General features: G+C 43.5%; 5 protein-coding genes and 1 long non-coding RNA gene across 10 annotated transcripts; 3 read left to right on the top strand and 3 right to left on the bottom strand.

Annotated features, from left to right (window-relative positions):
• The first annotated feature begins 28,894 nt into the window (after positions 1-28,894).
• On the top strand, positions 28,895-29,820 carry LOC125456756 (uncharacterized). The gene is made up of 3 exons (XR_007248507.1): positions 28,895-28,959; positions 29,044-29,137; positions 29,724-29,820. It is a non-coding gene; the product is annotated as an uncharacterized LOC125456756 (long non-coding RNA).
• Positions 29,821-57,819: 27,999 nt separating this feature from the next.
• Positions 57,820-115,334, bottom strand: gabpa (GA binding protein transcription factor subunit alpha). The gene is made up of 11 exons (XM_048541416.2): positions 115,181-115,334; positions 103,738-103,803; positions 97,247-97,342; positions 90,463-90,610; positions 88,856-88,940; positions 85,745-85,993; positions 81,453-81,647; positions 79,375-79,431; positions 70,720-70,860; positions 64,603-64,795; positions 57,820-58,361 (listed from the first exon to the last, which is right to left on the bottom strand). The coding sequence occupies exons 3-11, from the start codon at positions 97,315-97,317 to the stop codon at positions 58,130-58,132; spliced, it is 1,371 nt and encodes a 456-aa protein (XP_048397373.1). The 5' UTR covers positions 97,318-97,342; positions 103,738-103,803; positions 115,181-115,334; the 3' UTR covers positions 57,820-58,129.
• On the bottom strand, positions 111,352-120,198 carry LOC132210428 (basic proline-rich protein-like). The gene is made up of 5 exons (XM_059650052.1): positions 120,188-120,198; positions 116,648-118,393; positions 115,181-115,359; positions 114,376-114,434; positions 111,352-111,402 (listed from the first exon to the last, which is right to left on the bottom strand). The coding sequence occupies exons 1-5, from the start codon at positions 120,196-120,198 to the stop codon at positions 111,352-111,354; spliced, it is 2,046 nt and encodes a 681-aa protein (XP_059506035.1).
• atp5pf (ATP synthase peripheral stalk subunit F6) lies at positions 115,491-122,239 on the top strand. Of its 5 annotated transcripts, none has more exons than XM_048541421.2 (4): positions 115,491-115,685; positions 120,166-120,366; positions 121,687-121,811; positions 122,120-122,239. In XM_048541421.2, exons 2-4 carry the CDS (start codon positions 120,197-120,199, stop codon positions 122,146-122,148), a joined length of 324 nt encoding a protein of 107 aa, XP_048397378.1. In that variant the 5' UTR covers positions 115,491-115,685; positions 120,166-120,196; the 3' UTR covers positions 122,149-122,239. The 5 variants fall into 5 exon arrangements, with proteins under 5 accessions (XP_048397378.1, XP_048397374.1, XP_048397375.1 ...); XM_048541417.2 differs by having other exon boundaries at positions 115,492-115,664; XM_048541418.1 differs by having other exon boundaries at positions 115,665-115,740.
• Positions 122,240-126,013: 3,774 nt separating this feature from the next.
• Positions 126,014-219,270, bottom strand: jam2a (junctional adhesion molecule 2a). Its single transcript, XM_048540565.2, has 10 exons — positions 218,657-219,270; positions 165,475-165,540; positions 157,055-157,168; positions 154,927-155,076; positions 146,076-146,275; positions 143,304-143,403; positions 141,077-141,184; positions 140,269-140,284; positions 135,942-135,984; positions 126,014-131,945 (listed from the first exon to the last, which is right to left on the bottom strand). Exons 1-10 carry the CDS (start codon positions 218,703-218,705, stop codon positions 131,913-131,915), a joined length of 879 nt encoding a protein of 292 aa, XP_048396522.1. The 5' UTR covers positions 218,706-219,270; the 3' UTR covers positions 126,014-131,912.
• Positions 219,271-239,051: 19,781 nt separating this feature from the next.
• mrpl39 (mitochondrial ribosomal protein L39) lies at positions 239,052-267,827 on the top strand. The gene is made up of 10 exons (XM_048541242.2): positions 239,052-239,296; positions 247,619-247,825; positions 253,057-253,196; positions 256,079-256,178; positions 257,121-257,188; positions 262,483-262,595; positions 263,248-263,313; positions 264,879-265,032; positions 267,297-267,344; positions 267,484-267,827. Exons 1-10 carry the CDS (start codon positions 239,254-239,256, stop codon positions 267,532-267,534), a joined length of 990 nt encoding a protein of 329 aa, XP_048397199.1. The 5' UTR covers positions 239,052-239,253; the 3' UTR covers positions 267,535-267,827.
• Positions 267,828-288,358: the final 20,531 nt, after the last annotated feature.

The following is a 288,358-nucleotide window of genomic DNA, read 5'->3' as shown; positions in this document are numbered from 1 at the left end:
CCAAGCCACTCGCCATTCTGAATTGGAAATATATTACCATTCATTCACTATCACTGGGCTAAAATCTTGGAATTCCTTCCCAAAGGGCAATGTGAGTCTCCCTACAGCACATGGACTGCAGCAGTTCAAGGAGAAAGCTCACCACCACCTCAAGGACAACTAAGGGCAGGCAATAAATGCTGGCCAGCTGGCAAAGCCCAAATCCCAGCAGTGAATAATAAAAAAAATTCTATTACGCTCCTGATTTGTGCCTTTATATATGGTGAGTGGGCAATGGCAAGTCAGGAGGTGAGTTAAATGCTGCAGAATTCCCAGCTTCTGGCCTATTCTTGTAGCCACTACCTTTATTTGTCTGGTCCAGTTCAGTTTCTGATAAGTGGTTAAGCCCCAACATGTGGTTGGTGTATGCAGTGATGGCAATGTAATTAAGTGTCATTGAGGAAATGGTTAGATTCTCTCTTGCTGGAGATATTCATTTCTGTACTTATGTCATTGGAATGTTACCACTTACCCCAACCCTGAATATTGTCCAGATTTTGCTGTATTTGCATTTGGATATGGAAATGGACTGCCACAGTTGAGGAACTCTTGAATTGTACTGAACACACAATCATTGACAAAAAAAACTCAGCTTCTGGCAGCCATTGATGAAACAGCTGATTATAATTGGGTCTGGGACACTATCCTGAGAAACCCCTACAGCAATATCCTGGGATTGTGATGATTAAACTCCAACAAGCAAAACCATCTTTTCTGGCAGGCATGCATCAATCCTCCCTGATAGCGATTGATTTCATTTTTTTTTGATGCAGCACTCAAAGATATTATCTAATCAGCCTGTTTAGAGAGGTTAGAGCACAGGGGACTTGAGCCTGGGCCTCCTGGCTCAGGTAGTAACATTACTACTGCACCACAAGATGCTGTCTCAATGTCACCTCTGCAATTTAAGTTATTGTATCCATATTTGAACCAAAGCTTTAATGAGGTCTGGAAACAAAGACCCATGTTGGAACCTAAATTGAACATTATGAGCAATGGTCTCTATGGTTTAATTTTATTTAAATGTAATATATTTTTGTTTTAATTTGTGCAGATACGATTGCTGCTACTAACCAGGGCATATAAGAAAATAAATAATAAAAGCAAAACTGGGTCATTTGACCCCTCAAGTCTGCTCCACCATTCAAGAAGATCGTAGCTGAATTGTCCCAGGTCTCAACTTCTCTCACAATTTATCACAGCTGTCAACTCATGAACAATTCAAAAATATATCTCCCCTTTAGATAGTTTCATTGATCGGGCCTTCACCACCCTCTGGGGCAGATAATTTAAGATATTTGCTTCCCTCTGAGAGAAGAAATTCCTTCCTGTCTCAGTTTTAAATGAGCATACCTGTATTCTGTAAGTGTTTCCTTGTTAGAGATACTCCCACTCGCAGAAATGTCTCAACATCTGCAACATCAAACCTTAGAATCTTGTTTCAGTAAAGTCACTTAAATTCCAAAGAATAAAGGCCAAAGGTGATTAGCCATTTTTGATCAGTCAACCCCTTCATCCACGGATCAGTTTAGTGAATCTCTTTTAAACTGCCTTCAATATAGTCCTTTTTTAAATACAGGGACCAAAACTATACACAGTACTCCAGATGCAGCATCACTAACACCCTGTACAGTTGTAACAAAACTTGCCTATTTTTAAACACAAAACCCTTAGCAATAATGACCAAATTCAATTTGTTGCCTTAATTACTTGCTGTACCTGCATGCTAACTTCTTGTTTCACGCACACACTAACATCTAGATCCTTTGTCGTGCTCTCTGTTTTGGAGCTTCTTTCCATTTAAGTAATAGGCTGTCTTTGATTCTTCCTGTCAAAGAAGCAGATATTAAACTAACTGACCTGTAGTTTTCTGCTTTCTGTCCTCCTCCTTGAACACATCATATTAGTACTTTCCATTACTGGAATCCTCCTGGGCTCCAGCTCTGAAATATTTCAGCCAATCCTTCCACTATGTCTGCAGCCATTTCCTTCAAGATCCTTGGTCGCAAGCTTTTAGTCTCATTAGTTTGTCCCATGCTTTGTACCAGGTGATAGAGACTGTTATGCGACCTTTCCTCGTCTTAGCATTGTGGTTACCTGTTATCTTTGAAATGCAGACAGTTTCCTCTGCCACGAAGACTGATGCAAAATATTGATTTAAATATTGAGCAGTATCCCTGCTCCCCATTAGCAATTCCCCACATTCGTCCCCCCAAGAGTCCTGCTGTTATCTCAGATATTTATTATTTATCTGCAGGAGCTTTTGCTTGTTGTTTTATGCCACTTGCCAATTTACTTTTAGAATCAATTTTCTCCATTATCAGCTTTTTAGTCATCTGCTACAGATTCCTTAAAAAGAATAAACTCCCAGTCCTCTGGATGACCACCAATTTTTGGCACTTTGTACACATTTGTTTTTGATTGGATCCTTCTCATTGAGACCTCTTTGATTGGAATAAATTTTTGCAGAGCATTATTAGCTTAATAACAGCTAAAATGTCTGCCACTGCTCATCCAGACTTTCCTGTAGACTGTTTTCCAAGCCTGTTTTAGACAACTGCTTCTTCGTACCTCTGTAGTTGCCCTTATTTAAGTTGAGGCCTTCATTTGAAAGCTTAACTGTTCTCAAACTGAATTAAAAATTCTGCTATGTTGTGATTACTTCCACTGGAGAATTCATAACGGCAAGATCTTATTCATCCTATCTCATGACACATTCCTAGGTCTAAAATAATCTGTTGCTTGGTAGGTTCTGCAGCTAACTACTCAAAGAAGCAATCACTGATGCGTTCTAGAAATTCATCTTCCATATTACCCTTCCCCACCTGACTTGTTCAGTCAAAATCACCCATGACTACTGCGGTGCCTCTATTACTTGTCTCCATTTTTGCCAATTTAGATTTTGACCTACAATGAGGCAACTCTGCTTATGCCTGACTTATAGATAACTCCCTTGTGACTTATTGGTCTTGCTATTTCTTACTTCCACCCAAACTTACTTCACATCGTGATCTATGGAACACCTATATCAATGCTCACCACCACACTGATACCTTCCTTTACTAGCAAATCGGAAGTATGGTTAGTAAGGTTGTGGATGACACCAAAATTGGTGGTTTAGTAGACAGTAAAGAAAGCTATCTGAGATTACAAAGGGATCTTGATCAACTGAGACAATCAGCCAAGGTGTGGCAGGTGGAGATTAATTTGGATGAATAAGATGTGTTGCAGTCTGGTCAGTCAAACAAGGACAGGACTTACACAAATAAAAATATGGCTCTGGGGAGTGTTGTAAAACAGAGAGACTTAGGGGTTCAGGTATGTAGTTCATTGAAAATTGTGGCACAGGTGGATGGAGTAGTAAAGGCGTTTGAAACACTTACCTTTACTGCGCAGAACATTGTGTTTAGGAGTTGGAATGTCATGTTGCAGTTATCTCACCAACATAGGATGTTAGTGAGGCCACTTTCGGAGCACTGTGCACAGTTCATCCTGGTCACCCTGCTTTAGGAAGGATATTATTAAATTAGAGATGGTACAGAAAAGATTTACCAGAACGTTGCCAGGAGTGGAGGGTTTGAGTTATAAAAACAAGCTGGATAAACTGGGACATTCTTCACTGGAGCCTAGGAGGTTGAGGGGTGACTTTATAATATCATGAAGGACATAGATGACATAAATAGCAAAAGTCTTTCATTAGGGTTGAGCAGCTCAAAACTGGAGGGCAGACGTTTACAGTGAGAGGAGACAGATTTGAAAGGGGCCTGAAGGGCAACTTTTTCACAGGTATGTGGAATGAGCTTCCAGAGAAAGTGGTAAATGCGGGTACAAATATAACATTTAAAAGACATTTGGATAGGTAAATTAATAGGAAATGTTTAGAAGGATATAGGCCAGGTGTGGGCAATTGGGACTAATTCAGTTTGGGAAACTTGTTTGGCATGGATGAGTTGGACCAAAGGGTCTGTTACTGCGCTGTGTGACACTGTAGCATGAACACACAATCCAGTCTAACATTACTGCAGAAATAAGGAAGCGCTGAACTGTTTGACGTGCTGTCTTTTGATTGAAACCTTATACTAAGGCTGTCTTGGGTGGCCGGAAAGGATTCTACAAAAATATTTCAAAGAGAATCCAGATTTTCTCCCCGTGTCCTGACAAATATTTGTACCACTTCCAATTTTTGAAAAACGTATTATCTATTCATAGTCACATTGCTGTTTGTGAGAAACTTTGGTGTACAATTCGATTACTTTGTTTCCAACTTTGCAACAATGACAGTACTTCATTGGCTGTGAGGTACTTTCGGGGTATCATAGAAACAGTGATAGATCATTAACCCCATCCATCTGCCTTGCTTGCATATCCTCCTAGACATTGTCTAGCAAAAGCCTAACAATCTCAACCTTACAATTATTAATACCTCATGATCTTTAATGATAAAATTGCATTTCATCCCCTTTGCATCTGACCAAAACATTCCAAGCCTAAATTTAGATACAAAGATAACAAAGGAAAGCTCACAGTTTCAGAGCTGTTTGATTAAGAGATTTTTGCAGCTGCAGTCCTCAAGTTGGGTATATTAGTGTGGAATGCTTTCCAATGTTAAGCGTCAATTCTTAACCTTAGAGAGTTAAAGCATGTGAATTCTGAAATGGGGGAAAGTGGAGGTCAGTTGGAATCAGAAAGCAGAAAACTAATATTTCCTGAGTGTCATCCATTTCCCAGCAACTCAAGTATGGTTCTTAATATTTATTGTACCATAGAATAAACACCAACGTTATTGAACCTGATGGCTCATACCAAACACAAACCTGTGAGTTAATACTGCTATAGATACTTACTGTGAATGAAAAGTACGAAAATTGGTTGATGTTTTAAAATAGTGTGCCAAGGTCTATTTGTAGTGATGCATTGGGAGGCTATACATTTTCAAAATGCTGCTACAAGCCTACTTAATTACTGTGGGCTATGAAATAATTTTCTTTTAATTTCTCACCCCCTTCTCAATCTATTGCATCTCACACTGTCACGGGTGTTTCTGTTTTTCCATGAGATGGTAATTTCGATACTTATTCTCTGCACCTTGATCAAGTGATGAGAATCTAGGCACTCCATAGCAGCCTGTAATATCTCCAAGGGGGATTCTTGTGGAAAAGTGGGAGTGTCCCTACCTCTAAGCCAAAACATTCGGCTCCAAGTATCACTTGCCCTGGCAGCATGTGACGGAATATAAATAACTCTAATATCTACAGGATGCCTGCAGCACATGTCCAAAGTTTCTCAACCAACACCTTCACCTCAAAGGACAATGGCAGCAACTATTTGATAATACAATCACTTGCAACAGTCAAGCAATTTACTTGCCACATCACCGTTCACCAGCACCAGGTCAAAATCGTGAAACTCCTTGCTTGAAGGGCAGTACCTTCATCACTTGAAATGGAGCAATTGAAAGAGAAAAGACCCACCACTGCTTTGTTAATGGCAACAAGGGATGGACAACAAATTAGTTGCCTTGCCAGTGACATCCACACTGGCTTTTGTATTTCATTAAATCCTCATTGCACAATTATTTTGCATTCCCTGTCTTTGCTGCATTTACCAATTTCTGCTAGGTATGAGTCCATTAGCACTGACACTCTAATTTCCACATATTGGCAGGATATTTGACCATGAGTACCTCCCAGTCCAGCACCTGCCCAAAGCCTGTACATTTTGTCAGCGGGTGTTTAACTGTAGCCAGACAGCTGGAAAGTATATTCACATCCAAGTGGTGTGCCCAATTTAACCCTCATGCTGACATGGGTGTTCCTGTGGAAGGCATGGACTCTCTAGAAGTTTGGAGTGCTATTTCAAGGGTGACATGTGAGTGTGTGATAGTCCATCAGGAATGAGGATGATGCTTGCTCATGGCCAGAGCTTGCATTTGGAGTTTAGTGCAACACAGTTCTGATGATAAGGAAACTCTCTCACTCCTGCCCACAGCCATAAATGTATAAATTCATTATCAAGATGTTTTACCATGTTATGACTCACCTTCTTCAAACCCTGGGCTGCTAAATGACTCACAAAAATTCCCTATGTTAACAATGGTAGAAGATGATTAATGTTCTACTTTAACATGGTTAGGGAACTCATTAATTTATGTGTTCTTTGTCGCCTTAGCATAGGGTTTTAAGAATGGTATAAATAGATGTAACAATTGTCTGTGAACAATCAAGTATGAGCTCTTTATGATCACAGATTATTATTATCTAATAATTAATTTTGCTTACCAGATTTCAGTCTGAATGTCATGTTCAACAATTTCCAATCATAAGCACTGCCCCATTTTATCAGACAGCGGCTGCTGGTAATGATTCTGCTTTCACTTCCCCTGGTCACACCTTTTATTCCTTGTATCATTACCATGCCTTTCACTTTCTTTCATTCCATTGGCACGAGTATGAGAGTGATACAGCCTGGGACTAAAGCTGCTTTTATCTCAATGTGCCAAATTGCAGAAACACCAGTGCATTTCGATCTGGAATGGGAAAAGTCTAATCAAGTAACAGACCATTGAGAAGGAATAAATTACTCAGGTCAGCATCATAGTGGTACAAACTTTACCTGTGACCAGGAAGTCTGAGTGCAATTCCCACCTGCTACAGATGTCTGTCATAACATATCCAAAGTGGCTGTTTGAAGTTTTGTTTTATATATAAAGGGCAGCCTGGTGGCTCAGTGGTTAGCACTGCTGCCTCACAGTGCCAGGGTCCTGGGTTCGATTCCACCCTCAGGTGACTGTGCGGAGCTTGTACATTCTCCCTACATCTGCGTGGGTTTCTGCCCATAGTCCAAAGATGTGCAGGTTAGGTGGATTTGCCACATTAAATCCCCCGTAGTGTTCAGGGATGTATACATTTAGTGGGTCTGGAGTACTCTGAAGGTCATTGTGGACTTGTTGGGCTGAAGGACCTGTTTCCACACTGTAGGGATTCTATGATATACAGCTAACATATCATAGCAAATAAATCAGTTGAGCACTAAGCCCAGATATAGCATCATCGTCAGAGCAGAAACTGGCACAAAATGCTACCAACCATTGATGACAAGTGGAAACTTCAGTTCAGAGGAACAGGAGTGACTCAATTTAAGCTGTGTGACTGTGCTTAACATACCGTGAAATTAGTCAAAGCAACTATACCTGCATGGTCTGTCCAGTATAACCTGAATGAGCCCAGTCCTCCCACACGAAAATTATCACACATTGCTCTGAATTGAAACATGTTGGACAGCAGGATATAAATCTTTAGCACGCTGTGACTTTGGATGACCTGAGGTTTTGAAAACATCATTCTGACTTCCAAACAAATCCTGAGAACTCCCAAGTTGTATTCAGCAGCAAATACTTGGGGACATCTTACATCGTGCTATGACACACATTTGTGTATTTCCTCCTGCCCCATCCATGTGTTTTCCCTCATTTCTGCCCAGGGGTTACATTTCCACAAGTCCCGGCCTCTCCAGACTTCTCAATATGAGCATTCTTCAGAGATTACCCAAGATAGTGACAGCAGACTAATGGACCGTACAGTGGTAGAGAGGGGCATTGCAGATGAAACCGATGTAAGGTTTTAAATTTTGCCTAATATTCCTCTTGCCTCCTAATTGAGTGGCTCTGAAGCTGATCCTAGCACCTCAGTCCTGCAGCAACGCTTCCCCCCACTCACCAACCCCATAACCTACTCCATTCTTGGGCACTGATAACTGAACTGAGAGTGGAAGATTGACTCGGGCCTGGTGATTTTGTAGTCTAATTACATGATGGGTGTGCAAGCCAAGTTTCAATGGTTTACGGATGGCAATGTTTCCAGAACTGGCAGCAGATGACAAAGATGTTGCTGGCAAGCTTGGCAAACCACTGATAACTAAGTGTGGAGCTGGATGAACACAGCAGGCCAAGCAGCATCTTAGGAGCACAGAAGCTGACGTTTTGGGCCTAGATCCTTCATCAGATCCTGATCCGTGAGGAATTCTGGATGGTTGCCATTGATGCCGGCAGCGTACCCTGCCTGACCTGCACGCTATGGTCTGATGCAAGGGGACACCTCTTTTCTTCATTCACCATCTTGGAAGGTGGATAGGAAATGTTGGTCCCATGGTATGAAAATACAAATAGAGTGAGGCAGTTTTCAGAGGTTTTGTTCAAATGTTTGTTGATCCCCAGGTGCACCTGGTGATCTAAACAAAACTGTGAGCAATTTGAAGCTACAAACTCACTGATTCTCTTTCCCCAACTGCATTCCTGCCCACTCATCTTCCTCTCTCAGGCAAGTGGTGCTAGGGGATATGAGGTTATCAAGTAAAATACATGGAACTAGCATTTAATAAATAAAATTCTTCTCTAGCATCAAATATGTTTAGCTTTGACTTTACCCGTCCGGATGGATTATCGCTTGGTAGCCACCCTGAGCAGTTACCTTGCTCGACACTTTTATCTCCACAAGGAGAGAAGCTGCTGATGTCCCTATTGCATCTGATTTCAGCCTAACAGCAGAATAAAGCTTCCAGCTCACCCTTGCCCCACCAGGATGGAAGAGGGTGAAATACAAATCCCCCAGCTGAGGCTGAAAGCTGAAAAAGTGGATTAACCTTCCAGCTTGTACATGTTTGCAAGATGGAAAGCACCACGTGTATCACAAAGTGGCAATCTGCGGCTGCATTGGCAGCTTCAGATAAGACACACGTGGTACAGTGACTGTGTTTAGCATGAGGGCATTGGCTCACGACGTCAAAGCCTTTATTGTATCGGGAGCTGCTTATTCAATTCATGGATGGATCTTTTAGACAATAGACAATAGGTGCTGGAGTAGGCCATTCGGCCCTTCAAGCCAGCACCACCATTCATTATGATCATGGCTGATCATCCACAATCAGTATCCTATTCCTGCCTTATCTCCATAACCCTTGATTCCACTATCTTTAAGAGCTCTATCTATCTCTTTCTTGAAAGTATCCAGAGAGTTGGCCTCCACTGCCTTCTGGGGCAGAGCATTCCATATATCCACCACTCTCTGGGTGAAGAAGTTTTTCCTCAACTCTGTTCTAAATGGCCTACCCCTTATTTTTAAACAAATAATGTCATTGGAGTGTTCAATGTCTAGATATCCTATGACCTTTCACTTTACAGCCATGTTAAGTTCTGAGACACAGATAGCATGATCTAGTGCCAAGAAGGCCAAAGGGTTTATCACTGCTGAGACTGAGATAGTAGGAACTGCAGATGCTGGAGCATCCGAGACAACAACGTGTAGAGCTGGATAAACACAGCAGGCCAGGCATCATCTTAGGAGCAGGAAAGCTGACATTTTGGGCCTAGACCCTTCATCTGATGACCCCATCAATAAAACAGCAGGTTTGGAATGACCACAGCAAATGTGGCTCTTGCTAAATGGGTTCAAGGCCAGCCAGTGCCCCTGGACTCCACTGCTGGCCAGGCTGCACCTGTGGAGAAAGAAAGAGAGACAGAGAGAAATAAAACTTTAATTAGATTACTGACTTCTGATTACATATGGCATTAATTAATCATTTTTTAAAATATAGTTATTGTAGCTACAAAGCCCAGCCCTTAATCATCCTGAGAAATGATGGGAGTTCCTACTAACTGATGTCTTCAGCCACAGCACAAGACAATAAAAGCCAATAGTTTTTTATTCACAGTTTGGGGACAGTGCTGGGTTATGAGTCAACTACATAGCTGTAGGGCTGGAGTCACATGCAGGCCAGACCAGGTGAGGATGGCAGTTTCCTTTCCTAAAGCGAACCAACAATCAACAACGGATTAATGGCCATCATTAGACTCTTAAATCCAGATGTTTATTGAAATTAAATTCCACCATCTGCTGTGGTGGGATTTGAACCCAGGTCCCCAGAACATGATCTGGTCTCTGGATTAACTGTCCAATGATAATAGCACTAGGCCATTGCCTCCCTACTTTGCACTTTTAAGCACTTTGGGATCCCAATATCCCTGGAGATTTTAAAGGCATGGTGTTAAAGCAAGTTTATTTTTAAACAGGGAGAAAGTTAAATGTTTAGTACTGGAATAAATTAGGAAATGTTGATTTAAACCAGGTAACTGATACAATGTTTTCCACAACAGTAAGAAATTAAAAAGAAATCAACCTTGCTAAGTCATGTCATGCAGGTTTGCATCAGAGTGAATTGGGAAGTCAGACTGAGAGTGCCTTCCTTGAAGAGTGTTATTGAAACATTTGGTTTTCTTTTTCCAACAACACAGCAGCTTTCAAGCTCATCGTATTCTTGGAGCCAGTCCACAAAAGAGTTACTGTGGTGCATTTTGAATTCTCAGATTTTCGAATCCACCGCATTGAAAACTTTCTCTTCCTGCTCCAACTTTCTCCCTTCAATGTTCTCTCCCAGGGCTTTTGCTGGCAGAGTGGAAATGTCACTGAGTTACTAATCCAGAGGCCACAGAGCTAATGGTCTGAGGTCCTGAGTTTGAATCACAATGCGGCTCTGGTGGAACTTACATCTAGTTTCAGTAATGCAGACCACAAAGCTCTTCTTGCTTGTCATGAAAAACCCACTTGATTCAGTAATGACCTTTAAGGAACAAAATCTGTCAGCTTGATCTGGTTTGGTCCATATGTGACTCCAGACCCACAGCAATTGACTCTGAAATGTCATCTGAAACCCCATGCTAGCCACTCAGTTCAAGGGCAATTAGGAAAGGACAGCAGATGAAGACATTGGTGAGGCCATTTTTAGAATACTGCGTGCAATTCGGGTCACCCTTCGATAGTAATGATGTTGTCAAATTGAGAGGGTGCAAAAAAAATTTACAGGCCTGTTGTTGGGACTCAAAGGTTTGAGCTATAGGGAGAGGTTGAATAAGCTGGGCCTTTATCCTTGGAGTGTCAGAGGCTGAGGGGTGACCTTATAGAAGTTTACAAAATCATGAGCAGCATGGGAAGTGTGAATAGCCAAGGTCTTTTTGCCAGTCTAGCAGAATCAAAAACTAGATGGCATAGGTTTAAAGGTAAGAGGGGTAAGATTTCAAAAGGACGTGAGGGATAGCATTTTCACACAGGTCCCTGATGCATGCATGGAATGAGCTTCCAGAGGAAGTGGTAGAGACTGGTACAACTACAGTATTTAATTGACATCTGGTACATGAATAGGAAGGGTTTAGAGGGATATGGGCCAAATACTGGCAAATGGGTCTAGGTCAGATTGGGATGTCTAGTCTGCATGAGGGAATTGGACTGAAGCATGTGTTTCTGTGCAGCATGACACTGACTCTATAACTCTTGTCAGTGACACACACATCTCATGAAGGAAAAAAATTGCAGGATGTTCACAATGAATCACAGCTTTGTGTTTAATACGTGTGGCTATGTCACATAGGAGTGAGTGTTAGGACGCTTATTCCATCATGCAATATTACAGATCTCTCCCAAACATACATCATCCCCCAAGGCAAACACCATCCTGGCTTGGAAATATTTCGCCATTTCTTCAGTGTGGTGGAGTCAAAATCCTGGAATTGCCTCCTAAAGGGCATTGTGTGCCTACCTACAGCACATGGACTGCAGTGGGTCAAGAAGGCAGCTCACCACCACCCTGTCCAGGGCAACAAGGGATGGGCATAAACAGTTGTCAAGCCAATGACACCCACATTCTTTTAATGAATAAAAATAAACTCTAGCCTGATATATTTTAATATGACCAGGTACTGAAATTTAACTGATTGTGCTCTTGTGTGGTGCCTTTGGATGTTTTAGCACATTAGAGTCGCTCAATAAATGCAATTATTTTGTTGACGCAGAGGCATTGAAGTAAATTTGATCAACGGTAGGTTGTAGATTGATGGTACATCATCTTTCACCTTTCACTTTGCATGCTAACACTGCCAAAACCAGCAAGTGTTGTCTATTCCATGTGCCCCTTAAACTGAATGGCTCACCATTTCAGAGGGCAGTTAAAAGTCAGCCATATTGCTGAAGGTCTGAATAATGACAAATTCCCTTCCCCAGAGGAGATTAGTGAATCAGCTGGGTTTTCATACCAGTCAGTGATATGTTCATGGCTACTGTTACTGAGGCTGGCTTCCATTGAATGAAGGTAAATCCCTCAAGCTGCTGTGTGCCTGGGAGCATTAGTTTGGATCACTAGCCTTTTGCTATTGCCACCAAACCACTGCCTCTACTTGGCCATTGTATATACCCAGGCTAATGAGAGGAAAAGTTAGACAGGGCCATTATTCCTGGCCGTAATAGAAGTATTAGCTGCTGTCATTTGACAATGTAGTGGGAACATTAGAGGTAGTACTGAATTGCTTGGGCAGCAGAGCTGAGCATGAAACTGGAGTTTAGTTAATTATCTGCATCATTTCCGGTCACTGAAGCAACATAATCAGTGAGACAATGAGGGGGGCCTGGATAGATACAAGGTATAAATCTCTCTGCTTAACGTGTGCGTGTGTGTGTGCACGCACGCAAATCAATCCAGTGGCCCAGGTGCTGATAATGCTCCATAGACCTACTTGCCTTGAGTGACTGGTAGGAATTTGCTGCCATCGGTTCTAATGAAATAGAAACCACCCCTGATATAATACAGCACATCCAGCATTACTTCTTGAGCTTCTATTAGAAGTTAACATCTTGTTATTGAAGTCAGTGTGAATCCCCATCCCCACCCCTGTCTGCTTTCCGGAGAGACCACACTCTCCGTGACTCCCTTGTTCGCTCCACACTGCCCTCCGACCCCACCACACCCGGCACCTTCCCCTGCAACCGCAGGAAATGCTACACTTGTCCCCACACCTCCTCCCTCACCCCTATCCCAGGCCCCAAGATGACTTTCCACATTAAGCAGAGGTTCACCTGCACATCTGCCAATGTGGTATACTGCATCCACTGCACCCGGTGTGGCTTCCTCTACATTGGGGAAACCAAGCGGAGGCTTGGGGACCGCTTTGCAGAACACCTCCGCTCGGTTCGCAATAAACAACTGCACCTCCCAGTCGCATACCATTTCCACTCCCCCTCCCATTCTTTAGATGACATGTCCATCATGGGCCTCCTGCAGTGCCACAATGATGCCACCCGAAGGTTGCAGGAACAGCAACTCATATTCCGCTGGGAACCCTGCAACCCAATGGTATCAATGTGGACTTCACCAGCTTCAAAATCTCCCCTTCCCCCACCGCATCCCAAAACCAGCCCAGTTCGTCCCCTCCCCCCACTGCACCACACAACCAGCCCAGCTCTTCCCTTCCACCCACTGCATCCCAAAACCAGTCCAACCTGTCTCTGCCTCCCTAACCTGTTCTTCCTCTCACCCATCCCTTCCTCCCACCCCAAGCCGCACCTCCATCTACTACCTACTAACCTCATCCCACCTCCTTGACCTGTCCGTCTTCCCTGGACTGACCTATCCCCGCCCTACCTCCCCACCTATACTCTCCTCTCCACCTATCTTCTTTTCTCTCCATCTTCGGTCCGCCTTCCCCTCTCTCCCTATTTATTCCAGAACCCTCATCCCATCCCCCTCTCTGATGAAGGGTCTAGGCCCGAAACGTCAGCTTTTGGGCTCCTGAGATGCTGCTGGGCCTGCTGTGTTCATCCAGCCTCACATTTCGTTATCAGTGTGAATGATGTTCAGCGCACATTATGAGTTAGTGCTGTCAAACTGGGGCGTGCTTTGGGAATCGGGTCAAAGAGATGTCAGATATATGTTGCATAAAATCTGTCTGCATTAAAGGACGTGGAAGCTAGAGCACAAATCGGGACCCTCAAATCCATTCCGCAGTTGCCCATTTATCCTTGTGCTGATAAAATTCCCAGGTATGCTCATCTTGTCACATTTTCCAATATAGGTCTATTGCCCTAACCCTGAAGTAGAGGTATTTTTACACTGGATATCTTGTGTTTTAGTGAATCCATTGCGCCTTTCTTATTTCTATAAATGGCATCAGGATATCAAAAATCTCATTTCCAGTCCCAAAGCATTGTTTGGTGAACCACCACAGTGAAAGGTTTAGGCTTCAATTAACCTCCAGACCCAGCTCTTTCTCCAAAGCACTCAATTTACTTTGTCATGTTGAATCTTTCCTTTTCCCAAAACAGCTCTTAATTCCCAGGAAGTTAAAATCACCCTGTGACTCAAATATTGTTCCCATATTTATATTGGTACATTATAAGCCAGCACAGTAGCTCAGTGGTTATCACTGCTACTGCACACTGCCAGTGACACAGATTCACTTCAACCCCTGGGTGACTGTCTGTGTGGAGTTTGCACATTCTCTCGGTGTCTGCGTGGGTTTCCTCTGGGTGTTCCTCCATTTCCTCTCATAGTCCAAAGATATGTAGGCTTGGCGGATTAGCCATGGGGAATGCAGGGTAGGGGGTGAGTCTAGGTGGGATGCTATATGGACGCTCAGTGTAGACTTGATGGGCCAAATAGCCTGCTTCCACATTGTAGGGGTTTTCATGCAACTTTGCCAGGAGTGCACAGCCTGTGAGTGTGGTGGGGGCAGGACTGCATATGCTATCATAATGCTGATACCTAACATTAAACCCAACACTTGTCATTGATGACAAAGCTTTGGGGATTCAGCAATGACTTACATGCTGCAAAATTCTCAGTCTCTGTGCTGCTCTTGTGTCACAGTTTTTAATTTTTTTTCCTCACCCATGTGATGAGGATGTCTCCGGCTGGGCCAACTTATGTAGACCATCTGCGTGTTGGCCTTAAGAAGGTGATGGTGAGCTGCGTTCTTGAACTTCTGCAGTCCATGTGGTGTAGGTAACACACCCACTGCATTTAGGAGGTTCCTAGAATTTTGTTCCTGTGGCTGTGAAGGAACAGCAATATATTTCAAAGTCAGAATGGTGTGTGGTTTGGAGGGGAGCTTGTGGATGTTGTTACAAGACACCAATTTCAAAGGCACAGTTAGGAAGTCACTGCACTGGATCTGATAGATGGTACATGCTGCAATCACTGTGCTTCTGTGGTGGAGTAACTGAATGTTTGTCAATGTGATGCCTGTCAAATGGGTTATTTTATTCTAGATGGTATCAAGCTTCTTGAGCATTGTTGGAGCTGCACCCATCCAGGTAAATGGAGAGTATTCTATCACACTCCTAGCTTTTTCCTTGTAGATGAGTTGGTTGAACATTTAAGAGTCAAGAGGTGAGTTACTCACAGTGGGATTCCTAAGCTTTGACCTGCTGTTGTAACCATAGTATTTATATGGCTAGTCCAGATCAGTTTCTGATTAATTGTGACCTCTAGAATGTTGATAGTGGGTTTTCAGTGATGTGATGCCATTGAATGTCAAGGTGTGGTGGTTAGATTCTTTCCTGCTCGCGATGGTCATTACCTGGCATTTGCATGGGTGAATATTACTTTCTATTCATTAACCCAAGCCTGGATGTGGTACAAGTCTTGTTGCATGTGGACCAATGTTGCATATGACTTGAGTTGTGAGTTCCAGTCAGTGTGTCAGTATATCTTTAAGCAATATGCTCATGACATTATCATGATCATAGCATGTGACCTAAGGCTATAAAAGACCTCATCTTAATTCAGGGGGAGGTGATGGCCTGGTGGTATTATCACTGGACTGTTAATCCATAGACCCAGGTAACATTCTGGGGTTCCAGGTTCGAATGTCACCATAGCAGATGGCGGAATTTGAATGCAATATACATCTGGAATTAGGAGTCTAATGATGACCATGAATCCATTGTTGATTGTCAGGAAAATCCCATCTGGTTCACTAAGGCCCTTGAGGGAAGGGAATTTCCCTCCTTACCTGGCCTGGCCTAAATGTGACCTCAGAACCACCACAATGTGGTTGGCTCTTAAAATGCCTTCAAGGGAATTAGGGATGTGACAATAAAAGTTATCCTAATCAGCAATGTCCTCATCCCATGAATGAATTAAAAAATTGAGAATTACATGCTACAAGAAATATGCTGCGCTGTGTAATCTGTTAGTATAGAGACTGATGTGTTTGAGAAATGTAGTGTTGTGCTGTAGCTAGTTGTAATAAATGTTTCTTGGCTTTGTCAATATCAAACGTCCATATCCATTTTCTTACATTAAGCGATATAACATAAGCATAGTCGTTACAGAGAAAATACCCCCATGGAGGCAAAAATGACATTACTTCGTTCAATCCAGCCTCTGGTCAACAGTAACTCCCAGCATGGTGATTGAGAGGGATTTGGTGATTGTAATACCATTGAATGTCAGGGAGCAATGGCTAGTTTTTTTCTTCCTATAGAACGCCATTGCCTGTCATTTGTGGTACAAATATGCAAACTTTCATTCTCACTTTCCCTGATCTGTCTGGTTTAACCAATAACTCAAGGTAGCTCTAACAGTGGTATGTACGCAATATTATTCATTAGAGCAGAGTACAGTACAAGGAGATTGCAAAATCCAAACCACACTTACACACTTACATTAACCGCCTCAACCTCTCCGCCCCTCTCACCCACTCCAACCTCTCCCCTGCAGAACGGGCAGCCCTCCGCTCCGTCCGCTCCAACCCCAACCTCACCATCAAACCCGCAGACAAGGGTGGCGCAGTGGTAGTATGGCGCACTGACCTCTACATCGCCGAGGCCAGATGCCAACTCTCCGACACCACCTCCTACCGCCCCCTCGATCATGACCCCACACCCGAGCACCAAACCATCATCTCCAACACCATTCATGACCTCATCACCTCAGGGGACCTCCCACCCACAGCCTCCAACCTCATTGTTCCCCAACCCCGCACGGCCCGTTTCTATCTCCTTCCCAAAATCCACAAACCTGCCTGCCCTGGTCGACCCATTGTCTCAGCCTGCTCCTGCCCCACCGAACTCATCTCCACCTATCTGGACTCCATTTTCTCTCCTTTCGTCCAGGGACTCCCTACCTACGTCTGTGACACCACCCACGCCCTCCACCTCCTCCAGGACTTCCAATTCCCTGGCCCCCAACACCTCATTTTCACCATGGACATCCAGTCCCTGTACACCTGCATTCCGCATGCAGATGGCCTCAAGGCCCTCCGCTTCTTCCTGTCCCGCAGGCCCGACCAGTCCCCCTCCACCGACACCCTCATCCGCCTAGCCGAACTCGTCCTCACCCTCAACAACTTCTCTTTCGACTCCTCCCACTTCCTACAGACTAAGGGGGTGGCCATGGGCACCCGCATGGGCCCCAGCTATGCCTGCCTCTTTGTAGGTGACGTGGAACAGTCCCTCTTCCGTACCTACACAGGCCCCAAACCCCACCTCTTCCTCCGTTACATTGATGACTGTATCGGCGCCGCCTCTTGCTCTCCAGAGGAGCTCGAACAGTTCATCCACTTCACCAACACCTTCCACCCCAACCTTCAGTTCACCTGGGCCATCTCCAGCACATCCCTCACCTTCCTGGACCTCTCAGTCTCCATCTCAGGCAACCAGCTTGTAACTGATGTCCATTTCAAGCCCACCGACTCCCACAGCTACCTAGAATACACCTCCTCCCACCCACCCTCCTGCAAAATTTCCATCCGCTATTCCCAATTCCTCTGCCTCCGCCGCATCTGCTCCCACGATAAGACATTCCACTCCTGCACATCCCAGATGTCCAAGTTCTACAAGGACCAACTTTCCCCCCACAGTGATCGAGAACACCCTTGACCGCGTCTCCCGCATTTCCCACAACACATCCCTCACACCCTGCCCCCGCCACAACCGCCCAAAGAGGATCCCCCTCGTTCTCACACAGCACCCCACCAACCTCTGGATACAACGCATCATCCTCCGACACTTCCGCCATCTACAATCCGACCCCACCACCCAAGACATTTTTCCATCCCCACCCCTGTCTGCTTTCCGGAGAGACCACTCTTTCCATGACTCCCTTGTTCGCTCCACACTGCCCTCCAACCCCACCACACCCGGCACCTTCCCCTGCAACCGCAGGAAATGCTACACTTGCCCCTACACCTCCTCCCTCACCCGTATCCCAGGCCCCAAGATGACATTCCACATTAAGCAGAGGTTCACTTGCACATCTGCCAATGTGGTATACTGCATCCACTGTACCCGGTGTGGCTTCCTCTACATTGGGGAAACCAAGCGGAGGCTCGGGGACCGCTTTGCAGAACACGTCCACTTGGTTCGCAATAAACAACTGCACCTCCCAGTCGCAAACCATTTCCACTCCCCCTCCCATTCTTTAGATGACATGTCCATCATGGGCCTCCTGCAGTGCCACAATGATGCCACCCGAAGGTTGCAGGAACAGCAACTCATATTCCGCTTGGGAACCCTGCAGCCCAATGGTATCAATGTGGACTTCACCAGCTTCAAAATCTCCCCTTCCCCCACCGCATCCCAAAACCAGCCCAGTTCGTCCCCTCCCCCCACCGCACCACACAACCAGCCCAGCTCTTCCCCTCCACCCACTGCATCCCAAAGCCAGTCCAACCTGTCTCTGCCTCCCTAACCTGTTCTTCCTCTCACCCATCCCTTCCTCCCACCCCAAGCCACACACCCATCTCCTACCTACTAATCTCATCCCACCTCCTTGACCTGTCCGTCTTCCCTGGACTGACCTATCCCCTCCCTACCTCCCCACCTATACTCTCCTCTCCACCTATCTTCTTTTCTCTCCATCTTCGGTCCACCTCCCCCTCTCTCCCTATTTATTCCAGAACCCTCAACCCATCCCCCTCTCTGATGAAGGTTCTATGCCCGAAACGTCAGCTTTTGTGCTCCTGAGATGCTGCTGGGCCTGCTGTGTTCATCCAGCCTCACATTTTATTATCTTGGATTCTCCAGCATCTGCAGTTCCCATTATCTCCACACTGACAATCAGAAGTGAACTGATCATGTCACTTGGCAGGAGATCAGATAATTATCTTTCTTGCATCTCAATGTCTAGCCACTGATTCAATCTCGCTCAATATTCTCTGCGGCAAATTTTCTTATACTCCTGCTCTATACAAACAAACTGTGCAAACTAACTCTAACAATGTCCAGTCTCCAGCAAATCATCAGTTTGACCGCTGGCAAACATCACAAACATGTCATGTTTTCCACGATCAGTTTGATCACTTAACATAGGACTTTCTTGTTTTCCTGGAAAGAGGCTTATCTCTTGATTTTTGAAATGTTAACCTGAGATTTATTTTTCTCGTACAGCAGCCACCTTTATATCATCCAATTAACCATATGGTATTGACACGATATACTTCTGTAATCAAGTACACCCTGCTCAGTTGTCAAACAGTGCCCCATCACATCTGATTCACTGTTTCAAAATAGGACTCCAGTCTTTCAGTGTTAATATGACAATTCATTACATTACTGCTGAGTTACTGCATTTAATTAAACACATACACACATTCCTTCAGCAAAACTCAGGAACACATAAGAACCAATGAAAATCATTAGGTCACAATCCAACTGATAAACCTTTTCAATTGGGCACACTTTAATGTTTCTTAATATTACATTTTGTTTCATTTATGCAAACCTTAATGTTAATATCTACAATGTTACTTGCCACTTACAGTCCAAAGCCTCATGTTGTCCAGGTCTTGCTTTCTTTTCATTCTTTTTCAAGTCGTTCATGTGCTGTGACCATCTCAGGTTGACAATAATGTGGAGGTGCCAGTGTTGGACTGGGGTGGACAAGATCAGAAGTCACACGACACCAGGTTACAGTCCAACAGGTTTATTTGCAATCACAAGCTTTCAGAGCACAGACCCTTCTTCACCTGATATAGGGGCTATGCCCCAAAAGTTTTCGTTTTCAAACAAACCTGTTGGACTATAACCTGGTGTCATGTGATATCTGACCATCCCTGGTTAGGCCAGCATTTATTACCCATCTCTATTTGCCACTAATCTAAGTGGCTTGCTGGGCCTTCTCAGAGAACAATGGAGATCTGAAGTTGCAGAATCAGAGAACTATTTCAAACAGAAGAAGCCATTCAACCCATTGTTTCTGCACTGGCCCTCTGTTAACTAAATGCCAAACTTCTGTCCTTCCCCCTCAACCCAGCACATTATTTCAATTCAAATAATCATCTACTGCTTTCCTGAATGCTTCAATTGAACCTACCTCCACACGCATCCAGGCAGTGCATTCCAACTCCAGAGCACTTAGTGTTTGCAAAGGATTTTCTAACATTTTTAAGACTTCTGTAAAAGTTATTTTGTAAGAAAAACTCTTCCAGTTCAAAAAAACCCATTAGCCATCATACTCTATTTCCAATCCTTCAGACAATTTTGTATCCAGGTTGTTTCTTGTACTTTAATTCCATGGCATATCATTTCCTCAAAGGTCTGCTGTGTCGCACAGTTCTGAAGAAGGGTTACTGAACTCAAAACATTAACTCCATTTCTCTCTCCAAAGATGTTGCCAGATGTGTTGAGTTCCTGCTGCAGTTTCTGTTTTTGTTTAATTGAATCCCAAAGTTGCCTCGCCTCTAGAGGTAAGCTGCTAGTCTGTAATCACAGGGCTTATTTTTGCAACCTTTTTTTGAACAAAGGCATGATGTTTCCTTTTCTCCAGCCTCATTTCTTGGAAGTTTGAAAAGTTGTTGCCTGTGCCTCTGCGATTTCCACTCTCTTGCTTCTTCGATATCCATGGAAGGGTTTTGATCAGCTCTGGTGCCTGATGAGATTTTGAGTATTGACATCTCATACTGTAAGTCCTCCTCATCAATTTTAAACCCTTCCAGTTCCTGAGCTTCCTTCTAATAGGTAAAAACTGCATTCATTTAACACCTCAGCCACGCCTCTTCTCTCCAAGTGGAAATCCCCTTTTTGGACCTTAATTGGCTCTAATCCTCACTATTTGGCCTGTTCCTATTAATGTGCTTATAGATGACTTTAGAATTTCCCCATTATTTTAGCTTCCAGTTATAGAATCCCTACAGTGTGGAAGCAGGCAATTGGGCCAATCAAATCCACATAAACCATTCAAACAGCATCCCACCCAAACCCAATGCCAACCTCTACACTATCCCTGAATTTCCCCATTGCTACCCTATCTAACTTACACATCCCTGAACACTATGGACAATTTAGCATGCCCAATCCACCTAACCCGCATATCTTTGGGCAGCGGGAGGAAACTGGAGCACCCAGAGGAAGCCCCTGCAGACACAGGGAGAATGTGCAAACTCTACACGGCCCTAGGCCCAAGGCTGGACTCAAACCTGGGTATCTGGCGTTGTGAGGCAGCTGTGCTAACCATTGAGCCTTTTAGTCTTTTTCCATAACACTTTTTGATTCTCTTATATGCTATTTCACTTCTCTTCTGAACTTGTTCTGTTCTCAATTACATTTACTACCCCACATTTATCATAGGCACAGAAAAGTCTCCTTTAATTTCTTTCCTGCTTGTCACCCAGGAATTTGTTTCGCCTATCTCACCTGAAATCGTGACTGTTTCGTTGATGTCTTGTATCCATAGCAGTGGCAAAATTTGTACAATCCTTGAGTTTGTATTGAAAGGATGTTTACCCAATATGTTTTATCCCTATCACTGACTTTCAACATGTTGGAAAGGAAACAGAGAGAAAGAGAAAAAAAGGCTTTCTGTTCAGTTGTTAGACAGCTGCTGGTTCAATGACAGCAAATCAAGGACTCTAAGGACTTTTTAACATGTATATTCTTTACTTTCCTGGAGTTATCTCCTTTTAAACCTATTACCTGTATTTGTGGATGTGTTTGATGTAATGTTTTATTATTTTTTCAGAATTTATGAGTAATAAAACTCTATTTACTTTCATTCACTTGAGATTGGTTCCTTAGTTCTGATTGCTACCACATTTTAACTGAAATGTGAGAAAAAAAATTGCATTATATTATGGCAATCCTCCTCACCTGATATTTTGTGCATCCACAAAGCTGTGTCCACTTATATCTAACTGGATATTTACAGACATTTAGGGTGGCATGGTGGCTTAGTAGTTAGTATTCATAGCACCAGGGACCCAGGTTCAATTCCAGCTTTGGATGACTGTCTGTATGGAGTTTGCATGTTCTCCCCATGTCTGCATGGGTTTCCTCCCACAGTCCAAAGATGTGCGAGTTAGGTGGATTGGCCATGCTAAGATTGCCCGTAGTATCCAAGGATGTGTAGGTTAGGTAGATTCACCATGGGAAGTACAGGGTTATGCAGATAGGGTAGGGAGGGTGAGCCTGGGTGGGCTGCCCTTTGAAGGGCTGGTGTGGACCTGTTGGGCCAAATGGCCTGTTTCCACACTGTAGGGATCCTAGGATTGCTATTATGACCAATTGTGCACCTTTTCATACAAATGTAAATAAAAATAGCAGAAATAAGTTTCTTCTTGCTTGTCTCAATAGATCTCAATGCCTTTGGATGAAATGGTAAATTCATTTCAAATGATTTCATGTATTTCATATGGTTTGCCAAATTTGACACACGTTATGTTCAGGTGAACATTACCGTCATTTTAAGTCTTTCTTTAGGCTTTTGTAAAAATGATTTTAGTCCGTGATGGTCTCAGGAATTAAAGGTAAATGTGAAAGGTGAAGACACTATTATATTTAAACTCATTCTGTCCCTCAAACTTCAAAATCATGAAATAAATTCTTTCCTTTATGCTTCCAAGCAGTCTACAAGTTAAAAGAATCTCCAACTCAGATGATCAGAATCAAACATAAATTGACTGATTATTCATCTCAATGATGCCTGTAGGTACGTGTCAAATTAAGTCTTTCCTGGGTGTCTCCTAATCCATATTTTGTGATTCATTTCATCCCTTAGCAATAATTTTTAATTCAAGTTTATTTCCTGCCTTACCTGCCTTAACACCTCCCCAGCGTTATCTCACAGAAAGTCTATGACTGTTAACTTTACAAGCCTGACATTTCACAAAAGAGAAGCACATGTCTTCATTGTGTATCTAAGAAATCCTCAGGACCTTTGCAGCTTCAGACCTTACATTCTTTCCCTCGCCACTTTGATCTCACTTTCTCTCATTTAATCTTCTCCCAGTTTGTTCACATATAAATATTTACAAAGAGGAAATTAAATCCAACTAAAATGTCATATGTAGACCAATTAGGTGGTGTTAAAGAGGATGGTAGTGTCTGCCATTCATTTACCAATTACTGTAATTAGTGTGTTATCTATATTGATGTACTTTTCATCAAATTAATTGTAATTAATTCCTATTAGAAACTCACAGTGTGAACACTGGGCTGTCAATTCTGGCTGTTACCTCCCTCACCATCGTATTTTTGTGATTTATAGGCGCTGAACACAGCTTTAGTGTCATGGAGTCCCCTATATTTTAATTAATTATCCAAAAATGCAGCTACGAGGAAAGGTTGAGGGAGCTAGGGCTTCTCTCATTGGAGCAAAGACGGATTAGATTTGACTTGGTAGAGGTGTACAAGATGATGAGAGGCATTGATAGAGTGGATAGCCAGAGACTTTTTCCCAGGGCTGAAATGACTATTACGAGGGGGCATAATTTTAAGGTGATTGGTGGAAGATCTAGGGGAGAGGTCAGAGGCAGGCTCTTTACACAGAGAGTGGTGGGTGTGTGAGGGATGTGCTCCTGGTCGTGGTAGTGGAGTCAGATACATTAGGGATATTTAAACGACTCTTGGATAGGTACATGAATCGCAGGAAAATGTAGGGTATGCAGGGTAGTTTGATATTAGAGTTGGATAATAGATCGGCACAACTCCATGGGCCGAAGGGCCTGTACTGTGATGTACTCCTCTACTTTCTATGTTGGCACACTCACAGAGACATCATGGGCAGTGTAATCAGGTGTAGGAAGCCTGGGTGAATTAACAGAGTGCATAAATTTAAAGTGAGGAGCAAGTGGTTCAGACGAGATCTGAGAAAGAGATTTTTCACCCAAAGGGTGGTAGAAATATGCCTGCTCTAGCGATATTCAAGAAGCTTGATATCATCTAGGACAAAGCTGCCCACTTGATCAGCACTACATCCACAAATGTCCACTCCCTCCAACGCTGACGCCCAGGAGTTGCAGGGCATACTATCTACAAGATGCACTTTAGAAATTTGTCAACCATCCTCAGACAGCACTTTCCAAACCCATGACAACTTCCATCTGGAAGGACAAGGGCAGCAGATACATTCACCATCCTGACTTGAAAATATATTGCTGTTCCTTCAGTGTTGCTAGGTCAACATCATGGAATTCTCTCCCTAAGAGCCTTGTTGGTTAACGCACAGCAGGTAGACTTCAAGAAGGCAGCTCGCCACCACCTTCTCAAGGGCAACTAGGGAGCGGCAAGGAATGCTGTCTCAGCCAGTAACACTGACGTCCCACGAGTGGATTAAAAGATGGAACATGCTGCCTGAGAGCATGGTGGAGGGTGAGTAATTAAAATACTACAGCCTAGTAGGATATGGACCAAGTGCAGGTAAATGGGATGAATGTAAGCTTTGTTTTTGTCGTGCGACATTAACATATTGAGCAGAAGGGCCTGTTTCTATGCCTTATAACTCTGTACCTATGACTCTATGAATTTCTCCATTTTCTCCATGGTCAGCTGGTGTATAACATACTGTTTCACTGTTGAGTTTAAACACAGTTTAGGGGTTGGACTGGGTCAATTTCTGGCTTATGTAAAGATTGGGGTGGGGGTATTATTTTTATCTCCATGAACTGAGATTTCTATAATGTAATTGAACACAGTTATGTTGAAGAAGCTGAAATAATGTGGCTTGGTGATGCAGGCTCAAAGGCGAGAGGCTCTGTCTTTTTTCTGACAGAAGCCTATATTTGTCTTAAAAGGTTCAGTAAGTTAAACAGATCTGACTATAATCAAAGGGTTGAGTGTCTGAAGAAATTGCTGGCTATTCTTGTGCATAATGCATGTAATTAAAGGATAGATGCTTTAAAATTGAGACATGTAGCTCCCCTGGTGGTGCTGTGCACACAGAACTCCACACAATCTGCAGGACTGTTCTCAGAATGAAAGAATCACAGAATACCGTGCATAGAAATGGGCCACTCAGCCCATCGTGACTGTGTCAGCTCTTTGTGAAATCTATCCAGTTAGTCACACAGTCTTGCTATTTCCCCATACCCCTGTAATTCTCTACCTTTTCAAATGTAGATCTAATTTCTTCTGAATGTATCTAATTTCACAATCATTTTGAGGTAGTGCACTCCAAATCAATATAACTTGCTGCATAAAAAATCCCTTCATCTCACCTTTATTTTCCTAACAGATAATTCAAATCAAATTGAGTCCCTCTCTATTAAATTTCTACTTTCCTAATTATGTTGCTTAAGTCGAAGCACTAAATAACTCAATCTTTTCAACACAAAAGAAACTAAATGATCAGTAGACTGAATATCAGAAATAACCTCAGTCCACCGAGTCAGCTGTTCTGCAGATGATTATGTCCTAGTTACATTGTCTCCAGGGTGAAGTTCTACAATTCTGATTAAGTGAATATCCCTTTTTCCAGATCATGGTTTTTGAGGTTAGGTGAGTAAGGTTGGAATAAAAACATTGGGCTTGTGTGAGAATAGGCAGATCCTCTGCTGTAAACATTACTTAGTTACATTAACAGATTTCTTTATTTTCCCCAATTATTTGCTGTTCATTCATTCGTGGGATGTTGGCTTTGCTGGCTAAGACAGCATTTATTGCCCATCGCTAATTGCCCAGAAAACTGTTACAAGATCAACCACATTGCTGTGGATCTAGAGTCACATGTAGACTGGACAAGATAAGAATAGCAGCTTTCCTTCCCTAGAGGATATTAGTCAACCAGATGGGCCTTTCTGACAATCAACATGGTCTTCGTTAGATCCTTAATTCCAGACTTTAGTTTGTCTTTAATTGAATTCAAATTCCACCATCTGCCATGGCGGTGCTTGACCCTGGGACCCCAGAACATTAGTTGTGTCTCTGGATTAACAATCCAGCGATGATAAGACTAGGCCTGTAAATCACAGAGGCTTCTTCATAGACCAGCCATTAAATCGGCTCTCTCAAGTAAAAGGTGAAGGAGGAATTGTGACCTTGTATAAGAGACTTGTTAGACCTCATGGCTAGAGTATTGTGTACAGTTCTGGTGTCATATTATAGGATGTGAACAAATGTACACAGTGCAGAAGAAATTTACATGAATGGCTCCAGGAATAGAAAAGCTGCAGTCACAAGGATAGATTAAACATGATGGGACTGTTCCCTTTGGAGAAACAAAGGCTTGGAGCATAAGTTTACAAAATCCTGAGGAGGCTGGGGATAGAGACAAACTGTTACTACTCATAAAAGGTTCAAGAACAAGAGGACAGAGATTTAAAGTTATGCGTCAAAGAAACAAAGTGAAGTGAGGAACAAACTTTTCCACCCGGTGAATAGATAAAGGTAAAATCCCACAATCCCACTTGTCATTAGAAAGAGAGATGACTGGTGCTGAGATTAACCTAAGAGTTGCCACACCTTAGATATGGGGCAAGGTTGAGAAAGTGGGAACTTGGGGTGGCACGGTGGCTCAGTGGTTAGCACTACAACCTCACAGCACCAGGGACCCAGGTTGAATTCCAGCCTCGTGCGACTGTCTGTGCAGAGTTTGCATGTTCTCCCTGTGTCTGCGTGGGTTTCCTCCGGGTGCTCAGGTTTCCTCCCACAGTCCAAAAATGTGCAGGCTAGGTGGATTGGCCATGCTAAATTGCCTGTAGTATTTATTCAGGGGTGTGTGGGTTATAGGGGGATGGGTCTGGGTGGGATATACCAAGAGGTGTTGTGGACTTGTTGGGCCAAAATGCCTGTTTCCACACTGCAGGGAATCTAATCTAAATATGGTGACCTCAGTTGGTATGGGAATTGATCCCATACTGTGGGCATTACTCTATTGATCCTCTGTGCATAGTTAGGGCATGGAATACATTGCCTGGAAGTGTGGTAGGGGCAGGTTCAATAGAGGAATTCAAGAGGACATTAGATGATTACTTGGATAAAAATAGTGAACAAGAGCCCGGGGATAAAGCAGGAAACTGGTGCTAGATAATGATGCTTGTTCAATGAGCCAATTAAGGAACAGTGGGCTGAATGGCTTCCTTCCACACAGTAACAACGTTGTGATCCTGTGAAGTACTGTGCATTGTAACACTCTATTGCATTGTTTTAAAGAAGAGGTGTCTTTGCTACCAACATCACAAAAATGACAATTTTTTTATCTTTATTATGTTGCTGTTTCTGCTTTTCCTACCTTACTTCAGTGACTACACAGTAAAAGCACTGCAAATCACTTCGAGACATCCTGAGACTGTGAAAGGTACAACATTAAGAGCAAGTCTTCTTTTCTCATTCCAGTGAATGTACAACTGTGTCTTTCACTCTTGTTTCTACAATGATAGAGGATTGTGTTGTTGCTTTGATGAATGAGGGTTCAGCAAGTTAGAAACCGATTGGGTTGGCAGCCTAGGATGATATTGTGTCATATGTGATGCCATGGCCAGGACCCAGTTTGCATAACCACTTGCAAATGTTGCAGTGGAAGTCAATGTTGAAGGAATGGTTGTCTTTGTGTCATGCTCACTTCACCTGAAGGCACTTGAATCTGTTCGCCTCAAATGTCTCTGACAGCATGTCTAAAACTACAAGCAATTGTCTCAGTTACTGCCTAGCTCAGGTTATATACAAGGGTTCTGAGCCAATATATAAAAGCCACAGGGTTACATTCCTTTCTTTTAAATACTCTTATCTTGTGTTGTGACCTTGAAAGATCTGAAAATGTGAACACCAAGGACCTGTTATCAAATCTATTTCTACTTGTATCTCAGTCACCCAGTATTTAACTTATATCTCTCTGACTGATCACCACCCCTACTGTCTCTTTGTGTGATGTGGCAACAAATTCTCTCTGATAACACGCTGGTGAATTGCCTGGGTAGGTTACACAATCTGCAAAATGCCACGCTGCATTAATGAGCTGGTCTTTTACTTGCTGGTTACAGTTCATTTATTTTTTCTCTTTGAACAATGGCTTCCTAGCACCATTGACAGGGCAATTGGATTTAGGCTGAGCTGCTGGAATGAAAAGCTGATGCTGCCTGGGTTAATGATGCTGTCGAAAAATGTTAATTCAGCTTCATAATTCCAGCGCCCGAAGGAAAATAACCAGCCAGTCATATTCCTCTTTTTTAAGGTTTAAAGAAATTATAATTCACACGGCACTGGTGCTGGGAAAATCATGCAGATTTGTGGGAGCCTCTCAATTAAAAGCTGCATATTATACAGACGGGGATTGCAGGGGGGTCATCTTCACAGAGGGAGGGAATAGAAGCTTGTTTCAAGAATGTTTCAGGGCTTCAGTGCCAGAATCACAACCATAGGCTAAACTGTTTCATATTAGATCTGAGGAGGAAAATAGGTATCACACACAAACACTATCCACCTCAATTACAGCCCCTTGGCAGAATTCTTCCCACAACAACCGCTTGCATTTCTTTATCCCTTTTAGCAGATTATCACATCTCGAGGGTGGTTTGCAAGCATGAAACCTGTCTTCGAGCCACAAGAGGAAATGATTAAATGAGCAAAGAGGTAGATTTTAAGGAGCAAATTAGAGAAAGAAAGAAATTTAGACAGGTTCAGGAAGGTGTGCTGAGATCTTGGTGGGTCGTCATTTTGGAGGTGGCTACATATACAGGGAGGAGATGAGGCAATAGGAAGATTTGAAAACAAAGATCTCTTTTGTCCGTTCTGATTACAAAACTGATACCTGTGACAGAAGAACTGAAATCTTGAAATCCCAAATATTTTTGTATATTTAGAATTACACATTATGACAGTGATGAGGTGCAAGAGATTAAAATTATGCAAAGAAACAGAATGGTTCTAGTAGCTGGGAGCAACAGCACGACAGGTCAGTGACGCAATGTTAAATCTAAGATTTTGTTGAGAGGGGAAAAGAAGCTGAATTTGAGAGTTATTATGCTGTCAATTTCAGAAGCGGAGGGAAGGTTTGAGGCCAAAGTGATATGAATATTCAAGGTTAGATTGGATAGGTGACTGAAGATACGCTGTTTGCAAGGATGTGGTGGGTAAGTGTGATTTTTTAAAAATTCATTAGGATCAGTACCAAAGCTCGTGTGTGCCATCTCCATGATGCACTGCAACAACTAAGCAAAATTCTGTCAGCTGCACCTTCCAAACACGTGACTCCTGCCATCTAGAAGGACAAAGGTAGTGGATACATGGGAACATCATCAATTGCAAGTTCCCCTCCAAGCCACTCACCATCCTGACTTGGAAATGTATTGCTGTTCCCTCAGTGCGGCTAGGTCAAAATCCTGGAATTCCTTCCCTGATGACATTCTTACCCCATGGCCTGCAGCCATTCAAGAAAGCAGTTCATCATATTCTTTTCAAGGGCACTTAGGGATGGGCAATAAATGCTGGTCCATCCTGCAAGTGACTAAATAGAAGGAGGAATGCTTTGTTGTTTCAAGAAAAAGCATGGACAAAGACTGGGCCTAAAAACCTTGTTCCCGGTTTGTAATTCTCAACAGAATTCCCCCATTGCACCCCACCCCCCCAACTTCGGTTTGAATGAAGTGCCAACAATGCAGGAAAACCTTTTAGTGCCTTTCCCTCTGATAACTATTCTTCTTTTGTGTATCGAGACAGCGAGTTTTGGCAAGACGTTGAAATTCTCCCACCAGCCTCTGAGTCAGACAGCTCCAGGCTGAGCCAAGGCTGACACTCTGGTGTGCTACATGCGAAGGCATCCAAAAGTAACAACTGCTGCACTAGAGATACCTCTTCCTATCAGTAAGTAAGTACACTGCATCATGCAGCAATTGGTCACACACATCAGGAGATCCCAGTTGTGAACTCTGCTTTGTGATGATTCCAACACCCTCTGGCCGATCTTCCACATTCCGTAATCCTGGGGTCACTCAGAACTCTGCTGCCTGTGTCCGAACTCACACCGACCGCTGTGCACCTTATGTTTGTCAGCTACCGACCTGCGTTCCCTCAGTTTTAACATTCTTATCCTTATTTTCAAATCCCTCCATAGTGCTAACACCACCCTGTATCACTGATAGCCTCTTCAGCCCCACAATCCTCTGTGGTAGTTGCACTTGTCCAAATACAGCTTCTGGAGAACCTCCTAATGGTCCATCAATGGAGGCCTTCAACAGCCTAGAACTTCGATCTTAGACCTCATTTACTGAACCTCATTCCCCTCCTTCTAAGACACTCATAGAGTCGTAGAGTAGTACAGCATGAAAACAGACCCTTTGGCCCAACTAATCCATGCCATGGTTCCAAACTAAACTAGTCCCACTTGCCTTCATTTGGCCCATATTCCTCCAAACTTTTCCTATTCGTTTTCCTGTCCAAATGTCTTTTAAATGTTGCAACTGCACCTGCAGCTGGCAGGTCAGGGTCCATTATATCACCAATGTTGGTGTCAGCTGCACTAATGTACTAACCATGCCTCCTATATTGTCATCTAAATTGTTTATGTAAATGACAAACAAAAGTGGACTCAGTACTGATCCCTGTGGAACACTGCTGATCAGAGTCCGCTCATCTGAAAAACAACCCTCTACCACCACCCTCTGTCTCCTGCCACCAAGACAGTTTTGTATCTAATTGGTAAGCTCATGTTGAATCCCTGAACCAAGATTTCAATTTATTTCAACAATCTTTTTTAATGTGGCTCAGTGTCAAAGTCAGTTTTATAACCCACTGTGAATTGCCCGTTGATGTTTTATTGCGTTGGAGGTGCTATTCAAATGCAAGTTGAGAACATAGTGAAGCTCTGTACTGTGCTGTTTCTTGGATCCTCTTTCAAACAGTGTTGAACCTATTGTCACTGTACAATCCTGCATGCCAGCCATTGGAAGGGAAGCTCGTGACTAATGTTACTCTCTAACCTTCAGAGTATTGTTCAATTTAATCTGTGCAAGAAACAGAGGGTCAAGTGAGGTCCATTCAGAACCTTCCTGGATGTCCTACCCATCAGGTTCCAGGAAGCCTGGTTAAAACACACTTCCTGTCTGACTCTTGTCTCAACTGAACCGAAAGAGAAGTCAGAGGAAACGTATTACTCGGATTGCAGCCATTTCTCATTCACTGACCACAGAGTTAATCACTGCAGCAGATGTCTCGAGTCTACCTGAATCCGAGTGACTATTTGCCCAGCGACAGCAGAGAACTGGCCCCCTTGGAGCTGGGAGGCACTCTCTCGCTTCAGTCCCCAGCACACCCAGCCCATGCATTTTGGCTGCCACTCTCCTGCTCCTAGCTCACTGCATCACTACAGCACAAAGGGAGGCCATTTGTTCCATTATCCCTGTGCTGGAATCCTTCACAAGAGGCTGAGTGGCAATAAATGGCATTTCTTTATCAGACAGACAGATTTATGGGAGTCAACGTGAGAGACTGGTTGGGAGAATGTGATGAAAGGAAGAAAGGTATAGTCACTAATCAGATCAGGAATGGTCTTACTGAATCTTATTAAATGCTGCTCCTGTTTCTCATATTCTTATGGTATTATGCAGCTAGGGGAGTGAGTGGGGTGAGGGGTCACTGTGCAGCAGTAAGGAACAGGAATTCTGAGACGAAAGTAGAAATGAAGTCAAGTAATAAAAGATCAGGATCCAATAAATTAACCACTCCACCGTCGACAACAGCCCCAGAAGCAAAATCCTGCTGGTGGAAAGCTTTGAGAACCAGGAGCCCAAATTTATCAAACAATATCACACTCTCCACATGTGTTTTCTTGCCGCTAAATACGGACTTAAAAATTTTCACTTTCCATCACCTGGTTTTATTAACTGAGACGGTTCATGGATTAAAATGGTTTTGTAAAAGAAAGGCAAACTCTGACCTAAAATGGCTGCTGTGATCACCTGACCAGACTGCAGCCAGTCGTGGAGAGTCATGTGGAATAAACAAAATGACCTGCCCCGAAATTATCATTTTATCAACAGACGTCATAACCAGGAGCTTGAGTCAGCATTAATAAATTTGCACGCTTAGTTTTAATTAGCATATGCCTAATAATTTCATATTTTTAGATTCATGATTTTATTGTCACGTGTATTTTGCAGTGAGAAGAACAGTAAAATGCAGTAAAAAGCTTTACCTCTATTGGAGTGATTGGGCGCCATTTCAAATAGTTTTAAGAAAAGAACGACGTAGCATAAAGAAAATCCATCAGCTTATCATCAACACCGCCAACCCTCCTGAACCACCTCGCCACCATTTACACCAGACCCAACCAATGTTGAAGCTGTCATCCTTCAGGCACATCCTTCACTTCTGGCTGATTTTCCTCTGCCTACGCCTCATTGCTGCCTGTCCAGAGCCTGTCAGTGTCTGAGTCACAAGTATCAGTATATAAATGGCTCACTCAGCTGCCAGTTACCCAGCTTAGAAAGACATGGGTCCAGACGTGGGAATATACAAGCAAACTATATTTCAGTACTTGTTTTTGAGCAGAGGAGGATAGACAAGAAAAGACAGAGTTGTGGCAACAAGAGCTGAAAGTCTTTGCCTCTGTCTTCCTCTCTGTCAGCCTCTTAAAATCTCAGCAAACCCCTGGTCAAAAAATAAATTGGAAAAATAATAAGTTACCAAAAATTCAAAGATACCTAAATTTCACACTGCAAAGGACACCAGTCAACACTTAAACTCTTAAACATGTGGTGTCATGTCAAAAATTTAAAACCTTATTGACTCTAAGAACTTTAAAACTGTGTGGCCTTTATGTTTCTGTCTATTGCAGACACAGTCTCGTTTGTAAACTTACTACCTGTGTTTGTGTGTGTTGATTGTGCATTTCAGTACATTTTAACAGGATGACTAGGTAATAAAATTTCTTTCTCTTTCACTCAGCAAATGCTTGTGATTGGTGCTTAATTTTGACTAGTCCTACATTTTAATTGAAGTGGACAGCTGCATGTAAAAAAAAATTTGTTGTGACTAACAAGGAGTTAAAACGATCAGAGCTGAATCACTCTTCTTCACTGGCCATAACAAATTATTATCGTACACTTAATCTCACTCCTTGGCTGTTTTTTGCTCTTTGCAAAGAAGGGTTGTGGGGGTGAGCAGTGGGGGTGGTTTGCAGCTGAAACTCCTAATGCTGCCTCACAGTTGATATAAAATTACTAAATAAGCACTGATAATCAAATTTTGAACATTTTACTTTGTGTGTGTGTGTGTGTGTGTGTGTGTCTGTGTGTGTGTGTGAATGTATGTGTGTGTGTATGTGTGTGTGTGCCTTTGTGTCTGTGTATTTGTGTGTCTTTCTGCCTCTGTGTGTATGTTTGTGTATACGTACACGTTTGTGTGTGTCTTTGTGCATGTGTGAGTGTATGTGTGTCTTTGTCTGTGTGTATGTATGTTCGTGTGTATATGTTTGTCTGTGTTTGTGTGTGTATGTTTGTGTCTGTGTATGTTTGTGTGCATGTATATGTGTGTGCCTTTGTGTCTGTGTGTATGTGTCTTTGCGTGCGTGTGTGTGTGTGTGTGTGTGTGTGTGTGTGTGTGTGTGTGTGTGCGTGTTTCCCCTTGGGAAACTGGTCTTCAGCCAAGCTCTGTCACCAATATCTGTCTGTGTGCATTAACTATTAATCTATTTTTACAAATTTGAAGCAGCAGTTTAGGATGTTGTAACTGTGCTTATTGAATTCCCCTGTCGCTTCCCTAATGCACTGACCATGATGGAACCACCTGGAGCCCTGAGTGTGCCCTGAGCAGGATGGCAGTCTACAAAGGTTGCCACACACAGGCTCAATCTTTCCATCATTTATGTCTGGCTGTGGCTCAGTGGGTGGTACGCTACACCACAGATTTTGAAAGACATTAAGGCTGACTTGACAACCTTATGTGCATAATCCAGCTGGATGCCGGAGGGAGGGAGTGACATGGTGGTAATGTTACTGGACCAGTACTGTATAATATTCTGAGGGAATGGGTTTGAATCCCACCTTAGCAGATGGTGCATTGTGAATTGTTTTTAAAGAAATCTAGCTTAATGGTGACTATGAAACATGTTCATTCATGCTCTTCAGGAAAGGAAATCTGCTGCTCTTACCTGTTCTGGTCTACATGTGACTCCAGACACAGGCAATGTGGATCCCATGTTTCTTGAACTACAAGGATGGCTGCACTTCAAAAGTACTTCATTTGCAGTGACATACTGAGGCTGTGAATGGTGCTATATCAATGCAAATTTTTCTTTTAGCTGAGAAAGGTCCCTGGCTTCATTCCTGGCATCTCGGAACTTGTGCCACAGTTGCCCTCAGTGGCTCCAGCCTGGTGAAAGTGCACCAACAGCATGAGATATCTCAATTCCTGTTTGCAATCCAGTGACTCCTGCAGACAAATGTGGGCATTGAGGGAGGAGAGGATCAAATTGGTTCTGACCATTTCAAGGCGAGCTAGTGTGAGAAGAACACAACGCTCACCAGCCACACTGCAGTGGTACTGCATACAAGATACATTGCAGTGACTCACCAAGCATTCTTCAATAATACCTCCCAAACCTGTAGATAAGGCAGAAGAGTGGAGCTGATGATGGTCAGATCAGCCATGATCTCATTGAATGATGAAGCAGACTTGATGGCCTGAATGGCCTACTTCTGCTCCTATATTTTATGATCTTGCAGACGGAAGAATAAGGGAAGTTGACATATGGAAACACTGGGATCTGCATATGCATCTCTAGGTCTCACCCTATCCTAACTTGACACATACCTCTGTTCCTTCACTGTCAATAGATCTGCTCCCTGTTGGCACACAGATGTAGCTACACGAGATGGACTGCAGTGGTGTAGCAATAATGCTCATCACTGTGTTCTGAGGGACATTTAGACTTGGGCAATAAATATATGAGTTTACTCATGACACCTAGATATCGAGCTCTCATGAAGAAAGTGTACAGGAGGACTGGCAGTCCTGGAGCTGGGCCCAGAAATACACTATGCCTGCCTCTTTGTAGGCTACGTGGAACAGTCCCTCTTCCGCACCTACACAGGCCCCAAACCCCACCTCTTCCTCCGTTACATTGATGACTGTATCGGCACAGCCTCTTGCTCCCCAGAGGAGCTTGAACAGTTCATCCACTTCACCAACACCTTCCACCCCAACCTTCAGTTCACCTGGGCCATCTCCAACACATCCCTCACTTTCCTGGACCTCTCAGTCTCCATCTCAGGCAGCCAGCTTGTAACTGATGTCCATTTCAAGCCCACCAACTCCCACAGCTACCTGGAATACACCTCCTCCCACCCACCCTCCTGCAAAATTTCCATCCCCTATTCCCAATTCCTCCGCCTCCGCCGCATCTGCTCCCACGATGAGGCATTCCACTCCCGCACATCCCAGATGTTCAAGTTCTTCAAGGACTGCAACTTTCCCCCAACAGTGGTCGAGAACGCCGTTGACCGCGTCTCCCGCATTTCCCGCAACACATCCCTCACACCCTGCCCCCGCCACAACCGCCCAAAGAGGATCACCCTTGTTCTCACACACCACCCCACCAAGCTCTGGATACAACGTATCATCCACCAACACTTCTGCCATCTACAATCCGACCCCACCACCCAAGACATTTTTCCATCCCCAACCTTGTCTGCTTTCTGGAGAGACCACTCTCTCCGTAACTCCCTTGTTCGCTCCACACTCCCCTCCAATCCCACCACACCCGGCACCTTCCCCTGCAACTGCAGGAAATGCTACACTTGCCCCCACACCTCCTCCCTCACCCGTATCCCAGGTCCCAAGATGACTTTCCATATTAAGCAGAGGTTCACCTGCACATCTGCCAATGTGGTATACTGCATCCATTGTACCCGGTGTGGCTTCCTCTACATTGGGGAAACCAAGCGGAGGCTTGGGGACCGCTTTGCAGAACACCTCCGCTCAGTTCGCAATAAACAACTGCACCCCCCAATCGCAAACCATTTCCACTCCCCCTCCCATTCTTTAGATGACATGTCCATCATGGGCCTCCTGCAGTGCCACAATGATGCCACCCGAAGGTTGCAGGAACAGCAACTCATATTCCGCTTGGGAACCCTGCAGCCCAATGGTATCAATGTGGACTTCACCAGCTTCAAAATCTCCCCTTCCCCCACCGCATCCCAAAACCAGCCCAGTTCGTCCCCTCCCCCAACTGCACCACACAACCAGCCCAGCTCTTCCCCTCCACCCACTGCATCCCAAAACCAGTCCAACCTGTCTCTGCTTCCCTAACCTGTTCTTCCTCTCACCCATCCCTTCCTCCCACCCCAAGGCACACCTCCATCTACTACCTACTAACCTCATCCCACCTCCTTGACCTGTCCGTCTTCCCTGGACTGACCCATCCCCTCCCCACCTCCCCACCTATACTCTCCTCTCCACCTATCTTCTTTTCTCTTCATCTGCGGTCCACCTCCCCCTCTCTCCCTATTTATTCCAGAACTCTCACCCCATCCCCTTCTATGATGAAGGGTCTAGGCCTGAAACGTCAGCTTTTGTGCTCCTGAGATGCTGCTGGGCCTGCTGTGTTCATCCAGCCTCACATTTTATTATCTCGGAGTCTCCAGCATCTGCAGTTCCCATTATCACCAGAAATACAGTCAGCATCTTTCACAACTGAAAAGAAGGATTTTTATTCGACATCATTGAAATATCCCACAGGCAGGTAGGGAGGATTCTATATATAGCCAAGGGAGCAGTGCGGTGGGTAGGCCTTTGCTTTAATATGTTTCAGGTGAATAACGCCCAGCTGGAAATGGAGACATCTTGAAGCAAAACAAGCTTCACTAAACAGACTGCATTCCCTTCTGTCATCACAGGTCCCCGAGCCTTTTCTTACTGTATCTCTCCCTTCACTCAATCATTCATGGTGGTATTGTCTGCACACTCAGCTCAAAGATGATGAGGGGAATTAATTGAAGATATAAAATTAATTTTTAAATTGGAGAGAATGCAGGCACATTAATATGAAGAGAGATGCAGATAGATACATAAGCAGACACAGACACACACAGAGATAGACACACTGACATATATACACATACAGACAGGAATAGATAGACCCACTCAGGTAGATACATACACACACACACACACACACACACACACACACACACACCACACACACACACAGGCACACACACTCATACACACACAGGCACACACACTCATACACACATACATACACACACACACACACTGGCACACACATTCATACACACAGTCATATACACACACACACACACACCACACAGTCATACACACACATTCATACACACACACTGGCACACACATTCATACACACACACACACACACACACCACACAGTCATACACACACATTCATACACACACACACACACTGGCACACACATTCATACACACACACACACTCATACACACACACAGACGCACACACACAGTCATACACACACACACACACCACACAGTCATACACACACATTCATACACACACACACCCTCACACACACACACAGACACATACACACACACACACACACAGACACACACACACACCCATGAGCACACACACACACACACCCATGAGCACACACAAATACATGCGCGCACACGCACACACATGCACCCATATGCGCACATACACACACACATGCGCACACCCACATCCACACACACACACTCATACACACATACATGTGCGCACACACACACATACTCATACACACATACATGTGCGCGCACACACACAGACACACCCACCAGCACACACACAAATACATGCGCATGCACACACATACACCCATATGCGCACATACACACACACATGCGCACACCCTCATCCACATGCACGTGCACACACACTTACACACACACACACACACACACACACACACACACACACACACACACACACACACACACACACACACACAATAGAGTCCGGTAAGAGAATGACAGGAGAAGGCTACTCAGCAGCTTGAGTCTGACCTGCCGTGTATCATGGCTGACCTGTGGCGTCACTCTATAATAACCCTCATCATGTTGTGCGGCAGCATCACGCATCAAATGAGATAAACTTTAAACAGATCTAGCAACTCAAGGCTGTGCCTCCATGAGGCGTTGTGGGCCATCAACATCAGCAGAATAGTACTCCAGCACAATCTGTAACCTAATGGCTTGCCACATCCCCCACTCAACCATTACCATCAAGCCAGGAGATCAACGCTGTTTCGATGGAGAGTGCAGGAGGACATTCCAGGATCAGCACCAGGTATACCTGAAGATGAGGTATCAACCTGGTGAAGCCGCCAAACAGGACTACTTGCACGCTGAACAGCAAAAGAGCTAAGTGATCCCACAACCGATGGATCAGATCTAAGATCTGCAGTCCTGCCACATCCAGTTGCGAATGGTGTTGGACAATTAAACAACTCACTGGAGGAGGAGGCTCCACAAATATCCCCATCCCCAATGATAAGAAAGGCCAGCACATCAGTGCCAAAGATAGGCTGAAGCATTTGCAACAACATTCAGTTGGAAGTGCCAAGTGGATGATTCAACTTGACTTCCTCCAGTGGTCCCCAGCATTACAGATAACAGTCTTCAGCCAATTCGATTCACTCCACGTGATATCAAGAAACAGTTGGAGACACTGGATACTGCAAAGGCTGCAGGCCCTGAAACATTCTGGCAATAGTACTGAAGATTTGTGTTCTAGAGCCTGTAAATCACCTGGGGTCAAGTTGTTCCAGTACAGCTACAATCTACTGGCAATGTGGAAAATTGCCCAGGTCTGCCCTGTACAGCATAAACAAGACGGTCCAACCCGGCCACTTACTGCCCCATCTGTCTACCCACGATCATCAGTAAAGCTAAGGAAAGTGCTATCAACAATGCTATCAAGTAGCACCTGCTCAGCAGTAACCCGCTCAGTGATGCCCTGTCTGGGTTCATACAGGGCCACTCAGCGCCTGACCTCATTACAGCCTTGGTTCAAACATGGACAAATGAGCTGAATTCCACAGGCGAGATGAGAGTGACAGCCCTTGACATTAAGGCTGCATTTGACTGAGCATGGAATCAAAGAGCCCTAACAAAACTGGAGTCAGTGGAAATCAGGAGGCAAACTCTCCGCTGGCTGGATTCAGACATGGCACAGGGAAGAAGGTTGTGGTTTTTGGAGGTCAATCATCTCAGCTCCAACTCATCTCTGCAAGAGTTCCTCAGGGTGGTGTCCTAGGCCCAACCATCTTCAGCATCATTTACCTACAGACTATCATAATGTCAGAAATAGAGATGCTTGCTGATAATTTCACAGTGTTCAGCACCACTTGTGAATTCTCAGATGCTGAAGCAGTCTGTGTCCAAATGCAGCAAGGCCTGGATAATGAGACAAAAAAACTGCAGATGCTGGAATCCCAAGGCAGACAAACAGGAGGCTAGAAGAACACAGCAAGCCAGGCTTCATCTGGAGGAAAGGAGCAGTCTACCCCTCTAGTATTACCATTCTTCAGGACTGATTGTGCACCCAATAAAGAAGAGTAGACATCCTCTGTAAGTTTGGGAAAAGGAGGCCTTGAGCTGTGTTAAAGGAGACAGGGAGGAGGTGCTGCCATATTGCAGAGAGGGCTGAGCGGAGAATCTAGAGAGAGGATTGTTTCGGGAGACATTGAAGATGTTGTGAGTATGGAGCATCAAAGATAGGTCCAAATTTTGAGGGTTTAAAGTGTACCTGTGGGCCTTGAGGGATGAGATGGTGGCGAAGACAGGAGCTGAGGAAGGTCATGTGGCTGTAGTAGCAGATTTGTATCGTGGTTTGGTTGAAGAACTGATGAGCTGATGAGACCACAGCAGGGTGGCAGTGAGAAAGGGACTCACTGAGTTCATGTCTGAGGGAGGCAGAGAAATCCTTCAGGACAGAAGAAGGGTAATACTCAAAATGTTGATTTCTCCTTTCCTCCAGATGCTACCAAGATCTGGATAATATGCAAGCTCGAGCTGAAATGAGGAAAGTAACATTCCCGCCACACAAATGCCAGACAATGGCCATCTCCAACCAGAGACCATTGCTCCATGATATTTAATGGCATTATCTTCACTGAATCCCACATTTTTAACTCCGTGAATTTTACCAATGCCCACAAAGTGAACTGGACCAGCCATATAAATACAGTGGCAACAAGAGCAGTTCAGAGGCTGGGAACACTGCAGTGAGTAATTCACCTCCTGACTCCCGAAAGCCTGACCAGCATCCACAAAGCACAAGTCAGGAGTCTATCAGAGATAATGGGAACTGAAGATGCTGGAGGCAATGGCCTAGTAGTATTATTGTGAAACTATTAATCCAGAAACTCAGCTAATATTCTGGGGAGCTATGTTTGAATTGATGGTAGAATTGGAATTCAATAAATATCTGAAATTAAGAGTCTAATGATGACCAGCAAACCACTTCCAATTATTAGAAAACCCACCTGGTTCACCATTATCCTTTACAGAAGGAAACGGCTATGCATACCGGGCCTGGCCGACGTAACCCCAGACCCACAGCAATGTGGTTGACTTTCAACTGCCCTCTGAAGTGGTCCAGCAAGGTGCTCAGTCACCCATACATTCTCCAGAGCAATGAGGGATGAGCAATAAATGCTTGTCCAGCCAACAACGCTCAAAAGTGAATTTTAAAAGACAGAAGAAAATGGTAAAGTTTGCGGGTTTGGGTAGTGCTACAGAAAGGGTCTTGGTGAGTTGCAGTACATTATTTTATAGATGGTATGTACTGTATATTAGGGGTGGAGGGAGCGAATAAAGAAGTCAGTGCCAATGAAATGAGTTGTTTTTCTTGAGTGGTGTGAAGGTTTTGAGCGCTGTTGGAGCTGCACTTATCCAGGCGAGCGGAGATGCTCTTGGAGATAATGGGAACTGAAGATGCTGGAGAATCCAAGATAACGAAGGGTGGAGCTGGATGAACACAGCAGGCCAAGCAGCATCTTAGGAGCAGGAAAGCTGACGTTTCAGGCCTAGAACCTTCATCAGAAAAGGGGGATGGGGAGACGGTTCTGAAATAAATAGGGAGCGAGGGGGAGGCAGACTGAAGATATATAGAGGAGAAGATAGGTGGAGAGGAGACAGGCAAGTTAAAGGGGCAGGGATGGAGCCTATAGAGGTGAGTATAGGTGGGGAGGTAGGGAGGGGATAGGTCAGTCCGGGGAGGACGGACAGGTCAAAGAGGCGGGATGAAGTTAGTAGATAGCAGATGGAGGTGCCACTTGAGGTGGGAGGAGGGGATAGGTGAGAGGAAGAGCAAGTCAGGGAGGCGGGGACAAGCTGGGCTGGTTCTGGGATGCAGTGGGGGGAGGGGAGATTTTGAAGCTTGTGAAGCCCACATTGATACCATTGGGCTGCAGGGTTCCCAAGTGGAATATGAGCTGCTGTTCCTGCAAACTTCGCGTGGCATCATTGTGGCACTGCAGGAGGCCCATGATGGACATGTCGTCGAAGGAGTGTGAGGGGAAGTTAAAATGGCTCGCGACTGGGAGGTGCAGTTGTTTATTGCGAACCAAGCGTAGGTGTTCTGCAAAGCGGTCCCCACGTCTCCGTTTGGTTTCCCCAATGTAGAGGAAGCCACACCGGGTACAATGGATGCAGTATACCACATTGGCAGATGTGAAGGTGAACATCTGCTTGATGTGGAAAGTCATCTTGGGGCCTGGGATGGTGGTGAGGAAGGAGGTGTGGGGGCAAGTGTAGCACTTCCTCCACCTCCTCCAGAACTTCCAATTCCCCAGTCCCCAACACTTCATTTCACCATGGATGTCCAGTCCCTATACACCTGCATTCCCCATTCGTTTCTTCCTGTCCTGTAGACCCGACCAGTCCCCCTCCACCAACACCCTGATCCGCCTAGCTGAACTCATCCTCACCCTCAACAACTTCTCTTTCGATTCCTCCCACTTCCTACAGACAAGGGGGTGGCCATGGGTACCCGCACAGGCCCAAGCTATGCCTGCCTCTTTGTAGGTTATGTGGAACAGTCCCTCTTCCGCACCTACACAGGCCCCAAACCCCACCTCTTCCTCCATTACATTGATGACTGTATCAGCACCGCCACATGCTCCCAAGAGGAGCTCGAGCAGTTCATCCACTTCACCAACACTTTCGACCCCAACCTCAAGTTCACCTGGGCCATCTCCAACACATCCCTCACCTTCCTGGACCTCTCTGTCTTCATTTCAGGAAACCACCTACAAACTGATGTCCATTTCAAGCCCACCGACTCACACAGCTACCTGGAATACACCTCTTCCCACCCACCTTCCTGCGAAAATTCCATCCCCTATTCCCAAGTCCTTCGCCCTCCGCTGCATCTGCCCCTAGGATGAGGCATTCCATTCCTGCACATCCCAGATGTCCACGTTCTTCAAGGTCCACAACGTCCCCCCTGCAGTGGTCGAGAACATTCTCGACTGTGTCTCCTGCATTTCCCGCAACTCATCCCTCACACCCAGCACCCGCAATAACCCGCCAAAGAGAATCCCCCTTGTCCTCACACACCACCCCACCAACCTCCGGATGCAGCACATCATCCTCCGACACTTCTGCCATCTACAATCCGACCCGACCACTAAAGACATTTTTCCAACCCCACCCATGTCTGCCTTCCAAAGAGACCACTCTCTCCAGGACTCCCTTGTCTGCTCCACTCCCCTCCAACCCCACCACACCCAGCATTTCCCCTGCAATCGCAGGAAATGCTACACTTGCCTCCACACCTCCTCCCTCACCCCTATCCCAGGCCCCAAGATGACTTTCCATATCAAGCAGAGGTTCACCTGCACATCTGCCAATGTGGTATACTGTATCCATTGTACCCGGTGTGGCTTCCTCTACATTGGGGAAACCAAGCGGAGACGTGGGGACTGCTTTGCAGAACACCTCCGCTCGGTTCACAATAAACAATTGCACCTCCCAGTCGTGAACCATTTCAACTCCCCCTCCCATTCCTTAGACGACATGTCCATCCTGGGCCTCCTGCAGTGCCACAATGATGCCACCCGAAGGTTGCAGGAACAGCAACTCATATTGCACTTGGGAACCCTGCAGCCCAATGGTATCAATGTGGACTTCACCAGCTTCAAAATCTCCCCTTCCCCCACCGCATCCCAAAACCAGCCCAGTTCGTCCCCTCCCCCAACTGCACCACACAACCAGCCCAGCTCGTCCTCGTCTGCCTAACCTGTTCTTCCTCTCACCTCTCCCCTCCTCCCATCTCAAGCCGCACCTCCATTTCCTACCTACTAACCTCATCCCACCCCCTTGACCTGTCCATCCTCCCTGGACTGAACTATCCCCTCCCTACCTCCCCACCTGTACACTCCGCTCCACCTATCTTCTCCTCTGTTCATCTTCGGTCCGCCTCCCCATCCGCCTCTCTGATGAAGGGTCCAGGCCCGAAACGTCAGCTTTTGAGCTCCTGAGATGCTGCTTGGCCTGCTGTGTTCATCCAGCTCCACACTCTGTTATCTCGGAGATGCTCTTGGAGTTGTCTTTGTCTTGTCCCTTGCACAAGGTTCCATTCATCAATTGAGTCTGCCCTCACTGACTTATACTGAAGCTGCATGGCATTGAATTTAAGATTCACATTCTTGCGTCAGTTCTTTCCCTGTGTAATCTCCTCAGCCCTGCAGGATCACAGTGGTCCTCTAATTCTGGCCTCAGACGTCCCTGATGTACATTCTCCACCACGCCCAAATGTACCTTCCACTGTCCAAAAGCGAACTCAAAAAGTGCATCCTTAAAACTCCCCTGGACACCATTTTTAAAGAAGCTCCTTAAATGTTACCTGTCCTGATATTACCTTACGTGGCTCGGCACTATATTTCTGCCTGGTAACTCTCCTGTGACCTTTCCTGGGATATTAGAGGTGATCCGACATGGAGGAAAGTTGATTTAACCAAGGCCAGGGAGTATAGCTGGAAAACTCTAGCTCCATTTGGCCTTTTTTAAAAGCTGTGAATGTAAAGGGATATCGAAACTAGGAGGAATACACTATTTGGTTCTTCAAACCTGTCTATCTCAATCTCTCAACCTGAATCTCAATCCCATACCATATTCCCCACTTCTCTCCACACCGCCTGGTGTCTTTAACATTTCAAAAATGAGCAAACCCTTCCTTTGATATACAGTGACCGAGTACCCACAGTCTTCCAGAGCTAAGAATTCTGTAGGTCCGACCTAATCCCATCATTTCCTGTGCTGGGTGCGTTTGGTTATTAATCTCCAGCCGCTCTCCGCCTCCCCTAACGAAGGTGCTGTTTATTATCCTTTACCCTCAGTTTGACCTTTCCGTCCCCCGTTGTGAATGGCCATTTTATTGAATAGGCTGACCTGTGGGAGCCCTGTTAGTGGCTTTAGAAGGCTGACACTGAGCTGCGGGTGCCTCTTTTTTTCAGATGTAATGAATCTCAGGATGTGAGGGGCATGTGTAGAGGGAAAGCTTCCTGTTGAGATCTGATCCTGGCAAAGTTCCCCACATCGGCAGATCACAGGCATTTTGTGAAGCTGGGCGGATTGCCAGAGAACACAGAGAGCTGCAGGGATTAAAGAAAGCCATTCCTAGCAGATCTCCTTGTGGATAAATTGGGAGACTGCATCCTTTCCTTTCACCCCTTATATTTAATGTCATCCACTTTCAATGGAGAAAACTTCCTCGCTGTAAAACGTGACATTCTGAGGGCTCTGTAAGAATTAGGCCTCACTCAATATCATGAAACATCTCGGCCAAGGCTGCCTAAAGTGGAAGCTGGGACTTGAGTGGAGTTCTGAGCTCAAACATTGGGGTTTTAAACTCACTGAGTGGAGTGGGGGGAGAGGGGGGTCTCGATTTTCAACCCTCAAAAATGGGTCACCAAGTCAAAGGATTTGGGAAGTACTGCTCTTGTTATACGTCATTAACGCATTGCAGCTTGGAATTGAGATTTATCAGAGCTGTGAACGGCCTCGGCTCCCATACCCCTTCCCCAAAATTTAGGTTGTTTTCAGGAGGTAGGCAGTGACACATAGGTTTGGAAATTGGTTTGGTTCGTTCTCTGCCTCAGATGTTAAGCTGCTGAAAAACAGGCAGCCCGCAAGCTGCTGTTAAGGTCAGGTGAGAGGATTGGGAAAATCATCATAGTCTGGGAAGAACTGACTTTCAGCTGTTTACCATCAACTTGCCTTACAAAATATCAAGTTAATAAGAACGATGGACAACACAGAAGTGCTGAATAAATAGTGGAATGGTTGAATGGTTGCTGGCATGCTTCAGTGAGCTGATACCACATTCCCAATGTTAGTTCTTGGGTAATTTGGTGACTGTGGAGAGATTACCTTTATGACTCAGCTATCTGTCGCTAGGTGAGGGTCCTCATTTCTTCCCAATGCCAGAGAAGATGCCCTCATACGGCTATAGGATAAACTGGATCCATTCCTAATTTAACCTCTGCCTCTGTCTCGTTCACTTCCAACAAGGTTCATTTAATAAAGGGTGCCATCCGCCATGATTATATTTTCCAAAGCAAATTTATTTACCTTCTAAAAGGAACTAAAATAACCAGGCTTAATTGAATGAAAGAAAGGGTGAGTTTATTAGCCACTAGATGTGAGAAAAATAAGCGAGGATAAGACACAAAAATACAGATTAGAAATGTGAATTGAAAAAAACAGCTAAAAAGCTGCATGAATCTGTTTCAGTTCTGCGAAGAGTAGATGGTGGGATGTTGTAGCCATTACGTTGGGATGATAACAATAATGCTGACATGAATAGTGATGCAGCCAATTTCAAGATTCCTCAGCCTCTAAGGCAGCTAACAAGGTTCTTCAACTTTGACTTTGGTGGCTTGTCTGGCTCTAAACACTCAGAGTGAGAGAGAATTGCCTTACCTGCAGTGCAGAGGTGTCATGGTTGTCCAGTTCTGAAGAAGTTGCATTAGACTGGAAATGTTAACTCTGCCTGATCTGCTGAGTTTCTCCAGCACTTGCTGTTCTTATTTTGGTTTCCCTTGAGTTGTGTGCTTTGTGGCTCAGTAATCCAAACTTGTGCATCAGTCCACCAAAACAAGGAGGAAGTCTGGTAGAAAGTTTTTAACCCCCTTCTTGTATATATCTGGAAAGGGGGAATGCACAAACACAGCTGCACTCAGGGGCAATATCCGTAGGAGGCGGCTTTCCACAGAGGGGAACAGTCATTTTCTCTGCAGCAATGGGAGATGTTGATTCAGTGTGGTTTGAGCTGCATCTTTCATTTTGAAGGATGGCTGTTTGATGTTCTCGTGGCAGATTTGGATATGGTTTTCCTGCTTTCCTCAACAGGATTAAGTGCCAGTCTTTGCCAGAGGGACACTGAATTTGCATCAATAGAAATTCTTTTGTTTGTAAATCATTTTTTAAAAAAGCACACTTTTGTGTAATTGCAAGTTCAATGTTTCCATAAATGACCGAGGGTAATGATCCCTTGCGATGACAGGAGATGCCCTTCTATTTTGCTTGTCATTGCATTTTGCATTCAAGTTCATTGGCTTATCAAATAAAAATATCAGAGGTGTATAGAATCAAGATTGCAAAAAACGTAGAAACATAAAAGCAGGGAACATGAGTAGGCCACTCGGCCCTTTGAGCCTGCCCACCCATTCAATACGATCATGGCTGATCATCTAACTCAGGACCGCATTCCCATTTTCTCCCAATACCCTTTGATCCCGTTTACCCTGAGCACTATAACACATCAAACTCATCTGTTTCTCAAAAACATTCAATGTTCCGGCCTCAACCACTTTCTGTGATAGAGAATTCCACAACGTCACCACACTCTGTGTGAAGAAATTATCCTCATCTCAGTCCTAAATGGTCTAAATTCCATCCTAAGATTTTGACCCCTGATTCCGGTCATCAGGAACATCCATTATGCATTGGGCCCGTCGAGTCCTGCTAGAATTTTCTAGGCTTCTATGAGATTCCTCCTCATTCTCCTCGACTCTAATGAACATAATCCTAAAAAATCCGGTCCCTCTTCATACATCAGCCCTGTCATCAAAGGAAGTTGACCTGGTAATTCTTTGATTCATAGAATTCCCACAGTGTGGAAGCAGGCCATTTAGCCCATCAAGTCCACATTGACCCCCTGAACAGCATCCCACCCAATCCTTGGAATTCATCATCATCCTAAAATCCCCACAGTGTGGAAACAGGCCCTTCAGCCCAACAAGTCCACACTGACACTCAGAGCATCCCAACCCCATATAACCCACATATCCCTAATCACTACGGGAAATTTAGAATGGCCAATCCATCGAGCCTGCACGTCTTTGGACTGTGGGAGGAAACCGGAGCACCCACAGGAAACCTACGCAGACAAGGGGAGAATGTGCAAACTCCACACAGACAGTCACCCAAGGCTGGAATCGAACCTAAGTCCCAGGCGCTGTGAGGCTGCAGTGCTAACCACTGAGCCACCGTTACATTCCTTCCATAGCTATAACATCCCTCAGATGAAGAGATCAAAATTGCACACTCCAGGTGTGGTCTCACAAAAGCCGTATACAGTTGCAGCAAGACATCTCTGCTTCTAAACTGGAACTTTCTCACAATGAAGGTTAACATACTGTTTGACTTCTTCACCGCCTGCTAGACCAGCACACTTAACTTCAGCAACTGGCAAACAAAGATACCCAGGTTTCATTGCACCTTAGCTTTCCCAATCTATCATTGTATAGATAATAATCCACCTTCCTGTTTTGCTGCCAAAATGGATGACCTTGCATTTATCCACATTATACTTCATCTGCCATCTTTTTACCCACTCACTCAACTTATCCAAATTGCGGTGAAGTATCTCTGCATCCTTCTCACAGTTCAACCTTCCACCTTAGTATTCCAGATATTGAAGGCTGAAGGCACATCCATCATTCAGAGTTTAACCACAGTCCATTGGAGAATCTCTAGAAATTGATTCACCAGGAGGCTGACATTCCCATCAGGGCTAGTCCTGTCTCCTCTCCAGTCTATATGGAGAGCTGTGACTCCCTTCCATTCAGCAGGTCACCTGCTGGATAATTACTTCCTTTCTCTTTAAGCAGATCCATATAACTGCAGGCAGCTTGAAAATTATCTTTATTTATTACCATCTGAACAGGCCAGCCAACAGAAGAGTGGCCACTAACACCATCTCTGTAAATTACAATGTGGTGATTTAATGAGAAATCAGGAAAACAGTTTCTCCAGACCTCCTGGAGTTTCCAATGCAGTTGTTTTCTTGCTTGTTCCTTCTTTATAACTAATTAAGACGCAGTCTTTTAACCTTGTGGTTGATGATTCCCTTCTGCCTCACTTAGGGCTGAAATGAGAATTTTCTTCGCTTAAGTAAAGGCTTGTGAAAATTGAGAATTCCCGACTCCTGATGGACATAAAAATTAGGATCTTTAATGGACTTTTTAGTTCTACTCCAGCACCCAAAAAGATCACAACTGATCTAATTGCAATCTCAACTCCAATTTCTGGACTAGACACATGTCTCTCAACTCCCTCACCTATCAAAATCTACTTAAAATTAGCCTTGAATAAATGCAATGGCCCAGCTTGCCCTGCCCTGTGGAATTCCACTGACTGAAGCCCATCCGACAGAAGAGCATTCTCTGTAAATCTCAATCTTAAATGGGAGACACTCCACTTTATTAAAACTGTCTCCCTTTGTTTTAGACTCTTCCACATGGTGAGATATCCTCATGGTATCCAGCCTGTCCAGTCATCTTGAGACCATATACATTTCAGTATCATCACCTCTCATTCTTTTAAACTCCAAAGGATATGATTCATTTTGAGTATAATTGGGATAAACAGAGTTTCGGTGTCTCGGGGAGTCCAGGAATAGCAAGAATGGGCAGGAGATTGGACCCAAAGCCTAGGGTCAGCTCTGATTGTATTGAATGAGGCCGCAATGGGCTGTACTATTTTCAAGTCTACTCTGGTCTCTTATGCCTTTTTATGAATGCAAGTCCTACCTCATTTTTTACAATGACTTATTTGTTTCAAATAGTTTATGAAACTGAGTCCTGAGAGGCCTCATACCAATTTTTTTATATGACGGCCTGCTCTCCTTATTTATTGCCCTTTCTAAGCCACCCTTTGATGTATGTGCTAATAGCATTCCAGGCTGTAATTAAAAACCTGTGTTTCCAATCCTGTTTCACTTGTCAGCAATATTCAGAATTAAGGGCTTGTAAGAACACGACTGGGAGAAAGGGGGCCTTTTCTTTCAAAGGCTAAGATTTAAACAAATCCTGTCCATATTATGGTTTGGTTGCTGTTAATAAAAATATAAAAACAATGTAAAATCAGACCCACCCCTTTTGCATTCTCTTCATAGTTTCACCCAATTGCTCCACAGCTCAGTCAGTCTGCTGCTGACTCCTGCTTCTGTCACCATCATGTAATTCCATGCTCCCCTGCTCCCCTCCCCCCTCAGATCCTATCCTTCTCGCACACAATCTGCACTCCAGTTCATCTTAACTGCCGTTGCCACGATCTTAGAGTGTCCCAATTTGCCCACTTTGCTGAGCCCTCATGCTTCCAGTTTAAAGTTCATATCCTCATTTCTTTTGCTGAATCATCCCTCTTTGCTTCCTGCAGCTCTCCCCCCCCGGAATTCACGGCTTCTTCAATGCTTAACCCTAACCCTAACCCTAACCCTATCTCTCCCCCGGAATTCACGGCTTCTTCAATGCTTAACCCTAACCCTATCTCCCCCCCCGGAATTCACACCTTCTTCAATGCTTAACCCTAACCCTATCTCCCCCCCGGAATTCACGGCTTTTTCAATGCTTAACCCTAACTCTAACCCTAACCCTATCTCCCCGCCGGAATTCACACCTTCTTCAATGCTTGCTGCTTCCCGTGCTTCATCAAACGGAATAGAATAGAATTAGGTTTATTGTCACGTGTAGTCAAGTTACAAAGGAACAGGAGTACAGTGAAAAGTACACAATGTCGCCATCTTAGGTGTTCTCCCAGCTGCACAAACTGTGGACACTGGTCTGCTCCATAAACCTCCATTTCTCTTTGCCTCTTCATGCCTCCTTGGAGATCTTTGAAGCATTTTGTGACTAATAAGGAAGCTATACAAATGCAAGTTCTTGTAGGCATCAGGCCAAAATGACAATAGTCACATGTGATTTTACCTTTGTCACATCTCCCCCACTCATCCTTCTCAAGCTGTCTGCAGAGCTTGACACCATCTTCCTCCAAATCCCCTTTATTCGGCATGGACTGGTTAGGCCGAAAGGTCTGTTTCCGTGCTGTAGGACCCTATGACTTTTTCAGTATCGCCCAGCTGGGGAGATTGCTCTCCCACAGCCCCAATCTTCTCTTCCTTTGTATCGTCTGATCTGTCAAGGATCTGTCCTAGGCCTTGGCCTTGGCCTATTTCAGAACTTTGTTGTGCACCTCTGCGACAAGGTTCAAGAACACATCGATTTTAACGCGCGTGAGACACCCAGCTTCGCCTCGGCACTGCTTCTCTTGACTGTCATCTGACATCCAGGACTGGGTCAGCAGACATTCCCTGTAATGAAATACTGGGCAGACTAAAGCTATTATTTCTAGCTTGTTTACCACTTACCTCGGCTGTCTACCTAGCATTGACATCATTCCAATGCATTTAGTGCAGTGAACTACAGTGAAAAATTCAAGGGTATCGGCGTCAGGTTTAAAATTGAACTCATTTTACGGTGAAAGCAGCTTATTAAAGGAAGTCTTAACATGTAGGCTTATCTCAGTCACATCCTGCTGCTTTAGTTGAAATGAGTCACAATCGAATCTCCTCACAATCTCAGATCAACAACCAAAGGACTGACACACCTACAAAATGTGCTTTAATGCCGGAAAAAAAAGAGCAGCAAATATGCTAACATACAAAACAATGGTTAATTCTTCCAATGAGGGCCCTTTGTCTGTTTAAGCCCCTGCCCTGATGCAGAAAACGAGAGATTTGGCACCATCTTGTGGTCAGGGATGCTGACACCACTGCTTCAATAAAATTGAAAACAAAGAACTGAGATAATGTCTGGAACAAGAACAGACGTTCAAGGCCTAGTAGACAGCTATTGTCTAGACTAAAACTGAATGGGGCTGGACGTCTCGGGGCAGGTGCAGTTTCAGTCAGTAAGCTGTTATTTACAACGCTTGAGCCCTAACCAGGAATTTTGTGTATAATCTGGACTGGGACTATATTGCTCTTCGGCTGAAATGCAAAACCAAGGCTGTATTCTGCACAGCCTTTGGTTTGGAAGATTTCATACAATAACCAAATACTCTCTGACCTGGGTAATATCCCTCCTTTAACAAACACACCAGGGAAAGCAGTTTAACTAGGGTTGGGTGGGTGCGCAGGGGAGAATGTAGCCCTGTTTAGTCTCCAGACTGATCCACATTGATAAGACAGCCTCTGACACTGTGTGTACATGCTCTGATTTCAGGACAAACAGCCTACATCACCCAGAATTCTCAGTTGAGACAATGCAATTGGGCAAACATTTCACAAAATTCCTTTGCAGTACAAAGTTATCACAGACATCAACACTGAGGGGAATTTTGAGTGTACTGCCATGGTGAGTGGGAACTGGTCAGAGTTTCTATGATTTAATGTCAGCTGCACTGAACACAGCTTGGTGACCAAACATGGATCTTAATGTTTAATTGGGCTTGTTGTTGGAGATTTAGCATTGCCTGGTAATGATCAGAGAATGCTCAATAATTGCACACAACCAGTCTTCTAGAACAAAAACAAAGTTACTGGAAAAGCTCAGCAGGTCTGGCACATCTGTGAAGAAAGAAACGGCCACCGTCAGTTCTGAGGAAGGGTCACCGGACCCGAAACGTTAACTCTGTTTTTTGCTTTCACAGATGCTGCCAGGCCTGCTGAGGTTTTCCAACAACTTTGGTTTTTGTTCCTGATTTACAGCACCTGCAGTTCTTTTAGTTTTTATCCAGTCTTCTAGAACCTGTTGAGGCTATATAAGACTCCAATCAGATCACTTTTAGTATACAGTGTGCAGTTTTGGGCCAGGTATTAAGGAAGGATGCACTGGCCTCAGAGGAGGTTTACAAGAATGAACCTGGGAATAACAGACTTGTTGTAGGAAGTGCGAGGAATCTGTGTCTGTATGCAGAGTTTAGAAGGGAAAGAGGGGAATCTGATTGAAGCTTACAGAATACTGAGAGGCCTGAATAGAATGGAGATGTTGTTTCCACTAATAGGAGAGACTATGCACCAAAAGGTACAGCCTCAGTGAAGGGACAACATGAGACATTGTGTTATGACTCACGCATTATTGATATCATCTCAGCTGATTCATTCCGGGGAGTATAGGAGTGCTTATTTGCCTTTCCATCACTTCGTCTGAATACCTTCTTTGTGAATCGCAGACTTTAAATGGGGCATCAAATTAGAGTGAGGCCATTCACGAATGTCTCAAAAAGTGTCTTTTCATTGAAAGAACAGTGGAAATTAGAAAGTTTCACTCCTATAGAAAGCTTGAGAGACTGGGGCTTTAATTAAAATAAAAATCAAAATCGAGTCTAATAGATATGAGCATAGATAAGAGCATTGAGGGAAATAGAGTTAAGGTACAGATCATCCATGACGCCACAAGATGAAGGAGCAGAATTAGTTCATTTGGCCCACGGCATATGCGCCGCCATTTGGTCAAGACTGATACGTTTCTCAAACCCATTCTCCTGACTTCTCTTTGCAATCTTTAATCCCATTGCTAATCAAGAGCCTGTATCTATCTTAAATATACAATGACTCAGCCTCCACAGCCCTCTTCTGGCAATGAGTCTCACAGATTAACTACCCACTGGCTAAAGAAATGCCTCCTCAACTCAATTCTAATGTGTCGTCCCTTCGCTCTTAGTCTCTCCCACTAGTGGTAACATCTTCTCCACGTCCATTCTATTTAGGCCTCTCAGTATTCTGTAAGTTTCAATCAGCTCTCCCTCTCATCCTTCTAAATTTTGAGTACAGAGTCCTCAATTGCTCCTTCCATGACAAGCTTCATTCTTGTAAACCTCCTCTAGAACCCCTCCAATACCAGACCATCCTTCCTCAAATACTTGGCCCAAAACTATGCACAATATGCCAGAAGTGGTCTGACTAGAGTCTTATATTGCCTCAACAGTACATCTCTGATCTTGTATTCTACCCCTCTTGAAACAAATGCTAACATTGCATTCCTAACCTCCAACTGAAACTGCATGTTAACCTTAAGAGAACCCTGAACTTGGATTCCTGAGTCCCTTTGTGCTTCAGATTTCTACAGCCTTTCCACGTTTAGAAAATAGTCTACATCTCTATTCTTCTTACCAAAGTGCACAACCTCACACTTTCCCACTTTGTATTCCAGCTGCCAGTTCTTTGCCCACACTCCTAGCCTGTCCAAGTCATTCTGCAGCCTCCCCACTTCCTCAACACTACCAGTCTTTCTAACATCTGTAAACTTAACAACAATGACCTCAGGTTTTTTTTCATCGAGATCGTGAATGTATAATGTGAATAATTGTGGTCCCAAAATATGCACTTGTGTTAGTCAACCGCTGCCATCCTGAAATATATACATTTTTCAACTATACCTTGCCTCCAACACCACGGACTCTAATTGCGCAGCCTTCTGTGCAGCACCTTGATAAAAGACCTTCTGGACATCCAATAGATCATGCCCACTGGCTCTCCATTGTCTAAATTGCTTGTACCTCAAATGATTCTAACAGATTTGTCAGGCTAGCCCACCCTCTGGCAAAGCTGTGCTGACACCACTCAATTTGAGTTTGCTCTTCCAAGTATGCCGCAATCTTATCCTTAATAACGGACTCTAAATTCTTACCAACGACCAAGGTCAGGCCACCCGGATTATAGTTTTCTGTCTTCTGCACCATCCCCCCATTCTCTTCTTAAATTGCAATGCTTCATTCGCCATTTTCCAGTCCTCTGGCCCCCACACTGACTCCAGTGATTCTTGAAAGACTGCCATCAATGCCTCGACAATCTCATCAGCTGTCTCCTTCTGGGGTGTAGTTTATCCAATTGAGGTGATTTATCCATCTTCAGACCTTTCAGCTTCCCTAGCACCACCTCCTCATTGATGTACACGCACCACTGCCTCAGACTCTCGAGGTTCTGGTGTCTTCCAATGTGAAAATGGATGCAAAGTGCCTATTCCGTTCCCTCACCACTACTTCGCCAGCCTCATTTTCCAGTAGTCTAATGTCCACTCTTGCCTCTTTGTTTACCTTTGATATATCACAAAAAAAAACGTTGTAATCTTCTTTTATATTACTGCCATCCTTACCTGGCCTGTCCACATGTGACTCCAGGCCCACAGCAATGTGGTTTACTCTCAGCTGACCTCTGCATAATTAGGAATGGGCAATAAATGTTGGCCTCATCCAATGCATGAATCTGAAAAAAAACCCTATCAAACCACTTACCTCCAATACCACACAACTGTAATGTAAAGATCGATAATCATTGTGGCTAACAGAAATGCTTTTGAGAGGAAAAATAAATATCAGATGTCATTTCCATGTTTAAGATGAGAACATGTCACTCTGTGTTATCTCTTGCCAGGTTTAATTGATTTTTTTGTGCCAAGGGAGATGGAATTACAACTTACAAGTTTATAGCACCAAACAGGGCAATGATGAAAGCTTACTATTTTGACAGGGCATCTTTCTGGTTTTTTAGTGAGACCACTGTCAGATTCAAATTCCACTCTCCAGGACTTGTTGGCCACAGATGGAGCACTCATGACAGATCAACCTGTTTCAGTTATTCAACATTGAAACATTAGCAATTTCCCAAAAGCTGGGGGGGGGTAAAAGATTTCTGTGAATCTCAGCAAATGTTTTCAGTGGAAGACAATCACGCTTTTCAAATGGACCATTAATCAAGACTTCAAAATTCCAATACTACCTCATACTGTACTATGAAAATGCTGTATGTCATATACCAGTTTTCAGCCCCTCAAGCTTAAAGATGACGTAACTGCTATTGATAATGAATTCAAAGCCCAGTTGTACTGGTCTATATTTATAAGCATTGCCAACAAGCAAAAGAACAATGAATTGTCTTTGTCTAGGGAAAATTGATTAAAGGTGGGAATATATCTGAAATTCCACTGCTCAGTCTGATTTTCCAAACCACAATTTTCTTCCTCAATGTTGTAGCCTTGAGGATTAGTGGTGTTCTCCCTCTGCACTCTCTGGTTCAGTGTATTTAACAGATTTATAACCTCAGTCAGCTTTTCAAGGTTGGCATTTGCAATTGGGCCAGATACATTTTCAGCTAATGCAGGATTGTGCGCTTGGGGGTCAGCAGCTCTTTAAAAAGTTCAGAAGTCTCCCCAGGCTGTTGCCATGAGATAGCCAACTTCCAACGGCATCAAACAATTTTTCATGCCCTCCACCCACTTCTGAATAAAGCTTGTTAAGGGGTAAATTTACAGATCTGCGTTTCACAAAACCCACAGCTGCATTTAACAGAGTCTCTAGGTCAGATTTCATTCATACTGAAACAAGGCTTGGTATGCAACACACACTGCGTCCTCATTATCTGTGGGTTTACTCGAGTTATTTCTTGCAACTATGCATGTACTAACGCCATCACAGCAGCACAGTCTGCAAACAACAATGCTTTAAGTTTTCAAGGTGCGTAGCTCGGGTTGTGGATGAGATTGCAGACATGCGGTGAGTTTGGTTGCAAACTTTTTGTACTTTTGTTACCCTGCTAGGTAACATCGTCAGTGCGCCTCCAGTGAAGTGTCTGTGTCCTGTCCTGCTTGTTATTTATATGCCTTGGTTTGCTGGGGTGATTGGTATTATTCCCAGTTTTGTTTCTCAGTGGTTTCTACGCAGGGTCTAATTCAGTATGCTTGCTTCCAGGAATTCTTTGACGTGCCTCTGTTCGGTTTGTGCGATTATCAATGTGCTGTCCCAGTTGAGTGTGTGTCCCTCGTTGTCCATTTGTATTGAGACCAATGAGAATTGGTCCTGTCTCTTGGTGGCTAGTTGGCATTCATGTATCCATTTTGTCAATTTTCTTCCCATGTGGCCTGTGTAGTGTTTCTCAGGGTCCTTGCATGGTATTTCAGATATTATCCCAGTTTTGCCGGTTTTGGGTATGGGATCCTTTACGTTCAACAGCAGCTGTCGTAAGGTTGTCGTCGGTTTGTAGGCTACTCAAACACTACGTAGGCCAAACTGGAAGAAAATTGACAATATGGATATGTAAACATCAAGAGATACAACCAATTCTCTCCTGTCTCACTACACAAGGACAACGAGGGACACAAATTCAACTGGGACAACACATCGATAATTGCACAAATCAAACCGAGACAGGCCACAGAATTCCTGGAGGTCTGGTATTCCAACTGGAACTCCATCAGCAAAAACATTGAATTAGAGCCTGTGTACAAACCACTGAGAAATAAAACCAGAAATAATACCAATCACCCCAGCAAACTGAGGTGTATAAACAACAGGCAAAACAGAACATCAATGCTTTACCGGAGGCGCATTGATGTACTCAGCATGTTGACAAAACATCTGTAACCTAAACCACTGGCTCGGCGAGCATGTCTACAACCTCAAACAATGTTCTCCTTGATAAATCCAGACAACCGAATTATCCAACAACTTCTCTATTTCTTCACTGTTGCGTATGAACAACTGACAAAAGTTACATTTTTCTGAAATGTCCCCAACCAAAAGGTGGCACCACGGTTAGCACCACCGTCTCTTAGTGCGAGAGACCCTGGTTCAATTCCACCTTTGGATGACTGGCTGTGCGGAGTTTTCACATTCTGTCCATGTGTGAGTGTTTTCTCCAGGTGCTCTGGTTTCCTCCCACAATCCAAAGATGTGCTGGTTAGCTTGATTAGCTGTACTAAATTGCCCATATGTTCCAGGGATGTGTAGGTTAGTTGAGTTAGCCATGGGAAATGCAGGGTTACAGGGACAGGGTGGGTCTGGGTGCGATGCTCTTTGGAAGATCGGTGTGGACTTGTTGGGCCAAATGGCGTACCTCCACACTGTAGGGATTCTGTGAACAGCAGCCAGAAGAATAATGCCTTTCATCGTACCTATTTTCTTGCTCTCAGTAAGCTGAAATTCAATGAAGAGAAATGCTTTTAGGGCCATTTCAGAACAGATATGATCTTTGTATGTTTTGATGATTGATTAACTTGTTTTATTCAAAGTCTTTATATTTGTGGGGTGTTACGAGAAACAATATCTTTGACCATGTTTTTAGACACATTCCAAATATCTTGCATCTTGGTTTTGCGTGATTTGCACTAGCGTGAAACTCCATGAATGTTTAACCTGTATGAAGTCAAGGTGTTTGAATCATCTTATTTGAAGACTGGATCTTCCATAGGACAGCAAGAGAGCAAGAAAACTGGTCTAAAATATGTTGTCATGTCCTGCAGCGGGGTTTGAACTCATGACCTGCTGCTTTGGCAAACTACAGGGTGAGTGGCATTGAGAGAGGATATTTACTGAAGCCCCTTAAAAACCACATTAACAGTTGTCTCCAGGTGACTCAGGAGACCGTCAGCTGGCAAGGAGAGGAGTGGTGATCCAGGATAATCACTTAACAGCACTGGTAACTGCAGGGACAGTGAACACATCTGTAGAAAGTGCAGTATACCTTTTTTATTCAAAATTCACATAAGGGTAAAAATATCTGCAAAAATAACAAAAAAATTTGATAGAATAAGGTGAAGCAGGTACACTTTTCATTTTAATATACCATGAAGTCTGCTACCATTGCTTGCTCCATTTCGACACTGCTTACAGAGAGTCCCAGCCTCGGCCTCCCTCTGAGGCAGCTCATTATGTTTACACTGTACAGTCCCAGAAGCTGATGGAGGAAGAAGCCACTTGACCCAACCAGGATACCGGAGGACAGGTGTCATTCTAAGTTGGGGGAAGGGGGGTGTGATAAGCATCCCACACACATGCCAAGCTTCAGACAGGGATGCTTCAGCTGTCTTTCTCACTCTGCAGGGAAGCTGCAGCCAGCGTTACTGTGGTAACTGGCTGTCCCGTCATACCGTGGATTTGCATCTTGGCCAGTTTTTTCTGCTCGCACTCTGTGACCAGGCGATTCAGCTCTGCTGCACTGTAACCAATCAGCGTCTTCAAGTCACACACAAACTTATAGACGAATCTCTTCCCCTGGACTTTGCAGATCATATCTCCATCGTAATAATATCTATGAAGGAAAAACAACCAGAAATCCAATAGTACAAGTGCACAAAAAAAATCCATCAGCCATTCTTTAATCTACAAACCGAAGCTTGACATCATCTGATGTCTTTTTCCCACTTTATTGTATTCTCCAGCTTGTTTCTGAACTATAACCTTCGTCTTACAAGTCCAGAAAGCAGTGGACCCCTTGCAGACAGGAGGATATAAACTGGCACAGAGGCTTAAGGCCTTCTCTTAGCTATGAATTGGTAAGACACTCTCATAGGCAGCAGTCCAGGAATCAGAGCGCGCCCAGTTTTGAGGAAAAAGAAATCACTGACGTGAATATTCAACACGAAAATCTGCTTGCAAAGAGCCAGATTCATTGAACCCGAGTGATTTTACTTTCTATACTTTAGTCTCTGGATTTAAATGCACTGACTGAAAGTAAGCAGCTCGCCTGCATGGATTGCCCATCCAGCACTATATGGGGAGTCAGAAATGCTTCATGTGGACAAGACAAAAACATGTGTAGGAAGTGTCTCTCACTTCATATACCTGAACCTTAACTCATGAGTAGACTGGAGTCACTAAGGTGTCTGCTTTGAGGGTGCACCAATCTGGATTGCAAAGTGGTCAGACTGTGTTTTAAGTGCATTAGGGAGAGAGGGAATGTGTAACCTATGGGTGGCTAGGCAGACCAGGGGAGATAGACTCCAGGGTCTCCAGCACTCACTCACTAATTTTTTTGTTGCTTTTGAAACTAATGTGGATGATGCTTTGTCAGAGGAATGTAGCTATAGCTAAGCTTGCTGCACAGGTACAGCAGAAGAAAAGTTGAAGGGAAATAGTGGGAGGCAATTCAAAATTTGAGGAACAGACAAATATTTCTGTGACTGTAGATGTGAATCCAGAATGGCATGCTATTCCCCTCTATTGCCAGTTTGGAGGATGTCACAGAGCAGCTGCAGACTGTTCTTTTCAGGGGGAGTAAGGCGGCAGAGGTTGTAGGCTACATTGGAACTGAATGTAGTCCTGAAAGTAAACATTTGGCAAGCTTGGTTAAGGCACAAAAAGTAGGACAAGGAGCTGCTGAGTATGAAAATAAGGAGATTGAGTGAGCGAACACTCACTCACCAGGCTCGAGAAAAGGTACTTCTGGGGCACTGGGACCAGTTAGAACATAAAACATAGAACATAGAACTGTACAGCACAGCACAGTACAGTACAGACCCTTTGGCCCACCATGTTGTGCCAAACTTTTATCACAAACCGGAGCTCTATTTAACCTCCACCCCTACCTCATACTATCATCTAGTTCTGGGAAACCCGTACAAGAATGAGGGGTCATACCCTCACTGGGACTGTTATCACCACTGGGACATGCATTGATGATGCTGGGAAAAGCTTAAACTAATTTGTTAGGGGCAAAAGTGGGAACCTGAGAGGGAATTCAGATATAATAAAAACAAAACCGGTTGTGGGAACAAAGAAGTTGCAAATGAATGCAGAAAGCAGCAGAAACAAATCCTAGGATTAACCTGGGTCCAACTGCAGAATAGTTTTCAAAATGCCAAATATGGAGAGTCACTTTACAACGCAGTGGCCAACAATGTGGATTCAATTCTCACATCAGCTAAGGTTACCATGAGGCACTCCCTGCTCAACTTCACCCCCTGCCTAAGGTGTGGCGACCCTCAGATTAAACCGCCACTAGTATTTTTTAGATTAGATTAGATTCCCTACAGTGTGGAAACAGGCCCTTCGGCCCAACAAGTCCACACTGCCCCTTGGAGCATCCCACCCAGATCCAACCCCCTATAACCCACACACCCCTGAACACAACGGGTAATTTAGCATGGCCAATCCACCTAGCCTGCACATCTTTGGACTGTGGGAGGAAACTGGAGCACCCAGAGTAAACCCACGCAGACACAGGAAGAATGAGCAAACTCCGCACAGACAGTTACCCGAGGCTGGAATCGAACCTGGGTTCCTGGTGCTGTGAGGCTGCAGTGTTAACCACTGAGCCACTGTGCCGAAAATGAGAAAATGAAAATAGTCTAATGAGAGAGCAGCCCTTGTGGGCTGGTAAGACTATGGCAACTTTACCTTTACCTATCTGAATGCATGTAATATTTGCAACAGGGAAGCTGAATTGATGGTGCTGGTAGAAGTAAGACTGTCTGATTTAATGGCCATTATGGAAACTACAGCATGACTAAGACTGGAAAGTGAACATTAAAGGGCATTTGACATATAGCATGGATAGGGAACACAGAGATGCCGTAGTGCTGATAATAAAGATGGAATCGATGCACTAGTGAGACAGGATCTCTGATGGGAAAGGCTGGATGGAGAATCTGGTTGGATGGAGCTAGTAAACAGCAAATAGCAGCAAATGTTGGTAGTGATAATGGGAACTGCAGATGCTGGAGAATCCAAGACAATAAAATGTGAGGCTGGATGAACACAGCAGGCCCAGCAGCATCTCAGGAGCACAAAAGCTGACATTTCGGGCCTAGACCCTTCATCAGAGAGGGGGATGGGGTGAGGGTTCTGGAATAAATAGGGAGAGAGGGGGGAGGCGGACCGCAGATGGAGAGAACAGAAGATAGGTGGAGAGGAGAGTATAGGTGGGGAGGTAGGGAGGGGATAGGTCAGTCCAGGGAAGACGGACAGGTCAAGGGGGTGGGATGAGGTTAGTAGGTAGGAGATGGAGGTGCGGCTTGGGGTGGGAGGAAGTGATGGGTGAGAGGAAGAACAGCATCCCAAAACCAGCCCAGTTCGTCCCCACCCCCCACTGCACCACACAACCAGCCCAGCTCTTCCCCTCCACCCACTGCATCCCAAAACAAGTCCAACCTGTCTCTGCTTCCCTAACCTGTTCTTCCTCTCACCCATCCCTTCCTCCCACCCCAAGCCGCACCTCCATCTCCTACCTTCTAACCTCATCCCACCTCCTTGACCTGTCCGTCTTCCCTGGACTGACCTATCCCCTCCCTACCTCCCCACCTATACTCTCCTCTCCACCTATCTTTTCTCTCCATCTTCGGTCCGCCTCCCCCTCTCTCCCTATTTATTCCAGAACCCACACCCCCTCCCCCTCTCTGATGAAGGGTCTAGGCCCGAAACGTCAGCTTTTGTGCTCCTGAGATGCTGCTGGGCCTGCTGTGTTCATCCAGCCTCACATTTTATCAGCAAATGTTGGTAGGACTGTTTTACAGACCACCATTTGTAGGGCACAGTATAAAGCAGGAAATCAGTGGGTGTGCCCATTAACGAGTACCATTGCTGTGGAGGAAAAGATCCTGAAATGAGTCTGAGATAATTTTGCGGAGCAACATTTTGAGGAATCACCTAGGACACAGACTGCTTTGCATCTAATATCATGTACCGGAAAAAGGCCAATTATAAATATTGTGGCAAAAGAAAGTGTAGGAAATAGCAAGCTCTATATGAATTTAAAAGGAATTTTCCAGGAAGTTTGAAAAAGATGACTTTAATATGAAATTAGGGTTTTCAATCTAAACAAAGGCAAATACAAAGGAATGAGGAGGAACTTGGCTGTGATAATTTGGAACAATATACAAAAAGGTTGAATGGTCAACTGGCAAAGGTTTGTATTTAAATAATTCTCAAGAAGGGAGTTCTGAATAAGGGTCACCAGATTAGAAATATTAACTTAATTTTCTCTCTGCAGATGCTGACTTCTCTCCAAACATGGTGACTTTCTTCAGCAACTTCTGTTTTTGTTTCAGATTTCCAGTAGGTGCAGTTTAGTTTTTTTAAAAATAATTAATACATGGTTTCCAAAACAAAAGTCATACCTTCCTACAAAGTACAATACACAATAAGGACAATGAGTGGGACAGGGCTCACAAGGTAAGTTAGAAACAGAATTAGATCAGAGGAAGTGGTTTACAAATTTGCCGTAAATGTCCTAAGCTTGAGGACAAGGTCAGAAATCACACTTCACCCGATAAAAGGGCTACCCTCTGAAAGCTTGTGTTTTCAAATAAACCTGTTAGACCATAACCTTTTTTGAGCATGGAAAAAGGGAAAGATTAGCAAAGACAAGTGTAGGTCCAACACAGACATAGATTACAAAAGAGTTAATAATAGAAAGAGAGAAACAGCAGAGAAGCTTAAAAAGTACATTGTGTCAGCCTTCAGAGATTGGCATAAGAAGTCTCACTGAAATAATTAATATCCAAATATCATGTGACAGCATAAAATACTTAGCTCATAGTATTTCTCCCATCACTGCAGTGCTCCTCCTTTGAGCATGCTGAATTGGCTTGGTGCGTGACCTAGATGTGCTGGATGTCCAAGTCACAAACCTTAGATAAACAAAGGTTTGCTTGATGATTCTGTGAGTCAAACGGTGTGTGGTGGGAAGATTATGGATCAAGATCTGAATCTCCTCAACCACCCTTTGCTATCTTGTCAGTACATTACCAGGGGATTGTTAACCCCCTATTCTCTTTCCTTTTCTTGGTACATAAGCTTGAAGAACAGTATGTGCTTATCGTGTGTGAGGGGAGAATAACTTGGCTTCGCACGGATATTTCGGTCAGCTTCCCCTAGCCCTTCCTCCTTGGGGTATGGATGCATTTTTCCAATTATGACAAGGTGGAGGAGAAAACACCAAACTGTGAACAGGGGAGAGAATACAGTATATTTGATCAATTTTCATACAACCTTTTGTGAGGATGGGAGAGTAAACAAAGAGCAGTCACCCCAGAATCTCTTTTTGATCATAATGTGAAAGCCTGCTTCAAACCCTGAACTTAGAGAATGATAATGGGAATTAACCCAAGGAGGAAAAGACCAACTTAAAATATAGCTACAACAGGGAGCAGCATATCTGCGAGTATAATGCCACCGTCTAAAAATCGTGTGGGATGTGAGACATGTGGCAAAACTGACAAAATAGTGTAGACGCAACGTTTCGTTTGTGGGAAGATGCGCTGCTGAAAATGATCAATTTATCAGAGATTTGATTCTTTACTTGACCAGTGATTCACCAATTTGATTTCAGCAGCTACTCAACAGGTCAAGATGCATATTTACAAAACAGAGCATTGAAGATGATGAGTGAGTTACCAGAAGGACGCAAGACTATATTAAAGCAAATACTGAGGCAGCAAATCATGCAGAGAAGGAAAGTCTTGAGTCTGGAGGGAGCATAAAGCAGAGGACTATGAGCAAAATAAACACTGAGGTCAACATGTCCTTCACATAAAAGATTGCCAAATGGATTAGACTCCTGTGCAGAGCGGAGGAGACACTGACCTTAGAATCATTTAACACTTTGAAGCTATAATTATGGGAGACAGTGGCAGGTTATCTGTTTGCCTTGGGAAGATTAGCAGAGTGGCGTTTGCTACTTTTCTAGTCTGCGAAGTACAGGTAGTCATGCTATTACCCGTGCTCCTTTAATGCAAATTGGCTATAATGAATTGTTGAATGGTGAACACTGTTTGGATAATGCCAACTTTCTGCCGTACAGGTATAGCAATTTCCCCAATAAAGTGATTTTCTACAATGCGAGGTCACACAAGAATGCAACTGTTACATTATGGGACAACTAGGAGCAAATACAACTGCATCAGCTGGCATGGACAGTAGTCAACTTCCAAAAGAAGTTATGAGATTCAATAATAAACTGAGCAGATGTCAGTACGCTTGATAGCGAGTCAGTGGTGTTGAGAGCAAGTAGGGAGTGGGTGTGAGGCAGTATGGGAAAGGGAAAAGATGGGGAAGAGGCAGAGCATGAGAGAGAGAGGGGATTAGCACATTCAATCGAGCGAGACTGAGTGAGCACTCAAGACAGCGAGAGCACATTGAGACAGCGCAAGGAAGAGGACCAGAGAGTGGCAGCGAAAAAGAGAAGGCCAGAGGGAAGCAGCGAAAGAGAGAAGGCCAGAGAGACCAAGTGTGTGCAAGACAGTGGAAGCGAGAACATGCAAAAGAGAACGAGGCAGAATGCACATGACAGGCAGAGTGCGAGAGAATAAAAATACACAAGTGAGTGAGCAAATGTGCGAGATTGGGTGCGCAAGAGAAAGCACACGGTTGTGTGGAAGAGTCAGACAATGTATCCAGGTGCGAGAGATACAGTGACATCTTAAATGAACTGTTGGCTACACCACATAACTGTGAACCACCTGAAAGCACATATTCCCATCAGTGAAACTGATCTGAACAATTGAGTTATAAATAAATAATTCAGGAGACTAATCTTTTCTCGGTTCACTCACCTAAGTGCCCGACTCAGTTTCTCATAGTTCATAGTAGGCTTGTTTTTGCGCTGACCCCATTTCTGGGCGACCAACTCTGGCTGATTCAGCTTGAACTCCCCTTCATCGCCCACCCATGAAATGCAATCTCGAGCGTCTTTGTCTGTTAGAAGCTCCAGGAGGAACTGCCAAAGTTGGATCTGTCCATTGTTACCTGAAGGCACACATCAGAAACACGTTATCTTACACATTTCTGCAATTGGTGCTATGTACACAGCAGGATAAATCATCTTTGTGGTTTCTGGGAGATAGCTATCCTAAAAACACTAAGATGAAAGGTATCTAATAGATCTTTGAAAATAGACAATTTATAACCTAAGGGCACGGACAGCCAATCCATTCCACATTTCCAACCTGACTCGTTTTTTGCTGGATTTTTGTGGTGTTTGCCTGTAAATTGTCCAAATTGTTACTTTAAGTTTCTTAAAGTGCATGAGGGGTACTTAAACTCTGTCTCTGGGGTGCTCATTAAATCTGTTCTGATGGAAGCCATTGAGCTGAAACTGTGATTCTCTCCACAGACACTGCATAACCAAAGCTTTTTCCGGTATTCCTGTTTTATAAATTCGTTCATTTATGGAAGACAGCATTGCCTCTTCCTTATTGCTTTTAAAGTGGTGGTGAGCTGCTATCTTGAACCAATGCAATAGGTACATACACAGCATTGTTAGGAGGAAGAGGTCAAGGCTGATGGCTCACAAATAATGAAGGAATGTTGATATAATTCAAAGTCAAAATGGTATAAGGACAGGAGGAAACCTGCATGTGGCAGTTCTCCATTTCACCTTCTACCCTTGTTCATCTAGGTCAAAGGGGCTGCAGATTTGGAAGATGCCATTGGAAGAGCAATAGTTAGTTGTTGCTGTGGATATTGCAGCTAAGTACACACTGCTGCAACTGTGCACTAGAGGTGGAAGCTGATTGAGTGAGCTGCTTCACCTTAGTGTTGAGCTTCTTGAGTATTCAAGCTGCCTGCATCTAGGCATGTGAAGAGTATTCCTTCACATTCCTGCCTGGCGATTTGTAGATGTGTAATTTCGATACATGCACATTTTTTGATTTTTCAAAACCCAGCCCAACTTTAAACCAAAGGAGATTTTTCAACTGCGTCTGTCTTAGGGACCGTAGCCTTGAAAATTCATTGCAACTTAATATGGTGACAAAACATTTTGGAGGAGCCTAGCCTGAGATTTTGCTTCAAATGAACAGGTGGTGGGATGGCAGAAAGAAACTGATGGAGGGTTACCAAACTTCTGAATAACCAAGGATTTCAAACCTGCTTCCAAGAGCTGGCTGACCCTATACACATCAACCTAGAGGAATGCTAACAGGATAATCTCCTCCAGGCAGAAGAGGAATTTATTTTTTGCTTTCTGAATTTTATCACTTCTAATTTTTGGTTAAATCCATCATGTGATATGGAACTGAGCCATTCTGACAAGAAGCTCCAAGATTTGGTTGCCGGCCTGTGATAAGTTCATACTCCATTATCGGTGTAATACAATTGCCAACAGCACTCTCCAATGAGAATGAGGAGATCAAAGAACAAAACTTCATCCAATGATCTCTGTAGCAGAGGGCTCACATATGTGGGTCTTCAAGTGAAAACAGGATAAATTTCCCCCCCTCATCGACTCCAAGGTCAGACTGTCCCTCGAGCATACAAGTAAAACATGGCTACACAGTCAAAGTTAATACACTCCCCCCAAAGCTCACTCGACACAAAGATTAGCTCATTTACAAGGAACCACATAACTCTGTGGTCTGGGAGTCGAGTTATCTTGAGAAGGACATCAATAGTGGTGGACAATTAAATAACTCACTGCAGGAGGTGACTCCACAAATATCCCCATCCTCAATGAAGGAAAGGCCTAGTTCATTAGCGCAAAATATAAAGTTGAAGCATTTGCAGCAATCTTCAGCTAGAAATGCCAAGTGGATGATCCATCTCGACCTCCTCCAGTAGACCCCAGCATGACAGGTACCAGTCTTCAGTCAATTCAATTGACTCCTCATGGTAACAATAGCTGGAGACATTGGATACTGCAAAAGCTATGGGCCTTGACAATGTTCTGGCATAGCAATGAAGACTTGTGCTCCAGAACTTGCCACTCCCCTAGCCAAGGTGTTCCAATACTGTTATAACACTGGTACACAGCCAACAATTTGGAAGATTACCCAGATATGTCCTGCATGTAAAAAACAGCTCAAATCCATCCCGACCAATTACTGACCCATCAGTATACAGTCGATCATCAGTGAAGTGATGGAAGGCATCATCAACTGTGCTATCAAGTAGCACCTGCTCAGCAATAACCTGCTCAGTGATGCCCAGCTTGGTTCTGCCACGGTCACTCAGCTCCTGACCTCATTACCGCCCTGGTTCAAACATGGACAAAAGGGCTGAATTCCAGAGGTGAGGTGAGAGTGACAGCCCTTGACATCAAGCTGCATTTGAGCAAGTACGGCATCAAGGAGCCTGAGAAAAACTGGAATCAATGGGTATTGAGGCAAATGCTCCGGTGGTTGGAGTCATACCTTACACATAGGAAGATGGTTGTGGTTGCTGGATGTCGGTTCCTTAGGGTAGTGTACAAGGCCCAGCCATCTTCACTGCTTCTACAATAACATTCCCTCCATCATAAGGTCATAAGTGGGGACATTCACCAATCACAGCACAATGTTCAGCACCATTCGTGACTCCTCAGACACTGAAGCAGTCCATGTTTACATGAAATTTGATCTGGAAAATATCCAGGTTTGGACGGACAAGTGGCAAGCAACATTTGAGCCACACAGCTGCCAGGCAATGATCATCTCCAATAAGAGACAATCTAAGGCCTTCTGATGTTCGATGGTGTTACCTTCACTGAATACCCACTATTAATATCTTATGGTTACCATTGACTAAAAACTGAACTGGACCTGCCACATAAACACAGTGGTTACAATGGCAGGTCAGAGGCTCAGAATGATGCAGTGTGTAAATCACTTCCTACTCCCCAAGCCTGTCCATTACCTACAAGGTAAAGTCAGGAAAGCGATAGAATACTCCCCACTTGCCTGGATGAGTGTAGCCCCAACAACATTTAAGAAGCTTGACACCATCCACGATAAAGCCGCCCGCTTGATTGGCACCGCATCCACCTGCTCCACTACTGACACTCAGTAGTAGCAGTGCGTACCATCTCCAAGACACACTGCAGAAATTCACCAAAGATCCTTCAACAACACATTCCAAATCCAAAAACACTTCCATCTAGAAGGGCAAGGTCAGCAGATACGTGTGCATATGTATCCACCTGAAAGTTCCCCTCCAAGCCACTCACCATCCTGACTTGGAAATGTATTGACATTCCTTCAATGTTGCTGGGTCAAACTCCTGGAATTTCCTCGTTAAAGGCATTATGCGTCAACTGACAGCACATGGACTGTAACGGTTTGAAAAGGGAGATCAGCACCACCGTCTAAGAGCAAATAAGGATGGACAATAAATACTGGCCAGCCATTAATGCCCATGACCCAAAAATATTGAGGCATTAGATTGTCACGAGATGAGCAAAAACAACAGTTCATGGAAATGGAGGTAACCTTATACTCATTAAATGGTTGGGAGATAGATATAGGGAGCAGGATTTGGATGAGGGCTTCATTCATTTTTGGCTAGAAATGAAAAAAAAAGAAGTGATGCCCCCCATGGGTCTGTTCTAGGGCTTCTGCTGCTCAGCATCTTTATTAATCACTTTGATGATGGAATAAATGTTGGATAATCATGTTATTAGGTGGCACAATACATCATTTGGATGGAGGCGGAAGCTGCAAAAGTATACAGACAGACTAAATCAATGGCCAAACTTTGATAGGTGGAGCTAAATGTGGGTGAAGGTGGATGTTAGAACACTTCCTTAAAGTGGTGAGAGAATAATTTAGGCATTCATGGGAAAAAATCATTAAGGGCTAAAACTCGGTGCAAGTGTCCAAAAATCTAATGGGATGTTGGCATCACTCAGACAGCCAGAGAAAGACTGGCCTTGGAAAGGGTACAGTGCAGATTCAGCGGAATGAGTGTGCAACTGAAAGGTTAAATTATGATGACAGGGTGTACAAATCTGGTTAGTAGTTCCTTCATCTTAGCACGTTGCAAGATTATCTCAGCAGGTATTTAAAATGATAGAAGATTCAATAAGATAGATACAGAAATACGATTTCCTCCAGGTGTGGGAAATCAAGAGTCGCAATCATGGAGCCGGGTCATTTAGGAGCGAAAGTCTTTGGATGTTGCAATTTCAGGATTGAGATTAATAGATTTTTGTTAGGTAAGGGCATGAAGAAATATGAAGAGAAAGCAGAATCTTAGAATAGAACGCTGTAGCACAGAAGGAGGACACAAGTAATTGGAACAAAAGCAGATCACTCGGTTGCTAAAGCCTTCGCCACCATCCAACACAATCATGATTGATCTCCAACCTCTACTTCATTTTCCTGTTCACTTGACATTTCTTTAATGCCTCGAAAGTTTAGAGGTCCTGAACAACAATTCTAAAGATCCATATAAGGCTCGGTGGTTAGCATTTTTGTCTCACAGACCCAGGGACCTGGGTTTAATTCCACCCTTTGGCAACTGTTTGTGTGGAGTTTGCACATTCTCTCCGTATCTGTGCGTGTTTCCTCTGGGTACTTTGATTTCCTCCCATGGTCCAAAGATGTGCAGGGTAGTTGGACTCGCCATGCTAAATTGCCCTATAGTGTGCATGGATGAGCAGTCTAAGTAAACCATGGGAAATACAGGGTTATGGTGATAAGGTCTGGTGGGATGCTCTTTGAAGGTTCATTGTGGACTTGATGGGTTGACCTATGATTTTATTCTAACACACTGACTGAAGAAATTTTTCCACATCTCAGTCCAAAATGGTTGAACCATTATTGCAGGATGGAGGGCAAATTTCTAGATTTGTAAATCAAGTGAAAATAAAATTTCCCAGTATCTCCTTTGTTGAGCCTCTTCAGAATCTGCTATTTCAATTCGTTCATCCTCATTTTTCTGAGCTCCAGTCGAAAAATATTACCACATTCTTTCTTGATGAGTGTAAGTGGGCACTGAGAAATAATGATAGGATTCACAGAAGCAACATGGATTCAAGAAAAGGAAATCATACTTGTCAAACCTTTTGCCCTTTTTAAAAAAAAAAGGATGTAACTTACAGGACAGATAAGGGGGAACTAATGAATGTGGTCTGTTTAGATTTTCAGAAAGCTTTGGGTAATGTCCCACACAGGAAGTCATAATCAAAATTAGAGTAAATGGAATCAGCGGGCAGGTGATGGGGAATTGAAAGAGACATACTGAAGTGAGTTGAGAACTACTTAATGCACTGAAAACGAAGAAAAGGAATTAATGTTTTTAGTTTCAGGAAGAGTCAGGGGCGAGGCGGGGGGGGGGGTGGGGCGAGGGGGAGCGCGAGACACAAAAGGGTAGGTGAGAAGGGAGGGCGAAGTAAGAAGTGGGGAGAGAGAGAGAGAGAGAGACGAGAAGAGGGGGAAGAGAGGGGCAGGAGAGGGGAAGAGCCCTTATTCTGGTGCAACAACCTCTGGTATTCAACAGGAGGCGGCCCTTTAGGGAGAGGTGAATGACTGAAGAAGAGAAGGGACAGGCACTAAGCCATAAGAAAAATGAGCAAGAGCTTGCTCAGAGAACAGAATGCTCTAAAAGATGAATAAGATGCAGATATGAGGTGGCTAAAGGTTCTGTCACCACTTGCATGAAGAACGAACTGGGGTTGGCTGAACAAAAGATCAAAAAGTTTCAGGACCAATGCAGGCAATAGAAAATGGCAAATGAGTTACCTTAGCACATGTTAATCTAAGTGATAGCAGGAGAAATGGCACAAAGCCCAGGAGGTGGAGTACTGAAAGATTCAGCACGAAAGTAAAAGGAAAACTTGTGCAAATGGAGCCAAGGCAAGCATGATGAGAGGCTGAACTGATTACCTTTGCTCCTCTTAGCACAATGGTAATCTTATATTGCTGGAGGATCCTCATCCTAACACAAACACATACACTACACCAGTAACTCCTTACCAGTCCTATTCCCAGGTGAACTTCTGTCTTCCCCAGAGATCCTCGGGGCACGTGGGACTTTGGCAGACTTGGGTGTTCCAGTAAAGACTTTTATGGTGGTGGGAGTTGTCGACTGCACGGTTGCAGGAATTATTTGGACAGCTGAAAAGAAAGTATTTAAGTTTGAATGTGCTGCATCAGGCAGATGGTGCATAGTGGCTGGATATGTTCAGCTCACACAATGAATCCCATAATTTACAGAACTGTTTGTTCATTACATGGACACCTAATGTGGCACTTAAATACCAGCAGCTCTTTCTCTTTCAGAGGCACGATGCAAAAACTCTTATAACAATCGACAATGTCTGTCATACTTCAAAGGATAAAAAAAAAATGTTATCATGGCCTGCAGCTGAAATTTCCAAGTACCTTCCAATCCTTCAGCACTGAAGAGTAATCAAAGTCTGACTGACCTCAGGCTATACTTACAGAAAGTACGCTGTGGCCTTAAAGATACAGGATGCATCAAACACTGGTTCACCTTCATTGAATAACTTATGGAATGTTATTTCATAAATACTTCTGTCATTATAAACAGAGCATCACACTCAGAACAGCAATGCTGCAGGGTATTTCTGGACAGAATTTAATGAACAGACCATTCACAGCCCAATTGTTCTGTGCTCGTGTTTATTCCTGAATTTCCTCCTCTCCTTATTCATCTCATTCCTCAACATACCTTTCTCACTTGCATATTTAGGTGGAAACTGGATACGTGTACCTGTGCAATTTGCATCAATTAACGCTGTAGAATTACATAAAAGTATCATATTCTCAACACGCACAGAATCTGGGTGTTTCTGTAAGATCAGCATTTATTATCCATCTCTCATTGTCCATGAAAAGATAATGGTGAGGCACATCGCCGTCTGAAATGTTGAAGTACAGAGCTCCTGTACAGATGATAAATTTCCAAGTCAAGAATGTACTTAATTTGGGTAAAAGCCTGTAGATGATGCTGTCACATGCTTGTTCTCTGGGCATTGGTTTCATGGGTTTGGAATGTGTTAATGAAGAACCCAAATGCAAATTACCGCAAAGCATCTTGTAAATAGCACACCCTGTTGCTGGGGGGGACTTGGTGAACACTTAAGAGTTAAAAAAGGAACTGCCAATGCTAGAAAATCAGAAATGAAAATAAAAATTGCTGGAAAAGCTCAGCACCTCTGGCAGTACAGATGGAGAGAAAGCAGGGTTAACATTTCAGGTCCTGTATCCCTTTTTCAGAGTTGGACTGTTCAGTCACTTGTATCTGAAATGTTAACTCTGTTTTCTCTCCACATACAGGGCCAGAGCTATTGGAGTTTTTCCAGCAATTTCTATTTTTATTTGCAAATGCTCAAGATGGTTGGTGGCCTAATGATCAGGACAGTTGCTTTGTTTCGGATGGTATTGGGACTGTTGGAGTGGATCCATACAAGCACGGAGAGTATTCCATCACACTCATGACGAGTGTACAGCAGATGTTGGACAGGCTTCGGGAGTCAAGAAGTGAGGTGCAGACTGTCCAGCCTCTGACCTTCTATTGGAAGATGAATCACCGGTGAAGCATCCCAAGACGCCTGGGCTTAAACCACTGACCTGAGGAAGACATGCAGCGATAGCCACAGCTGAGATGATTTGCCTCCAACATCCACAACCACCTTTCTTCGTACTAGGTGTAATTCTAACCAATGAGGAGACACTCTCCCTCCAATTTCCGTTGAGCTCAACTGTATTTGGGCTCCTTGCTACAGCATTCAGTTAAATGCTACTTCGATTTTAAGAGCCAAGGCAGAATGAGGTATTGTGCAAAGTAGCCTTGCAGAACTCAAAGCAAACAACAGCAGTGAGCAGGTTGTTGCCGTGTAACTGCCTCTTGATAGCACTGTTATTAACCATGTCTCCCATCACTACTGAGGATTGAGAGTAAACTGGAAAGCAACTGTCTTAGAGATAATAGGAACTGCAGATGCTGGAGAATCCAAGACAACTGGGTGCAGCGCTGGATGAACACAGCAGGCTGAGCAGCATCTTAAGAGCAGGAAAGCTGACGATTCGGGCCTAGACCCTTCATCAGAAAAGGCATCAGAAATTTGATTTGTCCTGCTTTTAATGCATTGGCCATTTTTGGACAATTTTCCTCATCGGCAGGTAGATGTGATTGCCATTGTTGTACTGAAGCAACTTGAATACACTCATGACTACTTATGGAGTCTAAGTCTTCAGAACTACAGCAGGGATGTTGTTAGGGTGCACAGCATGTGCTGTATCCAGTGCGCTTATGTGGAGTGAATCAAGTTGATTGAAGTTTGCTTTGGTGATGGTGGGGAATTCAAGAGAGGTATACCAGGCATTTGGCACTTTGATTGAAGTATGTTGTTTGCACTGATGTACTGGGCTATTTCAGCAGTGAGGGCATTCATAGGATTTCCTCGTTCCAATAGTTGTTTCATTATCCAACAGCATTCATGACCGGAAGTAGCAATTCTGCGGAACAATGATCTGACTTGACAGCTGTGGAACAGTTTAGTGCTGTCTATTGCATGCTGCTTTCTAGCTTGTGAGAGCACAATTGTGCTGCAGCTGTACCAGGTTGGTGCCTCATTTTCAATGTCTACCACGTTCTTTTATATTCCTCAGTGAACGAAAGTTGGTTGAATGCAGCTCTGCTGCTGATGGCCTGCAGCACCCTCAAGGATTCCCAAATGAGTTGCTAGCTCTGTTTAGTATAGTAGCACAACGTATTGAAAAGTGCCCTCAGGTGTGAGGGTATGCCTTTGTCTCTACAAAGTCCGTGCAGTGATCACTCCCACCAGTGATCTTAGATTGACATACCCATGACAGGTAAATTGGTAAGGCTGAAGCCTAGCAGGATGTCCCTCCTTTCAGTTCTTTCACTGACAGAGGACAGGAAGAGATCTTTTCCTGTGGTGGAGGGATCACTGATTGGAGGCAATAGTTTAAAGCAAGAGTCACGAAGTTTAGAGGGGATAGAACACAGAACATAGAACAGTACAGCACAGAACAGGCCCTTCAGCCCACTATGTTGTGCCGACCATTGATCCTCATGTATGCACCCTCAAATTTCTGTGACCATATGCATGTCCAGCAGTCTCTTAAATGACCCCAATGACCTTGCTTCCACAACTGCTGCTGGCAACACATTCCATGCTCTCACAGCTCTCTGTGTAAAGAACCTGCCTCTGACATCCCCTCTATACTTTCCACCAACCAGCTTAAAACTATGACCCCTCGTGCTAGCCATTTCTGCCCTGGGAAATAGTCTCTGGCTATCAACTCTATCTATGCCTCTCATTATCTTGTATACCTCAATTAGGTCCCCTCTCCTCCTCCTTTTCTCCAATGAAAAGAGACCAAGCTCAGTCAACCTCTCTTCATAAGATAAGCCCTCCAGTCCAGGCAGCATCCTGGTAAACCTCCTCTGAACCCTCTCCAAAGCATCCACATCTTTCCTATAATACGGCGACCAGAACTGGACGCAGTATTCCAAGTGCGGTCTAACCAAAGCTTTATAGAGCTGCAACAAGATCTCGCGACTCTTAAACTCAATCCCCCTGTTAATGAAAGCCAAAACACCATATGCTTTCTTAACAACCCTGTCCACTTGGGTGGCCATTTTAAGGGATCTATGTATCTGCACACCAAGATCCCTCTGTTCCTCCACACTGCCAAGAATCCTATCCTTCATCCTGTACTCAGCTTTCAAATTCGACCTTCCAAAATGCATCACCTCACATTTATCCAGGTTGAACTCCATCTGCCACCTCTCAGCCCATCTCTGCATCCTGTCAATGTCCCGCTGCAGCCTACAACAGCCCTCTACACTGTCAACGACACCTCCGACCTTTGTGTCGTCTGCAAACTTGCTGACCCATCCTTCAATCCCCTCGTCCAAGTCATTAATAAAAATTACAAACAGTAGAGGCCCAAGGACAGAGACGTGTGGAACCCCACTCACCACTGACTTCCAGGCAGAATATTTTCCTTCTACTACCACTCGCTGTCTTCTGTTGGCCAGCCAATTCTGTATCCAAGCAGCTAAGTTCCCCTGTATCCCATTCCTCCTGACCTTCTGAATGAGCCTACCATGGGGAACCTTATCAAATGCCTTACTGAAGTCCATGTACACCACATCCACAGCTCGACCCTCATCAACTTTTCTAGTCACATCCTCAAAAAACTCGATAAGGTTTGTGAGGCATGACCTACCCCTCACAAAGCCGTGTTGACTGTATTTGATCAAGCCATGCTCCTCCAGATGGTCATAAATCCTATCCCGCAGAATCCTTTCTAACACCTTGCAGACGACAGACGCGAGACTTACTGGTCTGTAATTGCCGGGGATTTCCCTATTTCCTTTCTTGAAGGGAGGAATTACATTTGCCTCTCTCCAGTCCTCAGGTACGACTCCAGTGGAGAGAGAGGATGCAAAGATCTTCACAAGTGGCGAAGCAATTGCATTTCTCGCTTCCCAAAGCAGCCGAGGACAAATCTGGTCCGGGCCTGGCGACAAGTCAATCTTAATGTTTGACAAAATTTTCAGCACGTCAGCTTCCTCTATCTCTATCCATTCCAGCATGCACACCTGCTCTTCAAAGGTTTCATTCACTACAAAGTTCGTTTCTTTCGTAAAGACAGAAGCAAAAAACTCATTAAGGGCTTCCCCTACCTCCTCAGACTCCACACACAAGTTCCCTATGCTATCCCTGATCGGCCCTACTCTTTCTTTGACCATTCTCTTATTCCTCACATAAGTGTAAAATGCCTTTGTGTTTTCCCTGATTCCTTCTGCCAAGCCTTTCTCGTGCCTCCTCCTGGCTCTACTCAGACCTTTTTTGACCTCCTTCCTTGCCTGCGAGTAATCCTCTCTAGCTGAACTTGACCCTAGCTTCCTCCACCTTATGTAAGCTACCTTCTTCCTTTTCACTAGAAGCTCCACCGCTCTCGTCATCCAAGGTTCCTTTATCTTACCCCTTCTTGCCTGTCTCAGAGGGACATATTTACTCATCACTCCCAACACCTGTTCCTTAAACAGTCTCCACATGTCTATAGTTCCCTTACCATGGAACAATTGCTCCCAGTCCATGCTTCCTAACTCGTGTCTAATCGCGTCATAGTTTCCTCTTCCCCAATTAAATATCCTCCCATTTTGCCTAATCCTCTCCTTCTCATAGCTATGTAGAATGTGAGGCAGTTATGGTCACTATCACCAAAATGCTCTCCCACCACAAGATCTGATACCTGCCCCGGCTCGTTTCCGAGCACCAAGTCTAGAATGGCCTCTCCCCTCGTCGGCCTGTCAACGTACTGCGTTAGGAAACCCTCCTGAACACACCTTACAAATACAGCTCCATTCAAATCTTCTGCTCGAAGCAGGTTCCAATCAATATGAGGAAAGTTAAAGTCACCCATTACAACAACCCTACTGCGACCACACTTTTCCAAAATCTGTCGACCTATGCTTTCTTCAATCTCCCTGCTGCTATTGGGGGGCCTGTAGTAAACCCCTAACGAGGTGACTACTCCCTTGCTGTTCCTAATTTCCACCCATACTGACTCGGTAGGCAGATCTTCCTCGACAATGGAAGCTTCTGTAGCTGTGATACCCTCTCTGATTAGTAGTGCTACACCCCCTCCTCTTTTCCCCCCTCCCTATTCTTTTTAAATGTTCTAAACCCTGGAACATCCAGCAACCATTCCTGCCCATGAGAAACCCATGTCTCTGTTATGGCCACAACATCATAGCACCAGGTACTGATCCATGCTCTAAGTTCATCACTTTTATTCCTGATACTCCTTGCATTAAAGCAAACACACTTTAACTGATCCCTTGGTTCCTTCCCACTAGCTGGTCTACCTCTTGCTACTGCCTCACCTGCATCAACGCTCACCTCTGGTATACAGCTCACCCCCCTGCCATACTAGTTTAAACCCTCTCGAACTACTCGAGCAAACCTTCCACCCAGGACATTGGTCCCCTTCCAGTTCAGATGCAACCCGTCCTTCTTGTACAGGTCCCACCTTCCCCAGAAGGCATCCCAATTATCTACATATCTGAAGCCCTCCCTCCTACACCAGCTGCATAGCCACGTGTTCAGCTGCGCCCGCTCCCTGTTCCTCGCCTCGCTATCTCGTGGCACTGGTAGTAAACCAGAGAACACTACTCTGTTCGTCCTGCTCTGCAGCTTCCATCCTAACTCCCTGAAATCACTTTTTATATCCTCAATCCTATTTCTGGCTATATCATTTGTGCCAATATGTAACACGATTTCTGGCTTTTCGCCGTCCCCTTTTAGAACCTTATACACCCGATCGGAGGCGTCCCGGACCCTGGCATCAGGGAGGCAACATACCTTCCGGGAATCCCGATCCTGACCACAAAATCTCCTGTCAATTCCCCTAAGTATCGAGTCCCCTACCACGAGTACTTTTCTATTCTGCCCCCTTCCCTTCTTTGCCACAGTGTCAGGCTCAGTGCCAGAGAATTGACTACTATGGCTTTCCTCTGGTAGGTCATCCCCCCCAGCAGTATCCAAAACGGTATACTTATTGCTGAGGGGAATGCCCACAGGGGATCTCTGCACTGTCTGTCTGTCCCCTTTCCTCCCCCTAACTGTAACCCATCTATCCTTGTCCTGAGCCTAGGAGTGACCAACTCCTGGTAACTCCTCTCAATTACCCCCTCTGCCTCCCGAATGATCCGTAGTTCATCCAGCTCCAGCTCAATTTCCCTAACACGGTTTTCAACGAGCTGTAGCTGGGTGCACTTCCCGCAGATGTAGCCAGCGGAGACGTGTGCCACTAAGGGATGTGGGGAAAACCATTTTAACCAGAGGGAGGTGGGAATCTGGTGCTCACTGCCTATAAGGATGGCAGAGGCTGAAACCTTTAATAACACTGAAAGAAGCATTTAGATGTGCACTTGCAATACCCAAGGTGCACAAGGCCTATTGCTGGAAAATGGGATTAGAATAATTAGGTCTTGTTTTTGATCAAAGACTCAGTGGGATGAAGGGCTTTTTTCTGTGCCGTAGACCTGTTTGATATTAAAAATAATTTCTCCTTGTATCAGACCCAAGGGGTTGTCGGCCCTCTAACCAGTGGCAAGATCTGAACTCCCTTGTCTAGATCAATCCAGAACTCTAGATTACAAGCCCATTATAGTCAACATAACCACTTTACAGGCGATGCAGCACCTGATCCATGGTGGTGTTTTGGCTCCACTTAAGCCTTCTCACATCCTTTCTTATTTTACTACTAGGAAAAGGTTCAATTCCTTCTCTCATTCTTTTCCCTTTATTCATTCATGGGAGGAGAACATCGCTTTTAAACAGCATTATTGCCCATCCCTAATTGCCCAGAGGGTAGTTTAGAGTCAACACATTGCTTGGGTCTGGAGTCACATGTAGTGCAGACCAGATAAGGATGGCAGTTTCTTTCCCTAAAAGGACATTAGTGAATCAGATGGGTTGTCTGACAATTGGCAACAGATGCACGGTTATCACTAGAATCTTAATTCCAGATATTTATTGAATTCAAATTCCTGATGCGGCAGGATTCAAACCCAGGACATTACCTTGGTCTCCAGATTAACAGTCCCGCGATAGTACCACTAGGCTATTGCCTCCCCGTTAATTTATTTTACTACCAGGATAAGGTTCTGTTCCCTTCTCTCACTTTTTACTTGCTTCCATGTTTCCTCTTAAAATACATTCTTCACCTCAACTCCCTGTCTTAAGTTACACAATGTCCCTATACACTGGGTAAAGAAGTGCCTTTAGCATTTCCCAAGTGAATTCTTGGCGACGATCGGAATTTGACAGGCTGAACTTTTGTTCTTCATCACAAGCACAAATACTAAGGCCACTGGAATTATTAACAACCACCTGATATTTTCGGCCTGATGCCAAAACATTAATTTAGTCATTTTAGAAAGCAAATACAAGACTATGCTGAAATTTATCAAAAGAAAAACAACACTACTTCTCAAGTGTCAATTACTCATTCTGAAAGGTTCACTTGGAAGCATCCCACAGTGGAGCTCTTGTCATTTCCAAACAACCAAATGATTGCAAGAACAATACACAATAGAATACATCAGTGATGACAGTCTGAATCCGACCCAGTCTGACAGCGTGAAAATGTCTCCTTCTGGTGTTGAATCCGAGGAATGTGCATCAATCTTAACTTACATTCAGCAGATACAAGTAACCATTTCATGGGATTGCTGTGCACAACATCGTAACCATTCCCAAACGTACCACACTGCAGCCGTGTGCAAACAGATTGTTTGAACAACAATTAAAGTCTAGATTTCTGATCTGCATGGTAAACTGCAAGGAATAACTGAACATGATCCCCATTTCACCAAAAATTCCACAACCTCAAAGTAACACAATTTCCATTGCTGTATCGGGGTCAAATATAAAAATACAAAAGTATTTTCAAAAGTACTTACAAAAGTAAGTTCCCAAAACATCTTGAAATTCTATTACAATAATAGAAATCGGCAAGGGGATGGTAAATGTTAATATTTTAGACAAATAACCGACACACAACATATCTTCCCCACACCCCCTTAATGCATAAAGATGTATGGAGTCAAATACTCACGTTGGTCTATGGTAACAGTTGCAATTTCACCCGTTTGTTCTTGGCTTGCTAACACATCTGTAATGCAGAAACAGACTTCATTAATTTAAAGTACCAAAGAATTGCAGTCCTGTTCTGGAGGAACAACTACATCACTATATACCCAAATTCAAATTGCAATTCTGCAAAAGATACAAGATGTCACATAACCAGTGAAGGTATTACCTTCAATAGCAGGTCTGTGTTAAGGTGCTCATCAGGGGTGACTGAGATGCTAGAACAGGCAAGGCTCCACACTGTCAGGTTCAGGGAGTCCAAGTTGAAGAACCGATCAGAGTCAGACCAAGAGACAGACAGACACAGACACAGACCCCTCTATTTGACAATAACGCCCAAATCCACGTCTGCTACCATCTACACAGTATGTCAGAACACTATTGTTTTCAAATTTGTTTCTATGTCACAGCATCTGACTGTGATAAATGCGATTGCTTTTTTAGGATTTTGATCCAATAACAATGGAAGTATCGAATTAGGAGTGTGAGAGTAACCTCATCACACTGATTGCAATGGTCCAGATGTCAGCTCACCATCACCTTCTCAAAGGGAATTAGAGATGGGTAATGAACGTTGAGCATGCTATACAGACATCTATGAATAGATGAATTCAAAACTTGGGCACAGTACTGTTAGCTGTTGTGCTGTCCACACAGAATTGCAAGTTCACAAAATATTGCTGGGAGTACACATGTATGCGCTATTCAAGGCTATGAGACAAGTTTGAAAATGTGGGAACAGCACAGATTGCAGCATTTTTGGCAGCACTGACTGAATGGGCCAAAAGGCCTCTTCTGTTCTGTATGATTCTATGAAGTGTGCATGGCTATTGAGATGGGACAGGGTCAGGCTCCATTGCATCATCTAAATTTAAACAGCCTGTTAACATAATGACCTTTGCTCTTATCACTAACTCAAGGAATCAGATAAATGTGATTATAAAAAGCTAAATATGAAATAGGTGAAAAAGACAGCGAGGAAAAGATGAACGGGACAAAAACAGAAAGAAACAAGATTTTGAATTTAACGGAAAGACACTGGAGACCAAATGTATGGTTTGTTTTCATTCACTTGTGACATGTGGCTGTAACAGGCTAAGCCAATATTTATTGCCAATCTCCAAATGCCATCCAGAAGGTGGTGGTGATTTACAGTCTACCCAGGTACACCGATACTGCTGTTAGGCAATTTCAGGATTTTAACCCAGTGACAGTGAAGGAATGGAAGCATGGTTCCAAGTCAAAATGGCCTGTGCCTTGCAGGGCAAATTGCAGTTGATGGTGTTCCCATGTATCTGCTGACCTTGTTCTTCTAGGTGCCTTTTGGAAGGCGCTGTCCGAGGAGTCTTGGCAACTTACTGCAGTGCTGCCACTATGCATTAGTTGAATATTGATGTAGGGCGTCAATCAAGCAGCTGCTATAATGCAGTTGGTGCCGAGCTGCGACCATCCAGGCAACTGCAGTGTATTCAATACTCCATCACACTCTTGACATGTGTCTTGTAGATGAATAATGGGCATTGGGAATCAGTAGGTGAATTGTTCATTGCAGAATTCTCAGCTTCTAACTTGTTCTTGTGGTTAGAGTACTTACATTGCTGGCCTAGTTCAGTTTCTACAAGTTGATAATGAGAGATTCAGCAATGCTAATGCCATTGAACATCAAGTAATAATAGTTAGATTTTCAGTGTTGGAGACAGTTATTGCCTGGCACTTGTGTGGCAAAAACATTAACTGCCACTAATTTGCCTGAGCCCGATTATTGTTCAGGTCACGCTGCATTTGAAGATGACCTGCTTTAGTGTCCGAAAAATTGCAAATAGTGAGTGAACGCTGTACAACCAGCAGCAAATAGTCCACTTCTGGTCTTTTGATGGGTAACAATGCTCCTGGCTAAAAGCAGGACAGAAACCGTTAATTTAGGGCCTGTGTCAGTTTGATTACAGGTGAAACGATCTGACTCTGTGAAAGCAAATTCAGTGATCAAAATATTTAATCTTCAGTCAGCTGGCAAGAACATACATTACACTAAGATTTACTCACACTTTCTCAGCAATTCCAAATGGCTCCAAAGAATTTCTCCCTTTGGTACTCTCTGCAGAAATTCCTCCTGGCTCAGGGCACACAGGTCTTTCCCCAGGACGTTCAGGTCTTTGATGTCCACGTCAATCATGGTAAACTCCTTCATCACCCAGATGGCCCAATGCAACACTTGGTCTGCTGACCACTGAATTGGATCTAAAGCATAAAAATACAGGCAACAATCAGATGAAATGCATCTGAACGTACAGCTTTTGAAGAATCATTTTGTAATTGGCAATCGTAACATAGTTCATAGAATAGCTAATACAGGCATGAAGTTTGGAAATGTTGCAAGTGAATTCATTGAAAACTTCACCAAGAAAGGGAAAGGCAAGACAAATGTTTCGGTTGAAGCTCCATAAACATGAGGAATAAGGATAACATCTCTTCAATCCACTAAATAATAACATTTGATTTCAGTAAACACATGGAGCAAAGCCTGCCCTGCAAACAGTCAGAATGTTTCAGATAAACAGATGGAATCCGCACGATAGTCAGTGTGACAGTAATGGTCTTTGTTTATAATTGGAGATAAATGCATGACGAATTTCTTTCCCACCAAAGTCATCTCCTGCTCCTAAATTATACAGAAGTACATATTCTTCTTTGACTGTCCCTTGAGACAGAGGACGACTTGTGATATATTAAGCCTTTCCTTGCAACATGCTGGAGGAGAATTTAATCCATGTGATAGCAATCTCATCTGTTGTCTTTTGAGAGTTGCAAGGATCAGATGCAGGGGAGGAAATCTCACCCTCCCCACACTGCGCTGACAGCTACTGGATGAGCAGAGTTGCCAGTTAGACTTGGGTGAAGGAACATGGGACAATGGTGAGAGAGGGTGGATGGGAGTTGGGAGGGACAGGGGTTGTCAGGAGGAAGAACAGGGATGTCACTCTCAGGGATGTGATCCTGTTGGGTCCCACCATCAGACAGCAAAGGTCTTCAAGTGAGGATGCTCTCCCTCCCAAGAACTCAAGAAAATTTAACAAGAGTTTATTTTCCAGGTTTGTGGCAACAGCCCACGCACTGAATACCAGTATGATGTCGAGACCTGTAGGTCAAAACTTAAGGGCCTCAACTGATTGAAGGAAGGCCATTGACATGTATTTTTGCCCTGGACTTATTTGGGGCAGAGCTGGGAAGACGTTAGGTTTTCTATCATATTAAATGCCCTCCATCTTTAAACTCTCCTCAAGGGAGGGCATCAAATTCGTCCCTGTGGGTATAAATACAGCACGTGAACTGCAGCAGTCAAAAAGGTGGCTCATTACCATACTTAGGGTAATTAGTGATGGACAATAAATGCTGGCTTTGCTAGAGATGTTCGCATACCAAGAGGTTAACGTTATTAGTAAGGTAATCAAATACCATTTTCAACTTTTTGATCTGAGCTAACCAATGCAGTATTTGCGATGAACCTCCGATTCAAAAGCAAGACAGGACAAAACTAAGTTGAGAAAGTGACATCTGACCTGTTATCAATCTAACTAACATCCTATGAGCCATCTGCAATGAATTTACATCCTTCCCGCTAATATAAAATATGTGCCACCGTTTTGTTATTGATCTATCCCCTAGCCTACTATGCCTGTTCACTTCAGATAGTTCAGCTTGCACGCCTGTATAGTTACTCTCACTTTAGATTAAAACAGAAGCCTTAGATAAAATCTCCCTTTGAAACTGGACGCAAAACTCAATGGTATTGTGGTTACTGTTGCCTAGGGATGCCTTACCTCTGAGGTCATTAAATAACCCTGTCACATTTCACAACATAATGTTGAACAATGGTGCTCTCTGGGCGGTACCAAAATGTACTGCTCTAAGAAACTCCTGAACATTATCTAGCAACTTTGCATCCAGGCTACTTTTGCTAATCTGCGTTTTCCAGTTTATAGGTAGATTCAAGTCACTCCTGATTATTGCCATACATTTGTCACAAGAACCCAATATTTCATCTTGTATAATTTTGTGCCACATTGTATCAGGGGGCCCGTAGACATCTACTCGTGACTCCTACACTCTATTACATTTCACATGCAACTAAACTTATTCCAGATCCTGAACTCCTAACATAAGGTCATCTCTAACTATTGCACCAATGTTAGTCTTGGTCTTAACTTGCAATTTAAAGACATACATCAGTAACAGGCGATATAGCTGGGTAAATTTCCACAATTACAGATCAGGCAGACATGCTGACACTTGCCGAGAGGTAGGTCATGTTATAGAGCTGATTTTGATGAGTCACTCTGTAAATAAACTGTTGAAAGTCCTACAGGGCTTTTTAAAAGCAAAGTGGACCAAAACAAGTATTTTTTTAAATTGAAGGTTTGGCTTTAATCCCCCTCTTTCATTGCCTGCCAAGTGGTTGACTCATTATTGGCGCACTGTTCCCTGGGTGTCAGTCATCATTTGTCACCACATTCAATTGGACATTATGTATGCCCTTGGCTGTGACAGTCAGCTGACGATCTCACTATGACAGCCTGTGTAGCAGAGGTTGATTCTATCAAATGCATTTTCAATGGCAGTTGCTTGCTTGTGGAAAGTGGACATTTTCTGGTCCGTGTCAGGGGCAATGAGACCAAGTGAAACATCTCAATCCTGTTTAACATTAGCAGCTCAGAACTATTATGGAGTGTGAAGAGAGCAGCATTTCAACGTGATGCTTCAGCAAAATAGCGCAGCACCTTTAAACACTAACAGACTCTACTCGAGTGCCAGGATATGGGTTAATGCTGCATTACCCATTAGACAGCAAGCTGCTGACCTCAACTCAGATGTTATAATGCAGTTGGAAGTGGAAGTGCAATGTGTTACCACAAGAGATTAAAATTAGCACTCATTTAGTCCTATTGACCATCAATTGCCACTTGGGGCAGTCGGAAGAATTTCCATACCGTCCCCTTGGCTGAGGAGAAGAGGACAGGTGGAGAAATCCAGACTAATGTCCTAATCATGACTAAAAGTAACTCTACATCAAATCTCTTAAGAGGTGACACTTGGAAAATGTTTAGTCAGATAGTTTTCAATATTTTATTAACTAAAGATGGTATATGAAAACAAGTTGTTGTTCTGATGATTTACTTTAAGCTTTTAAATAGTGAAAACTACCAAGAACAAATCAATGTAGGCATAAGAGAGTGTGTCTGCTAGTTACAAGGTCCTGATTTATAGGTGTTCAGACAGATTTAAGCCTGGATCACAACATGAAACTACATTCAAATTGCTAATGATACTCAGAAAGTCCCTGTAATTTTGACATTGAGGAAAAAAATGCCAAATTGGTATAGTAGAAAAGTTCCTTCACTTCTCACAATGGACATGATGTTGACATTATACTTTACACTTTTTTATTTTATTTTTGGGATGTTGGCATCACTGGCAAGAAATTTGTTATTTATTCCAGATTGTCCTGGAGACAGAGGTGGTGAGTTACCTTCTTGCAATGCTGCAAGCTTTCCAGCAATTATATGTATGGCATAGCTCAGTATGAAGTTCTAAGGACAAACAAACACAGAAGTTGCTTGAAAACTCAGTGGGTCTGGCATCATCCATGAAGAGAGAGAGACAGTTAACATTTCAAGTGTTATGTGACTTTCCTTCAGAACTTGCAAATGTAGGTGGGGACAGACCATAAAGGTTGGGAGAGAGGTGAAGAAATAGTCAAAATAGGAAGGACCAAATTCAGTGGGGCTGAAACTGTATGTAAATTTCTCTGCAGCTTGGCAGACTCGTAACCAGAGGCCACTTAATAGTCACTAGAAGCCCCAATTTGCAGTAAGTTTACAAATTATCACAATTGTTGCTGTGATTTCCAGAATATATTTTAGCTAGTTTAAAACTTACTGCAAGAAACTGCAGTGATCTTGTTATTTGCCTCCTCTTGGAATAAATTTTTGAGCAAAAGATGTGGTTGTTTTTGTCAGTCAGATGCAACGCTTGCCTTTTGTGGGCTGCTCTGCTCCACCTAGTGGTGACACTGGCAATCAAAGCCTTACCAAAAAAATACAAAAGCACAGCCCAACTTTTCCATCACAAGAGTTTGCTACAACATGGAGTAGTGGAGGAAAAGAAAAGAGCATTAATGCATTTCTGGAGAATCTAAATAACTGTCGATAAAGAAAGAGAAGAACAGGTTAACAGGTAGAGATAAAGGGAGGTGGTTGATGTGAATAAACAAGATGGAACAAGTGTCCCATTTCTGCACTGAAATGCTGCTTATGTGAAATTCCATGTAAAGTCAATACCGTATGGTATTCCAAGATGCTCCTGCTCTTTCCGATAACCCTCGAGAGCTGCAGCCCATCGTGTCACTTGCTCAGATGTCTCGTCTGGTATAGCTGTCAGTTGTTTTGAGCCATCCAGCGTGATCACTTGTGCTTCCTCCACAAGCTGGGCCTCGGCACCTGCGTGATGTGCTGCATCAGGATCGATTACAACCTCAACAGTTTCAACCGGCTTAACAATTTCCAGGATGTTCAGCTTCGGCTCCACTCCTGCTAAATAGAACAATCCTTAAACAACGACCATCATTCAAGACAGCTATCTTACCCTTCGACAAGGGATAAACAACAACTATTTGAGGACTTAATAAATTTGCATGTATCTGGCAGATTAACTTCAGTGTAAATAAAGTCAGGTAGGAGGATGAGTAAGATTTCTTCAAAATAAGAAACTTAATGGAGAAGAGGAGTAAAGGAGTGTAAACAGGTAAACCACAAAAAATAAGTTCACAAGGTTAAAGAGATAATAAGGACTGAGCTTTATGTCTAGAGAGATGGATTAAACACATATGGAACTCCAGTCAGAATGCATATGTTGGGTGTTTCAAATACCATCATCACCAATCCTAGCAATGTCCTGTCCCACCAACTGGACAGATCCATTGCAAATGATGGCAAAGCATTATGCAAATCAGAAGGGAGTTGCTCTGGGAGTCCTCCACATGATTGTGGATCCCATGAAGTATTACTGCCATCTGATGACACATGGGTGAGAAAACCTACTGCTGATTACCAAACTGCTCGGTTGAAACGGTTCTCCTCAATGATAAATGAAGTTGCATTGATGGAGGCAAGGGTACAGATTGTACTCTTGGTGGGAGGATTACAAGTTACCAAGAGTACCTTGGTAGCAGTAAGGTACAATGGACTAATGTCATAGCTGCTGAACTACACCTGTAGCAGGTGGTGAGGCAACCACAAGGAATCAAATGTAGCTGACCTCATCTGCATGAATCTACTTGGGAGTAGACGTGGCTGCCCATGGCAGTATCAGAAGGGTGGTTATGTACTGCCCTAATGGAGACAAAGTCCTCCCTTCAGATCAAGGATAGCCTCCATTACATCATGTGGCACTTCTACCTTGCTAAAGGAGATAAGTTGCTAGATCTGTTCAAAACCTAAGATTAAGTACCCATGAGGCTCTTTAGGCCATAAGTAGAAGCAGCACTACCAGACATATCTTAAACAAAACTATGCTGTCAACCTGGCGAAGGTACAGAGGAACACTGGGCATGCCAAGCAACTTAGCAGCATGTGACAGACAGGCTAAATGATCCCAAAACCAGTCTGGCCACCAGCTCCAACAATACTGAACAGTCTTGACATCATTCAGGGCAAAGCAGCAAACTCAACTGGCACCCATCTACCACCATACATATTCACTCCCTTGACTGCTGCACAGACACAGCAGTGTTTACAATTTGCACTGCAACAATTCACTAGGACTTTTCCAACAGCACCTTCCAAACCCATAATCGTTATCAGCCAGAAGGACTAGAGCTTCAAACACATGGGAACACCATCATCTGTAAGTTCCCATCCACACCAAGTGACTTTTCTTTAATTCACTCATGGGAGTATAGCTGGCTGGGCCAGTATTTATTGCCTGTCCTTATTTATAGAGTCATACAGCATACAGACAGGCCCTTCGGCTGACCGTGTGAATAACAAACACCAAGCTAGACTAATCCCATTTAAGTGAACTGGGTCTATGGCTTATTATACCCTGGCATTTTATGTGCTCATCCAGATGCTTCTTAAATGTTGGGAGAGTGCCTGCCTCCACCACCCTCTCTGACAGCACATTCTATATCTCTACAAAATTTTTCTCTCCAATCTTTTTTTTCAGATCTCCTCTGAACCACTTACCAAACCACCTTAAATTTACGCTCTCTGATCTCACACGTCTGCCAATGGGGAGAAGATTCTCACAATCTACTCTATCTGTGCCTCTAATAATTTTGTACACTTCAATTGGATCCCCCTTCAGCCTCCTCTGCTCCAAGGAAAACAAACCCAGTCTATGCAGTTTCTTCTCATAACTGTAATGTTTTATCTCAGGTGAATCAAGTTGCTTTTGAGGTAGTGGTGGCGAGCTAGTGGCTAGTTGGTAATATATCACCTCTCCTTCATCATCTCTGGGTTGAACGCCTTGAACTTGCTTCCCAAGGCTCTGTGGTGAACCTAAACCACTTGGACTGCAGCTCATGTCTTGGGCATTCTCCAGGGTAATTATGGATGGGCAGTCAATGGTATCCTAACCCTTACCCATGACACCCACATTTCATGAATGAATAAGATAAAAGATACACTTATGGGGCTAGACGAAGAAGAATGGGAGGAGGTTTCTGTTGACGAGTAGATGGAATAATCTGTTTCAGACGATTTACAGCATCCACAGTTCGTTTGGTATTTAAATTTGTTTTAATGCTGTCTATTCTAAACAAAAGAAGACGGTATCAACACAGGAAATAGCAGGCTCAGTTTCTGGTTTTGGTCAAGCTAACTGATCTCATCCACGGATTCTGTAGGAGCTCTGCCATGGCTTCATCGCTCCTGGGCTCAGCAGTGGAGGCTTAACTGCTGGAAATTGTAAAATCATTTCAAAGACTATAAGGAAGAGTCTGGGAAGACTCAAAATCTGCTTTTACTTCTGTGTTGATTTCTTCCCCCTCCCCCACAACTACCATCACCACCACTCTGGTCATCCTGGCAACTAATCTTGGCAAAGGCAGAAGTTTAACTTTGGGATATCACCAGCTGTGGTACCAGTAGACCACTTACACAGGATTATCAGCAGGTTAAATTGCCATTCTAATGCTCCAAATACAAGTCCAGTAATGCTCTTGACAGCTGGAGGGAGGAGGGTGATGAGGAGGCAGAGAACTAAAAAAAAAGTGAAAGAGAAAAAAAAACCTAACTGGGAACACGCCAAACATTTCTTATTAAGATCCTCGCAATCATTCTGGTTAGATCATACTTCCTGAATAGGAAAAACAAAAAAGTGTGCTGTTAAGCCTTGAGCACAGTATGCAATGCAAGGCCGAATTGTGATAAGTTTTAGGCCAACTTTACCTTGTCTGGAAATGACTTCCACGCTGAGCTGAACGGTGCCATCAGTTTTCACTCCTTGGTCAAACAAACTACGATTAGGATCCAGCTAAAACAGAAGGTGGACAAAGCAAGGAACATTCTTTGATTCATTGGGCATTCCAAGTCTAACTCATTAGATATTATTCTATAGTAGAAAGTAAAGTTGATGGATTTTTCTTCTTTATTCATTCATGAGTTGAGGACATCACTTTTAGGCAGCATTATTGCCCACGCCTAATTGTCCAGAAGGCAGTTAAGAGTGGGTCTGGAGTCATATGTAGGCCAGACTAGGGAAGGACAGCAGTTTCCTTCCTGAAAGGACATTTGTGAACCAGATAGGTTTTTCCAACAATCAGCAATGGATTCACAGACAGATTTTAGATTCTTACTTTCAGATTTTTATGGAATTCCAATTCCATCACCAGCTATGATGGGATTTGAAACCAGGTTCCCAGAGTGCTATCTGGGTCTTTGGACTAGCAGTCCAGCGATAATACCACTAGGCTCAACGTTGAAGCTTTTACTGAAGTAGAGGCTAAACTACTGCCCATACCACAAAGAAAAAAATGGCTACTTGAGTAGACTTTAGTGGGAGAGAGACATTAAGCATCTTAAACCAAATATTAAATGTAAAACAAGTAGCTATTAACTTTTCTCCTATCTTGACCCAACAAAGCACAATTTTAATGCAGGACGCTCAGTAAAAAAATTAGAAACATTCAGCTTCATAGCACTGATGGATACAATCTGACCCACTGCCCAAATATTCCTTTAATCCAAAATTCTTTGTCAAAAGGATTCTGTAGCGCAGTAACGCTCGCTGTGTGGTTTATGTTCAATCTCTCCTCATCCTGACAATTTTACATTGCTAATGAAGCATCACCAATCATAGAACATCATCCTTTGTGGTTCACTTTCATAATCAACAAAGGAAATCAGATGTGATCTGTGCTGAGCTGAGCTTTATGTCTTTCCAGCCCACAAGAATGAGATTGACTTTTAAGGCTTGCTGAAGGACCCTAGCAAGTATTTTAGTTGTAGAAGAAAGAACAATAAATGCTGGTCTTGGCAGCTATGCCTAGATCCTGTTGTGGAGTTAAAAAGACATGCCATGGGGGGTGCTAAAATGATGCTGTGGGACAAATAGGATGAGACAGAAATTCAGGGAAGTAACTGGTGAGGAGGGAATTAAAGAGACTGGGAGGCCTACTCCTGCTCCTAATTTGTATGTTTGTAACAAAACCCAATCAAAAAGGCAAATTATGAAGAACTTTGGAAGCTGCAGAAGGAAACAAGAAATATATCTTCTAGTCTCCCTGGGTTATGTGATGGCATTGGCAAAGGAGATGAACAAGTGATTTTCAGTCTCTATCCGTAGTTCCTTGAAGCAAAACAACAGAAAAGCACAAGGAATAGATCCAGTCACTTGGCCCCTGCCGAGGAACACCAAGCACAAACAATGCTACAGCATGATTAGGAGGTCATCAATGTAGGAAATTGGACCGCCATTTTCTTCCAAAGTCAGAGTGCAACACTCCAAAATATTTTGATGCTCCAAATAAAGTGTTTTTAAAAATCTTATTCTTTACCAGAATATCTTGCAGACAAATTTCATGCGCCTCCAAGGAACACTGAAGACGTGGCTCTAACAGCTTCTTGAGGTTTCCAATGGGCTCGTTGATGTCAATGGATTGGCTCACAAACTCAGCTGTGGTGATGGTTGTCTGCTCTGCAATGCTGCAAGAACAAAAAGAAGGGTGAGAAGTTTCAAAACAAGAAAGAAAAGCTTACAGCAGCCCATAATTTGAACTGCTCTGTGAAGTGAGCTGCTGAGATTATGGTTTTGAGTTTGTGCAGGCTGCTGTAAAAGAATAAATCAGATATCTGGTCTCAACAACTCATCTTGGTCCTCACCTCCTGTTCATGACAGATTGTTTTTGAGTGCCGTGCCTGCTCCACCATTCAAGCAGATTGTGATCAATTGACATTAATTCCATTTATGTACTATGGCTCTATGCCCCTTAGCTAACAAAAACGTATGCTCCACTGCATCCTCCCCACCCCTCCAACATTCACAGCAAGGATACTAAGGAATAATGAAATTACAGACAGGTATGAACATTGTAGAGTAGTTATAATGGGGATTTTAAATAATCATACATCAAGATAGTAGTACCATGGAGGGACAACTGTTCCCAGGCTATGAACAAGAGAATTTCCTACAGAAGTATGTGTCTGATCAAACAAGAAAGGAGGCATGACTGGACCTGGTTCTTCAGAATGAGATGGGCCAACTACATTAAGTGAAGGTGGAGGAACAGTTAGGGAACAGTGATCAATTATATCATAAAGGTTTGGGATGTGGTAAAAAAATGACATAGCTCAAAGCAGAGTAGAATGAAATGAAACATTGGGAAAAACAATGAGCTACCTTCAGTAACAAGGTATAGAGGTGGATGAACACAGCAGGCCAGACAGTATCAGAGGAGCAGGAAAGCTGACATTTTGGGTCTGGATCCTTCAGAAATCTGAAGAATTTCTGAAGAAGGGTCCAGACCCAAAACGTCAGCTTTCCTCCTCTGATGATGATGCCTGGCCTGTTCCGTTCATCCAGTTCCACACCTTGCTAGCATCTGAGATAACATCGGCAGTTCCTACTATCTCTGAGCTACCTTCAGTGATGTGCTAATTCAGGCACAGTCAAAGTACATTCCTCAGAAGGGAAAGGTAGGACAAATATATCTAGAGCTCACAGGATGACAAATGAGATAGAAATTAGGTTAAAAAAGAAAAAGGGTGTTTAAAACAAGTGTCAGGCAATAATTGAGAGCCAAGGTGAATATAAGAAGTTCGGAAAGTAGGTGATAAAGCAATTAAGAGAAGAAATGAGAAAAGACTAACGGCTAAAATAAAAGGAAATGTCAATTCTGTAATAAGCAGATCAATTGGAAAAGGGTATAAAAAAGGCAGGCTAGGTTGATCAGGGAGTAAAATGGGATTTACTAATGGAGGTGAGGCATGGTTGAGATGTTAAGTTAATACTGTGCATATCAGTCTTTACCAATTAGACAGATGCAGTCCAGACTATAGTACAAGGGAGGAAATGCAGTCACGAGAAGGGTTTTAAATTGTTAAGGAAGTAGCATTGGATAAGCCATTGGTGCTTAAAAGCTGATAAAGGGCCAGGACTAGATGAGACACTGCAAAGATCCTGTAAGAAATGAGATTGGAAATTGCAGGCACACTGATAAAAATCTTTCAATCTTTGTTTATTTGGGCGTGGTGGTGGAGGTTTGGAAAATTGTTAACATTGTACCCACTTCAAAAATGTGTAAAGAAAGAATAGAATATGCTGCCTGGGAGAGTGGCGGAGGTGGATTCCATTGTATACCTGTTTGAAAATGATGCATTTAGAGGGCTGCAGAGATAGGGCTGGAGAATGGGATTAGTTGGGTGGTTCTTTCAGGAGCTGGAACAGTCAAGATGGGTTGAAAGGCTTCCTTCAGTACTGCAAAATTCTATGATTCTATAGACCCAACAGTCACAGACCAGAGTACCTTCAGTGGTGGGAAAATTTCAAGAAACAATTATTTGTCAAAAATTATCAAAATGAGAAATGTGGATTTATTCAAGAGTCAACATGAATTTAACAAGGGAAAATTCTGTCTAACTAACTTGCAGGAGATTACTGAGAATGTAACAGTGAGGGCTGATGAGAGCAAAGCTGCTTATGAGGTGTACCTGGACTTCTAAAATGTCTGCAATGCATTGCCACACAACAGATTTCGAAGAAAATTGCACGTTATGGAATAAAAGAGACAGCAGCAAAGTGGACATAAAATTGACTTAAGGACAAGAAACAGAGATCAATGGTTAATGGGCTCTTTTTCAGGCTGAGGGAAGTTTGAAGTGGAGTTCCCTGGAGCTGGTATTTGAACCTTTGTCTTTTCTGATGTAAGAGTGAAGGCTGCGGTGGTAATGTTCCTAACTCTGAGCCGGGAGGCATGGGTTCAAATCCCATCTGCTCTGGTGGGTACAATAACATCTCTGTGCAGGCTGATTAGATAATATTGATCTAAATCTTTATGCGTGGAAGATAATGTCCAAGTCTGAGGATGACAGACTTAGAGAATTGTAAACTATAAGGAGGGCAGTGTAGGCCTTCACAAGGAGACCAACACTTTGGTGTTGCACTTTGGAACAAAGAACATACTGAACAAGTATAAAACAAAAGGTACTGATCCAAGGGGTACACAGGACTAGGTAGACCTGGGCATTCATGCACACAAATCATTAACACTGTTAGAACAGGTAGAGAGAGCTGTTAATAGACCCTACACTATTCTAGGTTTCAATTACTGGAACACACAGTAAAAGTGCAAGGAGATTACAATAATCGTATACAAGACAAAGGTTAGACCTCAGGTGCAATATTGTGTGCAGTTCTGAGCACATTATATTGGAAGGGTGTAATGCACTGGAAAGATTGAAGAGGAGGTTTACAAGAATGGTTTCAGTGGTGGGACATTTCAGTCGGGAGTAATGATTGAAAATATTGGGATTGTTTTCTTTGGAGATAAGGCAAAAAGAGGATTTGATAGAAGTTTTCAAAATCATGAGGATCTGGACAGAGCGGATAGGGAGAAACTATTTGCAATTGGAAATGGATCAATGTGAGAACTTTTGGAATCATAAGGCACAGTTTCAAAGTCTTTTGCAAAAGAATTAAATGTGAGGCGTAAGTAAATACTTTTTCACATAGTGAGCAGTAGGGTACGGAATTCAACACCTGAAGTCTGGTGGAGCTAGATAACAAAGTGTGGAGCCGGATGAACACAGCAGGCCAAGCAGCATCTTAAGAGCACAAAAGCTGCTTGGCCTGCGGTATTCATTCAGCTCCACATTTTATTATCTTGGATTCTCCAGCATCTGCAGTTCCCATTATCTCTGTGGTGGAGCTAGGTTTAGTTGAAACATTCAAGGGGCATCTGGTGATGATTTAAATAGAAACAACACGACGGGTTACAGGGGAACAAACAGGAGACTGGCACCACATAAAAATGCTTAAACAGTCTTGGCTTTTATTATGGGCAGAATGGCCTCCTTCTGCACCATCACAATTCTATGATTTTCGGGGTTTATACTTGCAGACTTTCACTGCTTTTAATATTTGAAAACATATCTTAGCGGTGGAGCTTCTAGTGAAAAGGAAGAAGGTAGCTTACATAAGGTGGAGGAAGCTAGGGTCAAGTTCAGCTAGAGAGGATTACATGCAGGCAAGGAAGGAGCTCAAAAATGGTCTGAGGAGAGCCAGGAGGGGGCACGAGAAAGGCTTGGCAGAAGGAATCCGGGAAAACACAAAGGCATTTTACACTTACGTGAGGAATAAGAGAATGGTCAAAGAAAGAGTAGGGCCGATCAGGGATAGCATAGGGAACTTGTGTGTGGAGCCTGAGGAGGTAGGGGAAGCCCTAAATGAGTTTTTTGCTTCTGTCTTTACGAAAGAAACGACCTGTGTAGTGAATGAAACCTTTGAAGAGCAGGTGTGCATGCTGGAATGGATAGAGATAGAGGAAGCTGATGTACTGAAAATTTTGTCAAACATTAAGATTGACAAGTCGCCAGGCCCGGATCAGATTTGTCCTCGGCTGCTTTGGGAAGCGAGAAATGCAATTGCTTCGCCACTTGCGAAGATCTTTGCATCCTCGCTCTCCACTGGAGTCGTACCTGAGGACTGGAGAGAGGCAAATGTAATTCCTCTCTTCAAGAAAGGAAATAGGGAAATCCCCGGCAATTATAGACCGGTAAGTCTCACGTCTGTCGTCTGCAAGGTGTTAGAAAGGATTCTGAGGGATAAGATTTATGACCATCTGGAAGAGCATGGCTTGATCAAATACAGTCAACACGGCTTTGTGAGGGGTAGGTCATGCCTTACAAACCTTATCGAGTTTTTTGAGGATGTGACTAGTAAGGTTGATGAGGGTCAAGCTGTGGATGTGGTGTATATGGACTTCAGTAAGGCATTTGATAAGGTTCCCCATGGAAGGCTCATTCAGAAGGTCAGGAGGAATGGGATACAGGGGAACTTAGCTGCTTGGATACAGAATTGGCTGGCCAACAGAAGACAGCGAGTGGTAGTAGAAGGAAAATATTCTGCCTGGAAGTCAGTGGTGAGTGGGGTTCCACAGGGCTCTGTCCTTGGGCCTCTACTGTTTGTAATTTTTATTAATGACTTGGACGAGGGAATTGAAGGATGGGTCAGCAAGTTTGCAGACGACACAAAGGTCGGAGGTGTCGTTGACAGTGTAGAGGGCTGTTGTAGGCTGCAGCGGGACATTGACAGGATGCAGAGATGGGCTGAGAGGTGGCAGATGGAGTTCAACCTGGATAAATGCGAGGTGATGCATTTTGGAAGGTCGAATTTGAAAACTGAGTACAGGATTAAGGATAGGATTCTTGGCAGCGTGGAGGAACAGAGGGATCTTGGTGTGCAGATACATAGATCCCTTAAAATGGCCACCCAAGTGGACAGGGTTGTTAAGAAAGCATATGGTGTTTTGGCTTTCATTAACAGGGGGATTGGGTTTAAGAGTCGTGAGATCTTGTTGCAGCTCTATAAAACTTTGGTTAGACCGCACTTGGAATACTGCGTCCAGTTCTGGGCGCCCTATTATAGGAAAGATGTGGATGCTTTGGAGAGGGTTCAGAGGAGGTTTACCAGGATGCTGCCTGGACTGGAGGGCTTATCTTATGAAGAGAGGTTGACTGAGCTCGGTCTCTTTTCATTGGAGAAAAGGAGGAGGAGAGGGGACCTAATTGAGGTATACAAGATAATGAGAGGCATAGATAGAGTCGATAGCCAGAGACTATTTCCCAGGGCAGAAATGGCTAGCACGAGGGGTCATAGTTTTAAGCTGGTTGGTGGAAAGTATAGAGGGGATGTCAGAGGCAGGTTCTTTACGCAGAGAGTTGTGAGAGCATGGAATGCGTTGCCAGCAGCAGTTGTGGAAGCAAGGTCATTGGGGTCATTTAAGAGACTGCTGGACATGCATATGGTCACAGAAATTTGAGGGTGCATCCATGAGGATCAATGGTCGGCACAACATTGTGGGCTGAAGGGCCTGTTCTGTGCTGTACTGTTCTATGTTCTATGTTCTATGTTCTATGTTCTATATCTTCTGATTAGTCCCTGTGGTCTAGTGCTTATTTTAAGATTATGATGCCTGGTTCTTGATTTAAATCATATGATATTGGAGCAGAATAAGGCCATTTGGCCCAGTGTGTTTACTCTGCCATTTTATCATGGCTGATATGTTTCTCAGCTCTGTTCTATTTTCTCCCTGTGGCCCTGGTTCCCCCTGCTAATCATAAACCTATTTGTCTTAAAGACACTCAATGACCTGACCTCAACAGCCTTCTGCGGCAATGAGTTCCATAGCTTCACCACCCTCTGGTTGAAGAAATTCCTCCTAATCTTAGTTCTCAAGGGTCATCTTGTCACTGTGAAGCTATACACTTGGGTCTCTCCTACTACAGGAAAGATCTTCACCATGTCCGCTCTATTCAGGCCTCTCAGTATTCTGTTAAGTTTCAGTCAGATCCCTTCCATCCTCCTGAAGTCCATTAAGTCCACAGTCAGAGTCCTCAGACGCTTCTTATATGACAAACGCTTCATTCCTGGGATCATTCTTGTGAACTTCCTCCAAGGCCAGCAAATCCTTCCTTAGCTGTTGGGCCCATAAGTGCTCACATTGACCTATTAGACAGGATATAGTTTCCTTGCACCAATAAATTCTTATACAATTTTAAACATCTGGATCAATCCAACCATCAATCTTCTGTCCACAAGGGAGCATATTCTAAATACTCCAATGTTTGAACAGGGTACCAAAGGCTTTAACAAAAACTCTTAGAAGATACATCACTCATAAATGAGAACTGACTCTAATCACGTGAAGATACCAGACTTTAAAAGTAGTTAGTAAGAAGGTTTGTGGGAATTCCTAATTTGGTTTTATGACCAGAGTCCACAGCACAAAAGTGGTCTCTAATTTTCACTAATGTGTCTCTAATGTGTTCTAAATCAACAGGCTAGTGCACAAAGCAGAATTATCCCTGGGCAACAAACCATAATTCTGAGGTTTTGGTCAAGCCTGCATCTAACTGTACTGGTTCTGTTCTGGCTGTTGCTAAAAATGCCCTGTCCAGCCACGGATAGTTTCTCTCCATGCGGTTGAAAACTAAAAACATTCTATTGCTCCAAGGAAAACAACATCAGTGAACAAAAGAAATTCTTACAAATTTCAAAAACAGTTGCACTGAACAATAAGCTCATTGAGAGGGTGGCGCCTGTGGTAACATTTCTGAGCATACCTCTCCTCCGTGCAGTGCCGCTTCTCCTCACCATCTATTTCTATTTCTATCTCTGCTGATCTCTTCGTCATGGTTGTGGGGTGTGGAACTCACAATCTGTGTTTAAAATAAAACGAAAGACATTTTTCAGAAAAGAAAGTTCTGCACAATTAATCTGAAAAGTAAAGCACGTGAGGGTTTGGGAACCTGCAAAATTAAACTGAATTGTCAAAATGACTGAAGTAGCAGTTTTGGTCCACAGCATTATTTCATTTCCTGTCCTCCACAACTCTATTTTCGTATTCAAGGTGCTGATTCATATTGGATTTAGGCTGCAAGTTGCTCTTTGGTGTCTATGCTCCACACATGACTACTCATACAAATTTTGCAGATTAGATGCTAAACTGAAGCTCTAAAATTGATGTGAAATATGCTGTGGCATTATTTTGAAGCAGATCAGGGGAGTTATCCCTAGTGTCCTGGTGAATACTTAACCCTCACCGAAAATTACACAAACAGATTATCTGGCCATAATCACATTGCGCTTGTGCAAGTCAGTAGTGCTTCCCAGATGACAAAAGTGGCTGCATCTAAAAAGTAATTAATTAGCTGTAAAGCATTTTAGGATGTCTCAATGTCATTAAAAGTGCTATGTAAATGCAAGCTTTTCAGTTGGCACATGATGGCACTAGATCACGTGGCGTATTCATATACTGACATTATTTTGGGAGTGTGTGGAGTGAACAAAAACAGAACTTCAAAAAGACACTTTCAGACAAAATGCAACTATTTATATTTTTGTACCTTGGATAGAGTATTGTTTAACCAGTGGCCTAGACTTGGAGGGAGGTTGAAGGCATTTTCAAACTTGTTTTGCTGTTTCACAGCAAATCCCCAATACGAAACCAAACAACAATAATTTTTTTTTAAGATGGATGTCATTAATCTGACATCAGGCAGCTGCTGTTTGTCTTGCCAAAATATTAAAAACAGCAAATTGTCACAAGAGGCTTAAAAATAAGTTCCCGAACCTAACAAGATGCTCATGGTTTAAGGCAGTGGTTAGCTCGGCAATCAGTCACACAGATTGAGCAAGTGCATTTTCACCTGTGGGAAGTTACCTGATGTTATCCAGGGTTACAGTTGGAGCACTTCAACTGTTTTTAATTTCCTGGAATGTGGAAAGAGGGATTAACAGTTTTAAATTAACCCTAAATCGCAATGTAGATGTAACATAAAAACAGGAAAATGTCAATGTTTTGGTACTATGATGTAAGCAGAGAGGCTGTCTCACTAACCAGAGAAACAGATGGTGAAGTGCCTACACATCTAAAGATCTGCACTAACTGTATAAACTGCAATCTTTTATGGATCGCCAACACCCTGCTCTTTTCGTCACATTCTCAACCTGTTTTTGTAATTCACACAACCATGTCTCTAACAAAATCCAGCTGACTGCCAGACAGGTGCTCACATCAACGAGATTTAGGCACACTTTTTTTAAAAAAAATGTACCTTCTAACAAATTAGACACCTCCAGGTCTTTATTCAGCAGAACAGCCCAAATCCTGTATGGAAAACTTCTCTGAATAATTATACCACATGGTTAAAAGGAAAAGCAGTCTCTTAAGATTCCTTGGTGATACATCAAGCTTATCCAATGTTTGGATTAGCAATTCAGAGCAAAACATCACAGGGTTAATCTCTAACACTGTGCAATGTTAACCCATCTAATAAATCTGATGCGATAATTAACTACCACACAGCTGACTTGTTTTAAGAAAGCACAGAGAGGGTGGACAAAGAAACTAGAGTTCTCGAGTCCAATTGCTTTTGTTTTATGTGAAAGTGCACAAGTACATATTGACTGAGTACAAGGATCAATACAGGTCATTTAGCTAGGTTGTGAGTTTTAGTACATTCCACTTGTGGCTGGATACCAACAAGAGGCCTGATTTTCTTTGGCAAACCCAAACAAAGGTTTTCCCAAGTGCAGTTTATGGCTTCTAAGTTATGTTTTCTCTCCATGGGGAATGTCAGTATGTAGCTTTATAAAGGGTCAATCACTCTTTGCATCACACTGAACTCGGGTGATGAGCACACATAAATCAACCATGGCGTTGGGGAAGGGGAATAACATGAAATCCATATTCAACATAATCAATTCACACATCTTTCCAGCAATCAAACTTTGTGTTAATTTTACAATAATGTCTTTCCTTAATTTTCAAACCTGGTTTACATTTTTAATACTTCCCCAAATGCTACCTTCAACCCTTAGAAATAACCATGAATGTGCTGGAACTTGAGGTGACTCAGCAGTATCAGCAAAAAAAATGGCAGTTTTTTTTTTAAAGTAACCGTTTCATTCTTAATTTCAAAACTGCCTTGAAGCAAGGGGAGCAACTAATTCAGTATATCGTAAAGCTAAGTTACTTCTGATGGGATGAGAGAAAAATAAAGACGACTCCACAACGTTCATTGGCAAAGCTTACAGTCAGTAGAGAGATGATCTAAATAGACTGCACATACAGATTTGTTAGGGAATTCAGGAGAAACGTTTATGTACCGAGTGCGGTTGGAATATTTTGGATGTTGATGTGTTGGAAGCAGTTCAGAGAAGGTTTATCTGGAATGGACGGATTGCCTTTTGAGGCAAGGCTAGAAAGGCTAGGCCTGTATCCTTTGGAATTTAGAAGAGTCAGAGGCAACTCAATTGAACCATATAAGACCCTGAGGGGACTTGACTGGGTGGATGTAAAAAAGGCTGTTCTCTCGTAAAAGAATCAAGTACTAAGGATCAACGTTTAAAAATAAGGGAGCATGCATTTAAGCTAGCATGAGGAAAATTTGTTTTCTCTCAGAGGGCTGAGTGTCTTTGGAGTTCCCACCCTCAAAATGCAGTACATACAAGAATGCCGAATTGAGGTTAAATCAGACCAGCCGTGACTTTATTGAATGGGTGGAGTAGAAGCTCAGTGGCCTACTCTCGTTTGTGTGTTCATAGAATATGGAACTTGCCACCGCACAGGATGGTTGAGGCAAACAGCAAAAGGTGCATTTAAAGGGGAGCTGGGTAAACACATAAGGAAGAAAGTAACAGAAGGATGAGCTAATTGTGATAAATGAAGTGGAATGAAAGAAAGCATGTGTGGTGTAAACACCAGTAGTGATCAGTTAGGATGAATGGCTTGCTTCTGTGCTAGAATCCTGTGTGAGAGCAGGAATAAGTGGTTTCCTTAAGCTTCAGTTATATGACAGACTTTTCAATACAAAACATATTATAAATGCACAAACTAAAGCACCAAAAAAAACTGAACAAGCTTCGTATGCCATAAATCAGGAACAAAAATAGAAGTGGTTGGAAATGTTCAGCACGTCTGGCAGCATCTGTGAAGAAAAAAACCAGAGTTAACATTTCGGGTCCGGTGGCCCTTCCTCCGAACCCGTCACCAGACCCGAAATGTTAACTCTGGTTTTTTTTTTTCTTCACAGGTACTGCCAGACCTGCTGACCATTTCCAGCCACTTCTGTTTTTGATACTAAAGCACTAACCTGGACAGAAGAGCTGCAACCGTAAACCATTGAGAAATTTGTGTACAATTCAAAACAAAAAACCCAAGCAAGCAATGAGAAATAGTGTAAAAATTGAAAATGTTGGAAGTGCACGGGTGGTCAGTCCATTTTGAAAAGTTTTAAAGCAAGTTAAGGAGTCAGGTGAGACTCTTCAATTGAACCTATGGCGGCAAATTAGGACTGAAGACAGTATTGGGAGGTTCATGCATCAAACTGCTTGCCACTGTCTCAACTTAAACATCATACAAGCGATATAAATGCACAATAGTAACTGAAAGTGTCAGCTAATCAAATCCAGTTTGACCCAGTAATTGTAAAAAGTATAAAATCCTGAAGAATTCCTTCCATTTGCAAACTTAAAATTATCTAAACTAATTCACAATAAAAGTACAGCACATTCCTCAGTCTTCATGCATCGTGCATGTAGACTAAGTAATACCTAGATTTTCTTTGGCTTTTGACAGCCTAATATACAGGTTGCCTCCAATACTACCATACTCCATGGGCCAAAGTGCATTGCTCGATCAATGCCGAACAAATTAAAATGTAGGAGCAAAACCAGGAACGCTGATGCCAATGTTTTAGGAAGGGAAGACTGAAACTGGGGATGGGCAATAAATGCTGGCCCCGCTACGTCCGCATCCCACAAATGAATAAAAAAAATTACAGAAGATGTTGCATTTGCAACTTTGACAAAACTTAAGATCATTAACCATAGCAGCACTGATTAATACACAGGAATCAGGAGGCAAGAAAAGGATAGTCTAGCAAATGACTATAATTTTACTGAATTCAATGCAATTGTCTCTAAATACTATAATCCTTCATGTGCTCAAAAACATGTGCCATTGATAATGTTATTTGTCAAATGACACTATTCGGAATGATGAATATGCAACCTTTATAAAAGATGCCATTGTATTTTTAAAGCCAGTTCTAAATTACTGTCTCACAAACAGCAGGCTTAGGCAACAACACAATAACAAATTGTGGCAAGCAAAGTGGTAATACCACTGGGCTAATAATCCATATGCTGCCACTAATACGCTGGGATAAGTCAGTGCAAATGCCACCAGGGCAACTTGTGGCACTTCAATTCAATTCATGAATCTGGAATTGAAAGCTTGTTTCATAGAACCATCAGTGACACTATCATCGACTACCATTAAAAACCAGATTATTGGTAAACCAATTTTTAAAAGGAAAGGAATCTGGGATCCTCATCTGGTCTGACTAACAGAAGACTCCAGACTCTCAATGTGGTCAGCAATGTGATTGACTCTTAACTCCCCTCTGAAATGGTCTAGCAAGTCATTCTCTTCAAGGGTAGTTAGCAAGGCAACAAATACTAGTCTTGCCAGAAACACCCTCATTCCATGAAAGAATGGGGAGAAAAAAGGGACTGCTGCTCTAGCAGTTGCACAGCCGATGTTACAATGGGTTAATGTTTATGCAGACTGTGTTCTCAGACATTTACACAGGACTCAAGTGGCCCTGCTAACTTCTCTCCTCTAGGCAATGGAATAGGATGATCAGGCACATGAAAATCAACAGGACATCTTTTTAGTGCTGTAATGAGACACTGTTGGTGTCTTTTTGTCCCAGTTAATCTATTCAGAGCTGTTATGATACATTTCTGGAGTAGGCAGGACTTCAGGCCCACAGGTAGAGGCAGGGGCACTGCCACTGTGTCACAAGAACCCTAAAGCAGGCCTTTTTAAAAAAATTTATTAATTCACAGGATGAGTGCGTCGCTGGCTAGGCCAGCATTTATTGCCCATCCCTAATTGCCCAGAGGGAAGTTACAAGTCAACAAGGAGTCACATGTAGGCCAGACCAGGTAAGGATGGCAAATTCCTTCCCCGAAGTAAGCCAGGTGGGTTTTTCCCTGGCAACCAACAATGGATTCACAGTCATCATTAGACACCTAATTCCAGATTTTTATTGAATTTAATTTCCACTATGTGTCGTGGTGTGATTTGATCCCGGGTGCCTAGAACATTATCTGGATTAATAGGACGTGGGCGACACAGTGGCTCAGTTGTTAGTGTGGCTGCCTCACAGCGTCAGGGATCTGAACAACAGTGTGTGTTGTTTGCACATTTTCCTTAAGTCTGTCTGGGTTTCCTCCAGGTCCTCTGGCTTCCAACCATAGGCCAAAGATGTGCGGGTTAGGTGACTGGCCATGTTAAATTGTCCATTGTGTCCAGGAATGTGTAAATTAGGTGGATTAGCCATGGGAAAAGCAGGGTTACAGGGACAGGGTAGGGGAGTGAACCTGGGTGGGATGCTTTTCAGAGAGTTGGTGAGAGTTCTGAGGAAGGCTCTCGGGATCCGAAACATTAACTCTAATTTTTTTTCTTCACAGATGCTACCAGACGTGCTGAGCTTTTCTAGCAACTTTGTTTTTGTTTGTGTGGGTGTGGAGTTGTCGGGCCGAATGGCTTGATTCCACGCTGTAGAAATTCTATCACCTCCCACTAATTTTTATGCTAATCATAAGTGTGCAAAACTACATAATCAGAACACCTGAGGAAATACGTATTATAGAGCTACTTTGAGTACAAATAATTTCTGCGATATAAATGGAAACTTAGTTGTTTCTGCTTTTTAAGTCATGCAAGCTGGAAGAGCTATTGAAGTCAGGGCTGCCATCTACACCCAAGGAGGTGCAATGACAAGAGCAAGTGATTTATTAGCACTTAGCAAAATCACAGTTTAGCTGTAGCACAGTCGTTTGATGCAGTGCTGCAGCATTGGGCAGAAAATCAAGCTACGCAAGTTAGATGCAAAAATTTATTGGAAGCGATACCCTTATCGATCACTTGTTCCTGTAATTAGATGTCCGTAATCACATTGTGGCGCATAAAACAAATTTCACAGATTCCATTATAAAGACAAAGGTTACACAACAAAATGCTTTCTAGCAGACTTACTATATCAAACTGGGACGTCGATCTGTCCAGGTCTGAAAAGGGTTGGCAAATGATCCTGATAAAACTCTAGAAGGAGGGTATGGGTGGGAGAAGAAAAAGAAAATCATGCAAATTCAGCATTTTTGCAACTACTTTCATTCATATACTGCTTTAAATGCATTAAAATAGTTGCACTATCAAGGAGAACCTGATTAAATTACTTACTTTTCAAACACAACTTCAGATGCAAGATTACAACTATTTTAGTCAAGCTATTCTTGGAAGTGTCCTAGGCCCAACCATTTTTAGTTGCTTCATCAATGGCCCTTCCCCTCATCATAAAGTCTCAAGAAGAGACGTTTGCTGACAAGTGACCATAAGATCATTAGAAATAGGAACAGGAATAGGCTATCCAACTCTCAAGTCTGGTTCACCATTCAATAGATTCACAGCTGAACCGACACTACTCACGTCCACTTTCTTGGTCTTTCCCCGTAACCCTGATTAAGAATCTATCTTTCTCAGCCTTAAATGTGCAATGGAAATCTGCCCCAGTACTGTCTGTGGCAATGAGCTTTAAAGACTCGATCCTTAGGAAGGAACTCCTTCTCATCTCAATCTTAAACTGGCACTCCTTCACTGAGATTATGCCCTCTGGTTCTAGACTGCCCCATGGAGGGAAACATCCTCTCAGCATTTACACTGACAAGACCCTTGAGAATCCTACATATCTCAATGAGATCACCTCTCATCCTTCTAAATTCCAATGAATCAGAACCTGTTTAGCCTTTGTTCAGAAGACAATCTGTCCATACCAGGGATCATCTTAGTGAACCTTCTCTGAACCGCCTCCATTGAAATAAAAACTTTTCATAAATAAAGGGATCAAAACTGCTCACAGTACTCCAGACAGTCTTTCCAGAATGTTATATGGTTGTAGCAAGGCTTCTCTATTCTTATACCCTAACCCCTTTGAAATAAGGCCCAACATTCCATTAGCCTTTCTGATTACCTGCATGCTATCTTTCTGTGTTCCATGCACAACTATCAAAGTCCCTTTACATTGCACCTTTCAGCAGTTTTTCTTCATTTAAGCAGTTTTCCTGAGACACACATTCCATTCCAGGAATGAGTGAGCATTCTCTGAATTGCTTCTAGACGACCAAAATTGTAGAAGCTACGAGCATGACTAGGCCACTGGCCCTTTGGGCCTGCGCTGTCATCCGATATGACTATGATTGATTCTCTATCTCACAGCTATTTTCCAATGCTGTCCATATACCCCTGATGTTTCTAAAATCTAAAATATAACTGATTTGTTTCTACAATACAGTGTTCCACAACTTTGTGGTAAAGAATTCCACAGGTTCACTACCCACAGTGAAGAAACCTTTCCTAAATGGTTTATTCTGTAGCCTGAGACTGTGACTCCTAATGCAAGACTCCCCAACCAGGGGAAATATCCTTACTACACCTAATCTGTCCAGCCCTGTTAGAATTTTATCCATTTCAATCAGATCCTTCTCATCCTTCTAAACTCTAATGAATTCAGGCCCAGTCAAATCAATCTCTCTTCATAGGGTAGTCCTGCCAAGCCCATACTCTATATGTATACTGGATTCTAGATGTGGTCTAACTACTAACCCTCTATAGCTGCAATAAAATTTCCCTATTTTTGAATTCCAGTCACCTTGCAACCAACAACAATATTCCATTTGCATTCCTAATCACTTGCTGCACCCATACACTAACCCTTTGCAATTCACTCCACACTTTCGGGTTCTGTAATCTTTCTTAATTTAAATAGTATACTACTTTTCTGTTGCTTCTGTCAAAATGGTTAAGTTCACATGTTCTCACAGTATAATTCTTCTGCCAAGCTTTTGCCCATCAACTTGGCCTACCTGTAACTCTTCACAGACTGACCTCATTGATAACAAAGTGTGGAGCTGGATGAACACAGCAGGCCCACGCAGCATAGAAAACATTTCGGCATAAATGTCCGTCAATTCTCATTCATCAAATTAAATTATTTTGCTACTGTTAAGTAAAGAAAAGACCTTGCTACACAAAACACATTAAATGATCAATCGGTTTATCAGTCAGGATGAAATATTGGTTCTGTTTTCATTTCATATACATATATTGAGAATATGGGCTCTTCCACCCCAACAGCCCAAGATCAAATGCAGTACTAGGCAGCATAGATCTAAGGCTTAAATGACAAGACATAGACAACATAACTGCAGTTTCCAGCAATTGCAGTATTTTGCTTTTTACTACACAGTTTACAATAATGTCCTGTGCCACATACACTTAATATGCAATGAGCAAGTATGTGGGGACAAATTTCGGTGCTGCACAGAAAAGCATAACTCAATAGTGCATTAGTGCACCATGTAACATAACATTTATAAAAGTCAAACCTTTGCAGAAATGTGTTTAGTAACTATTACTGTCCAGGATCCAGGTTAACAGATAGAACTATTACACCTTTACAAGTGGGAAATTAGACAGTAAAATTACCAACCCGATCATTACAATGTTGTCCTAAAGATACTTGCCACTATTTTGAGAGACAATTAGTTCTACTTCTATAAAATGTGCTGCCAATATACAAAGATAAGAACTTTGTGAGAGCTGATGTGATTGGTGTCTTTCAGCAATGAAACCTTCAACTCATGCTGACTGCACTCCCACACACAGGAAACACACTGGGTGAGTTGGTCAAAAATGTGACAAATGTTACTGCATTCAAACACATGACTTCTGTTTATGGAGTTGGGACTTTTCAGCCACTTGACTTGCTGTTAAGCATAACTTCAAATAATTACAGTATTTTAACTATACTCTTTCTGCTTTATTTAATTTCACTCTCCAGCAGACAGGAAAGCTCATGGAAGATCTGTACCACAGCCTTTGCAAGTGTTATTTCTAAGCTGGCCATTTTTTCCTGTTGTGCTGAATCTTATAGCGTAAGAAAGCTACTAACACAAAGCCAACTGTCCCCTGTTGAGATTTTCAAAAAAAAAAAATCAGATAAAGTGGGGCTTATTACAGTTTAGGGTGATCACTGTCACACAGAGGGAATGGACTAGAACATAGAACAATACAGCGCAGAACAGGCCCTTTGGCCCTCGATGTTGCACTGACCTGTGAACTAATCTAAACCCCTCCTCCTACACTATCCCATCATCATCCATCTGCTTATCCAAGGACTGCTTAAATGCCCCTTATGTGGCTGAGTTAACTACATTGGCAGGCAGGGCGCTCCATGCCCTTACCACTCTCTGAGTAAAGAACCTGCCTCTGACATCTGTCTTAAATCTATCACCCCTCAATTTGTGGCTATGCCCCCTCGTACAAGCTGACGTCATCATCCTTGGAAAAAGACTCTCACTGTCCACCCTATCTAATCCTCTGATCATCTTGTATGTCTCTATTAAATCCCCTCTTAGCCTTCTTCTCTCCAATGAGAACAGACCGAAGTCCCTCAGTCTTTCTTCATAAGGCCTTTGCTCCAGGCCAGGCAACATCCTCGTAAATCTACTCTGCACCTTTTCCAATGCTTCCACATCCTTCCTGTAATGGGGCGACCAGAACTGCACGCAACATTCCAAGTGAGGCTGCACTAGCGTTTTGTGCAGTAGACTACAGACTAGATTTGGAGTAATTTCAAATTACTGAAAAACAAACCACTGCTAGATGAAGCAAGACATCTGGCTGAGTGGGATGACACCAGTTGTAGTTATGTAATAATCTTTCCAGACCATAGATCATTCCAAAGTGTTCTACAGCCTATGGAAAACTTTTGAACCACGGTCACCATTACAGTACTGGAAATGCAGCAGTCAGCTTCAGTACAACAAAATCCTCTAAAGATATTAATCAGTGAATTAGTTTCAGTAATATTAGGTCACATGGTATTCAGGGTGAGTTTGTCATCTGGATACAGAATTGGCTTAATGGCAGAAGACAGGGTTTTAGGGGAGGGATGCTTTTTGGGCTGGAGGCCTGTCACCAACGATGTCCTGTGGGGAATAGTTCAGCGTTCTCTTTTGTTTATTATTTTTAATAAATGATATGGATAAGAACATAGATGGCACAGTGAATTTATGGATGACACCAAAACTGGTAGCATAGCAGACAGTAAAGGAGGTTTTCTAAGATTACAAAACGGTCTTGATCAAATGCGTCAACGGGCTGAAAAATGGCAGATAGAGTTCAATCTGGATAAATGTGTTAAATAATTGCATTTTGGTACAATGGACAAAAGGTAGGACTTATACAATTAGTGGTGGGCCTTGGGTGGTGTTGTAGAACAGTGGGATCTAGGGATTCAGGTGCATCATTCTTTGAAAGTTTGAGCCACATATAAGATAGGGTGGTTAAAAAGGCATTTAGTACATTTGCCTTCATTGCACAGTCCTTTGAATATAGGAGTTGGAAGGCATGTTCAGGTTGTACAGGTCGTTCATGAGGCCTTTCCTTGAATACTTCTGGGTTGCCCAGTTATAGGGAGCATATTATTAAGCTGGAAAGGGTTTAGAAGACAATTACGAGGACGTTGCCGAGTATGGAAGATTTGAATCATAGAGAAAGGCTGGGACATTTTTCACTGGGGTGCATGAGGTTGAGGGGATTTCAAGACCATTTTTAAGGTGAGAGAAGAGAGATTTAGAAAAGAATGAGAGGCCTTTTTATTTTAAACACAGAGGGTTTTTCACATGACAAATGAATTTCCTGAGGAAGTGGTGGATGTGGGTACAATTACAACGTTTGAAGGCATTTGGATATGTACATGAATAGGAATGGTTTGGAGAGATTTGGGCCAGGAGCAGGCTGTTGGGACAATGGTTGGTATAGACTGGCTGGACCAGTCTGTTTCTGAAGGTCTATTTCTGAGTTGTATGATTGTATCCACAGAATCCATAGAACGCCTACAGTGTGCAAAAAGGCCCTTCAGCCCAACATGTCCACAATGGCCCTCGGATCATCCCAGACAGACCCATCCCTCATAATCCACCTAAACTACACATCCCTGAACACTATGGACAATTTAGCATGGCCAATCCACATAGCCTGCGCATCTTTGGGCTGTGGGAGGAAACTGGAGCACCTGGAGGAAAACCACACAGACACGGGGAGAATATGCAAACTCCACACAGACAGTCGCCCGAGGGGCAATCGACTCCAGGCACCTGGCGCTGTGAGGCAGCAGTGCTAACCACTGAGCCACCGTGCATGACTCTAAAGATATTGGCCAGGATATTGCTGTGAATTTCCTGTTTTTCTTCGAAGTAACTTCATGTTGTACATCCATCTGAGCAGGCAAACATGGATTTTGTAGAATTCATCTGAAACAAGCACAATTGCCACATCCCCAAAGCACTGGACTCGAGTGTCAGCCTAGATGACGGTGCGCTCCACTTCCTTGGAGCTGGATACGAACACGGAACTTTCTGACTCAGAGCTGACATTACTACCCACTGAGTCACGGTTAATACAAACAAGGAGAGCAGGGAGGGGGTGGGAGAGCAAAAGCAGCCTGAATGAAATGGTAAGGTACCCTGAATATCCATAAGTCATTTCATTAAAGAAAGTCAGGAACAATTGAGGAGGAAACGGAAGAGGAAGGAAAGGAAAAATCTGTATGTTTCAGCCTTGAATACACTTAACGATCCAGCTCAAGTGCCTTCTTAAATGAAGAAATCTATAGGTTCATGACTAGAAATTCCTCCTCATTTGTGTCTCAAAAAAACAAAAGCACTCTATGACACTTTATTATGAAATAAAGGCCAGCATTCCATTTGCCTTCCCTATCACCCACTGAACCTGAAGGTCCAAAAAAACCATGGTGACTCTGTTTCATATCATGTATTTCTAAATTCTCTGTGATTACATCCTTTATAACAGACGCTAACATCTTTCCAATAGCACTGTTTATCTAACTAGCCCATATTTGCCTGAGATTTTCGTCCCCTTCTGCTCCTAATCAAAGGTTTTACATTCACAGTTTTGAAGTCTTCTGGGACTTTTCGAAGACAACTGCCAGTGCATCCATTTTCACTGTAGCTACTTCTTTTGAAAGACAAGCATCTGGACAGGATGGAAAGCATCTGCCCATATTTATTGCCATCAGTTTTCCTAGCAGCTTGAACCCATGTCCCACAAGGGTGTAAGATCCAGAGTGCAGGGTTTTCTTTTTTCTTCTTTCTTCACTTCCGCTTGAAATTCTATATGCAATGGCTTTGTCACATTCTTCATATTTAATGGTATAAATATTGAACAAACACAAAATTCCTTCTTAAAAAGGTATACAGGTACACAGACAAAACTCCTCCAAAATCAACTGACAAGAGATGGTATCAGGCCATTTTTTTTCAACTATCAATTAGCTAGTGCATTGCAGAAAGAAGAAAGAAAACAAGATAGACAAAAATTCTCCTTAAAGCATCGAATTTAATGACCTGGAGGAAGTTATGAAACTATTTGATCCCTGACAGACTTGTTCAATGTCCATCATTTTATGCAAGTAGAAAGATACCAACAGCATTGTTCAGATGCATGGAACAGCTCTGTAATACAGCTGCAGGCTCAAATGTCTCCTTCTCACTAATACCTCAACCTCACAAGGTGGTATTCTGAGTAAGCAAGGATATTTGAGAAGTGGAAGCTCACCACTGAACCATGAAAGCTGTCATACAAGTGCTGTCATCAATTCAGTTCATTGATTCTGCATGGACAAACTACTCTAAATCTACTCCAGATTGACTTTCTCGCACGTGCTCAATAGCATTGAATGTTATGACATTTCAAGTACTCATTCATTTTTGAAGATTGAGGGGTTTCCTGCCTCAATTACTCTCCCAGGCAGTGCATTCCAGATTCCCACCACCATCCGTGTGAAAATTATTTTCCTAAAACATCCTCTGACCTTCCATTTTTTACCTTAAAATTATGTCTCTTATTACTGACTCTTCAACTAAGGGAAACAGCTGCTTTCTATTCGTTTGGTCCTTGTCCCTCATTATCTTATATACCTCAATCAGGTCCTCTGTCAGTCTTCTCTGATCTAAAGAAAACCACCCACATTTATCTGCCTCTCTTCATAGAGAAACTGCTCCATCCCAGGCAACACCCTGGTGAATCTGTACCCTCTACGACGCAATCACATTCTTCCCAGAGTACGGTGACCAGAACAGCACACAGTACTCCATCCATGACCTAACCAAAGTTTTATACAGTTCCAACACTTACTGCTCTTATAATCTATCCCATGATCAATAAATGCAAAATGTCCTGCAATGCCTTCCTAAGTACTGATTAACCAGTGCGCCGCCTTCACGGGCCTGTGGACAAGCACCCCAAGATCCCTCTGTTCCTCTGAGCTTCATGTCCAGTAAAGATGAAAAAAAACTCAGTGCTGAAACCAAGTTAATGCAACTGATTACTATTAATGGAGGGTTGTCAATGCCCCAACATTGATTTTATTGAAGACTGGGATAGATAGATTTTGGTGTCTTGGAATCAACAGTACAGGGAGTGTGCGTAGGAAAGTGGAGTTGAAACTTGTGATCAACTGTGATTGTATGAAATGGCCAAACAAGCAGGATGGCCTGTTATGGTCTACTTCTACTCCTCAGCTTTTGTGTCGTAGTTTCCATTCACCATGTGCCGATCTTGCTTTATGGGTCCAGAGAATTTAACAAGTTTCGCAAGACCAAAGTATTTGGGCTCACAAACATGCACTTGAGTTTAACTAGCGAAAACTGCAAATACTCTGGCTCCTCAGGATCAGCCTCCCAGGTAAAGTGCTGCATTGAAGTTTTTGGCCATGGAGCGTGAAGAATAGCAGTCACCCTGCGAATTCCATTGATGAGTCAGTCCAGGTGGTGGTAGTCCACTGAGAAATTTCTGGTCTGAAGCACTAGAGTATCATGCCCGCCACAGACTCTGCATTAGCAGACATGCCAACAGTTTCAAGGAACGTTGTGTGCTACATTTGGTACGCAGCGTAATTCATCAGAACAAGGAAAGTTACTGATCACTTCATGAACACACACCGTAGTTGGATGCATCAAACTTCAGCAATATCCGCATGTTGCTTTGGGACATGGTCATACAGGCACAAAATCCTGGGAAATAAAATTATTGTTCGTGCTTAACCTCCTGCTAAAGTTTCCCAACAATCTTTCAGGTCTCAGAATTTACTCTTTAATGATGCCCAGCTGTTGATGAATCAGCTATTTTCATGCTTCAGAGGTTCAGGCACAGTGTCAGATCTTCTTAGGCCATCCATAGGACTTAGGATGAAACTTCTTTTTACTCTAATTGGCAATGAAGTCCACTGCATGGAAAACAGACTGTCACCTACAGTGGTTCTTGGTGAGTCGGATGGATGAATTATACTTCAGACCCCTGCATATTCCTACTGAAGTCTCTTGTTGTGCTTGGTGCCTTCCCCAATTGAACTTCTCTTATGATCCTCCAGGGATAATCAGCAACAAGCTAAGGATCAACAGCACTGTCACTTCTTGACCTTTATTTCAGGTTCAGCTTGATCCTGGATTAAATCAGTTTCAGATAATTTCATCAAGCCCACATATTTCAAGACTCAGATCTTTTCTCCTTTCCTGACAAGTGGTCCCTACAGATTCCAAGACTATACCTTTCTGTTCAGGAATGGTTCCACTGGTGTGAAGTGGTCTGTGATATCTCAACAAAATAATTATCCTTAATGCAGGAGAACTGCTCTGCAACTTCTCCCAATGAAGCCACTGAGGATGTTACCAAGCATGGTAATGGAACAACAAACCAGCTTGGCGAGCCAACCAACCTTAAAGCCACAACTTTCCTACACCCTACATTCACGCAGAATATCCGTTTTTCTGTGGTTTAGGATGACACCGGAGAGTGGCGACACTATACAACGCATTTCATTGTATTTTGTAACAAAATACACATAACAACAAATAAATCAAATCAAAATCCTTGCAGTGAGCAGTGGATTGGAGCAGGAATCCTGGGACAACAGTCAGCTTTAGCAATAGACTCTGTTACTTAACTAAATCAGGTTTGAATCAAAGAATCATAGAGCTTGGAAATAGGTCCTTCAGCACACCGTGTTTGTGCTGACCATCAAGTACCAAACTACACTATTCTCATTTACCCACACTTGGTCCACAGCTGACAATGCCCTGGCAATTCAAGTGCTCATTCAGATGTTTTTTTTTAAATGTTGCAAGTGTACCTGCTTCTACTATCCTCTAAGGCAGCACGTTCCATATATCTCTGGGTGCATTTTCTTTCTCTCAGTTCGTCTCTAAACCACTTATTCCGCACCTTAAACTTAAGCCCTCTGGTTTTAGACACATCTGCCACGGGGAAGAGATTCTCACAATCTACTCTTAAGTCTCATAATTTTGTATACCTCAATCAGATCGCCCCACTTCAGCTTGCTCTGCCCCAAGAAAAATAAACTCAGCTTATCCATCTCTTCTCATGAGACTTTCCATTCCAGGCAACATCCTGGTCAATCTCCTCATAGTTTCTCCAGTGCAATTATATCCTTCCGATAGTGTGATCAGAACCATGCATGGTATTTCATCTGTGGCCTAATTAATGCTTTACAAAGTTGTAACAAGACTTTCTTGATCTTATATTCTGTGCCCTGGCTAATGAAGGCAAACATTCTATGTCTTCTTCACCAACCTGTCTATCTGCATTGGCATCTTCAAGGATCAATGGACTTGTACACCAAGGTCGCTTTGTTCCTCAATACTCCCTAGGTACTTACCATTCATGCTGCATACCCTCCCTTATTAGACCAAAAATGTATCCCCTTGTGCTTATCAAACTCCATCTGCCATTGCTCTGCTCAATTTAACAGCTGATCAATACCATACTGTAGCCTGAGACCATACTCCTCACAATCAACACCAATTTTTGTGTCATCTGCAGACTTCCAAATCACACTTCTTATATTCACATCCAAGTCATTAATGTAAGAACAAACAGCATGTGTCCCAGCACCAGCCCCTGAGGTTTTCCACTAGTCACAGGCTTCCAATCACAATATCATCTCTCCACTTTTCTCTCCTACTTCCTTATTTTTCACTTTTCTGTCAGTACAGATTGAGTACCCACATTTCTAGGAAAGCACAATACGAACCTTTAATTCAGGCATATCCCCAACCTGTGACTCAACCAAAGCCAAATATACCACTTGGAAAAAATCAATTTATACAAAAATTTAATATTAACCACACTGACAGCAAGATCACAACCTGAGATCAGAAAGTAACCAAGTACACAGTGCAATAAGCGTTCAAACCTTAGAGACTAAAAATCTGCTCTATTAATCAGAATAAGGATACCAAGCTATGCATTATCACTGTTAGTATATGGAACACTAAAACACATAGAAAGAACATCACCAGTTGTTCTACAGTCAGGGCAACGAGAACAATAACCCACATGAAGGGGCCTAATAAATGATCGAGGGATGAACCTTAGAAACACCTACCACATGTACAACAGAAAATTGGGATTAATCCCAGGGACAATTCCCCATGTAATTAGACAACCGAAGATGGGCTTATACAGACATAGCAGTAAATGCACTCTGAGGGATAAACTCCACACGTGGGCGCTTACCCTGAAAGGCTTACATTCATACAGTGCTTTGAGAGCAGTAATTTCAAAGCAAATCACCTCTGAATACAGAAATCAGTGAAAGCCAATTCAAAGGCTTTTGAGTCCTGGGAGGTTATGCACGATCCACGGAGATAGATGCTGAGCTCAGCAGGCAAACATCAATAAGGACGCTGAGCCCTGGCAACATATACTGTGCATCCCCCCCGGAGGTCTATCCCCCAATCTAATCATATACAGACACTCAAGACAGAGGACAGTCTCGCACTTGGACAGTCACCAATTGTAATGCAGGACAGTTTCCTGTCTAGATTGAGGCTGCCCCTCAAGGCAGTCCGTCCTTCCATCTCTTGAGGGGCAGTGGCCCGCACCCAGGGCCACCTCCGTACTTGGATAAAGACTGGCCCCAAAAGTAGGACAGAGTCTTGACTAGATGGGGACTGACCCCCGAGAAAGCACTGTCTCCCCGTCAGAAAGTGACCACCAAGGCTGGGCCAGAATATAGCTCGGAGCGACCTCTCGCCTCGCTTCCACTCTTTCACTCGCATCTCTTCTCCCTTCCTTTTCCTTCTCTGGCCCCTCTCCTTTCCTTCTCCCCCCCCAAAGTCTCTCTATCGCGCGCGCGCACACACACACACACACACACACACACACACACCTCTCCTTCACTCACATCCATCCCTCTCTCCCCCAAGACACACTCTCTCTCACACACACACACACCTCTCCTCCCACCCCCAGTCTCATTCACGCACACCTCCCTTTCCCTCCCAACCCCATCTGTTTCCCTCTCTCCTCTATAGCTCACCTCCTTCTCCCTCTGTAACAGTCAGTTCACCAACTGCTGTCTTCTTGTTTTTCCTCTTTCTTTTCTTCAAGAACCTCTTTCCTGTTTTTTTCCTTGCGCCAAACCGCTGGCGACAACCGGAAGCAGCGCGTCCATTTCCGGTGTCAGGGGTGACCCGGGTTAACCGCAATCCCTCCGCTCTTAAATCATGCGGTTTTAATTAAAACTAAAACACTGCGCCGCTTCCATAACGTTCGGCGGGAACCAGCGGGATCCAGGGATTTGATTTTTTTTAAAGAAGAGGAGTTTCACACCGTGACCCTGTCACCCCGCCCGAGAATACTTCCGGGTCACCTTTACCCCGGAGTCACACAGCAGGAGATTTTTTTAAATAAAATTTATTTTAATTCGGTAAAAGGAGGCGGGCGGAAGGTGCGGAGTTTGTGTGGGTTCGGTGTTAGTGACTGGAGTTTGTTCGGTAGGGAGACGGCCCCTTCCGCTGAGGGTGAGTCAGTCAGAGAACAAGGTCAGAGAGAGAGAGCGCGCGAGCGCCCGGCGGAGAGAAGGGGAACCGGGAGGAGGTTCGGTGTGAGGGGTGGAAGGGGTTTTGGTGCGGGGTGGGGGTGGAAGGGGTTTTGGGGGGTGGGGGGTGGAAGGGGTTTTGGGGGGTGGGGGGTGGAAGGGGTTTTGGGGGGTGGGGGGTGGAAGGGGTTTTGGGGGGTGGGGGGTGGAAGGGGGTTTGGGGGGTGGGGGGTGGAAGGGGGTTTGGGGGGTGGGGGGTGGAAGGGGTTTTGGAGGGGTGGAAGGGGTTTTGGAGGGGTGGAAGGGGTTTTGGGGGGGTGGGGGTGGAAGGGGTTTTGGGGGGGTGGGGGTGGAAGGGGTTTTGGGGGGTGGAAGGGGTTTTGGGGGGGGGTGGAAGGGGGTTTGGAGGGGTGGGGGTGGAAGGGGGTTTGGAGGGGTGGGGGTGGAAGGGGGTTTGGAGGGGTGGGGGTGGAAGGGGTTTTGGAGGGGTGGAAGGGGTTTTGGAGGGGTGGGGGTGGAAGGGGTTTTGGGGGGGTGGGGGTGGAAGGGGTTTTGGGGGGTGGAAGGGGTTTTGGGGGGGTGGAAGGGGTTTTGGGCGTGGAGGGGCGGAGGCGGAAGGTGTTTTGGCGGGGGGCGGAGGCGGAAGGTGTTTTGGCGGGGGGCGGAGGCGGAAGGGGTCTTGGCGGGGGGGCGGAGGCGCGGAGGCGGAAGGGGTCTTGGCGGAGGCGGAAGGGGTCTTGGCGGGGGGGCGGAGGCGGAAGGGGTCTTGGCGGGGGGGCGGAGGCGGAAGGGGTCTTGGCGGGGGGGCGGAGGCGGAAGGGGTCGTGGCGGGGGGGCGGAGGCGGAAGGGGTCGTGGCGGGGGGGCGGAGGCGGAAGGGGTCGTGGCGGGGGGCGGAGGCGGAAGGCGTCTTGGCGGGGGGGGGCGGAGGAGGAAGTGGTTTTGGGGGCGGAGGGCGGAGGCGGACGGTGTTTTGGCGGGCGGGTGCGATTTTGAGGGCGGAGGCGGACGGTGTTTTGGCGGGCGGGTGCGGTTTTGAGGGCGGAGGCGGACGGTGTTTTGGCGGCCGGGTGCGGTTTTGGGGGCGGAGGGCGGAGGCGGGCGGGTGCGGTTTCGGGGGCGGAGGCGGACGGTGTTTTGGCGGGCGGGTGCGGTTTTGGGGGCGGAGGCGGGCGGGTGCGGTTTCGGGGGCGGGGTGCGGAGGGGGACGGTGTTTTGGCGGGCGGGTGCGGTTTCGGGGGCGGAGGCGGACGGTGTTTTGGCGGGCGGGTGCGGTTTCGGGGGCGGGGTGCGGAGGCGGACGGTGTTTTGGCGGGCGGGTGCGGTTTCGGGGGCGGAGGCGGACGGTGTTCTGGCGGGCGGGTGCGGTTTCGGGGGCGGAGGCGGACGGTGTTTTGGCGGGCGGGTGCGGTTTCGGGGGCGGAGGCGGACGGTGTTTTGGCGGGCGGGTGCGGTTTCGGGGGCGGAGGCGGACGGTGTTTTGGCGGGCGGGTGCGGTTTCGGGGGCGGAGGCGGACGGTGTTTTGGCGGGCGGGTGCGGTTTCGGGGGCGGAGGCGGACGGTGTTTTGGCGGGGGGCTGAGGTGGTTTCGGGGGCCGGAGGTGGACGGTGTTTTGGCGGGCGGGTGCGGTTTCGGAGGTGGGCGGGTGCGGTTTCGGGGGCGGAGGCGGACGGTGTTTTGGCGGGCGGGTGCGGTTTCGGAGGTGGGCGGGTGCGGTTTCGGGGGCGGAGGCGGACGGTGTTTTGGCGGGCGGGTGCGGTTTCGGGGGCGGAGGGTGGAGGCGGACGGTGTTTTGGCGGGCGGGTGCGGTTTCGAGGGCGGAGGCGGACGGTGTTTTGGCGGGCGGGTGCGGTTTCGAGGGCGGAGGCGGACGGTGTTTTGGCGGGCGCGGGCGGGGTTTTGGCGGGCGCGTGCGGAGGTGGACGGGGTTTTGGCGGGCGGGTGCGGTGGCGGACGGTGTTTTGGCGGGCGGGGGCGGACGGTGTTTTGGCGGGCGGGTGCGATTTCGGGGGCGGAGGTGGACGGTGTTTTGGCGCGGGGGCGGAGGTGGTCAGGGTTTTGGGGCCGGAGGTGGATGGTGTTTTGGCGGGTGGGGGGGTGCGGAGGTGGACAGGATTTTGGTGGGGGGGGGGTGGAAGTGGACGGGGTTTTGGTGGGTGGGGGGGGCGGAGGTGGACGGGGTTTTGGTGGGGGGGGGCGGAGGAGGTGGACGGGGTTTTGGTGGGGGGGGGGCGGAGGAGGTGGACGGGGTTTTGGTGGGGGGGGGGCGGAGGAGGTGGACGGGGTTTTGGTGGGGGGGGCGGAGGAGGTGGACGGGGTTTTGGTGGGGGGGGCGGAGGAGGTGGACGGGGTTTTGGTGGGGGGGGCGGAGGAGGTGGACGGGGTTTTGGTGGGGGGGGGTGGGGTTGAGGTGGCAGGGTGGAAGTGGTTTTGTGGGGGTGGTTGAGGTGGCAGGGGTTTGTGGGGGGGGTTGAGGTGGTGCGGTGAGGTGCAAGTGGTTTTGGCGGGGGGTTGGAGGTGGAGCGGGGTTTTGGTGGGGGGTTGAAGGTGGTGCGGGGAGGTGGAAGTGGTTTTGAGGGGGGGTGTTGAAGGTGGTGCAGGGTTTTTGGGCGGGGGTTGAAGGTGGTGCGGGGAGGTGGAAGGGGTTTTGGCGGGGGGTGTTGAAGGTGGTGCGGGGTTTTGGGGTCGTGTTGAAGGTGGTGCAGGGTTTTGCTGGGGGGTTGAAGGTGGTGCGGGGAGGTGGAAAGGGTTTTGGGGCGAGGGGTTGAAGGTGGAAGGGGTTTTGGGGGTGGCGTTGAAGGTGGTGCGGGGAGGTGGAAGGGGTTTTGTGGGGGGTGTTGAAGGTGGTGCAGGGTTTCGGGGGAGTATTGAAGGTGGTGCGGGGAGGTGGAAGGGGTTTTGGGGGGGCTGTTGAAGGTGGTGCAGGGTTTCGGGGGAGTATTGAAGGTGGTGCGGGGAGGTGGAAGGGGTTTTGGGGGGGGAGGTGTTGAAGGTGGTGCGGGGAGGTGGAAGGGGTTTTGAGGTGGGGGTTGTTGGAGGTGGTGCGGGGAGGTGGAAGGGGTTTTTTGGGGGAGGTGGAACAGGTTTTGTGGGGGGTGGAGGTGGCAGGGTTTTGGGGGGGCGAGGGTGGAGATGGTGCGGGCAGGTGGAAGGGGTTTTGGTGGGGTGGAGGTGGTGGTGCTGAGTGTGTGTGGGAGGGTAAGGGAAAATGGGCCGAGGTTGGGTGAGCGGAATTGAGGGATATCGGGGGATGCCTGGGCATATAGGTGGGGAGAGAGGGGCAGCGTGTGCTTGAGGGAGAGGCATGAACTTGGATGTGGCAGAAGCCAGGAGACAGTCTGAAAATGGGATAGGGAGAAGGAGGCGGTAGTGGCCTGGGGACAGTGGACAGAGAGATATAGTGGATGAGATAGAGATGGTGTGTGCACAATGAGGGGCTGGGCATTTGGGGAGGGGAGAGAGATTGTTGACATGGCAGGAGGGGAGAAGCGGGAGTAGATGGGGGGAAGAGAGGATATAAGTGGGGAAGTGGACGTGGCATGAGTGAAATGTATGTAGGCGTGGGGGAGAGGAAGGAGTAGGCATGGCAGTTGAAAGAGTGGACTGATAGCGGAATTTAATGGCAGGAAAGGGAGAAGCGACTTTGGGGAGAGTAGAGAAAGAATGGACTAGTGGATGAGAGAATGGGATTGGGAAGGGGAAGGAGACAGGAAATGGACTAGAGGCGATGGGAAGATAGGATTTTACGGGGTATGAGTGAAAGGACTGGGGATGGTGGAGAGAGAATAGTCTGAGGGAGACACTGTTGTAGGAGGGTGGCTGGAAAAGTGACAGAGTGGCATGGGCAGTGAGACAGGAGTATTCTGCTGACGTCTGTGTGCTGGGGGAAAGACTGGTGAAGAGTCGGGGGAGCAAATCTGGACATAGGCTTAACTGGTTGGGCAGTGGATCTGGAGGATACTCAGGAGTGAGGGCTGCAAGAGGTGGTATCAGCTGGAGGATTTCTTTCCCTTGATTCTGGGAGGTTCTGGCTAGAAAATATGGAAAGAAAATCATTGGAAAATCTCTTGAGTAAGGAGTCAAGCAAAATAGGACAAAGTTTGGGAGAAATTTTGTCACTTGATATTTTATTAATCTTTGGAACACTGTGCCCTGGAGAGTATTCAGTCATTGATCATTTTAGAAGTGGGTTAACAGTTTTGATTTGGATACTGAGGAATTTGAGGAAAATGGCATTTGAGGTAGAGAACACCCATGATCATGTTGAATGGCAGAGCAGACTCCAACAGACAAATGGCCGACACTTGCTGTAATATTTACTGCAGAAATGTCCAACCTGATCAAACAGTAGGTTTGAGTGAGCTGATCGTGCTCAGTGCTGCAATTGATTGTTGCTATCATAGGGAGAAAGGGCAGGAGGTTTGAAGGATTAGCGGGTCGTTGTTAGCCTGTTTTTGAGGTTTAATCCTGTTTGTTTTCGACAGTGTTAGTTTGGATTTGCATAACCAGATCGCCATGATTCTGCAGAGATTGTTGTGTTTTCCCATCCTCCTGCGATCTTCACTTTTCGTCGAGGTTCGACGAAATATTGGGCTCACTGCTGTGGTGTTTAACAAGACCCAGAACCTCGATCCTATCCAAAAACTCTTTATTGATAAGATCCGTGATTATGACGCTAAGAGCAAGTAAGTGACTTAAAAAGAAAATCTAAAATTGCCTTTATACCATATGTTTTGTGAGCTTAGGATACTTTGGGAAAGCAATTTAGAATCAGCAGTTGGCCATTCAGCCCCTTGAGCCTGTTCCACTATTCACCAAAAAAGTATTTTTGAATTGTTACTGGTGGTAAAGTAGGAAACATGGCAGCTCATTTTAGGCTCAGCAAGCTTCTGCAAACAGCAGCGTGATAATGAGAAAATAATCTGTTTCTATGTTATCAAGGTATAAATAATGATGGGAATACAGGTGGATTTCCCTTGCTCTTTGAAAGACGCCAAGGGATTTTTTACGTCTACCTAGTAGGGGTCTCAGTTTGATAACTTGCTTGGAGACATAATGATCCCATTGAAATATTTTGAATTTGAATCTGCGGTGTCTTTCTTGGAAGTGTTAGTGCTGTGCAATGCGCTGAACCCAATCTGATACTGTGAGTGCTGTGTAAGTTTCAGAAGCAGTGTAATTGTACTGCAGTCTCTGTCTCCAAACATGTTCGATAGTGGAAAGGCGAAATATCTTGTTGAGTTTTCATAGTAAATCTGTACATGTTTTCAAGAAGTCCAGTAACTTTTAGAGTCATGTGATGGCAGGTGTGAAGAGCAAAGAGTGTATGCCTGCAGTGTGTGTGAAGTTCTGGACATTCCACCTGTCCCAGACTCGCACAGTCTTGACCTCCAGGTTCCTACAGTCGAATAGTATCTGGAGTCACTGTTCTTATTCTGGAGGCAGAAGGCTATGTGATTAACACTGTTTGGGAGCCAGTAATGCCGCAGATTAGAAGCATGGAGAAGAGGTTACATAATGTGGATTTCACCAGCTTCAAAATCTCGCCCCACCCCTCCACTGCATCCCAAAACCAGCCCAGCTTGTCCCTGCCTGCCTACCTAACCTGTTCTTCCTCTCACCTATCCCCTCCTCCCACCTCAAGCCGCACCTCCATTTCCTGCCTACTAACCTCATCCTGCTCCCTTGACCTGTCCGTCCTCCCCGGACTGACCTATCCCCTCCCTACCTCCCCACCTATACTCTCCTCTCCACCTATCTTCTCCTCTATCCATCTTCAGTCTGCCTCCCCCTCTCTCCCTATTTATTCCAGTTCCCTCTCCCCATCCCCCGTTTCTGATGAAGGGTCTAGGCCTGAAACGTCAGCTTTTGTGCTCCTGAGATGATGCTTGGCCTGCTGTGTTCATCCAGCCCCACACTTTGTTATCTCGCTTTAGTTGTGAATTGGTTACAATGGCAGAAAAGTGTGGAAGCAAGGATTTGATGTGCTTTCCCTATTAAAACAGGAAAGCAGGTGGTCCTGTTGATGCTGGTCCAGAATACCAGAAGAATATGGAGGATGAGATTGCCAAATTGCAGCGGCTCTATGGGGGAGGAGACCTCACCAAATTCCCAGATTTTAAATTTGAAGGTAAGGCATTCTGAACAATACCGACTGTAAACAAAAATCCTGTAAATGGGTGGCTTTGGTCAGTTTTAGCCTTTTACTGTGATTCCGACAGAGCAGCATCAAGGCAATTTGTGCAAACTGGCTTCAAACATTTGGGTTGAAAATATCTGTCTTCTGATGGTTTTGTGAGATGCTGCCTAAGAGTGCGCCGGAAGACTAGTGAAGGAGGGGGATTGGAATAATCATGCATTGTATTAAAGATTAAAAACTTTTGTTAGTAAGAATTTGAGATGTTTCCAGTGAAGTGTCTTTATTTTTTCACCATTCAGAACCGAAATTTGATGAAGTTGGCAAGTGAGTGATGATCTTCAGAAAGGAAGAGATCATCTGTTATTCATTGATATTTCATGGAACTGTAAATGTAATTTAATAAATTCCACTGGATTAAAGTGCTTCTTTTTGTTGTGTTTAATGGACATTCTGATCTGTTCAATATATATCAGTAAGCTTCATGTCAGTAAGGAGAGATCACATCCAGAATGAGGCATAGCCCAACAGAGTAAAATTCATAATTTGTAAGGTCTTTTTAACAGGATAAACTGAAGGTCAGGCTCAGAGGCACAGCAGAAAGCACAGGGTGAGATCACAGGAAACACTTGAGTTCATTGGTTGGTAATAGCTGCTAATTTGACTGTAAAATAAAGCAAATGGAAATAATTTGCCAGTTGTAAACTAAAAGACTGATAGGAAGCTAAAAGGGAAAAACAAATTAAGAACTAAGTCAGTAAAATAAAGATATAGGGCCAGTGCAATGTGTTGTACTGCATGATGTAAGAGCTGGTGGCCTGCATTACAGTGCATAGTGATCACATCCACAGGAAGTGTTGGTTGCTTGAGGGACTTATGCTCACAACTCTGAAGTTGTGAGGTGGAGTCAGACGTTCGAAACTGTGATGTGTCATGGAGGGAAAGCCTGGGTTCAAGATTCAGGGGTCGATTAGAAAATAATTTTTTGGAAGTGAGAGTTGCCTGGGGTTGTTGCATTTCAGGAGATAGTCCCACCCCTTCATTTTAAGTACCTTGATTTTGGTCAGTGGTCAGAGACAGGAGAGTGTGAATACAAATGAGGCAAGTAGAGGGACCCAGGAATTAATGCTGAAGGAGCCTCGGCCCTTGAACTTGTCGAACAGGTTTGATATTCTTGCTCCCTGTATGGGTGAGATCGGGGGGAGCTGTAGAGAGGATGAGCAAACTGACTGTAGCACTGTGAGCGCCAGCTATGGGGGCCGGGGGTGGGGGGTGGAGGGGAAGAAAAGAGAAATGTATTTATAATTGGGAATAATATACTTTGGGGAATAGATGGCATTATCTGTGGCTAGGAATGGGGAGTCCGAAAGACTGTGTCGCCTGCCTGGTGCCCAAGTTCACGATATCTCTGGGATAATGGGAACTGCAAATGCTGGAGAATCCAAGATAATGAAGTGTGGAGCTGGATGAACACAGCAGGCCAAGCAGCATCTCAGGAGCAGGAAAGCTGACGTTTCGGGCCTAGACCCTTCATCAGAAAAAGGAGATTGGGAGAGGATTCTGAAATAAATAGGGAGAGGGGGGAGGCGGACTGAAGATGGATAGAGGAGAAGATAGGTGGAGAGGAGAGTATGGGTAGGGAGGGGAGAGGACAGACAGGTCAAGGGGGCGGGATGAGGTTAGTAGGTAGGAAATGGAGGTGCAGCTTGAGGTGGGAGGAGGGGATAGGTGAGAGGAAGAACAGGTTAGGGAGGTGGGGACGAGCTGGGCTGGTTTTGGGATGCAGTGAGAGGAGGGGAGATTTTGAAGCTGGTGAAGTCCACATTGATACCATTATGCTGCAGGGTTTCCAAGCGTAATATGAGTTGCTGTTCCTGCAACCTACGGGTGGCATCGTTGTGGCACTGCAGGAGGCCCAGGATGGACATGTTGTCTAAGGAATGGGAGGGGGAGTTGAAATGGTTCGCGACTGGGAGGTGCAGTTGTTTACTGCGAACCGAGCATAGGTGTTCTGCAAAGCGGTCCCCAACCCTCCGCTTGGTTTCCCCAATGTAGAGGAAGCCACACCAGGTACAGTGGATTCAGTATACCACACTGGCGGATGTGCAGGTGAACATCTGCTTGATGAGGAAAGTCATCTTGGGGCCTGGGATGGGGGTGAGGGAGGAGGTGTGGGGCAGGTGTAGCCCTTCCTGCGGTTGCAGGGGAAAGTGCTGGGTGTGGTGGGGTTGGAGGGGAGTGTGGAGCAGACAAGGGAGTCATGGAGAGAGTGGTCTCTCCGGAAGGCAGATAAGGGTGGGGTTGGAAAAATGTCTTTAGTGGTGGGGTCGGATTGTAGATGGCGGAAGTGTCGGAGGATGATGCGTTGGTGGGGTGGTATGTGAGGACGAGAGGGATTCTCTTTTGGCGGTTATTGTGGGGATGGGGTGTGAGGGATGAGGTGCGGGAAATGTGGGAGATGTGTCTGAGGGCGTTCCCGACCACCGCAGGTGGGGGGTGGGGGTCTTGCGGTCCTCAAAGAACGAGGACATCTGGGATGTGCGGGAGTGGAATGCCTCATCCTGGGAGCAGATGCTGCGGAGGCGAAGGAATTGGGAATAGGTGATGGAATTTTTGCAGGAGGGTGGGTGGGAGGAGGTGTATTCCAGGTAACTGTGGGAGTTGGGCTTGAAATGGACATCACGATATCTCATTTGGGTTGCAGAGTAAGTTAAGAGTGGGAGGGGAAAGATCCAGTTGTCATGCACCACGAATGAACAAACAATGTGGATGGAAAGAGGCTGAGGGAATATGAGCATCTTGGGGCAAAATTTAAAAAGTAGAATCCAAAAGGTAGTAATCTCCAGAAAAATATGTGGCTCAAAGATTTGTGTGGGGAAAAATAGGTTCAGATTCATGGGATCTTGGCACTATTGGGGAAGGAGGGAATTGTTCCAATGGGATGGGCTCCACCGGAATCAGAGTCCTTGTGGATCATATACCAAAGGGTATAGACGTTTCTTTCGCCTAAATAGTGGGAAGGAGAGTGTTCAGTTGCAGAAGTTGTTATAAATGAAAGGGAAAGGAGGGGGTCAGGTTGTATGTTATTGATGGAGCTGATTGTTACCAGAAAATAAAAGGTAGGACAGAAAGTGTGAATGTCTGTATGTACCAAAATACCATAAAAAGTGTAAGCAAATTTGATAATAAATCAAACTGAAAGGCTTTGCAAAAACCAAAAGAACTGCGGGTGCTGTAAATCAGGACCAAAAACAAAGTTGCTGGAAAAGCTCAGCAGGTCTGGCAGCATCTGTGAAAGAGAAAACAGAGTTAACATTTCAGGTCCGGTGACCCTTCCTCAGAACTCATCGTGTCTTGTTTTTTTTCCTTCACAAATTTGCAGATGAGACAAAAATAGGTGGAAAGGCAGGTTGTGAGAGGAATACAAATGATTTACAGAGAGATAGCGGTAGATTAAGTAAGTGGTCTAAAAGTTGACAAATCGAACGTAATGTGGGAAAACGTGAAATTGTTCGTTTTGGAAAGGAGACTGAAAGAACAGCAATAATTAAATACAGGAAAAACTGCAGAAAGGGACTTGGGGTTCTTATGAACAAAACACAGAAAGCTAACACGCAGATGCAGCAGGTAATTAGGAAGGCTAATGGAATGTCGGCCCTTATTTCTCGCAGATTGGAGTATAAGAATATGCAAGTTTTACTGCAACTGTACAGGGAAAACACAGGAAAGTGGATGTGAGGAACATTGGATTATCCATGATCCTATTGATTGGTGGAGTTGGCTTGAGGGGCTGCGTGGCCTAATCCTGTTCCTATTTCTGTGCACCACAGCAATATCTATATGAATCATTTGGTGTTGCTGCTCACCTGTCCCCTTCCTCCCTTGGAATTTTGTTCAAATGCTACACTTTGTTGTACAAGATGCTTATTTCCCTCAGTGTGAGTGTACACTCGTGTTTCCTCTTAATTCGCTCACTGTTAGCAACAACGACTATGAAATTTGCACCCATGTGCAAGAGTGAGATATTATTTTCAAGCAACAAGCTGGATCCAACAAACCATAGCCTCCAATCAATTGGAGGTCATGCCACAGAGGTATGTTTTCCCACATTGTGTCTACATGTAATAGCTCGTGTGACACCTTCGATTTAAGTATCCAACTCGGTGCTCACACGCTTTTATATGAACCTCACATGATTGACAGCAGGACATCTTGGCATTTATTCAAAAAGGTAAGAGGTTGAACCTACAGGCTCATGAAAAGTAAACAAGTAAATACAAAGTAAATAAGAAACAGGCTTAAATGGAAAAATTGCTGCTTAGTTGGATTTTGTCTGAGGTGTAATGTTTACCTTTTCTCAACAGCAGTAAGGTGGTGTTTTTAACCAAGTTCTATTTGCAATTTTAACAGAAGTTTGCCATGAGATTTAAGACATGAGTTATTTGTAAAGATCTTGTACAAACCATAACTTCAGCTGTACATGTTAAAAGAAAACATTTGTAGTTTTATTAATGCTGTTTTAAGATTTCTTTCATGGGCTCAAACTGAAGTAGTGACAATAGACAAAGTGAATAGTGTTAGGAATAGTGGATTTCCATAGAATCCCTACAGTGTGAAAGCAGGCCGTTCAACCCAACAAGTCCACACTGAACATCATCCACACCAACCCTCTGGAGGTCATTCCACCCAGACTCATCCTCCTATCCTATCACACTGCATTTCCCACAACTAATCTACACATCCCCAAACATTACGGGTTACTTAACATGGTCAATCCACCTAACCTGCACATCTTTGGACTATGGAAGGAAACCAGAGCACCTAGGGTAAACCCACACAAACATGGGGAGAATGTGTCACCTCCACACAGGAAGTCATCTGAGGGTGGAATTGCATCCACGTCCCTGGCACTGTGATGCATCAAGTGCTAATCACAGACCCACCATACTGCTCATGCAGTGTGATGCTTAATATTCATGAAGTATTTTATTAATGCATCATGTCATTTTCAGTTTGCTATGACATGTATATCTAAGATTAAAGTTCAAAGCCTCACCAGGACTTGCTATTTATAGCTTGTATAAATTAGATGTACAATGGTTGATTTTTACTGACCATTTCAGGAGAGTGGACTGAGGGGGTGAATTTCTCCCAGGGTATCTTAGCCACCAAGCTAAAATGTTAACAGGAGAATTGTCAGTAATGTGACAAAAAACCTCAGAAATTCATCCTCCAATAAAGACAGAAATGCATTTATGCAGCACTTTTCATGACAGCCTGAAATTTACCACCAGCCACTCAAATACTTTTGAAATGGAGTCACTGTTGTAATATATGGAGATATGTTTATTATTGAACACAACCTATGTTCAAGATCCATGTAACTGGTTCCTAATGGGTTGGGTCACCATTATGCGGTCCTTCAGTATGTAAAGTGATTCATAGCAATTTAAAGTGGGCAAGTTACTGCCCTCGTAATTTGAGGAGATGGACTGATACAAGAACTGAAATTGCGAAGGTGTTGGTGGAGGGGTCAAGAAATTTTGCATTATCACTAACAATTTGAAAGTATCACATCCTGTTTAATCAATGTTAAAAAAATTGAACCCAAGGCCTGTGTTGATACTTTTAATGTTATTTCATTATTGACTCAAGTTATTAGCTGATAAAGAGTTAAAATTATAAAGTGTTCTGGTAAAGTTAGTTTTTACACTCATGCACAACAAGAAGTATCTGCATCAATTCATGTTATGGAACTCAAAAGCAGCCAACAAATATGATAAAAAGAGTTAGTTGCAACTCCCAAAAGCAAACACCAATGCTAGAAGTACACAAGACCCATCAGCATCTAAAAAGACATGGACACATCAATGCTTTTGGCAGGGTCTCTTTGTCACAGCAAACCAATTGATAGCATTCCTGTTTTTTTTTCTGAAAATACTGAAATTCCTGGCAAAATCCTATCAATATTTAAGTGCTGTAGTGATTCCCCGTGCAAATATATTCCTGCAACTCACATGGAACTATTAATATACTGCAGGGGTTATCTCGGAAAGTACTGATTCATGGGTATGCAGTTGCAAAATTATTAAACCAGAGATATTGCCATACAAATAGTGATATGTTAGGGGAACCACCTGCAAATACTGTTGTATTGTAAGGTTTCCCCTGCAAATTCTAAATACTCTCCTGGGCACCATCATTGCTAATACTGATGTACTCTTCAGGATCACACACAGTATCTCAAGAAATTCTCATGGTTCCCTGGAAAGATGGATCTAGTCACAGGAATTCCAAGGTTCTCTCTCTCTCTTCTACTTTTCCATGAGACAGTATATAGGAACAGGAGTATGTCATTATGCTGCTTGAGCCTGTTCTGCCATGAAGCCAAATCTTGGCTGATCTGTATCTCAACTCCATTTATCAACCTTTCCTCTACACCCCTTGATACCTTTAATCAATGTAAATTTATGAATCTCAGACTTTAAAACTGTAAGTGACCTGGCGCAAAGAATTCTAGATTTCCAACTGCATTTGTGAGAAAGTGCTATGCATTCCTGAATAGTCCAGCTTTAATCTAAAGGTATACTCTTCATCCTTTAATTCCCTCACCAGGGGAAACTGTTCTCTATCTACTTCTTGAAAAATGAGTTACCATTTAATACACAAACCAGGTTTATTCAATCTCTACCCAGTTTAAACTTTACTATATTTCTGGTACATCAATGTTTGTACCTCTGTCAAGTCCAATATGACCTTCTTGAGGTGAACTGCCCCAAACTGAACCTGGTATATCAGGCAGCATTTTGCTGAAGCCTCGTATTTAAATTCCAACTCTTTTTCCAGTTCCCAGTTTGTTTTATATTGCATACTAGTTTTAAGTGGTTTGTGTGCAGAGACACATCAATCCTTATGTTTCCTTCAAAGCTCCCACTGTTTCCAAGTACATTAACAAAACTGACAGATTGTCTTTCCAAGATTCAAAAGGGATTGCTTTCCCACTTAGTTCATCATTATGCAAGAGAAATCCCTGCTATTCAGTGTGGTAAAATATTCATTTGTGCTCTGTGTCATTCCTGGTCTTGAGAGGATGCATGTCTCGTCTTGTGGAAGAATCTAGAACTCAGGCTCACTGTTTAAAAATAAGGGGTCACCTATTTAAGAAGGATTAAGGAGCATTTTACTTTTCTCTCAAACTATTGTGAGTCTTTGGATATTTAAGACAAAGGTAGGTGGATTCTTGATAAACAAGGTGGTTAAAGGTTATCAAGGGTGCATGGATCTGTGGAGTAATCTGATCAGTCATAACCTTATTGAATAGTGCAGCAGGCTCAGGAGCGGGACAGCCTGATTGTAACTTATATTTTTATTGATCCATCCAGTAAATCAACAAATATGGAGAAGAAAATTGTCAATGTATTTGTCTTAAGGCACTTTGAAAATATAAGGGTCTGAAAAACATTGATCCCCAGAGGCCAGTTGTAAGTGTATAGTTGGGGAATTTGAAGCAGCTAAGCTGAACGATGCCGTTGCTTACAGGGTGGAATATGGATCTATAAGTTAGAAGGTTGTAGGTTCAGCCCTCATTCTATACACAAAAATGTAGTCTATCATGTTGGTACAGATCTTATAGAGTATTACATTGTCAGAGGTACTGACTTTCAGATGAGATATCAGTCTAAGGCACCATTTGCTCTCTGGTAGATGCAAAGGATTTCCATTGTGCTATTTTGAAGAGGAACTCTTCACAGTGTCCTGGCCCGTTCTTATCCTTTAATCAGTGTAGCAAGTTAGATTATCTTTTTCTCATCATGTGATGAGGATTTACTGCAGACAAACTGGCTGCCACTTTCACTACATTACAACAATGGCTAGAAGTACCTCACTGCTTTTGCATGCTTTGTGATGTTCTGAGCATGTAAAAGGTCCTATGTAAACACAAGTTTACTTTTTAGCAGTGAACAAAACCAAAATCAGAAAATTAGGATACCTGTAATTTGAGAAATAGCCAAATTAATGGAGGATTTTGTTTTAAATACACTTAATTTTAAAAATTGCAAATGATATAACGCTAAGTGGGAATGTGTATTGTAAAGAAGGTGTAAAATAGCTTCAGGACTCGGCAGGCTTAGTGAGTGGGTGGAAACATGGCGGATGGAATATGATGTAAAAAATAATAAAAGGTTAGAATGGTAGGAAAAGATTGATGTAAAGATGATTTCTTACACGGTGAGAGACTAGAAAGTGCAGAGGTACAAAGGGGCCTAATTGTGTCATTGTTGATGAGTTAATTAAAAACTAACATGCAGATGCAACAAACTGTCAGGCAGACTGATGAACTGTTCACAGCACAGTATTTAGCACTGCTGCCCGTAGTGCCAGGGCCCTGGGTTCAATTCCAGCTTTGGGTGACTGTCTACGTGGAGCGTGCATGTTCTCTCTGTGCGGGTTTCCACTGGGTGTGGTTTCCTCCCACAATTCAAAGATGTGCAGGTTGGTGGATTGGCCACACTAAATTGTTCATGGTGTGCAGGATGGCAGCAAAAGCCATGTTAAATGTGGGGTTGCAAGGGTCAGGGTGAGATGCTCTTCAGAGGATCAGAGTGGACTTGATGGGCTGAATGGCCTCTTTCCACCCTGGAGGGATTCTATGAATTTGCTTTACAGCAGTGGGTAGTATGAATTGGTCCCCTTTGACCTAAAAAATGTAAAAGTTGCTTTTACGTAGCACCATTCTTAACCTCAGGATGTCATAAAGCACATTATTCCACATTATATTCCATTTGCTATGTTCTTGCCTATTCACTGCCAAAATTCTCCTGAAGCTGCATTACATCTTCCTCCCAACATTCATCCCACCTCACAATCCACAAAGCACGTTTGGAGTGTATTCAGTGTTATACCATACGAAAGGGGCAGCAATCACATTTTATACAGCAAGCTCTCTCTCTCTCCAACAGCAACATGACAAATGATTATCCTAATTCCTCTTTAGTGATGTATATTTTGGCATCGATGTGGCCTGGACTCCAGAAGAATTCGCTATTCAGATTATGTTTGATAACTTAAGTCAAAATGGCTGAACTCTCTCTACATCACCAGTATTTGCAGTTCTTTCCTCTCTTTCTTAAAAATAAAATTAGCAAGAAGTGTAATTGTAGAAAAAGAAATCCCTTTTCTCCGACGTGCCAAGACTCTGTTAAATGGAGTGTGTGGGTTGTGGGCTTCACATTTTTGAAAAAGAGGTGGAGGTTTACAACACTTTGTCGTCACGAGGCAATACTACCTCAGACATAAAACAGTGTCTGCAGTTAGAGCAGTCACTTACTTTGACAATAATTCACTGGGATAAATCTTGATTTATGCAGTACTGTGATGATAGATGCTGGGGTCATTTTCTCTCTCACTGTCTCTTTCTCTCCATGCTTACTTTCAATAAAGACAGTTGCACAGATGTAAAACAGGTTTTCAACATGCTGTCAACACCTTTCATCTATGGAGTGATTTACACAGAAAATGTCTTAATGTGCTTCACATAAACATCATCATGCGATAGTTGACACCAAGCCATATAAGGTGATATTACGGTAGGTTGCACACAGAGGTACGTTTTAAGGAACCTCTTCAAAGGAGGTACAGAGACGTAGAAAAGATCAGCTACGAAATTCCAGAGCATAGGGTCCAAACAGTTAAAAGCCCTGTTGCTAATTGTGGGGTAAAGGAATTTGGGAATGTGCAAGAGACTGCAATTGGAGGGTTGGAGTCAGGATCTACACCAGAAATGAAAACAGAAACTGCTGGAAAATCTCAGCAAGTCTGGCAGCATCTGTCGAGCGAAATCTGAGTTAACATTTCAGGTTGAGTGATCATTCAGAACAATTCTGAAGGTGGGTCACTGGATCTGAAACATTCACTCTGATTTCTCTCCACATATGCTGCCAGACCTGCTGAATTTTTCCGGCAATTTTTGTTTTTGTTTCTGATTTCCAACATTGGCAGTTATCAAGATCTGCACCACTGTCCTACAAACAAGACATAACATTTTTTATGGATATGAATAGTGGTTTCAAATTCTTCACAGATCTTCCCTTTGCTTCAGATAACAAAAGACTTGGTATGTTTGAATTCCTGCGAAAGTAAGGAAAGAAAAACAAATGAGATATGACATATACAAACACTCTGTAAAATCTATAATCAATATAGAAGAAAGAAAATAATGAGAATGAATTAAAGACTACAAGGTAATCTGTCATCTCTAGTAAGCTCCAAAGTGCAGTCATATTGGATGCAAAATGTTAGTTGCATTCTCCCTTCTCTGATACTGCCAGTGCAGAGTTTCTGATTTTATTTCAAATCTCTGGCAGCTACAGTATTTTGCCTTTATCTCCTGCTGGAGCACTGTATGATAAAGGAACAGCTGACTGTGGGTATATTATTATATCAGACAATGAGGATCCTCAAGATGAATAGCAAAGCGATAGAACTTCCTTCTCATCTTTGTCTTGAGTTCCTCATATTCTGAGATTATTCACTCTGGTCCTAAACTCTCGCACGAGGGTAAACAACCTCTCCATACCTAGCCCTTCCCACCACTAATATTATGATTCAATAAGGTTGCTTCTCATTTTTCTAAAATCCAATCAGTACAAGCCCAAGCTCAGTCAATCTCACTCCACAACAAAACCCTCCATTCCAGGGATCAAACTGGTGAACGTTCGAAACTGTATATCAGTTACTGCAGTCGCCCCGTCTCAGCTCTTTGCCTTATTCAGCATTATTTTGTTCCCCCTTCTGGTGTTTGATAAGGTATTTGGCAAAATTCACTTTCATAGCCACGTTACTGGATAATCAATGAGGGAAGGAAAAGCATTATGTTGAATAATTCTGACATTCTGCCCTCTGATGCTGAATGCTGTGTCCCTCTGCACCCCCAACTCAGTGAGCTTTGACAATTACATGACATCAAACTCTTCTTCTGTTGCTTTTATCTCTGTGCCCCTTTGTTTGGACCGGAGTCCTGTCCCCATCACACAGACCCCTCTACCTACCTCCCACACTCTGTCTCTGTCTCTCTCTCTCTCTCTCAATTGTTGACATGCTCGCCGAGCTGGCTTATTTTGTTCAGATGTTTCGTCACCATGCTAGGTGACATTATCAGTGGAGCCTTCGATGAAGCAAAGTTATTCTACTCCACTTAGCATTTGTACTGTCTGGTCTGTTACGGTAAGTGCTGTCATTTCCAGTTTTGATCTATATGGGGTCCAATTCTATATGTTTGTTGCTTGAAGTATGGGCAGATAACCGTGCCTCTAGGAATTCCCGTGTGTGTCTATGTTTGGCTTAGGCTACTACAGTTGCCTTGTCCCGGTTAAACTGATGGCCTTCATTGTCTGAATGTACAGATATTAAGGAGAGCTCATTGTGTCATTTTGCTGCTAGCTGCTAACGGATTGGACAGTATAAATTCTGAGCGGCATAGAATAACATCGTTTCATCAGAGGCTTCACTGATGATGTCACCTCGCATGGTGATAAAATATCTGAACAAAAACAAGCCAGATTGGTGAGCAAGTCAACAACCTGATCCACAACCCGAGCTGCAGATCTTTTCTAAAACTTTAAAGTCTCCCTGTTCCAGACTCCTCCCTCTAATCTCTCACCTGCACTCAACCTATTTATTGAGCACTATCGATGTGACATGATACACCGGCATTCCTCTGATCCCCTCACTCATTCCAACCTCTCTGAACTTACTGCTCTGATGAAATAAGTACATTACCAAGAAATGATCTTGCATTGGATAATGTGGAATCCCCACGGGTGGAGGTGAGAAATAACAAGGGGAACACCACACTACTGGGAGCAGTCTATAATATCCCTAACAATAGTTTAAATGCAGGAAAGAAAGTAAATCAGGAGATGATGAGGCCATGTTAAAAGGGCAGTGCGTTAATCATAAGTGACTTTAGTCTTTATGTAGGGAAAACCAAATTGTCAATATAGCCATGTGGCTGGATTCATAGAGTGTACTCAGGATTGTTCCTTAGTTACATTTTGTGGTTTCAACTGGGGATCAGGTTGTTTTGCATCTGGTATTGTGAAATGAAGCAGGTTTGATGAATGATCTCAAATTAAGTGATCCTTTAGGGAACAGTGACCATAATATGGTAAAATTAAGCATCAGTTTGAGAGTGAGAAACTTGAATCCCAACAAATGCGCTAAGTTAAATAAGAGTAATTACATAGAGATAAGAGTGTTGGCGGCAGTGCACTGGGTAAGGTATTTAGAAGAAAAGATAATTGAGGAACAAAATCAGGTGTTTAAAAAAATAGTTCGTGTTACAGGAAAGACATACTAAGTGAGGAAGGAAGATTCTCGGAAAGAGATAAACTGATAATAGTTAACCAAGGAAGTGAAGGATAGTACTGAATTGAAAGAAAACAATTACGCAATACAGCAGAGATGAGGAGTGAACAGATAATCAGGAAAATTTTAAAAGCCAGTAAAAATGACAAAAAAAATGAATAAAGAGATAGAAAATAAACCAAGAGTGCAAACTAGCAAGCAATATACAATGGATGGTAAAAGCTTCTTTAAATATATAATACAGAAATGAAAAGTCAAAGTGAACATCAACCTTTTAGAAAATGAGGCCGGGAAAAAATAATGGGAATGAGGAAATTACAGAGGAGTTGAATAAATATTTTGCATTAATTTTCATGATGGATAATTTCAATGATACTAATGAACATTCTAGGGGCCCAGCGTGGGGATAGAGAAATAAATACAATAGCTATCACTGTAGGAAAAAACACCTAGTGTGCCAAACATCTGCAAGTCTCCTGAACCCAATTAAAAATCCTATTATTTTAAAGGAAGTAGCTACAGAAATAGTGGATGCACCGGTAGCAATTTTCCAGAAATCCTTAGATTAAGGGAAAGTCCCACAGGATTGAAAAAACTGTTAATGTAACACCATTATTGAAAATTGCAGAGAGATGAAAAATGCTAACTATAGGCCAGCTAGCTTAACATTTGCAATTCAGAAAATGTTAAGAGTTTGTAATAAAACATATAATGGCAGAACATTTAGAAATAGGTAATATATTCAAGCACGGTTAGCATGGCTTCATGAAGAGGAAATGATGCCTGACAATTTTTTACAGTTCTTTGAGGAACTAAAAAGCAAGTTTGATAAAGGAGAATCAGAAGATGTAATATATTTGGACTTCAAAAAGGAGTTTGATGAGGAACTGCGCATTTGGCTGCTTAATATGATAACAGCCATGGTGCTGGGGGTAGGATACAAGCATAGATAGAGGATTGGCTAACTATTTAAAAGACAGCGTTGGGTCAAAGGGGAATTTTCAGCATGGCAACCTGTTACCAGTGGAGTGTTCCAGGGAGGAGTCATGAGGGAATAATCATTTACAATACTTGTATGCTTAAATAGATGGGAAGGCAAAAACTGAAGCTGACACCAAGATTCTACAGAGTGACACAGGCAGGTGAATAGAGTAGGAAAATCTTGGCAGATGGACTACAATGTGAGAAAATGAGAAGTCATGTGCTTTGGCAGGAGGAGTCGAGGAGTTGAATACTTTTAAATAGAGAAAGACGGCAGAAATCTGCAAAACAAGAGGGATTTGGTCCTACTGCTTAAGCCAGAAAAAGCTAGCATCCAACCTCAGTGGGTACTAGGAGAGGCAAATGGACTATTTGGCGTTTATTTCAAAAGGGATGAAGAAAACAATTGGGAGGTCTTGCTAAAATTATATAAGGCATTTGTCAGACCTGAATACTGTGAACTGTTTTGGTCCTGTTATATTAGGAAAGACATATTGGCGTTGGAGGCAGTCCAGAGAAGGTTCACTAGGTTAATCCCAGGTATGGAGGGATTTAGTAGTTTGGGCTTGTATTCATTGGGTTTTAGCAGAATGACAGGAAACCTTATTGAAACATATAAGATTATTAGGGAGCTTGACAGGACAGATGTGGAGAAACTAGAGCTAGGAATCATCATCTCAGGGTAAGGGGTCGCCAATTTAATGTTGGTGCAGACTCAGTGGGTTGAATGACCTAATTCTACTTGTATATCATGAGGTCTTATCATTTCAAACTTACTTCATTGACTGGAGAAGCAGCTGTTTGTTTGGTGGTTTTTGCCCTGTGGAAACAGAAATAAAGAAACAGCAGGTGAGTACATGATAACTCGAGAGTCAGAGTAAGCGGCTGAATTCTCAGGGAAGGAACGAGGAAAACCTAACAATGTAGAACAAACAACAAGCCTGCATTTATATAGCAACTTTCACAATCTCAGGATGCCCCAAGGTACTGTGCAGCCGGTAAAACATTTTTGAAGTGTTATATTGTAGGAAAGCCAATTAGGACACAGGAAATTCCGACAAAGCAGAATGTAATAATGATCATGCCATCTGTTTATCAAAGATGCTGACTGAAGGTAAAAAATGGTCAGGAGGGAGATCACAGGTGGCTTTTTTTCAGAAGTAGGGTATTTTACATTAACGTGTGTTGTTTCATGGAAGTTACAGCAGAAATTGTGAGGTACTGGGTCAGACCATGTCTGGATGCAATGGATTTAAAGTGTCCAAATGTTCTTGCCCTGACACTTTGTGAATTTGATAAGAATAGAGACAAAGTGAAAGACTGAAACTGCATTTGACCGTGTAATTATATTATGTAAAAAATCTGATTCTTCTTTAAATGTCACCAGAAAAGTCTAACGATGACTGTCCTTCTTGATTCATTTCAGCTAAACACAAGCTGACGTTACCTTGGTATCAATTCCCAAGGAAGATATTTACTACTCAATTAACATTTGAACAGCATAATATGTCCAACTAAAGGTACAATAATTCAAAGCTTCTGAGTAAACACAGTAGACTTGAAGGGCCTGCCAGCATAATTAACTTTGCTTTGTAGATCAGTCAGGAAAATCAAGAGTTACAGGCAAAATGCAGGAAAATGGAAGTGAGGAATGTCAGATCAACCATGATCATATTGAATGGTGGAGCAGACTCGTGTGGCCAAATAGTCTACTCCTGTTCCTATTTCTTACGGTCTTATGGTTATGGTCAACGATTCACCAAAAGTTAATACAGCTGTCATCTTGAGTTTTGAGTTGTTTAACACTGGTTATAAGAAACCATTCTGAGCAGAAATCCTCAAGAAGAACTCAAAGACATGCTCAAGAGAGAACTCTCAGCCAGAGACAGCCCGTGGAAAGGACTTACAGAAACATAATACGGTTATGCCAAAAGCAGTCAAGCAATCTGCAATAACAAGATGCAGAGCTGGAAGAACACAACAGGCCAGGCAGCAGAGGAGCAGGAAAGCTGATGTTTTGGGTCTCGATCCTTCTTGAGAAATGGGGGCGGGGAAGGAGGCTCTGAAATAGAGAGAGGGGGAGGCGATGGTAGAAGGTGGATAGAGGAGCAGATAGGCTGAGGGAAGACGGACAGGTCAAGGAGGTGGAGATGAAGCCAGTAAAAGTGAGTGTAGGTAGGGAATTGGGATATGGGTTGGTCAGTGAGGAGAGAGGGGCGGGTAGGTGGGAGGGAAGATGGACAGCTAAGGAGGCAGGGACGAGAAGGATTGGTCTTGGGCTGAGGTCATGGTGGGGAGATTTTGAAGCTTGTTATGTGGTCGAGCAGTTTCAGGGCCGAATAGATTACCAGAGGGTAGCAGTAGGAGAGAAATCCTCTGAGGTCTTTCTGGAGGGAGGAGGGTAACTTCTTCAAGGTAGGCATCCTTAGAAGAGGCTTCACAGTGGGGTTATAACTCACTCAGAGATAGTAGGAACTGCTGATGCTGGACTCTGAGATAACAAGTTGTAGAGCTGGATGAACACAGCAGGCCAAGCAGCATCAGAAGAGTAGGAAAGCTGACTTTTTGGGTCTGGTCCCTTCTTTGGAAATGGGGGAGGGGAAGAGGGCTCTGAAATAAATAGAGAGATGGGGAGGTGATGATGGAAGGTGGATAGAGGAGCAGATAGGTGGAGAGAAGACAGACAGGTCAAGGAGGTGGGGATGGAACCAGTAAGGGTGGGTGTAGGTAGGGATTTGGGATGGGGGCACTGCAAGTACTATGACACCAGAATGAGTTAGGAACAAGAACCTGTTTCTCTTCTTCAATTTCTGTTTTGCCTACTGGGTTCACCTGTACAGACAACTTCAAACTATTCACTGACAGAAATAATCACAGCTATTGAATTCTGACTTTGAGTATTCAATGTTTTCACTTTGGAAAGAGAATTTTCAAGCAAAGACCTGCAACATAACAGACTGATCTTACTTTCATCTTTTTAAGCATGTTTTAATAGTACCTACCCTATCTTTGTACTTTATAATAACTACATTACTACGTTAGTTAACTTCAATCATATGCTGTATGTAATATACTAATCTTACTTAAGACTAAAGTTTTGCTGTTGTTTATTTCTTTTTTTAATTAGAGCTATTAAAAACAGTAAAAAGGTTAAACAAGTTTGATAAATACACGGTTCAGGGGACCACCCTACAAGCAAGTCAAAAGTAACTTACATACAATGAAGTAATCTAGTGCAATGTGACTATGTGTGTGCTTCATAATCACGTATGCTCCCTCTAACTGTGCTGCACTACATAGACCCTTTAAGATTTTCCTCTTGACTGCGTATCTTAAAGGAACTGTTGCTTTTGTTTAGCCCCTTTGTCCTGTTTGATCCGATTGTCCAGCAGTTTACTGGGATTGTCCGTGCAGGGAATCACATTACTGGCTGTACAGTCAGATTTAGCTTCTTTTCAGCTGCTGCACGAATCCAAATGGTCAATGATTCCACTCGTCCAAAGTGTTTACATTTTTATTTGCCCTGGTCTCCCTCATCTTCCTCTTCGCAAGTTGCTGCTTAAGGCAAGATTTTTTTCTCCACTGTCGACTTCATATCCATTCATTTTTCAGAGCTGAGGGATAGCAAGCACTGCAGATGCTGGAGTCAGAGATAACAAGGTGTGGAGTTGGAGGAACACAGCAGGCCAGGCAGCATCAGAGGAAGCAGGAAAGGTGGTGTTTCCGGTCAGGACCCTTCTTCAGAAATGGGGAGGGGAGAGAGAGCTCAGAAATAAGTTTTCAGAGCTCCTCGGCAGAAAATGACGTGAAAGCTACAGAATGCACACAACAGCGATTTAGCTGGCGATGGACATGAGGAAAGGCCTGGGATTGTGTCTATCCCTTTCTGGGGTAGAGGAAGCTGTTTTGGAGTCATTTTTTAAAAAATTAGCACAAAGTTTCGTTAATGTGAATTGGGAAAGCATATTTCGTCTGGTCTGCGCTGAGATCATCGATTGAAAACAGCAAGGAGGGCGGTAAGAAAATACTTCTTTATATGGTACATGGTTGGAGTCTGCACTGTTTTACTATGGGATTAAGGAGAGGTCACTGTACCATAGCCATGGGATAAACAAATAGATTGCTCTCGCAAAGAGCTAGCAAAGGCATCGTGGGCAGGAATGACATAGTTTCATGTTTTTAAACTTTCTATCACTGAGAGACCTGAGTTAATTGTCATTGGATAGTTTCCCTTGCATTAACTGTCATTTATGGAAAAGAATTTTGAACGCAGAACCTAAGAGCAGTGGTAGGCCCTTTGAGCTTGCTCTGTCAGTTGGTACGATTGCAGTTCTTTGGTTTTTATTATCCTCTAACTCTGCTCCCAACTTCATCCAATCAACCACCTTTTCAATGTAGAAGCTTCTCAATCTCAAAGGCCTGAATCTGTTCCTTTCTAGCATGTGTCCCCTGGTCATACAGAAATAGATCATTCCTTGCAAGAATTGGCTGAGGCCATTCAGCCCCTTGAGCCTGTCACCATGCAATTAGATCATGGCAGTTCTGTTTCTTTTAACTGCATCTCCCTGTCCTGTATGCATGTCTGTATAGTAGTCATTCAGCACAGAGATCACACTTTCTCAGTGGCAATTCTATACTCAGTCCGGTTTCAGGGTTATGAAGAGAAACCAGTTTGTGCAGAATTGGCCCAACACAGTCCTAGTGGCATTGGGAGGGATAGTTTTAGCCTACTCCCAATCTGTGGTGAAAAATGTATGACCGTACTGACCAAGGAAATGATGAATACCCTTTGTTCAGGCATGGAAGATGGTCAGTTGAGCAAGTGACCAGAGGGTCTCTGATGCCCCTACAATGAAGCAAGCAAAACTAACTCTCATTTCACTATGTGTAAGGTGCAATTATCAAACCAAATTTGACACTGAGCCACAGAAGGAAATCTTAGGACAGGTGGAGCACATTTTAATCCAAGCATCCAAGAGTGAGAAGTCGAGCGATTGGGTGGTTTTTGGCCTGGAGAGCTGAAGGCATGGGGAATAAAGGTAGAAAGTGAAAATGGAGAGGGGTAAATCTTGGAGGATGAAGGAGAAGCTGGTAGTTTACTTACTTAGAGGACCCTTTTCCTGTGAAAAGAAAAACAAACAAGAATTAATGTTCAACATTATGACTGGGGAACTTGTCAACATTTTAAGATGCACTGAAACAGATATAAGCAAAGCAAATAACTGTGCTAAATGTAAGGAGGAGGACCGCTTTATCACAAAGTTCTACATAGGATATACAGTAATCCATGTGGCCCTGCAAGGCCATTTGAGAGTCGACTCAACCCTCGTCCCATCTGTTTTCATACAAAATCAATCCTCATCGTAGGCCTCCAGTTCCTTATCCTTCTCCTGTGTGGCTGATTTTCCCTCACAAACCACCCCTTCAAAACTTCCCTGTGCTGATGAATTACATATTCTCATCACTCTTTGGATACAAATGTCTTCTCCCTTTAGGATACTCCACCAAATCTTTCTTAATTTAAAGATCTTGATTCTTCACCCCTCAGCTGTCTTTTCTTCAATAGATTTTTTTTTTACATGCCATATATTTATAAAATGTATTCATTGTTACATAAGGAGCTATACATATTATATGTATGGATACCCATGCACTTCTGGTATTATCCTTATAACGGGCCCTTCAAGCCTGGTCTGTCACTAAATGATGATCATATTTTAACCTCAACTCTACCGTTCTGAATATCCCCGGTAGTCTTTCCCCAGTAGCCCATTCTCCAATTGGGACCCTGGGGTTTGGACACCATCTCATCAGCGGTCCACATCTGTGCAGCTCACTCAAGCCCTTTCTTCACAGGAAATGCATCCTTTCTCAAAAATCTCTGACAGACAAGGAGACAAGATGTTACTCACTCCCTAAGTAACCCTTTCTGTGGGTGTAGTACATTCCGAGCCCACACAGTGACAACACCAAGGCGATGATTATTACGGTGATAACGATTGCACCGATGTCAAGATCATCTGCAAGCAAGTGGAGGATAAGTGAGAAGCAAACTACCTCATCGACAAACAATGTGAAGAAATGGAAGGAAGAACTTGCATCAACGTACCAACTTTTACATCCTCTGGACATCCCCAAAAACAAAGGGTTTTACAACAGTTACTTCAATAGGTGGTTTGAAGTTTTAAATAATTACTTAATTTTATGAATGCGATTTTAATAGATAAAAGCCAGCAATGGTTACTATACGATATAAAATCATTCAAAAAAAAAATGCATTTATCTTTTGCTTTCCACCTCTATTACTTTGAAACATTAAACCTCCCTCTTGTGGTATAGCCATTGTTGTAATGTAGGAATCCAACATGCACACAGTAAGATTCAACAAACAACAATATCACACTAATACACAGTGTGGAGCTGGAGGAACACAGCTGGCCAGGCAGCATCTGAGGAGCAGGAAAGCTGATGTTTCAGGTCAGGACCCTTCTTCAGAAGTACCTGCTTCTCTGATGCTGCCTGGCCTGCTGTGTTCATCCAGCTCCACTTTGTGTTATCTCTGACTCCAGCACTGGCAGTTCATACTATTTCTGAGCAATATCACACTGACCAGATAATCTGGTTTATTTTTAAGAGCTGATGTCGGTATAGAAAAAACATGGGCTTTGTCACCACGGACAGCTCTATTTACTTTTCTGCCAAACAGTGCCATGGGATTTCTTTCTTCCACCTGATGGAGCCTTGGTATTAAACCTCATTGAAAAGACACAGCAATCCCCGATCTACATGGTTCAGGTCAGCATTGCTTCTTGTGTTTAAGTTTTAACCTTCTGACCCAAGGCTAGAGATGTTGGCCACTGATGGTGGACTGAAACCATGAGAATAGGATGGAATCGATGTCTGTAGATTTAGTCAGAGGCTTCTCATGCAGTCTGAATAGTGACATTCATCTGAAAAGGGAGAAAGCACTTCTGTTTGTTGGGGTGTCAGTGACAAGAGGTCATCATTGCTGTTCAAACAATGGGGAGAAAAATAGCCGTTACATAGTTGGTTAGTGGGATCATGGAGTGATTCACCACAGGGTCTGTTCAAGGCAGAGGACAATGTAACTTTTAAGGAAAGATGCAAGTCTACACAGAGAGCAGGCGAGTGGGTTAAATGTGAACAGCCGGCACCGACTCCCACAGCCTAATCAGGAGCCAACATTCCGAATTCTCTCTGTTCTTGGCTGCTTTTGCTGATCTGAGCTAATGATGTTGTGGGAGAGTTTACTGATTAATCTGATCAGGAGAAACATTTTTAACCAGAGAGTGGTAGCAATGTGGGACTTATTACCACATTGAGTTACAGTCTGGAAACACTCAAGGGGAACTCAAGTTAAGGGAATTGATGGAGAAAAGAATCAAGGAGTAAATTGATTGTTGCTGTAAAGTAGCAGGTGGCACATAAACACACACAAATTAGTTAGGCCAATGGCCTGCTTCTGTCATGTATATTTTACATTATTTGAAGTAAAGATTTTTGTCTTAGATGCAAAACCATATGTAATGGAATCAGGCAGACCAGCAAAGAAGGTGGGAGATCATCATGATATGATTGCAGACTATAAAATAAAAGTCATTGTCTAGGCTACACAGCAAGGTCTTGTAGCAGTAGGTCCCATGCCAGCCTATGAGCCAGAAGCTCCAGGTTGGGACAGCCCTCCAGGACTTGATGACCAAAAGATAGGTGTAGATGACCAAACAGCTCAGATATCAATCTGCAAAAGGAAGCATGAGAGATTCCTGGTCAGCAATCTGATGGAAAGGATTTTGGAACTCCACCAATAATAGCCAAATCTGCAGACTACAACATGCAGGTCTATGTCTATGGTGCCACAGGACCTTTGTGGAAAATGGGGTGTAGGCTGTCTGGCTGATGTAGACATAAGATCAGATGGATGCCAACAACATGGGATTTGATTCCTGTTCTGATGGGGATCGATTCAGGATAAGCTTTGTCCTCCTTGAAGTGGCAGTAGCACTGTGATTTAGACGGGAAACTCATGAAAAAGGGAGCGTTTTATTGCAAGGAACTTCTTTCTTTCCTAGCACAAAGCAGTCTGAGGTGTGATTCAGGTACAAACACAGCAGCACTTACTGACTTGCATGAACTGAGTTGAACATGTCATTGAAGCAACTTTATTCTTTGCCTTACAGTGGTACGATCCACTGTTACTCTTTTGGACAGGGTTAAATGTCTGTTAAAGCAAAAAGAAAGAATAAGACTGACATAGAATAAAGAACACAAAGCCCTGGGAAAACTCAGCTGATCTGGCAGCATCTGAGGACAGAAAGAGCTACTCAAATTATCGTTTGGAGTTCAATGATAATTCTAAAGAAGAGCCATTTGACTCAAAACACTAATTCAATCCACAGATTCGGCCAGTCCTACTGAGTAATCAGGTCTCCAGCACCCACTGTATTTTGCTTTAAGATCAGAATAAAAGATGTTGCTAGGTATTATCTCCAGCTGGTTTCCAAATCTAAACTTACATTACAAGCTGGATTTCAAGCACAGAACCCATTCTAGATGTTTTCAAACCAACCTGTTCAGAGATGTTACTACATACCTCTGGAACAGATGGTTTGAAGCCATTTCTCCTAGCTCAGAGGTAGTGGCACTACCACTGCACCATAACACCTGTAGGAGGAAGTGTTCTAATATTATTAGAGTCCTCAGTCTTTTGAGATATTCATTATCAGTGGTTGTGGTTAGATAACATTGGGCAGGATTTCAATTTCAATGAAAGTTTACAAGTTTGTCAGTTCCTACACTTCCTGAGTATGTAAATTGAACCCTCTTTCAAGGATGGCACTTAATACTAACCATCTTTGGCAAAACTAGTTCTTGGGATTTGAACCAGATTGGACACAAGTGTTGCAGCCCCCTCATCTTGCCCTCCAAATCCCCACCTTCCCCTCTGATCAAGTTGAGATGGTCATGGTAGGTCTGTTTCTGAAGAGTCATCCATATTGGTTAAATCAAATGTGAGCAGATCAAGCCATTTTCATGATATATTTGGATAGCTCATCATAGTCATCAATTTCAAGCCATCCTTTTTATCACCAGTTATGCTGTTTTACAATTTCCCTGCTCCTAGTTCTTATATTCCACATTTACTGATGCACCAACAATTTGCCACAAAGGTCAATATCCAGTATTGGAAGGTTGAGGAGCCTATCACCTACCCAGGGAGATAGTTTCTAGGGGAGCATAGTTTCTACTTATGGTCCTTCACCTCTGTAACCTCCTAAACCCATCTTCTCAGACAGATTCGAATCCTCTTACTACTTCAAACGCTTTGGTTAAATTTTCAAAAGAGGTCTGGGTTGAGCGGACAGGGAGAAACTGTTCCCACTCATAAAAAGATTGGGAATGACAGGGAACTGATTTAAAGTGATTCGCAAATGTAGCAAACATGATGTGACGAAGGACTTTTCCATCGAACGAGTGGCTCAGGTCCAGAGATCTGGTGGAAGCAAGTTCAATTGAGGTATTCGAGAGGGTTCTGTATGATTACTTGCACACAAGAAAAAAAACAACATTTAGGACATGGGGAAAAGGCAGGTGAGTGGCACCAATTTGTAAAGATCACTGGAGAACAAGAGCAGACAAGATAGCCAAATGGCTTCCTTCTGCATCGTAACCATTTTGTGATTCTGTGAAGTGAATATGCCCAGGTGTCTTGGCGCCTCCAGTGAGATGTCAATCAAGTGGTCCTTTCAGTGGGCTTTATATCATGCAAAATGCAAAGACAGACGAAAACAGGACGAGGACTAAACTCAGAAGCATACTACTGTGGATGCTGAAATTTTGAAATACAAACAGAAAGTGCGGAAACATCAGGTCTGGGAACATCTACGCTGTTCTGAGTGGTGTTGTAGGATCTCTTGTATACACCTGAGACAGGGGTGGGGCAGACAAGGTCTCAGGTTAATGTCTCCTTTGAATGCAGCACACCTGACAGTGCAGCACTCACTGAATACTGTTGACTATCTGCCTCCTAAACAGAGCACACCCCACATTTTAAAAACAAAAATTTCACAAGATATAGGCACCAGTAGCAAGGCCAGTGTTTACTGCCCATCTCTCATTGCTCTCAAGGAGGTCATGGTGTGCTGCCCTCTTGAACTGCTGTGGTCCATCTGGATTGACCTTTTCTGCAGGTCGTTTCAGAGAGACAGTTCATTGTCAAACTTATCACTGTGGGCCAGACTCATATCACCAGAGCAAGTAAGGACGACACAAGTGTATTAAAATGAAGTAGGGTTTTTATGAGAGCAAATGAAAGCTCCATGGCCATCACTCTGGGCAAGTTTTTAATCCCAGGGTTTTGAATGAATTGATTAAAGATCTACCAGTGGAGCTGGTATTATGGCATATTTCCAGATTAGGATCATAGAATCCCTACACCAACCCTCCAAAGAGCCACTTCCTATCCTATAACCTTACATTTCCAATGGCTAATCCACCTACCCTGCACATATCTGGACAATTTTTGGCATGGCCAACACACCTAGCCTGCACATCTTTGGACTATAGGAGGAAACCAGAGCACCCAGTAGAAACACACACAGACACAGGGAGAACGTGCAAACTCCACGCAGACAGTCGCCCGAGGCTGGATTTGAACCCGGGTCCCTGGCGCTGTGAGGCAGCCGTGCTAGCCACTGAGTCACTATGCCACCAGTAGTAATCCAGTAACTAGTCCAGTAACACCAGTATACACTGCCCTTTGAATCAGATGTTTCACACTTTCAACAACATTCAACCAAGTCAAAAGCAGAAGAACCAGCCATTCAAATCCTCACCATTAACCACGACAGGATCCCTACTATCTGATATAATTCTCTAAAATCCCCCGTTTACCAGTATTCCTGTCTTCCCATCCACAGTGTAAGAATTGTTGGAGGTTGAACCCTTAGCCGGACGCTCCAGGAGTATGGTGCCATCTTTGTACCAGGTGTAATTGGACGGCGGTGATCCTTCTGACTCCTTGCAAGTCAACACGACCTTTGACCCCGAGATTGCAGAGCTCGGAACTTTACACGTGGGAACAACTGGTGGCACTGGCAATGAGAAAACAGTGATGAGGTGGACGCAGCCACATAAATTACGAAAGGTTAAAAAAAAAATTCATAACAGGCAGCGTGCAAGATGCAGGTGGCTAAGGTTCCTTTGATAGCACTTTCCAAGCCTGTGATGTCTGCCTCATAGAGCGATAAAGGGCAGCAGCTGCATGGAAACACTATCAGGTTCCTCTGCAAGTTCCACATGACCATGACCTGCAACTAAATGGCCTTTTGACCCTGGTGCCGGGTCAAAATGCTGGAAGACCCTCCTAAACAGAACCCAATGGGCATAACTGTACCTCACCAATGAAGGCCAGATGGCTGAGAGAGTGTATGCTTCAGATAAATGTCGATTCCTGTTGCAGATGAGGTAGACTTGGGACCTGCTTCCTCATGCTGCCCCCTGAGTGGCAAAACACCACCAACAAGAAAGAGTCTAGGCCAACATCCCTGTGTTGCCTGGCAACAAGACAAGGGCCTGCCTCAGGCAGAGCACAAATGGATGGATGGACACCATGTGGACTGCAGTGGTTTGAGAAGGTGGCTCACCATCACCTTCTCCAGGGCAACTAGGGACACCCAATGAAATGTGACCGTTCTACTCATATCTACATTCAACAAATGAATTAAAACTTAAATTCTTAAGTGTTGTTAATGTGGCACGGAGGAGGATTACTTCATCTAAGCACATGGGATGATGTTTGAACAGGTGATGAACTATTTAGCCAGAAACATTTTTTTTAAAAAGAGCAGGATAAAAGGCAGGAAAAAGTGGGGAGGGAGAGAGACAGAAAGAGAAAGAAAGAGATACAAAGAGCATGATAGAGATAGATATGTACAAAGATAGATAGACAGATGTATGGATGGAGGGACAGACAGACAGACAGAAGACAGAATTTCAATCATTGGGCTTTGGGCAATAGCAGGCCCAGGCCCCAGTGGTGATGCAATTACAAACAAGGATGCTCGAGAGGGCTAGAATCAGTGGATGTGTAAACCTCAGTGGACTTGAGGAAGAAGATTGTGATCCAGTAAGCCCCTTGAGCCTGTTTCACTATTCAATGAGATTGCGGCTGACCTGTGGTCTAACTCCATGTAGCTCATAATCATTACTACCTTAAAATTACCCAGGAATCCAGACACGGCAGAAGCCCACATGCTGCTTCCTCTCCTTCAAATTGCAATCTCAACAGCCCTCATCAACCTCCTCTGTTACCTCCTTTAAAAACTCCAACAAGTCAGTTAAATGTGATTTTTTTTCTAAAGAAATCCGTGTTGGCTCTCTTCAAATAACCCATGTTTGTCCACATGGCTAATGATTCCATCAAGAATGACTGTATTTAGCAGGTTCCTCACCACCAAAGTTAAACTGACTGGTCTGTAATGAATGATTTATCCATACTATCCTTTCTGAACAAAGTTTGCAATCCTCTGATCCTCCAGTGCAACTGAGCAAAACGTAGACGAAACAAATTATTGACAGTACCTCAGCAATTTCCACTCTCACTTCCCTCACTATTCTTGGCCGAATCTCACCTAGACCTGTTGCCTTTCAACCTTTAATTAAGGACAGTGTACCCAGTATGCTCTCCTTGTTAATCTTAAAGCCATCTAGCATCTGCATTTCATCCTCTTTCACCATAGGATCTTCCTCGTCGGTAAAAACAGGTACAAAGCATTTGTTTAACACTTTGGCCATTTTCCTCTGCCTCCATAAATAAAACACCTTTTTGATCCCTAATGGGCCTCACTCCTCCCTTCACCACACTTTTACTATTATATGCCTGTAGAAAACTAGGTTGCCCTGTTTGGTTAACAAAGTGTGAAGCTGGATGAACACAGCAGGCCAAGTAGCATCTCAGGAGCACGAAAGCTGACGTTTTGGGCCTAGACCCTTCATCAGAGAGCTGAATAAGGGTCTAGGCCCGAAACGTCAGCTTTCGTGCTCCCGAGATGCTGCTTGGCCTGCTGTGTTCATCCAGCTTCACACTTTGTTATCTTGGATTCTCCAGCATCTGCAGTTCCTATTATCTCCCCTGTTTGGTTCACTGCCAGTCTCTATTCATTCTCCCTCTTTGCTCTTGTTGCTTTCTCACAACCCCTCAGGACCTTTAGCCTGGTTCTCAACTGTATTTTATACCTGACACCTGTCATAAGCACCGTTTATCTTCTTTATCAGAACTTGTATACCTTTTGTTATCTAAGGAGCTCTAGTTTTTTTTTGTTTTGTTTCCTCTTTGAGGGAACAGACTTTGTGCTCAAACCAATTCTTTGAATGTTCAGCTGCTGGTTTTCCCTCGACTCCAAATTATTCGACTTGGATTCAGTCTTGCTGCATTGACATTGACTTCTTACACTCTCCCCACCGCACCCCACCCCCCCCACCCAATAATTAATTACTACTAGTTAGAAATGTTCATTTTCCTTTTCCACAGTAATCCTGAACCTTATGATCACTGTCCCTCAAATGTTCTCCTAATGGCTTCTGGCTCACCTCACTCCTACGAACCAGGTCTAGAAGAGTTTCCTTTTGGTGTTGAACTGGAAACTTACTGCTGGGAAAGAAAAATCTTCGTCACACTTTTAGAATTCTTGCCCTTTGCTACTATCCCAGCTTATATTTGGACAATTAAAGTCTTCCAGTTTAATAACCGTGTAATTTTTGTCCCTCTCTGTAATTTCTTTTGCATTCTTTTTCCTCTATATCCTTCCTATGAGTTGGTGGGAAATCTCATAAATCAAAAGTCTGTTTAATTTGTTCAATGATACAGACCTCCACAGGCCTCAAGAATTCCAAAGATGAATGAAAGACTATGGGGAATTTCCTTCACTTTCTCCATCTAAAATGGTGGTCACAAATTCTGAAAAGGAGCCATTATTCCAAACATCTAAGCAGCTGAAGATGGTTATGGGTATAGGGCAACATGTAACACATAATACTTCTCAACAAAGATGTGATGGGATTCTTGAACCAGCGAATTGTTTTAGAGGCTCAGGTCCCATGAAGAGAATGAAACAGGTCATCCATTTTCTTCCGGATGTTGAGGGAGAATGTTGGCCAGGATACTGAGAGAACCTTGGGTCTCCTCCCAATAGTCTAAAGAAATCTTTGCTGATCAACTGAAGTTCAAGGACAAAAGGGGTATCAAATGCTGGTCCAGCCAACAACATCCACATCCTATGAATGAATAAAATAAAACCCTAGCTGAAGCATGGACTTAAACTTTTGAAACACTGCTTCTGTTGATCTACAACTTCATAGCATCTGAAGCAAAATAAAAATTGCTGCAGTTGGATTTGGGAGCCTCATGGTCACAATGCTGGGCTTGCTACTGAGAGGATAAATGACAGCAACAAACATTAGGAAGTTCTGAGGAAGGACCACCGGACCCAAAACGTTAACTCTGACTTTTTCCCTTCACAGATGCTGTTAGACCTGCTGAGCTTTTCCTTTTGTTTGCGATTAGGTTGTAGAACCTTGCTACACCAAACAGCTGTTTTGATTAGCAAAGAAAAGTCTGATGGGAAACTTGATTGAGATATTCAAAAGTATAAGGCACTGTATATAGATATGAAGAAGCTTAACCCCTTAGTAATGTGGTCACTACCCAGGGGACATCTCTTTAAGGTAAGGGGCAGGAGATTGAGAGGGGATTTTATGAAGAATTCTTTTATTTACTGGGTGGTGGATATGTGGAACTCACTGCTTGAAAGGGTGATAGAGGAGGAAACATTACAATATTTAAATAAACACTTGAAATGCCCATAGCGTTCTAGGGTACGGGCCAAGTGCTGGATAATAGGACCACAGTAGTAAGTGCTTGGTGACTGACGCACAGACAGTAAACTGAAGGATCTCTTTCTATGTTGCAAAACTCTGTGATTCAGTGATAACCAGCGGGTGACACCTCCATTAAGGTTGGTAATGACTTTCCTATCCCAATCCCAATTTAAGCCAGAAGTGAAGTGAACAAAAACAGAAATTGCTGCAAAATCTCAGCAAGTCTGGCAGCATTTGTGGGGAGATATCAGAGTAAATGTTTCCCGTCAGGTGACTGTTCTTCAGGACAGTTATGTTTTTATTCGGATTTCCAGCATCGACAGTTCTTTCAGTTTTTGTGTCCAGAAGTGAAGGGATTGGGTGCAGTACTGGTCAATACCAGTAGAGGACATGACATCACCACACAACAGGAAGAATCAAATTAACCTCTTGAATCAGACTTGCTACGGTACAAAAGGCCATTCTGGCCATTTCCACACCAGCTGTTCAAGCAGACATCATCACCTACTGCTGATCTGCTGCTTTCCTCCATACCCTTGCAGATTGCTTCTTTTCAATGCTCTCCCGAATGCTTCAGTTGACTCTCACTCCCCAGTCACACAGGACACCTGTGTTTTAATTTTCCCCAGAGTTTTTGCTTCCAGTATGTCCCTGAAAGATCTCATTCAAAATAGTTGCAATCTGTGGCCTAATCATTTCTTGCAAACATATATATTAATTTTTAAAACTGGAGTGTGTGAGTTTAAATGCCACAATGGCATTTCACAGAATCCCCAAAATGTGGAAGCAGGGCATTCGGCCCATCGAGTCCTCACTGACTCTCCAAAGGGCATCCAACCCAGACGCAACCCCTACTCACCGTAGATACTAAGAGCGATTTACCGTAGCCACTCAGCCTGCACATCTTTGGACTGTGGGAGGAAACTGGAGCACCTGGAGGAAACCCATGCAGACAGAGGGAGAACATGCAAATTCCACACAGACAGTCGCCCAAAGCTGGAATTGAACCTGGGTCCATGGTGCTGTGAGGCAGCATTGCTAGCCACTGAGTCACCATGTTGTCAGAAACTAAAGTTTCATGCCTGTATAGTCTCGAACCACAAACCTTTAAGTTTACAGCTGGATGCCGAGCAGCTCAGGCACAGAAGCTGGAGAAATTAGTGAAACTTAATTTCAATTAACGGAATCTGGAATCGTAAGTTCATCTTCATGGAGGAATCACCAACTGTCGTTAAAAACAGATCTGGTTCATTCATGTAAAGGAAGAAAGAACAAAATCTGCTGTACTTACCCAGTCTGCCTTACATGTGACCCCACACCAGACCCACAGCAACCTGACAGATTCTTTAGTGTCCTCCAAACCAATCAAGTAAACCACACAGTTCAAGGTCAATTACATCATATGACACAGGAGCAGAAGTAGGCCATTCAGCCCATCAAGTGTGCTCTGCTATCCAATTAGATCATAGCTGACCTGATAATCCTCAATACCACTTTCCTGCCTTTCCCCCATAACCCTTGATTCCTTTATTGATTAAAAATCTGTCTATTTCAACCTCCAATATCCCAGCCTCAACCACCCTCTATGGTACAGAATTCCACAGATGCACTATCCTCTGAGAGAAGAAATTCCTCTTCATATCCGTTTTAAATGAGCAACCCTTTATTCTGAGATTATGCTCTCTGGTCCTAGGCTGTCCCAGATGGGGAAACAACCTTTTTGCATCTACGCTGTCAATTCCTTTACAACTCTTGTGTGTTTCACTAGGGTCATCCCTCAATCTTCTGAATTCCAAAAGTCCAGGCCCAATCAACTCAACCTCTCCTCAAAAGACAGTCCCTCCATACCTGATATCAGCCTTGTGAATCTTCTCTGAACTGCCTTCTATACCAGTATAGTTTTCTTCAGGTAACAGTTTGAAGTATTCCAGTTGTGGTTTGACCTGTGCCTTGTATATTTTTGACCAAACCTCCCTACTGTCATACTCCATTCACTTTGATTTACAAACCAATTCCATCGGCCTTCCCTATTACCCAATGAACTTGGGCACTAGCTTTTTATGGTTTACGAATGAGGATTCCCAAATCCCTCTGTTCCACAGCTTACTGCAGCCTTTCTCCATTTAAATAATATTCAGCTCCTTTCTGGGCCAAGTGATGGAAAATGGGACTGGAATAGTTAGAGTGCTTGTTTTTAACCAGTGCACTGCTCATGGGCTGAAGAACAATTTTCTGGGCTGTAGTCCTCCATGATTCTATTCTTCCTGCTAACGTGCATAACCTCACATTTCCCCACATCATATTCCATCTGTCAAGTTTTCGCCCAGTTTTGCATTTATATCCCTCTTATATCTCCCTTATATCCCTCTACAGATTTTTTCTCACCCTCACCACTTGCCTACCCACATATTTCTGTGTAATCTGCAAACTTGGTGATAGTACATTCATTTTCCTCATCTAAGTCATTGATATATTGGTGAATAATTATTGCCCCAGCACTCATCCATGGGTTAGAATTACAGAATTCCAACAGTGCGGGAAAAGGCCATTCAGCCCATCAAGTCTGCAACAATCCTCTGAAGAGCATCCCATCCAGACCCCCAGCCTATCCCCATGAGCTCACATTTCTACCAAACCTGAACATTTTTGGGCTGCGGGAGCACCCAGAGGAAACCCACACAGGCACAGGGAGAATGTGCAAACTCTACACAAACAGTCGCCTGAGAGTAGAATCGAACCTGAGTCCCTGTGAGGCAGCAGTGCTAACCAATGAGCCACCGTGCTATCCTAGTTACAGATTACCAGCCTGAAAATGGCTTCCTTATCCCAACTCTATATTCTAGAAGTTAGCCAATGCTCTGTCCATAATAATCTACCACCTCCAACACCATGGACGCTTTTTCTGTTTCCTGTGTCCCACAAAGGAATAAAAACAACCCACAGCAGTGCTCTGTCCTGCTGAAAATTATTCATTTTCAAATATGTCTCTAAAATACAATTTACTTCCATATCCAACAACTTTTGGAAGTCATTGTTGAATCTGATAAAAAGAAACAAACTCAAACATCAAACAAAAATAAATTGCTCATGTTCCATTCTGATTCTCTTGCTGATTATCTTAAAACTGTGTCTTTTGGTCACACGTGATTAAAACCTCTGTTAAGAAGAGGCAGGTTTTACAGATGCAGAGAGGTTTAGGCACAGAACTGCAAAGCTTTGTCTTAAAGTGATGGAAGACACACCTGAAAATGGTGAGTGAAAGGAAGAGGTTGACAGACAAGACACTGGAAATGGAGAAGTGTATGTTGAGATGGTTGGTGGGAGGTTACAGTGATTGAGAGAATAGAAGAAACTGGAACACGTAGGGGCCATTCAGCCCACCAAAAACCCACTCTGCCATTCAACAGGATCATGGTCGATCTCGGGGCATCAATCCTATTGCCCTGCCATCTCCCCCCCGAGAGACTGAAAATCTATCCTAACCAATCGTAAGTGATGGGTCACTCATGACACTCTGGGGCACAGAGTTCTAAAGACTCACAGCCCTTTGAGTGAAGTCATTTAGTCTCAAATCTGTCTCTTGTCTTGGGACAGTGCCCCTCTGTTTTAGATTCCAAAAATAAATCTCTCAGCATTGAAATAAAAGTGAAGCACTGCAGATTCTGTTTCTTTAGCACAGATTTTCAGCGAGTACTGGAGTAACTCAGCAAGTGTGGCAATGTCAGTGAAGAAGGGATAACAGAGTTAATGTTTAGAGTCCAAGTGTTTCTTGCCCTGCTAATGGGAAGGATGTAATTAAATTGGAAAGGTTGAAGGAAAGATTTACCAAGATGTTACCAGGACTGGAGGTTTGGATTTATAAGGAGAGGCTGGAAGGGTTGGGAATTTTTCTCTGGAGCGTTGGAGGCTGAGGGGTGAGTTTATAAGAGGTTTGTAAAATCATGACAGGCATGGATAGGGTAAATAGCCAAGGTCTTTTCCCGAGGGATGGGGAGTTCAAAACTGGAGGGCACAGGTTTAAGATGGGAGGGGAAAGATTTAAAAGGGGTAACGTTTTCATGCAGCGTGTGGTGTGTGTATGGAACGAGCTGCTAGAGGAAGTGGTGGAAGCTGGTACAATTACAACATTTAAAACATATTTGGATAAGCACATGGATAGGAGAGGTTTACAGGGGCATGGACCAAACTCAGGCACATAGGACTAGTTCAGTTTAGAATATCGGGTTGGCATGGATGAGTTGGACCAAAGGGCCTGTTTCCATGCTGTACAGGTCTGTGACCCTTGCACCTCTCAGCATTGATTCTATCTCTCCCTTACAAACTCCAGAGATCCTAGGCTCAGATCTCTCAGCCTCTCGTAGTACAGTGCTCTCATTCCAGGGTCTGGTACAGTGAACCTTCGACGTACTCTCTCTCCAATGCAAAGGGCATCCCGGAAAGCAGGGAGGCCGCAGACAGATTTGAACAGAATCAGGAGCAAATGATTCCAATTCGGCTAATCTGTCGTAGCCTCCGATTTTGCGGGGTGCTCAGCGCCAGGCAGGTACTCAGGACATTCCAGGCATCGGGCAAAAGCCAACAACCCAACATAAGATATTGAAGGCACGTAACAAGACTCCCTCAACAAACTGGGCAGTCTGCTACAGGCATAGGCAGTACAGTTCTGGCCAACAGAAATAAACTATTGCAGGGACGATAGCAATCAGGAATAAAAACATAAAGTACTGATTAAAAAAAAAAGTTAATGTTTCGAGTCCAATGTGACTCTTCTTCAAAAGGGAAGATTCCGAATGTTTTCTCCCCACCCCCCAGATGTGCTGGTTTGTAAACAACGACCTTTGACCTTGTGGAGATCCCTACAGCTCACCCAGTACAGAGAGTTTGAACTCCTTCTCAGCGAAGACAATCCTGTCATCCTTGGCTGTCACTTCACAGCGGTATGTGGCCATGTCTTCACGGGTCACCCTCAGCAGCCTGATGCTGTACCCATTCATTTTCGCCCGGTTCTTGTACTCATCTTCACAGAAAACAAACCAGAAAAAAAAAAAGAGGCTGTAAGTGGGGAAGGCCTTGTATTTACGCAGTGCCTTTCATGTTAATGGGATGTCCCAAAGACTAACATATCTATTTTCTGTAAGCAAACAGGATGCCAATTTATTGCACAGCAAGGTCCCACACATAGCAATGAGATGAACTGCCAGCTGTGGCTTTGTGGGCGAATTTAAAGTAGCCCATGGAGCTGCGTCAAAGAAGAGCAATATGTGCTTAGGACTTTGATCGAATATACAGGAATCTTTATCATCCTTGGCAACAGAGCAGACTATGCCCCAGTGTAAAACCTTTTGTATATTGAAGTAAATGCACTCAAATGACAGGTCAAGCTCCCAAACATTGGACTCCATTTCAGCAGGAGTGGTGCGACCATGGTGGAGCAGATGTTAATATCAGCTGAGGTTAGAGTTCAGGCTGGTGGGCACAATGAGCTACAAAAGAATCTGCCACCCTGCTGTACCCTCTTCTTGCCAACCGTGACTGGGGAATCCAGCATCATTCTTGTGTTACTGCGACACTTCACTTCTCCCGTTGTGCTTGCTAAGCCACATTTTAAGTTAACTGCAGCCTCACCCAAACCTCACATTCTATCCTGCATTACCAGTCACCCCTGGTCTCACAGAGATCTGCTGCTCCCCTTCTCTCATCTGCAAGTTTGTCTACACCAACACCGCCCTTACCCACCTCCGACAAACATTTTCCAAACACATGCACCAAGCTCTCCCCGAAAAGAAAGCTTTTTTTTTGCTCCCCCCACTGCCGCCGTTACCGCACTGCAGGATCCCGGTAACCATCACCCCTTCTCCTTCGTGCTATCTACAGGCCTTCTCTAGACCTCCCTCAGACAAGCCTTGCTCCCTCCACCAAACCATTTCAGCAAGGATATTGAGGCTCTCCATATGTACCATGCCAAGATCAGTACCTCATTCCTTCTTGCCTAAAATAACCTTCTCTGTGACCATGCCTTTTCCGAGGTCCTCTCCATCCCAATGAATTCCTCTACCTGACAAATCAAATTCATCAACTCATCAGTCCTTCTGTTTCATCCCCCTTAAATCATCATCCCATTCAAAACCTTTGCTCATCCCACCTCATCCAATCCAACCCAATCCAACCTTGGATATCCTATTTCCTCCCCACCCAGCGTTATGTGTGTATGTGTGACGGTGTGTGTATCCATCCTATCATGTTTGTGAGATACGGCGTGTGTGTGTTGTCTGTGAGATTGTACGTGTGAATATCTGTATATGAGAGAGTTTGTGCGTGTGATTGTGTGTATGTATGAGAGTGTGTGTGAGATTGTGTGTACGTATGAGTGTGTGTTATTGTGTGAGAGAGAGAGAGTGTGACAGTGAGTTATGTATCTGTGTGTATGAATGTGTATGTGAGTCTGAATGTGTATGTGAGTCTGAATGTGTATGTGAGTCTGACTGTGTGTGTGTGTGTGTGTGTGTGTGTGTGTGTGCGCGTAAGTGTGCAAGTGTGCAAATGTACGTGTGTCTGTGAGTGTGTAAATATGTGTACATGAGAGAGTGTGCATGTGCGTGTGTATGTATAAGAGTGTGTGTGTGATTGTGAGTGTGTGAGAAGGTGTGCATGTGTGAGAGAGTGTGAGAGTATGTGTCTCTGTGTACGTATGTATGAGACTGTGTCTGTGAGTGACTGTGACCGTGTGTATGTAAGTGTGTGTGTGAGAGGGACCGTGTGTATGTCTGTGTGTGAGATTGCACTTCTGCACATGCGTATGTATGTGAGTATGGGTGTTGGTGTGTATGCAAACATGCATGTGCGCACGCGATTTTGTGTGTGTGTGTGTGTGTGTGTGTCTGTCTGTGTGTGTGTGTGTGTCTCTCTGAGTGTATGTGAGAGACAGAGAGAGCGAGAGCGAGAGAGAGAGGAAGAGGAAGAGTGAATGGTGATTTCACATGCTGTATCACACATACCAGTCAGACCATGATCGAAGTACATGAAGGTGACATGTTTTCCTTTGATTTTCTTCCACTCCACCCGAGGGGACAGAGTCGCTTCCACATTGAAGACACAAGGAAGAAGAGCGGCTGGAAACAACAAGCACAAAACTGTGTGAGTGCGGGTTGGGGGAAGGTCGCAGGCAGGCTGGAGAATTCTCTTATGTTAAAGCATGTCCACAGCTCCCCCACTGAATGTTACTGGTAACCAGCCACACGTGAACCTGGGCTACCAGGAAACACCTTGTCTCTGGTGTCTTCCTTGTCACTCTGCGCCAGTCTCTCTGCAAAGCCTTTCCAAGGGTGCGTGATGAGAGAGAAAATCTGCACAATAACCAACAACACAAATGAAAAAAACACAAAACCATGCCAGCAAATGTCACACAGGTGCAATCATAGGCCATGTGGGTCCTATTCCTGTGTCAATAGGTGGGAGGCTGGAAAAGCACAGCAGGCGAGACAGCATCAGAGAAGCAGCAAGGTCAATGTTTCGGGCTGAAACTTGCCTGTACTGCCGTAGAATGGCAGCGTGGCAGACATTTATCTTGACTCCATTTTTAAACCATATCCATCACCTTCTCCAACAATGATCCATTGATCTCAATCCTGAAAGCTTTGATTGTCTTATTCATTTCAGAGAATCAAACAGCTGAGGAGGCCATTCTGTCCATTACTGCTGGTGCTGGTCAATCCATGAACCCTCTGCGTTTGGCCACCCCTTCTTAACTGGGAAAATGGGTGGTTCCTGACACCACTCTCCTGCACACAGCCCTCTTCCTTTGGTGGGAGCAGCTAAACAACTCAGACTTTGGAGTTGGCCGTGTGACACATCATGGCCGTTGCTAGGGCAGTCCAGCAGCCCTTTCTGTCTTGATGCTGCAGAGTTTCTAGTGGCTCTAGAAGTGGGCAGCGACTCTCTTGAGGTGCCAGCTCTTGCAGAAGAACCTCTGGGGCCGAACCAGTTCTAGACTTCAGTTCAAAGGGGTTCTCACACACAGTGCTGAGTCCCTGACTCCGGAGAACATTAACCTTGTCATCTCTTTTCAGACACACTTATAACACCAACCCAAATCTCCTAATTCGCCAACAGGTTTGCAACAACTGTAGTTATGTCCAGGAAGGGTGATAATTCACACTGTGGAAACTAATGGCTGATGTGGTTTACATGGATTTAGTAAGGCCTTTGGCAAGGTTCCACATTGAAGGCTGATCCAAAAGGTATGAGTCCACGGGATTCCGGGCAAGATGGCAAACCGGGTCCAAAGCTGACTTAAAATAGCAGGCAGAGGGTGAGTGATAATGGGAACTGCAGACGCTGGAGAATCCAAGATAACAAAGTGTGGAGCTGGATGAACACAGCAGGCCAAGCAGCATCTCAGGAACACAAAAGCTGATGTTTCGGGCCTAGACCCTCTCTGATGAAGGGTCTAGGCCCGAAATGTCAGCTTTTGTGCTCCTGAGATGCTGCTTGGCCTGCTGTGTTCATCCAGCCTCACACTTTGTTATCTAGGCAGAGGGTGAGAGTTGTTTTTGTAATTGGAAGCCCGTGACCAGCGATGTACACAGGGGGTGTGCTGGGACACTTGCTGTGTGTTACGCACATTAACAACTTGGATGTGAACGTAGAGGGTATAATTAGTCATTTTGCAGATGGGATGAGAATTGGTGGTGTTATTGATACTGATGAGGATGGTCTCAGGGTACAGTCTGATATTGATCAGCTGGTAAATTGGGCACAGCAGAGGCAGAACATCCATAATTGCAAGGTGATGGATTTTGGGAGGTCTAATAAGGGCAAGAGATACACAATGAATGGTAGGTCCCAAGGGATTACTGAGGAACAAAGTGACTTTAATATACAAGTCCATAGATCCCCGAAGGTGTCAGCGCAGGGAGACAGGGTGGTGAAGAAGTCATATGGGATGCTTGTCTTCATTAGCTGGAGTGTATTGGAGCAAGGAAGTCTTATTATGATGTTAAAAAATATTGGTTAGGCCACAGATGGAAAACAGTCTATATTTCTGGTCACCATGCTGTTAGAAGGATGTGGCTGTACTGCAGAAAGATTCACCAGGATGATCCCTGGAATGAAAAGTCTCAGTTATGAGGAGAGACTGGATAGGGTGGGTTTATTTTCCTGGGAGCAAGGCAGGCTGAGGGGGGGAATCTGTTTGAGGTATACAAAATTATGTAGATTGCGAGAAATTCATCCCATGACAGATGTGTTTAAGACCAGAGGACATAAGTTTAAGGTGAGGAGCAAGTAGTTTAGATGATTCTCAGACAAAGAAAACTCATTCATAGGGTGGTAGAAATATAGAATGTGCTACGTGACAGGGTGATGGAGACAGGTACACTCACAATATTTAAGAAGCATCTGGAAGGGGACTTAAAATGCCAGGGAATAGTAGGCTATGGGCCATGTGCAGGCAAATGGGATTAGTGTAGTTTGGTGTTGTTGGTTGGCAGGGACATGGTGGTCTGTTTCTATGCTGTATGACTCTCTTTCTATCTTGTCCATAGGGGGAAAATTCTGAGACACAATCTCCTGAATCATGTACTTCCTGTGGCTGAGCAAGTCCTCCCAGGGACAGAGACTAGTGTAGTCTTCAGCTTTCTGGAGAAATAAAGGATATGGTCTTTGTTTCTGGAGAAATCTATGAAAAATACCACAGAACACCACTAGTGAGTAACTCTTCATTAAAGAATATGGTTCAATAAATTGTGAGGTTCTGTGAATTTTTCTCCAAAGATCTGAATATCCAAGAAAAAAATACTTCCTCACAATCCTGGAACTGCTGCATGATGAGGTAACTGTAACTGTTTGTATAGGATTTAAATATTCCATTGCTCATTTAGGTTAAAGGACTCTAGAGTATGTTGAGCATTTGGCACACTGTGGCAGTCTTCTCTCTCTAAAGGCCACCACTAATGATATGATGCAAGATTGTATCAGCTGCGCTAATTTAGTGTCTCACATTGGCCAAGTACAGGCAGGCGGGACTAGTTTAGTTTGGGATGATGGTCAGCATGGACTGGTTGGACTGAAGGTTCTGTTTCCGAGCTGTGTAACTCAATGAGACGACCAAGAAAGCACTTCAAACACACTGAAAGTCTCACTCTAGCACAGCAGCATAACGCTGATGACAGGGAAGATCTTACCATGAAGCCTACAGAATGATATCAACTTGTCTCTCAAGCTGTAAATAAATGTGGAGCTGGAAAAGCACAGCTGATCAGACAGCATTGAAGGAACAGGAAACTCAACTTTTCCAGCTGAAACCCTCCATCAGGTCCTGACGAAGGGTTTCAGCCAGAACATTGATGTTCCTGCTTGTCGGATGCTGTCTGATCGGCTGTGCTTTTCCAGCTCCACATTTATTGACACTAGCCGCCAGCATCTACAGTTCTGACAGTCCATCAAGCTGTGTTATGCAGCGAGGTCAAACGTTTCAATGCTGAGGCAGAGAAGGAAACAGAGCCTTGCAAAGTGGGATCTCAGAACCTCCTGGGATATCCTGCCTAATGGGTCTTGAGAATCAGCCTTTGCATCCACATGTCCTACAGGAGAAACTAATGACCCTGAGTAGACATCTGCTGTGAATTAACGGTGACTGAACGGGTGCTCCACAGGTTTCACAAGCATATGGTTTTATAAACTGGTAACCATAGTATTAGGTGAGGTGCAAACATTGAACATGAACCTCACGGGTTTTCAACTCTGTGAAATGAACTGTTTTTTTAAAATTAAATTCAGGGATGAGGGCATCACTGGCTAGGCCAGCATTTATTACCCATCCCTAACTGGTCAGAAGGCAGTTCTGAGTCAACCATATTACTGTGGGCCTGGAGTCACATGTAGGCCAGACTAGGTAAGGATGACAGTGATAATGGGAACTGCAGATGCTGGAGAATCCAAGATAACAAAGTGTGAAGCTGGATGAACACAGCAGGCCAAACAGCATCTCAGGAGCACAAAAGCTGACGTTTCGGGCCTAGACCCTTCATCAGAGAGGGGGATGGGGTGAGGGTTCTGGAATAAATAGGGAGAGAGGGGGAGGCGGACCGAAGATGGAGAGAAAAGAAGATAGGTGGAGAGGAGAGTATAGGTGGGGAGGTAGGGAGGGGATAGGTCAGTCTAAGGAAGATGGACAGGTCAAGGAGGTGGGATGAGGTTAGTAGGTAGGAGATGGAGGTGCGGCTTGGGGTGGTAGGAAGGGATGGGTGAGAGGAAGAACAGGTTAGGGAGGCAGAGACAGGCTGGACTGGTTTTGGGATGCAGTGCGTGGAGGGGAAGAGCTGGGCTGGTTGTGTGGTGCAGTGGGGGGAGGGGACGAACTGGGCTGGTTTTGGGATGTGGTGGGGGAAGGGGAGATTTTGAAGCTGGTGAAGTCCACATTGATACCATTGGGATGCAGGGTTCCCAAGCGGAATATGAATTGCTGTTCCTGCAGCCTTCGGGTGGCATCGTTGTGGCACTGCAGGAGGCCCATGATGGACATGTCATCTAAAGAATGGGAGGGGGAGTGGAAATGGCTGACTGGGAGGTGCAGTTGTTTATTGCAAACCGAGCAGAGGTGTTCTGCAAAGCGGTCCCCAAGCCTCCGCTTGGTTTCCCCAATGTAGAGGAAGCCACACTGGGTACAATGGATACAGTATACACAAGCTTCAAAATTTCCCCTTCCCCCACTGCAGCCCAAAACCAGCCCAGCTCGTCCCGTCCCCCCACTGCATCCCAAAACCAGCCCAGCCTGTCTCCGCCTCCCTAGCCTGTTCTTCCTCTCACCCATCCCTTCCTCCCACCCCAAGCCGCACCTCCATCTCCTACCTACTAAACTCATCCCAACTCCTTGACCTGTCCGTCTTTCCTGGACTGACCTATCCCCACCCTACCTCCCCACCTATACTCTCCTCTCTACCTATCTTCTTTTATCTCCATCTTTCGTCCGCCTCCCCTCTCTCCCTATTTATTCCAGAACCCTCACCCCATCCCCCTCTCTGATGAAGGGTCTAGACCCGAAACGTCAGCTTTTGTGCTCCTAAGATGCTGCTTGGCCTGCTGTGTTCATCCAGATTCACACTTTGTTATCCAGGTAAGGATGCCAGTTTCCCTCCCTAAAGGCTTTAGTGAACCAATTGGATTTTCCTGAACAATCGATAATAAAGAACAAAGAACATAGAAAATTACAGCACAGGAACAGGCCCTTTGGCCCTCCAAGCCTGCACTGACCGAGATCCTCTGTCTAAACCTGTCATCTATTTTCTAAGGGTCTGTGTCCATTTGTTCCCCGCCCATCCATGTACTTGTCCAAATATATCTTAAAAGATGCTAATGGTTTCATGGTCACCAGTGGACTCAATTCCAGACATTTATCGAATTCAAATTCCACTCACTGCCATGGCAGGGTTCAAACCTGGGTCTCTGAATTGATAGTTCAGCGATGATACCTCTAGGTCATCGCCTCCCTATCATTAGTCATTCTGGAATGATAACAGCTCCTAGATCTATTAGCATTTCACAGCGGAACCCTTTCCCATGTACACCACCTCCCTGCACTGTGCGGAAGGTCCCGTCAAGACTGAGTCGTCGATTTGCAGGTCACAGCAGAATATATGCGCTCCAGCCAATGTTCTGTTTAAGTTGTACAATATTGTAACAAGCTGAAACTCCTTGTGTGGGCTGTGCATGGGTCAGCTCCTTGAGATTACTTTTACATACATAAACTCCACAAAAGACAAAGGGTGCTCTCAGTGGATTAAACCAGTTGCACACTCCAAAGAAAAAAAATTGTGGGTTTGTTGCCTGCAACAGTGCTCACTTACACCATGGCTTGACTCTTTTATGACACAGGGAGCCGATCCGGGAGCGTGGGCAAGGATAAATCTTACAAAGGCATATCCAGGCTACACTCTGACATGCTCCTGCCCCCATTTGGCTTTCCGGATTTTTCTTCCTCCTTTGGTCTGCCCACTCATCCACAGCATGCAGCAAGGTAAGCTACTTAAAAAGGCAAAATTACCCCCTAATTTTGTGTAGCTTTTTAATTTTGCAAAACACGAGGCAGGAAGACTGTCTTTGACATCAGGGCCATATTTGATCGACTGTGGCATCCAGCAGCCTTTGCAAAATTGGCGTCAATGGGAATCAGGGGCAAACTCACCATTGGTTGGAGTCATACCAGGCATGTCGGAAGTTGGCTGTGATTGTTGGAGGTCAGTCATCTCAGCTCCAGGACCTCTTTGCAGGAGTTTTTTGGAGAGTGAGCAAGGCCTGATCAGCTTCAGCTGTTTCATTGACCTTATCTCCATCACGGGATTGGAAACGGAGAATCATGCAGATAAAGCAAGACCACTTAATGGAAATCGGCACAGCTTGTGTTCGTGTAATAATAAAAAAAACAATGAAAATGCTTTGCTTCAGTGCTACAGGAGAAAGCTTGTTTGACTGAAACAGAAAAACTTCCAACCACTTTCTCATTCATTCCTTTGGGCTTTTCTGGGATGTGTGCCACATAACCATTTAATACAAAAAAACTGGCTGGTTGCCTGTGTCGCTGTCTCTTATTCTTCTCTGTTTAGTCAGAGGAAAGATTGGATACGATCCAACACAATGGGTGTGAGGTATATTTCATCACTAAGACAGCACAATGGGCTGCCTGTTATTTACAGTCAAGACAAAGCAACATCAAAGGTCTCTCGCTAGTGTCACACTGCTAAATTGCCGTAGCGTTCAGGGGTGTGTGGTTACAGGGGGATGCTCCAAGGGGCGGTGTGGACTTGTTGGGCCGAAGGGCCTGTTCCACACTGTAGGTAATCTAATCTAATCTAATCACTGCTAACTGACTCACATCGCTGCATTATACCAGATGCTTGCATTAATACCCAATGGTTTAAAACCATTCATTGGGACTCATTGCTAGAATGGGTAGGGAGACCAACACATTCCCCTATGCCAGAAATGGTGAGTAGGTGACAGGCAGATACACAGCCCACATAGACATAGAACATAGAACAGTACAGCACAGAACAGGCCCTTCAGCCCACAATGTTGTGCCGACCATTGATCCTCATGTATGCACCCTCAAATTTCTGTGACCATATACATGTCCAGCAGTCTCTTAAATGACCCCAATGACCTTGCTTCCACAACTGCTGCTGGCAACGTATTCCATGCTCTCACAACTCTCTGCGTAAAGAACCTGCCTCTGACATCCCCTCTATACTTTCCACCAACCAGCTTAAAACTATGACCCCTCGTGCTAGCCATTTCTGCCCTGGGAAATAGTCTCTGGCTATCAACTCTATCTATGCCTCTCATTATCTTGTATACCTCAATTAGGTCCCCTCTCCTCCTCCTTTTCTCCAATGAAAAGAGACCAAGCTCAGTCAACCTCTCTTCATAAGATAAGCCCTCCAGTCCAGGCAGCATCCTGGTAAACCTCCTCTGAACCCTCTCCAAAGCATCCACATCTTTCCTATAATAGGGCGCCCAGAACTGGACGCAGTATTCCAAGTGCGGTCTAACCAAAGTTTTATAGAGCTGCAACAAGATCTCACGACTCTTAAACTCAATCCCCCTGTTAATGAAAGCCAACACACCATATGCTTTCTTAACAACCCTGTCCACTTGGGTGGCCATTTTAAGGGATCTATGTATCTGCACACCAAGATCCCTCTGTTCCTCCACGCTGCCAAGAATCCTATCCTTAATCCTGTACTCAGCTTTCAAATTCGACCTTCCAAAATGCATCACCTCGCATTTATCCAGGTTGAACTCCATCTGCCACCTCTCAGCCCATCTCTGCATCCTGTCAATGTCCCGCTGCAGCCTACAACAGCCCTCTACACTGTCAACGACACCTCCGACCTTTGTGTCGTCTGCAAACTTGCTGACCCATCCTTCAATCCCCTCGTCCAAGTCATTAATAAAACATATGAGAGCAAACATCACATTTTCTCAGAGAAAAAAAATGTTGCTGATTTGGCAAAGGAAAGATGAGCAATGCAATCACACTGTACAATATTTGTGAAAATTTCTTTGTCTCATCAATAATCAACCCTGAACAACTTTACGCTGCCACGTAATAGTGTGCAAAGGACTTCATACAAACGTTCATGACAAACGTCACTCAGAATGGTGACAGCACTTTTCATATCATTGAGTAAATTCATCTCTCCTGACAAGAAACAACATTCCACATTTATATTGCACCACTGAATAGTAAAATGGCCCATGGCGCAGAGAGTGTTACCAAGCATCACTCGTTTAATCAAAGACAGGTGGGCAAATGCTGAGTGAAAGCCGAAGATTTTCACAAAGCAATTTAGCAGAAGGAGGAGAAATTGAGAGATGTTACAGCAGGAACTTGAGAGTTACTGGTGGAATGAATACTTACAATCATGTTCATGTGTTTCCACTTCTTTATTTGAAGATGTAATGATGACTCCATGGCTTCGGTAAACTGAGAAGAAAGATAAGAAATAGCTCGGTGAGGTTGCATCAAACATGACAGGCTACAATGTTTGTTGATGTTGGTCCAAACACAGAGCCATTCTCTCTGCCAATGGGTGTGTGTGTGTGTGTGTGTGTGTGTGTGTGTGTGTGTGTGTGTGTGTGTGTGTGTGTGTGTGTGTGTCTCTCTCTCTCTCTCTCTCTCTCTCGGGGGGAAGGGGGAAGAGTGGTCTCAACACATATATCCACATCATGTGTACATACAGACATATGCCCTCCCTCCACCTCCTATTCCAAGGGTGCAGACTCATTCAACATTACCACAACTGACAATAGTGCCTTTGAATGTACTGCAACATCCAGCTTCACCAGAATTAAATCAGGTGGAAACTGGCACTGCGCCACTTGAGGAGATATTAGGATGAATAACCAAATGCCTGATTAAACAGATTTAGGAACATAGGAAAGACATTTAGACCATTCAGCTTGCTATGCCACTTGAGGAATCATCTCTTTAAACATAACTTACCTGCACTTTCTCCCTTGATATCATTAGCTTCCGGAAGCCTGTCAATTCCACTGGGAACATGCTTAGTGATTCAGTTTCCACAGCCCACTGGTTGGAAAGTTCCAAAGATTCACCATCCCTGCAGATATTGCTCCTCATCTCAGTTGAGTGCACTACCCCTTATGCTAAAATTACACCTTGAGACCCACCAGCTGGGGGAAGCATCTCATCAGCAACATCCTGTCATGCCTTGCAAGAATTTTGTAAATTTCAATAAGATCATCTCTTATTCTTCAAATTCACAGTCACAACTTCCTCAATCTCTCTTTCCTGCCACCCCAGGGATTAACCTGGTGAAACCCTGTTGCACACTTTACGCCAAACGTATCTTTCCTCAGGTAAGGGGACCAAAACCATATGCAATATTCCAGGTGCTGTCTCACCAAGGCTCTACTCAACAGCAGCAAGACATATTCTGTACTCAAACCCCCTTCCATTGATAGCTAAAAAACTAGTTGCCATCCAAAATGCTTGCTGTATCTGCATGTGACTTCTGTACAAGATGTTATATTGTGATATTGAAGTTTATAAAACCATGATGGGCATAGGTAAGGTGAACAACAAGGGTCTTTTCCCTTGGGTGGGTGAATTCAAAACAAGGGAGCATATTTTTAAGGTGAGAGGAGAAAGATTTTAAAAAGGACTTGAGGGGCAACATTTTGGTTTTACGCAGAGAGCGGTTCATGTGTGGAATGATGTGCCAGAGAAAGTGGTGGACGTGGGTACAGTTACAACGTTTAAAAGACATTTGGATAAGTTCATGAATATGAAAGGTTCACAAGGATAGAGACCAAGCGCAGGCAGGTGACACTAGTTCACTTTAGAATACCTGGTCGGCATGGACTAGTGGGGCCAAACGGTCTGTTTCCGTGCTGTATGACTCTACCCATTTGGGCACCTGCACTTTCCAGACTCTCACGATTTAAGAAATATCCTACCTTTCTGCTTTTTTTTCCTACGAAGTGAATAACATCACTTCTATTTACTTTGTATTTCATCTGCCATATTCTAGCACATTTGCTTTGACTGGGAAAGTCCTCCTTTAGTATCCCTGTATCCTCTTTGAACTAATGTTCCCAACCAGTTTGGTATCATTAGAAAATCTGAAAACTTTACAATGGATCCCCACCTCCCAATCATTTATCTGAATTGTGAACAACTTGGAACCTAACCCTGACTCTTATGATACTCCATTATTGACAACCTGCAAACCTGAGATTTACTGCTGCTCTCTCCCTTTTGGCTATTCACCAATTATTTATTCATATAATTGTATTCCCCTCTGTTGATCTAAAGGAGCAGCCTCTCGCTTGCAGCTCACCTCCTAATGGCCAAGGCCTGAGTACCATCTACAAGGCACAAATCAGGAGTGTGATGGAATACTCCCCACTTGCCTGGATGGGTGCACCTCCAATAATACTCAAGAAGCTTGACACCATCCAGGACAAAGCAATCCACTTGGTTGTTTGCGGATGTGGTGTCAGTCCTTCCACCGCTGACACGTTATGACTGCAGGATGTACCATCTACAAGATGCACCTGAACAACTCACCCAGGCTCCTCAGGTAACAACTTTCTAGTCCATAATCTCTAAAGTCTAGAAGGACCACAGCAGCAGCAGGGGCAGCACAGTGGCTCAGTGGTTAGCACTGCTGCCTCACACTGTCAGGAACCCATGATCTATGCCAAGCCTCAGGTGTCTGTGTAGAGTTTGCACATCCTCCCTGTGTCTGTGTGGGCTTCCTCCTACAGTCCAAAGATGTGCAGGTTAGGTGGATTGGCCATGCTAAATTTCCCATAGCGTCCAAGGATGTCCAAGGTTAGGTGGCTTAGCCGTGAGACGTGCAGGGTGTTAGGGTAGAGCAGTGGGTCTGGGTGGGATGCTCTTCGGAGGGTCTGCGTGAACTTGATGGCTTGCTTCCACACTGTAGGTGTTCTAATCTTTGATATGGGAATGCTGCCATGTTCGCTTCCAAGCCAATCATCACCCAGACTTGGAAATATATTGCGGTTCCTTCAATGTCACCTGGTTAAAATCCTGGATTCTCTCCTTATTGTATTATGCGTTTACCAAGCCAAAGAGACAGCAAGAGTTCCAGAAGCCTCTGCAGTCAAGGGACAATGGTAGAGTCGGCAGTTTCCAGGCTCCTGTACCTGGGTTTGTCCTCTGCTTTTTCTTGCCTTTCCCCTTCTTCTTTTCTGAGTTTTTTCTCAGTCTTCACTTAAACCTACCCGATAAAGAGAGTTCTTCAGTAGGACGTGGCGGCTTCAATGGGTTCCGGAATTGCGGTGGCATCTTCAGAGACAGTGTGACTAGAATCAGTCGATCAGCCTGCAAAGCATGGAGCAAGGCTGCTCACTTCCATAGGGAGTGGGTCCGTTCCAGCATCATGGCATGGGCTGCTGTAGCTCAGAGTAGGATTGTAGGGTCGGAGAAGAAGTTGGACTCTCTTCAAGTTATCTTTCTTTATATTTTGTTTTAGAGAGGAGCTGATGGCCGAGTGGTATTATTGCTGGACTGTTAATCCAGATAATGGCTGGGTCTGGGTTTCAATCCCACCATGGTAGATGGTGGAATTTGAATTCAATAAATATCTGGAATTAAGAATCTAATGATGATCATGAATCCATTGTCTATTGTTGGAGAAAAACCCATCTGGTTCACTAATGTCTTATAGGGAAGGAAAATGCCCTCCTTACCTGGTCTGGCCTACATGTGAATCTAGACCCACAGCAATGTGGATGACTCTTATTCGCCCTCTGGGCAATGAGGGATGGGCAATAAATGCAGCCTGGCCAATGATGCCCTCATCCCGTCAATGAATAAAGGGAAAAACATTTAAGTTAATGAAAATGGTGCTGATGCACAGTGACAGGACTCACTTTTCACTGTATTTACATTAAATCATTTATTGTCGTGTGTATTCAATCAGGTGGCTCAGCACCATCTTCTAAAGGGCATTTGGAAAGGGCAATAAACATTGGCTCAGCCAGCAAAGCCCATATCTCACAATCGATAAATCAAAGTGAAATTGTGATGTTTCACCCTTTCAGCTAGTAAATGGATGTTCAAGTTTCTCTTTAAATGGCTATTTTTCTCTGAGAAGATCCTGATATTAGAAGTACTGAGTGAGTAATTCAGCCTGAAGTGCTACCTTTTGGATGAGGTGTTAAGCCGAGGCACGTGAACGTGAAAGATGCCTAGGTATTATTTGCAAAAAAAAAACCCGACAGTGGTCTCTCCCTAGTCAATATTTATCTCTTAACAAACACTGCTAAGTGGAGATAGCAAGAACTGCAGATGCTGGAGCCAGAGATAACACAGTGTGGAGATGGAGGAACACAGCAGGCCAGGAAGCGTCAGAGGAGCGGGAAAGGTTGATGCAGTTTGGGCCAAATTGGGATGGCCTAACTGTTGTTTGGAATCCATTGGGGATGATCCTGCTGCATTCCAACCCAAAACGTCGACTTTCCTGCTCCTCTGATGCTACCACTGTCGGTTTTTTTTTTGCAAATAATACCTAGGCACCTTTCACGTCCATGTGCCTCGGCTTAACACCTCATCCAAAAGGTAGCACTTCAGGCCGAATTACTCACTCAGTACTTCTAATATCAGGATCTTCTCAGAGAAAAATAGCCATTTAAAGAGAAACTTGAACATCCATTTACTAGCTGAAAGGGTGAAACATCACAATTTCACTTTGTTTTATCGATGCTGCTTGGCCTGCTGTGTTCTTCCAGCTCCACACTGTGTTGACACTGCTAAATGGAGGCAGATTAACTACATTAGAGTGTGTGGGATTTTGCTAGGTGCATATTGTCTGCCTTATTTCCTGCAGTCTTCAAAAACATTTTTCATTGGTTGTGAAGTGTTTTTATTAGTCCTGAGGTCATGAAAAGCAAGATTTCTTTTTCTCGCTTTCCACGTTTACCATGGCAGCTCTGACAATTGTCTCTATTCTGGAAGTCAGTCTGGCTCAAAGCTGCAGTTGCTAAGCAACACACACTTTACAGGTCAGTCTCTTCTCAAGCTAATCATTGTAAAAGTGAGGAATGAAATCCCAAAATCTGCTGAAGCCGCAAAGCAGGAGGTAATTTCAAAACTGAAATTGACAGGTTTTTGTAAACTTCATGTGCTCTTATATGGGCCAATGCATGTGACTGAGATCAAGGTATGGATTATAAATAGTCCAAGTGGAAGGTGATGAATGACATAGTCCTGCTCCTGTATTCTTGTTGAGCATTCCTTTGGATGTCTTGCATTTCATTAACTGTATATTTGCCACACTCCTCAGATACCAACAGCATTTGATCTTCTAGACTCAGGCATGACTTTGAAAGAATACTATTGAGAATTTCAGGGCAATTTTTGTTGGCTACATTCATGGAACCAGCCCGATTTTCATGTCACACCCTCGTCAACAGATATTCTCACAGATCTTCACATTCACCAGCGTTGTTCCTATGGGGGAAGGTCTTGATCAAATCTCATCTTATTCTCAGATGAGTTTTTATTACATAAAGCTTTTTCTCATGCCTACCTTGGCACTTTTTTTTGTCAATCACCTTACATAAATATCCTCTGCCTTTTGACCCTTCTGTTAAGGTGAACAGTCTGTCCTTTTCAATGATGAATACACACCTAACAGTTTTGAATTCCATCAACAAGTCTCCTTTCAACCTTTTCCTCCACTGAGAACATCTTCACTTGTCTAAACTACACAACTGAAGCTCCTCATTCCTGGAATGATTCTGATGGCCAGTTTCTGCACTCTCTCTAACGTCTCCACATTCTTCCAGAACTACAGTCAAGACTCCATCTGAGGCATCTTCGTTAATGCTCCTGCCTCTTGGTAAAACAAGATCTTGCAGTTCTGTAAAAGTTCTTTGTGTACTGTTATGGACCAGACCAGACCCCCTCAAAATATTTTAAGAAGGTAGCCTAGACCCTAACACTTCTTTTTTGAAGGCAAATGTAACATGCTCTGTTCCAGATGCAATTTGACTGGTCAAACTACTTGATGTTAAGCAAAACACCATTTATTCAACACTATTGTTAAAATACAACAAAATAAAGAAGAATTTAGAATAACTTAATAGAATAATAGATATAGTAACTATTATAAATTATCAACACCTCATAAATGCAACCCTTGGCAAGAAGGCAAATTCAGAAAATAGATTTGTCTACCAATTAACCCAGTCGCAGAGAGAAACCCCCAGCATCTAGTTTTAACTGAGAGACGGAAAAGATAACTTCTACTTCTTCAAAACTCCAGCAGCTTCTGTTTGACCTGTAGGCTAAAAAAAACTAGAAATCCTGGTCCATGAGAGCTGGCTACACCCATCAGGCTGCTTCTATTGTTCCAACTTTAATTAAAAAATACTCAAGGCCTCCCAAGCTGTTTACTGGCTTTCCAAATAGACAGCTCATTACCTCCGTCCTCTATTTAAAAAAAAGACAAAACAACATTATATGGAGGCATTTTGAAGTACTTCACACAGGAGGAGGAACAGAGCACTCAACCCCTTAAGCTTGTCCCATAGTTTGATTAGATAATGGCTGATCTGTACCTCAATGGCAGTTATTTTCTATAGATTTGATAAAACTCTAGAGAATTAGACATTGGGATGTTACACAGAACAGCTCTTCTCATCCTCAAATGAACTTAGCATCTGCCTCAGCTCAGTGAACTGGTTCAGTGGATGACTTTCCCAAAGAAATTCATTCTGTCCTGTTGTTGCAGAGGTTTTAAAATGGTTAATAAGCCACAGAGGGAGGATTCAATCATGTGTGTGATGTAACAAGGAAGGACAGATCTGTGTTGTAGAGTTGTACACAGTTACTTTTGCTGACCGAAGAGGAACTGATAGAAACCTTCCACTCCTTTAAGGGCTATATTTTCCTTCTGTATGAGAAAGTATACATTTATCAAGATGATGCAGTCCCAAAACAAAACTCTAATGTTCTGAGATAGTAGGAACTGCAGATGCTGGAGAATCTGAGATAACACGGTGTGAAGCTGGATGAGCACAGCAGGAAAGCTTGACGTTTTTAAAGAAGGGTCCCAACCCGAAACGTCAAGCTTTCCTGATCCTCTGATGTTGCTTGGCCTACTGTGTTCATCCAGCTTCACACCGTGTTATCTCTAATGTTCTGAGGATTGTTTAAATCTAAACTAGAGTTTTCATAACAACAGTGACTTGATATTTTTCAAGACTTGTTAAATGTTGATGCAGGAGTTGGAAGATATGGGCTGGAGGATATTGGGGACGCAGGGCTGCAGAGGTAGTGCATATAAATAGGAATAAAAACTGAACATAGAACAATAAGTGCTCATAAAAACCAAATTTCATAACATCAACGCAGCACTCCAATACTGACAGCTGGGCTCAATCGTGGCCTTGAGGTCAGAAGGTTCAACCATCTATCCAGTCTGATTGAGGGTGTGCTGGCCAATATTTATCTGAAAACCAATCTCACTGAAACAGATTATCGAGTCAACATTACATTCCTGGAACCTTGGTGTGCTTAAATTGGTAGCAGTGTTTCCCACATTAAAACAGAGACTACACTGCAGAGTTATTTTGTTGTTGGTAAAGTTATTTGGAATATCAGGATGATATTAATTGATTCTTTTCTTTCCTTCCTGTCACAGGGTAGTTTTCCGTTTTACGAGTGGTTGATGGTTGATACTTAGCCTACCATCAGGAACTCATCCAGTTTGATTGTGTACCAAATTTTATATCACAAGGTTTCTTGCCAGGACAGGAGACAGTCACTTTGCAGTTCACTGCTCTGTAAGGAAGTAATTGAAGCTCAATCCACTCAAGTAATGATGGTTTTCTTCCAGACATGTGGTCTGAGCACGTAGCTATTGACATGCCTAATAACAGATATGTGGCACTGAGCAGGCATAGCCATTATTTTGTCAATGGATAAACTCTGAGTGACTCCCACCAGGAAAATTGTAGCTCAGCGAGTTACATTTCTTCAGAGGTGCAGGAGATTCTTTCATTCTCAAACACTTGAACATTGTCCACCCATTGGAAGGAAGAAGTTTAAAAGACACTCAGAGAGCAGCAGCACAATGGTGACTCCTCTGTTCAACACTTGCACTTGAACACAGCTTAACTACAGGAGCAAGCCCGTTACTTCAAACCCCAGACCAGACAGAGCCCTGGGTATGCATCCTAGTGGAAGCTGGCTGGCAGCCCTTTCCCACTCCACTGGACCACTCAGCAGGTGAGGGTGAGGGGTGAAAGGGATGGAGTAAGGAGCTGGCATAAATGCAAAGCCATTTCAGGGCATTCCAAAGAAAAAAATTGACAATCATCATCATCGTAGGATCCCTACAGTGTGAACACAGGCCCTTTGGCCCAACAAGTCCACACCGACCCTCAGACATCCCAAACAGACCCATCCCCATTTAACCTACCTAATCTAAACATTGCTGAACACTATGGGCAATTTAGCACAGCCAATCCACCTAGTCTGCACGTCTTTGAATTGTGGGAGGAAACTGGAGCACCCAGAGGAAACACACGCAGACACAGGGAGAATGTGCAAACTCCATACCGATAGCCACCGAGGGTGGAATTGAACCCGGGTTCCTCGTGCTGTGAGGCAGCAGTGCTAACCACTGAGCCACCGTACTGCCCCAATTTCTAGCAATTGGCACCCATAAAAATCAAACTTCAAAATATCAACACAGCACTCCAATACTGTTGAATGTTTTGAATACAGTGCTTACTTTATTCTGGGTGTTCACTTGATGCTTAGCCCCTTAGCTGTTTAAATGGAAGGAATTTCAATTGGTGTTTAATGGACATTTCTTATGACTGCAACATTCAACATGATTATTCCTCCAGATCCCCATTAACCAGGATTGTCAGATATTTTAAAGGGGAAGATGTGCTCCATATTGAATTATTCCAAAACCATGGGCATTGTGAACAGAGCCTGAGGTGGCAGTCCAGCATTTAATGCAATAATCGCTATTTAGAGCAATGTTATTACAATGCTGAGGGCTGAAGAACACTTTCTGTGCTGTAAAACTCTAAGGTTCCATTAAATTCTATTCAATTTTCAAGCTGCAGGTGAGAGACAGATGTTGAGGTCACTGTTCTCAGGAGCCAGTAGCTCCCTTATGGTCCTTAAATCACATGGTAACCATTAAAATAGGTTATTTCTCCATGAGGGCCATATGTGTCACAGCAGATACATTCAGTTTCAGTTATGGTCCTTAAATCACATGGTAACCATTAAAATAGGTTATTTCTCCATGAGGGCCATATGTGTCACAGCAGATACATTCAGTTTCAGTTATGGTCCTTAAATCACATGGTAACCATTAAAATAGGTTATTTCTCCATGAGGGCCATATGTGTCACAGCAGATACATTCAGTTTCAGTTATGGTCCTTAAATCACATGGTAACCATTAAAATAGGTTATTTCTCCATGAGGGCCATATGTGTCACAGCAGATACATTCAGTTTCAGACTGATTGTTTACATTCATCTCAGTCCAAAATCAAAGCTGAACAGAATGCAGCACTGAGGGAGTGTGCATTGTTGGAAATGCCAACTTTCACATGAGACAGGAGACCAAGATCCTGCCTACCACCTGAGGTGGATATGAGATGGTATCATTCTGAAGGTGAACAAGGTAAGCCTGCCTAGTGTCTCAATCCATATTTAGTCTTTTACCAACTCCGAAAAGAGATGATTTTATCATTACCTTACTGCTGTTTGTGAGCACTTAACATTCACAAATTTCTGAAGAAGGGTCTAAGCCCGAAACGTCAGCCTTCCTGCTCCTCTGATGCTGCTTGGCCTGCTGTGTTCATCCAGCTCTACACCTTGTTATCCCACAAATTATTAACTGTCTTTTCTCCAAATGCCTAGACTTCAAAATTACCTCACTGGCTGTAAAGTGCTTTGGGATGCTTGCAGTTTGTGAAAGATGCATGTTTTGAGTAAACTCTCATCATGTTTGTTGACAGCTAGCTTGACTGAACATGGATTGTAAAAGAATCCTTATTCTGTTCCTCAGATGACGGCAATGTCTGTGTATCAAATTCCAGTAGGATTTATGGTAATTTGCAGCAGGTGGATAGCAGTAGGATACTTGCTCAGCCTAATCATAGAAGTCCTACAGTGTGAAAGCAGGCTATTTGGCCCATCAATTCCACACACGGACCCTCCGAAGACCCACCCAGAACCACACCCCCATTCTATCCCTCTAACCCTACATTTAGAACATAGAGCTTGTACTGTGCTGTACTGTTCTTCGGCCCACAATGTTGCACCAAACTTTTACTCTAATCCTGAGGTCTACATTATACTATCATCCATATGCCTATCTAATAGCTGCTTAAATGCCTCCAATGAGGCCTACTCCACTACCCTCTCTGGCTATGCATTCCATGCCCCGACCACTCTCTGTGTAAAGAGCCTACCTCTGATGTCTCCCCGATATCTACCTCCACTCACTTTAAAAACTTTGCCCCCTCATAATAGCTACCTCCACCCTAGGAAAAAGTCTCTGGCTGTCTATCTATACCTCCGATCATTTTGTACACTTCTACCAAGACACCTCTCATTCTTCATCGTTCTGAAGAGAAAAGCTCTAGCTCTCTCAAACGTTCCTTGTAAGACCTTCCCTCCATTCCAGGAAACACCCTGGTAAATCTCCTCTGCACCTTTTCCAATGCTTCCACATCTTTCCTGTAATGAGGCGACCAGAACTGGACACAACACTCCAGATGTAGCTGAACCAGGCTTTTGTATAGCTGGACCATAACTTCAAGGCTCTTGAACTCAATCCCTCTATTAATGAAAGCTAACACACCATACACCTTAACAACTCGATCCACCTGGCTGGTAGCTTTCAGGGAACTGTGGACATGAACCCCAAGATCCCTCTGCTCCTCCACACTGTCAAGAGTCTTTCCATTAATGCTGTATTCTGCTTTCAAGTTTGTCCTTCCAAAATGAATCACCTCATACTTTTCGGATTAAACTCCATCTGCCACTTCTCAGCTCAGCTCTGTATTCTATCAATGTCCCTTTGTAACCTAGAACAGCCCTCCGCACTGTCCACAACGCGACCCACCTTCATATCATTCGCGAACTTACTAATCCACACTTCCACTCATTCATCCAAATCATTTACAAAAATCACAAATAGACGATGACCCAGAACAGATCCTTGTGGTACACCACTCGTAACTGAGCACCATGTTGAATATTTTCCATCCACTACCACCTTTTGCCTTCTAAGAGTCAGCCAATTCTGAATCCAGGCTGCCACATTTCTTCCTGTCCTATGCTTCCTCACCTTCTGCATAAGCCTGCCATGGGGAACCCTATCAAACGCCTTACTTAAATCCATGTATACCACATCCACTGCTCTACCTTCACCCACGTGTTTGGTCACATCTTCAAAGAATTCAATAAGGTTTGTGAGGCATGATCTACCCCTCACAAATCCATGCTGACTATCGTGAATCAAACTGTACCTTTCCAAATGATCATAATTCCTGTCTCTCAGAATCCTTTCCAATAATTTGCCCCCCACTGATGTAAGACTAACTGGCCTGTAGTTTCCAGGGTTATCCCCGTTCCCTTTGTTGAACAAGGGAATGACATTTGCCCCTCTCCAATCTTCCGGCACTATACCCATGGACAGTGAGGACGAAAAGATCATCGTCAAAGGCCCTGTGATCTCTTCCCTCGTTTCCCGTATAATCCTTGGCTAAATCCCATCAGGCTTGGGGGACTTATCTATCTTCAACTTCCTCAAAATTCCTAGTACATCTTCCTTACTAATATCGACCTCCTCTAGCCTACCTGCCTGTTAAACACTGTCCTCCTCTACAACTAGGTACCTCTCAACTGTGAATGCCGATGAAAAGTATTCATTAAGGACCTCTCCTATCTCTTTCGGCTCCGTGCACAAATTCCCTTTACAACCCTTGATCGGCCTTACCCTTTCTCTGGTCATTCTCTTATTCCTCACACATGTGTAAAAAGCCTTGGGGTTTTCCTTGATCCTATCTGCCAAGGTTTTCTCATGCCCCCTTACAGATCTCCTTAGCCCTTTCTTTAGCTCCTTCCTGGATAACTTGTATCCCTCTAGAGCTTTATCCATTCCTTGTTTCCTAAACCTTACATAAACCTCCTTCTTCCTCTTAACTAGTCGGTTGATCTCTCTTGAGAACCAAGGCTCCCTCACACGACCGCATGTTCCCTGTCTGCTAGGAACAAATATATCGGGCACACGCAGTATGCATTCCTTAAACAATCTCCACATTTCAATCGTGTTCTTCCCTGATAACATCTGTTCCCATTTTATGTTACCCAGTCCTCACCAAACAGAATTGTAAGTATCCTTCCCCCAATTATAAATCTTACCCTGCTGTACGTACCTATCCTTTTCCATAACTGTAACAGAGTTTATGATCGCTACCGGCAAAATGCTCCAAATTTAAAGTGCCCTCTTCTCGTGTTGGTCTATCGATAAACTGTGTCAGGAATCCTTCCTGAACGCACTGAACAAATTCTGCTCCATCTAAACTATTATAACTAAAATATTTCCAAACAATATTTGGAAAGTTGAAGTAACCCATGACTACAACCCTGTGACTTCTGCACCTTTCCAGTATCTGCCTCCCAAGCTGCTCCTCTACTTCCCTCCAACTATAAGGGGGTCTGTAAAAAAAAAAACCCTTTCTTGTTCCGGACCTCAACCCAAAGTGAATCTGCAGACATATCATTCTCAAACTGCGTTTCAGTAGCTGCTATACTTGCCCTGACTAGCCATGCCATTCCCCTGCCTCTTTTTCCACCCTCCCAACTTCTTTGAAAGCATTTCAATCCTGGAACTTCCAACAACCATTCCTGTCCCTGAGTTACCCAAGTTTCTGTAACGGCCACAACATCATAGTTCCTAATACTGACCCATGCTCTAAGTTCATCCGCCTCATTTCTGATACTTCTAGCATTGAAGTATACACACCTCAAACAATCTCTGTGTCCGCAATTACGCTCCATCCACCACATTTTGTTAGAAACAACCTCATTCCCTGATGTGTCTGACGGAAGGCCAAGTTCCTCATCCTCCAAATTATAATTCTGGTTTTCTGCCCCTGCCAATCTAGTTTAAACCATCCCGTACAGCACTAGCAAACCTCTCTCCCAGGATATTTGTGCCCTTCTGGTTTAGGTGCAACCTGTCCTTACTGTACAGGTCCCACCTTCCCCAGAATGTGCTCCAATTATCCACATAATGGAAGCCCCCCCTCCTACACCAGCCCTGTAGCCACGTGTTTAGCTGCACTCTCTCCCTATTTCCTACCTCATTATCACGTGGCACTGGTAGTAATCCAGAGGTAACTACCCCGTTTGTCCTGGGCTTCAGCTTCCAACTTAACTCCCTGTACTCGTTTTTCACATTCTCTGTCCTTTTCCTACGTATGTCATTGGTACTGATGTGTACCATTACTGCTGGTTGCTCACCCTCCCTCTTAATGACCTTGAAGACACGATCTGAGACATCACGGACCCTGGCACCCAGGAGGCAACATACCCCATCCGTTCATCTCGTTTGCGTCCACAGAGCTGCCTATCTGTGCCTCTTACTATTGAATCCCCCACTACAATTGCTCTCCTATTCTCTCCCCCTTCCCTTCTGTGCCACAGGGCCAGGCTCAGTGCCAGAGACCTGTCCGCTATGGCCTTCCCATGGCAGGTCGCCCCCACCAACAGTATCCAAAACGGTGTACTTATTATTGAGGGGAACGGCCACAGGGGTTCCCTGCACTGTCTGTCTATTCCCTTTCCCCTTCCGGACAGTCACCCAGCTGCCCTTCCCATGGCCAAGGTCAGAAGTCACATGATACCAGGTCATAGTCCAACAGGTTTATTTGAAATCGCAAGCTTTTGGACTTCTGCTCCTTTGTCAGGTGGTGAGGGGAAGTACATAGGCACAAAAGTTTTAGGCAGATCAAAAGCAGGTGCATATGGTGTGAGTGGAGTGTCGACAGGCTGAATATTAAGTCTCTGCAGGTGACCAAAGTGTCAGATGGTTTAAGTAAAGTATCAACAGCTGAATAACAAGTGAAGGGATGATCTATAATCCAATTAAATGAGGCAGAGAGATAATTACAAAAAATGAAAAGTAAGGTGGTGTTGGAGATAAACCAAATGACTGGAATAACATGTTAAATGTAAGAGTTGCATTCTAAGGATCTAACTAAAGTGATAAGTAATCCAAAGCTGTACAAATTAAGGTAGAGAGATCACAACAAGTTCTCAAGGTGAGGAAGATTTTACAGATACGCATGGCCCCACTCTACTGTCCAATCAACGATGATTCTGTGTTGTTGTGTATCTTGACGACCACCTTGGAGGATGCTTACCCAAAGATTGGAGGCTGAATCGCCAGACAGGAGTGTTCCCTCCTAGTTGGGGAACATGTCTGCGATCAAGGACATGCAGCCTATGATCTTTGGGTAAGTGTCCTCCAAGGTGGTCTTCAAGACATATAACAATGCAGAGTCGCCAAGCAGAAACTGATAGCCAACATGGATACACATGAAAATGGCCTCTTCTGTGATCTTGGGTTCATGTTACGCCACACGTAACCTCAACACAGTTCTGTGTTTGTAAAATTTTCCCTACTGTTCTGTTTTGACACCATCACCTTGATAACCTGTTATGATAGAAAATAGAAGGTAGGAGCTGGAGGAAGCCATTCGGCCCTTTGAGCTTACTCTGCCATCCATCATGATCATGGCTGCTCATGCAACTCAATAGCCTAATCCTGCTTTCTCCCTATAACCTTTGATCCCATTCGCCCAAGTGCTATATCTGACCAGCTCTTGAATACTTTCAATGTTTTGGCATCAACTACTTCCTGTGGTAATAAATTCCACAGGCTCACCACTCTCTGGATGAAGAAATGTCTCCTCATCTCCGTCCTAAATTGTCTCCCCCAAATTCTCAGACTGTGACCACTGGTTCTGGATACACCTAGCAACGGGAACATCCTCACTAGGTCCCCTCTCATTCGTCTGAACTCCAGCGAAAACAATCCTAACCTAGTCAATCTCTCCTCATATGTCAGACCTGCCATCCCCAGAATCAGCCTGGAAAATCTCCGCTGCACTCCCTCGAGATCAAGCACATCCTTCCTCAGAAAAGGAGACCAAAACTGCGCACAATATTTTAGGTGTGGCCTCACTAAGGCCCTGTATAACTGCAATAACACATCCCTGCTCCTGTACTCAAAACCTCTTGCAATGAAGGCCAACATACCATTTGCCTTCTTTTCCACCTGCTGCACCTGCATGCTTACCTTCAATGACTGGTGCACAAGGACACCCAGGTCCTACTGCACACTTCCCTCTCCCAATTTACAGCCATTCAGGGAGTAATCTGCCTTTTTCTTTTTGCTTCCAAAGTGAATAACCACACATTTATCCAAATTATACTGCATCTGCCATTGATTTTCCCACTCACCCAACCGGTCGAAATCATGCTGAAGGATCTCTGCATCCTCGTCACAGTTCACCCTCCCACACAACTTGGTATTCTCTACCTTAATTAATTTTTACAAGTTTTGTATTACTTATTCTTTTGGTCAGACCTTGGCATGCAACGCTTATATTCCAGTCATTTGGTTTGTCTCCAGTACAACATTATTTTTAATTTTTTGCAATTAGCTCTCTGCCTCATTTAATCATCCCTTCATTTGTTATTCAGCTGTTGGCACTTTGCTCACACAGTCTGACACTTTGGTCACAAGCACAGACCAATTGTTTAGCCTGTCAACACTCCACACACACCATCTGTACAATCTTTTTATCTCGCTGCCTATAAATTCTGTACTGATGTGCTTTCCTTCACTTCACCTGACGAAGGGGCTACATTCCGAAAGCTTGAGATTTCAAATAAATCTGTTGGACTATAACCTGGTGTCAAATGACGTCTGACCTTGTGGTACCCGGTTCAACACTGGCACCTCCACACCGTGTTTCCCATGGCTAACCCACCCAACCTGCACATCCCGAGACACTGGTCAACTTAGTATGGCCAAACCACCTAACCTGCACATCTTTGGATTGTTGGGGGAAAATTGGAGCAGTCAGAAGAAACCCACACAAACATGGGGAGAATGCGCTAACTCCACACAGACAGTTGCCTGAAACTGGAATTGAACCCAGGTCCCTAGCTCTGTAACCAATGTGCCACCCCATAGCAAAATTCAACTCGATTGCTGCTTCCAGCCATTGCTGCAGCTGGTATCCTCTGTTAGGCTTAAGCAAGATTTCATTTCTGCAGGAACAACACTTTTATCACTTTACATCTGATGAACAGTTTCTCCTTTATTCATGTTATGTTTTTATTGGTTCTGGTAATGAAGCACCTCGCTCCCAATACCTCTAACAGCTCTGACAGGAATGACAGCTATGATGCTGATGCCTCTTGCTCTGGGAATATTGTCCCTCTGAAGCAGTGTGTTGCACAAATATATTAATAATGGCACATTGCTGCAAATCACACCAATTTGACTTGAAAATTTTATGAGCACTAAGAACATAGAACAATACAGCACAGTATAGGCCCTTCGGCCCATGATGTTGTGCCAACCTATTATCCTATTCTAAGATCAAGCTACCCTGCGTACCCTACATTATAATAGAATTGCTTAAATGTTCCTAATGCATCTGACTCCACTACCACTGCGTGCAGCACATTCCATACGTCCACCACTCCGTGTGTAAAAAAATCTACCTCTGACATCTCCCTCATACCTTCCACCAATCACCTTAAAATTATGCCCCCTCATGACAGTCATTTCTGTCCTGGGAAAAAGTCTCTGGCTATCCAATCTATCAATGTCTCTCATCATCTTTATACCCCTGTCGTCACCTCTCATCCTTCTTAGCTCCAATGAGAAAAGCCCTAGTTCCCTCAACTTTTCCTCATAAGCCCTGCCCTCCAGTCCAGGCAGCACTCCCATAAATCTCTTCTGCACCCGCTTTAAAGCTTCCACATCCTTCCTATAATGAGGCAACCAGATCTGAACACAATATCCCAAGTGTGGTCTAATCAGAGTTTTATAGAGCTGCAGCATAACTTCGCGACTCTTAAACTTAAACCCCCTGCCAATGAAAGCCAACACACCAAACACCTTCTTAGCAACCCTATCAACTTGGGTAGCAACTTTGAGGGATCTATGGACGTGGATCCCAAGATCCTTCTGTTCCTCCACATTGTCAAGAATACTGCCAATAACCCTGTATTCTGCATTCTGATTCAACCTTCCAAAATGAATCACTTTACACTTTTCTGGGTTGAATTCCATCTGCCACTTCTCTGCATCCTGTCAAGGTCCCATTGCAACCTACAACAGCCATCCACGCTGTCCACAACTCCACCAACCTTTGTGTCATCGGCAAACTTACTAAACCACCCTTCCACTTCCTCATCCAAGTCATTTATAAAGATCACAAAGGACAGAGATCCCAGAACAGATCCCCATGGAACACACACTGGTCACTGAGTTCCAGGCTGAATACTTTCCATCTACTACCAATCTCAGTCTTCTATTGGACACTCAATTCTGTAAGAACTAGGAGATGGAGTAGGCAATTCAGTCTCTTGAGCCTTCCACCATTTAATATGATCTCAGTCTCAATTTTAGTCGTAACTCCATTCTCCTGTCTACTCTCCACAGCCCTTCGACCTGTTATGAATCTCCAGAGAGTACAGGCCTAAACTGCTCAATCTCTCTTCATAAAATAAATCCCTCATCTGTGGGATCAATCCACAACCTCAAAAACATTCTGGAAAGAAATTCACCGTTTCTTTCTTCCTCTCCCACCAACTTAATTGGCAAAATTAAGAGAAATTACTGCAGAAGGAAAGTCATGTCTGTCAGATGGACTGGAATACTTTGAGGACAATAATGAGTGTTACAGTTGATCAGGGGTGCTAGTGGATGTGGTTTATTTTGACTTTCAGAAGGCTTTCAACAAAATCCAATTTAAGAGATGAATGTATAAAGCTAAAGGACTTGGGCTTGGGGGTCATGTATTGAGCATAAACTGGTTATCTTCAGGTTTGAGAGGCTTTTTACTGAAGATGAAGGACAGCTATTTCCATTCCAGAGGTCTGACGGCTTCTTCCTCAAACATTCACACCCAAAAGCTGATCAGTTTCCTTGGAACCAATCATAGTAGCCAACAGACAAGGAGCTTTTATCATTATTAACCAATCAGCTACTTATTGCTAGCCAAAGCTCCATTCATACACAGGACTGTGGCTTCAGTTTGTGTAACTAAAATGTGTTGGTTCAAGCAGTGGGGACCAGTGTAAACAACACTTACAGTGATGTCAGGTTATTTGCTTTTAAAAAATGCAGCAATCCTTTGACAATCCATGGTTTTTAAAACAAATTCTTTTCCCGTTTCAGAGCGATTAAAATTAAATAAAAGAGATGGTCTTTACTTTTTTAAAATTGATACATGGGATGAGGGCATTGCTAGTTAGGCTAGCATTTATTGTCCATCCCTAATTGCCCAGACAGCAGTTAAGAGTCAAACACATTGTTGTGGGTCTGGAGTCACATGTAGGCCAGACCAGGTAAGGATGGCAGTTTCCTTCCCAAAAGGACATTAGTGAACCAGATGGGTTTTTCCTGACAATCAACGATGGAATCAAGGGCAACATTAGATTCTTATTTCCAGATTTCTTCTTAATTCAAATTCCACCAACTGCCGTAGCGGGATTCAAACTTGGGTCCCCAGAATAATAAATGGATCTCTGTATTAACAGTCCAGCGATAATCCCACGAGGCCATCACCAGTGGTTAGAACTGATTTATTTAATAGCTTCTTGTTAAAATATCTGGTCTGTGCTTTGATTAACTTAAATTCATCAGGCAGGAATGTTGGGGATTTTGAGTAATTAGATTAAATCTTTAACTGTTGTGATGACACTAGGGGAGGACTTGAGAAACAACTAAATGGGCCATGACACTGAACATTTCCCATATCCCTCAATTCTCTGAAAGACGAAAATCTGTCTATCCCAGCTCAAAACGTGTTCCATGATGGAGCATCCACACTCTTTGGGGCTGACTCACAGCCCATTGAGTAAAGGCATTTCTCCAAATCTTAGTCCTAAACAACTGGCTTCTTAACTGAAAATTGTGTCCCCTGTGTCTTAGATTCCTCTGAGCAGTCTGTGTCTACCCTGTCAAGCCCCTTCAGTATCTGAATGGGATCACCTTTCATTCCATTACATGCCAGAGAATATAGGCCCAGTTTACTCAGCATCTCATTGGGGAGCTATCCCCCTGTCCAGCTTTCCTGTTCTCCAGCACAAATATTCCCCAGATGAGGAAGGGAGGATATCTTTGTAACAGCACCCTTCTTGACCTCTCAAATATATTGTAGCTACTAGAATACCTTTTAGTAGCTACAAGGTGTCCGAGAGGTCAAGAAGGGTTTTGAAGTCTAATCACTGGTGTAATATAGAAAACACAGCAACTAATTTTCTTACAGCAAGCTTCCACAACGTAATTATAATAAGTAGATCTGAAAACAAAAGTGCTGGCGATCACAGCGGGTCAGGCAGCATCCGTGGAAGGAAAGCAGGCTAACATTTCGTTATCAGAGCTGATAAGAGATCTGTTTTCCTACTGTTGTCCAAAATGTTAAAGATTCAACAGAACGCACACGGAAAACTCCAGTGCTCTACTTCAAAATGGGACCTTTAGCATCCACCCGAGAAGGTAGAAGGAGACTTGATTTATTGTCGCAAGTACAAGACTGCACCTTTGACAGCTCAGTACTCCTTTAATATTGCACGGAAATGTTGCTGGGGTCTGGAGATTGAAGTCACAGTTTTGTGACTCAGAGTCGAGTGTGCTACCAACTGAGCTACTCTCTGACAGAATTGCAACTGTGTGGAAGCAGGCCATTCAGTCCATACCAACCTTCCAAACAGCCTCTCACCCAGGCCCACCCCCCACAATATCCCTATAACCCTGCATTCCCCATGACCAATCACTCAACCTGCACATCTTCAGACTGTGGAGGGAAACCAGAACACCCAGAGGAAACCCATGCAGACATGGGGAGAATGTGCAAACTCCACACAGACAGTCGAACGGAATCCAACACAGGTCCCTGACATTCAGAGGAAGCAGTGCTAACCCTGGGTACATAGTGTAAACTGAAAAGGACTTTTCATCTTGGTGGAGGAATCAATGACGGGGGTTTGGGGGGGAGGGCACAGATTTGAAAAAAAGGGGAGAGATTTAGAGGAGATAGGAGTAAAACCTTTTTCATCCAGAGGCTGGTGGGAATCTGGAATTCATTGCCTGTGAAGGTGATAGGTGTGGAAGCCTCCATAAACCTTCAAGGACGATTTAGATGTGCACTTGTGATGCAAAGGCACACAACAGCATGGGCCAAGTGCTGGAAAGCGGGATTAGAATAGTTAGGGGCTGCTTTTGATTGACTCAGAGGCAATGGACCGAAGGGCCTTTCTCTGTGCTGCAGACCTCTCTCGCACTCTCTGACAGGCATTAAACTCGCATGTAGGGAAAGGGGAGAAAAAGCAGCTGAAAAAATTGTTGGAAAGGCAAAAGCAAACAAAACAGTGGATTGGGAGAGAAAATGCATAAAAACTTCAACAGCTCCTCTTTCCGCTGGCTGTCCCATCCCCCATCCTAGTCAATGCAAAGTAAAATCATACACAACTAATTCAATTCTCCTTATAAAGAGCAGTTCGATTCAATTGCTTCTTTGGCTGCCATTCAAGTGAATGTATTCCCAACAGCCAATGATTTATCATGCGAGGGGACTTCTGGACTTGTCTTACCAAATCCACTCCTGGAGTGAGCTTGTTCCACAATTATAAGAGTGTCAAAGCAACTGGTAATGAGACCACTGCAGTTGGCCTGTATTGAATTAAAATGTTCCACATCCACTGTAAGCACAAGGCAAGATAAGGGGAATGCAGCAGCACAGTTTAAAGTGGGTTTCGAAAAATGACTTGGTTAGAGCGTCAGATAAGAAACACATGGAAACAGGGTTTGAGTGCGCCAAGGATTTCACAATAACCTCACTGTGATTACTGCAAATCCCATTTCTAATCCTACAAATAGGCTGAAAAAGAATATATGATAAAGAAAGCTAGCTCTACAGCAATGGATGCTTGGAACAGAGTTTAAAACAGAGATTAGCAGGTTTTTGTTTTTCTAAGGGTATGGAGGAAACATAAACAGTGCAACAGGCTCAAGGGTTTGAACGTGTTACCTCTGTTGCTGGCTTCTTGTGATCATGGGAAGACAGCCACTTGTAAGCGTGAATAAAATCAAAGCTAGAAACTGTCTGGAGTGGAAGCCTGGATCCACTTAAAACAATCTTGAAGCCAGCCACATCAGCAGCTAAGAGACCGTGGCGGATCAACAAAAGCTAACTAGTGTTTTGCGACACTCCCTTCTGGATGGTACAGTTCTGCAGCATTGTCATGTTTCCATCTGTCTATCTGTACGTTTGTGTATTGTTCAAACTACTCATGTGACATTTTAGTTTGGTGTGCAGTACAGGCAGATCACACCACACAAAGTGCAGAGCGAGGAATGCAATGTTACAGCTGCAGAGAAGGTGCACAAAGTGTGAGGTCAGTATTAACTTTAAAATTTGAGAAGTCCATTCAGAAGTCGAATAACAGCAGGGAAGGAGATAACAAAGTGTGGGGCTGGATGAAAAAAGCTTTTTCTGATGAAGGGTCTAGGCCTGAAACGTCAGCTTTTGTGCTCCTGAGATCCTGCTTGGCCTGCTGTGTTCATCCAGCTCCACACTTTGTTATCTTGGATTCTCCAGCATCTGCAGTTCCCATTATCTCTGAACAGTGGGGAAGGAGCTGTTCTTGAACCTGTTGATACCTTTGCATCTTCTGCATGACAGAAGAGGTTTGAAGAGATTATAACCAGGGTGGGAGGGGTCTTTGAATATGTTGGCTGCTTTTCCGAGGCAGCGGGAAGTATAGATGGAGTCAATGGATGGAAGGTTGGCTTGTGTAATAGACTGGGCTGTGTTCACAACTCTCTGTTGTTGAGTCACAGCATGCCAGACTGGACAGGGGCTGCGTGTTTCCTTAATTAAAGGGCCTCAATGAACCAACAGTGCCTTTACTCCAACTACCCTAATGACTTTTACGATCTCAATTTCTGAACTTTCAACTTGCAAGGATTATGAACTCACTTTCTTTCAATAACTAGTTTAATAAAATAACCACTACACTCCTTCAGTACTATCACAGTTAAGATAAATCTATATGTTTTTAGTCTGTGAATCAGATATCAATAGATTAGTGTAGATACACATTTTTGGTGGCAAGAAGCAAAGAGGTTTGATTAACTCGTGCAGACTGCTGCGTGCAGTGAGTGAGTGTCCCACAGACAGTTATGTTGTGGCTACATCCGCTTTCTTGGTGTTGATAAATCACTCACATTTAAAGATTAACAGAACATGCATTTCAGCATCTTGCATGACCCCATGTGCCTTACAGCCAATGATACACAATAAAAAAGCATAAACACTTCTTTTGAAAATTAGGAAGGTGGCAACCAATTTGCACACAGCAATTGCAAAACAGCAAAGTGACCAGAAAGTTTCTTTTGTTGGTGTCAATAAACATTGGTTGGTTGTAATTCAGGGATTCTGTTGTATTATTATTCATTTGTGCAATGTGGGGAATCACTAGCTGGCCAGCATTTATTTCCAGTATAATAAAATGTGAGGCTGGACGAACACAGCAGGCCAAGCAGCATCTCAGGAGCACAAAAGCTGACGTTTCGGGCCTAGACCCTTCATCAGAGAGGGTCTAGGCCCGAAACGTCAGCTTTTGTGCTCCTGAGATGCTGCTTGGCCTGCTGTGTTCGTCCAGCCTCACATTTTATTATCTTGGAATCTCCAGCATCTGCAGTTCCCATCATCTCTGATACTATTTATTTCCAGTACCCAGTTGCCTTTGAGAAGGTGGTGGTGAGCTGTCTTTTTAAACAGCTGCAGTCTATCGACAGTGGGTTGACCCACAATGCCATTAGGGAGCGAATTCTAGCATTTTGACCCAATGGCAGTGAGGGAATGGTGAAATATTTCCAAGTCAGGATGATGAGTAACTTGAAGGGGAATTTGAAGATGTTGGTATTTCCGTATGTCTGCTGCCCTTGTCCTTCTAGATGAAAGCTGCCGTGAGTTTGGAAGGTGCTGTTTGAGGGTCTATTGTGAGTTTCTGCAGTGCATCTTGTATACTGTACACACTGCTGCTACTGAGCGTGGGTGGTGGGGGGACTGGGTGTTCTGGATGTAGTGCCAATCAAGTGGGCTGCCTTGACCTGGATGGTGTTAAGTTTCTTAAGTGTTGTTGAGGCTGCACTCATCCAAACAAGTGGGGAGTATTCCATCACACTCCTGACTTGTGCCTTGTAGATGGTGGACTGGGCTTTGAGGAGTCAGGAGCTGAGCTCCTCGCTGCAGTATTCCCAACTTCTGACTTGCTCTTGTAGCCTCAGTGTTAATGTGGTGAGCCCAGTTGAGTTTCTGGTCAATGGTAAACTGCAGGATGTTGACAGTGAGCGATTCAGTGATAGTAACAACATTGAATGTCAAGGGGCAGTGGTTAGATTGTCACTTATTGGTGATGGTTATAGCCTGGTATTTGTGTGGCACAAATGTTACTTGCCACCTGTCAGCCCAAGCCTGGATATTGTCCAGATACTGTTGCTTTTGATCATGGACGGCTTCAGTATCTGAAGAGTCACGAATGGTGCTGAACATTGGCAAACATCCCACTTCTGAAGTTATGATGGAGGGAAGGTCATTGATGATGCAGCTGAAGATGGTTGGGCCTGCAGAGAGGTCCTGGAGCTGAGATGACTGACCTAGTCATCTCAACTGCAACCAACTTCCTACATGTCAGGTATGACTCCAACCCATTGGAGAGTTTACCCCCTGATACCCACTGATTTCAGTTTTGCCACAACTCCTTGATGCCACACTTGGGGCTGTCACTCTCAGCTCACCTCTGGAATTCAGCTCTTTTTTCCATGTTTGGATCAAGGCTGCAAGGAGATCAGGAGCTGAGTGACCCTGGCGGAACCCAAACTGGGTGTCACTGAGCAGGTTATTGCTGAGCGGGTGCTGTTTCATAGCACTGTTGATGACACCTTCCATCACTTTCCTGATGATTGAGAGTAGACTGATGGGGTGATATTTGACTGAGTTAGATTTGTCCTGCTTTGTGTGTACAGGACATACCTGGGTGATGGTCCACATTGACGGCTCGATGTCAGTTTTGTAACTGTACTGAAACAGCTTGGCTACGGGAGCGGCAAGTTCTGGAGCACGAGTCTTTGGTACTTTTGCCGGAATGTTGTCAGGGTCCATAGCCTTTGTAGTATCCAGTGTCTCCAACTGTTTCTTGATATTACGTGGAGTGAATCGAATTGGGTGAAGATTGGTATATGTAATGCTGGGGACCACTGGAGGAGGCCGAGATGGATCACCCACATGACAATTCTAGCTGAACACTGCTGCAAAAGCTTCAGCCTTATCTTTTGCACTGACATGCTGGGCTCTTCCATCATTGAGGATGGGGATATTTGTGGAGCCTCCTCCTCCAGTAAGATGTTTAATTGCCCACAATCATTCACGACTGGATGTGGCAGGACTACTGAGCTTAGAACTCATCCCCGCTGGTTGTGGCATCACTTAGCTCTGTCTATCACTTGCTGGTTGACATGCAAATAGTCCTGTTTGGTAGTTTCATCAGGTTGATATGTCATTTTCGGCATGCCTGATGCTGCTCCTGGCATGCCCTTCTTCATTCTCCATTGAATCAGGGTTGATCCCCCAGCTTGGTGGTAATGGTTGAGTGAGGAATTTTTCAGGCCATGAGGTCACAGATTGTGCTGAAGTACAATTCTGCTGCTGTTGACGGCCCACAGCGCCTCATAGCAACTCAAGACTTTGTATCCATATCTGTGCGAAGTCAGTCCCATTTAGTGTGGTGATAGTGACACACAACATGATGGAGGTTGTTCTCAACGTGAAGGCGGGATTTCGTCTCCACAAGGACTGTGCGATGATCGCTCTTATCATTACTTTCATGGACAAATGCATCTGCAGTTGGCAGATTGGTAAGGGCAAGGTCAAGTATATTTTTCCCTCCTGTCAGTTCCTTCACCACCTGCCACAGAATCAGTCTAGCAGGACATATACAGGGATGGTGATGGTGGCGTCTGGGACATTTCTATAAGATATGATCCATGAGTATGACAGAATGTTATGTGGTTTCTTGACTAGTCTGTGAGACACCTCTCCCAATTTTGGCACTAATTCCCAGATGTTAGTGAGGAGGACTTTGCAGGGTCATTAGGAATGTTTCTGCCGTTGTCTTTTCTGGTGCCTAGGCTGCTGCCAGGTGGCCTGTGAAGTTTCATTTCTTTGAGACTTTGTGGTGATTGGTACAACAGAGAGGCTTACCAGACCACTTCAGAGAGCAATTGAGCATCAACCACATTGTTTTGGGTCTGGAGTCATGTGTAGGCCAGACTAGGTGAGGATGGCAGATTCCTTCTCTAAAGGACATTAGTGAGCCATATGGGTTTTTTCCCTCAACAATTGACCATGATTTCATGGTCATCAGTAGATTCTTAATTTCAGATTTTTTATTCTATTAAATTCAAATTCCACCATTTGCCTTTGCGGGATTTGAACCCAGATTCCCCAGAACATTAGCTGAGTTTCTGGATTAATAGCCTAGCGATAATACCATTCGGCCATCACCTACCCCCTGTATAAACAGAGTGGCTATAAGAGAAAGCCAGAGGCTGGGAACTCTGTGGCAATTAACTCACATCCTGGCTCCCCAAAGCCTGTCCATTATCATCAAGGCACAAGTCAGGAATGTGATGGAATAATCCCCACTTGCCTGGATGAGTGCAGCTCCAACAACATTCCAGAAGCTCGACACCATCCAAGACCAAGCAATCCACCTGACTGACACCCCATCTAACAATTACAACATTCACTCTCTGCCACCACTGACTCGTTTATAGCATTGTGAAACAATTATAAGACTCACTGCAGAAATTCAGCAAGGGTCCATCAACAGCACTTTCAAACCTGTAACCTCCACAACCTAAGGAGAGAAGAACAGCATATACTAAAGAAGATTTTGCTAGAAAAGCTCAGCAGGTCTGGCAGCATCTGTGGAGAGAAGTCAGAGTTAACGTTTCAGGTTGAGTGAACCTTCTTCAGTTCTGAGAAATGATACTTGTGTCCTACTAAATTAAGACCACTGGGCCTGAAACGGATTTCTCCTCAGATGCTGCCAGACCTGCTGAGCTTTTCCAGCAACTTCCGTTTTTGTTTCTGATTCACAGTTCTTTCGGGTTTTGAGAACAGCAGATGCTTTGGAACATCCCAACATGAAAGGATATGACTTGGAGGAAAACTATCTTGGAAATATAGTGCCTTTCCTTCAGCATCACTGGAAAAAAAATCCTGGAAATCTGCAGTGCAGTGTCCCCACACTCCAAAGACTGTTGTAATTCAAGTTCCATGCTCACTACTACCTTCTCAAGGGTAAAGAGGAATGAGCAACAAATGCTAGCCTCGTAAGTGATGGCCACATCCATGAATATACAAAAAAAAATCAATGACGCAAAAAAAAAATCAAATGGAATTCTTGGGTTCGTATCTCAAAAACAGAAACAGGAAAATGATAATTGTATCAATTTTTGGACCTTGACAATTTCCTGCAATAATGTGACTGATGCACAAACCACATCTTATCGAGCTTGTTGCTAATTGCAATGAATACAAAACATCAGAACGCTGAAACTGTACAGTCCTCTCGTGGAGGCAAAAAAGTGGCTTCAAATGATTTTGATTTAAATTTTGTCGTCATGTGTATTTTACAGTAAGAATACAATAAAATGCAGTGAAAAGCTTTCATTTGTCGCCATAAAATGGTGCCATTTTGAACAATTTAAGAATAAGGAAAAAAACGTAAATGGCAGTGTTGAATTCTGAACATTGGAGAACCGGAAGTATATCTGATCAGAGGTGACTTAGAGGATCAACAATGAACCCATGAACCACATTTTGATCAAGTAAGTGTCAAAAATATGATTAAATACTCACCATTTTGCACAGTGCAATATTAGTAAGATCCCAGCTGAAATACTTAAACTACATTCAAGCCTTTCAAGATTAAACTCAGCACTTAGTCAGTAACAATCTAAGTATGTACTGTCCAAGTTATTAACAGAGTGATCACAGACATGTTAATAGCCACAGTTCCAGAAGTTTCCACCACGTTATGCTGTGGTGGACTGCATAGTTGATAAAATTAGAGGCAACACTTAGAGGAGTTGGGGAAACCAATTGTAAAAAATTCTGTCCCTTCAACCAAGTGGAAGGGATAGAATGTGGGGAGTTGCTTCGACAGCTTTGCTTCTGCCTTGCGTATGCTGATGGTAAGCTCAATAGGCACCCCCCCCGACCCCGCCCCCGAACAGCAGCAGATCCAAGAATGAAGCTGGCAGCAATTGGGGAAGTGAATTATGATGGTTGTCGGGGGAGCTAGTGTTGCCTTTTGCCTTGGGCCAGGCTTTTCTCGATAAAGTTGCCTGCTGGGTTCACAGGGTGAATGAGAGGGGGGTTGGGGAGGGGAGTAGGAAGGAAAAACAGCTGCTGGTGAGAGAATAGGATAGGAACAAGAGGCCGGAAGAGAGGAGGGGGAAAGGATCGGAGTTCAAGGGAAGGAGGGGGTAAATATGCTGCAAGAGGGGGATAGGGAGGAGGAGGCTGGTGGAGAACAATAGGGTGGCTGCAAAGGAGAGAGAACAGTGTTCTATAGCTAACTGGCAATTGGGAAAACTTGGAAAGCTGACCTAATGAATTGCTTCTGAATGACAGTGGGAGGTCGAGTCTAAGAATGCTTGAGTTCAGGAGCTACTTTTGTGGGGAAAAGTGTAGTCGATGCTATCATAATTAAATTTACATCTGCAACTGATAGCTGAAGTGAAAAGAGTGGGACCTGCTTGGTTAACATGTCCCATTTTGTGCATTTGAAATATATTCCATGAAAATAGGGAATGGCTTTTTGCGTATGGCAGTATTTGATTTATTTTCATGGAATAGAATCAGAATCCCTACGGTGTGGAATTAAGCCATTTAGCATGACAGGTCCACACTGCCCCTCCAAAGAGCATCCCACCCAGTCCCTTTCCCCTAACTGTGCATTTCCCATATCTAACACACCTAACCTAAACATCGCAATGGGCAATTTAGCATGCCCATCCACTTACCCTACACATCTTTAGACTGTGGGAGGAAACCAGAGCACCCAGAGGAAACCCACGCAGACACGGAGAGAATATGCAAACTCCACACAGACAGTCGCCCGAGGATTGAATCAAACCCAGATCCCTGCTGCTATGAGGCTGCAGTGCTAACCACTGAGCCACTATGTTGTTCTCTGGAAAAAGGAATGAAGTTATATCTGTTGTCTTGTGCTTGTGTGAATAATGTGGTGTATTGGGACTCAATGTGTTTCTTGTGTGTGGTTTTAATGCATGATTGACAATTTTAAGGCATTGGTGAATGTTTCTAATTTTGCTTGAAAGTCCAATATGTTAACACATCAACTAATGTACAAAATATGAGCAGAAGGAGACCATTTGGCTTCGAGTCTACTTTGTCACTCAATAAAGTATTGAATAACGTACTAATGTTTCCAATTTCACACTCCCACCTAACCCCATTTACCTCAGATTCCCCTGCCTCATGAGAACCAATCAATTTCTGTCTTGAAAATGTTCAATGGCCCTCCTCCACCACTTTCCGAGGCAAGGTTCCAAAGTTATACAACAAATATTCCCCTCAACTGTGTCTTAAAATGCCAACCTCTAATTTTAAATCAATGGTCTCTAGTTCTGGGATGACCCACAGAAAGAAACATCCACTCTGCATCCACCTTGCCAGGGTTATTCAGGATCTTGTACATTTCAATCCAGTTTACCACTCACTCTGCTGAACTGCAGCCTGTCTAACCTATCCTCTAAAGAAGGCTCACTCATTCCAGATATCAATCTGGTAAATCTTCTCTGAACTGCCTCTAACGCAGTTACAGCATTCCTGAAATACGGAGATTGAAACTGCACATATGATTTGAGGTCATTGTTCTCACCAATGCCCTACGTAACTGAGGCATAATAATGCCCTTAGTTTTATGGCGACTTTCTTGTGATGTAAAGGTGGTACCCCATCTGCCCCCTTGATTGTGTGGGGGTCAAAGGGTTAAGTCTTACCTTGAATTGGCTTCATTCATAATTCTAGCGGATTGTGAAGGGCAGTCTGGTACCTTGTCATAGCTCACTGGTTCAGTGGTGACTAGGCTCAAGGTGTGGGGAGGTGACTTCCATTTCAAAAGGCAGGCTGCCACCAGGTTGGGTGCTGCAACGACCACAGGTCTCACATTTATTAATGCTGCACACAGAGCAGCATATGTTTCACTGCTTGTTTCACTTCAGTTTTCACTGAAGTCAGCCATGGGATTCCTGAAAAAGGCACCAAGTCTCTAATCAGATTCATGGGCCTCAGAATGGGCATCAGAAATGAATGATTGAGTGATTAATTTATTGTCACGTGTACCGAAATACAGTGAAAAGCTTTGTTTGAATGACCGTCAACCTCTGCTCGCTAGATCCCCCATTAAGTCTCCATTTCAAAGTTCTGAAAATCCAATTTGAGATCCCTCCATGAACTCATCTATTGCTATCTCTAATCTCCCTCAGTCTCATCTAATTCTGGCCTCTTAACCACAGCCGATTTTAATCACTTCCATATAGGTGGTCCCAAGCTCAGGGATGCTGTCTCTCAGGATTCTCCGCTTCTCTCTCCTCCCGCAAGACCCTCCTCGAGTTTGACCAAGCTTTTAGTCACCTCACCTCAAATCATCTTGTGTGCTGCAGTGCCAATTGCATCTGATAAAAATCCTGTGAAACATTTTGGACTGTATTATTATTTTAGTGCCAATGTAAATACAAGTTGTTGTTGATAAAGGCTTCCTGTTCCAAATAGATGGATCCTGACTACGATTTTGATACAGTATAAAGGAGTGACAATGTAATGCAGGATAAGGATGATGTTCTTCTCTTAGAGGACTGAGAATCTTTGCAAACCCTGCCACTGTGGAGGCTGAGAGATATAGATTCTTGATCAGTGAGGAAGGGTTACAGGGAAAAGGCATGAAAGTGGATGTGGGCTGCATTGGATCAGCCATGATACTATTGAACAGTACAGCAGGCTTGAGGGGCCAATGACCTAATCTTGCTCCTATTTCTTGTGGTCTTCTTGCTACAGTTTTATCAAAATGAAGTTGGATTGCTTCCTGTTTTCGGGTAAGCGAAGGACAAAATCTGAAAATCTTTACACAAAAACCTTGCACGAGTTTCCTCCACACCAAAACATTCTTGCTGCTTGTTATACTTAAGAGCGGGGAAATGGAAGGGGCAGGGGTGCAGGAAGGGGAAGCAATATTGAATTCTGTGCCTTCACTCGAAGCACTTCAAGGAGATCTGTGTGGAATTTTTTTTTGAAGAAAAAGTCCAAAGTCTTAGGCAACTGAAAAGAAACAAAGAACAAAAAGAACTGAACTCATGCCATTTTCCCTCAGCAGGCAATTATACAATTCCTCAAGGCTTTGTTGTGCTTTCAAGCTGTGTGTTCAGAAAGTAAAACTAGCTTGTGAAGAGGCTGAGAAACTGCATGAATATTCTTGGATGACGGCGTTCGCTGCAATAGAGAAACGCATCAGCCCGCGCAGACCCTTCACTTGCTGCCCACAATACAAGGTTTGAAGAACTGTCGTCCTACCACATATAGTCACAGGGTCTGCTGGGGCCTTGTTCCTGCTGTCTCTGGAGAATCAGAAGCAAAGACTTTTTAAAAAAGCAGCTAAAGTTGAGAACAAACTTATCCTGAAGGGTAAGACAAGTCACAGAAGTCTTACAGGTCTGAAGGAGGCCATTCAGCCCCTTGTGCCTGAAGCAGCTTATTAAATGAGTACCATTATGTGGTGCCAATCTCCTGTGTTTTCCCCAAACCCTTGGGCATCAGTTTTATCCAAATAAACACTCAAACCCCTCTTGAATGCCTCAATTGAACTTGCCTCCACCACATTTCCAGGCAGTGCATTCCATATCCTAATTACTCACTCTTGCTTCTTTTGCACATAGAGATGTACAGCATGGAAACAAACCCTTCAGACTCACTCGTCCAGACCCACCAGATATCCTAAATTAATCTGGTTCCATTTTCCAGCATTTGGCCCATTTCCCTCTGTACTGTTCCTATTCATTTATCCATCCAGATGCCTTTTAAATGCTGTAATTGTACCAGCCTCCATCACTTCCTCTAGCAGCTCATTCCATATTGGCTCCACCCTCTGTGTGAAAAGATTGTCCCTCAGGTCCCTTTTAAATCTTTTCCGTCTCACCTTAAACCTATGCCCTCTAGTTTTAGACTCCCCTTGACTGGGGAAAAGACTTGACTGTTTACCCTGTCCATGTCCCTCATGATTTTATAAACTTATATAAAGTCACCCCTCAGCATCTGATGCACCAGGGAACATAGCCCCGACCTATTCATCCTCTCTTCTAATCCATGCCCTCTCATTCTTTAATGAGCAGGAACAGTTTCTTCCCATCTACACCACACACGATTTTCAAAACCTCTCAGAAATCTTCTTTCAGCCTTCTCTCCAAGGAGAACAGTCCCAACTTCTTCAGTTAATCCTCAACATTTAAGTTTCTTATTCCTGGAACCATTCTTGTAAATCACTTCTGTACCCTCACCAATATATTCACATCTTTCCCGTAATGAGGTGCCCACAACTCTATACAATACTCCAGATGAAGTCCAATAAGGGTCTGATACAAATTCAACCTCAGCTTTTTGCTCTCACTTTATGACCCTCTTAATAAAGCTGAGAATACCCCTATGCTTCAGTTACTTTGCTCTTCACCTGTCCTGATACCTTCAGTGATCTGTGCACGCGTACACGCAGATCCCTCTGCGACTGCACCCCCTTCAGAACTGAATCCTTGACTTTATGCTCTGACCAAACTCCATCACCCCACACCTTTTTTTTAAAATTCAGTCATGTGATGTGGGCATTACTGATTAGACTGCATTTATTGTCCATCCCTAATTGCCCAAGAGCATATAGGAGTTAACCACATTGCTGTGGGTCTGGAGTCACATGTAGGCCAGGCTAGGTAAATATGGCAGTTTCCTTCCTTAAAGGATATGAGTGAATCAGATGTGGGTGGGGGGGTTCTTCCTAACAATTAGCATGGATTCATGGCCATTGTTAGACTCTTAATTCCAGGTTCTCTACTGAATTCAAATTCCACCATCGGCCATGGTCAGATTCGAACCTGCGCGCCCCCAGAACATCAGCTGAGTTTCTGAATTAATAGTCTAAGTGATAATACCACGACACCATCGCCTCCCGCTGCACTGAGACTCATCTGCCACCAAACTGTCCACTCCATTAACTTGTCAATGCCCTTCTGGAGTTCTACACTAACCCGTGCAGTTCACAATTTTTCTCAGCTTCATAACATGGGCAAATTTTGAAAGTGTCCCCTGTGCACCAAGGTCCAGTTTACGAATATATTTCAGGGAAAGTTAGGGTATCAACACGAACCACTGGGGAACTCCATTACAAACACTCCTCCAGCCTGAAAAACATTCACTGACCATTAGTCTCTGTTTCCAATCAGTCAGTTTTGTATACACGTTGTCACTGACCTTTTTGTTCCATGACCTATAACCTTCTTCACAAGTTCGTTGAGTGGCACTGCATCAAATGCTTCTGAAAGTTCATGTACACCATTTCAAAAACATTACCCTCATTGAGTCATTCTCTTAATTCAAAAACTCTAGCAAGTTAGTCAGACAGGATTTCTCTTTAGAAATCCATGCTGGTTCTTCCGAATCAACCCACCTTTTCCCATGTAACTACTAATTATATTCTGAATAACTGTCTCTCAAAACTCTACCATCACTGAAGTTAAAATAACTGGTCTGTAACTGTTGGGCTTTTACCTACAATCTTCAATGAAGCTGTAACATTTTCCAATCTTTCGGTACCTCTCAACAAAGACTGAAAGACTGTGGCCAGTATCCCTGTAATTTCCACTCTCACTGCCTTTAAAATCTCATCTGGTCCCACTACATTGCCAATTTTAAGCACCAAATCTATCTAGCTCTTCTTGTTATCAATTTTTAACTCTTCCTAGTCACCGCGGCCTGGCAAGCATCTCCCTTTCTGCTAAAAGCAGAGGTAAAGTGTTCATTTAACTCCCCAGCTCTGCCTCATCTCCAGCTGGAAATCTTGTTTGTCCCTAATCAGGCCGACTCTTCCCTTTACCACCCTTTTACGATTTAGATGCTATAGAAGGCTTCAGGAAAGCATTTTTAGTTGGCTGCCTACCTTTCCTCATACTTCCTCTCTACTTCCAAACATTCCACAATGTTTTCCGGAGATAGATTAAGCAGTCGCAACTTGGCTTTTTATAACAGCTTTAACACAGGAAAATGCGCCAAGACACTTCACAGAGATATAATTAGTAAAGAAGTAAATATTAAAACAGCGTAAAAACTAACTTTAGGCCAAAGGAACAGAAATTAGAGATGGGGGTTTGAAGGAGACTAAGAGATGAATTTCTAAAGTAAGCACTTCATGGCTGCCAAAGTTCAAACAAAGTGTGTGATGAATATACAGGAGAGGTCGGCGGGGCAGCTGGTTTCAGAAATCCGGTAGCTCGCAGTTTGGCAATCTTTCAGTGGGTTGGATGTAGACCACATTTGAAATTCAGTCAACATTCTCATTACAATTAATGCTACAGCATGATATATTATTTGCTTTCTTCAGCCCAGCGCCAATAACAAATATTTCCAGGTTAAGCATATGCATGTGAATAGAAGAGAGGGGTGCTGCGGGTCAGTTAACCTGTTATCAATCCTGCGGTGATCTGAAATATTCATTTATCATATTATCAGCTAGATAGATATATAATGAACCATCTGGCCAATAAGAGGGCCTTCAACTTGAAAAAGAGATGAAGGCTGTTCTTTCAGATAAAAAGAGAGAGACTGAAAGAAACAGAGAGAGTGAAGGAGACATAGAGAAAGACAGACAGTAAGAAAGCAAAAGAGACAGAAAGAAAGCATGAGAAATTAAGAGATAAGGAGTGAAAAAAGAGGCAGAGAGAATGAGAGAGAGCAAGAGTGTGAGACTGAGACAGAGAAACAGAGCAAAAGAGAGACAGAGAATGAGAGAAAGTCAGAAAAAGAGAGAAATAGGCAGACAGAGATAAAAAGTAGGAAAAAGACAGTAAGTGAAAAGTCAGTCTCTGAAAGGCCACCTCCAGGAAAATGAAATAACTCCACACAGGCCGGAATCCCATCACCAAGTCACCCTTTATTTACACATTGGAAGTCCTTAACACTGATCCAGCTCCCTCACAGCCAGCTCTCAGTGTGAACAGAAACCCTGACACTCCTGTCTATAGCTGTCAGACAGGGCTCCCTGATTGGATCAGATTAATGTCCCCAATCAGGGATCTCATGGTCTATGAGCTCCACCTAGCTAACCCCATTATATCCCTTTCCCCTGGGTCCAAGGACATAGGTCTGTTCTTTTTTTTGTAGCTCCTCCTGGGGTGCTTTAGCACAGATTCAGGTTCCTCCAACTCTGCCTCTGAAACACGCAGCATGTAATGTACAAGTAACTCGTCTCTTGTGCCTGGAGCATCTTGGAACAAATTCATTCACTTCTTCAGGTAGCAGGGGCATCAAGGCAGTCTCATTTGCTGCATCCATCTCAGGTTCCAAGGTATCAGCAATGCTTGATGGAGTGGGAGAACACACAGGTTGTGGAACAGTTGGAGGAGCTGGGCACATTTTGCTCCAAGCTTTCATATGGTCCACATGTTTATTCAGGACTATAGTACCTGCTTGAACACTGTACGCCACTGGATCCTACCTTGCAACAACCATGCCTCTTTTTACTCATGCAGGGCCATTCCTGTGGTCTCTATACCAAACTTTGTCTCCTGGAGTAAGCTGTCTCTCTAGCTTAGTGGAAATTGTGTGTCTGGCACTGGCATACCTAATGCCATTTCACCCTCCCCCACAACATCCACTTGTTCAGACTTAACCTTGTGCTGAGTCTTCTCCCCATTAGCAACTCTGCTGGAACTATCCCTGTAGTTGCATGAGGGGTGGTCCTATAATCAAGTAGGAACTTGGACAGTTTGGTATCCAGTGAAGCTGTAAACTGTTTTCCTTAAACCTGACTTCAAAGTTTGAACTGCTCGTTCTGCCAAACCATTGGACAATGGATGGCATGGAGCTGTCCTTATATGACAAATACCATTCAACTTTAAGAAATACTCAAATTCCCAGCTGATAAACGATGGCTTGTTATCTGTGATCAATACTTCTGGGAGCCCGTGTGTTGCAAAAGATGCACACAATTTTTCAGTTGTTGTCCTCATGTTTGATGAATGAACTCTGCGTACGTCCAGGCACTTTGAGTGGGCATCCGCAATGGCTAACAATGTTCAGCCCATGAAAGGATCCAAATAGTTGATATTTAACCAAATCTATAGTTTACCCAGCCATTCCCACGAATGTGGGGGAGTTGTTGGCACTAAGTTCGTTGGCTCTCTGGGCACCACCCCACCAACACAGTTATGTCTGCATCCAATCCTGGCCTCCAGACATAACTTGTCACCAACATCTTTGCTTTAAAAACCCTTGGATGACCCTGGTGGAGTTCAGCCAGTAACTGGTGACAACCTTTGCTTGGGACAATCACTCCTGCTCTCCATAATAATGTGCCGCCTTTTCCAATGATAAAGTCAGTTGTATTGCCTTGTTTGAAGTCCAATTGGGCTTCAGCAGGTAGGTGCTTTTGTATGGTTACATCATTAATCCCACACACCAAACGGTCTTTACACATCTCATTAAGAATTAAACCAAAGTCACATGCCTCAGCCAGTCATCAAAAACCCCGAGGTGGATTCCCCTGGTTCTCGAATTGCTGAGTAAAACCAATAATATCTCAGAATTAGAGGCAGCTCGGGGTCATAATATTCTTTAATGAAAATCATTAACTCTTGATAGTATCTTTAGTGTTTAGTGCCCCAGAGAAAGTGAGACTCTTTATAGCCAAAAAAGCTGCGGGTCTACAAGTTGTCAGGAGAATTACTCATTGCTTTTCATCTACCCCAATGTCATTCACCTGGAAAAAGTAACGCATTCTTTCCACATACTGGGCCCAGTCTTTGACAGCAGGATAAAATGAGTCAAACTTCCCATATAATGTCACAATGCCAGAAATGCTTACACCAACTCAAAAATGACTTTTGCTAGCAAATTTCTTCAGGAACAGGTTTTTCTCTTGTTGCCCCTGAAATAACTCCACTGAGGCCAGTATCCTGTCACCAAGTCACCTTTTATTTAAATGTGGAGAGTCCTTGACACTGATCCAGCTTGCACAGAGCCAGCTTTCAGAGTGAGCAGAACTCCCGACCCTCCCGTTTCTATCTGTCGTCCAGGGCTCCCTTGGGGGAGAAGGGGCATGGAGATATTGGGTGGCCTGCCAGACCACGGGCTGATTGAGGACTGTAAACAATTCATTGGTGGACACTCAGGAGCTTTGTCCTACCCCGTAATGTGTCTCAGTGGTGCAAGGAGTGAATGTTAAAGGCATCGGACATGATGCCAATCAAGCAGATTGCTTTGTCCTAGACAGCAACATTTCTTCAATGATTCAGAAGCTGCACTCATCCAGGGCAAGCAGGGAACATCCCGTCCCACTCCAGTCTTGTGCTTTGTACATAGTCAGTAAACTTTGGCGTGTCACTCACTGCAGGGTTCAGAGCCTCTGACCTGCTCTTGCAGCCACTGCATTTATTTGGGAAGTCCAGTTCAGTTTCTGAGCTTTCCAGCACTCCCATTGTAGCAGCTGGGAATACAGACCTAAGGCTGATCAGTCGGTGGGTAGCTCTCTCAGATGGGACCTCCTCAAGAGGTAGGGTCATAGCCTTGCCTTAATGCAATAATTGCTGCTCCACAATCAAATTATTGCCAGGGTATCAGGATTGAGGGGAGGGCTCCCATTGACCTTTTAGTCACATGTCGAGAGAGGAAGATGTTGGTAATTGTAAAATCCAGCTCCAAGTTCCAGAAGCTCAGAGTAGAAGTAGGTTTGGGAGGGTGTCATTGTGGGGGTGGGAAGACAGACATAGAAATATAGAAAATAGGAGGAGTAGGCCATTCAGCCCTTTGACCCTGTTCCTGCATTCAATATGACCATGATTGATCATCCAACTCAGTCACCTGTTCCTGCTTTATCCCCATACTCTTTGATCCCTTTTGCCCTAAAATCTATATCTAACTCCTTCTTGAAAACATTCAATGTTTTGACCTCAACCGCTTTCTGTGGCTGTAAATTCCAGAGGCTCACCATCCTCTGCGGAAAAAAAAAGTTCCCCTCAGCTTAGTTCAAAATGGCCTATCGCATATCCATAGGTTGTGATCCCTAGTTCTGGACTCCTGGGATTGAGTTGGGAGTGGGGTAGGCAGTGAAAGTAAAATAAGGATCACAATGGCAAGGACAGGTGATTATGAAGCAGCAAAACAGGAGAGAATGGCGGTGAGGCACCCAAACTCGAAAGGAGGCCAATGACAGGGGCCCTCCCTTTTCCCACTGGAGGTCTCCAGGGTTCCCGCACCCTACTGTGCCTAACTTTCTCTCACTGACATCAAAAATTTGCAGCCGAGTGGGAAATGCCCCTAAGTGGCCAATTATTGGACCAAGGGTGGGAGGTGGAGGTGACCCTAGGCTTCCACTGTCCTGTAAAATTTCAGACAGGTCCGGATGTGATCTTGGGGTGTCGGGGTCCGATCGTGAAGGTTGCCTAGGGAACGATATTGGCCCACCTACCTGCAAGGGCCGGTAAAATTCTATCTCCCACGTTCAAAAGCTACCAGTACACATTGTGAAACAATGTTCAATTAATCAAGTAATTCCTGAGCTTGTACTAGAACATTCATATTGAAGTTTACAGATTGTCACAAAAATCCCAAATAGTTCACTAATGTTCTTCGATAAAGGGAATGAGCTACCCAGTCGTATCCAAACTAATTCAGCCTTTGCGCTCGGCAACCAGTGATAGGGAATTATTCTTGCAATTCCAACACTATTGCCACACCAAGGGGATATTGAAAACCCAAACCAAAACCCAGCTAGCATTGTTTGTGATGATTTTGTGCTTTTGATTGACATTTTCAATATTTAATCTTGTCGGGGTTTTAATTTGATTACTGAGATTCAATGGAATAGTGTGAGTTAATGCCACTCTGTATTCATCATCGATGAGTCTAGTAAACAGCAACTGAATTGAACTTTACTTAATAGTTATATCGCAACCGCTCTGTCAGATGTAGTTTCGTTAATGGTCAGTACAACTTACACAGGGGTATCTAGCGCAGTTAATGATGAACTATTTTTGGCCTTATGTCACAGTTCACTTGAAAATCTTTTTCTTAGGAAATGAATGTCTTTAAACTACCTACTCTTCGATTATCTACCATTCCCCACAGAGTGAATGATACAGTACAGAGTCATACAGGTCGACGGCATGGAAACAGGCCCTTCGGCCCAACTGGCCAATGCTGTTTAGTTTTCACAATTTAAACTAGTCCAATTTGCCTGCATTGCCATCACAGATGTGCTGTCACAACATAAGCCACATCTATGGCATTGGAAGAGACCATTAGGCCCATCAGGTCCTTGCTGCTCCCCACAGGGCAATGCAGTCAGTCTCACTTGAATGCTTTTGCCACGTAGCCAGAAACATGACCGGTGATATTTTATGAACAAAATAATACATCAGAGAGAAAGATAGTTAAAAAGTGTCTGTTTGGTTTGAAGGCAGACAGCTGGGAACAAGGAGCTCAGAAAGCTCAGCTGAGATTGGAGACTGACAAAAAAAATCAGAATTTGTTTTTACTCAGGATGAAGGCATCACTGGCTAGGTCAGCATTTATTACCTATAAAGCAGTTAAAAGTCAATGATGTTTCCATTGGCCTGGAGTGACATGTAGGCCAGGTAAGGACGGCAGTTTCCTTTTCTCAACAATTGGCATGGATTCATGATCATCATTAAACTCTTAATTCCAGATAGTTATTGAATTCAAATTCCACCATGTGCCATGGCGGGATTTGAACCCAAGCTTCCACAACATTACCTGGGTCGCAGGATTAACAATCCACTAATAATACCACTAGGCCACTGTTTTCCTCCTAATGAGCCAGGGAACAATGGATATCACACATCACTTCTTGCTAGGAAACAAAAAATACTGGAAATTCCAGCGGGTCTGGCAGCATCCATGGAGAAATAGCAAGCTAATGTTTCGAGGCAAGATGACTTCGTGAGAGCTGACATGAAGGGTGGTGGGCTCAGCATTTATGCAGTAGTGTAGAGGTGGCGTATGGGGGAGAAAGGGTACTGATAAAGCTATTTAAGAGATTAGAATGTGAGAACGGCACAAAAATAGTGTGTCTAACAGCTAAACTGGAAAGAACGGATAACAACTGAAAGAATTGCAGATGCTGTAAATTAGAAACAAAAAACAGAGGCTGTTGGAAAAGCTCAGCAGGCCGGGCAACATCTGTGAAGAGAAAACAGAGTTAACCTTTCAGGCTCGGTCACCAGACTTGCTAAGCTTTTCCAGCAACTGGAATGAACAGATAGCCCACTGGAATTTTGGGGGGTGGGGGTGGGGGGTGCGGTAGAGGACATAGTGACAACGAACGTAACAACTAAAGCTAAAAGAGAAGAAATGGCAGTGAGTTCCCAATTTGAAGGTGTTGAACTCAACATTAAGTCCAGTGACACAATATTAAGGGTAGTAATTTGTTCCTAACACTTCCTGTTCATAAAATCCCTACAGTATAGAAGCAGGCCATTTGGCCCATTGATGCCACGCTGACTCTCTAAAGAGTGTTCCACCTCGGCCGAGCCCACTACCCTTTCCCTGTAACCCTGTATTTCCCACTAAGCCTGCACGTTCCTGGACACAATGTGCAGTTTAGCATGGCCAATCAATGTAACCAGCAATGCGCAAACTCCACAAAGAGGCTGGAATTAAACCCAGGTCCCTAGCACTGTGAGGGAGCAATGTTAACCAGTGTGCCACGATACTATTACTTTTTTGCCTGTGGATCTTGGATGAAGGTTTACACTAAGATAGGAAATAATGGCAGAGCTTGGTGTGTAGATTGTCAAATGAAGGAATCTGAACTGGAATGGAAAAGGACAGAGTCTTCTGTTTCTGGGCAGTGTTCAGTTGCAGATGAATGAACTTTCTCAAGCTTTGCCAATGTCAATTTTTCAATGTCCCTGGTGACTTAGAAATGTGTTACAAAAATTGCAGAGCAGCCTATCACTAAACGACTGTGGTCTTGATGTGTGATAAACAGTGTCCTAAGTGATTTTTCTGAACTTATTCTATGATAGGGATAAAAACAAACATTGGCAGCAGATTAAATAACCACAGGGAAGCAATCAGCTGCAATGGACTCACTCCCAAAAGGTTCAGAATGGAATGGGAGAAAAAGGAACAAAAAGGTTTGAATTTATACACCATTTCACAGACCCGAGGATGAGCAAAGTTCTTTGACATATATTTTTAGCAGTGTGACGTAGGAAATACATAATCAATTTGCAAAGTCTCCCATGAGCAGCAACATGATTTATCTTTAATTTGTTCATGGGACATGGGCATCGCTGGCATTTATTGCCCATTCCCAATTGCCCAGAGGGCAGTTAACAGTCAGCAACATGGCTATGTGTCTGGGCTCACAAGTAGATCACACCATGTAAGGAAGGTAGATTTCCTTCCCTGAAAGGATATCAATGAACTAAGTGGGTTTTCATAACAATGGGTCACATGGTCACCACTGCGATTGTTTTTCATTCCAGAATTTTACTTCAATTCAAATTTCACCGTCTTCTTTGGTCTGTTTCAAACTCATGTCCTCAAAGCACAGGCTGGGAGCTCCAGACAGCTAGTCCAGCATGATTACCGCCACTACCACCCCCATCCAGTTAGCTGTAAATTAATTTCATAGCAATTTATCTTAAATTAACTAGTTGCCAGACAGTAAAAATGGCAGTCAGTGCGGTGGTATATTTTTCCTATGGAATGTGAACAATCAGAGAGTTTGCATATCCCTGATGCCTACATCTGCAGGAAATGTGTCCTACTGCAGCTCCTTTCAGACCACTTGGATTGGCTGAAGCTGCAGGTGGACACACCTAGGAGTATGCAGGATGCACTAAGCATCATAGACAGGCCCTCCGCTTCTTCCTGTCTCGCAGGCCCGACCAGTCCCCCTCCACCGACACCCTCATCCGCCTAGCCGAACTCGTCCTCACCCTCAACTTCTCTTTCGATTTCTCCCACTGCCTACAGACAAAGGGGGTGGCCATGGGCACCAGCTATGCCTGCCTCTTTGTAGGTTACGTGGAACAGTCCCTCTTCCGCACCTACACAGGCCCCAAACCCCACCTCTTCCTCCATAACATTGATGACTGTATCGGCACAGCCTCTTGCTCCCCAAGGAGCTCGAACGGTTTATCCACTTCAGCAACACCTTCCACCCCAACCTTCAGTTCACCTGGGCCATCTTCAGCACATGCCTCACCTTCCTGGACCTCTCAGTCTCCATCTCAGGCAACCAGCTTGTAACTGATGTCCATTTCAAGCCCACCGACTCCCACAGCTACCTAGAATACACCTCCTCCCACCCACCCTCCTGCAAAAATTCCATCCCCTTTACCCAATTCCTCCACCTCCGCCGCATCTGCTCCCATGATGAGGCATTCCACTCCCGCACATCCCACATGTCCAAGTTCTTCAAGGATCGCAACTTGCCCCCCACAGTGGTCGAGAACGCCTTTGACCACGTCTCCCGCATTTCCCGCAACACATCCCTCACACCCCGCCCCCGCCACAACCTCCCAAAGAGGATCACCCCCGTTCTCACACACCACCCCACCAACCTCCGGATACAACGCATCATCCTCCGACACTTCTGCCGTCTACAATCCGACCCCACCACCCAAGACATTTTTCCATCCCCAACCTTGTCTGCTTTCTGGAGAGACCACTCTCTCCGTGACTCCCTTGTTCGCTCCACACTGCCCTCCAACCCCTCCACATCCGGCACCTTCCCCTGCAACCGCAGGAAGTGCTACACTTGCCCCCACACCTCCTCCCTCACCCCTATCCCAGGCCCCAAGATGACTTTCCATATCAAGCAGAGGTTCACCTGCACATCTGCCAATGTGGTATACTGTATCCATTGTACCCGGTGTAGCTTTCTCTACATTGGGGAAACCAGGCAGACGCTTGGGGACCGCTTTGCTGAACACCTCCGCTCGGTTTGCAATAAACAACTGCACCTCCCAGTCGCGAACCATTTCAACTCCCCCTCCCATTCTTTAGATGACATGTCCATCATGGGCTTGAGACTATTTCCCAGGGCAGAAAAGGTTAACACGAGGGGTCATAGTTTTAAGCTGGTTGGAGGAAAGTATAGAGGGGATGTCAGAGGCGGGTTCTTTACACAGAGTTGTGAGAGCATGGAATGCGTTGCCAGCAGCAGTTGTGGAAGCAAGGTCATTGGGGACATTTAAGAGACTGCTGGACATGCATATGGTCACAGAAATTTGAGGGTGCATACATGAGGATCAATGGTCGGCACAACATCGTGGGCTGAAGGGACTGTTCTGTGCTGTACTGTTCTATGTTCTATGGGCCTCCTGCAGTGCCACAATGATGCCACCCAAAAGTTACAGGAACAGCAACTCATATTGCGCTTGGGAACCCTGCAGCCCAATAATATCAATGTGGACTTCATCAGCTTCAAAATCTCCCCTTCCCCCACCGCATCCCAAAACCAGCCCAGTTCGTCCCCTCCCCCCACTGCACCACACAACCAGCCCAGCTCTTCCCCTCCCCCCACTGCATCCCAAAACCAGCCCAACCTGTCTCTGCCTCCCTAACCTGTTCTTCCTCTCACCCATCCCTTCCTCCCACCCCAAGCCGCACCTCCATCTCCTACCTACCACCTCATCCCATCTCCTTGACCTGTCCGTCTTCCCTGGACTGACCTATCCCCTCCCTACCTCCCCACCTATACTCTCCTCTCCACCTATCTTCTTTTCTCTCCATCTTCAGTCCGCCTCCCCCTCTCTCCCTATTTATTCCAGAACCTTCACACCATCCCCCTCTCTGATGAAGGGTCTAGGCCTGAAACGTCAGCTTTTGTGCTCCTGAGATGCTGCTTGGCCTGCTGTGTTCATCCAGCTTCACACTTTATTATCATAGACAGGGGTTTAGATACATTGTCACATCTAAAGTTCAGTGAGATAGATGGTTGGCTGCTAGAAAGGAGCAGGCAGACAGTACAGAGGTCCCTTGTGTCTATTCCCCTCTCTAGCAGGTAGACTGTTTTGGATACTGTTGAGGTGATGGCCTATCAGGGAATGGTGATGGCAGCAGCCAGAATAGTGGTACTACCACTACCTCTTTTACGCAGCAGAGAGGGTCAAAGTGGCAGTAGCAGTAGCAGCAATAGGGAACTCTATAGTTAGGGGCAGAGATGTTTCTGTCGTCGCAAGAGAGACTCCACAATGGTGTATTGCCTCCCTAGTGCCAGAGTCAAGGATGTCTCTGAACGAGCATAGAACATTCTCAAAAGGGAGCGTGAGCAGGCGGAGGTTGTGGTACATATTGGTACTAACAACATAGGCAGGAAGGATAACGAGGTCCTGCAAAGGAAGTTCAGAGAGTTGGGTAGGATGTTGAAAAGCAGGACTGTGGGGGATGTATTCTCCAGATTATTCCCTGTCCCACATGTTACTGAGGCCAGGAATCGAGGCATATTACAATTGAACATGAGGCTAAAGAGTTGATGTAGGACGGAGGGCTTCAGATATGTGGATGATTGGGATCTCTTCCAGCGAAGGTGGGACCTGTACAAGAAAGACAGGTTGCTACCAAATTGGAGGCGCACCAATGTCTGGGCAGGACGTATGCCAGTACCACTCAGGAGGGTTTAAACTAGTGTAGCAGAGGCCTGGAACCAGAGCAGTTGGTCAGTAATTGCATGCAGTTCTGGTCGCCCCATTACAGGAAGGATGTGGAAGCATTGGAAAAGGTACAGAGGAGATTTACCAGGATGTTGCCTGGTCTGGAGGGCAGGCCCTATGAAGAAAGGCTGAGGGACTTGGGTCTGTTCTCATTGGAGAGCAGAAGGCTAAGAGGGGATTTAATAGAGACATTCAAGATGATCAGAAGATTAGATAGGGTGGCCAGTGAGAGTCTTTTTCTGAGGATGATGACTTCACTTGTACAAGGGGGCATAGCTACAAAGTGAGGGGTGATAGATTTAAGACAGATGTCAGAGGCAGGTTCTTTACTCAGAGAGTGGCAAGGGCATGGAATGCCCTGCCTGCCAATGTAGTGAACTCAGCCACGTTAGGGGCATTTAAACAGGCCTTGGATAAGCATATGGATAACGATGGGATAGTGTAGGGGGAGGGGCTTAGTTTAGTTCACAAGTCGGCTCAATATCGAGGTCCGAAGGGCCTGTTTTGCGCTGTATTGTTCTATGTTCTATGTAAGTGGAATGACCGAGGAGAGGTAGAGGCTAAGGCCAGTAAAACTAAGAAGGAGAACAGAAGGGAGAAGTTTCTGGTGGTTTGAAGTGCGTTTGTTTTAATGTGAGGAGTATCAAAGGTAAGGCAAGTGAACTAAAGAACTTGGAGATAGAGGTACAGATATGTGGCCAGGTTATGGAAGATTGTGGTGAGTGATTTTAACTTCCCCTGTATTGACTGGGACTCTCTTCATGTATGTCAGGGGCATGGATCGGAGGAGTTTGTTACTTGCATCCAGGAGGGTTTCTTGAAGCAGTATGTAAATAGCACAACAAAGGAAGGGGCCATAATAGACCTGGTGTTGGGGAATGAGCTCAACCAGGTGTTTGAAGTTTCAGTGGGGGACAATTTCAGAAACAGTGACCATAATTCTCTAAGTTTTAAGTTACTTCGGATAAGAGTAATCCTCAGGTGAAAGTACTCAAATGGAGGCAGGCTAACTATGACAATATTAGGAACATTAGGCAGGAACTGTGGATTGTAGATTGGGGACAGCTGTTTGAGGGTAAATGCACATCTGCAAGTGGGAATTTTTTAAAGGCCAGTTGATTAACGTTCAGCACCAGCGCGTTCCTGGGAAAATGAAGGCTATGGATGGCAGAATTGGAAACCTTGGATGAAAAGAAGGCATATGTAAGACTAAGGAAACTGAAGACAGACAGACACCGCAAATATAAAGAACGTAGGAAAGAATGTAAACAAGAAATTCAGTGGGTTAAGGGAGCTATGGGATATCCTTGCCAAATAGGATGACGGAAACTCCTAAAACATTTTATACATATCTAAGAGGGTAGCTAGAGAAAGGGTAGGCCCACTCAAAGATAAAGGAGTGAATTTATGCTTGCTGCTGGATGCAGTGGGTGAGCTCCTCACTGAACATTTTGCATTGGTATTAATAAAGGAGAAGGACATGGTGGATGATGATATAGAACACAGAACGTAGAACTGCACAGCACCGTACAGGCCCTTCAACCCAAGATGTTGTGCCAAATTTTTACCCTAAGCCTAAGGTCTATCTAACCTCCACCCCTACCTTATACTATCATTTATATGTCTATCTAATAGCTGCTTAAATGCCCCTAATGAAACCGACTCCACTACCCTCTCCGGCAATGCATTCCACGCCCTTACCGCTCTCTGAGTAAAGAACCTACCTCTGATGTCTCCCCTATATCTACCTCCACTCACTTTAAAATGGTGCATCCTCATAGTAACTACCTCCACCCTAGGAAAATGTCTCTGGCTTTCCACTCTATCTATACCTGTGACCATTTGGCACACCTCTATCAAGTCACCTCTCATCATTCGTTGTTCTGAAGAGAAAAGCCCTAGCTCTCTCAACCTTTCCTTGTAAGACCTTCCCTCCATTCACCAGGCAACATCCTAGTAAATCTCCTCTGCACCTTTTCCAACGCTTCCACATCTTTCCTGTATATTGACATAAAAAAGGTGATGGGTGTTTTGAAAAGCATTAAGGTAGTCAAGTCCCCAGAACCTGAGGGGATTTATTCCAGAATGCCGAGGTAGGGGCAGTTGAGGAGATTGCTGCGGCCTTGTATGAAACCTTCGTGTCCTCTTTAGTCACAGGAGACATCATAGAGGACAGGGGAATAGCTGTTGTTGTTCCTTTAAGAAGGGCAACAGGGATAATCAAGGAATTTGCAGGCTGGTGAGCCTTACGTTAGTGGAAGGGAAATTACTGGGAAGATTCTTAGGGACAGGATTTACTCTCTTTGGAAAATAAATGGACTTATTGGAGATAGGCAGCATGACTTTACATGGGGCAGTTCTGTCTCACAAATTCGGTTTTTTGAGGAAATGACAAAGACAATTGATGAGGGTAGGATGGTGGATGTTGTCTACATGGACTTTAGCAAGGCCTTTGATGATGGCAGGCAGGTACAGAAAGGGAACTCACATGGGATCTGTGATGAGCTGGTCAGCTGGATATAGAACTGGCTTAGTCACTGAAGACAGAGAATAGCAAAGGAAGGGTATTTTTCTGACTGGAGATCTGCGACCAGTGGTTTTCCACAGGGATCGATATGAGACCACTGTTGTTTGTAATAAATACAAATGATTTAGAGGAGACTGTAGAGAGCCTCATGAAGTTTGTAGCTGACATAAAGATTGGAGGCGCTGCCAATAAGGAGCAGGATTGCCAGTGGAGACAGCAGGCTCGACACTTGGGTGGAGAAATGGCAAGTGGAATTAAATCTAGACAAACGTGAGTTGATGCAGTTTGGAAGGTCTAATGCAGGAGGGAAATATACAGTAAATGGCAGAACCTTAGAAGCATTAACATACAGAGGGATCTAGAATGTACAGGTCCTCAGTTCCCTGCAAGTACCAACTCAAGTGGATAAGATGATCAAGCTTGCCTTCATCGGTCGGGGCACAGAGTGTAAAAACTGGCAAGTCATGTTGCAGCTGTGTAGAAGTTTAGTTAAGCCACATTTGGATTATTGGTATAGTTTCAGTCACCACATTACCAGAAGGATGTGGAGGCTTTGGAGATGGTAGAGAAATGATTTACCAGGATGTTGCCTGGTTTGGAGGGTATTAGCAATGATGGGAGATTGGGCAAACCTGGTTTGTTTTCGCTTAAATGTCGAAGGTGACCGTAGGCATTTATGACAGTCAGGGATAGAATGGATAGTTGGAGTCTTTTTCCCAGGATAGAATGCCAGTTACGAGGGGATGTGGGTTTAAGGTAAAAGGGCTAAGTTTAAAGGAGATGTTAAAAGCAAATTTTTTTGCAAAGAGGGTGAAAAGTGCCTGGAGCGTGCTGCCAGAGGAAGTGGTGGAGGCAGATACAATAGAAATGTTTAAGAGGCATCTTGACAGATACATGAATTGGCAGGGAACAGAGGGAGATGGACCGTATAGAGGAAAAAGGTTTTTCGTTTCGAAAAGCACTATATGTCGGCACTGAAGGACCTGTCCCTGTGCTGTACTATTCTTTGTTATTATGATTATAACCACGGGATGTGCTTTTTGTGATGCTGACTGAAGTTTCTGCTCTTCTTCAGGTCCAAGAAGAGAAAGCAGACAGGGCCATCTGTTCTGAAAGATATGCAGGAAGCTGAATGATTTAGCTGCAATCACTGTCACATTGTGACACTGAAACTCCAAGCCAGAGTGTGTTCTCAAGCTGCTACAGTGGGTTCTGAATTTTCACCTCTCTGATGCAGAGGTGGGAGTTCTACCTCCTGAGGCATAGCCAGTTGGGCCAAGGAGGAACAGTAGAGCAGTCTAAGTGAATGTGATCAAAAGAGACCCCGTTTGGCAACCTACCCAGGAGTTGGCTAGTATATGGGGTGAATACACTCGTACCCAGTCAGCAGGGTTTCAGCAATTCATTCAGATTGAGTGACTCTACCTTTACTCTGCATCTAGGCTTTACCGTAACTAATGGAACTGTAAATGACCGGGAAAACATTCACATTCCCTGGTTTTCCTTGCTTTATCGAGCCCAAAACTCTCACACAAAAAGCATTATGAACAAAGGTGGCAAAGGAAGATCACTAGGCAAGACAGGCTCCACCATACCAAGGAATTCCAAACTCTCAGGGAGACAGCGAACCGAACAGGGGCTTGTTGCATTCCCATCTGTCCTTGGGAAGACACATGTCCCTCCAACTGAGCAGCTGATTGGAATTCCAGAGTCAAGGAGAGTCTGATTTACTCTGCTTCCGGCATTGTGCTGTGTGTGGCACTGAGCCACAGACACCCAGGAGATTCCAGCAACATGCTACCCACCTCCCCACCACACACCCATCCCCAACAAACCACCCTGCACCAACGCCTCCAACCCCCATGTCAGCACTAAGTTTACTGGCTTCAGTCAAATGTTTAATTGGATTCAGCACTACCGGGATGGAGAAGTAGTAAAACAGATTCTACCAGCAACTACACATGTGAAGACATCAGAGGAAACAGAATCAGGCTGGGTGTCTGTGTGTTCCTGTGTTGTTTATTATCCTGCTAACATCTGAAGGATAACAATTTGCACATAGTATGTGAACCACACCTCCAGTATGACTCATTGCTGACAGGAAAAAACATTAACTCCCGCCTCTTTAGAAGGAATAAATGCTTCTATTAATACTGCATTTTTCACATGGGATGATATTCTAGAGCACAATGAATTATTTCTAGAATGTAATCTCTTCTGCAATGTAGGAATCACACCGCTAACTTAAGCACAATAAAATTCCACAAAAAGCAATGATATAATGACCAGATGATGTATTACTATCATGAGATATTGGTGATGGATCAAATAATAATTCAAGACACTCTCCTGCTCTTCCGCAAAGTTAGAATGGCTCAATTTGTAACAACATGCCCACGATAGAGATAAACATAGTGTGGAGCTGGAGGAACACAGCAGGCCAGACAGTATCAGAGGAGCAGAAAAGCTGACGTTTCGAGCTGGGACCCTTCTTCAGAAATGGGGGAGGGCAAGGAGTCTCTGAAATAAATAGAGAGAGGTGGGGACAGTGATATCAGGTTGATCATGAAGCAAATAGATGGGAGAGTAGACAGACAGGTCAAGGAGGTGGGGATGAGGCTAGCAAAGGTGAATGTTGTGCTCATAAGGGCCAACATTGTAAACTTACGTTCTAAGATACGTGACTGTATTATTGCAGTGAGGTCCCATTCACTTATTTAGGAATAAGAACAGGAGATCTGACCTGTACCAAAAACAGCCCCAACATGTCAGTCCTCTCAATGGAGTTTGTAGGATGCTGCCATGTGGGAAATGACTGTTGTAGCTGTACGATACTGCATAGAACAATTTCTCCACTTCAATGAAATCAATACAAAACACAATTGAAAGTTGCTGCTGTTGCACTTTGAGATATTTAAGAGAGTGGTATTAAGACATTGCAAGGAGTAGAATCCTAGAATATTACAGAATGAAAGGAGACCATCATCCCTTTGTCCTCATGCCAACTCCTTGACAGAGTCATTTATCGAGTCCCATGCTTATCATCCTTGCCCATCTTGTAATTTTCACTTTTTAAAAAATGGTTTAGCCAATTTCCTTCAAAAATCATTACTGAACTCACTCCCACTACCCTTTCAGGCAGCTCATGCCATGTTAAACAATTTGTTCTATAAATTCTATTGGTGGCACCACTGCCCCACAGCACCACGAACCCAGGTTCAATTCCACCCACAGGTGGCTTTCTGGAGTTTGCATGTTTTCCATGTGTCTATGTGGGTTTATGCCAGGTGCTCTGGTTTTCTCCAACCATCTAAAGATGTGCAAGTCAAGCGAGGTTGCCTTGTAGTGTGTTGGCTAGGTGGATTAGCCATGATAAGTGCAGTGTTACAGGGATAAGGTGTGGAGGTGGATCTGGGTGGGATGCTCGTCAGAGGATCAGTGCAGATTTGACGACCTCTTTATGCACTGCAGGGATTCCATGTTTCTTTGCTATTTTGTTGCCTTCACACTGAATCTGGTTACTGACCCTGAAAATGAGCAGACATTCTTTCACCTATCAACATCCCACCTTTATTAAAGCTACTTCCTTAATCATTTCTGCTCTGTAGAGAATAATTTCAGTATCTCTAGTCGTTCCACATAACTGTTCCATACCTCTGATATTCTGCTCTACACCTTCTCCAAGAACTCAGCATTCTTTTCAAACTTTGATGCTCAGAACCGTACTCCAAATTAGGCTTAACATTGATTTATAAAAATTTACTGTAAATTCCTAGATTTTTGTTCTATGCAGCTGTGTATCATGCCCAAGATTCTGTTCATTTTTAGGAACATTCTCAGTTTGTCCTAACACTTTCAATGATTTTATGCACAAACATCACCAGGTCTCTCCTTTTCTGAACTCCTTTTAAAATTGTTCTACTTAAAGCATATTGACTTCTCTTATTTAATACACAAAATGTAAGTAATACATGGATCACTGTACAATCGCAAGAATTTTTTATGAGCAAGACATTTTTGGCCTTTTTCTCTTTCAGAAGGGTGAAGATCATTGGACTGCAAGCAGAACATGGACTACAGCCAATATGGGGGAGGGAGGGGAGCTCCATATATAAAATGTGTTACTGTCCATGTACTAGAACTAATGTCGTTACTGCTGCATTGGCTGAGCATGTGCCAAGGTCGACAGAGAGTCAAGCTAACAGGGTTTTTAAGAAAAACAAAAATCTCTTTCCGAACTTTTCATAAAAGCAAATATGTTAGAAGGGAAACAGTCGCAGGGCTAGAGCAAAAACTGGACAACTCTTTTAATAAGCCAGCACAAGGCTAAGTGGACTTCCAAACTTACAATACTGTGATAAAGTAACACCAATACCATGGCAAATTTCATCAGTGAGTAGCCGAGCAGCACAGACCAGGAAGGTGCCCCAATAGGTCCTGAGTCTAAGTCACTGGTAAAGCGGCTACAGTAAAAGGATTTACGCTTGAGATTATTTAGCCATGCTTCTCACTCCTGATCACTGTTCTCATTCTTGATCATTATGTTTTGATTCCACTGGACAGTATATCATTAGACTGAACTGTGATACTCTCCACAGTTAATAAGCCTACCATTATTCAAAGCCAACACTCACATGAATAATGGTCACTTTAGAAACCCATGATCTCTACCACCTGAAAGAACAAGGGCAGCAGGCACTTGGGAAGAATATCTCCACACTCCCTCCTAATCACAGAAACATTTCAACTTGAAAATGTATTGCCATTATGTATTTTTGTTCTTTGAAGTGCTGGAATTCCCTAAGAGTGGGATCACAGCAGAAAAAAGTTTGTGAAGCACTGATTCATGCAATATGATCCTAAAGTGCCACCCGTGACATACATATGAGATTTATAAATATTTTAATCTCATTTATTTTTGTCTTTTCAATTTTGAACTAGTGGCATATGGGTTTTCAGAATGTCTGAAGGGGTTTAATGATGAACTTATAAAGTATTTCTAATGCCTTTGTGAAATCTTTTAAAAACACAACATGAGAGAGATAGGTTCGGAAGATTAATGCAAATCTGTTTACATTTGGAGAGTTTATCATGGAATAAAGTAAACACAATGGTGCTTTAGGCTTTCAGATAAAAGATTCCTGAATTGTTTTCTTGGGCTTACGGAAAACAATCATAGCTTGGAAAAGATTTTTTCAATTTCAGTCTGCATAAGTCTTAGCTGAATCTGAATCTATAAAGTTCATGAAAATATAAAGCCCATGAAAAAGAACAGGCAGTTTAGAACTGTTAAGAAATAAGCGCCTCAGTGTAACAAGTTTATTCTGAAAGTTCCAAACCAGAAGTATTTGGTTACACCTCTGAAGGAGTTACTTGAAGCAGAGAAAATCTAAGCTTAGTTGTATGAAGCCTCTCCCTGAAGCCTATCAGATTCACAAGACAAGGAAATTGAAGTCACAGTTAAAATGTGCTATTATAGATGTGAAAGAGTAAGCAATTGAGATTAATGGAATTACATTTTAATCTGTTTTGAAATCTTTAAATTTGTAAATTGTTTGGTTTATTCTTCATTTCTTTCACAGAATAAATTTCTGTTTTATTGTTAAACGCAAATCTGATTTCCATTTTCTAGCAAGTGTGCCCTCAAACCTTCGCTTCCCATCCTTTGCACAACAGCAAACAGGGACCCCGCGGTCCTCACTTTCTACCCCTCCAGTTTCCTCACTGAAAGGATCATCAGCCACCACTTCTGCCACCTCTGGTGAGATGCCACCATCAGACACATGTTCCCCTCCCTTCCCTTGCTCGCCTTCTACAAGGGACCATTTTCTCTGGTACACCCCTCCTCCATTTCAAACACCCCCCACAGAACCTTCCCATGCAATTGCAGATACAAAACTTGACAGTTTATTTCCTCCCTCCTCCAGTTGTTTGTTTCATGTTTCAGACCTTCAGCATCTGCAGTTCTTTGTTTTAGCCTTGAGTCATTGTCTTGGTTGGGATCAACAAACTGTAGCCTTTGCTGATACATTAAACCTGGAGGAGGGGGGCCTTGCTTGGTGTGCGATTCCTGCCTTTACATTAGGATCACTGCATCAACTTGTTTGAGGCGAAGGGTGTTAAACTCAACAACCATTGTCCTCTCACTCACTCTCCTGACTGTGTGTGAGGAGACTGTGTCTGAACTCAGGCATGTATTCTAACATAGGGTTAATCATCCCCTTGACCACGTTTCCAGAATTTTCTATTTCATTTTCCTTTCCTTTTAAATCCCCAAAGTTTGGCAGCCGCGGATTACTGGTGTGGGCTTCAAATAATTCTACAAAAGTTTCCTCCATTCCACCAACACGTCCCGTGCAGGGAGTCTGTTGGACAGAACTGCAGGAATAATTTACAAACACCTCTCCGCCCCGAGGACCTAAGCTGCAAGGCGGGGGGGCGGGGGGGGGCAGGACATTAACAACAACAGGGACGAACCCCAAATAAAAGCAGGTCCAGAGAGCTGCCAAACTGCTGAGGAATCAATGAGAAAGCAGCTCACTCCTCAGATTCAAGGTGGCTAAACAGCAAGCAAAGAGAAACCGTTAGGATCTGGTGATGGTGGGGGAGGTGGCAGAGAGAGCCAAAGTTAGACAGGAGCGGCAGACAATGTTTGAAGGCACTTTTGTCAAGTACTTACACAGCTCCAGGAGGATGAAGGAACACACAAAGGTTTCAACTTTCACCATGTTATCACAGTCTCCACCAGCAGCCACCACACCCCCAACTCCAGTCAGTCTGCTAAAGGTAGCCCCCAGAGAGTTTAGCCAGAGCCTTTCCCGACGGTTGCTAGGCTGTGTGCAGCGGGATGAGACCCGACCTGTTTCTTTTTCCTGCTCCTTCTCAGTGAGTCAAGACTTTTTTCTCTCTCTCTCCCGTTTGTTAAGAGGGCTGCGCCTGCAGGGTCCTACTGCCACGGCCTTCCTTGCTGAGCTGGGCAGGAGGTTCGTTCTATCGCCAGCCCGAACTCCTCCGCCGAATCATGCGCTGCGCTCCTTTCCTTTCCGTCCCACGAATCGCGCGATGGCCACAGCGCAGGAAGGGGGAACGTTCCGCCTCTCGCTCCCCTGTCTCCTCTCCATCCACCCAACTTAAAACAAAAGCCAGTGAGCTGCGGCTTCTGGGGGTCTGGAAATAAAGTAGAACCGTAAGTGCTGGAGAAACTCAGAGGGTCTGGCAGCATCCGTGGAGAGAGAAACAGAGTTAACGTTTTGAGTCCGGTGTGACTTTTCTTCGACGAATTAGTTCTTTCAGGCAAATGAAAGACATCTGACTGACGTTTGTGCGATTCCAGATCCACTGTGATGTGTTTGACTCTTCACTGCTCTCTGCAAGGGGCTAGCGGGGTACTCAGCAACAAAAACAGAAGTTGCTGGAAAAGCTCAGCAGGTCTGGCAGTATTTGTAAAGGAAAAAAAATCTGAGTTAATGTTTCTGGTTCAATGACCCTTCCTCAGAACTCAGACAAAAGTGATGTTCCGTTACACCCCCATGTGTTGCTTATACCTCTTACAGCAGATTTACAGCATCTGCAGTTCTTTTGGTTTTTTTTATTAGAGAGCTACTCAGCTCAACAGTAAATGGGGATGGGCAACACAATGGGATGTTAACGAAGATAATAAAATGTGAGGCTGGATGAACACAGCAGGCCAAGCAGCATCTCAGGAGCACAAAAGCTGACGTTTCATCTCTGATGAAGGGTCTACGCCCGAAACGTCAGCTTTTGTGCTCCTGAGATGCTGCTTGGCCTGCTGTGTTCATCCAGCCTCACATTTTATTATCTTGGAATCTCCAGCATCTGCAGTTCCCATTATCTCTGATGTTAACGAACATCACTTTTGTCTGATTTCTGAGGAAGGGTCACCAGGCCCGAAACATTAACTCGGATTTTTTTTCTTCACAGATGCTGCCAGACCTGCTGAGCTTTTCCAGCAACTTCTGTTTCTGTTATCATTTTTGCCAGTCTTGGGCAGCAACCTCAGAGAGCCTCTAACGTTTGCACTGCTCTGCTCCTGTCCAACTTCATTGGTCAAAAAAACACATGGGATTCCTACAGTTCCGTGCACCATATCATTAGCCTCTTTGGCAATCTCATAAATAGAGTGAGAGATATTTGTCCACCACACAAACATAATGCTGAAATCAGGTGCATCAAAGCCAACTTACAGGATAATAGCTACCCTGAACTGATCATTTCATGCTATATAGTTGTGTAAGCCTATGGAAAGTTGTCTGACTGACTACCCCAGTATTGATCTACTGCTCTGTCTTACTGTCTTAGAATATTGTTGCTTCTTGTGCATTTATCTAGAGTCCCCTTAAACACACATATGCAAATCACTTCTCTTATGTCATGATAATATAAAATATGGACTATCCAGTTTCAAAATCTTTTGGATCTATTTAATCTAATACCTGAGACTTCCATGATCTGAATTTAAAAAAGGATTAAATACACTAACTTAAAATTACCAGAGCAATTACCAGACCCATACAGGTTGACCATGTTTTATGACAACAATGCAGATTGGGCAAATTCAATCCATGCTGAAATTAACATCTTCCCTAAGGGGTATGAAACCAGCCAAACAAAAAAACTCCCCGAGTAGGTGTGAAATGGCCCTCATCCTTTTTTTTGATTGACACCTTTATGAGAATATTCACAGTTGGAGGTATAACTGTCTACAATTAATAAGCCTTAAAATGTCAGCAACACAGGGTATACAAATTAGCTTGTGTTTCAGGGAGCTGCTTTTGGCAGAGAAAGGAGAAGAAACAATAAATGCAGCTCTGAAGACAGGCTGAGCACTCTTTTGTCTCTTAAGAAGAAAATGTATCTGGTGACAATACTGATTGAAATGGAGCATCAGGAAAAGCTATAGCCACATGTTAAAAAGAACTTTGGGCTTTCATTGCAGATACTTTGAGAATTTGAAAACAAGGAACCCAATTCACCTTCCCTCCCTCTTTCTCATTGTAGCAAATTCCAAATTCTCACCTCTCTTTAGGTGTAGATGTTTCTTCTGAATACTTTTTATTAGATTTATTAATGATTCGTTCATGTTTATGACCTCTAGGCTATACCTTTTCCTGATGCTTCATTTCAGTCAGTACTGTCACCAGATACATTTTCTTCTAAAGAGACAAAGAGCGCTCAGCCTGTGTTCAGACCTTTAGATTTTGGAATATAGGAGTTGGAGAAGATCATTCAGCCTGCCATGCCATTTTATATCATACCTGATCATCTGGCCTAATGTCAGATTCCCATGCTCTCCACATACCCCTTTATGTCAGTACCCCTTCAACTGAGCCATTGCTAACTTTGTATAGTTAAATTTGAGAGATATGACTTTCCTGGTGCTCTCATAAACATTCTTCTGACTGATATCACCTCAAAACTCCTATCCATTTATCTCTGTTGTCTGGAGGAACACGCTGACATTTCATTGTTTTAAATATAACAGAATTGGTAAAGAATTGGTAACAGATATGCAGACATACTCATCATTCTTTTGAAAAGTAATGCATTGTGTAAAACACACTGAGAGTTTTTCAAACTTTTCACAGTAAGACAGGAATATATGCAATCAAGACTGAGGTGCCAGGAAGCTGTAAATTCTGTTTCCCTTGATCATTGTTGAAAGATCTGGAGGAGTGATGAGGAGAATTTTGTTTACCACAAAGATTTATTGTATCCTAGAACACTGTCTGAAAAGTTGGAGGAGACTGAAACCTTAAATAATTTGAAAAGGAAGATGGGATGTATTTCAGGTTGAAGAACATATGGGTTATGGAGAAAAGCAGGGGTGTCTGATTATTCTTTCAAAGAGCCACCATATATATTACAGGCTAATTCATTTTTTAAAACAATCCTTGAATTAAGAATCCACTGATACCCACAAAACCATTGCCAATTGTCAGAAGAACCCATACATCTCTAATTTTCTTCAGAGAAGGAAACTGCAATCCTCACTTGGTCTGGCCTACATGTGACTCCAGACCTACAACAATGTGACTGACTCTCAACTGCCCTCTGATATGATCTATCAGGTCATTCAGTTCAAAGGCAGCTGGGGATGGGGAATAAATATTGGCCACACAGCAACACCAATGTCCACGATTGAATTTAAAAAAGTGGCCTCCTAATGTTTACTCCAGTTCTATAATTTTATGATCTTGCCTTCTCATCTATAGCAAGTTGTGTTGTTGGTCCCTTGGTGTAACCAGTCATAATGTCACAACATTACTCTTGTGTGCTGTAAGGATTAACAGTGTTTGAAGAGATTGAGAAGGAGTTGTCTGTGTTTGGGGCAGCTTCTGAAGATATCTTTTCTTCACTTCTTCCTGGGCAGATTCCTAATCAAACAATTTCTGGTATCCGCAGGAAAATTTGTTTGATAATGTTTCAATTGTTCTGTTGTTTGGCACTTCCCTTCAGATGCCTGAAATAATGAATACTAGTCAGACTCTTTTTTTATACCTGGAAATGCAACCCTAGGATGGCCTGTATGTTCATTTCCCAGTATTCTTTAAACAGTTCTTTCGCCTCTATAGGAAACAGCAGTGTCTTGCACGTTGTATAATAAAAGTTACTTCCAAATAGCACAGAAACAGATCATTACCCCAAATGTTTACAGCGTTTGTACCCCATCTGAGCCCTCTTCTAATGTCCTTCATCCATCCCTATCAATATATCCTTTTCCTTTTGCTCTCATGTATTTATACAGCTGTCCCCAAATGCACTTACATTGTTTGCTTCGACCATTTCATTACTCACAATCATAACTTTCTTGTTATAGCCTTGCAATTATCTGGGGGAATATGTATGAGGCAAGTAATATATAGAAGAAAGGTGAATATATTAATGGTATGAGGCTGCTTCCTGCCACTCATTTGGTAGATGCAAATTCCTATCTTGGCTTGTATTCATATTGTACGCATAGTATTGTGTACATGAAGTTGAGTAAAAATCTCATAGTGAGGACATGGTAGCCTAATAGGTATATGTTTTGGATTAGTAATCCTTATCTTATGAAAAGTATTTATTAAATCTTGTACAAAAACAGAAATTGCTGGAAAATCTCAGCAGATCTGGCAGCATTAGTGGAGAAAAATCAAAGTTAAGGTTTTGGGTTGAGTGCGGAATAAGGGTCACTGGACCTGAAATGTTAACTCTGATTTCTCTTCATAGATGCTGCCAGACCTGCTGAGATTTTCCAGCAATTTCTGTTTTTGTACAAGATTTCCAGCATCCACAGTTCTTTTCATTTTAGTTAAATCGCTGCAACTGATTCATAGTTTGGTTCCACTTCATATAATATTTGGATGTTTCTTTGAGTATTTGTGGTGTGTTCCAGATTGGGTTGGTTTCCTACTACCCTCTGGAATATGTTACTTCTTAACATTTTTATTGGAGCATTATGAAAAAAGGTACCTTTTGTTGAAGCCTTTTATCTTGCACTCATTAGGACAATGCACAATAATTCCAATTCAAGGCAGAAATCAACATGATTATGCTTTGTGAGGAGACATGTTGGATTGTTTGGCAAGTCAATTCTGCTAGGCAGAGGCATTGTCATGTGAATGCATCAGTTAATGCTGGCTGACAGTTCACAGTCAGACTTCCTGTAAATTTTAAGCTGCATAGGTTGTCTCTGATATGTCAAACATTGTTGAGAAACAAAGCAGGAAATGTATCTGGACTATACCTTCTCTCACCCATCTTCCTGCAAGAATGCGATCCCTGACTCCCAATTCCTCTGCCTCTGCCACGTCTGCTCCCAAAATGGAGCGTTCCACTCCCGAACATCCCAGATGTCCTTGTATTTCAAGGAACGCAATTTCCCTCACTTTGGTGGCAGAAAATGCTATCAACCACATCTCTTGCACTTCCTGTACCTCTGCCCTCACACCCCCACCCTGCAACAAAAAGCAAACACAAAATCCCCCTTGTCCTCACGTATTACTGCACTAACTTTCGGATTCAATGTATAATTCTCCGCCACCTGCAATCTGACCCCACAACCAAAGATATAGTTCCCTCCCCAATCCTATCTGCCTTCCGTAGGGACTGCTGTCTCCATGACTCCCTCATCCGCATCACACTCACCACTAGCCTCACCATGGCAGGAGGTGCTACACCTACCCCTACGCTTCCCCCTGCCTCACCTTCATCCAAGGAATCAAAGAAAACCTTTCACTTCAGACAGGCCTGCACATCTGCTGATGTGGTAAGCTTCTCTTTTTATTACTTTCTGATAAGGGGACTAGCAGGGATGGGAGTGCAGTAGAGGAATGTTCCTCCTGCATGATGTATGAGGTGAGGGACGCCATTAGTGTTCCATCCAAATACATCTGCAGGAATCCCCACTGATCAATCCCCACCACTGCCTACCTGCACTCATCTATTAGCATTCCACCTACCTTCCCCAGTCCCACCTCTCTTTCCTCTATTTATTTCAGAGCTCCTTTACTTGTCCCCCATTTCTGAAGAAGGGTCCCGGCCCAAAATGTCAATTTTCCTTCTCTTCTGATGCTGCCTTGCCTGCTGTTTTCCTCCAACTCCACACTGTGTTATCTCTGACTCCAGCATCGGCAGTTCTTACTATCTCTTTATAATAAAATGTGAGGCTGGATGAACACAGCAGGCCAAGCAGCATCTCAGGAGCACAAAAGCTGACGTTTCGGGCCTAGACCCTTCATCAGAGAGGGGGATGGGGGGAGGGAACTGGAATAAATAGGGAGAGAGGGGGAGGCGGACCGAAGATGGAGAGTAAAGAAGATAGGTGGAGAGAGTGTAGGTGGGGAGGTAGGGAGGGGATAGGTCAGTCCAGGGAAGACGGACAGGTCAAGGAGGTGGGATGAGGTTAGTAGGTAGCTGGGGGTGCGGCTTGGGGTGGGAGGAAGGGATGGGTGAGAGGAAGAACCGGTTAGGGAGGCAGAGACAGGTTGGACTGGTTTTGGGATGCAGTGGGTGGGGGGGAAGAGCTGGGCTGGTTGTGTGGTGCAGTGGGGGGAGGGGATGAACTGGGCTGGTTTAGGGATGCAGTAGGGGAAGGGGAGATTTTGAAACTGGTGAAGTCCACATTGATACCATATGGCTGCAGGGTTCCCAGGCGGAATATGAGTTGCTGTTCCTGCAACCTTCGGGTGGCATCATTGTGGCAGTGCAGGAGGCCCATGATGGACATGTCATCAAGAGAATGGGAGGGGGAGTGGAAATGGTTTGCGACTGGGAGGTGCAGTTGTTTGTTGCAAACTGAGCGGAGGTGTTCTGCAAAGCGGTCCCCAAGCCTCCGCTTGGTTTCCCCAATGTAGAGGAAGCCGCACCGGGTACAGTGGATGCAGTATACCACATTGGCAGATGTGCAGGTGAACCTCTGCTTAATGTGGAATGTCATCTTGGGGCCTGGGATGGGGGTGAGGGAGGAGGTGTCGGGGCAAGTGTAGCATTTCCTGCGGTTGCAGGGGAAGGTGCCGGGTGTGGTGGGGTTGGAGGGCAGTGTGGAGCGAACAAGGGAGTCACGGAGAGAGCGGTCTCTCCGGAAAGCAGACAGGGGAGGGGATGGAAAAATGTCTTGGGTGGTGGGGTCGGATTGTAAATGGCGGAAGTGTCGGAGGATAATGCGTTGTATCCGGAGGTTGGTAGGGTGGTGTGTGAGAACGAGGGGGATCCTCTTGGGGCGGTTGTGGCGGGGGCGGGGTGTGAGGGATGTGTCGCGGGAAATGCGGGAGACGCGGTCAAGGGCGTTCTCGATCACCGTGGGGGGAAAGTTGCGGTCCTTAAAGAACTTGGACATCTGGGATGTGCGGGAGTGGAATGTCTTATCGTGGGAGCAGATGCGGCGGAGGCGGAGGAATTGGGAATAGGGGATGGAATTTTTGCAGGAGGGTGGGTGGGAGGAGGTGTATTCTAGGTAGCTGTGGGAGTCGGTGGGCTTGAAATGGACATCAGTTACAAGCTGGTTGCCTGAGATGGAGACTGAGAGGTCCAGGAAGGTGAGGGATGTGCTGGAGATGGCCCAGGTGAACTGAAGGTTGGGGTGGAAGGTGTTGGTGAAGTGGATGAACTGTTCGAGCTCCTCTGGGGAGCAAGAGGTGGCGCCGATACAGTCATCAATGTACCGGAGGAAGAGGTGGGGTTTGGGGCCTGTGTAGGTGCGGAAGAGGGACTGTTCCACTCTTCCGCACCTACACAGGCCCCAAACCCCACCTCTTCCTCCGGTACATTGATGACTGTATCGGCGCCGTCTCTTGCTCCCCAGAGGAGCTCGAACAGTTCATCCACTTCACCAACACCTTCCACCCCAACCTTCAGTTCACCTGGGCCATCTCCAGCACATCTCTCACCTTCCTGGACCTCTCAGTCTCCATCTCAGGCAACCAGCTTGTAACTGATGTCCATTTCAAGCCCACCGACTCCCACAGCTACCTAGAATACACCTCCTCCCACCCACCCTCCTGCAAAAATTCCATCCCCTATTCCCAATTCCTCCGCCTCCGCCGCATCTGCTCCCACGATAAGACATTCCACTCCCGCACATCCCAGATGTCCAAGTTCTTTAAGGACCGCAACTTTCCCACCACGGTGATCGAGAACGCCCTTGACCGCGTCTCCCGCATTTCCCGCGACACATCCCTCACACCCCGCCCCCGCCACAACCGCCCCAAGAGGATCCCCCTCGTTCTCACACACCACCCTACCAACCTCCGGATACAACGCATTATCCTCCGACACTTCCGCCATTTACAATCCGACCCCACCACCCAAGACATTTTTCCATCCCCTCCCCTGTCTGCTTTCCGGAGAGACCGCTCTCTCCGTGACTCCCTTGTTCGCTCCACACTGCCCTCCAACCCCACCACACCCGGCACCTTCCCCTGCAACCGCAGGAAATGCTACACTTGCCCCGACACCTCCTCCCTCACCCCCATCCCAGGCCCCAAGATGACATTCCACATTAAGCAGAGGTTCACCTGCACATCTGCCAATGTGGTATACTGCATCCACTGTACCCGGTGCGGCTTCCTCTACATTGGGGAAACCAAGCGGAGGCTTGGGGACCGCTTTGCAGAACACCTCCGCTCAGTTTGCAACAAACAACTGCACCTCCCAGTCGCAAACCATTTCCACTCCCCCTCCCATTCTCTTGATGACATGTCCATCATGGGCCTCCTGCACTGCCACAATGATGCCACCCGAAGGTTGCAGGAACAGCAACTCATATTCCGCCTGGGAACCCTGCAGCCATATGGTATCAATGTGGACTTCACCAGTTTCAAAATCTCCCCTTCCCCTACTGCATCCCTAAACCAGCCCAGTTCATCCCCTCCCCCCACTGCACCACACAACCAGCCCAGCTCTTCCCCCCCACCCACTGCATCCCAAAACCAGTCCAACCTGTCTCTGCCTCCCTAACCGGTTCTTCCTCTCACCCATCCCTTCCTCCCACCCCAAGCCGCACCCCCAGCTACCTACTAACCTCATCCCACCTCCTTGACCTGTCCGTCTTCCCTGGACTGACCTATCCCCTCCCTACCTCCCCACCTACACTCTCTCCACCTATCTTCTTTACTCTCCATCTTCGGTCCGCCTCCCCCTCTCTCCCTATTTATTCCAGAACCCTCACCCCATCCCCCTCTCTGATGAAGGGTCTAGGCCCGAAACGTCAGCTTTTGTGCTCCTGAGATGCTGCTTGGCCTGCTGTGTTCATCCAGCCTCACATTTTATTATCTTGGAATCTCCAGCATCTGCAGTTCCCATTATCTCTCTTACTATCTCTTTGACTGTTTTGTTAAGTTGGATCAGATACAGTGCAAGTACATGCTGTTTCTGTCTGTGAAAAAAAACAGGGCCCCATTTATTAAAGATAATGGGAACTGTAGATGCTGGAGAATCCAAGATAACAAAATATGAAGTTGGATGAACACAGCAGGCCAAGCAGCATCTCAGGAGCTTGGCCTGCTGTGTTCATCCAGCTCCACACTTTGTTATCCCCCATGTGTTAATATGTAGCTTCCAGGATATGCATGCACACTATACTCTGTGAAATATTTGCTGTATTTTCCTATTTTTTTTTATCCTTAAAATTATTCAAATGGTGGAAGATTGTGGTGAAGTTGGAAAAGCTTTTCATTGTATTTTACTCACTGTAAAATAAAGGTGACAATAAAATAATTCATTCACTGAAATCATTCATTCTCTGAACCCAGCTGACAATCAGGTACAAGTGTGACTCTTGTCATACTCAGGGAATGGTAGTTATGATAAATAAAGCTAACCTAAAGATGAATGCTGAAAATTTCAAGTGATGGGGGCTGTGACTGTCTCTCTTGGCAGTATGTTTCATTGAGTGGGTTTGTTCATGCAAAGTTAGATTGTTGATACGGTGGCCTGAATATTTGGAAGTCTGGAGAGTCCCACACATTTAAACTTGGCAGGGGTCCCCGGATACAAAAGACTCAGCCCCAATTCCACCAGATCCTGTGTTAGCCAGATGGGCAATAGTGTGGGCCATAGCTCACAGAGGCAGGAATCTCAAACTCAGCTCTCTATTTGAGCCCCGTTCAAACACATACAGTTTCACTGTAGCTAGGGACTTATAGTATGTGCTATAATTTATAACAGAGTATTCCTCAGACCTTTTAAGTAGATATTTTCTCATCGACCTATTCAGAAATGTTGGTATACACCTCTGCAGTAGGTGAATCCAGGCCTTTTGGCTCAGAGGTGGTAACACTACCACTGCACCAGAAGAGCAGGTGGGACTTGAATCCGGGCTTTCAAATCCAGGGCGAGGGTCACTACCATGGGTCCATAAGAGGACCCCATGTCTCCCGTCCTTTCAAACATAATTAAATAGACACAAAATCTATTTGCCTTGTTACATCCAGCTTCTAAGTACTTAACATCCTATTGATATAATTACTAAGAAAATATACCGAATGATTATTTATTAGAATATATTGCATTATTTAATGACATTTAACAAAATCTATCTGCCACCCACCTTGTAAAAAACCTCTAGATCACAACATTGTTATTCTCAAAATTTATTATGACACAAGGTATCCCAGTTTGAAGACATCCAACAAGCTTTTTGAACAAGAATTTGTTTTTGTAAAACATTCCAATTTCTCTAATGACTTGCATCTTCCCATTTTACTTTTGAAATTTATTTTCTCTCTAACAGTAGTTTTAAACTCATAGGACCAATCTGCAATCACTTTTAGCAACACTCTTCATCTAGTGGATATTGTTCCAGAGCTAATGATTATCAAGACAGAACTCTGGCACAATTCCACCCTCCGCCCCCCCCCACCACAAGCTGGCCCTTATGTACTAAATAAAGATATAGCCATATCTGCCCCTTCTACCTGCACAAGTGTCTCTGTAGAAAAGATGTATTTTTCTAAATAACTGTTAGTTTTTTTGATCCAAAAGCTAACATACATCTTGTTGCACTTGAAAAACTATTAGAAGCTTAGTATGTGGGTCATCAAATCTGAATATTCTTAATTTATAATTTTGAAATGATTTTTCACCTTAAATACTCCTCCAACAGTAGCATATTTCAGCATGCTGCTTCATGCTCCTGCATCGTAGTATACAGTGACTGCAGTTTGTGTGCTTAACCAACTTAATTTCCCAATTATACTTACTAACTAGTTTGCTTCTTCTTTAACAAAAACAAAGTTGCTGGAAAAGCTCAGCAGGTCTGGCAGCATTTGTGAAGACAAAATTTGAGTTAACATTTCGGGTCAGGTGACCCTTCCTCAGACGTTCTGTCTGTTTTTGTTCCTGCTTTACAGTATCTGCAGTTCTTTTGATTTTTGCTTCCTCTTTATTTGTAGAATCTTTATTTAGACTAATTTATTGGGATCCTATTAACATGCTTTGCATAAGGCTATTGATCTGTTTGGTCCATTTAATATCCAATGCTACATATTCAAAAAAACCATGAATCCCGACTTCCAATTCTTAATTTTGCTTTAAGTTCATTAATTACAATGTTTATAGAGTCCTTCTCCCACTCCACAAAATACAATCAATGTCCAGCATCTGCCTGAGAATTTTGCATGGTGCCAACGAAACATGGCAGGAGGCTGCATTTAATTGGAGACTACACAACTTTATTGGATGGATTTTACTGAGCACCAGTGGCATCACTTAGTCCATTTAGCTTCCACGGTTGCCTTACTGTATTTAGTGTCTTTTTTGGAAGGGTAAGAATTACTTCCCTTTTGAGATGATCTCCCTGAAAAATTGCAGCTTTAAAAATTAATCAATTTACATTCCCAAGTGTTTGTGGCTGACAAAGCCAATAAAAATCCTCAAAGTTGCTTTAGGTGCTGTAGCTGTATAAACTGCACTGATAATATACCTTGGTCCCCTAGTTTTTCTTCAAAATCTGTGTCACTAATCTGGCTTTAGCTTATACAGTGCATCAAGCAGCACTTTCTCTGTGCACATCTCTTTATGCAGTGGGGTTGGCTGTCCCTTATCTGGCACCTCTGTGTATACCTTAAATTCTCTCCAGTTGTAATTCTTGACATTAAGCATATTTATTAACTTATCTTCCAATTTGTTTAGTCATTAAGATTTCTCAATCCATCGGTTTCTGCTCCTGGCGGTATTCCTCATCTGAACTATATTTCTTGACCTTGTAAAACTATGCTAGTGATCTTGCCTTCTCACTCTTTCTGAAGAGATACTATTTGATTCCCCTTTCTATTAAAAGAATTCCTTTTAACAGTTTGTGACCTCTATACCATGCAATCCCAGACCCTCTGACCTGGTTGGCTGTATTTTTTTGTTCGGCATTTCTTCATTCTTGCAAACTTTTTGCCTCACTACCTGCCCCCCATCCTTTCATTTCAGCCAGGTTTTGTATTTTCCAGTGGCATTCCTTTTTCGTGTTAAAGTAGTTGTATTTCTCAATTCACTGGCCCCTTCTTGAAAACATTTGACTTTAGCACCCACTTTTGGCAACTGTCCTCTGGGACCAATGGCCTCATTTTAATCAGAATTGATCTGTCCATCATCAGGCGAACTGTCAATTACAACTGCTGAATTCTTATAATTGTGTAACATTTGGGTTTGAGAGGAACCTGCTTCCTCTTTACTTTCTATAATTCCATTAGAACCACAAATTTGTAATCTTGAAGAATGTACCTGAACAATATCATTCCCATAATCGAAAAGACAGGGAGGTGGGCAGAGGGGGTGGTGTTGCCTTGTTAGTTAAGAATGAAATGAAATCTATGGCACTGAATGACATAGGGTTAGAGGATGTGGAGTCTGTGTGGGTGGAGTTGAAGAACCACAAAGGCAAAAAAACTATAATGGTAGTTATGTACAGACTTCCTAACAGTGATCAGGACCAGGGGCGCAAGATGCACCGGGAAATAGATAGGGCATGTCAGAAAGGCAAGGTCATGGTGATCATGGGGGACTTCAATATGCAGGTGGACTGGGTGAATAATGTTGCCGGTGGATCCAAAGAAAGGGAATTCATGGAATATTTACAGGATGGCTTTTTGGAGCAGCTTGTGATGGATCCCACAAGGGAGCAGGCTATTCTGGGCTATGTAATGAGCCTGACTTTATAAAAGATCTTAAAGTAAGAGAACACTTAGGAGGCAGCGATCATATGGTAGAGTTCAGTCTGCAGTTTGAAAGAGAGAAGGCAAAATCGGATGTCATGGTGTGACAGTTAAATACAGGTAATTACAGGGGCATGAGAGAGGAATTGATGAAAATCGACTAGAAGCAGAGCCTAGCAGGGAAGACAGTAGAGCAACAATGGCAGGAGTTTCTGGGTGTAATTGAGGACACAGTACAGAGGTTCATCCCAAAGAAAATAAAGATTATCCAGGGGGATGGGGGGGTGGATTAGACAGCCATGGCTGACAAAGGTAGTCAGGAAATGTATCAAAAAAAAAGAGACAGCCTATAAAGTGGCCAAGAGCACTGGGAAATCAGAAGATTGGGAAGGCTACAAAAACAAACAGAGAATAACAAAGAGATAAATAAGGAAGGAGAGGATCAAATATGAAGGTAGGCTAGCTAGTAATATTAGAAATGATAGTAAAAGTTTCTTTCAATACATAAGAAACAAACAAGAGGCAAAAGGAGACATTGAGCTGCTCCAAATTGATGCTGGAAGGCTAGTGATGGGAGAAAAGGAAATAGCTGAAGAACTTAATAAGTACTTTGTGTCAGTCTTCACAGTGGAAGACATGAGTGGGATCCCAACAATTAAGGAGAGTCGGGGGCAGAGTTGAGTATGGTAAGCATTACAAATGAGAAAGTGCTAGAAAAGCTAAAAGGTCTAAAAATGGATAAATCTCCTGGCCCCGATGGGCTACATCCTAAAGTTCTGAGGGAGGTGACAGAGGAAATAGTGGAGGCTTTGGTTGGGATCTTTCAAAAATCACTGGAGTCTGGGAAAATCCCAGATGATTGGAAAATTGCAGTTGTAACCCCCTTGTTTAAGAAAGGTTCAAGACAAAAGATGAAAAATTATAGGCCAATTAGCCTAACCTTGGTTCTTGGTAAAATTCTAGAATCCATTGTTAAGGATGAGATTTCTAAATTCCTGGAAGTACAGGGTCAGATTAGAACAAGTCAGCATGGATTTAGTAAGGGGAGGTCGTGCCTGACAAACCTGTTAGAATTCTTTGAAGAGGTAACAAGTAGATTAGACCAGGGAAACCCAGTGGATGTTATCTATCTTGACTTCCAAAAGGCCTTTGATAAGGTGCCTCACGGGAGGCTGCTGAGTAAGATGAGGGCCCATGGTGTTCAAGATGAGCTACTAGCATGGATTGAGGATTGGCTGTCTGACAGAAGGCAGAGAGTTGGGATAAAAGGCTCTTTTTGGGAATGGCAACTGGTGACAAGTGGTGTCCCACAGGGTTCACTGTTGGGGCCGCAGCTGTTCACTTTATATATTAATGATCTGGATGAAGGGACTGGGGTCATTCTGGTGAAGGTTGCCAATGATACGAAGATAGATGGACAGGCAGGTAGTACTGAGGAGGTGGGGAGGCTGCAGAAAGATTTAGACAGTTTAGGAGAGTGGTCCAGGAAATGGCTGATGAAATTCAATGTGAGCAAATGCGAGGTTTTGCACGTTGGAAAAAAGAATACAGGCATGGACTATGTTCTAAACAGTCAGAAAATTTGTAAAGCAGAAGTACAAAGGGATCTGGTAGCGTCCCTGATTAAGAAAGCGAATGTAATGTTGTCGTTTATCTCAAGAGGGTTGGAATATAAAAGCAGCGATGTGCTTCTGAGACTTTATAAAGCTCTAGTTAGGCCCCATTTAGAATACTGTGTCCAATTTTGGGCCCCACACCTCAGCAAGGACATACTGGCACTGGAGCATGTCCAGCAGAGATTTACACGGATGATTCCCGGAATGGTAGGTTTAACGTATGATGTACGGCTAAGGATCCTGGGATTGTATTCATTAGAGTTGAGAAGGTTGAGGGGAGATCTAATAAAAAATTACAAGATAATGTATGGCTTAGAAAGGGTGGACACTGGGAAATTGTTTCTGTTAGGCGGGGAGACTAGGACCCGTGGGCACAGCCTTAGAATTAGAGGGGGTAAATTAAAAACGGAAATGAGGAGACATTTCTTCAGCCAGAGAGTGGTGGGCCTGTGGAATTCATTGCCACGGAGCGCAGTCGAGGCCGGGACATTAAATGTCTTCAAGGCAGAGATTGATAAGTTCTTGATCTAACGAGAAATCAAGGGCCATGGGGAGAGTGCAGGAGTTGAAATGCCCATCAGCCATGATTAAATGGTGGAGTCGGCTTGATGGGCCGAATGGCATTACTTCCATCCTATGCCTTATGGTCTTACAATATACAATGATTATTTTTCTGACTCAACCAACAAGCTTTCCCTGGCCTCTCCATTCTTCAAGTCCCTATCTCTTGTAATGAAGCATATCCCCTTGATTGAAACTGATTTTCAACAAGCTTACATTATATTTGAAAGTTTGCTTGATTCATTCTGCTACACTGGCTTTAATGATAGTCTTCCTGCCTGTGTTCGGTACAATCAAATGCTCTGAGAAACTTGAACTAATTATAGTCTTTTCCCAAACTGGGAGCTTATCACTTATTAGTGAAAGAACTTCAGGATTTCTATGAAAACTAATTGATATAGACACATGCTTTCATCATATGTGGCAAGTTTTCACATGAACAATGCATATTAGCGTGGACGATAATTCACAGTTTCGCTGATCTGTTGAAATTTTATGTGCCATTTCACCTGGTAATTCATGATTTCTTTCACACATTCCATTGCTAAAAGGGCTGTTGAGTGGACTATTCCCTATTCTGCTGCAGTATTCATAGCAGTTATGTCCATATTTATAATTGTTTCTCTAAATCCATCTATCATTGAGAAATCTTGTTGGTCATTTGTACTAACTTGATATTTTGGCACAGTTCTAAATGTTTTAAACTTAAATACCAGCACAGATTGGGGAATTTCCAAATGAAATTCCTGCAGTTCTGAATTCGATCTATTGAACTTGATTATGTCCTCTTGTGTGGAACTATCTTCACTCTTTCTCAAATGGGAGGTGATAGCTTGTGGCGTTATGTATCTGTAATTAACAGGGTAATGATGACTGTCAATTGTTGGGAAAAACCCATCTGGTTCACAAATGTCCCTCGGGAAGGAAGCTACCAACTTTACCTGGATTGGCCTACACGTGACTCCTGACCAATTGGAATGTGTGGTTGATAGTCAGTAAATGCCAGTCTGGCCAGTGATGCACACACCCTGTGAATGAATGAAAAACAAATGTCAAAACCTGACTATGCGTCATAAGTAAGATAACAAAGTGTGAAGCTGGATGAACACAGCAGGCCAAGCAGCATCTCAGGAGCACAAAAGCTGACGTTTCGAGCCTAGACCCTTTATCAGAGAGGGGGATGGGGAGAGGGTTCTGGAATAAATTTATTCCAGAACCCTCTCTGTCCTGGGGAACCAGGAGATTGTTTAAACATTTGCTAAATGCTGGCTGCTATTCCGATTGGTATCTGTCCAGTCTGCTTGCATAATTAAGAGGTGTGAGCCCTTTTATCTTTTAAGTTAGCAAATGTCAGCAAAATGATCTAAATATGTTAGAAATTATACATACACTTAATAAAATTATAAAGAAATATTAAACTGATTACTGCTGCTTGGTCGTGAGATTTTGTTTACAATTTGTCAGTGTGAGTTTCATTCATTCGTGCAATATTACAGAAGCACAGTTTTGATAAAAACTTTCTTAAAGAGGACAGAGGCCCTATTCAATATATATTTTGACAGTTACATGCTGGTGGAAGAGATAACAAAGTGTGAGGCTGGATGAACACAGCAGGCCAAGCAGCATCTTAGGAGCACAAAAGCTGACGTTTTGGGCCTAGAACCTTCATCAGAAAAGAAACTTGTTTGACTTCTGCAATCTATTCAAGCCCTACAGATGGTTGCTAAGGGGCTGAATAATATCATAATCTTTTCACAGTTTCGGGTGGGTAGTGGAGACATAATGACAGTGAGGGTATTGTTTCTGAATAGGTTAGTGGTCTTTGATATTAATTCAGAGGTAGCTTTTGATGTAAATAGGTCTGATAAGGGTTGAAGGTGTGAAGAAGTAATAATGGGTTGAGAATGAATGTATTAGTATAGTCTGTCTTGCAGCAATAAAATGTACAACAAAAATCATAGTTTTATGAATGAAAGAATGAAAATGCATTATCGTAAACAGCGAGTTAGTAAATGGTAAATGAATGAACGGGAATGCAGCATTAGTAAATATGGAATGAACTGGAATGTAGTATAAGTGAATATAGTGAGCTGGTAAATAAGTTAGTAAAGAGATCTATAACACATAATTCACATCTTCAAATAGTTAGCCTAGTGGTTCAGATTACTAGTATGGTAGCCGTCATCTTTACCCCTTTTTTCAGAGAAAATGGGTTTTATTGCTTTAGTTATTGGACCATCACACTCAGATGAAACACTAAGGATCTGTGCTGTTGATTGCCTAGCAACAGCCCTTAGATAGAAGTGCTATGTGCTTTTTTTGCAGTTCAGCCCCGAATATACTAGCTGGAGAGGTTTTTCTGAACAAAAACAGAAGTTGCTGGAAAAGCTCAGCGGCATCTGTGAAGAATAAAAACAGATTTAACGTTTTTAAAATTCATTCAACGGGTGTTCGCTTTGCTGGCTGTGTCAGCATTTATTGTCCATCCCTAATTGTTCTTGAGAAGGTTTCTTATTGTACTGCTGCATTTCACTTGGTGCACATACATCCAATTGCTGTTAGGTGGTGAGTTTGACGATTTTGATTCAGCAACAGTGAAAGGTTGGTGATTGATTTCCAAATCAAGATGGTTTAGAGGGAAACTTGCAGGTGAAAGCATTCCCATTTATCAAAAATAAAGGAAATCTCTGTGTCTCAATGAAATATTTGTGAATTCTGAAAGTTTCCAATATCAGAGGTCCAAACTGTTTCCCACCTGAATATGGGGCCTGGTCTAAAAATCATCTGTCTTTCTACAATTGACAGCTATCAAATGAACTGTCAGAAGTCAACCCACTCTGTAATATGTACTTCAATCCTTGAGCCAAAGCGGCTTTGTTCCATTTTTCATTTTTTCCCTCACCTACAATACCTGTGAAGTGCTGTGACATCTTGTACTGTCTGTATCGGAATGTGTTGTGCTTGGGATAAAGCCAGATACTGTTGATTCCTGCATGGTAACTTACTGGGAACCAGATTTGCCCCTCACTGTAAGAATGCATTTTCCTTTAATAATTCCTACACCAGGTCTATAATCTTGAATATCAGAATTAGAATTAGGTTTATTGTTATATGGACTCACATCAGGGCAGTGAAAGGTTTACAAAGTCACACTTACTGTGCAGATGCGTTATTACATACTTCTGGAGCACATTGGACTGGAACCAGGCCTCCTGGCTCAGAGTTAGGGACAATGTTTAGGTTATGTGGTTTCCTGTCTCAATTACCCTCCCAGACAGTGCACTCCAGCTGCCATCAGCATCTTAGCGATAAAGTATTTCCTCTTAGCCTCCACTCACTTTAAAAATTATCTTCCCTTTGAAATTCCACTCCAATCATCTGCAAGAACATTCTGAATATCAGTGAAGTACTGGGCAGTACAGTGGCACGTTGTTTAGCATCGCTGTCTCACAGCGCCAGCACTCAGGCTTGACTCCAGCCAGGGGTCACTGTCTTTTTGAGTGTGCACGTTCTCCGCCTGCAAGGGTTCGCTCCAATCTCCTCCCACAGTCCAAAGATGCACAAGTAGCTTGGCCATGCTAAAAATTGCGCTGTGTTGTGCAGGTCAACCATGGTTAAAACCCCACGTGGGGTTTGACAGATAGGTCTTGGTGGGATGCTCTTCGGTGAATGGGTATGGACTTAATGGGCTAAACAGCGTTTTTCTCCCACCCACCCTCCTGCAAAAATTCCATCACCTATTCCCAATTCCTCCGCCTCCGCCACATCTGCTCCCACGATAAGACATTCCACTCCCGCACATCCCAGATGTCCAAGTTCTTCAAGGACCGCAACATTCCCACCACAGTCATCAAGAACGCCCTTGACCGCGTCTCCCGCATTTCCCGCAACACATCCCTCACACCCCGCCCCCGCCACAACCGCCCAAAGAGGATCCCCCTTGTTCTCACACACCACCCCATCAACCTCCGGATACAACGCATCATCCTCCGACACTTCCGCCATCTACAATCCGACCCCACCACCCAAGACATTTTACCATCCCCACCCCTGTCTGCTTTCCGGAGAGACCACTCTCTCCGTGACTCCCTTGTTTGCTCCACACTGCCCTCCAACCCCACCACACCCGGCACCTTCCCCTGCAACCGCAGGAAATGCTACACTTGCCCCGACACCTCCTCCCTCGCCCCCATCCCAGGCCCCAAGATGACATTCCACATTAAGCAGAGGTTCACCTGCACATCTGCCAATGTGGTATACTGCATCCACTGTACCCGGTGTGGCTTCCTCTACATTGGGGGAACCAAGCGGAGGCTTGGAGACCGCTTTGCAGAACACCTCCGCTCAGTTTGCAACAAACAACTGCACCTCCCAGTCGCAAACCATTTCCACTCCCCCTCCCATTCTTTACATGACATGTCCATCATGGGCCTCCTGCGGTGCCACAATGATGTCACCCAAAGGTTGCAGGAACAGCAACTCATATTCCACCTGGGAACCCTGCAGCCTAATGGTATCAATGTGGACTTCACTAGTTTCAAAATCTCCCCTTCCCCAACTGCATCCCTAAACCAGCCCAGTTCCTCCCCTCCCCCCACTGCACCACACAACCAGCCCAGCTCTTCCCCTCCACCCACTGCATCCCAAAACCAGTCCAACCTGTCTCTGCCTCCCTAACCTGTTCTTCCTCTCACCCATCCCTTCCTCCCACCCCAAGCCGCACCCCCATCTACCTACTAACCTCATCCCACCTCCTTGACCTGTCCATCTTCCCTGGACTGACCTATCCCCTCCCTACCTCCCCACCTATACTCTCTCCACCTATCTTCTTTTCTCTCCGTCTTCGGTCCGCCTCCCCCTCTCTCCCTATTTATTCCAGAACCCTCACCCCTCTCTGATGAAGGGTCTAGGCCCGAAACGTCAGCTTTTGTGCTCCTGAGATGCTGCTTGGCCTGCTGTGTTCATCCAGCCTAACATTTTATTATCTTGGATTCTCCAGCATCTGCAGTTCCTATTATCTCTTTTTCTGCACAGTGGGTTTCTAGGATTCTACAGGAGTCACTGGACTCGCGATGTTAGCTCTGCTTTCTGTCCTCAGAGCTTTTCCAGCAGTTTCTGTTCCAACCCTCCCTTCCCATTCCAGTTGCATTGGACCGAACCATAACAGTCCTCAGGGATCAATTGGCACCGCCCAGTCAGCGCACAACATGCACAATGGGCGGAACCTACAACGTCATACGCAAGGTTGCGTGGGCGTGACGTGTGTGCCTGAGTGCCGGGAGAGGGAACTTGACCGGAGCAGTGCCGGGGGGGTTGTTACACCATGCGGCAATGGCCGCCGGTGGTTGGACTTGGTACTGAGCGTCCTGTGTACTTCGATACGGTTGATAATAGATCACCTTGTTGATTTTACTGGGTCGCGGATAATTGCCGTTGCCCTCGCAACTTTTATCGCTATGAATGCTCGCTGCGTCCGACGGGCTTTGGCTCCGTGTGTTCGTGAGTATCTGAGATTTGGTTCCGGATCATAGAACATAACAAGGCAGTACAGGCCCTTCGGCCTTCGATGTTGTGCCGACCTGCCATACCAATCTGAAGCCCATCTAATCTACACTATTCCATGTACTTCCAGATGCTTGTCCAATGACGACTTAAATCTACTTAAAGTTGGCGAATCTACAACCATTGCAGGCAAAGCGTTCCATACGCTTACTACTCTGAGTAAAGAAACTACCTCTGACATCTGTCCTATATCTTTCACCCCTCAATTTAAAACTATGCCCCCTCGTGCTCGCCGTCACCATCCCAGGAAAAAGGCTCTCCCTATCCACCCTATCTAACCCTCTGATTATCTTATATGTCTCAATTAAGTCACCTGTCAACCTTCTTCTCTAATGAAAACAGCCTCAAGTCCCTCAGCCTTTCCTTGTAAGACCTTCCCTCCATACCAGGCAACATCCTAGTAAATCTCCTCTGCACCCTTTCCAAAGCTTCCACATCCTTCTTATTAATGCGGTGACCAGAACTGAACGCAATACTCCAAGTGCGGCCGCACCAGAGTTTTGTACAGCTTCACCATAACCTCCTGGTTCCGGAACTTGATCCCTCTATTAATAAAAGCTAAAACGCTGTATTCCTTCTTAACAGCCCTGCCAACCTGGGTGGCAACTTTCAAGGATCTGTGTACATGGACACCGAGATCTCTCTGCTCATCTACACTACCAAGAATCTTACCATTAGCCCAGCACTTTGCATTCCGGTTACTCCTACCAAAGTGCATCACCTCACACTTGTCTGCATTAAACTCCATTTGCCACCTCTCAGCCCAGCTCTGCAGCTTATCTACGTTTCTCTGTAACCTACAACATCCTTCGTCACTATCCACAACCCCACCGACCTTCGTGTTGTCTGCAAATTTACTAACCCATCCTTCTATGCCGTCATCCAGGTCATTTATAAAAATGACAAACAGGAGTGGATCCAAAACCGACCCTTCCGGTACACCACTAGTAACTGGTCTCCAGGATGAACATTTCCCATCAACTACCACCCTCTGTCTTCTTTCAGCAAGCTAATTTCCGATCCAAACTGCTATATCTCCCACAATCCCATTCCTCTGCATTTTGTACAATAGCCTATTGTGGGGAACCTTATCGAAAGCCTTGCTGAAATCCATATACACCACATCAATTAGTTTACTCTCATTTACCTGTTTGGTCATGATCTACCCTTACTGAAGAGAATTTTTGTACTTTCTTTGTGTGGCAGGTGTAATTTCCAACTTGTAACTTGCGTTATGACGTTTAATATGCTGTACAATACAATCCGCCATGTGGCAGGCATTAAATTGCAATCTAAAATATAAAAGTCGGCAGTTGTTGATATAAAAATTGGCATTGTCCTACTAGACCATAGGGTTGCGTTCTCATTGGAGAGAGAGACGACTGGTGGTGAGTTGAACCTGAGGGTCGCTACACTTCAGGGAATGGATGAGATTGAGAAAATGAGCCCATCATGGTCACTTTAGCCAATGCAGGGATTGAACGTATCCTCTTGGCACCATTCTGCATTGTAAACTAGCTAATGGGCAGTAGCAGTTGTGGAGGTCATCTGGTGATGGTGTGGCAGTCAGTGAATCAGGATATGACTTACTTCATGCAGGATTCCTATCCTCTGACGTCTTATAAGACCACAAGACATAGGAGCAGAAATTAGGCTATTCGTCCCACCGAATCTGTTCCACCATTCAATCATGGTTGATAAATTCCTCAACCCCATCCTCCTGCTCTCTCCCTGTAACTCTTAATCCCCTTGATAATCAAGAACCTATCTATCTCAGTCTTAGATGTACTCAGTGACAGTGAATTCTGTGGCAGTGAATTCCATAGATTCACCTCTCTCTGGCTGAAGTAGTTTCTCCTTATTTCTGTTCTAAAATAGCCACAGCATTTATAGAGTTAGTCCAATTCTGGTTCTGGTCAATAGTAATTCTGCTTCACTGACTACTTTTTCTTTTCATTGTGTTAGTTTGTATGTGTGTGGAAATATGAAAAGGGTATAGAGTTTCAGGTACACGTAAAAAACATCGACCCAACTGTGTTAATTGGCCCCCTAATGAAAATATCTAAGATAAAACAGTCTAAAGTTAAAAATCAAATGCTGCAGATGTTGGAAATTTGAAATAAAACAGAAAGCGCCAGAAAGATTTGACGGGCCTGGCCGCATCTGTGGAGAGAAAAACAGTTAATGCTTCAAGTCTGGTACACCTTTGGAACTTCAGAAATTTATAGGAGAAAAGACTGATCTGTTGCTATGGCGGAAATTGTAGGGAAGTCTCAAGTTTCCCAAGTTACTGGGTATTTCCACAAGTGCAAAGTTTAAAAACATTCCTTTTGTTTTCAGGGAATGGCTCACTCAATTGTTCAATTGATCTGTATTCCAAGACTGACTGATCTTCGCACTGAGTTTTAGTATCGTAATGAACGCACTCAAAACTGTTGACTGATTGTGATTCTGTATTTGGGAAGTATAGTTGACTTTATGCTCTGCCTTTTACAAGCGTGGGCTGCTTTAGCACATCATGAACCTTAACAGTTGTGAACAATTAAGATGTGCTATAAATTCTGTTAGCCACTCATTGCGACTTATAGCCTGCCTACCTGGCATCACATATCACCAGTCTGAAGTTTGTATACAATGTTCCTCCATTGTTTCCTGCCAGAAAGATGCTGCTGTCCATCCAAAAAGACTTTCGATTTATCAACAATTGAGCAGTGTTGTCTCTGAATCAGTTTCTATTTCAGTTTCTCGAGTCTCTGAATATAATAATTTGCTGAATTGAAATAGCTTCCTAATAAATTTTCTGTGTGCTTGTCCATGGCCTGACCAGTGTCCTAAGGTGCCATGCCCAGAACCACACCCAATACTCTAGTGAATACAACAGCTTTGTAAATATTTGCCACAACTACTTTGTATTTATATTCATTGATTCTGTTTACCAATTATTCCATGTATTTTCTTAATTGCTTATCAAACTCTTCTTTTGCCACTAATGTTTCATTTAAACTGCAAAATCAGGTCCTTCTGCCTTTCATCTCCCTCAAAATTGTGTTCAGTTGATAACTACCTTGTAACCTCATCCATGCTTTCAGATTCCCGAGTTCCTTTAATTCTCATTTTTTGTGCATTCCCAATTTTAGTGGCTCCACCATTGACAGCTTCCTAGCCCTAAAGTTCTGTATTTTCCTCACTCAATCTCACTACATCTCCTTTTAAGTTGCTACTTAATCTATCTCCTTGATAAAAATTTTTATTTGTTGCCTGTCCAAATGTCGTCTTGCTTCACTTGGAATTTGATCATTATTTCATAGCAAAATTAGGATGGTTTGCTTCGTAATGCACCTTATTCTCATGTTGCTTTGTCATATTTTACCCTGAAAGTGCATCACTTCAAATTTATCTCTTTCAGATCGATCTGCCATGTTTGCCCATTTTACCAATATGTCTAATACTAATCCCCTCCCGCATACAACATTCTCAAATTATGTATTATTTGCATTGCCTTTGCATTGTAGTCCCTGTACCCGTGTCCATATCCCTTCTATATCACAAGAAGAACAATGAGCAGAATGCAGGACACTGGGGCATCCTGGAGCACTCTGTGCTTTTTGTTTCTGTTGGATACAGCCTATCCTTGTCAAATGTTTGTCTTGTATCTCTCTGTCAGTTAGATATTCAATCCCTTTAATGCCATGTGCTTCAGTTTTCCAAATGTGCCTGTTAATACATAATAGTGAGACCCTGGTATAGTGGTAATCTTGCTGAACTGTTATACTAGAGACCAAGACTGATGCGTGTACTGCAGAGATTCAAGAAGGTACTTCCCCACCATATATTCAGGGGCAATTAGAAATGAGCCATAAATGCTCATTTCAAATGCTAACCTAACCAGTGATGTGTATGTCTATGAATAAATACAGAAAACATGATGGAATGCTTTTTGATGTCTGGATGTAAAACAACTGGCTTTATCAACCTCCTGAATTCACTGAACAATCAGGTCTTTCACAAATCTGGCTGCCTGTTATTAACTGATACTTTTCCAAGTGAGAATGAATTTTGTACTTGATAATGTCTACAGTAGTTTACCTGTGGCTCATGTTAAACTGACTGGCTGAAGTATCCTGATTAGTACTCCTATCCTTTTATTTGAAAAGAATGTAAGCTTTGAAATCCTCCAATTCTCTGACACCATTCTCATAATAATAGTATACTGAAATTTTGTGGTAAGAGGATCTGTGACCTACACCCCATTTTCCCGCAGCAACTTTGGATGTACAGAGGTTACCTGACTATTGAACATTCGACTTATGTACACATAAGTTTTAAAATTTTAGTTTTGAAGTTTAAAGACCTGATGAACATTTCCTGTACTTACCAATGGCTGCTTTCCGTTGTACCACATTGTGCTTTGTCTTGAGAGTGGACTCTAGAATAGAACCTATTCACAACCCAGGGCCTGCTTTGATTCCATTTGGACAAGGTAACTTATTACATTTAAATCATGCAAGCAAAATTAAATTTAAAAACAAGGAATATGGTTTTATCTAACATCTCTGCTTCCCTTCTGTGACATTAACTCAGCCCTTATGAGGACAATTACATCTCAAGTTCTTTAGCAGTTATTGTAAATTTGTGTCTTCTGGTGCTGATCCATTTCCCAAAGGAAATATACAAATAAGGAGAAATTATCTATTAGGTCTTCTCTCAATGTCCTCTGCTCCAAAGAGGACTATCCTAACTTATTTAAGAAAGGATTAAAGTAAGTGTGTTGGAAGCAATTTAGAAAAGGTTCACTGGACTGATAGCTGGGCTGGAGCGATATCTTAGGAGGAAAAGTCAGGCTGGCCTTGTATCCATTGAGGATTAGAAGAATAAGAATGGATCTTATTGAGACGTGCAGGATCCTCCAACGACTTGAGAGGATGTGTGCTGAAAAGATGTTTCTTTTTCGGGGGAAAATGTAAAACTTGGGTATTTAAAAATAAAGTGGCGATGACAAGAACTTTTCTATTTCTCTTGATAAGTTTTGAGTCTATGAAACTTTGTTCTCTGTGGAGGTGGAGTCATTGTCCATGTTTGAGAAACAGATAGATAGGCCCTTAACAAGCAAGGGAGTCGGAGGTTTTTGGGAGTAGGTGGGAGCTGAGGTTGTAATCAATTGGCTGTGATATCCTAGAATGATAGAGCTAATTGCAAGGTTTATTCACCTCTTGTTTCCTTTGTCATTAAGTCTTGGTAATGTTGCTCTTGTAGGGCATTATAATTGCAATTATAGTGTAATAGATTTACATTAGAAACTTCCAAATTACTTACTTTGAATATGTTCATATAGTGGAAGGGTTAGAGTGAGAGTTAATTGAACCCGTGTAGATTGGTGTAAGTTTAAACAAAGCATTCAAGTGAAGCCCTCTTTTTAGCCACATTGATCAACAAAGGAATTCAAATCCCTGAATTCTAATGAAGCAAAGACAAGCGTCAAATGGGAACAAAATGGAGAATAACATTAAAATGACTGATTTAAAGGCAGTCTATGGGATTGCACATAAAATCGACCAAAGTTTGAATATATGAATGCATAGATTAAGTCACATTATTACTAGACAGAAAGAGTAAGAATAGGGATCATTCTCCAGATAGCAGGCAGTAGTGGGGTAATCCAAGGCTTAGTTTCAGGCCAACAACTATTTGCAAGCTATATAAAAGATTTGAATGTCGGGACCACTGTAATATTTCCAGATTTGCAGATGACACCAAACTGGACTGAAATGCCATTGTAGGAGGGATGCAAAGAGACTGAAAGAAGATTTTAACGCACTGAGTGAATGGGCTAGACGTGTCTGATGGAATATAAAGTAAATATGTGTGAAGTTATTGACCTCGGTAGATAAAAACAGCAGAGTAGAATTTTTTTTAAATGATGAGAGATTGGAAAGTGCAGGTATCTAGAAGGATTTCATACTTTCCATGGGTCACTGAAAGATTAGCATGCAGGTACAGCAAACAGTTAGAAAGGCACATGTTTTACTGGTATTCATTTCAAGGGAATTTGAACACAGGAGTAAACAAGATCTTGTTGCTGAGAGATAGTAGGAACTGCAGATGCTGGAGAATCTGAGATAGCAAGGTGCAGAGCTGGATGAACACAGCAGGCCAAGGAGCATCAGAGGAGCAGGAAAGCTGACGTTTCGGGCCTAGACACTTCTTCAGAAATGGGGGAGGTGAAAGGGGCTCTGAAATAAATAGGGAGAGAGGGGGAGGTGGAAAGAGGAGAAGGTAAGTGGAGAGGAGACAGACAGGTCAGAGAGGTGGGGATGGAGCCAGTAAAGGTCAGTGTAGGTGGGGAGGTAGGCAGGAGATTGGTCAGCCCAGGGAGGACGGACAGGTCAAGGGGGTGGGATGAGGTTAGGAGGTAGGAGATGGGGGTGGGGCTTGAGGTGGGAGGAGAGGATAGGTGGGAGGAAGGACAAGTTAGGGAGGCGGGGACAAGCTGGGCTGGTTTTGGGATCCGGTAGGGGGAGGGGGATTTTGAAGCTTGTGAAGTCCTCCACCTGAAGCCCCACCCCCATCTACCTACTAACCTCGTCCCACCCCCTTGACCTGTCCGTCCTCCCTGGAATGACCAATCTCCTCCCTACCTCCCCACCTACACTCACCTTTACTGACTCCATCCCCACCTATCTTCTCCTCTATCCATCTTCTATCTGCCTCCCCCTCTCTCCTTACTTATTTCAGAATCCCTCTTGCCCTCCCCCCATTTCTGAAGAAGGGTCTAGGCCCGAAACGTCAGCCTTCCTGCTCTCTGATGCTGCTTAGCCTGCTGTGTTCATCAAGATCTTGTTCTTGTGCAGAGCCTTGGATTTTTGTGTAAAGTTCTGGATTCCCTTCTGTAAGGAAGGATATAGAACATAGAACATTACAGCACAGCACAGGCCCAAAGGCCGTCGATGTTGTGCCGACCTGTCATATACTGATCTCAAGCCCATCTAACCTACACTATTCCATGTATGTCCATATGTTTATCCAATGACGACTTAAATGTACCTAAAGTTGGCGAATTAACTACCGTTGCGGGCAAAGTGTTCCATTCCCTTATTACTCTGAGTAAAGAAACTACCTCTGACATCTGTCCTATATCTTTCACCCCTCAATTTAAAGCTATGCCCCCACGTGCTCCCCGTCACCATCCTAGAAAAAAAGGCTCTCCCTATCCACCCTATCTAACCCTCTGATTATTTTATATGTTTCAATTAAGTCACCTGTCAACCTTCTTCTCTCTAATGAAAACAGCCTCAAGTCCCTCAGCCTTTCCTTGTAAGACCTTCCCTCCATACCAGGCAACATCCTAGTAAATCTCCTCTGCACCCTTTCCAAAGCTTCCACATCCTTCTTATAATGCGGTGACTTGTGAGAGTGCAGTGGAGGTTCTCCAGACTAATTTCTGAGATGGAAACATTGTTTTTTGTGGAAATTGTGTATGTAATCTCTTCACTGTTTTGAAGAGTGACAAGTAATGTTGAAACTTCGAAAAGTCTTACAGGGCATGGCAGGTTCCTGGCTGGTGAATCTAAGGGACATAATCTCAGGATAAAGCCAAGTAAGACTGAGTTAAGCAGGGATTTCTTCATTGAGTGATGAATCTTTGGAATTCTTGATCCCAGAAGACCGTGGAAGCTTAATCTTTGACCAGGTTCAAGTAAGAAATTGGATTTCTCGAGACAAATGACGTCAAGGCTTATGAAGATTGTATGGGGAGATTGTTTTGAGGATGATCTAACATGATCTAGAATGGCAAGGCAGGTTCGATGGGGTGATCACATTACTCGTGTGCCTGAATTTCTATGTTTTCCTAGAATTTCATCCAATGCTGTTGTTTTTGCTTATCTCATTGGAATAGTGTGGAGAAAACCTCTGAACAGAATAATGGCAAATATCGGGTGCCATATAATCCTGAAGAGTTTTGATAGCTAGATGATCAGAATCTGGCAGGATGTGTTGAAGCCAGAGGGCACAGTTTTGAGATTATTACCTAGTGAACCGGAAGGGTGTTGGCTGAAATCTGCAGCCTGACAGGAAAGTGACGGCAGATTCAATAGTAAGATTTAAAAGGCAATTGGAAATGTATATGAAGAGGAAGAATTTGTGGGGAGAAGAATGGAAACATGGAATCAATTGGATAGTTCTTTTAAAGACCATAATGGATTGAATGCTGTCCTGTGCTGTAAGCTTGTATGACGAACTTTTGTCTTCTCCCTTGTACAGGATTCCTTTCAACAGCTGCAGATTCTTGCCTGGCGACCACAGAGCTGCTTCAGAAGCGCAGTCAGCTATTTGACAAGGAGAAAGACCGACAACGAGCCCTGATCCCAAGGATTGAGAAAATTGAAGTTAAACATGTGGGGACACCTGATCCTGGAACGGTCTTCATCATGAACAAAGGCCTATCCACTCCCTACAACTGTGCCATGCGTAAGCTGGTTCTTGATAAATTAGTAAACAATTTCGGTTTTGAGAGTTTCCATCAATGGGTTCCCCAAGGTCGCAGATAAGGGAGGAGCAAAGTCATGGTGATGTTTAAATGAGAGAATAAGAAGTTTGTGCTGAAGGCATAGAAGTAAAGTGATGAATCAAAGCAAAACTCGTGGGTCAGCTGTGAGTCCTGTGATCGGTGAGCTTGACGTGTTGTGTTAGCAATAGAACAGAGTTTTACTTGTGCTGAAGATTACAGATAATTTGAAGCTGAGAGGCTGCTCAGGAAAGCATTGGCGTTGTTCAGGTTGAGGATGTGCTTGGTATGACTGCATCTGAGAGAGATTTTGACCCTATAGACTCTGATTTTGCTAGGGCTTGTTGGTGCAAAGTTGAAGGTTGCATGGAGTTGGGAGGGAAACCTACATTGGCTTGTGTTCCAACAATACCTCAAAATTAACATTTTCATTTTTGTTTTCTGATGGTAGTGACACCAAATCAAGGGAACTGTATTAAATTAAAACAAATGCTTCAATTCACTTCGTAGCCACTTCTTTTAAAGACTCTAGGATGAAATCAATGAGGATCCAAGCGCTTAGCAACTGCAGAGCTGTCTACTGTTCAGTGTCACTTCCCTAGTAATTGATTTACCTGAGTTCCTCCCTTTCTATCATGCCTTGATTTATTTATGCTTCTGGGATGTTATTAATATTCTCTGTAATCAAGACAGATGCAAAAAACCTGTCTAATTCAGCCACCATTTCCTTTCTTTCCATTATTAGTTCCGCAGACTGATTTTCTGTCGGCCCAACATTCATATCGTTAACTTTTTTCTTCTTTAAATATTTATACAAACTACTACTATGTATTTTTCTACTTCTATCTGGCTCTGTCTAGCTTTCAGAGAAAATCATACTCTAATTTTGCCCTCTTTATTAATTTTTTTGATCATTCTTGCTGTTTTTTATATTCTACTCAATCTTCTGACATACTTCTTACCTTTATCCAGCTTTGTTTAGTCTGATATTATCTTATTATATTTCTAGTTAACCCACAGTGAGTCTGTCATTTTGTATTTTTCTTCGTGATCAGAATTCATGTATTCCGTGTATTCTGAACTATTCCTTAAATACTTGCCACTGCAAACCTAATGACCTATCCTTTAAACTACTTACTTTATCCAGCTCTGCTTTCATGGCCTCATAATTGTGGTTATTTAAATTTTAAAAATTAACTGCAGACCCAATCTCTGTCTCTTCAATCTGGATGTAAAATTATTATCATTGCTACCTAGGGGCCTTTCAGTAGAAGATCAATGAGTAATCCTATCTCAGTGCGTAACAATAGTCTAGTAGTTTAGTACAATACTTTAGTATAGTTTGCTTTCTAGTCAGCTCAAGAACATACTGTTCTAAGAAACTAACCTGAAAACATTCTGTGAACTACTCATCCTGGCTACCTGTGACTACCTGACATTTCGGTTGTTATGTAGATTAAAATTTACCTTGATTATCACTATGCCTTTTTGACAAACTCTCATAATTTCATAAAAACTGAAAGAACTGCTGGAAGTAAAAACACAAACATAAAGTGCTAGAAAAGCTCAGCAGATCTGGCAACATCTATGGAGAGAAATCAGAGTTAATGTTTCGGTTTAGTGACTCTTCCTCAGAACTGGACCGGCAATACACTGACTGATTTCTGTCCACAGATGCTGCCAGACTACTGAGCTTTTTCAGCAATTTCTGCTTGTATTTTCATCATTTCTTTATTTATACCCCATGCTAATGCTAAGGAGTCATAACCACTTCCACAAATGAATTTCTTCCTGTATTGTTTTTCTCATTTCTACCCCAAACTGTTTCTGCATCTCTGTTTTCTGAACTTAGGCTCAGAACTTAGGCAAACCTTGAGTGGCTGCGCAGTAGTACTACTGATCAGGCTGGTTGGGTCCCAAAGGACATAGCTGCTAGACTGGGTCTGTGCCAGATGGTGAGGCAACCAACAAGAGGGAAAAACATACTTGACCACCTCCTCACCAATCTGCCAGCTGCAGTTGATGTGATTAGATTAGACTCCCTACAGTGTGGAAACAGGCCCTTTGGCCCAACAAGTCCACACCGCCCCTTGAAGCATCCCACCCAGACCCATTCCCCTATAAGCCGCACACCCCTGAACACTACAGGCAATTTAGCACAGCCAATCCACCCAGCCTGCGCATCTTTGGATTGTGGGAGGAAACCAGAGTACCCAGAGGAAACCCAAGCAGACACTGGGAGAATGTGCAAACTCCACACAGACAGTCGCCCGAGGCTGGAATTGAACCCGGGTCCTTGGCGCTGTGAGGCTGCAATGCTAACCACTGAGCGACCGTGCTGCCCTGGCATTTGCCTTTGACAGTATTGGTAAGAGTGACCATCGCACAGTACTTGTGAAGACGGGGTCCTGCCTTCACACTGAGAATAATTTCCATTGTGTTGTATGGTACTGTCACCGTGCTAGATAGGACAAACTTCACACAGATCTAGCAGCTGAAGATTGGGCATCCATGAGGCGCTGTAGGCCATCAACAGCAGCAGAATTGTACTCCAGCACAATTTGTAACGTCATGTCCTGGAAAATTCCTCACTCAACCATTAACGTCAAGTCAGGGGATCGACCCTGGTTCAATGGTGAGCACAGGAGGGCATGCCGAGAGCAGGTATACCTGAAGATGTGGTATCAACCTGGTGAAGCCACCAAGCAGCGAAAGCAGCAAGTGATAGAACTAAGCAATCCCACAACCAAAGGATCTGTTGTCCTGCCACATCCAGTCATGAATGGTGGTGGACAATTAAACAACTCACTGAAGGAGGAAGTACCACAAATATCCCCATCCTCAATGATGGAAGAGCCCAGCACATCATTGTGAAAGCTGAAGCTTTTTCAACAATCTTCAGCCAGAATTGCTGAGTGGATGATCCAGCTTGGCCTCCTCATGTGGTTCCCAGCATTACTGATACCAGTCTGCAGCCAATTTGATTCACTCCATGTGTTATCAAGAAACGGTTGGAGATGCTGGCTGCTGCAACGGCTATCGGTCCTGACTACATTCCAGCAATAGTACTGAAGACCTGTGCTCCAGAACTTGCCGCTCCCCTGGCTAAGCTGTTTCAGCACAGTTACCACACTGCTATCTACCCAACAATGTAGAAAATTGCCCAAGTATATTCTGTACACAAAAAACAAGACAAATCCAACCCGGTCAATTACTGCCCCATCAGTCCACTCTCGATCACTAGTAAAGAGATGGAAGTTGTCATCAGTGACACCCAGTTTGTGTTCCACCAGGGTCACTTAGCTCCTGACCTCATTACAGGAGCTAACCTTGGTTCAAACATAGACAAAAGAGTTGAATTCCAGAGGTGAGGTCAGAGTGACAGCTCTTGATATCAAGGCTGTGTTCGACCGAGAGCTGCATTAAGGAGCCCTAACAAAACTGGAATAAATGGGTTGGTTTCAGGAGACAAACTTTTCGGTGACTGGAATCTTACCTGGCACATAGGAAGATGGTTGTGGTTGTTGAAGGTCAGTCATCTCAGCTCCAGGACACCTCTGCAGGAGTTACTCAGGGTAGTGCCCGAGGCCCAGCCATCTACTGCCGCTCCATCAATGACCTTCCCTCCATCATAAGGTCAGAATTGGGGATGTTCACCAATGATTGCACAATGTTCAGCACCGTTCATGACATCTCAGATGCTGAAGCAGTCCATGTTCAAATGCAGCAAGATCTGGACAATATCCACACTTGGGCTGACAAGTGACATTCACGCCACTCAAATACCAGGCTATGACCATCACCAATAAGAGACAAACTGACCACCATCCCTTGACATTCAATGTTGTCACTGTCACTGAATCTCCCACTATCAATATCCTGGGTGTTATCATTGGCCAGAAACTCAACTGGACTCATCATATTAATGCAGAGGCTACAAAAGCAGGTCAGAAGCTAGGAATACTGCAGCGAGTAACTCCCCTCCTGTCCCCTCAAAGCCTGTCCCCCATTGTCAAGGCACAAGTCAGGAGTGTGATGAAATATCCCTCCACTTGGCTGGATGAGTGCAGCCCCAGCAACACTCAAGAAACTTGACACCATCCAGGACAAAACGCCCTGCTTAATTGGCACTATATCCAGAAGAATCTGCTGTCTCCACCACCAGTGCTCAGTACATACTGCCACTACTATCTACAAAATGCATTGCAGAAGTTTACCAAAGATCCTTAGACAGCATCTTCCAAACTCTCGACCACTTCCATCTAGAAGGATAAGCGTTAGCGAGTTTAGAGAAGATTTGTAGCTCAGGTCGAGGTTCTGGATGTGAGTTTGCTCGCTGAGCTGGAAGGTTAGTTTTCAGACGTTTCGTGACCATTCTAGGTAACATCATCAGTGAGCCTCCTCCAAAGCTGCTTCGGAGGCTCACTGATGATGTTACCTAGAATGGTGACGAAACGTCTGAAAACTAACCTTCCAGCTCAGCGAGCAAACTCACATCCGGAAGGATAAGGGTGTCAGACATTATCACCACCTCCAAGTTCCCCTCCAAGCCACTCACCTTCCCGACTTGAAAATATATAGCTCTTTGTTCACTGCTGCTGGCTCAAAATCCTGGAATTCCCTCCCTAACAGCATTGTGTGTCAACCCACAGCAGGAGGACTGCGGTGGTTCAAGAATGCAGATCAGCACCACCTTCTCAAGGGCAACTAGGGACGGGCAAGAAATGCTGGCCCAGGCAGCAATGCCCACATCCCAGAAACAAATCAAAAAGAAAAGTTAACGCCGTCAATTGCACAAATACCTTCATTACCTAATAGAGCCACCCATCCACCTTTTCCTACTTTCTTGTTATTCCAGTTTTCCTTATGTCATCCTGCAGCTTTATCTAATGGCTGCAAGTCTTTTTTTACTAATTTTACACTCTCCAGTTCTTCTGTGTTTTTTTTAATGCTAGATGTACTCTTTTACGCACCTGTCAGTTTTTAGCCCTTTGCTCGTTATTTGTAAGCATATCTTCGTGTGGCATGGTGTTGAGATTTTATTCTGGTTATGCTGCTCTGAAGTCACTTAGGATGTTTTACAATGCAAAGGGAACTGTATAAATCCAAGCAGTTGTTGGTTTTTGTGAAATGATTCTGTCATGTCTTTAGAATCATGAGCTGCTTCATTCTGTAATCTCTCTCGTCTGCACAGATATGAGTGAATGGTGTGTAAAGCGTTCCATACTTGCACTTGTGGATGGGGAAGTCTGGGATATGTATAAACCCCTCAATAAATCCTGTGACATTCAGTTCCTGACTTTCAAGGATGAGAACCCTGAAGAAGTTAATAAGGTAAAGGTCCTACACTGTGATTTCATTAGAGTGGACAGAGATGACAACGGGTTTTAAGCTTCATTTTTATCACTCTTTAACCCAGGAAGCTGTGTCAATTTTAGAAAGTTTACTGATAGCTCAAGTCAAATCAGCTGGTTTAGCAGTCGGAAATTGAAACTAAGATCCTTATGGCTTGATTGCCTATTTTATGGTTGTTTTTCTAAATGTTGGAGACATGGGGGAATGTTTTATTCTAGTAAATCAATTGCTGGGGGAAGAATGTTGCCACAAAACCAATTTATTCAACTGCAATTACAAGATGTGCTTTGACAGGTGATGACTATGGCGATGATGCTTGTTTGGCCCTCTCAACCCCCTGTTTTCCGCTGCAGAACTGTTATAACTCGTTTTCTTCTGATTACAAACAGTAGCTTAATAAAAGAGGGCAGTAAAAACTGTTGCCAATGGATTTCTCACGGATTGTTATTAACGTATCATGACAGATCTCACAACAGCCGCCACCGGAAACAAGATTATAACTACTAGCACAGCTCAAAATGCTGTCTCCAGAGCTTACCCAGCTGGACAAGATATACCTACGATTTAAAAACTGAAAGAACTGCAGATGTTTTAAATCAGAAACAAAATTTAGAGATGGCTGGAAAAGCGTAGCAGGTCTGGCAGCATCTCTGAAGAGAAATCAGAGTTAACATTTTGGGTCTGCTGACCCTACGGTTTTTATGTTTTTCACCGTTCAAGTGAACAAGTTATGAAAAATTCATACATTTACTCAATTTTGGAATATTTGATATATCCTTGAACTTGAATTATCCATTAAACCTTCCCCTTGTGTTGTCACTGTTTTATATAGAGCAGTTAATCACACGCCCAGTGCACATTCTTAAGTTTGACAGCTGTTTTACAATCAAACATCCAGCTACTTACAAAAGCAGTTTTCTGTTAGTTCATTGCCCATTTCCTCTCCTTCCTGTGCTGCACTGTTACATTTATGTGAACACAATGGAATAGTGATTATATTTTGGGAACTTGCCTCCTGAGCTGTAAATGTGGCATCACCTTCCTACAAGCTCAAAATGTTGGTTTTTCACATGGTCTTCTATTTTCAAGATGCTGAAACTGAAATTTCCCTTCTACCCTCTGCCTTCTAAACTCACCTGGCCTTCTCTGTGGCTTCATTCCTTTTTTAACCTTTGTCATATTCTGCATTGTTGCAACTGCGAATATCTCTACACCAGCAACTTGCTCATGGCTTTTTTCATCTCCTCTTGGTCAGTTGCCACAATTTTTGTTTTTCTATTTAGCTCAGACCAATCATGGGCTATGCACTTACAAACAAAGTGGAGGAGGGAAATCTCCCGTGGACAGGAAGATAAAGGCCATTGCAGTTTACAGTTTTTTTTGAGACTTTGAGTTGTGAGAATGAAAAGTATTCCAACTGTTTAGCTGCTGTTTACTCTGTAATTGCAAGGCTTCAGATGTCTTGGAGTTTTCTGTTGCTGTAGCTTCAACAGCTAATGTGTGAGGTTGAGGTCGAAAGAGAGAGTCTCCCAGTTCTTGTTCACAAATCCATTTTTCCCAGCCTCCCCACTGATGCTCAAACAGTTGTTGATAAAGATCCATTGGTATATTCCTGAGATTGCTCTTTGTTTTCCCAAGCCAAATACTGTACAAACGACCTTTCATCTCAATGTCTAACTTCCAGAAAGGTACCAGGTCAACTGAGAGATCTGAGTTTCGGTGCTCTTTTATAATGACCCTGATTTCAGCTCTGACCTATCCTTACTCGCTGATAGGTTTGTGAGCTTGTTGTAACCTTGCCAGGTGATTGCAGCAACCATTTTAGAAGGATGTGAAGAATGTTAGTGGGAGGCTTGTGTTGGGAATAAACTCCTAACTGGTTGATTTTGGATTTGTTCAAATCTGGTTTTACTCCATGAATGACTTTGGCTTTAAAGTTAAATGTTAAAAGTCGAATATCGATTGTCCACTTTCTCTTTGACTGTAACTGCCTGAAGAGTAGAGTGTGGAGGTAATGAGGGAATACATGAGGGTTTCATCACTTGACTGACTATGTTGGGATTGACAAGATTGACTAACCTGCTGCACCATAGATTTTAGTTTGGTGGGCAACTCAGCTGGACTTGGGATTGGAAAGCCCATTGAGTTTGCAAAAAGCTGGAGATGGGGCTGAGGGGGAAGGTTTATGGCAAGGATGTAAAATTGACACGGAATGTTGGAAGTGGTAAGGAAATTTGCTAGTATTGGTTATTTTAATGTTTAAGTGCAGGGAACTGCAAATTTTCTCACTCTGTAGGTTTGGGCTTTTCACCAAAGTATCTCAATTTAAAAAGGTACTCTGACAGTAGCCATTTATAAAAGCTAAATAAAAACCCTTCCCTCTATTCTTCTTTCTTGAATTGGTGATGACTTCCAATGCCTTTTCTGAAATCAAACATTTCTTCAAATCAACCTTTTACCCCACTGGTCCTCTTGACTTTCTCCTTTGGGGAAATCTTCTGCTTACAGAGATGTAGATTCAAAAAAATTGTGTATTTGTATCACTGCGATGTCCCACTTCTGGTATTTATATCTTGGCATGTACAAAAGCAGCTCTGTGCTTACAAACTCCCAGAATGAACAATGAGTTGTACATCTTGCAACATTTTGTTGCTGTTTTGCAGAGTGAAGTAACAAAACTAAGATGCCACGTTCTGAATTAGACTAAAAATGAATCAAAAGTGTTTTACAAGATTCTGAAAGCTCCAGTTTTCTTTTAGGGATAGAAGGATAGTGTTAGATAAGCCTCCCTCCTACTAATCCTGGTTTTGTGATGTTTGAGGAGATGTGATTTAATGTATGTTCTGCATCATTTTAAACAGGCTTATTGGCGTTCATGTGCTATGATTATGGGGTATGTTCTTCAAACAGCGTTTAAGGAAGAGTACGATGTTGAACTGATTAGAGCACCAGAAATACCAGGTACTCCAATGTTGTTTTTAAGGAAACTGTGTTTAATATGGTTTTACTTCTTGATTTTAATACAGCTGTCAATTAGCCTTCCTCCTGGTAGTCAGGGAGAATTGAGAATATCAGACTTGCTGCCACATGGGTCACTTGACGAGAGTAGTGTAAACATATTTAAGTTTGAGAAACAGGTGAGGGCCAAAGTAGTAGAAGGACACAAAAAGGGTGGGGAGGAGGCTTGTCTTGAAAATAACCTTCCAACTAGTTGAGTGGAATGGCTTATATCTCTGCTGTACGTCCTTTGTGGTGCATTGCAATGGTGACGTGCTGTCTAATATGACACCTGGCTTTGGCATGCACACAGGAATAGGGAATCTGTGTTTTGAAGCAATCATGCAGCAGGAAAGTACAGAATTCTGGGGTGTCCTTTGCCATTGAGGCCTGCTTATAGTCCCAGCAGTGCTCACTACTGATTTCTGATGCTGCTGGGACTGCTAGATTTGCTGGCCAATTTATTTGGCCAGCATTCCATCAGTACTGTTGATGGAGTGGCAGCTTGGCTCTCTGTGATTAAGTTCTGGAGTGGAGCTTGAAAACAGAACCTTGTGATTTGGAGGTCAGTGAATATCAATTGATCCAACAGTTGACACGTGCAAAGCAACAGTGAAGTCATAACCATTCTGTGTTGGATTCAATTGGGACAGAAAGGGAGCAACCATTATTGTTCCTTTTGGAAAGTGTCAAGAGGCATCGACTCTGCTTTTGACTCCCCTAACCTTTACACAGAATGTTATTCAAGTATTCGCCAACTTCATAATGCCTGAGACACCAACACGAATGTAGTAGTCCTAAGCTGCTAAGGGGTCAAGGAACTGATAACGATACTCACTTATCCTCAGTAATAATGTGTTTTCCACTATGAGATTATTGCAGTGTGATATTTATTTTCTGTCACAGTGACTTCTGGAGCTTTCTGTTATGACGTGATATTGGACGGAAGATTAAATGATTGGACACCCTCTGTGGTAAGTGTGCTGACAACGATCCATTCCCTCTTGCTTGAAGTTTCTAACCAGCCATCCTCTGATTTAATTTAAAAGTGGCCCCTTCCCCACACCCACTTTCTCTTTGACCTCTCCACCACAGAATGTAATGAATTTTTAATGTTTGTAACCAAACCAAGGGGAAAACTATCCCTGGACGATATGACTAAAACTTAGATGCCCGCCGATATTTCTTTTGGTGTTGTTCATAGTGTACCAGATTGAGTGAGTAATCTTCCTGATTTTTATGTATTATTTGCACACGTTATTCTGCAGCAAAGATTGTGCTGTGTCTAAGCCTCTCTTTTTAAGGCTGAAAATATGATAAACGAAAGCTCATTTACTGGTAAACTGCTGTTTCATACAAGAACAAGCCCAAGATCCGCTAGGGGCAAATTACTGATGGTGAGGGAAGTTTGCAGATTGCTGGATTGTGGTGAACTTCAAATTATTTCTGTAACCTCATCTAGCTCTATAATCCTTTGAGATACTTGTTCTCTTCCAATTCTTGTCTCTTGCACATCTTAGCTTTATTTCTCTACTATTAGTAGCTTTGTCTTCAGCTTCCTAGAATCTTACTATGGAATTCCACTTGGTTTCCCTGATGTAGGGAAGGCCACATTTGGAACAGTGGATACAGTATACCACATTAACAGATGTGCCCTGTTTGGGGACCGCTTTGTGGAACACCTACGCTCAGTTCGCAACAAATGATTGCACCTCCCAGTCGCGAACCATTTCAACTCCCCCCTCCCATTCCTTTGACGATATGTCCATCCTGGGCCTCCTGCAGTGCCACAACGGTGTCACCTGAAGGTTGCAGGAACAGCATGCCATTATTTAGCTTGGGAACCTTGAAGCCCAATGGAATCAATGTGGACTTCACAAGCTTCAAAATCTCCCCTCCCCCAGCCGCATCCCAAAACCAGCCCAACTTGTCCCTGCCCCCCCCCCCCCCCCAACCTGTCCTTCCTCCCAGCCATGCCTTCCTCCCATCTCAAGCCCCGCTCCCATTTGCAACCTACTAGCCTCATTCCGCCCCCTTGACCTGTGGTCCTCCCTGAACTGACCTATCCCCTTCCTGACTCCCCACCTACACTCACTTTTACTGGCTCCACTCCCGCCTCTCTGACCTGTCTGTCTCCTCTCCACCTATCTTCTCCTCTATCCATCTTCTATCCACCTCCCCCGCCCCTCCCTATTTATTTCAGAACCCTCTTACCCTACCCCCCCTTCTGAAGAAGGGTCTAGGTCCGAAATGTGAGCTTTCCTGCTCCTCTGATGCTGCTTGGCCTGCTTGTTCATCCAGCTCTGCACCTTGTTTTCTCAAATTCTTCAGCATCTGCAGTTTCTACTGTCAATGAAATACTCATGCCATTTTAAAACTAGTCAATTACCATGTGGAAGTTAGTGTACCAACTGAGACGTTAGTAGGAAGCAGATTGAAATATGTAATCCAGGGATGCGTTGGAGGGAGAGATAAGAGTGTGTTGCTGGGGGAACACAGCAGGCCAGGCAGCAGCAGCAGAGGAGCAGGAAAGTTGACGTTTTGGGTCCTGATCCAAAATGTCGTCTTTCCTGCTCCTCTGATACTGGCTGGCTTTCTGTGTTTCTCCAGCTCCACACTGTGTTATCTCTGACGCCAGCATCAGCAGTTCTTACTATCTCTGAATAAGTAGGAGGGGTATCTTGTACGTAGCCCATTGATCATCTAGGAATAAGTTGGCCATCATAGCTGAGAACAGGCAACTGAGCAGTGTCTGACATTTGAGCTGTGATCTTTCTGAATGATTTCCTCCATAAATAGGGATAGATCATTCTGAGAAGCAATGAAGCTGCAAGTCTTCTTTTCCCTTTGTTTCCTTAATTAGAAGAACGTGACCTGCATTGTAGATTTTAAATTGTCTAAAGTTTCTGTGTCTCCAAGATGTGAATGTCACTTTCCCAATTGTGTTTAATACCTGAGCTGGTAAGATTTGGAAAATGTGGACCAATTTTTCATATCCTGGGATCCTTCTCTCTCCCTGAACTCAGGCATAAATGATGAAATTTCATCATTCCTCCAGTGTGCCAGATCATTCCTTCAGCTGTCTGTGGGAAAGACTATTTGAGGACCCGCACTTCAAACCTGAGAGCTGTGTCTTGGTTTGCAGGGCAGCAGTGATCCCCGTGCTTCTGTATGCTCCAGAAACTTGGATAACCTGCAGTAGGCACCTAAAAGTACTGGAGAAATACCACTCAGAGTCTCAGAGGATCCTTCAAATTTGGTAGCAAGAAAGGTGATCCTCTCCCTGGCCAACATGCCCATCAAGGTGCAATGTGCTTATAACCAGCTCCTCTTGGGAGGCCATGTTATTTGTATGCCTGACACCAGACTCTGAAAGCAACTGTTCTGTTTGGAACTTGATTATGGCAGGAAACGTCCCAGAGAGCAGAACTGTTTTGGGGATGTCCTTAAAGAGCCATGAAGTGGTCAAACATTCCTTCCACCCCATCTGAGCCACAGGCTTATGACTGACCAAAATAGAGAAGGTTCAGTCGACATGGCGCTGAACAAATTGAGAACCGACATTGAGATCATGCAGAGGTCTATTCGAGGCAGCAGATTGAGTGCACAAAACTACCTGACTCGCAGAGTACCTGCTGCTGCCTTGCCTGTGGCAGAGGGCTGCAGTTTGAGCTTTGGGCCTATCATCTGTTTCGAAACCTATTGACTTGGAAGTGAAGCAAGCCGCCCTCAATTCTGGGGGGATTGCCTGTTGAGGAAAAGAAGGCATAATTCATATTTTACTAGAGCGCAGTGTCATGAACAGGTGAACCAGAGTGTCGAGTTTGCTGTCTCTTACCAGGAGTGGGTTTTGCAATTAGTGTAAAAAGAAGCTGTATTTCCCCAAATGCTGTGTAATATTTTATCCACAAGATGTCACTCTCAGCCCAGCCTTGCTCACAGGTGGCTGTGAATCTCCTGACACTGCTGAGAGAATGAGCAGGAGCTTCATCATTGCAATATGTGAAATTCATTGCCTGAAGGCAGAGAAGAGAATCTGTTCACAGTGAGCTGTAAACTTAACGTTAATGCCTTTATTTCAAACGGTGATCTTGTCTAAAGCCTTAGTGCATTCGTTTGAAAAATGATGGAAAACTGTGTCCATGTCTGGAGAAACTTGTAAAGAGTGAAGATCTAAGGCAGCTGCTTTATCCTAAAGATTTTACAATTAGCTTATCCTGGGTTATTTATCCCCCTGTTTTATCTAAGTTTTCATTCTTTTGTGGAGTATAACATCACAGAATCCCTACAGTATGGAAAGAGGCCATTCAGCCCATCAAGTCTGCACTGCCCTTCGAAAAACATCCCACCCAGATTCAGGGCTTTGTATAACTGCAGCACAACTTCTGCATCCTTATATTCTAGTCCTTTAGATAGAAGGACAGCATTGCTTTAGCCGTACCGTCCTCTCACACAGAAGGCACTGTGATCTAGAAGGATCACAGTTAAATTACCCTCCTCTTCCCTCCCTGCCCTGACATCCGCACACAAACTACAATTGCTACCCCCTGCCCCAAAAGACCTCTAGGCACTGAGGCCAACTATAGGGACTGAACAGGCCCCCCCACGAGCAACCAGGGCAACATGGAGATTTCTATTGTTTGTTTTTATTGGCGGCTGTGGGCTCTTTTGTATCTGTCTGAGGGGGCAGACAGAACTTTGGATTAACATCTCATCACAGTGATGCTTCCTCCCACAGTGCAGCAAATCGCTCAATTACAACCCTCCTGCAGCAAAACATACCCACCATACTGACCCTCTGACAACATGCCCCCCGCCTCTCTACCTACTTTCTGTCATTGCAGTGTTCCCTGAGCAGCGTGTGTGTAACCGATGTGAAGGATATTTTGTGGAAGAACTAGTGGGGAAATGTAAAACTTCGCACAGCAGGCTTCAGTGACACATGGAACACGTTACCTGAAAGTCTGGTGGAAACATTCCATAGAAACTTGCAAAAAGCGTTTGGGTATTGATTTTGCGGAGAACGAATCTGAGGGGAACTAATTTTCAGCATTACGGACAGCAAGTTGTGTTGTGGTTTTAAGTTAGAAAGCTCCTTCAGAAAGGTGGCACAGGCGCTATGAACCAAGTGGCACCGCTTTTGTAAAATTGGAGCAAGTAAAGGTCTGGGAATGGAGTGCCAACACATGTGGCATTTGAAATCTGAAGTTTTCTTCCTCCAAGAGACTGTAGATGTTGCGACTGGAATTGGAGTTTTCAAGATGGAGGTAGATTTTGATTTGGTGACAGTATCGAGGAACATGGATTTAAGCAGCAGCTGGAATATACATCTACCCATGATCTAAACGAACAGGCCTGATGAGCTGAATGGCCCATTCCAATCCTGATGTTCCTTTTTTGATTTCCATTACAGTGAGTAGAGAGAGTATACAGGGATGAGGCACAAAGGTTACAGTTACTTTTGTCTCAAATGTATTCACCCAGTCAATTACCTTTTGAATCCAGTAGACATTCATACAAGTACTGCTCTTGTACTACCAAGTGGCCGTTTATATGGTGACCAGGTCCAGAAATGCCCTGCTTCCGTCATTTTTGAGGATAATGATAAAACAATTTTGTGTAGCCGCCTTCATTCAAAAGAAGGTCAGGATTAATTACTTGCTCCGAATTTCCCCCAAACTTGACACATTTTCCCTTGAGGCCATATTCCATAATAGAGTTCCCTTTCAGGGAGCCTGTGTTGAAAATACAAATTTTTCTGAATTCTTTTCACACATTCCTTCCTTTTCTGCAGACACTTTCCCTCCTAGTGCCCAGTTCTGTAGGAGAACCTGCAAAAGTCTGAAAGTAGGAGTATCTCAGACTTTAAGCAGTGAAAAGTGGAACATTATACTGAGTCAAACTGTTTGCCAGAGAGTAGCTAAATACAGTAGAGACCAGCAAATTGAGCTGAGGCCTTCTTCTGAATGTGGCTTGGTGTTTGTGGGGAGATTGCCATTTTCTGTTTTTATGTGCGCCACTAAATTTGTAAACGTTTTGATTTGATGTAGCATTTGCCCTCGGTGAAGTGTTCCATCTTCTAAAGAAAGGAAAGATAAATTCAGACACAGTGGTCTGTGTGACTAGTTTCTATACTGCAGATTTCCCTGATCCTTTTATTCTCTTGTATCAGACATGTGGTCTCCTCCACAGGTGATTGGGAAAGGATTTATTTACATATGTAAGCCTTGTTCTCATTGTCTTGTGTTTTCTGTCTTCTCCATTCCAGGAGAACTTGCGTTCCCTCAGCAAAGACGTTCATATGCTTATTCATAAAGACTTACCGTTTGAATCATTGGAGGTGGCACCCAAGGTTGCTATGGAAATATTTCAGGAGAACAAGTAAGCACTGGGGTATTTGAGTAGCTGCTTCTGCATTGCTGTAACTTTTCCAGGCAGCTGCTGTTTTTCTGACAAGACAGTCAACACACTGCAGTTCTCTTGTTTCTGCTGTTGCAGTTTAGAACTGGCTCCTTTTCTTCCTTATCTGCCTTCCTTTGTGTACTCTATTTTTTTTCCTATTCTGAATCTGGCTTTTACAGTTCCACCGTTTCTGACAGCCTTCCAGTATCTTGTCACAGTGACCATTCTTTTAGTGTGAATCTTGGATAGGGAATGCGGGTGTGTTATTCAACCACCCAGTTCAGCATAGAGAACGCTGGCTTCCCCCTGAAAGCATGAAGGGACACAAACTCACCACACTTGTGATCAGAAGGCACTGATCAGGATGGGAAACCGTGGTTGACTCTCTATTTTCACTTCTTTGTCGTATGGGTTCATAGTAGCACACCTCCTATGGCTATGCATTTGAAGAGCTAAAAATATCTGGGAATCAAACCCAGGTATACAGACAATATATAGCATGATCTCCTGGGTATATTTGTGTATGTTTAACAATCCATATGATTACTATATATGTGACTGAACGTATATCAATTGGCAATAGAGTGCTTTGGGTGTACAGGATGCTTAACATGCCTTATTTTCTTCACAGACACAAGTTGGCTGCAATTGAGGAGCAGGCTTCCCTCAATCCCAACAAGCTTGTAAAGCTGTACAGGTAGGAACTGCTTTAGTTATCTTGTGACACTGACTAGTTCATTGCAATGATGAATCTGTTTCATCATAAATGAGAAGAGCAATGTTCTAAAGTATTATCCCTATAATTTCATTAAAATGTAGGTGAGCAAGAGGAATTGTTTTGTGGAGGATCCTGCTGAATCTTGAAGAGCATCTGTTGAGGGACCTTAACTTTTGAATTTGAATGTTGGTTCTGGGGAATGCATTTATCTCTGACTGATTAGGATGAAGCACTAGTGGAGGGACCAACTTGGACTAATTTAATTATAAGCATAAGCAGAGGTCATTTCTTCTGGTTAGTGTGTTTAGGAGTAAGCATTTCAAGACCGAAAATACCAAAATTTGACACAGATAATGAACCTTTGGTGTTTTCTGTTCAGAGGACTTCACATGTTCGGTTGTTGAGATCAAGGCTGAGGTTAATAGAATTTTGGATGCTAAGAGATTCCAGGGATATGTGGATTGAGTCAGATAGATTAGCTGTGATTTTCCTAAATGACAGAGCAGGATCATGGGGTCAAACAATCTATTGTGCTTTTTTGTTCGTATGTTGTTACATTCTTAATTAAAGCACACAGTTCTGCGTATTTTCCCTGAGGAAGAAAATATACAAAAGTTTCTGGTAGTTACGTGGCCTCAGCAACTCAAATCCCACTTCCTCAGCTTCTAATGTGACTTGAAGGACTTTACTGATACTGAATGCTGATAGGCCTAGTTTCTTATGATACACGTTTTGCGACCAATTAGTATTCATTGCTCATTACCCTAATACGATGATGAAATTTTGTCATCAACTGTTGTAGTCATATGGTGAAGGTGGAAATTGCCTGCGAAGATGCAATGATGACTTGCTGTGGTGGATCCAGTAGATGCTACACACAGCAGTCATGTTATGCCAAAAAAAAAGGAGTGGAGATTTCAGGTGGCGGATGGGCTGCCTGTCAAGCAGACTCCTTTCTCTCTGTTGTTTAATTTCTTGAATATTGGTGTACATGTAATCAATTTAAGCAAGTGGGCTTGTGAGTTGTGATTCCCTTTCTTTTGGACTTGCAAGTGACATGGCTCATTATTCAAGCATTATAATTATTTAGCATTTAATTTTGGGCTACAGTAAATCCTGAATTGCTGCAGTTATTTGGACAGTCGGAAGTGTTGAACTGGATGTTGTAATGTAGTGTGATCATTAGGATTTCAGTAAACTATTGCTAGGTGTGAACTTTTTCCTCTTATTTTCACATAACCTTGGATTGTAAAACTATTAACAGAATAATCTAAGATCTCATAACCTATATGAAGATTTAAAATAATTAGTTTAGAGTGTAAGAGTACAAATTTTTGACATAACATATTGAACTTATGATAACGATAAATAGCTTTGACTGCAAAGCTCTTTTCTGCATGGCATATTGTTAGGAATGCTTGAAGTAAGCTCAGTAACACCATTGTGATGTATTTTGATTGGCGTAAGTCTTGTTAACTGTTTAAATGTGAACAAACTGTTCACAATATAAATGTAAGTTTCTCGATCTCTGCCTGTCTGTATAGGATCGGTGATTTTGTAGACGTCAGCAATGGACCACACGTTTCCAGGACCAGTGTCTGCTCGCAGTATGAGATTACTGCTGCCCACAACCTGAAAACAACCGAGTCTGGGCTAGTCCGAAGATTCCAGGGGATCTCTCTGCCCATTCATCTGAAGGTATGCTGACACAAACATGGGTAAGATGTTTGAATAATGTTTAATGATAGCTTAATTTAACTGGGGCACCCCAACTTTACTTAATCTCTTTACAATTTGTCCTCGTTATAGTGGCTCTGATTGGCACTCTGTGTTAGTGCTGTCTAATGTAAATTAGTAGGTGCCAGCCTTGCTAAGTGTTTGCTGCTGATTTACTTTACCAAAATAATAAGGGATGCATCTAATGGCTAGGGAAGCAGGTAAAATCAAAATAACAGCTGAACTGCAGAATGGTGGAGTGGCAGTGACTGTGAATACTATTTGCTGTCTCAGGCAAAGAACTGAGATTAGGCGATTTCTTCATTGGAGAATGAACAGGGATGGTTTAGTTTCCTGGACTGTGGCTCATAAAGTAAATAGCAGATGGCAAGGACAAGGCCACTTCTCTGCAATGAAAAGTGAAAAGTTATGATGACAGTAAACCTGATTTCAAATTGCAGTTGATTCATCATAAATAAATAACCTTAGTTTATTATGTTCCCATGGCACTTAATGGTAAAGGTGCAGGGGTTTGTTCTTTGCTGATTTAATCTTTCATTGTAGATATTGCACTCTGACTGTCTGATCAATACAAAACAAAACTGATTACAAACTAAATAAAAGCTTCATTAATACACAAGCATGAATGGGCTAATGACCTTTTCATCAAGGTATATAATGTAACAACCTAATTACTCAATACTAATTTTCAGAGGGGAATTTGATCAATACTTAGAAAGCTACAGTGCTATGATGAAAGACCAAAGGAGTGGAACTAATTAGATAGCTTTTTCAAAGAACTATTAATGGTATGGTGGGTTGAATGGCCTCCACTGCTGTGTGAGTCCATAAGCCATACAGCCTCCTCACTGAGGTTTTTTTTTTCTCATTCATTCTTAGGCTGTGGGCATTGTTAACTAGGCCAGCATTCCTTGCCCTGGAGAAGGTGATGTTTAAACTGTCCTTCCCGTTGTGTTGTTAGAATATAGAGCCAGGATTTTGAGGCAGCGACAGTGAAAGAGTGACATATTGTTCTAAGCCTGAATGATCTGTAGCTTGGAGGGGAACCTGTAGCGTGTGTTCCATGACTACTCAGAATTGCAACAGAGTTGTCAGGTATAGTCTCCTCTTGATGAAGCTGTGCTGCCTCAGCCCCATTTTACCATGCACTTAGAAGTACATCACAATCTTTCCCTTAATAATGACTCTAAAATTTCACCAATGACTGAGGTCAGACGAATCGGCCTATAGCTTCCTGCCTTGTGCCTCCCTCCTTTTTTAAAAAGGGTTATAATGTTAGCTATTTTCCAATCCTCTGGGATCCCCCTGACCCCGATCTCCTCAGTTATCTTTTTCAGAACTCTGGCGTTTAGTGTATTCGGTCCAGGTAATTTATCCACCTTCAGACTCTTCAGCTTCCCCAGCACTTCTCGTTAGTGATGGCTATCACAGTCACTTCTGCCCTCTGATTCTCTTGAAGTTCTGGAATGCCACTTCGCATCAGTGAAGACTGATGCGAAGTACCTATTCTGTTCCACTACTTTTTCTTTGTTTCCCATTGCTACTTCTCCAGCCTCATTTTCTAACAATCGAATGTTCAGTTTTGCCTCTCTTACATTTTATATATCTCAAAAAAGCTCTTCGATTTTCTTTTATGTTACTAACTAGCTTACACTTGTATTTCATCTTGACCCTTGCTGATTCCCCAGTGTATTTTTAGTTGCCCTCTGTTGGTTTTTCAAGATGTTCCAATCCTTTGCTTCTCACTAGTCTTCAGCAAATTGTATACTTTTGCATTTGCCTTTATGCTATCCCTGACTTGGCTTGTCAGCCATGGTTGCCTCACCCTCCCATTAGTATTATTATTATTCTTCTTCTTTGGGATGAATATTTGTGCCTCTTGAATTCCCTTCAGAAACTCGAGCCATTCCTGCTCCATCGTCCTCCTTGCTAGGCTCCCATTCCAAACAACTCTGGCCAGCTCCCCCCTCTTGTCTTAGTTGCTTTTTCCTCAAATGTAATACCGTAACATCTGATTCCAGCTGCTTCCACTGAATTTGTAAGGTGAATTCTATTGTATTATGGTCACTGACACCAAGGGGTTCCCTCTTGTTGTGTCACAATATGAATGGTTAAAGTTGGCGGATGCCTATTTAACAACGATTTACATTAATTCCTATTTATGTTTGCTTCTTCAGTTTTCTTGTGCTGTAGTAATCCACTCTTTATTTCCAACCTCCTGGTAGGTCCTTTTCTCCATCTGGGAAAGATTAAGGCAGAGATCCCAGAAGCTGGTGAGTTGGAGAAGTTTGGTTTAATTTTTATATGTTTTCAAGTTTGCATAGTTGATTTTGGGAAACTGGTTCATTTTGTGTCCAACAGTGATGCTACTTGACAAACTGTTCATTTCCCTTCTTCTTTTGTGTTTTGCAGATTACAAAAGACCAGGATCTCTCAGAGACAGTGAAAGTGGGAGCATCGTGAACAGATTGTGCAGAGAAATCAACCAACTTGCTTTTTAAAAACTTGTGATATAAGTAAATTGATTATGCATACAGTAAAATATAAAATATTATCCTTAATGAGCCTGTTGTGTTGAAGAGGGATGTGTACTGCGAGTTATGATCTGGAATGTGCTACACAAAGGATGATGAAAGCAGATTGAGTACTTGGGGAAGGAGCTGGTGTACTGGTAATGTCACTGCACAGGTAATCCAGAGCCCTGTGGCGGATGGTGAAATTTGAATTCAATAAAATCTGTGTAACCATTGTATAAACCCATCCAGTTTATTGATGTCCTTTAGGGAAGGAAATCTGCCATCTGCACCTAGCCTGGTCTGCATGTGACTCCAGATCCGCAGCAGTGTAGGCATTGCCATATCCCATGAACAAATAGAAGGAAAGTAACTTTCAAAATGAGAGTGGATATATAAATGAAAAGAAGAAATTTGCACAGGAAGAATACGTACGATGGGACAAATGGCCAGTAATATATCCTTCCATGTCAGGATTGGGATAATACTACTAGGCCTTCAGTTTTCTCTACTTTCTTGAAATCATAGACTCTTTGAGTTACAGGTCCACAGAGCTGATTTTTCTTGTGTATACAGCCTTGTAAAACCACATGCCTTGCATGAGAAGTCGGCCAAGGCCGATGTCTGGATGTGGATGTTAACTGACTGCACAATTTAGGAAAGCATCATAATCAGATCAGACTCCATCCTTCTTTAGGGCATGCAGGCAAGCACAAGAAAACATGTTAACTGACTAGATGAAGGACTTGTCTTTTTTTCCCCCAAGTTTCCATCTTTTTGTTACTTTTTGGTACTCAAAATAAAAATTTTCTTCAGAGGTGTTTTGGCTAAAATCAATGCTTTTTAAAAACTGGCTTCCTGTTCATTAATCATGGTAAAGATCTTGGGTACTCTATCCTATGGGAGCTATATTAGTGGTTGTATGTGTATAGGGTCAGTGACTGTCCCCAAGTAAGCTGTGTTGAACAGTCTGTTTGGCTCAGTGGCTTTAAGCTCCATTTCACCCATGATCTAGGATGACTCATCTATGTAGCATGCAAAATAAGCCACTGCATTTTCAGAAAAAGTGAGACATTAAACTGACATCCTATCTACGTGTTCTGTTCAATCAGACGATGTTAGCATGGAAGCAGCAACAGGTCACGTAGTCCCTCCAGCTGTTTCAGTAAGATTGTCCCATTTTTCTGATTATTTTTGGTTAACAAAACCATAAACTTACAGTTAACAATTAATCTGCCATCAGTTAACATTTGCAGAAGAGTGTTCCAACCTCTGCCCCTACTTGTCTATAGAAGGGTTTGGTAATTTCACTTGTGAAATGTTGGAACTAAATTCATGACGGTGCTGCTTAGTTCTAGACTCCCCAGCCATGAGAAATACTTTTTCAGTCTCCTCTATCTGTTTCCATCAAAACTTCAATCAAATCACCCTTCTGTCATTCAAATTTCAGGGTTTACAACTCTAGTTTGTGTAGTCTCTCTCCTCTCAGTTTAATGCTTTGATGAAGATATTCTGCTTAATCTGTATTGCACTGTATCCTTAAAGCACAGCACGGTGTGAACAAGAGTTCCTACCTTGGATGATATCGTTCCCCTGTCCGCCAGCCCCACAGATGACATCTTTACGAGTTGTCCATCTCATTTTTGACGGTGAACTTACTGATGCAGGCATACGTGTGTTTATATACTACATAAGCCCAATTTTGCTTTTCTTCCTTAGCTACCTGCCTTAGTTTCCTGTACTTATTTAGCTTCTTCCTACAACTCATTGCAGTATTCACATCAACTCCCCTTTGTGGTAGGACCATTCCAACTATTTTCTGGGTAAAGAAGTTCCCCCGAAATCATTACAGATTTATTAATGACTAATTTATATTTGTGCCCCCGAATTTATACTGCACTGCAAGTGGGAACATTTCTCCAACTTTACCCTATTAAACCCCTTCAGAAATTTAAAGATATCTGTTGGGTCTCCCCAAATTTTTGATTTTCTGTGAAAAGAGTTCTGTGGAAGGGTTACTTGGTCCGAAACATTAACTCTGATTTTCTTTATCCGCAGATGCTGGCAGACCTGCTGAGCTTTTCCAGCAACTTCTGTTTTTGTTTCTGATTTACAGCATCCGCTGTTCTTTCGGGTTTTTATCCAGCCTGTCGTTGCTGTGCGTGATAGCTGTCGTGTCGATGTCCATGTCAGTCATCATCACTAGCTGTTGTCGTGTATAGCCCTGTGGTGATGTGATAAGGTACTATGTAAATGCTGAGTCCTTTTTGCTTAAATTCTCAAGTGAGGAATTCCAAGCTGTTAACCTCTGCCTTGAATGTTGTACAGTACTTTGCCAGGCACCCTGAGGCTAAGTAGAAGTTTTTTTCAGTTGAATAAAGTAAGTGCAGAAATAGAAGCAAGGTAAGACTGAGTATGACACTCACACGTTTGCTGTAATTGCACAATATGTTCTGAAACTAAATGATTTTTTAGGCATGCTTGATATTGATTGTAGCTTTGATTAAAGCTGAAACCTTTAAGTGTAGACTGGAGAATAAATAATATCTGCTAATAATGATGAGGATCAGAATATTTTACTGGAGTTATAATTACACCAGAATGGGAGGAAAGGGGAACACTGCCTGCTTTCTCCTCACCTGTCCTGTTCTCTAGTATCTCACTTGAACACCACCTGTCAAGACTTCAAAAACAGTGCAAATGATTTCCTAAAGATGTAATGCTTTAGAACTTTATCTTGCTGGCCGCACTTAACCTCTGCATTGATTCTATTCAAGTCTTAAGCTTTGTCTTTAATCCTCTCAGCTTATCCAAAATTACCTTAGTGCTTCCTCTGGCCTGTTGGGGTTGGAATTTCAACATCTAAACTAACTAAAAAGAAAAAAAATTCAGTATGTTAACACTTGAACATTTGAAATTAACTTAGCTGACTGCTGTGAAGGAATTGAAATGTCTGTTAATATTCTTTGCCAGGCTAATTTCATGCTGTACTGCAGTCTTCCTGATCAACTTCTCAACCTCCTTTTCAGTTTTACATATACCCTGCTCCCCTGTTCCTTCATTAAAAGGTACTCCATCAACTGCAGAATGCTTTGAGACTTACATTTGTACAGGATCGCATCCAATCTTATGTTCTCGTAGTCACGATTTTTTTGTGCGTGTTACCTGCTTGATGCGCATTTATACCTGCAATTATTTTTTTCCCCTGATGGTGTGTATTGCTGCCAGTGAAATCTTGTATCCAGACACTTTTTAACCAGTTAATTACTCATAAAATGTATTTACTCAGGTATTCTTATTGTACGAGACAAAAAGAGACTGCAGTTCAAACTTAGTTTAATTAAAACACTTGCAAGTTAAAGAAACCACTCTTACATAAATTAAGTTAACTTTCCTCAAACTAGGCTGACTGCCTGAAAAACAGAGATACATACCTCTCTGGTGAATTTGATTGTGCTGCTGGATTTAATTAATCAAAATGAATGAACAAATGAAAAAGTACAGCACAGGAACAGGCCCTTCAGTCCTCCAAGCCTATGCTGACCATCATGCCTTAATTAATTTAAAAACAAACCTGCCATTTTCAATCTGTATCCCTCTATTCCTTCCCTTTTCATGTGCCCATCTCTGTGCCTTTTAAATATGTTCAATGTGCCTGCTTCTGCCACCTCTTCTGGTAGTGCATGCCAGGCTGCTACCACTGCCAGCGTGAAAAACTTGCCTCTCAAATCTCCCTTAAAGTTTCCCCCCTCTGACCTTGAACCTGTGCCCCCTTGTCATTGAAACTTCAACCCTGAGGAAAAAGCCTCCAACGATCCAACCTACCTATGACTGTCATAATTTTGTAGACCTCTATCAGGTCTTTTCTCAACCACCGTCTTTCCAGTGAAAACAATCCAAGTCTTTTTAACCTCTCCTCATAGTCAGTGCTCTGGAGACCAGCCATCATTCTAGTGAATCTTCTCTGTGCTGTCTATAAAGCCTTCTGGTAATTTACTGAGCTCCATTGATGGGTGCAGTCGGGATCCTTGTACTACGAAGGTGGGTTTCACAGAGAGCCTTCGACAGCTGAGTGTTCACTCAGGGAATGGCTGTCTGGTGTCCCTTCTTATCACACACCCCTCCCCTTCCCTTTCTGAGATTCCTTCTAGAGGGGTCACAGGTCGGAGGTCAGAGCACCCAATGAGGTTAGATCAAGGTGTGCCCATCTCCTTGACAAGCGATTATGACTCCGTGGTGCTAAGGGGTCTGTCAAAATTTGGGAATACACAAACATAATGTCCCTCCCTATTGTTCTGTCTGAGTACCACTTAATGAGTTTCAGGTCAAAATAACTCCCAATGTTAATGTCAACCATCACTGGTCAATAGGTAATCCACCTCTGGGCTGATCCTTATTTGCTTTTGACCTGTAGTAACCTTGGCCTCAAGCCTTGCAGAAACAGAAACAGAAATTGCTGGAGAAATCAGCAGGTCCGGCAGCATCTGTGAAGAGAAAGTTGAGTTAATATTTTGGGTCCAATACCCTTCTTTAAAATGAGAGAAACTCCTTGCTTTCAGAAGCTGTTTAGCCAAATATATGTTGGATCTAAAACAAAAGTTGCTGGAAAAGCTCAGCAGGTCTGGCAGCATCTACGAAGAAAAACTTTTTTTTAAAACTTTTTTTTCTTCACAGATGCTGTCAGACCTGCTGAGCTTTTCCAGCAACTTTGCTCTTGTTCCTGATTTACAGCATCCACAGTTCTTTTGGTTTTTATTTATATTGGGTCTAATTGCTTAGGCTGTCGGCCACTTGGCCAAGTATCTGTTCTAAACTATAGGCACGAAGTAATTATTAATGTGTACAACTTTCATGCAGCAGTACTGGCACTGTGAGGTAATTACTCTTCATTTTTCCTTATGAAAATGTAAAACTTTCTAAAACTGAATGTAGCTGTTCTCTTTTTCAGAATATTGCCATCACTATTATGCTCATTCAGACTCCAGCCTGCTGTTCCTGTTGTTATTTAGTGTCAGGTCCAAGAACTCCATTGTTGACTAGTGCAGTTGATTAATTACTTCTACCCTTTTCTAAAAAAAACTGCTAGAGAAGTTTACAGTGCAGAAGGATCCATTTGATTCTTTTCTTTGACTCTAACTTGCAGAATCAGATTGGTACAGCAGTCAAACCAGCTACTTGCTCCTGTATCTGTTTTTCTTGATTGCAACATTTTTGGTCTCATTCACACTATTGCCAAAGGACTATATACAACTGACCAAATTAGTATTCTTACACCTGATCTTGGCTGTTGACATTCCAATAAAAGACCATGCCTAGATTTTCTGTGTCACTATACCAATGTTTACCCAATACTGAGTTGTCCATGCTACAGTGTCACATTTAGCTTAAGTTGTTGGTTGATCACAGTCAGCACCTGGTAAAGGTGCTGCAGCCTTTGTCCCATTGGAAGTGGAAGGGAGTTGATGATGTACCGAATGTTTCTCTGATGGATCACAAGTACCAACCTACTGTCCCAACTGGGAAATACATTGAGTGAGGTGAAGATTGGTCTTGATGAGTTGACTTGCTACCCAAACTCAGACAATGAGACTGAGAGAGATACTGAAGGGCTGATGAGACCTGACGCACCGTACCACAGGGCAGCAGGAGTGAGATGGAACTGAAGTAAAAATGTGAAAGGAGATCAGGCGAGGCAGGGTGGTGTCAGCAATGGAACAAAAATGAAGACTTGGGAGCTTTTGCAGATTGAGTAGCTGTAAAATTTGACCTTGGCGGGAAAACAAATTTGTAGCATTCAGTTTGGACAGGATGTATGTAAACATGCTACAGCTTGGTTATGTAAGCCCATCCCAGTATGATTTTTACCCCATTGTGTCTTAGCATTATGTTTCATGTAAATCAGTAGGAACACGTAATGGAAGTTGGATCATTGTGAATGTCCCTGAAAGTAACTTGCACTACCTGTCGATTTTGTCATGACAGTTATTGGCCTCTCAGATAAGCAGATGTCAATGTCTCTGTATTTGTTGCTGTGTTGCTCCTGGCTGAAGGAATGTGCTGAGGTTCGCGAATGTAATCATGCTTTTCTAAAGGAGTTTTCTCCCAGTAGGTTCTGAATAACCTCTAGTACTTTTCTCAATTCCCATTCTTCATGTGTGGAAGGGTCATTGCGTGCACCCTTTTGAGATGATATAATAAGCTGAACCCAAGACTTTCTTCCAAACACCAAACATCGTGATTTGGAGCTGATTTCACTGAATAATATTACTTCAAAGCCTTCTCATCCACCTCGATCTGAACACTCATATAAAATATACTGATCTAAGTACCTACTAGTGCCCTAAATGCAGATGTGATCAGGGAATTTGCATAGAGTTGTTGGTCATCGTTATTGTATTAATTGCTCCCTTAGCTGAGATAGATCAGGCTTGGATCAAAAAGGGACTTGTCACGTATCTTCACTCTATTTTGAATTGTTCAAAGGGGCAGTGCCTCTACCACTGAGTCATTGGGTAGCAGGACGACTTGTGAAGAAACCTGAGATGACAAGGTGTAGAGCTGGATGAACACAGCAGGCCAAGCAGCATCAGAGGAGCAAGGCGGCTGACGTTTCTGAAGAAGGGTCTAGGCCCAAAACGTCAGCCTTCCTGCTCCTCTGATGCTGCTTGGCCTGCTGTGTTCATCCAACTCTACACCTTGTCATCTCAGATTCTCCAGCATCTGCAGTTCCTACTATCTTTGAAACAACCTTGTTAAGAAACCTGGAAGGCTATTCTGCATTTTGGAATAATTGAAGTAATTGGCTGGTTCTCTTGAGGTCATTTCTGAAATTTCCGCACAACACAAAGAGCATTGTAAACCAAACTGAACAATTCTGCCTATTCAGTAATGGTGCCAAGTGTTGACTCATCTCATTTAATTCTGTCCTAATCCAGCAATTGCAGCAATGACTGCTGCCAAAATCTTCATTTGTGCTGTTAGATTAAAGATCTATCTTGAACTTGGGTCAAGGTCCGAGACTAGTGTGAAAGATTCAGAACTTTGACTACCTACACAAGATTGCTACGCAAATTTAAAATGTCAAAGCTTCTACTACTCCCACACACTATCTGTTGACTTTTGCTTGATGCAAGAAATAATATGCATAATAATCTGCATGACACCTAAAAGGGCAATTTGTTTATTTTAGAGAAAATGTCAGCATTGAAGCGTCCATTTGGAGTCTTCTGAATGCTCATTTCCATCCGTGCGTGTGCAGAATCATGGAAAGGTTAATGGCTAAATTTACTTAGTTTTTATTCTTGGTGAGGGCCATGAAGAAGGAAGAAAAGTTAACGTCATTGCTGGGAGGTTTTTGAGAACAGAATATGTCCCTGAATGCTAGATGAATTGAAAATCTTACAAATCTTCGTGTGTCCAAAGCAGATTCGTTCCATCTATTTTAATATGACGAAGGAACTGGAATAATGATAGAAAAAATGTCCTCACACTGGTGCAGGAAGCCAGCCAATGTATAAAGATTGAGAGAGTATTGAATGCGTTCTTGAATAACTTTCAAGATTCTGGAAATGTTCCAACGGATTGACGAGTGGCTACTATAACTCCATCCCTTTTTTAAGAAAAAGGAGGTAGTGAGAAAATAAAATTAGAGACCAGTTCACCTGATATCAGTTGCAGGGGAAATGCTAGAGATAATTATAAAATATTAGTGTGTGTGGAAAACAGTGGAAGGGTTGGGCAGACTCTGTGTTGATTTGCAAAAGGGGCATCATACTTGAAGAATCGACTGGAATTTGTTGAAAACATAATGCGCAATGTTGATAAGGCAAGCCAGTGTATGTGGTTAACTTTGACTTTTGGAAGGCTTTCGACTAGGTTCGACATAAGAGAATAGCATGTAAATTTAAAGCACATGGATTGAGGGGAGTGTACTGGTATGGCTAGAAGACTGGTTGACAGACTGGCACCAAATATTAGCAATAAATAGGTCATTTTCTGAGTGGCAGACAATGACTAGTTGGGTAACACAGGGATCAGTACTTGAACCCCAGCTATTTACAAAAATATTCCAATGATTTGATTGGCAGAACCAAATTTTATATGTATAAGTTTTCAGACTTTGCAAAGCTGGACAGGTGGGTGAACTGTGAAGAGGATACAGAACTGCTTCAGTGTAATTTGGACAAGTTGAATGTGTGGCCAAATACATGGCAAATGAAGTACAAGGTGGATACGTGTGAAGTTATCCACTTTGGTTGCAAAACCAGGAAGGCATGTTATCTGAGTAGTTATAGATTGGAAGGGGAGGTGCAATGAGACCTGGCTGAGGTTGTACACTAGTTGGTGAAACATTGCAGGTGCTGCAGGCAGTGATGAAGGCAAACTACATTTTGGCTTTCATGGTGAGAGGATTCAGGTGCAGGAGCAGGGATGTCTTAGTGCATTGTACAGGGCCTCGCTGAGGCCAAATATTGTGAGCCATTTTGGTCTCCTCATCTGAGGAAGAATGTTCTGCCTTTGGAGGGGGTGTAATGAAGATTTACCAGATTGATTCCTTGGAAGGCAGGACTTGCATATGAAGTGAGACTGGATTGATTGGGACTATGTTCACTGGAGTTTAGAAGAATGAGGAGGGGATCTCATAGAAACTTATAAAATTTCAAACAGGTCCAGACAGGATAAACACAGGAAGGATGTTCCTGATGCCCAGGGAGTACAGAACCAGGGGCCATAATCGAAGCATATAGGTAGGCTATTTAGAACTGAAATGGGGAGAAATTTCTTCACCCAGAGTGTGGTGATTCTATGGAGTTATCCATCCAGTTCATTGTGTTCACATCATCTGTAAATATGGTGTTCAGAATCAGACAAAATACTCCAGTTGAGATGGAAACTGTTGTATAAAGTCTCATCATGATTACTTTTGATATTGATACTTTTGTATCAATACCACTATTTATAAAATAAAATCAGAAAATGATGGCAGTACTTGTGGTCAGGCAGCATCTGTGGAGAGAAAGTTTTTTTATGTTTCAAGTTGATCTACCATCAGAATGGTTCTGATTGATCAGATGTCAGTTGGTGGGTCACAGATTTCCACAAGGGAATTTTTATAGGAACTGAGATGACAATTGGTGGCCAAATTCCTCCTAAGAGGCCCCACTTGCTTCAGGTAATTTCCAATTGTGTGCCTAGCTCATAAACTGTTGTGGGTCTGAAATGAGGGGCTATGAGAATAACTGTCAACGTCCTTTAAACTAAGTCATTGGGGACTGTACCTCATAGATTGCCATGTTGCCACAGCTTGTAAGGGTAGTCAACTGTGTAGTGAATTCCGTTAGAACATGATTTCTCATCAATATTATTAGGGAGTAAGTTGCTGTCAGAGATTGGGACCTTAAGTATGTTTGCTGAGAGTTTGTATACAATACGTTTGTTTAATATGGTTATTGTGTAGCCGCCGGCTGAGCTAGCTGTGTCTATCAAATATGGTTATCCACCACCATTTGCCCCTCCCCATACACTGCACTTCTCTCCCATCTCTGTCCTTCCATCTTTCAGAGATATGTTGAGAAGCTAGACTGTCTAGTCTCTGCTTTATTTTTTCTAAGTATAGAAGATGACAAGATAATCAGATTGAAGTGCTTAACATGTTTAAAGTAGCTAATGGTTTCTTAATGTCTATCCTATGTGATTTGATTTATTATTGTCCTGTGTACTAAAGTACAGTACAGTTAAGTGTTGTCTTATGTTCCTTTATAGGCAGATCGTATTATACAAGTGCATCAGGGTAACAGAACAGTGTAGGATACAGTGTTACAACTGCCGAGGAAGGTGCAGGGAGATCTCAACAGTAACGTTAAAGAGGCCTGATAACATGGGAAAATAGCCATTCTTGAATCTGTTCATACATGTTTTTACAACATTTTATGTCATCTGCCCAATGGAAGACAGTGTAACTGGGGTGGTAGGGATCTTTGATGTTTGTTTGGTTGATTTCCTGGGGTAATGGGAAGTATAGATGAAGTCAGTAGATGGGAGGCAGGTTTGTGTGGACTAGGGTGTGCTTAGAATTCTCAGTTTCTTTCAAATGAAATCTGGGATAAAAACAATAACATTTATTTAATATAAAATAACTATCCCAGTGAACAAAGGAGATGACCTATAAAATTAGCAGAGTTGTAGAAATAAAAGGTAAATTGCAAAGTTGTCACTCCTTTCTCTAAAGTTGAGCAGGTTGTGCTTGCTTTGATAGCAGTCTGCAAGATTGTAAATGGTCATGGCAAGATGAATAAGATGTATTGTTTTGAATCAAAGATTCATTGAACAGTAACAAGTAGAAGGTCACAGACAAAATATACTGAGTAACTGAAAACAGAAAATAGTAGTCAACAGATTTTTTTTTGGATTAGAGGAAGATTTATAGTGAAGTTTCCCAGACCCCATTATTGGGACCCTTGCTATTCCTGACATATGTATTAGGGGGCAATTTCAAGGTTTGCAGATGATTTAAATCTTAGGATTTATGCTGAGAAGAAGAGTGTATGCCTCCAAATGAAGATATCTAAGTTGGTGGAATAGGGAGCTAGGTGGCAGATGACGTTTAACAAGGAGAGCTGTGAGATAATGCGTCTTGGTAGAAAGAACATGAATGGAGAATATAAAATGGGGTGCGATAATTGGATTTTAGAAGCAGAGGGACTGGGAAGGAACAAAACATTGTTGCCACACAAGTTGATAGGGTTGTTAAGAAGGTGCCTGGCGTGTTGGCTTTCATTCCCGGGGAAGTGAGTTTAAGAGCCGCAAGGTCATGCTGCAGCTCGATAAAACCCTGGCTAGACCAATACTTGGAATATTGTGTTCAGTTCTGGTTGCCTCATTGTAGGAAGGATGTGGAAGCTTTAGAGAGAGTGCAGAGGATAGTTACCAGGATGCTGCCAGGAATGGAGAGCAGTTCTTATGAGGAAAGGTTGAGGGAACTAGGGCATCTCTCATTAGAGCAAAGAAGGATGAGAGGTGACTTGATAGAGGGGTATAAAGTGATGACAGGCACAGATAGAGTGGATAGCCAGAGACGTTTTCCCAGGGTGGAAATGACTGTTATGAGGGGGCATAATTTTAAGGTGATTGGAGGAAGATATAGGGGAGATGTCGGGGTAGGCTGTTTACACAGAGAGTGGTGGGTGCGTGGAACGCACTGCCAGTGGTGGGAGTGGAGTCGGATATATTAGGGACATTTGAGCACATAGGCACATGGATGGCAGTAAAATGTAGGGTATGCAGGGTAGTTTGAGCTTAGAGTAGGATAATAGATCAGCACCTCATTGTGGACCAAAGGGCCTGTACTGTGTTGTACTGTTCTATGTTCTAAAATATAACATCTCAAAGTTCACAGATGATACCAAATTGAGTGGGAAGGTGAACTGTGATGAAGCTACAGTGTTCCTTTAGTATGATTTGGACAGTTTAGGTGAGTGCTGAAATCAATGGCAGATGCAGTATAATTTGGATAAATGTGAGGTTATTCACTTTGGAAGTAAAAACAAGACAGATTACTCCCTGATAATAAAATGTGAGGCTGGATGAACACAGCAGGCCAAGCAGCATCTCAGGAGCACAAAAGCTGACGTTTCGGGCCTGGACCCTTCATCAGAGCCCTCTCTGATGAAGGGTCCAGGCCCGAAACGTCAGCTTTTGTGCTCCTGAGATGCTGCTTGGCCTGCTGTGTTCATCCAGCCTCACATTTTATTATCTTGGAATTCTCCAGCATCTGCAGTTCCCATTATCTCAGATTACTCCCTGAATGGCTGTAAATTGGGAGAGGGAAGTGTGCAGTGGGACTTGGGTATCTTTGTTCACCAGTCTCTGATGGTAAGCAGGCAGGTAAAGCAGGCGGTAAAGAAGGCAAATGGTATGTTGGCCTTCATTGCAAGAGTACAGGAGCAGGGATGTGTTATTGCAGATATACAGGGCCTTGATGGGGCCACGCCTGGAATATTGTGTGCAGTTTTGGTCTCCTTTTCTGAGGAAGGATGCCCTTGCTCTTGAGGGAGGGCAGCGAAAGTTTTGCAGACTGATTCCGGTGATGGTGGGACTGACGCGTGAAGAAAGATTGACTAGGTTGGGATTCTTTTTGCTGGAGTTCAGAAAAATGAGGGGGGACCTTATAGAGACTTATAAAATTCTAACAGGACAAGACAGGGTAGATATAGGGAGGTTGATCCTGATGGTGGGTGTGTCCAGAACCAGGGGCCACAGCCTGAGGATTCAGAGTTGAACATTTAGGACAAAATGGTCTTCCCTGAATGTATTCAACAGGTGGTTAGATAGAACACTTGGGATGAATGGAATCTAAGGTAATGGGGAGAAAGCAGGATTAAGCTATTCAGTTGGATGATCATCCATGGCCGTGAAGAATGGTAGAGCAGAGTGGCCATATAGAAACGTAGAACTATAGAAGTTAGGAGCAGGAGGAGATCAATCAGCGTTTTGAACCTGCTCTGCCATTTCTCACGATTGTGGCTGATCGTCCAACTCAATAACCTAATTCTGCTCTCTCCCCATAACCTTTGATTCCATTCGCCCCAAGTGTTATATCTCATCATCTCTTGAATACATTCAGTGTTTTGACATCAACTACTTCCAGTGGTAATGAATTTCACAGGCTTGCGACTCTTTGGGTGAAGAAATACCTCCTCATCTCCATCCTAAATGGTCTATCCCAAATCTTCATACTGTGTGACCCCTGGTTCTAGACACACCCGCCATCAGGAACATCCTGCATCAACCATGTCCAGTCCTGTTAGAATTTTAAGTCTCTATAAGATCATTCGGCTGAAATCTAGTGAAAACAATCCCAACCTAGTCAATTTCTCCTCCATATGTCAGTCCCATCATCCCCGGAATGAGCCTGATAAATCTTCGCTGCACTCCCTCAAGAGTAAGAGCATCCTTCCTCAGAAAAGGAGACCAAAACTGCACACACAATTCCAGGTGTGGCCTCACTAAGGCCCTGTATAACTGCAATAACACATCCCTGCTCCTGTACTTGAAACCTCTTGCAATGAAGGCCAACATACCATTTGCCTTCTTTACCGCCTGCTTTACCTGCCTGCTTACCATCAGAGACTGGTGAACAAAGACACCCAAGTCCCACTGCACACTTCCCTCTCCCAATTTACAGCCATTCAGGGAGTAATCTGCCTTGTTTTTACTTCTAAAGTGAATAACCTCACATTTATCCAAATTATACTGCATCTGCCATTGATGTGCCCACTCACCCAATGTGTTGGGATAATTCTGAAAGATCTCTGCATCCCCATCACAGTTCACCCTCCCACCCAACTTGGTGTCATCTGCAAACTTGGAGAAGTTACATTTTGTTCCCTCATCCAAAACATTAATATATATTGAGAATAGCTGGGGTCCCAGCACCAATCCCTGTGGCACCCCACTAGTTACTGCCTTCCAATTTGAAAGGGACCGGTTAATTCCTACTCTGTTTCCTTAATGGCCTCTTCCTGCTCCTATTTTCTATATTTCTATGTATATAAAATCACAAAGGTGGCAAAACAGAGGAAGAGAGAGCAGTTACGAAAGCATATAGTAGCTTTGGCTTTCTTCATAGGGCTATAGGGCGCAAGAGCAAGGAGATTATAATGAACTTGTACAACACACTTGATAGACTTCTGCTGGAACCTCTGTGTATGGTTCTGTGTGCCACACTATAGGAAGTGTACAAACTTATTGAGTGCAGAAGTGATTTACAGAAGTGGATCCAAGGGTGATGCACTTCGGTTGGAAGGATAGATTGGAAAGGTTGGGTCTGTTCTCCATGAGTCCACTGAGTTCCAGGAGGACTAAGAAATAGGTTCTGCTGAAGGATTATGGGCTAAATTTAAAAGGTAGAATTACGAAAGTGATTATCTTGGGATTGCTACCTGAGGCATATAATAAACAAGGCTAGAGAAGTAAATACATTGCTCACAGACTGGTATTGGAAAAATGGGTTCCGATTCATAGTACATGACACCAGAACTAGGGAGCTGTCCCATTGGGATGGGATTTGCTTGAACCATCGTGGAGCCAGTGTGCTGGTGAATCATATAACTAGGCTTATAGATAGGGCTTTTAACTAATGTGTGGGGTTGGGGGAAGGGTTCAGCTGAAGAAAATTTTGAAAAATTTTCAAAAAGAAACAGGAGCAGAGGTACCAGGTTGTGCAGAGGTGAATGATAATCAAAGTGCAACAGGAAGGGGCAAAGAATACATGCAAGAATTCAGTTAAAATTTAGAACTATACAGGGTAGTAATGGTTAAAAGGCCATTGTCCAAATACATTTGCTAGGCTGCTTTCTGGATTGAAGGAGTTGACTTGTCAAAAACAGTATAGACTTTGGAAGAATGACAGACTATCTCATTGTAATATACAACATTCTGAGGGGTCTAGATGGGGTAGGCAGATGTTTCCATTCATTGGGGAAATTAAAATTGGGGGCAAAGTTATTTTACAAGAGAACACTTTAAAACTGAGAGATAGCAGGAACTGCCGATGCTGGAGTCTGAGATAACGCAGTTTGGAGCTGGATGAACGCAGCATGCTAGGCAGGATCAGGGGAGCAGGAAAGCTGGATCTTTCTTCAGTAAAAGGTTCCAGACTGGAAACGTCAGCTTTCCTGCTGCTCTACTTTTAAAACTGATCTGTGAAAGAATTTCTTCTCAAAGATGTTAATGAGTGTCTTCAGTTCTCTGCCTGAAAATTGTGGAGGCTAGATCATAGAAAATATTTAAAGAAGAGTGGGATGGTTCTTTGAACTGTCAGGGGGTTGAGAGCTCTGACTAGCTGGCACAAAGAGGAGTTGAAGTCTGGAGCAGATCAGAAATGGCAGGACAGACTTAATGGGCTGAATGGCCTAGTCCTGCTCCTATTTCTTAAATTCTTATGAGGACCTCTCATGTCTCCTAAAGGTGGCAGATGGTGAGCGGAGGATCTGTTGGGTGAAATTTCACCTTAACTGTCTCTTGTCTAATTCACATTTTCCTGAAACTTGGCTACTATTTTTACCTATGGAAATTTTGAGTTTTTTGTTTCAGGTCCTGTTTTAGAACAAATCAAATGATGCAATTTAAAATGCGGACTATTGATTTTTATGTCATTCTGAAATTGAAATTGGACACCAACAAACTATTAATTTGGCTGCTGTAAGCCATGTGACCCCTGGCATTTGAGTCATGAGTGTTAAAATGAATACTTGATTAAATATGGACATTTACAGCCATGTGAAGAATTCACAAATCCCGTCATTTGAGAACTCAAATTAGCCTGTCTCTCTGTTTATAGTTGGACCAAAGGTGTATCAAAATGCAATGCACGTTGAATTTTTAATCAAGGTGTTCAAATACACCTCGAGTAGGTGAAACATGAGCCTAGGCCTCCTAGCTTAGAGATAGGAACTTGCACCACAAGATCCTCTTCTCAGTGTCTGAAAGGTGAATGTGAACATCAACATTGTCTTTGTATCAAAATCTTGATGTTAGTCATCAACATATTATGATTAATCATAGAATCCCTACAATGCAGAAAGAGGCCATTCGGCTCATCAAGTCTGCACTGACACTGTGAAGAGCATCTTGCCAAAACCTGTTCCCAACCCAGTGTTTACCACAACTAATCTACCTAGCCTACACATTCCTGGACACTGGAAAATTTAGATTGGGCAATCTGCCTAACCTGCATAGCTTTGGACTGTGTGGGAGGAAATGGGAACGCCCAGAGGAAACCTGCACAGTCACGGAGGAAGGACTTCTTCACATAAAGAGCACGCACAGTGTTTAGCACTGCTGCCTCACAGTGGCAGGAACACAGGTTCAGTTCCAACTTTGGGTGACTGTGTAGGTGGGTTTCCCCTGGGTGCTCTGCCTTGGTTTCCTCCCACAGTCTAGAGATGTGCAGGTTAGGTGGATTAGCGATGCTAAATTTGGATTATATGAACAGTGGTGCTTCTGGAATGCTGTTTGGAAGGTTGGTGCAGACTCAGTGGGCTAACTGGCTTCTATCTGCTCTGTAGGAATTCGATGAATTGGAACTCTGGCATTCTCCTTATTGTATATTGTTCAAGTTCATAGATTCATAGAGTTAAACAGCACAGAAAACACCCTTTGGCCCATTGAATCTGTACTGACATAACTACCACAAATGATTAGTTTTCCAGTTTCCTGCACAAGTCCCAAATCCCTGAATACCACAATATTTGAAGTATTCATCCAAATATCTTTTAAAGGTCGTAAGGCTCCTGGCCGCCACCACCTCTCTGGGTATTACATTCCAGGTTCCCATCACCACTGAGTGAGAAAGCTTTTTTCCCCCAAATCCCCTCTGAATATCTTGCCACTTACCCTAAAACTATGGCCTCAACCAAGGGGAACAGCTACTCTTTAATCACTTGTCCGTACCCCTCATAATCTTTTAAACCTCAATCATGTCTCCCCCAGTCTTCTCTGCTGTGAAGGAAACAATCCAATTTAAAGCTCCTTATAGCTCAATGTTGCCATTCTGTACAACATCCTGGTGAATCTCCCGCATACCTCCTCAAGAGATCTCTTCTTCTTCCTGTAGTAAGGTGACCAGACTGACATATGGTACTCCAGTTGCAGCCTGACCAATGCTCTGCACAACTCCAACAGTACCTCCTTGCTCTTGTACTCTTTGCCATGATTGATAAAAGCAAGTGTCCCATATGGCTGCGTAACTGTTCTTTTGACATGCTAAACTGACTTCAGTGATCTGTGAATAATTACCCAAGACCCCCTGTTCCCCTGAGCTGCCCCATCTCCTGCCATTCATTAAATACTCCCTCATCTTGTTTCTTCTTCCAAAAGTGCATCACCTCCTGCTTATCAGGAATAAATGCCATCCACCATTGTTCTACTTGTCTGACCTAACCATCTATATGTTCCTGTAGCCTCCAACCATTTTCTTCACAATTGGCCACTCTAGCAATGTTGGTGTTGCCTTCAACTTTGCTTAACATTGCCCATTGCCCATTCCCCATTCCCCATTCCCCATTCCTTCCCCCTGCTTACATTTTCATCTGTATCATTTGTGTATATAACAAACAATAAGGGTCCCTGTTCCTTGTGGTACACCATTGGACGCTAACTTCCAGTCACTCAAACAGCCTTCCACCACTACACTTTGTGTTTTATTACTGAACCTGTGTCTGATCCAAGTTTCCCTCAATTCCATGTGCATTAACTTTTTCAATCAATGTCCCGAGTCTGACCTTGTCAAAAGCTTTGCTAAAATCCATACAAATGACATACAAACTGCACTTCCCTCATCTAAACACCTGATCACATTTTCAAAAAACTCTAACAAATTGTGTTAGGCATGACTGACAAAGCCAAGTTGACTATCCCTAATTAACTCATGCCTTTTCAAGTGGGTATTAATTTGCTTGTTCAGAATTTTCTCCAATAGTTTCCCTGCCATTGAAATGTGATTCATCGGCCTGTAATTTCCTGGTTCATCTTTACCACTCCACTTCAAAAATAGAAGCACATTTGCTATCTGCCAGTCTTCTGACGTTTTCCATGCAGCCAGAGAGGAATTGAAAATTTGCATTGGAGTCCCTGCAATTTCCTGCCTTATCTTCCATAGCAGCTTGGGATGCAATACATCTGGGCCAGGGTATTTTTAAACCTGACAGAGACCTCTAAAACTTCCCCATTTCCGCTGTCAAAGTCTGCAAGTTCCTCTCACACTGTTTTCCTGAATTCTGTACGTATGTTCTCCTTTTCCAGAGTGAAAACTGAAGAGACGTATTCATTCAAGAACCAATGTCCTGTGGCTTCACGCACAGTTTGGCCCACGTGATCCCCAATGGGCCCTACTCTTTTTCCCTGGTTAACCTCATCCCTTATAAATACTTTAAAGAGATTTTAGGATTCTCCCTCATCCTGGTTCGCAAGTCCTTTTTCATGTCCCTTTTTTGCTCTTCTAATTGCTTTCTTCAGTTCCCTTTTGCACTTGCTGTATTTCTCTTGGGCTGCAGATGAATTGCTCCCTTTGGACTTCCTAAGAGCCCTACTCTTCTTCCTTATCTAGTTATGAGTTATCTCAGATATCTAAGGTTCTCTTGGAAGTCAACTGAAGTTGGAAGTCCATTTGAAAATTTAAAGGTGGTTAGAGCTTCATTTGATAAGTCAATTAACTGAATTACAAGAAGGGTTAGGATATTGGTGAAGTTAAGATACAGATCAGCCATGATCTCCCTGAATGTTGGACCTGGCTTGAGATCATAAACATCCTTCACCCTGTTCTGAAATTATGTTAAAATGAGTCTTTCTCTGTCCCTTTAAGCACGTGACAAAATTTGAAGAGGCACATTGTTCCTTTTCTGGTCAATAATTACTTCCCTTTCTCCGTCCACCCCATCAAGAAGGACATGAATTTATCATAGTTCATATATTCTGGTCAGTTTGATTACATAATAACAGTGATCACACTTCAGAGCAAAGCTATGGGCTGTGATGTGCTTGGACATCGGGAGAATGTGATATGATGATAGCAGTTGATGAATGCAAGTTACTTTCTTTCTCTGCTACTGAATGTAAGTTAGGTAAAGTCAAGCATCAATTTTCTTTGTTACTAACTGTCCTACTCAAGTTCGTGAATCTGTTTTTCTGTGGAAGAGTTTGAACGCAATGAGTTTGAAACAGGTTCCATACACCCAAGTCATCATTAGGTATTAGCTAGGTATATCATGGTTAAATGGAGAGCAAAACTCCTACTTTCATTTGCCTCAGTCTCAACTTCAGAAGAGGGTGATCTAGTTTGCCTGTGTGACATTTCCCATACTAGCCACTCCTTTGGTGGCAGTGCAGTTGATGATTTGATGTTGTGTCATGGGGCAATTTTGTTAAAGATGAAAAAAGACCTGCAGATGCTGGAATCCAAGGGAGACAGTCAGGAGGCTGGAAGAACACAGCAGGCCAGGCAGCATCTGGAGGAAAGGAACAGTCAACATTTTGGGTATTACCCTTCTGCAGCGCTCTTTGTGCTCCCTAACTTTTCAGTACTACCCCAACACGTTTTGCATAGAGCTCTTGTGGCAAACAGAAGGAAATCTTCATCAATCTTCAATCCACATTCCCGAGGGTGATAAGACACTGTTCCATTAAAGTATTCAGTTCCTTGACCCTATTAATGTGAATGAAATGTCACTGATTTTTAATTAATTTTTTCCATATTTCAATTAAATGATAAACTCTGCAGGCTGTTCTTAATTATGATGTCTTCATCCATAACGTGTTTGGTATGAGATCTAGATTAATACTTCAGGCTGTAAGCACATGGAGGACTCCTACTCCTTGTCTATTGGATGGAGTTTGTGCATAGCAGAAAATGAAGGTAGCTGCGACAATTAATGCTGCAGAAGCGCATGATCATTTTTTGGAGCAAGTTGGGATAGCAGTGATGACACATCTGTACCTATTTGCAAAATCTCTTTTGCAATCTGCTTTGTAGCTTTCTTCGATTCTTATCACAGAATGTGAACAGATAACATCTTGCTCTGCTGCTGCTGTGAAAAATTAGTTGCTTAGAGTTTTTGTGTTTCAACTTTTGTGCTCGTAAGAGCATAAGAAAATGGAGAAAGAGTTGCAATTCAGCCCCCAGAGTCTGTGGTGCTATTTAATACAATTGTGGCCGATCTCATCGTGGCTTCAACTCCACTTTCCTGTCTGTTCCTAATAAATTTTCAACCCATTACTGATTTAAAAAACTGCTTAAGTGTATTCAGTGTCTGGTGTCTACTGTACTCTGGAGTAGTGAACTCCACAGATTCACAAACTTTTGAGACAAGTAATTCCTCCTCATTTCTGTTTTAAATCTGTAGCCCCTTTGCCTAAAACAATGACCTCTTATCCTGGCAGGCCAAGCAGCATCTCAGGAGCACAAAAGCTGACGTTTCGGGCCTAGACCCTTCATCCAGGCTCACATTTTATTATCTTGGAATCTCCAGCATCTGCAGTTCCCATTACCTCTTATCCTGGGTTGCCCCACAAGGGGAAACAACAGCTCTATGTTCACTTTGACAATGTCCTTTAGCATTTTATAAGAAGTAGGAGCAGGAGTAGCCACTTCAACCCCATGGAATCTGTTCTGTCATTTACTACTATCATGGCTGATTTTATTTCAGCCTCAACTCAATTTTTCTGCTCGTTTTCCATAGCTCTAATTAAATTTCTGTTTATCTCCTCTCTATAATTTTTCCAGTGTCCCGGTGTATTCTGGGGTAAAAAATTCCACAGAGCCACAACCCTTTGAGAGAGGTAATTTCTCCTCATCTCTGTTTTACCTCATTTATATCTCCTGTCATTCATCGAATCTCGAACAGGTTTAGGCCTAATTGATCAATATCTCTTCAGAAAACAAGCCTTGCCTCTCTGGAATCAATCCGGTGAACCTGCTATGAACTGCCTCCAATGTATTTACGTCCTTTTCAATTAAGAGAACAAAAACTGCACACAATACTCCTGATGCAGTTTCCCCAGTGCCTTATGCAGTTGCAACAATACTTCCCTACTTTTATACCCTCTTACATTAGCAGTAAATAGCCAAATAACATTTGCCTTTCCATATACTTGCTACACCTGCATACTAGCTTTTTGTGATTCATGCATAAGGACCTTTGTATCATTCTGCACTAAAGCTTTTTGACGTTTTTCTCCGTTTAGATAACAGGCTGCCATTTTCTTTCCTCTTCTGATCA

This window comes from Stegostoma tigrinum, chromosome 12 (genome assembly GCF_030684315.1).
Source record: "Stegostoma tigrinum isolate sSteTig4 chromosome 12, sSteTig4.hap1, whole genome shotgun sequence".
Classification (NCBI taxonomy): domain Eukaryota; kingdom Metazoa; phylum Chordata; class Chondrichthyes; order Orectolobiformes; family Stegostomatidae; genus Stegostoma; species Stegostoma tigrinum.
The sequence above is the reverse complement of the archived record's forward strand: the minus strand, read 5'-3'. Positions and strand labels throughout refer to the sequence as shown.

Bases quoted from the DNA above. Each gene is read 5' to 3' on its own strand.
- gabpa (XM_048541416.2), bottom strand. From the start codon at position 97,317: ATGACGAAGAGATCAGCAGAGATAGAAATAGAAATAGATGGTGAGGAG. The intron at 88,941-90,462 runs GTAAAGAATAAG...CTTCTGTTTTAG, and splicing joins TTTGTCTGCAAGATATTCTG to CTGGATCCTAATCGTAGTTT. The intron at 64,796-70,719 runs GTAAGGAGTTAC...GTGTGCCTTCAG, and splicing joins TTCACCTGGGAATAGGACTG to GTAACAATGGACAGATCCAA.
- atp5pf (XM_048541421.2), top strand. From the start codon at position 120,197: ATGATTCTGCAGAGATTGTTGTGTTTTCCCATCCTCCTGCGATCTTCA. The intron at 120,367-121,686 runs GTAAGTGACTTA...CTATTAAAACAG, and splicing joins GATTATGACGCTAAGAGCAA to GAAAGCAGGTGGTCCTGTTG. The intron at 121,812-122,119 runs GTAAGGCATTCT...TTCACCATTCAG, and splicing joins CCCAGATTTTAAATTTGAAG to AACCGAAATTTGATGAAGTT.
- LOC132210428 (XM_059650052.1), bottom strand. The intron at 114,435-115,180 runs GTGAGCTATAGA...TTCTGTATTCAG, and splicing joins TGTTACAGAGGGAGAAGGAG to AGGTGATTTGCTTTGAAATT. The intron at 111,403-114,375 runs GTAAGCGCCCAC...GGACCCATAAAG, and splicing joins ATGAATGTAAGCCTTTCAGG to CAAGATCGGCACATGGTGAA.
- jam2a (XM_048540565.2), bottom strand. From the start codon at position 218,705: ATGGTGAAAGTTGAAACCTTTGTGTGTTCCTTCATCCTCCTGGAGCTG. The intron at 157,169-165,474 runs GTAAGTATTCAT...TGTTGTTTCCAG, and splicing joins GGAAACACATGAACATGATT to CCGCTCTTCTTCCTTGTGTC. The intron at 141,185-143,303 runs GTAAGTGCTGCT...ACTTGCTTGCAG, and splicing joins AACTCAGTTCATGCAAGTCA to ATGATCTTGACATCGGTGCA.
- mrpl39 (XM_048541242.2), top strand. From the start codon at position 239,254: ATGAATGCTCGCTGCGTCCGACGGGCTTTGGCTCCGTGTGTTC. The intron at 253,197-256,078 runs GTAAAGGTCCTA...CATTTTAAACAG, and splicing joins ACCCTGAAGAAGTTAATAAG to GCTTATTGGCGTTCATGTGC. The intron at 265,033-267,296 runs GTATGCTGACAC...ACCTCCTGGTAG, and splicing joins CTCTGCCCATTCATCTGAAG to GTCCTTTTCTCCATCTGGGA.